The 288358-nt window shown below is 39.1% G+C and overlaps 6 protein-coding genes, 1 long non-coding RNA gene and 1 pseudogene across 8 annotated transcripts; 3 read left to right on the top strand and 5 right to left on the bottom strand.

Moving 5' to 3' along the window:
- The first annotated feature begins 27494 nt into the window (after positions 1-27494).
- Positions 27495-34479, top strand: LOC104096012 (GATA transcription factor 26-like). Its single transcript, XM_009602289.4, has 8 exons — positions 27495-27998; positions 29916-30284; positions 30793-31210; positions 31498-31570; positions 31963-32066; positions 32333-32516; positions 32624-32744; positions 33864-34479. The coding sequence occupies exons 1-8, from the start codon at positions 27959-27961 to the stop codon at positions 34151-34153; spliced, it is 1599 nt and encodes a 532-aa protein (XP_009600584.1). The 5' UTR covers positions 27495-27958; the 3' UTR covers positions 34154-34479.
- Positions 34480-41178: 6699 nt separating this feature from the next.
- Positions 41179-46034, top strand: LOC104096014 (histone-lysine N-methyltransferase, H3 lysine-9 specific SUVH1-like). Its single transcript, XM_070182705.1, has 3 exons — positions 41179-41437; positions 41663-41751; positions 42629-46034. The coding sequence occupies exon 3, from the start codon at positions 42798-42800 to the stop codon at positions 45867-45869; it is 3072 nt and encodes a 1023-aa protein (XP_070038806.1). The 5' UTR covers positions 41179-41437; positions 41663-41751; positions 42629-42797; the 3' UTR covers positions 45870-46034.
- An 806-nt stretch (positions 46035-46840) lies between these two features.
- On the bottom strand, positions 46841-207482 carry LOC104096015 (expansin-like B1; annotated as a pseudogene).
- LOC138896716 (uncharacterized) lies at positions 89834-90508 on the top strand. The gene is made up of 3 exons (XR_011410115.1): positions 89834-89912; positions 89994-90108; positions 90219-90508. It is a non-coding gene; the product is annotated as an uncharacterized lncRNA (long non-coding RNA).
- Positions 207483-214787: 7305 nt separating the features above from the next.
- On the bottom strand, positions 214788-215756 carry LOC138898041 (uncharacterized). Its single transcript, XM_070184072.1, has one exon. It carries the CDS (start codon positions 215754-215756, stop codon positions 214788-214790), a length of 969 nt encoding a protein of 322 aa, XP_070040173.1.
- A 23641-nt stretch (positions 215757-239397) lies between these two features.
- On the bottom strand, positions 239398-240116 carry LOC104102787 (uncharacterized). The gene is made up of 2 exons (XM_009610618.1): positions 239805-240116; positions 239398-239658 (listed from the first exon to the last, which is right to left on the bottom strand). Exons 1-2 carry the CDS (start codon positions 240114-240116, stop codon positions 239398-239400), a joined length of 573 nt encoding a protein of 190 aa, XP_009608913.1.
- A 19831-nt stretch (positions 240117-259947) lies between these two features.
- Positions 259948-262829, bottom strand: LOC104102768 (expansin-like B1). The gene is made up of 4 exons (XM_009610586.4): positions 262597-262829; positions 261767-261873; positions 260884-261195; positions 259948-260404 (listed from the first exon to the last, which is right to left on the bottom strand). Exons 1-4 carry the CDS (start codon positions 262736-262738, stop codon positions 260201-260203), a joined length of 765 nt encoding a protein of 254 aa, XP_009608881.1. The 5' UTR covers positions 262739-262829; the 3' UTR covers positions 259948-260200.
- A 4380-nt stretch (positions 262830-267209) lies between these two features.
- LOC104102751 (ATP-dependent Clp protease proteolytic subunit-related protein 4, chloroplastic) lies at positions 267210-274159 on the bottom strand. Of its 2 annotated transcripts, none has more exons than XM_009610569.4 (8): positions 273842-274159; positions 270825-271028; positions 270182-270237; positions 268620-268746; positions 268348-268425; positions 267873-267986; positions 267667-267780; positions 267210-267594 (listed from the first exon to the last, which is right to left on the bottom strand). In XM_009610569.4, exons 1-7 carry the CDS (start codon positions 274097-274099, stop codon positions 267709-267711), a joined length of 909 nt encoding a protein of 302 aa, XP_009608864.1. In that variant the 5' UTR covers positions 274100-274159; the 3' UTR covers positions 267210-267594; positions 267667-267708. The 2 variants fall into 2 exon arrangements, with proteins under 2 accessions (XP_009608864.1, XP_009608870.1); XM_009610575.4 differs by having other exon boundaries at positions 267210-267588; positions 273842-274157.
- Between the last annotated feature and the right edge of the window lie 14199 nt (positions 274160-288358).

Raw genomic sequence — 288358 nt, 5'->3', positions numbered from 1 at the left:
AACCCCTCATCTCTCTCTCAAACTCCCTCAGAACCCTAGCCGCCCAAAATTCCCTTGTCGGCGGCGCCACTCCAAATTCCCTCAAACTCACACCCTATAACCCTCATACCCTCCTAATCCCTAATCCCCCATCAATCTCTCCAGAAACCTCCCCAAAACCCTTGAATTCCGGATCCGAAAACCCTCTTGCAACCTAGTTTCACTCTTTTTCGACTCTTGAAGTTTCAAGACTCGATTCGTCTTGAAATTTGCACTAATCGTCTGTTCTCGTGGTGTTTTTCTATTTCTCGGTTTATTTCGAAGGGTCGATGTTCGATTAAAGTTGTCAGAAAACCTAGCTTGGTTCCTTTCTGATTTTGCTCATCGATTTAGTCGTTTTGAGTTGAAACTAACATTAATTAATTGTTCTTGTCAAGAACAATTGATTAATGTAAGTTTAAGTTTACTCCGGAATCATCGGAGTCTGGTCAAAGCTTATCACCATTATTAACTAGCCGGTTTTGTTCACTGCTTCTCATTAAATTTGGATTAATATTTTCTTTTGTTTTTTTTGCTTGCTTTTCTGTTTTGACCGGATTGATACCTAAATCTCCATTTCAATTGCATGATCATTTAAAAGTAGTTTATGGTTTGCTTTGCTCAATTGAAGACAGTTTTATTTAATTTCTGCTTGCACGCTCTAATTAATTACATAGTTAGGTCAATTACATGTTAATTAATTTAATCACACCAGTTTTTAGTTTAATCAATTTTGAGTTAATTAGATATTAAAATAAGTTATTAAATGGTTTGGTTTTTGCACTTTTACTTTTGTTCTGATCCGTATGATTCCTTGCTAAGGTTCCTTTGTCATTAACCAAAGTTTAAGGGGGCATTCGGGAACTAGAATTGAACAGAATCTTTTTCTTTTAATAGCAGAAAAGTTCTAGAATAGAAATAAGGGACCAAAATACAATAATATGAGGAAGTTAATTTAAATTTGGGTTAAAAAAGGGTCAATTTGAGAAGTTAAGGGGTTTGAAGAATAGGAAGGAATTTTTGGAATTGGACAGCTGTCCATTTCAGTTGCAAAAGATGTTATTTTCCTGATTTTCAGGAAGCTGGCAAAAGATTCTCACACCCCCTATTCCTCACACACAGCACATGCTTACATTATATAAAAGAGGGAGAACCCTCAGAAAGAAGAGGACGGATTTTTTTTCTTCTTCTTCATTTTTATTCGAACTTTTTCTCTTCTAAGCTTAAAGGGAGAATACAGAAAAAAAAAAAATCAGTTGGCTTCATTGGCTGTTCTTGGGTCTTCATTTTGTTCTGGGTTTTTGGAGTTTAGTTTATATCCACTGCTCCGATATTTCTGCTGCTGTTATTCTTACTGCTAATGCTTCATTGCAATTTCAGAGACTTATCTTATTTTATTGCTCTTGCTGTCCAGGTACCTCTTTTGAACCTTGGACTGTAAATTGGATATGAAATATGCCTACATGGAAGAGATATGCGTGCTTTGAAATTAATGGAATCAGTTATTTTTTTGCCGTTATTTCTTGTGTTCTATTGAAGTTATCTAGTTCTTCTTCTTGTGTATGTTTAGTATCACGTTTTCTTTGTTATTAGTGGATTCAGTCATGAAATTGATACCTAAATCTTCATGTAATGTTCATAGTATTGATTGAATATCACCTTTCAATTATAATATCATATATGTCTTCAGATTTGAGACATGTCTACTTTTAATTGCTATTGTTTGGATCATTCTTAGAACCAAAGACTAAATTCATCCTTCGTGGCAGTACATGCGAATGTTTGGCCGATGAAAGTTAGTAGCCATAATATGAATATGATTCTATTGTTGAGTTTTGTTAAGTTCTGAAACCATTATGTTCTAAATCTGTTCTGATTTTCGGACTCGTCATGTGTGTTTGTTATTGTAAGTTTTAGCATTTGAGTTGATCGATTGGCTGCAAATGAAGGCTAAAATTGGCTGTTACTCAAAAATGGCTATCACTGCAATGTCCAAAGTGGCTATTAATTCGTTTCCGGTTATGCATGCGAAATTCCTCAAAAGTTAGATTGTGATTCAATTTCATCCATTTACTCTGTTGGTATGTATGTTGGCAATTAATTCAAACTTTCATGGCCCAGAAATTCCCGTCATTAAGTTCTTCAACCTTATCTGTAATTTATCCCAATAACGACTCCTTAGCTATAGACCCCAATACACGATCTCAAATAGTCGAATAATTGATTCATGAACATCGTAGTTTGCTTTAAGCGCGATTAATAATGAATCATCGTGGTCATGGGTACGGTTCCCGTGGCATGGTCACGATACATAAATCCCAATTTGGGTGTGCATTTCATGTGACCCGACCATAACTTCGAATAAGTGATAAAAATTAACATGTTGTAAATCGCGGGTGCGTTTCATGTGACGCGATTCACAATGTGTACAAAAATAATAAGTGCGCGACATCGCGACTTATTTAAATAATCTCCATAAATATAAAAAAAATGGTTAAAAGGAATAAAATGCACAATAGGTTCAAACATGTAATAAATCAGATAATTAGGCCAATTATTAATAGTTGAGCGACCGTGCTAAAACCACGGAACTCGGGAGTGCCTCACACTTTCTCCCGGGTTAACAGAATTCCTTACCCGGTCTTTTGTATTCACGGACCATAAAAATAGAGTCAAATTTCCTCGATTTGGGATTTAAGATAAACAGGTGACTTGGGACACCATAAATTATTCCAAGTGGTGACTCTGATTGAATAAATAATCCCATTTCGATTAATGTCACTTTAATTGGAAAAATTCCCCTAATCCCTCTTTCGGAAAAAGGAGGTGTGACAATAAAAAGTGCAAGGAAATTCATTATTTAAAAGAATCTTTAAATTCTTTAATGGATACTCAATCGATCATGACAAAGTGCAAATATATTGGAATCAGGAACCTTTTGGTTTACGATAGAATGTGCCTCAATTGCACTAATCCTTGTCCAATACAGGACACAATATAAAGATGGGAACTTCTCAATAATCCTCTTCTGGCCAGAGACATTTTTGGTAATGGTGAGATATTCAAGATTATTCTCATCTATTATCTTAGTATGCTATCTATTTCGGCGGATACCTTTAAAACTCAACAAGTTCTTCTTAGACTTGGAGGAGAACATTGCATTATCTATGATAAGTATTGTTCCCCTATGCAGAGTTATAGTAGTTCTTCCAGAGCCTTCAATTAGATTACTACTACAAGAAATTATAGTAACATCTTCCTTACACATATTTAAACGAGAGAAATATTTTTTCTCTTTGAATATTGTATGCGTCGTACATGAATCAATTAAAAAAATATTTTTACAATTGAACTTTGATCCAAGTTTTCTCTGTGAGATATCCATATTTGCTTAGTCTTCTCAAAGAGCTTCTTGAGACGGTAGGGTCTCGTGCTGATAACGTGTTATAAAATAATAAAAGAAGAAGAAGAGTATTGGAGAGAAAAGTAGAGAGAGGGGATTCTTATTGATTGTGGGATAATTTACAATGGAATAACTCCTCTATTTATAGGGAAAGAGTGACTTAGCCACCAAGTAATAATCCCTAAAATCTCTCTAAAATATAGATATTCACCTTAAATACAATTCTATTTATAACAATTTATCAATTATTGTCACAAATGAAAAGTATTTTTTGTTGTTAAGAACATGATTGATTGGTTGGTAAATTGGCATGAAGATATATAGAACAAATGACATGATGGTAAATAGATAGCGGAATTTTTCACCAAAGCTTGCTGCGGGTTTATCTGAACTCATAAATTTCGATACGGAATGTAAATATACATTTAAAAACCTACTAAAATCTCAAGAAATCTTATAACTGAACCCATAATTTTAACAGTACAATGAGTTTAATGCTGAAATCTTAAAAGTTAAATCCATTAAATTTAAATCTTGGCTCCACCTCTATATCCACTTCAATAATGTTTTTACCATATTGGAGTTGCATTTCTTAAAGGTTAGAGGGTGTTGGAATTGGTTCATTGATTATACCAGAGATTAGGTCTTCCTCATGCCCTAATAAAGACGGCTTTGGTTTACTTTATATATATATATATATATATATATATATATATATATATATATATATATATATATATATATATATATATAAACAGAGAATGTGGACTCTCTACTTTCATCTTGTCACGACCCGAATTTTCCACCTTCGGGACCGTGATGGCGCCTAACATTTCACTTGCTAGGCATGCCAACATTAGAGAACCATTAAGTCAATTATTATTCAATTCAATAGATACAGTCAATTAAACCAAAATAAAATAAAATCAAGTGCGTAATAACATAAAGCCCATAATATCTGATACAATTCGGATCTGGAGTCACAATTCACGAGCTTCTAAGATTTTCTACAAACAAAGTCTGAACGAAATATAACTGTTTTGAACTGAAAGAAAACTCCAAGGTCTGCGGACGCCAACAGATCTACCTCGAGTCTCCAATGAGCAAATCTAAGCTGCTACGCCTTACGAACAGCTAGGGACGGTACCAAAGTCTGCACAAGAAGTGCAAAGTATAGAATGAGTACAACCGACCCCATGTACTCGTAAGTGTCGAGCCTAACCTCGACGAAGTAGTGACGAGGCTATGACAAGACACCCACATAATAAACATGTGCAGATAACGATATATGTACAAGGTAACAACAAATAAAAGCTAAACACGTACTATTGGGGAGGGGGACATGCTAAGGGGATACAAGATATGATAGATATATCGGAAATGATAACCAGAACAGTCAATATGCATTTAACCAGTAAAAACAATTAAGCACAATGAAGAAAATTGCACTGCATCACCCTTCGTGCTTTCACTCTCAACCTCACAATATAAATCAATAGACACGGCACGACATCACCCTTCGTGCATTCACTCTCATAACATGGCATGGCATCACCCTTAGTGCATTAACACTCACAACATAGCACGACATCACTCACCGTGCTTTAACACTCACAATATGGCACGACATTACCCTTCGTACATTAACACTCAAAATATGGCACGACATCACCCTTCGTGCATTAACACTCACAATATGGCACGGCATCACCCTTCGTGCATTAACACTCTCCCTTACCACGTAACAATGAACAAGTAATAACAGGGAGATAGAATCAACAAGAATAAGCCTTACTTCAACAATGGTTCCACAATACCAATCTCAACTTCTGAATCAATACTCAATTATCACAAAAGCCCGTAAACATAATAAGAATGATCAATTTAGTACGTAACTAGTCTAAGCATGGATAACAAGATCAAAGTAAGCAACAAACTACAAGGAACAAGTTCCACCCGTATGCTTTAACCCGTCAACAATGCATAAGTACTCGTCACCTCACATGTACATTATACCCAATATCTAAACATGTAGAAAATAGACAAATGAGTCATAATCCGTCAAGTCAAGGTTAACCACGATACTTACCTCGCTCGGTCCACTCAAAGCTCAATCACAGCTTTGCCTTTCAAACAAGCCTCCGAACCAATAGAATCTAGCAAATTATCAACCAAACGATTCGAATTAAGTCTTAGGAGCTACCCACGATTGCAAAGGATTCAATTTAGGTCATTATTGAAAAAGTCAACAAAAGTCAACTCCCGGGCCCGCTTGGTCCAAACCCAAAATTTGGGCCAAAATCCGTTTACCCATTCACCCCCGAGCCCGGTTATATAATTTGTTTTGGAATCGAACCTCAATTCGAGGTCTAAATTCCCATTTTATAAAAATTCCTAATTCTACCCAAACCCCCAATTTCCACCATGAAAACACTAGATTTTAGATTAAAATCTTAGGAAATGTAATGAAAGATTTAAAGAAAATAGGTTAGAATCACTTACCAATGATTTGGGGAAGAAGAGTTCTTTGAAAAATCGCCTCTAGGGTTTCTATGTTTGAAAATTTGAGAGAATGAACAAAAATTCCGTTTTTCTCAGCTATTTGGTCAGTCGTTGTCCGCAAATGCGAAGTCCCTTCCATTCCTGCTATCATCGCATTTGCGATGATTTGTTCGCAAATGCGAACTTTGACCTTCTGCAAATGCGACCTTTTGATCACAATTGCAATCATTGTACCCCATTGTCCCACTTCGCAAATGCAAAGTTTTTGATCGCAAATGCGAACTTGAGGTGCCCCAGCTACTTCGCAAATGCGATGAGTTGCTCGCAAATGCGAACCGATTAGAGGTCGCATATGCGAAACCTAACCTCGCAATTGCGAGGTCTGAAGCCTGCACTAAAAACTGAAGCACACCAGCAATATTAGGGCCCGTTTGGACATAAAGTTTGATGGAAGATTTTTTCGAAAAGAAATCTCTTTTTTTCGAAATTAGCGTTTGTTCATAAAATTTCCAATTTTCACTTGAAGATGCATTTTGGAAATTTTTGAAAAATTTAAAAATTGCAAAAAGTTATTTTTCAAATTTTTCACTCAAATCACTCACAAAACTTCAAAAATAACCCAAACTGAAATTTATGTCCAAACACAACTCTAAATTTCAAATACTATTTTGACTTGAAAATATTTTTCACCATTTTTTTGAATTTTACAATTCTTATGTCCAAATGCCTACTAAGTCAAATTCCACTCCGTAGCCTATCTGAAACTTACCCGAACCCTCGGGGCACCAAACCAAACATGCACACAAGTCTAAAATTATCATACGAACTTGCTCGCGCGATCAAATCGCCAAAATAATACCTAGTACTACGAATTGAACACCAAATCAAATAAAATTTTCAAGAAATGTTGAAACTTCTATTTTTGCAATCGGACGTCCGAATCACGCCAAACCAACTCTGTTTCTCGCCAAATTTGACAGATAAGTCATAAATATAGTATTGGACCTATACCGGATTTTGAAACCAAAATACGGATCCGATATCCAAAAAGTCAAACATTGGTCAAACATTTCAAAATCAATAAGCCTTTAATTTTCAAATCTCAACAAAGAGCGATAACTCGGACTAGGGACTTCCGAATTCGATTCCGGGCATACGTCCAAGTCCCAAATCACGATACGAACCCATCGGGACCGTCAAAACATGAATTCAGATCTGTTTTCTCAAAACATTGATCGAAGTCAACTCAAATCGATCTTAAGGCAAAAATTTCATATTTTATTAGTTTTTTTAACATAAAAACTTTTCGAACTGCGCACGCAAATCGATGATGGTTAAGATGAGGTATTTAAGGCTTCAAAACGCAGAATTAGGTTCTCAACATAAGATGACCTATCGGGTCATCACACATCCCTTGGTTATTAGTGTTGCACCCTACTTAGGAACATCACACGTGGCACATCTAAAGTGACACAATTGAGACCTTAGGTCCAATCGCGGATCCATACACTCAATAGTAGTATATTAGTATAACTTGTTACTTATGAGGTAGTTCTTAAAATGAGATGTGTATATAAATTGGTCGTGTCATTCATCGACCTATAAATATATCGACCTATAAATATGAAATCAAGATAGCTAAAATTATCGATGGGGATTTATGTTATTTCTTATTACTCCAAGATATTGCTATCTAACATCACATGTTTGGTATTCATCACAAATACACTAGATCAATTATTTGGATATTAATATTGACTTATATTAACCCCTTTCTCTATAAATCTAATTGTATACGAACCTAAATCTAAATTTTAGGTCACACAATCCCCATCGATAAGTTCGTCTCTATCTTAAGTTAGTTGAGGTCGACTATACGTTCCTCACTATCCATGTTGTTGACCAATCTAATCAATTTTGTCCCCCTCGACTATGATATGCCTTCATCATTGAAATTAGATTGGTCAACGATATGGATAGTGAGGAATGTATAGTCGACCGCAACTAACTTGAGAGAGACGAAGTTATAATAGTTGTAAATCTCTTGAAGTAGAGTATTATCATATTTTTCTGTTCTTTTTTTTTTTTGGTTGATTTTTTCTCTTCACTGAAGTCCAAAGTTTCCGAATACATGATTACTAAAAGAACAAAGTACCTTCATCATACATAAGCAAATATTAAATAGATAATTTTGAAAAGATTAAGCTTTATGTATAAAAAAATCCTTCTTGAATGGTATCACTTCGAGGACAAAGCCTAATCCTATGATTCGTTGGATACAAAATTAATATCTGCCCAATATCACGAAAAATGTAGTAATTTACGCTCCGCAAACCAATATTTTGGTCTCGTTGAAAAAAGACTTGTACATGCTATAATAGCCAATTAGTACCAAGATTCCTTGACACCATAGTCTTTCGTTCACCATAACTTAAAAGTGCCCCCATTCCTAAGAATATAAGAAGTAGAATAACACAAAGCATTTCTCTCAATATTGAAACGCTACTTTCCGTGTGATCCGCGTCGTAAACTAAGCGTATTTGCTCCGGCAATGGTATCTCTCTATACATCATTCAAAATTCTAAATGAAATCACATAATAATCTAATGACATACCAAGTCGATGAAAAGCACCATGCAGAAATGACAAAGATTCGATATCCCAAGACATAAGGTTAATGCCAGTAGGATATCTATCAAAATTTTCAAGAAACCACTATTCAATGCTAGAATTTATTAGACATGTAACGACCCGAATGGTCGTTTTAAGTATTACAACTATGTTTCTCCATTTACTGCTTATCATGTGTTCAATTATAGTGTTATGACTTGTCGGGGAGGTTTCAGAATGAATTGGAACACTTAGTTCCAATATTTAAAGCTTAAGTTGAAATAGTTGACCGGATGTTAACTTATGAGTAAACGACTCCAGAATAGAGTTTTGATGATTCCAATAGCTCTGTATGTTGATTTTAGACTTAGAAGTGTGTCCGAAAAATTATTTGGAAGTCCGTAGTTAAATTAGGCTTGAAATGGCGAAAATGGAAAATTTAAAGTTTGGAAGTTTAACTGGGAGTTGACTTTTTGATATCGGGGTTGGAATCCAGTTCTGAAAATTTTCATAGGTCTGATATATCATTTATAACTTGTGTGCAAAATTTGAGGTCAATCGGGCTTGATTTGATAGGATTCGACATCGAATATAGAAGTTAGAATTTGTTAGTTTTCATTAGGCTTGAATTGGGGTACGATTCATGGTTTTAGTATTGTTTGATGTGATTTGAGGCTTCGACTAAGTTCGTATAATATTTTAGGACTTGTTGGTATATTTGATTAAGGTCCTGTGGGCTTCGGGTGAGTTTCAGATGGTTAACGGATCAAAATTTTGATTTACAGAAAATCTGAAAAATTTGCCTTCTAGTGCAATCGCACATCCGAACATTTTCTCGCAGAAGCGAGCTTGGCATCGCAGATGCGTTCAGGCATGAAAGGGTTAGTGTGCGCAGGTGCGTAGCTTTTGCCGCATCTGCGAAGCTGCAGAAGTGGCTTGTTGATCGCAGAAGCGGACGGAACCTCGCAGAAGTGAGTCCGCAGAAGCGACACCAAGGTCGCAGAAGCGGAGGCAAGGGAAGCTAGGTAAAACTGTAGAAACGGACAGCTTCTCCGCATAAGCGGACTCTTACCCGCAGAAGCGAAGGAGGCACATAAGCGGCAAAATGACCAGAAAAGCGGTTGCACAGAAACGACTAAAAATTCCGTAGGTGCAGAACCTCTGGTCAGTGTACAAAAATAAAGGGTTTCGAGCTTTTGCCATTTTTGATCATTTCCAACACGGGTTGAGGCGATTTTTCAGAGAGAATTCACAGAAAATCTAAAGGTAAGTCACTTATGATCTGTAACGACCCGATCGATCGTTTTGAGAGTAATAGCCCCGATCCTCTATTAACTGCTTTTCCCATATCTATTTCTACTATTGTGACTTGCCGGGATGATTGGTTTTGTGTTTCGGAGTATTTTGGGACACTTAGTCCCTAAATGAGAGCTTAAGCCTTAGGATTTGGACTATAGTCGGAACTATGTGAAGACAACTTCGGAATGGAATTCCGTTAATTCCGTTAGCTCCATTAGGTGATTTTGGGTTTATGGGCGTGTCCGGATTGTGTTTTGGAGGTTTGTAGCTCATTTAGGCTTGAAATGGTGAAAGTCAAATTTTTGGAGTTTTGAGCCGGTAGTGAAAATTTTAATATCGAGGTCGGAATCTGATTTCGGAAGTTAGAATAGGTCCGTAATATCGAATATGACTTACGTGCAAAATTTGGAGTCAATCGGACGTGGTTTGATAGGCTTCGACATCAGTTGTAGAATTTTGAAGTTTCAAGTTCTTTAAGTTTGAATTGGAAGGTGATTCGTGATTTTTAGCATTTTTTGATGTGATTTGAGAGCTCGACTAAGTTCGTATAGTGTTTTAAGACTTGCTGGTATGTTTGGTTGAGGTCCCGGGGGCCTCGGGTAATTTTCGGATGCTTAACATATCACTTTTGGACTTTGAAAGATAGCAGATTTCGGGTGTTCTGTTGCAGGCATTTTCTTCATCGCGTTTGCGAGCGAGTCCTCGTGTTCGCGTAAGGTATCTAACAAGGGTAGCTGAATTACTCTTCGCATCCGCGATGTTGATCTCGTGTTCGCGAAGGTGTGGAACCTCGAAGCTACGCGTTCGCGACATGGTCCTCGCGTTCCAAAGAAGAAACTAGAGGCATGCGAGATTTTGTGCTTCGCGTTCGTGATGGAGATCCCGTGTTCGCGAAGGGTCAAGCTGAGTGGTCTTCATGTTCGCGACATGTGCATCGCATTTGCGATGGAGGATTTTTGGGCCGAAGTCAATTGTACTTCGCGAACGCGAGGGTGTGGCCGCATTTGCGAAGAAGAAAGCGTCTGGGCAGTATTAAAGTTCCAAAAACGGAGGTTATGCCATTTTTATCAAAAACTTAAGTTGGGAGCTCGGATTTTGGATGAGGGATTGAGGGATTTTCATAGATATCGATTGGGTAACGATTCTTAACTCCTTTATGGTTATATTCCACTAATCTATGCTTGAATTCATCGTTAAATTTCGGATTTGGGGTGAAAAATTGAGAAATATTTTTAGGCCGAATTTTAGGGTTTTGATCGAGATTTTAATATCGGATTTGAGCAATTTTGGTACAAATAAACTCGTAAGTGAATGGGTATTCGCATTTTGTGACTTTTACCCGATTCTGAAACGTGGACCCCACAGGCGATTTTTGAGTTAATTTCGAAATTTTTGTTAAAATGTTGATTTCATAAAAAGCAATTTGGGCCATTCATAGCCGGATATTCGTGGGAAAGGCATTGTGACCGATTGATTGAGCTTGGTTCGAGGTAAGTGGCTTGCCTAACCTTATGTTGGGGGCTTTCTCCTTAGGATATTTCGATATTATTTGGTGTGTGGGCACCGTGTACGTGGGGAGACGATTACATACACGGGCTATTATTGCAAAAGAAAAATCCTATTTTTTTTAAATAAACATAGTTTATGTGAATAATAATAATTTCCTTAACAAGCAGAAATAAATAATTCTCTCATAATTTAATAATTTCCAATAAATCATTTATCTCCACAAGCTGAAATAAAATGTCAAAGCATCGTGTAATTGTTATTATTAAGCACGATTTATGCCAAGGTCGTACGATCCGATCCAGAGAGAGGTGTACACTGCAGAGGGATATGCGGCACGATCCATAGATGCATCTATCTACTGCCGAGGCATTCGGCCCACTCCACAAGAAGAGAAGAATATTTTACAAGCATTTGACTTAAACATTATAATGATTTATATCCAATGTAATACAAATATCATTAACTACTTTTTAAAATTTCTCTAACAAGTTCTAATATAATTTAGGTATTTTAATTTAACAAATATAGTGCAAAATTCCAAATAGTTTATGAATTGGGTCCTAATACTACCCGGACAATAGCATATACCTAGTTGTAGAGACTAGGTGCCGTCACGACGTCATACGGAGGGGAAATTGGGTCGTGACAAGTTGGTATCAGAGCTCTAGGTTCGTAGGTGTCGTGAGTCACAAACCTGTTTATTAGAGTCTCGCAGATCAGTACAGAGATGTCTGTACTTATCTTCGATAGGCTATGGAATTGTTAGGAAAATTTCACTATTTTGATTCCTTGTCATGCTAAAATTGTTGACTTTAAAGATTCTAAACTTCTGTATTCTATTCTCTCACAGATGGTGAGGACACGTACAAGCGGATCTGATGACCAGGCACCCGCGCCCCCTACTAGAGCCGCGAGAGGCCGGGTCCGGGGCCGGGGTAGAGGCTGAGGACGTCCACGTGATGCAGACAGAGCACCCGCACGAGCCGCTACAGAAGAGCCCCCAGTAGCTCAAGCTGGAGGACAGACACCTGAGATACATGTTGCTGCACCATCCCTCCAGGAGACTCTAGCCCAGTTTCTGAGCATGTTCAGCACCTTAGCTCAGGTTGGATTAATTCCACTTGCTCCTGCCACATCTCAGGCCGGGGGAGGAGCACAGACTCCCGTCGCCGATACTCCAGAGCAGCAGGTTCAGGTCGATCAAGTTTCGGAGGTTGTACCAATGCAGTCGGTAGCTCCAGCTCAGCCCGAGGTTAGGGCAACAACTTCTGAGGCAGAGCAGCTCAAACTTGAGAGGTACAAGAAGTACCACCCACCTACTTTCAGCGGACTAGCTATAGATGATGCTCTGGGTTTTCATGAGGAGTGTCATCGTATTCTCCGCACTATGGGCATTGTGGAGACGAGTGGGGTTTTTTTCACCGCTTTTCAGCTGAGGGAAGCGGCATATCAGTAGTGGAGTGCCTATGAGTTGAGTAGTCCGGACGAGGCAGGCTTACTCACTCGGACTTCGTTTTCAGAGATGTTCTTGCGTGAGTATGTTCCCCAGAGCCTCAGAGATGCTTGGCGCGCAGAGTTTGAGCAGTTGCGCCAGGGTGCTATGACTGTGTCAGAGTATGCAGTCCGTTTTAGTGATTTGGCCCAACATGCACCGGCCTTGGTTGCCACAGTTCGAGAGAAGGTTCGACGATTTATTGAGGGACTCTACCCGAGTATCAGGATTAGTATGGTCAGGGAGATGGAGATGGATATTTCTTATCAACAGGTTATGAGTATCGCCAGGAGATTGGAGGGCATTCTTGCCCGGGACAGAGAGGAGAGAGAGACCAAAAGGTCTCGAGAGACTGGTCATTATTCAGGAGCTCGTGCACCAGCAGCACGCTATGGTAGGGGTTTTGTGAGTCGCCCTGTTCATTCAGCTCTTCCAGCAGCCAGCGGTGTTCCAGCTCCTCCTAGACCTCAGGAGCCCTATTATGCACCGCCAGTATCCAGTATGCCTCCTACTCGATGTGCTATTACCGGCCAGTTCAGCAGGCCATGTCTGAGTCAGTCTCAGCTGCCGCGTCCTCCGAGAGGTTGTTTTGAGTATGGTGACACTCGTCACATGGTTAGAGATTTCCCCAGAGCCATGAGGGTTACACCTTTACAAACTTATCAGCCTCCACGTGCTCCACCGGGTCCTTCGGCCATTATTCCAGCACCAGCTGCCACCCCACCTCCTTATCCAGCTTGAGGTGGAGGTCGGGGAGGTCGAGGTCACCCTAGAGGGGGAGGCCAGGCCAGGTACTATGCCCTTCCAGCCCGTTCAAAGGCCGTTGCTTCAGATTCAGTCATCACAGGTATCATCCCTGTCTGTCATAGGGATGCATCAGTATTATTTGACCCAGGATCTACGTATTCATATGTGTCTTCTTATTTTGTTCCACATTTGGGGATATCTCAAGGTTCTTTGAGTTCCCATATTTATGTGTCTACTCCCGTGGGAGATTCTCTCATTGTGGACCGCGTATATCGGTCGTGTTTTATTGCTCTTAGTGGTTTTTAGACCGGAGCCAATTTGTTATTACTCAGTATGGTAGATTTCGATGTTATCTTGGGCATGGACTGGTTGTAGCCCCATTATGCTATTCTTGATTGTCACGTTAAGACCGTGACACTGGCTATGACAGGCTTGCCGAGATTAGAGTAGAGAGGTACCTTAGAGTATACTCCCCGCAGGGTCATTTCATTTCTTAAGGCTCAGCGAATGGTTGAGAAGGGGTGTGATGTGTATTTGGCCTATGTGAGAGATGTCAGTATTGATACCTCTACAGTCGAGTCAGTTCCAGTAGTGAGGGACTTCCCTGATGTGTTTCCAGCTGATCTTCCGGGTATGCCGCCCGACAGAGATATTAATTTCGGCATTGATTTGTTGCCGGGCACTCAGCCCATTTCTATTCCTCCCTACCGTATGGCTCCTCCTGAGTTGAAGGAGTTAAAGGAGCAGTTGCAGGAGTTGCTTGATAAGGGTTTCATCAGGCCCAGTGTATTACCTTGGGGTGCTCCGGTCTTATTTGTGACGAAGAAGGATGGTTCTATGCGTATGTGTATTGATTATCGGTATTTGAACAAGGTTACAGTGAAGAACATGTATCCTTTGCCTCGCATTGATGATTTATTTGATCAGTTACAGGGTGTCAGGGTGTTTTCCAAGATTGACTTGCATTCTGGCTATCATCAGTTGAAGATTCGGGAGCCGGACATCCCGAAGACTGCTTTCAGGACCAGATATGGTCACTATGAGTTTCTTGTCATGTCATTTGGGCTGACCAATGCCCGAGCAGCCTTTATGCATTTGATGCACAGTGTGTTCCGGCCTTATATTTATTCCTTTGTCATTGTGTTTATTGACGACATCCTGGTATATTCCCGATCTCGGGAAGATCATGAGCAGCACCTGAGGACTGCACTTCAGACCTTGAGAGAAAAGAAGTTGTATGCAAAACTTTCAAAGTGTGAGTTTTGGTTAGACTCAGTGGCATTCTTGGGTCATATAGTATCGAGTGAGGGGATCCAGGTGGATCCGAAGAAGATTGAAGCAGTGCAGAGTTGGCCAAGGCCATCCTCAGCTATGGAGATTCGGAGTTTTCTTGGTTTGGTGGGGTATTACCGTCGCTTTGTAGAGGGATTTTCATCTATTGCGGCACCTATGACCAGATTGACCCAGAAGGGTGCTCCGTTCAGGTGGACCGAGGAGTGTGAGGAGAGCTTTCAGAAGATCAAGACAGCTTTGACTACAGCCCCAGTATTAGTATTGCATACAGGTTTGGGTTCCTACACTGTCTACTATGATGCCTCGAGGATTGGCCTTGGAGCGGTATTGATGTAGGACGGTAGGGTGATTGCCTACGCGTCTAGACAGTTGAAGGTGCATGAGAAAAATTATCCGATTCATGATCTCGATTTAGCAGCTATTGTTCACGCCCTAAAGATCTGGCGTCATTATTTGTACGGTGTTCCCTGTGAGATTTACACTGATCAAGGAAGTTTGCAGCACTTGTTCAAGCAGAAGGATCTTAATTTGCGTCAACGGAGGTGGTTGGAGCTACTTAAAGACTATGATATAACTATATTATACCATCCGGGGAAGGCCAATGTAGTGGCCGACGCCTTGAGTCACCGGGCAGAGAGTTTGGGGAGCTTGGCTTATCTTCCGGCAACTGAGAGGCCCTTAGCCTTGGATGTTCAGGCCTTAGCCAGTCAGTTCGTGAGATTGGATATTTCAGAGCCTAGCCGGGTATTAGCTTGTGTGGTTGCTCGGTCTTCTCTTTATGACCATATCAGGGAGCGCCAGTACGATGATCTTCATCTTCTAGTTCTTTAGGACAGGGATCGGCGAGGTGATGCCAGAGATGTGACTATTAGTGATGATGGTGTGATGAGGATGCATGGCCGGATCTGTGTGCCCAATGTAGATAGGCTTCGGGAGTTGATTCTCGAGAAGGCCTACAGCTCGCGGTACTCTATTCATCCCGGTGCCACGCAGATGTACCAGGATTTGAGACAACACTATTGGTAGGGGAGGATGAAGAAAGATATAGTTGGGTTTTGTGGCCAAGTGTCTCAACTGTCAGCAGGTCAAATATGAGCACCAGAGGCCGGGTGGATTACTTCAGAGGTTAGAGATCCCATAGTGGAAGTAGGAGCGGATCATCATGGACTTTGTAGTTGGACTTCCACGGACTTTGAGAAAGTCCGATGCTATTTGGGTGATCGTGGATCGACTGACCAAGTCAGCTCATTTTATTCCAGTATTGACCACTTATTCTTCTGAGAGGTTGGCTGAGATTTATATCAGAGAGATTGTCCGCCTTCATGGTATTCCAGTATCCATCATTTCAGATAGAGGTACACAGTTCACATCACGGTTTTGGAGAGCTGTACAGTGGAAGTTGGCTAATAGGGTGGAGCTGAGCACAGCCTTTCACCCTCAGACGGACGGGCAGTCCGAGCGCACGATTCAGATTCTTGAGGATATGCTCTGTGCCTGTGTGATGGAGTTCGGAGGGTCATGAGACCAATATTTGTCACTTGCAGAGTTTGCTTACAACAACAGTTACCAGTACAACATTCAGATTGTACCGTATAAGGCTTTGTATGGTAGGCGGTGTCGGTCCCAGTGGGATGGTTTGAGCCGGGCGAGGCCTGATTGTTGGGTACATACTTGGTCCAGGATGCCCTGGATAAGGTGAAGGTGATTCAGGAGAGACTTCGCACAGCCCAGTCCATGCAGAAGAGTTATGCTGACCGGAAGGTTCGTGATTTGGCATTTATGGTTGGTGAGCAGGTCTTGCTTCGGGTATCGCCTATGAAGGGTGTCATGAGGTTCGGGAAGAAGGGCAAGCTGGGCCCGAGGTTCATTGGTCCTTTTGAGATATTGCGGCGAGTTGGGGAGGCTGCTTATGAGCTTGCCTTGCCTCCTAGCCTAGCAGGAGTTCACTCGGTATTCCACGTGTCTATGCTCCGGAAGTATCACGGTGATCCGACTCATGTATTGGATTTCAGCTCAGTCCAGTTGGACAAGGATCTATCTTATGCTGAGGAGCCAGTAGTCATTTTGGACAGGCAGGTCAGAAAGCTCAGGTCAAAGAATATTGCTTCAGTAAAGGTCCAGTGGAGAGGTCAACCGGTCGGGGAGGCGACTTGGGAGACCGAGCAGGATATGCGCAGCCAGTACCCTCATCTTTTCATAGTTTCAGGTATGTCTTTATACTCATTCGAGGACGAACGATTATTTTAAGAGGAGGAGGATGTAACGACCCGACCGGTCATGTTGAGAGTAATAGCCCCGATCCCCTATTAACTGCTTTCCCCATATCTATTTCTGCTATTGTGACTTGTTGGGATGATTGGTTTTGAGTTTCGGAGTGTTTTGGGACACTTAGTCCCTAAATGGGAGCTTAAGCCTTAGGATTTGGACCGTAGTCGGAACTGTGTGAAGACGACTCCGAAATGGAATTCCGTCGGTTCTGTTAGATCCTTTAGGTGATTTTGGGTTTAGGGGCCTGTCCGGATTATGTTTTGGAGGTCCGTAGCTCATTTAGTCTTAAAATGGTAAAAGTCCAATTTTTGGAGTTTTCGGGGTCGAAATTCGATTCCGAAAGTTGGAATAGATCCATAATATCAAATATGACTTGCGTGCAAAATTTGGGATCAATCGGACGTGGTTTGATAGGTTTTCAGCATCAGTTGTAGAATTTTGAAGTTTCAAGTTCTTTAAGTTTGAATTGGAAGGTGATTCGTGATTTTTAGTATTTTTGATATGATTTGAGAGCTCGACTAAGTTTGTATGGTGTTTTAGGACTTGTTCGTATGTTTGGTTGAGGTCCCGGGGGTCTCGGGTGAGTTTCGGATGCTTAACGGATCACTTTTGGACTTTAGAAGATACCAGATTTCTGGTGTTTTGTTGTAGGCATTTTCTTCATCGCGTTCGCGAGGGAGTCATCACGTTCGCGTAAGGTATATGAGAAGGGCAGCTGAATTACTCTTCACGTCTGCGATGTTGCTCTCACATTCGTGAAGGTGTGGAACCTCGAAGCTACGCGTTCGTGACATGGTCCTCGCGTTCGCGAAGAAGAAACTGGAAGCAAGCGAGATTTCGTGCTTCACATTCGTGATGGAGATCCCGCGTTCGCGAAGGGTCAAGCTGAGTGGGTTTCGCATTCACGACATGTGCATCACGTTCACAATGGAGGATTTTTGGGCCGAAGTAAATTGTACTTCGCGAACGCGAGGGTGTGGCCGCGTTCGCGAAGAAGGACGCGTCTGGGCAGTATTAAAGTTCCAAAAACGGAGGTTATGCCATTTTTATCAAAAACTAAAGTTGGGAGCTCGGATTTTGGACGAGGGATTGAGGAATTTTCAGAGATATCGATTGGGTAACGATTCTTAACTCCTTTATGGTTATATTCCACTAATCTATGCTTGAATTCATCGTTAAATTTCGGATTTGGGGTGAAAAATTGAGAAAAACTTTAGGCCGAATTTTGGGGTTTTGATCGAGATTTTGGTATCGGATTTGAGCAATTTTGGTACAAGTAAACTCATGAGTGAATGGGTGTTCGTATTTTGTGATTTTTATCCGATTCCGAGACGTGGGACCCACGGGCAATTTTTGAGTTAATTTCGGATTTTTTTGTTAAAATATTGATTTCATTAATTAGATGAGTCTATTATGGTTGTATTATGATATGTAATTGCTTTTGGCTAGATTTGGGCCATTCAGAGTCGGATATTCGTGGGAAAGGCATTGTGACCGATTGATTGAGCTTGGTTCGAGGTAAGTGGCTTGCCTAACCTTGTATTGGGGACTTTCCCCTTAGGATATTTCGATATTATTTGGTGTGTGGGCACCGTGTACGTGAGGTGACGAGTACGTACACGGGCTATTATTGCAAAAGAAAAATTCCGTTTATCCTTTTTAAATCATAAATGGTTTCTCTTATTGAATTGCACTAATAATGTTTAATTGTTTAGTTTAGACTAGAAAAGTATGCTTACGTGTTTTAACTGCCTAATTGACATTCTGTGCGCCATGCTTAGTTAAATCCCTATTTTTTCTTATCTGTGATTAGTGTAAACTGTATAATTTGAGGCCATACCTGTCATTGTATCTTGCATTGCATATTTAAATTGGGACTACGGACGTATTCCGGGAGATCCCCCAGCACTGCATATTTACTTTGGGACTACGAATGTATTTCGGGAGATCCCCGAGCATTGCATATTTACTTTGGGACTACGGACTATTCCGGGAGATCCCCCAGCACTGCATATTTACTTTGGGACTACGGACGTATTCCGGGAGATTCCCCTATACTGCATATTCATTCGGAACTACAGGACGACATTTTGGGAGATCCCCCATTGTGTTTACTTTGTTATGAGTCGAGGGCTCCTTTAACTGTTAAATTTTCAAGAATTTCTTTAAATGTATTACCGTAATTCGTGAATTATTATCGATTATTTCGACTAGATTACGTGTTTTCGAGGTGTAATTCGTGAATTTGGGCCTAGGAATTTGAAAATAAGATTTGAGGATTTGAAGGTCGAGTTGATGTCGGAATTTGGTAAATTGGGTATGGTTGGACTCATGGTTGAATGAACGTTCATATTTTATAATATTTTTCGGGTTTTGATACGTGGGCCCTACTGATAATTTCTGAGTTAAAATTTGAATTTTTGTTGAAAATTTAGTATTTTCATAAGGAGTTGATTCCTATAACTTGTGTTTACTGTATCAAATTAATTGTGATACGATATGAGGCATTCAGAGGCCAATTCGCGAGGCAAAGGCATATTGGAATGAAGATCTTGCACGGTTTGAGGTAAGTAACACTTCTAAACTTGGTTCTGAGGGTATGAATCCCTGAATTACTGCTATATGAATTGTTTGAAGGTGACACACATGGTAGGTGATGGGCGTGTGGGTGTGCACCATAGAAATTGTGACTTAAATAAATTCCGTAGAGTTGCATAATCAAAGAATCATGTTATTATTCACACGTTCCCCACATGTTAGAGAAATTGAGCTGAGGCTCGTATTAAAGATCATGTTTAGGCTACGTGCCGATATTTTGGGACCCACAGGATCGTGTTATTGTTGAATTAATTATTTTAAATGTAAATTTCATACTCAGACGTGTTCATCTATTTGTGAGGATATTTATGGGATCGAGCTGCACACCGCAGCAGACCATATCGGCTTTATATTTATTATTATATTGATCGGGGTTGCACGCCGCAGTAGACCTTATAGGCTTTATTATTATAGGATCAGACTTCATGCCGCAGTAGGCCATATTGGCTTTATATAGCGCTTGGGCTCAAAGAGCCCTTCCGGAGTCTGCATCCCCCACGATGAGCGCAGTTGATGTTTATAGTTGGGATGGACTTCCCAAGGCATGTAGTTGCCTTATTTATCTACTTATATGATGGATAAATCTTCCCTGGACTGGATTTGCCCGTACAACACTGAGCGATTAAGTACTCTGAGAGTGTGAGTACGTGAGATTTTCATTATGTTGTATCACATATGGCATGTAGCATAGAGATGTCGTATTCCTCATATCATTGAGAATTGATCTACTTTACTTGTACTGAGTTAATTATTGAAACTTGAAAGCATGCCTACATTTATGTACTGTGTTTTCTATACTGAAATGTACCTGTTGAGATCGTCACTACTTTCAATCCAAAGGTTAGCCTTGTTACTTATTGAATACATTGGGTCGGTTATACTCATACTACACTCTGCACTTCGTGTGTATATCCAAGTACTTCCGGATACGGTGGTTGCTAGATTTATGGATTTATCTGTTGGAGACTATCGAGGTAGCTGCTCGGCGTCCGCTTACCTTGTCTCTCTTTCCTTTCAGTTGTTTGTATTGTTCTATATTTTCAGACAGTATTATCATTTATATGCTCATGTACTTAGTGACACCGGGTTTTGGGAGTGTATTTATATCAGTATTTGCGGGATTTTATATGGAATTCAAATAATGTGATTTAAAACTTAAAAGAAATTGTGATTTATTGAGGTTGTCGGCTTGCCTAGTATTAAGATAGGCGCCATCACGACATGTGAGATTTTGGGTCGTGGCAACATACTTCTTCATCAATCTTAAGGATCTTATAGTCACCACTAGTAGAGTCATATTCCGATCCATAGGGTCGGATCTAACACAATAATTACGAGTTCTCGTGAACCTAGTAGCTTTTGTCTAGATCCTGTATTTGCATTGAAAAATCCATTAAATGTATAAGAATATTTAGCTTGGAATCTAGTCCGTTAATCCAGTTATTATTATATATTAACTTGAGATTCTTTTAGGAACCCATACACTTAAAATTTTAGATCCGCCTTTGCCGATCACCAAGTACAATATCACTCCTCTAGCAATCAAGAGCGGATATAGTTTGTTGGTTATGGGTTCAACTGAACCAATAACTTTCGATGCCGAGTAAAAACTTATGTACAAAAATTTATTAAAATAACAAAAATAACATATATATATGAACCCATAACATAAAAAATATAATGGGTTCAATTCTAAAAACCTTAAAACTTGAACCCATAGAGTTTAAATCCTGAATCCGCCTTTGCAGTGGCAACAATTAAAATATTGGGTATAGATATATATATATATATATATATATATATATATATATATATATATATATATATATATATATATATATATATATATATATATATATATATAAAATAAAAAAATTCCTTAATGTTTTTGTTTGTTTGTTGTTGTTTTGTTAAAGTTTCTTAATAAAATTGCTAATAAATCATAAATTTTTAAAGAATCCAATGAACGCGAGCTTGAGTAAGGTTATTATTATGACTCATTTAAACCTTGTTCATGTTAATTGTGGAAAGAATAAATAAGAACACAGCACTCCACTAATTGTTGGTTTTAAAAAAGAGGAATTTTCAACTGTATTCGTCTGCTCAATGAATACAACCAAGGCGAAATATAGAAATATAGAAAAATAAAATGCCCTTGTTGAGATTCAAACTCAAGAACTTCGCCAACTAGATGGGCACTCTAACTAACTAAGCTATGAGAGCTTGTTGCTCTCTTGTTTCAGTTCAAAATAATTAATCACTTGTTTCATGGATTTACTATAAAATTTAAATATAACTACAAATGGTAAATTTGCTGAAAGTATAGCTACAAATGCTTTCTACTCCATCGGGGTATGGATAAGGTCTGCGTACACACTACCCTCTCTAGGCCTAATACATGTGGAATTTTATTGAGTTATTTTTGTCGTTGTACAGCCAGGGTTGGGCATATTTCGGTCCGAACCGAAGAAACCGGCCTAACTGAAAATATTTTTATTTCGGTTATTCGAATTTTTCGGTCGGTTTCAGTTTAAAATTTTAAAATTTTAATTTTTCGGTCCAGTTTTCGGTTATTAATTTATTTGGTTCGGTTAACCGAAAAACCGAATTATTAGCATATACATTCTTTAAGTTATATATAGGCTAAGCCCATAGGTAATAATATAGGGGAATTTACATCTATACCCGATTTTTGGGTTATTTTTTAACCTATACCCGCTTTACAAAAAAAAATTACAAGCGTACCCACTTTTCGGGTAACTTTAGACATACGGGCCTGAAGTAGCAAAACTTTATGTCTTAAGTTTGAACTTCAGAATGTTTTGCCTGAAGTGTAGTCTTATCAAAGCAAAACTTCAGATATTTTTGCCTGAAGTTTAGCCTGACTTGCAAAGGCAATCACGCAAACTTCAGTTCATAGTGTAATGGAAAACTTCAGTTCAATAATTGCTAAGCTTCAGCAATTTTGGCTGAAGTTTTTGTTTTGTAATTGCTAAACTTCAGCATTCTAGGAGCTGATGTTTGTTTAGTATCTGCTGAACTTCAGCATTTTAGGAGTTGAAGTTTGTTTAGTATTTGCTGAACTTCAGTTCCTAGAGGATGCACTTCAGTTCAATAATTGCTGAATTTCAGCAATTTTACCTGAAGTTTTTATTTTGTAATTGCTGAACTTCAGCATTCTAGGAGCTGAAGTTTGTTTAGTATATGCTGAACTTCAGCATTTTAGGAGCTGAAATTTGTTTAGTATTTGCTGAACTTCAGCTCCTAGAGTATGCACTTCAGTTCAATAATTGCTGAACTTCAGCAATTTTGGCTGAAGTTTTTGTTTTGTAATTGCTGAACTTCAGCATTCTAAGAGCTGAAGTTTGTTTAGTATCTGCTGAACTTTAGCATTTTAGGAGTTGAAGTTTGTTTAGTATTTGTTGAACTTCAGCTTCTAGAGGATGCACTTCAGTGCTTGGGTCCTTTTGGGTAATATTCCAAGCAGTCAACTTGAACTTCCCGTCATCCATCTTCATACCATGAGGAAGGTATCAGTGGGTTCATCAAAACTTTCCCATAATGGCTTCCCTGGCAAATCATCAATTAAACCAAGTTTTCTGAATCCAAGAGCTTCGCTTTATGTGAATAAGATGCACTTGTGCCTACTTGTGTTCAGAAATATGAGTTCCTTGAAGTTGTTTAATATCACCCGAAGAAGAAGAAGAAGAAGGAGGAGGAGAAGAAGAAGAAAACGAAGGAGGAGAAGGAGGAGGAGAAAGAGGCCTGAAGTTGTTTAAAAAGTGGGTACAAGTTAAAACTTTTTTAAAAAGTGGGTATAGGTTAAATGAGGGCGACCAAATAGAGTGCCCCATGCAATTTTTACAATAATATAGGCCTAATTTTGAAGTCCATCAAAGACCCAATCCAAACTTACCATTTTATTCTAACTTACCAAAATTTTGAAAGAAAACCAACAAATTCGTCAGTCTAATTATTACATAGAGAGAGCCCAATATGATAATGTTCAAACCGAAAACCGATTAGAAATATATCGAACCGAAATTAGAAAATCAAACTGAACCGAACTTATTTTAGTTCGATTTCGATTACTACTTTTACAAAACCGAAAATCAAATAACCGAATCGAATTTTTTCAAATCAAACCGAACCGACCGAACGCCCACCCTATGTATAGTTTCGAATGATAAAATGTCACGTAATTTTCTCTTTAAAAAAAGGTGGGAAAGAAGCATAAGACGACTAAGAAGTAGTTCGTGAAAAGGACACCACCTCTAAGATTTGCTTTTGGGCCCCTGCACTAATTTCCAATGTACATATTTACCTTCTTTATTTTTGGCCAAAAGAATTCTTGAATTTCTAGACAGTTGTTGGCATTATTGCTCAGTGGTTATCAACATTATTGAAATGAAGAAGCTTTCCTTCTGATTTATAAAATTATTCCAAAATAGTCTCTATAATACAACCAAGCCTATATTTGTTTTTTTTTAAAACTTGTCTAATTAATCCACTAATTTTATAATTTTTTACCAGTAATTTGAATTCATTTATAACTTCAATGTGTGAGTACGAATGCAACGTTACTTTCCAAAATAGACCGGATTGAATAGAAAGTAAAACTATATACGTTTTGATTCCCATACATAAATTTAATCTAGAAGCAAACTCTTATAGTGAAATTATATTTTCGCTTTGGGTAGGCCTAAAGGGAAAGATATAGATATATTGATAGCTCTATATTGATTTTATAGCTACAACATATATAAGTCATATTTTTTTGGTGAAAAAATGTGATTACTATCTTTGGAAGCTAATATATACCTAATATGAATGATGAAAATAACTTACATATGATAAGAAAGTAAAACAAAGATACGTTAATTAATCATGATTAAATGAGAAAAATGTACGTTTAAACATATATTATGAATTTATTGATTAGTGAAACACCTTAGGGCGATAAATTTTTACTGATATGTACTAAAATTTCTTCGATAAAAAAGTGGACCAGTTGGCTAGATTCATCAAATGTTATGTAATGGACGGTTGTGATGAAAGGAGTAAGTAGCCAAAGCATGTGATGGATAAAAAAGCACAAAATTAAATAGTGCAAGTCATATTACCTGCCAAGACTTTTAGTTCTATTGACTAAATTTTATTATATATTTTTTAATTTCTACCCTTCCCAAAATAAAAAGAAAAAAGGTATAAAATCATGAATACGTGAAACCCAACTCAAAGGTAATGTGTTAGCCGACCAAGTTGGACACCTTTTTTTTCCATATTGTTCTTCTCCCCAAATCTTTCATTTTCTTAGAGTCCTTTTTTCTTTTTCTTTAATTTTGAAGAGGAGAAAGGAGAAAAGGTTACAACTATTGGTGAGAGTTGCACATGCATTATTTAGATGTAAAGTGAAATTACAATTTTTCTATTTTTTCGCTTTTTTATATATATGATTTTTATTTTTCTAAGTTAAAAAGATAGCTCAATAAATAAAATGATAAAATATTCTGCATTCATGTAGGATTTCGAAAAAGGGCTGTACCCAAAAAGTATGATATAAATAACATATTATAATGTAAGTATTAGTGACTGTTTTCATAGTTCGAATGCATAATAAATAACATAATTCCTTTTGACCAACTAAACGTGGAGGATAGAGATTTTGGGATGCGAAGATAGTGAGATTTTCATTTAAAGATTAGCTTTTGGTAGGGGCAGAGCATGTGTTTTCAAATCAATTGGTAAGTCCAATTAAGTGTGGTAAAAGGACTACTACTCACTAGTACAACGAGAGGAAGGTGAATTTGGTTGCCCCCATTGAATATATTCTCTAGTACATACTCCATCTCGACAATTTGTTTGACATAATTATAATTTTTAACAATTTAATTCTTTACTATAATGAGATGTTTTCTCTTTCAAATAGTTATTTAATCACTATTTAATAAAGCCATCAACAACTTATGTACTTCAAAAAAAATGAAGGATGTGACAGCTTATAGTATTTCTTAATTCTTAAGCATCAGAATAGAGTGGATATTTAACTTAATGTATCCAAATAATAGACATAATCAATTTTCATTTTTAGGTGTAGTTAAGAAAACTTAATTTTGAAATACATACTCTATATCATATTTTGTTTTAGCCGTCAGTTTTATTTATTCGAATGTAATTGAAACATGAAAATGGTAAAATTTATAAATTGGGGATTAGTAAATTTAACTACTTGAAACGCAAGAATTAAATTGGTTTCTAAGAGTATAATAATCTAATCTATTTAATTTTTTGAAGATTCAAAAATGTTAAAAATTACAAGATGAGAATTATTAATGTTAAAATTGGGTTAATTCCTAAAGAAAAAAAATATTCTGTTTTGTGCTGCGAGTCGTGCAACAATACTAGTGTTTTATAACTGGAGAATAATTGTGTTGCCAAATAATTTACTTCTTTCGTCCATTATTTAATTGGATATTGAGTTTAAATTATTAACTCAATAAATAGTTGAACAAAATATAAAATGATAATTGAAAAGTCAGATCGATAAAGAAAGCTTCACATTAAAATTTAAATTAAATATTTGAATTCTTAAAAGTTTAACAAAAATTGTATTACGATATGTTTTATATACAGACTTTCATCATCTAATCATCATTGATAATTAGTAAACATTCTTACCTTACTTTATTACTTAATAGTAACTATTAACATAATTTGGTTAAACACCGTGGTGTAACTTTATTTGAGGAATCAGAAATAGTGACAGCCATTTTGGGGGAAGAAAGCTGAGTTAAAAATGAGAACCCTAGTCAGTGCATACCATGTCATAGTGGGACCCTCAATGTAAAATCTTGGAATAGATCTACGGTCAGAAATGGGTCTCTAATGTCCAATGAGTGTGACACACATCGCACCAAATCAAGCTCCTTCAAAGAAGAATACCTACTATATTGTATTAAAATATAAATATTTCACTTATCCTATACCTGAATTTTTTAAATAAATATATTAGGCAGGAAAGAGAGAGAAAAAAGAAGGTTATGAAAAGGTTGAAACAAACTCTCTTTGTTTCTTTCTTCTCTTTTGTTGTTTTCTTGCCCTTGCTTTTTCATTCCATTTTAATTTATGATTATTATGTTAGTAATTTTTTAAGCCACAAGAAAACTAAATGCTACCTAAACTTGTTTTTTTTTTCTAAAAGAATACGATGAAACGTAGAATTATTATTGATCCAATTTGAGTACCTTTGCAGGATATATCTTAATAGAAAACTAAAAAATAATGACTACAAGTGATCGAGTTCAGTTCATTTTTTTCTCAAGAAATGAGCAATTGGTTGATCTTGCCTTTTCTATTTCATTAATTCATAATATTATGTCATTTTTAATCCACAACAAAATTAAATTCAATCTAAATTTGATCCCTTTTCTATAATAATTTCTAAATTTCCCCCCTCAAGAAGTGAGCAATAGGTGGGGTAGGAAAATTTGCACATGTTAGGGAGTTATCATAAAAGTCTATAGTCAACAAGGACATTACTTAGCAATATGTAATATTCTTCAAACTCACAAAGTCCATTTTTAGAAAACAAAATAATTAATATAAAATTTTCAACAATAAAAGAATTACAACATCAAAAGTTACTTCTATTTAAAAAAAAAAATTAAATTTCAAAAACATTACAAGGAAAGATCAAACATTTACTTCAAATACAAATTTACAACAACAAGAAGTCATACATACATTATAAAAACAACCCACCCACTCTTCCTTTTTCCCTTCCCCATTTCACCTTCCTTTTCACAACCATTTATTAGATTCCTCTTTAATGGACTTTTCTTTTCTTCACTCTATTGTACATATTCTTAGCTGAAAAACAAGAAAACCCATCTCAAATCCTTTCATTACTTGTTCATAATCCTTTGCTGTTTTCAGTGGTTTTTTTCTGGGACTTAAAATTACAGACTTCTTTGAGTCTTGTTGGCTTTTGTTTTTTTTTTTTTTCTGCATAATTTTCTGTGTTTATTGCAGAAAAAAAAGCTTTTATTCCAGTAACCATATATGTATTTGTTATAATCAAAACTTATAGATATACAATTATAAAAAAAATTGTATATTTCTTTTTACCAATTTCTTAAGCAAGAAAAGAACTTTTCTTCTCTTTTACATTTTCAGCTTTTGTAAAAATTAACTAAGGGAGAAAAAAAAATATTGGACAGATGGGAAAGCAAGGACCTTGCTATCACTGTGGTGTTACAAGTGAGTTAATGATTCTTGAATGTATTTAAAAAACAATTTAACCATAAAGTTCTTTAATTTTTGATAAAAATGGAGTCTTTTTTGGCTGTTACAAGTATAGAATTGTTCTTTGTTAGTCTATATGATGTTATTTGCTTAGATTAGTTGTTCAATTATGAAACTGGATACCCATATGGTGGTTTCTTCAAAAAGGGAAAAAATTTATCAGGACAATGAACAATAATAAGTAATATGTGCTGTTATTCATCTTATAAAATTTGGTTTTGAGTTTTCTTTATTGCGTTGTTTCCAAGATAGGCTGCAAATAAATTCTGGATTTCAATATGGGTTTGAGTTGGAATTTATTTCTGAAACTGGGATTCCTTTTGGTTTCCAATCTTGTCAATAGAGTCTTTCAGTAAGTGGGCAATTTAGAGCTCAATTTAATTCCATTGTTTTCCAATGCAATTGGGAGATGTTTTGATTGTGTTGAGTTATGTATTCTTAGCCTCCATTTGCTTCATTTAAAAATAAACTTTATGGGAAGAAATGCATTTTTTGGTTTGACTGAGTTCTTGCTGAAAATGGCATTGATATGGTTCTCTATGGAATGAATGCAGCAGAAAAATGAATAGAAAATGTTGGCTTGGTCTGTTTCTAAATACATGTACCTGATGTTTGTGCTGTTTTAGTAGCATGTTCTTAATGAATGCCTTGTATAGCAAAGGGTTGAGGTTTTCTCTCCGGATATTTCGTTATCTTAATGAACCAAGTTCGTTGTTTTCAACTTAATAAGGCCTTAGACTCTCCTGCTTCACTTGTACTCATTATCCATTTGTTTAAAACCTCCTAGTGTTTGCACTACAGTCAAAAGCAGCAAGATCCTCCGGGCATTTGATAATATCTTGTTGACCTTATTGTCTTTTGCTGAATATGTTACTCGCATTCATGCTGTAATAGTTCAAGGTGTCTAGAAAAGACTTGATACATCGGTAACTCTCTCAGAGGTTGATGCTACAGAAAATAATAATAGCTGACATTTGCATTCATTCCTGTCATCCACTGGTGTAACACATTTTGCTGCAAAAATGGTGATAAACTGGGTTGGATAATAATTTGAAACTTGGCTAGTCTGTATAGGAAGCACATTGTTCGAGGGAATGTAATGTCTCGAAGTACATAGTTTTAGATGTCTGTCACTGTCATATGCTACTGCTTTATTGCTAATCTGTCTAGTTTAGCTTCTCATTGTGCTGTTCTGACTCCAGCTTAGTTGTTGAATAGAAAGGTTCATTTTAGGTTTCCCCGACAGCTCCATAAGTTCTCTCCTAACACTGATTAACGAGTTACTCTCCTAACACTGGTTCACGAGTTATCTAGTTTGTCTCTTTATTCAGGTCCTCATGTGTTTCTTGCTCGTGCAATTTAGGGAACAAAATTGGTTGTCGTCTTAGTTATTTCTTAGATTCTTAATTTGCTCTCTAATTCATGACAATGTCTTGTTTCTTGCTCGATGAGGTCTTCTTCACAGGAATCAGTCTCCTAGTTATATAGAAAAGGTTTAGTTTCTTAATCAAGTTAAGTGCATTTGGAGGAGATGTTTGCTCTTTCAATTAGAGTCCTAACTCGAATATCTACCTATTACATCCTTCTTCTTTCTTGCCATGCTTAGGAATGCGGGAGCATTCTGCAGTGGATATACCATTACTTACCTTTTTCATTTATGCACCACTCTGTCCAATGGTCTTCATCTTCCCCGACACAAAAATGCTTGTTGAAATTTTGATTACATGCTTACAGTAATATTTTGTCGTGGGATGAGCAAGATGTTTCTATAATAACGTTCAATTCCAGATTGTCAGATTTCTTAGATGCCTCTCATTCTTCCCACATTATGTACTTGGAATACAGTCTTAAAATGGTGAATTCATGGTGCAGGCACCCCTCTTTGGCGTAATGGACCACCAGAAAAGCCAATTCTTTGCAATGCATGTGGATCTCGATGGAGAACAAAGGGGACACTTGCAAACTATACTCCTCTGCATGCAAGGGCTGAACCAGATGACTTCGAAGATTACAGGGTCTCAAGGTTCAAAAACTCGCCTGTGAAGAACAAGGAGGTGAAGGTGCTGAAACGAAAGAAAAATCATGATAATCCTGAAATTGGAATTCTTCCTGATTATAATCAGGGCTTCCACCGTAAGGTTTTAGATGAAGATACAAGCAACAGGTCAAGTTCTGGCTCTGCCGTGTCAAACTCTGAAAGCTGTGCACAATTCGGTAGTGCTGAAGCAAGTGATTTGACAGGTAGATTCTTTACCTATGCAGGCCTTGCAAACAGAAACATTAAGCTGCATTCTCTCTCACATAAACTGCCAACTCTTTTTACCTATAAAAACAAAACTGCCAAATCTCTTCTCCTCCTCCCAAAAGGTCTGTTTTCTGTTACTTTGAAAGCCATTCTGTTTGATAGAAGTTGATGACTTCTATCTCAAAATATAGATCTATACATGAATAAAACTTTTGATAGCTAGCAGAGAAATTATACAGGTGGTCATCGTTTGATTTTGCCTGCTCCTTTTGTTCTATTTCTATGATCAGTTATACCAGTATATTCTACTGCACCTTCTCCAGTGGTAAAGCTGTATTTTTTTCTTTCAATCAAACTCCTGAGCTCTAGAGTTTCTTGTGTTCTAACTTTGTATCTGATATCTTTTGTGAATCATCCTTCCTGCGTTTTTGTTTTAATAAAACCTTTTGCTGAATTCTCACTCATCGGGTGACTAATAGTTGCATGACCCCTTTATGCTTTCAGGTCCTACCCAATCAAATATATGGGAAGGGATGGTGCCTTCAAAGAAGAGAACCTGTGTGGGTCGTCCAAAGCAATCTTCAGTTGAAAAGCTTACCAAAGACCTGTATACCATCTTACATGAACAACAGTGTTCATACTGGTCTGGATCTTCTGAAGAGGATTTGCTTCTTGAAAGTGACAAGCCTATGGTCTCTGTTGAGATAGGACATGGAAGTGTGCTAATTCGACATCCAAGTTCTCTAGGTCGAGAAGAAGAATCAGAAGCCAGCTCTCTATCGGTTGACAACAAACACCACTCTTCGAATGAGGCTTATTCACAATTGATTACTCCATCTGTACATATTAATAAGGGTGTCAATTCATCAAACCTGGTAACTGAGAGAGCTAAGAAGCCTACTGGTCAAGACCAGATTAAAAGGTGCTTTCCTCATTGTAGCTGGATAGCATATAGCCACAAGAAAGGATATAAAATGTTAAAATGCATAACTGTTCTGCTATTGGTTGACGGGGTATGGTTACACAAATAGACTGATGTGGATCAGAAACTTATATTAACATGATATGGTCCACGTTTTCCGTGCAGCTTCTCAATTATAGAATGCTCGCGGTGGTTTCAGTTCCATAATTGAATAGTCAGAGCTTCGATACTATTTTCTTTGTGATGGTGTCTAGTTTCCATCTTTCTGATTTCATCTTGAACTGCAGGAGCAAGGATCAGCTTGAAAATTTGCAGATTCTTGGACATCATAATTCGCCACTATGCTACATAGACCTTAAGGTATCCTGCTATCTCTTAGATTTCATACAAATAACAACCATAGCATGCTTCCTACAGCGTCCACTTGTCTTTACAGCTGGAACATTTTTCTATTCCACACTATTTTTCTACATCTCTGGCTCCGGAGTTGGGGATTCTTTTTGTAGATTTACATTTATCTTCTACTTTTGATTATCAATATGCATTACCTTTGACTTTAAAATGCTTATATCATGGTATTTTGCATGGAAATGCTTCCTCTATAATGGTAAATAACCATTTTCGAGCTTGTTTTTTACCATGTGTTTAGTTGTTAATTGTTACTTTAAGAATCTAAGCATGGCTCTGCAGTTTACTCTTTCCCAGATAAGCAATACACAAATAAATGTGATTTTGGACAATGCTTGATGCAGGATGTACTTAATTATGAAGAATTCATAACGCATCTGTCAAGTGATGAACAACAGCAACTACTAAAGTACTTACCTCCTGTTGATTCTTTTTCACCTCCCGAGAGGTTTGTACAATCTCTTTCTATTTAGGATCTTACGAGAACATTTGACTTAAAAACAATTCAGAAAAGTTGAGGAATGAACTTGTCTTTTGAGTGAGAGGCTTATTACCGGAGCTTACGTTTTTAATTCAATCTCTCAATTGTGCTAGTTGGGCTTTAGAAAAATAATTGATGGCTATGTTGAACTTGAACCATAACCTACTGATGGTTGATAGAATGAATGCATTGTCCAGCTCTGATCTTATTCCCATTTTTAATTCTCTCTGCAGTCTCAGGAGCATGTTTGAGAGTTCTCAATTTGAGGAGAATTTGTCTTCCTTCCAGAAACTTCTTGCAGAAGGTGTCTTTGATAACTCGTTATCTGGGGTGACAATAGAAGATTGTAGAACGTTGAAGAGGTTTACTTTGTGCTATTTAATGAAGTCAAAGTGGGTGGAACAATATCTTCTTAAGGTACAATCTTGCTTATGATTTGTGATATGAAAATTCAGTGAGTAATCCACTCCTTATATGTTACATTTGCTAAACAGAAGTTTAAAGCTAATCTGCTTTTATGTTAGGACATGAAATGTAAAAATAGTAGCAGTACTTCTGAAGTTGCAGGAGGGCCCAGTGTTATTGGCACAGGTCATTCAGGGAACATGAAGAGACCACACGATGGGCAACGTCCAAGATATTCAGGTTCTTTGCATCTCTCTTTTATTATTTCCTTTATGACAAATCCTCGTGTGGTAGACTTGCTTCTGTTTATAACAAAAATTTGCCTTAAAATACTTTGACTTCTTCTGTTCCTGAGAGAGTAGTAAACATTTACTTCTCGGGTTTTTATCTTCATGAAAAAGCTAGAGTAGGCGGTCACGTGGTAATATGTAGAAGTTGTAGAAACTGCGGAAGGAGGATCAGAGAATCTTGAGCATGGTAGGTATCTTGGCATTCATTAGTGTCTGGCTTTGATGCACTGAGTTGACTGATTTCTCCAACTATTTTATTGTACACGTCTTTTGTCATCTAGCTGGTAACAGGATATGTTCATGTACAATGAATGGCCCATTATCTTCCAAATATGATTTCTCAGGAAGCCTGGTTCGTGCATTGTGACGATTAGGAGGAAATGCACTAATCAAAAATGAAATTAGTCCATCTCAGCATCTCTTCCTATTTCTTCCCATTTCTTTTCTTCTTTTTGCTATTATATAGGGCTCTCCATCCTGGAAGATACCTTATATTAGTAGAAGGCAACTATTTGTGAAAGTCATAACTCGATATGATTAGGTAAGCGTTACACAAGTTCAGTAGGAAAATCAGTGTTTGCCGGGCCACCTTACTCCATCCCTCCGTGCCACCATAAAGGGAAAAATATAATAAATGGTATGATAATGGATAAGTACAGTTTTTTAATTGTACATCATTTATATCAAGCATTTGTTCTATGTGATATCTTCTTCGACATTTCTGAAGCTAAACTACGAGCAATTTTTCTTATGGAATGTACTTTTTATACCAATTCCCACCCAACCACTACTAATTTGGGATTGACGTATTGTTGATTGATTACAACAAAAACAACAACAAACCCAGTAAATTCCCACAAGTGGGGTCTGTGGAGGGTAGTGTGTACGCAGGCAGCAGAGAGGCTGCTTTCGGTTAGATCCTCAGCTAAAGAAAATACGAAACAAAGCGTATAGTTGATTGATTGTTTTCAAGAAACTAAAACTACTGTAGCTCCAATTTTGCATAGTGTGTGCTTTGAGTTGCTTTAATTCAGATGGAAATGAACTTATAAGTCGAATTTTGCTTCAGGGGCAAACACAACAATGAAGAGCCCCAAGAGGATGATGCTGAAAAGCAGTTATGAACAGAAGGAAATAGTAGAGAATGATAGCTCTTGCTTCAGTCCAAGAAGCCTATTTGCATTGCCTACAGAGAATTCCTTCCGTTTTGCAAATGAAAGTTCTGATCAGGACTTGCTGCTGGATGTGCCATCTAACAGCTCCTTCCCTCAGGCAGAACTCCTCCTACCAACAGCAAGTTTCGCAGCTCAAGCAAGCACTAGTAGTAGCTCCGTATACCCACAACTCCTCCGGCCATAGTAACACTATCACACTTAGCTTTCTGTCTGTAGGGTATTTACAAGGTTCTTGGGCCAAACCACATGACTATCTCTGCATGTTCCTTGTCAAATATATAAATGTCTCGCGAAGGGGTTTGGATGGTTGCCTTTTACCTTTTTCCCGGTAACCTAATATAAAATGAAATTTTGGATTTAGCGGATGGATATGTTTGTTTTTTTAAACCTTTTTTGTATAGGTTGTCAAGCATTGTACAATATAGCTGAAAATGCAGAGGTGGTGATGTCTAGATATTTTGTATGCACTAAAGTTTTAACCTCAAATTGAGACCCCCCTTCTGTTTGTTAGTTTTGCTGAATGAGTTTTTCTGTAGGATCGTCAAATGTAAAAAATAAAGGACTTTGTCCTTGTCTACCCTCCTACCAAACATTTCAAATCCTGATATGTCTGATTCATTGGCTTGAAAGCTGAATAATAGGGTTACCTTAAGAGAACGACACCACGAATTGTTTCTCTAGTATTGTAGTATTAGATGAAAATTTTGAATTTTGGCAGTCGGCACCAATAAGATTCCTCTAACTGAATTAGGCAATGCCAGATCTTATCTTTGAAGTTGCTTAAAATTTATGTTAATACCTAATCAGTCACCACCTAATTTCCATCCCATACAGGAAAAGTTACTCCCGCCTTTTGGTTATCCTGGCGTAATGCAACATAGAAGACAACAATAACATACTCAGTGTAGTCCAACAAGTGGAGTTTAGGGAGGGTAGAGTGTATGTAGACCCTACCCCTACCTTTAAGAAAGCAAAGAGGTTGTTTTCGGTAGACCCTCGACTCAGGAAAGATAAAGGGAAGGGGCAATAACAAGCAAATCAATTGACAAACCAAAACGAAAATACAAAACTAACACTAGGTAATGCAACATAGAAGCAAACAACAATAATAATAATAATGCAGGGATGGGGAGGGGGGTTCAGTAAAAAATATTATCAAATCATAATGATTCAAGGCCAAATTTGACCAGGCTCATTTAAGACGGAGGTGTCTGGATCAACTTGCACACACCTCAACTATTTCATCAAACACTCGTTACCCTCTTCCAGTAGGTATGGGAAACCCAGCCCACCAAGACTGACTATTTCACCGAACTCTTATCTTCTATCAACAAAGGTATGGGTTGGTAGCTCTGCCACTAAGGCTCGTCTACAATTTTTTTGACTCCGTTAGGATTTGAACCTTGATCTTCCCTAGTTTTAATCTTATTCATTGACTGCTACGCCTGCACAATTGTCCTTACAAGTATGCAGTGTAGTTGTTTGAATAGCGCAAGTTTATGTTTGGAAGGCCGTAAACTACGAGGTTTTAAGTCTTCTTGGTCTTTTACAATGTTGAATTTAAGAGAATGTTTTTTTAGATCTCTTATTTGTAAATGAAAGATCTCTTATGTGTAAAAGTAAATCTCCTATGTGTAAAAAAAAAAGATAGGGTCATAAAACTAAAAACAAGTTTGTAAAAGGCCAAAAAACAAATTGACCCGTAAACTACAATGATGTAATTCTACAATATGATAATGGTACACGATGTTTTCTTTCGTAAAGTAGGATTTTACTTAAAAGGAATATTGAATAAAATTGAATTCAAACAAACATGGAGGTGCAAAAGTTAACACTTCTGTTAAAATCCATTTTCCTTTAGCAGTTTAGAGTTAAGATCACTGGTCCACCTCAACTTTACAAAAAGAAGCAAAGTAACACAATTTGCTAAACCATTTTGATAAGCAACGCCAGTTCTTCATAAAAGAAAGGAACAAGTTCTATAAGTATCTACTTCAAGGTTACCAAATTAATGAATCTGTACAACTACAACATCATCTCAGAAAGAGAAAGCAGTACAAAACCTCCATCTGCTGGTGATCAAACACTTCAAAGATCTCTTCTTGCATATGGTTGACATACCACCAATCCAGCATTACCTACATCAAATCTATAAGCTTTTAGCCTAACATAAAATTCACCTGGGATCCAAAATCTCTAAGATTCAGCACTGCCGCAAAGAATCATATTATACATCCATTCAAGCTCTTCATTCCGTAATTAACATATTCTTGAAAGCAAAGCACTAGTTTAGAGTATCATCTAATGCTTTATAAATCTTTAGTAAATGGTGAAGTCAACCCGTTAAACGTGTAGCTCCAGCCAGGATGATTGAGAAAGATTTACCAATTTGAACTACTAATATCCCAATAGTAATAGTATCTTAAGGGTAGAAAGTCAGCAACCATAGCATAGGCTATTACCATGACACCTCTATCTGAACCATCAACAGACAATTAGCGATCAAATAAGCAGTTAGGGATAACCCTTCTATTTCCTGAACTCTTAAAAACTTTGTACATTAACAAACGCCAAATCTCCCCAAAAGTTGTACTTCCCTGAATATTGAATCAATCAGAAAATCCCTCCAGTGGCCACCATCTAGGCCGAGGAAAACTCAAACCGCGGGCCTTGGCAGTCTCAAAGAAATCAACATTCTTGTCACCACCACTAACATCCCCTACCACCATAGAGAAAGTTTCCACTAGATCCTTAAACCTTGTATTCTTGACTATTCTCCTCCCAACTTCTTCCACCAATCCAACATCCTTGTCTCCTCCCCTCATTGATAATGGCAATTCACGTCTTCCCTCAACACCTCCACAACCACTAACACCAGCACCAACACTTTCTGTTATCCCATTCGAATGCATTTCCTTGGCGCAAACACCATTCAACTTATCATTCTCATCTAAATTCATACTCTCCACACCTCTTCCACCACCATCACCACGGCTAATACCATCCTTCATCCCATTCAAATGCATTTCAACATAGCCAACACCATTCAACTTCTCATTGTCATCTACACCTCTTTCACCATTTTCACGCTTTTCTCCTCTATCTCCCTCCTCCTCACCTCTCTCAGACATTTTCACAGTAGAAGAATCCGCATTTCCCTCAATTCCACGCTCATTAACTTTCACATTTTCCTCACATTCTATCACTACCTCAGTATCAACATTCTGAGTCTGATCAATTTCAATCATAATCGGTCCTTTTTCATCTAATCTCCGAACTGAACTCTTCACATCCAAATCCTCATCAGAAACCCTAATCCTCTTCAGCATTCGCCCCTCAAACCCTAGGTCATCAGAATCATTTCCCAAATCTACAGCCGCCGAGTTATCATGATTAACAGCATCAGTATCATCATCGTTATGTTGAAAATCAACGGCTGCAGTACTCGTACTCGGTTTCAGTTCATCGGAGCCGGAAAAATAGGGCTGAGAGTTGGAGTTGTTGTGCTCCGGCGGGGTTTCGAATTCTTCGTTATCGTGAGGGGAACTTTGGCTAACGGAATCAGAAGATGGAAGAGATAACATGAGTATTCCGGTGGGCTCTGACGACGTTAATTTTAACGACGGTGAGGATTCTGGAGATTTCTCGTACTCATGAATAAGAGGGCAGTTTTGTAATTCTTCCTCAGCAGAGGGACGAGGTTCGCAATACTTGATAATTTGGGCTAATAGGTCTGGGTATTTCACTTCCTTCATTTTTGCAAAAACTCAGTTGGGGTTTGAGGAAGAAAGAGAGGAGGTGAGAGTGTAATTTGGGAGTGATTGGGGATTATTTTAGTAGAGAGGGTTTTATTTAACTATTAAAATATTCCCGCCTTTGTTCTCGACTCCCGCCTTTTACATCAACGGTCGTTAACCACTGTAAGACGATGTCGTTTAAGTCCCCGAGGGGGTAAAAACATTCTTTTTGGGCTTTAAGTATGTTTTCTGTGGACCAATGCCCCAATTAATTTAGATTCATACAGAAAGATCCACTAAAGAAAGAGATCTTTATACAAATAAGTGAATGTTTGCTTTTACTGGTCGGGATATATAAATTATATACTTATTATATATAATTATATATATATTATACGTGAATTATATATTTATATTACATCCGCTATGTATATTTTGTTTATACAGTTAAAACGGACAACTATTTAAGTTAAATCTTCTAAAGAGAACTCTGCATCGATTTTTTATTTTTATTTTTTATATTCAAACATGAAACATCTAATTAATGGCAGAGAAAAATTTACAATCTCATCACGCCTCCTTGGTGATAATATTATTTTTTCATTTTATCTCTAATTATTACTTTATTTTTATTTGATATAAGGAATTCGATTAGTGTATTATCTCAAATCGAATGCCTTGTCTTTAATTCATAGTACAATAAGTGAGAACTTGTTACAAAATGTGGATAAGTGAATTTCGATGTATGCAAACAACTTTAATTTCACACTTTATTTGTATGAATACTCTATGGTTATTTAGTGAATTTAGTATAATTTGATAGAAATGAGGAATATGTGGAGCTTAAAATATCATTTCTTTTGCTTGAATTAAATTTAAAAATTTGACAATCCTATTATACGCAATTGCATGCAAAATCTCATTAAAAACCCAAGTATGATAATATTTTCAGAAGTAGGAACAGTATCAAGAATTGAAACCATTAATAAATAAAAACTGTAGGCATGCAAAATTAATTAAATTTAAATTCAATAAATATTTTGGACTATACTTTATATGTTAGTCCAAATAAATGTTATGGACCAATATGATTAGATTAATTATATTAGTCTGATACATGTGGATTAAATAAATAAATTCAAATTTATTGGGCTAACCCATTTACTTGGGCCATAAACGATGAGCCCACTTCATTAGGCCCAAGATGTCATTTTTTTAGATGTCCAGTTTGGTGCCACGTGTCAAATGACGTGACGCGCCTAATCAAACAGAAGAGCCAATGTGATCATGTCACGTGTCAAAATGACAAGACATACCAAGTAAAATTAAAAGGCTAATGAAACCGCGTCACATGTGTAAGTGACATGTTCTGGCCAATCAAATACGGCCTTGTGATTCTTCAATCTTATTTGTCGGAAAGAGTTTGTTCTTATCATAACTCTTCCCTCCCACAACTATAAATAGGGACCTTCATAACTCAGAAAAGACACCATAAGTTATAACAAGAAGACACAAATGAGCTCGTGGATCAAATGCCACAATTCTCTGCAAACTGCAAGTGTTCAAGTATTCAAGTACTTCAACACAAATTTCAAGTATTCAAGATCAAAAACGAAGTCAAATTAAATACAAGGGTTTCAAGATCAAGGCTACTTGTTCGTGATATAATTCGTGGCAACAATCAAAGTGTTTGCGACGGATAAATCAAATTCAAATTCAAGATCAAGCTTAAAGGTCCTTGAATTTATATTGGTAAAGTAGAATCAGAGGAATCATAGAGATTGTAACACTCAAATTAATTTAAATCAAATACTACGATTGTTGTGATATTTTTCGATCTTGATTTTATTTTCTCGACAATTTATTGTCTACAAAAACATTGAAACCATTTATAAAGAAAAACGAAAGGAGAGAATTATTACTTTAATTTCACTTGTAAGGCTATAATTCCGAATTGCGTACTCTTGGTAGTTGACACTTGACACTTGACACTTTATCTTAAAAACCAAGACGAAGTAATACATAGTGGTTAGGCAAAGAAGTTCTTAAAATGTTTTGGAAAGTCAAATACGAGACCAAGGTACTTACTCTATGCATATAGTATATTACCTATTTGTCTTAAATTCGTGCCACACTAGTGGGAATAGCCATGTGTGTAAGAATTAAATTTTAATATTTGAACATTAGTTTACAAAAAGTTTGAGGAACTAATAAATGTCCAAAGAAAATTTAGTATTACTGGAGTTCAAAAGTAAGAGAGCAAAGTATGATAAAATGACAATTTATTTCAATGCTGTTAAAAATCTGGAAAGTTGATGAGAAAAGTGTGTAACTTCTGAAAAGTGTATGGTTTTCTTTTTTTCCTAGGAGAGAGCCAGGGGTGGTCGTCGGTCGGTACGGTACGGTATTTAGATATTTCAGTTCGATATTTTCGGTATTCGATTTCTTAAAATGCTATACCAGTACCGTACCTAATTAAATTCGGTATGATTCGATTTTTCTCCTTTAGGTTTTGGTTTATTCAGTTTGGTAACTTCAGTTTATTCGGTTTGAATACTAACTAATGCATAGAGTCATATACGACAATATTCTTAATTAAAGTACTCGAAAGTACAAAACTAAAAACGTTTGTTGACAAAAGTTTTGTCCAAAACCAGCAAATACCAACCCAGAGAGAGAAAATTGTACATAAAAGAATAATTTTGATCAGTAGAAATGTCTTGTTACTTGCTTTGAGTTAATTGATGAACTTAGAGAATAAGGAAAAGTAAAATTTTAGATTTCTTATATTTATGTTATTAACTAATAATATGTGTATTGTGTAATATAATATATGTTTCGGTACGATATCGATATTTAGGTATTTTATTTTAAAATACCAAATACCATACCTAATACCAATTTTTATAAAAACTTAAACCAAATACCATACCAAATACCAAAATTTTCGATTTCGATACAAAAATTCGGTATTTACCAAATTACGCACGACAACTATGAATCTCCGAAAGTTAAAATAGCTACGAGTCAATATTCCAACTCTATGATTTTCAACTAACCAAAAAGAGAAAAAGAAACGAAAAAAGTTAAAATTTTTTGAATTGAAGAAAAAATTTCACTAAAAAACTGGCCCAATCATTTTTTGGAACTTAAATTTATTTCTTCAATTCTTTTTTAAAAACTGATCAAATTCTATAAAAAAATTATATTTCGTTTAAAAAAAAAAAACTATATCCAAATGAGAGCTTAGTTTCCACGTTTTCCATTTAGGAAACTTTTGTAGTTGCCTCCATAAATTTAGTTTCCAATTATTTGGTACTTAATACATTCAATTTAATAAAAAGTAGTAGAGACATTATTTGGTCTTATCTTGATTTACCATAATTCTTTATGTACGAGAAGTGAACAAAATATTACAGCGGTAAGTCGGTCCTGGTAACTTTTTTTTATTTACAGCGGTAACTCCTGTTTTATCCAATTTCTTTTACTGTCTTTCACTCGGACAGTTTCCAGAAATGGTTACAGTTACAAAAATGTCAGTAAGCAGAAGACAGCACCAACGCCATTTTCCATTCATGAACCCCTAAATTGTTGCTCCCACTCAAAATATCATTAACAAACCCACGTTCACATTATTTGTTAATCAAATGCCTCTTCAATTTTCAACTCATTACTGGAATCAGTAGCTGACTCATTGCTTCCTTCTTCCTCTGTTTCTACACCTTTTTCTGGTATTTGTTTTGCTTGCAATCCCATTTTTTGTTTGCTTCTTTTGAAGATATTACTGTTTCAATGAGTTTATGTGAAATGCTTTGAAGTTTTCTGAATTTTTCCTATTTTTACTATTTTTTCCCACTTTTTTCCCTTTTTTGGGTTCTTCATTTCTTTGCTGAGGATTTTCATTTTTGCATTTTGTGAACTGTTTTTCATACTTTGTGCATATTTGTTTTTGGTAGGAAAGCAGCTGGTTGTGTGGTGTGTGGTGAAGGATTAACTATAATCTAGTTCTCTGAAGTGGAAACGTGGAAGTTCATTCTCAAAATCGGTATGGTTTAGTTCCTTATTTTCTGCTTTTTTCTAGCATGAAAAACCCTAATGTGCTCTAAATTCTTTGTCTGTTGTAGCTTAGCTTCATTTCGTTTTCTGAAATATGTTTAATTCTAGGAATAATCCCTTTATTCTAGTTCACCACCTTGGGGGGGGGGGGGGGCTTTTTTAAATGTGTTGTGAATATGTTAAAGGGCTAGCTAGAATTTGAATCTTGTTCAGCTGACATTTTACTTATTGTTATTGGTATATTTTTCAGTGTTACAATGTAGTCTGAACATCGGGACCGGATGTAGAGTGTAAGATATGTGTTAATCCGAACCAAGTAGCTTTGATTCGAACCTTGTATATGTGTTAAAAAGTTCACTATAAATGTGCACTAATAATGATTTTGAACCAAGTAAATCGAATGGGTTGTGGTAGAAACCGAACGCGAAATTGTATTGTTCAAATCCTGGATTAGACCGAGTTCTTACTTTTTACTCTTGGAGAACATGGAAGTTTCAGTCATTATCATTTAGAGTTTTAGGCTAAGATAGCAAGAAAGGACCCAAGTTTAATATCCATCAAGGTCATTAACAGAATTTCGTTAGAAGAATGTCGCATGACCAGTGTGGCTTCTTTTATTGAGTACTCATTTGTGAAGCTCAAAATTTTGTCTCACTTCTGGTTCGCCGCATAAAATAAAATTAGTTAAAAAATACCTAACCAAAAAGATTTTAACAATTTAAGTTCCTAAAACAACTCACACTAAAATATGGTAGAGGATCAGAATGTTATCCGACTTTAAATAATCATAGATTCATAGTATGTCACATCAAGCTTTTGCTTCTCCATTATCTATTTAATTTAATATATTGTGTTTGTTGTTTCAGCATTTTGCTTGCCAAAACAAGGATTCATTCATTTGGTGGAGGATGGTGTCATTCTCAAATGATGGTTTATCCGATGCATTGATCCAGTCGAAGAACCTGCTCCAGAGCGACTACTCCGCCTAGCCTATCTTCCTGCCCGCCCCCGGTTCTCTATGCTCGGTTCCACAACATGAAGAAGCGGCCATCAGAAAATGGTTATCACACCTTGGATTTTGGTGTTACTCCAAAACATAAAGTTCGGAAAGTCTGGGCTGTGCGGTATTTCCCCCCGGGTTGTGGTAGAAATGCTCCAAAAGTTGATTTGCGCCACAAGGAAAATGCTGTGGTCTCCATCAGTGAAAATGTTGCTGACGCGCTGGTGGATCATGGTAGGAATGGTCCTAACACTGGGATTGAGTTCTGTTCTGTTGAAGTTGTGAACTGTCTCCCTGACGTGGAAGAGAATGGAGAATTGGATAAGTTGGTCGGGAATGCGTTAGCCAGAACCACGAGTCTGATAGAAAACAGGGTGGAAGAACCAACAAGTCATGCCAGATCTCTTGGATTTGAGTTGTCTAAAGATATTGAAAGTAGCGAAATGTCATCGCTCAAGAAAGCAAAAGTCATTCAGCGTGATGAATTGGTGAAGGAAGTCGATGGGGAGAAAAGCTCACTTTTGGTTGAAAATGTGGTCAGTGTGACTGATGGGGCAATTCCTGTTTGTGGTGTGAAAGCATGCTCACCGCCTCAGTGGCCAGTCAAGAATGGAAATGTTGCGGATAATATTTCCCCCTTGCCAAAGAATAAGTACTGCCAAAGAAGAGTCTTTGCTGTTCGTGACTTCCCTCCATTTTGTGGAAGAAACGCTCTGAAGCCAACTGAACAGGATCGCTTGGGTGGTACTGAAGCAAGCAGGAGAGTGGTTTTGTTGGATAAGGAATTTACAGAAAATGAAGCGGTTGAGACTTCAAATAATGTTATGGATACAAGGACATCGCACATGAAGTTGACTGTAAGTCGGGAAGCTGATTCTTTGAGTAAGATAGAGGTTGCTGGTTCCAAATATAGCTTAATGGAACAAACAGTTTGTATTGAAGATCGAGAAGGTGTCCATGATAGTTATACTGGAAGGATCCAACTTGAAAAAACTGTAATTTTGCCAGAGACAATGACGAAAAAGGAGAATGATGATGCAGGAAAAATTGTGGGGAAGGTGAATATTGCATATTCACAGAATGAGTGTGAAAAGGTTACTACTGCAACACATGCTCTTGGTTTTGGAGATGAAATTATTAGGCCAATTGTGCATGGCTCGATTGCTGAACCCTATTGTCCATGGAAGCAAACTCATCTACATGGGCCGGGGAGCAGAAATGAGATTGTGCGTGGTCTGATGGCAGAGCCATACTGTTCCTGGAAGCAGATGAAGCAAACTAGTTTAGATGGTGTGACGAGTAGAAACCAAGTTCAAAAGCCTAACATGCATCGGCAGAAGAAATCCTTAGCTGTTGCCAGAAAAAGTATTCCAAAACCAAAATTTTCACGGAGACAGTTTGGCAGGACTAAATCAGGTTTCATTGGTGAAGTTGCGGAAGGATATTCAAATGCACTGGTTGCCAGCAACGATAGAGCTTGTGGTTTGAATAGGAAGGCAGAATCTCCAATTGGACAGGGGCACTGTGAATTTGATGTGAATCTGCCACCTTTTGGTTCCAGCAGCAATGATGCTCGTAGTAAAGTCAGAGAGACTCTTCGTCTGTTTCAGTCTATTTGTAGAAAAATCTTGCGAGGGGAAGAATCAAATGGAGAAGTAAAACCTAAGCAAAAAGATAAAAAGAACAGAAGGATTGATATTCAAGCATCGAATTTTATCAAAGAAAAAGGGAAGGAAGTTAATACAGGACCCCGGATACTGGGAGAAGTTCCAGGAGTTGAAGTAGGAGATGCGTTCCAATACAGGGTTGAACTTGCTCTTGTGGGAGTTCATCGCTTATATCAAGCCGGTATTGATTTCCTGAACAATGGAGGAATGCTGGTTGCAACTAGCATTGTTGCTTCAGGGGGCTATGACGATGATTTGGGAGATGCTGATGAGCTGATTTATTCTGGGCAAGGTGGAAATTTGACTGGCAAGGACAAAATCCGTGAAGACCAGAAACTTGTGAAAGGTAATTTAGCCTTGAAGAATAGTATAGCTACAAGGAATCCTGTTCGGGTGATTCGTGGATCTAAGGCTGAATCCACAGATGGAAGAGCTAATTTGGTGACAACTTATGTGTACGATGGCTTGTACACTGTTCAAAATTATTGGACAGAACGAGGGCCACATGGTAAGATGGTCTTTATGTTTAAGTTGGTGAGAATTCCCGGACAACCAGAGCTTACTTGGAGAGAAGTAAAGTCATCAAGAAAGTCCAAAGTGCGTCATGGTGTTTGTGTTCCTGATATTACAGAAGGAAAGGAGTCACTGCCAGTAACTGCTGTGAACACAATTGATGGTGAGAAACCCCCACCATTCAAGTACATCAAGAAGATGATGTATCCGGATGGTTTCCACCTTGCTCCACCTAAAGGCTGTGATTGTATTGGTAGATGTTCTGATGCCAAGAGGTGCTCATGTGCAGTTAAAAATGGAGGTGAGATCCCATACAACCGCAATGGGGCTATTGTTGAAGTTAAGCCTCTTGTGTACGAGTGTGGTCCTTTTTGTAAGTGCCCTCCTTCATGCTACAATAGAGTGAGCCAACGTGGTATTAAAATTCCGCTGGAGATCTTCAAGACAGATACAAGGGGCTGGGGTGTGAGAGCTGTAACTTCTATCTCTTCAGGAACCTTTATCTGTGAGTATGCAGGAGAAATTCTTGAGGACAGAGAAGCCGAACAAAGAATTGGTAGTGATGAATATCTTTTTGATATTGGAAAGAACTATAGTGATTGTACTGATAACTCTTCTGGACAAGCAGACCTAAATGAGTTAGCAGATGAGGGTGGTTATACAATTGATGCAGCACACTATGGAAATGTTGGACGATTTATCAATCACAGTTGTTCACCCAACTTGTACGCGCAGAATGTTGTTTATGATCATGAGGATAAGAAAATGCCCCATATCATGCTATTTGCGGCAGATAATATTCCTCCCTTGAAGGAGCTTTCTTATCATTACAACTATTCTGTGGATCAGGTTTATGACTCTGATGGCAAGATCAAGGTGAAGAGGTGCTTTTGTGGATCTTCAGACTGTACTGGTAGGATGTACTAGGATTTGTAAAGTTCCGCTACTGTAGTTGAATGGAAGAATTACTCATGTCATTGTCTTTTTTTACATCTACAATAGTATTTCTTCTTGTTTGGTCTGAGATGCTATGTTATTATTTGCATGTTGGTTGTTCATGGAAACATAATGGAGCTACAACTCTCTTCTGTACCTACTGCATCTTGTTGATTTCATCAATGAAACTTCTTATTTCATCAGAAGAAGCTTGTATAGGCTGACTAGTGTGATCCCAGTCAGAACCAGACATTTTTGCACCAGTACTCGGCCTTTTTGTTTGATCTTAGACGCTTTTTGAATCGGTTAATTTGCTTTCTCATCTCCTAATTACATGAATCAGGTTTCACTTTCCTCTTTTCAGTTGCCAAGAGTAGCATTTTACATCCCTAGTGGTGGATGCGGGACTTCTGCGGTTTACTAAAGTGCTCTCCCAACTGCTGTTGGCTCATACAAATATATATGGCTCTAAATCCTTGATTCGATATGCTTATAAATGGAAAATTTGCTAAAATTAGAGGCTCTTTTTGTAAAGGTATTTCTCAAAATTTTCAATCCCTCCCTGAAACCAGATTCCTTGCCTAATGCTTGATATTTCATGGAAACTGAAGCTTACATCGAGGCTCATATAATCCGTTAATCGGGATCACATATTGCATTTTCCATATTCTCTCTAAAAAACTTGCATTTTTATTTGGTTTAATTCTGCTGTGGACAAATACTTATAGCAAGACAGTTCTCGTTTCCTTTCGAGTGTATCAAATTCAACCTTGTATTGCTGAACATGTCATCATTTTGAGGTGGTCTCGGTACTTTTTGCTTCTAGCATAGTACAACTCGCAAGCACACGTCTTAAAATGACAACATTTTTATAACGTGTAACGCCCAAGCAGCCGTGGCCGTGGTGGCCTAATGATACCAAGTATTGCAATTTAACGAAATTTCAAGGCACACTACACCAATAACACAAGATACGACGATGTTTTATTTCATAATTTCTTTACAAAATTAATACACAAATTTCAGCCTTATTATTAACACACAAACATTTGGTTAAACCACAATGTCTGATGACCTAGACAAACTTCTTTGACTCCAAACCATAACAAAGAAATTAAATTACAAACTAGTGAATTATACTTGATCAGGGAATTTGAACGTCAGTTTCGTAGGTAAAGCCAGCCTTCCAGTGATCTGGGATCACAGTCTTATCAGACTGCACCCATTTGGTCTTTCCATCTACTTTTATTTGGATCTTCAGCTTCAGATTTCCCTTTGGTGGGTTGGACAAGTCGAATACTGCTCCATATGACCTCCTCATTGGTGTCCATTTGTAGCTTTTTTCCTGTATGTATCAACCCAAAATTGCAACATCAAAAACCAAGAATTTAATTGATTAGTCAATCAATTCATTTTAGTATATCCTTTTGTTCAATGGTCAGTGTCAAAATGTCATTTTCCAAATTAGAGCTTATACATATTAATATCTGGTCACTCAACTGAATTCCTTAAGCTAAGAATACCTAGCGAATATATAATAATAAGTATTATCCATCTATAATGTGTTAATAATAATGTATAATTTATATATATTGGCTAGAAAAAGTATATATAGTTAATCTAACTAGCTATTTGAGTAAATATCTCAAACTTAATCATCAAATTTAAGTTTAAAAAATTGGGCATATAGAGTATATACCTCGTAGATTTCGACGGCTTGGATATCAGCGTAACCACCGTTGTTCAATAGAAGTATGGCAAGGTAGCGATGGTAATTGCTATGTTCATTGACCTTGATAATGAGATTGCCATATTTGCAAGAAACTCTTTTATAGTCGACATCAACCACGCCCTTTGGGAACAACATGTGAGCTAACTTAGGATGTTTAGCCATTTTGGCGAAGGCATCTGAGCTAAGAATGAAATCAGTTCCTGGCCCTTCTCCACTGTCAGTCACCTTCACCTTAACTCCTACGTCACTGCATAGTGCCTTGTCCTTGCACCTCACCTGTTAATATTCCGTGTCGAAAATACAGGGTTAAGTTGAAGGTATAGAAGCTAAGTAGGAAATTTCGGTCCACCATAAGGGTGAAAATAGCACGGGCTAGCCAGTTTTTGGACAGGCAATTGAAAAATAGTCAGCGTTTGTAAATTTATTGAAAAATAACCATTATTTTGGTGAAATACGGAAAGTTCCAGCATAATATGATATGCTGGATTATGGAGCTCATGCATATAAACTTCCAGCATATTATGTTAGAACTCCAGCACATTATGAAATTCAACACATTATGTTAGAAATCTCATATGTAAAATATTCGAACTCCAGAATATTATGCTGAATTTTTTCCGGATTTTAAGGATATTTTTGTTCAAATTTTATCTTTACATGAAAAAGTAGTTAAGTTTCGATTACTTTTTAAACTACGGCTATTTTTTAATTACCAGTTGTAAATCTGACTATTTCTGACTTTTTTCCTATATAAGGGGGTATTTTAAGGTTCATTAGGGTTATTAGTTAACCTTACTCTTTGCAGTATTTTTTTACGCTGTTTCTTCCACAATTCACTTAGGGTCTGGACCGTGAAATTAGGTAGTCGCTCCGACATACCGTGACAACCACCACCGTCTAGTTCGTTTGCTTTTGCTACGAAGAAGAAGTAAGTTCTCCGTTTTATGTTTTAGACGCTATCTATTTAGTATAGAGTAAGGTAATCCTTTATAGAATTTAATTATGAGAAAGTAACATCCAAGCATTTAGTACTACCTGATAACATGCACCACAACCAACTCCGTTCTTATAGAGTTTCCAGGATGCGGCAGTAACCAACCCATCATTCACATATCTGCCATACTCTCCATAACCACAAGCTCCACCTGATCAAATATTGCAAATTCAAATGTTAATAAAGCATCAATTATACAAGAAACTAAAAATAGTTGAGGAAACAGTCAACTTACTCGGTGTTCCTTTCCCATCGGAGGTCTTATAAAAGGTTGCTTTGGAATCATAGTTCTGAGTACCGTAAGAAAGTGCAGGCAAAGGCAAAATCATGCAGATCATAAGAGTGGAAAAATAGTTGACAGAAATAGCCATGTTTTTTTAATTGTGCTTACTAGAAGATAGACTTGAAATGATGCTAAAAATGTAAAGAAACTAGTATTGGATGATGAGAAGTGCAGGAATAAAATTCCCTATTTATAGTTGATAAGTGCAGGTATTGACTTTACTTCATGGTCAACTTTGTATTAGTCTTAATAACTTTAAATTTTATACGGTCAGGGGCGTAGCCAGAAGGTTGAAAACAGGTTCGGCGGAACCCAGTTTATGCTCAAAGGTGTATTTGTATCAAGAAATTCTCTAAATATGTATAAAAAGTTAAATTTAAAATTCAGTTATTAGCGCTTGACCGTCGTTCTGAAATTCAAAACTCATAAAGTTGAAATCTTGGTTCCGTCTCTGTATACGGTAAAGAAATATTCAAAGTACCATATAGATTTGGTCTTCTGACCCAAATATAAAATTTGGATCACACCATATGGAAAAATAATAATATTGTTTCTGATTTTAGTATTAGCTTAAGATTTCACCACCTTCACCTAAGCAACAAATAGCTAAAACTGATGTTAAATCCCATAGTTTTAAAATAGATTATAGATACTTGGTGCTAGAGCAAACCATTATTTCAAATTAATCAATGTGTGACGCTTTCTTTTCTCGCGTACGTTTGCTTGACTATATATTATCTTAAAATTTCTGGTTGGGAAGTGGAAACAACTCATAGTTTGGGAATTTAATTTCTTTAGTCTTTATTAATTTATTGTTTAATCGTTAGACTTGTAATTTAAGTTATTTTAGACTAGGTATAGTCTTCTAATATATAATTTGCAGTAACCCTATCGAAAGTGCAAAACTCTGGTTCCTATTTTATTATCGGAAAAAAGGCCAAAAATGCCCCTAAGGTATTGAAAATGACTCAATTTTTCCCTCCTTCCACCTATTGGGACATAAATGCCCTTAACGTTAGTTTTTGGGCTTAAACTTACCCCTATATCTAAATGCCCCTAACATATTTAAAATGGCTCAGAAATACTCTTCGTTAACCCTTTGGTTCGCAAATTCCTCTAACGTTTGTTTTTGGGCTCAAACTTACCCCTATATATAAACAGAACTAACATGGTCAATTTTTTGACTTTAACTTCGCCATGTGGCATTTTTTTAATCCGCCACGCGTATTATTTGTATTAAATAAACCCATCTGTATCTTTTAAAATATCCAACGACCCTGACCCGCTCTTATATATTTGGACGGTCAACTAAAAATAATTAAATTCGCTAGTTAAATAAAAAAAAAATATACATTGATTATATATAAAAATATGTATATTATACATTAATATTTTAATATATATTTTACATGATATTATTTTTAGGAGAAGTTATACTGTGTAGTTTTTCCTTCAAATTTTGCAAATCTTAACAAGTTTAACAAATATAAATTTTAATTTGCAAACATAAAAATGATAATGTTCTATTTGTATGATTCTAAAGGAGAAGCAAAGAAACAGATGGACAGAAAAATATTTAAAACCTTTAATTATATACATATCCAACTGCTTAGCACATTAATGGACTTCACATAATCTTTTCAATGGGAATTAGTAGTGTTTTAATATATAATGATAGAGCTAAAATATTAGCAAAAAACTATCGTTCCATTGCCAGATTTGCTTAATAAATTCGAGTTATATATCATAATTAATAGGAAAAACTACACCGTATAATTTCTCCTAAAAATAATATCATGTAAAATATATACTAAAATATTAATGTATAATTTACATATTTTTATATATAATCAATGTATATTTTTTATATATTTAAATAACGAATGTAATTCTTTTTAGCCGACCGTCCAAATATATAGGAGCGAGTCAGGGTCGTTGGATATTTTAAAGATACAGATGAGTTTATTTAATACAAATAATATACGTGGTAGATTAAGAAAATGCCACATGACAAAGTTAAAATCAAAAAATTGATCAGGTTAGTTCTATTATATATAGGGGTAAGTTTGAGCCCAAAAACAAACGTTAGTGGCATTTGCGGATCAAAAGGTTAACGGAGGATATTTCTGAGCCAATTTCAATACGTTAGGGGTATTGCTGACTCTTCTGTTAGATATATGGGTAAGTTTGAGCCCAAAAACTAACGTTAAGGGAATTTATGACCCAATAGGTGGAAAAAGAGCAAAATTGAGCCATTTTCAATACCTTAGGGACATTTTTGGCCATTTTTCGTTTTATTATTGAGACTAGGTATGACTGAATAAAAGTATTTTATTATTGAGCTCCTGTATATCTTTCATTTTAAATGCATAAAGTTCAATTACCTTAGCTACTCTCCAAGATAATGTTAAAAAAAAATATTACCAAGGAAGTATTCAAAAATATTATATGCACTGATGTAATGTGAGCATATATATATATATATATATATATATATATATATATATATATATATATATATATATATATAGTTTTAAATACAATGGGCTCGTTTTCACCGGCAAACAAACTTTGAAAATGTAATATCAGATTAACTCAACAGGAAAAAAAAAAGGGGATGTGGCAATGGGTAGAATTTCTGACTAGAGAAATTGGAAGACGTCTCCTTTTTAATTTGACCATCTCGGTAAGAAATTGGAAGACGTCTCCTATTTGGCAAATGAGCATCTTTAGATTTTCTGATAATAATGATGATCATTAATTAAATGTGTTATACAAATTTGTGCGAGTTGATCTGTATTGACGGGTCTTGATACCTTTAAAATCTTTAGACTTGTATGAAGTGATTGGTATGTCCTATGTTGATAAGATCATGTTGTTGCCATCAATGGATCATTACATATACAATATATTATTTGTCAGGTCCCAAAATCCATTATAGGTCGTGATAACGTCCAACGTCGCCGTTAAGCAAGCCAACGATAAACTACCAACTTAATTATTCATTTAATTATTTTTGAAATCATGAATCTTATTAGATAGAGAAATTAATGCATTAAGAATCGTAGATACATACAATTTAAATAAAATATAAAGTAAAAGTGTATCAATGTTAAGCAAAACCATACGCAAATTCTGGACTACACCCAAAATGCGGTTTCACAAGTGCACGAGCATTTGCTAAGGAGTACAATAATAATACAATATCTGTCTGGAATGGAAAGTAGACAGGATAAAGTGAATAATACGATGGAAACTCTGTGGACTGCGATACGTAGCCTGGATTGCAACTCACCATAAAGTCTCCCCAGCAGCTGCGCCTACGCGCCAAGATGACCACCAAATGAACCTGTCAGATTCTGTATATTTAGTGCAGAAGTGTAGCATGAGTACGTAAACTAACACGTACCCAGTAAGTATTGTCACGACCCAAAATCCACCTAGTCTTGATGGCACCTAACCCAACCCGCCAGGTAAGCCAATTAACAACTATCCAATTCCATTATAACTGACTCTAATACACTCTCCAAGGACTGGTAGTATAAATCACGAGCTTCTAAGATTAGAATTTACAAAACTGGTATGAAATAAATATATCATCTGTTCGAAATGTACATAAACAAATTCTTATAAATCTAAGGCTACCATGAACAAGAGGCAACTACAACCGGAACACAGGTACATCTTCAATTCCAGCTCCTGTCGAGTACATCAACATCCAATATCTGCATGCAAGGTGCAGAAGTGTAGTATGAGTACAACCGATCCCATGTACTTAATAAGTAACAAGCGTAACCTTATGTTAAAACTAGTGACGAGCTTGTACTAAGGTCAGAGTCCAACTCCCATAAACAATAACAGTTCATAACAACATAAAGCAAGTAATAAAAGAAGTAACCCAGAGACAAAATGCTCAGCTGAATCATGATTTCTGAAAATAGTTCTACCATTCAAGTACATAAGTGAAAAAAAACCAAATCGTTTACCGAAATTTCCAAAGAGATGAGTAAGTTTGAAAACAGTAATTTTTCTAAAAAAATCCTTTCCACAATAAATAAGATGTTTAATTTTTCTTTCCAGATAGCCAGTGAAAAATGCATCATTATGCCCATAGGCCAGTATGTGTGAGAAGTCATCAATGACGTGATATCGTACATCATGAGAAAAATGCATCTCTATACCTGTATGTCAAATGTGCATGTCAATGCGATGTAACTCAGTGATAAAACCATATACATACTCTCAGAGTATCATTTCACTCAGTCCTCCAGTCACTCAATCCTCCCAATCGCTCAGCACTCGGTACTCACACTCGCACTCGCTAGGTAACTGCGCTTACTAGGGGTATGTACAGATTCCGGAGGGGCTCCTTCAGCCCAAGCGCTATAATCTGCACGAACAACTCACGTGCTGCACGAACAACTCACGTGCTATTGTATCAATATCTGGATCCGCACAGACAATTCACGTGCTGCATGGACAACTCACGTGCTATGGTATAATATCTGGATCCGCACGGACAACTCACGTGCTATAATAAGCTAATCTGGCCTGCTGCGACATGCAGCCCGATCCCATAATAATAAAGTATATAAAGCCAATATGGCCTGCTACGGCATGCAGTCCGATCCCATAATTACCCTCACAATCAGGCCCTCGGCCTCACTCAATCATCAATTTCTCCAGTCTCTCGGGCTCACAATGTCATGAAACTAGCCCAAAATGATAATATGATGAATCAATAAATAGCAACAGAGACTGAGAGATGATATGAAATGAATGAACATGACTGAGTATGAAATTTCATTTTAAACAAATAATTCAACAATATGACCTCTGTGGGTCTCAATAGTACTGTCACATAGCCTCAACATGATTTTTAATATGATTCTCGGCTCAATTTCTTTAACACATAATACTATATAGAAAATGCCAATATTATGTGACTACATAATTTCACGGAACCAATTACGTCACAATTTCTATAGTGCACGCCCACACGCCTGTCACCTTGCATATGTGTCACCTCCAAACAATTTACATAATATGTATATTCAGGGTTCATACCCTCAACTCTAAGATTAGAAGAGTTACTTACCTCAAACCGTGTAATTCTTTACTCCGCTATGTCTTTGCCTCACAAATTTGCCTCCGAAAGCCTTGTAAATAGTCATAATTAATTCGTTTCAGTGAATACAAATTACAGGAATTAAGTCCATAGGAAATTACTAATTTTCCAATAAAATCCAAAATTTCACTCAAAAATCGCCCATGGGGTCCACATCTCGGAATCCGACGAAACTCACAAAATCCGAAAACCCGTTCAATTACGAGTCCAACCATCTTAGTTTCACTCAAATCCGACATTTAAATCCCAAAAATTCATTTTATGAAATTTCTACAAATTTTCCCAAATTTTCATCTCAAACTACTAATTGAATGATGAAAACAATGATATATTCATGTATGTTAACCAAATCCGAGTTAGAATCACTTACCCCGATGAATTTCTTGAAAAATCCACAAACAATCGCCACAAATCGAGCTCCCAAAGTCCAAATGTGAAATAATAGCCTAACCCTCGGTTATATAGTACCACGTCTGATCTCTCAATGTGCGGTCCATACATTTTCAAGTTCTGCGGCCGCACAATTTTGAGTGCGGTAGCACTTCACTGTGACAGCTTACCAGGCTTCAGTAAAATATCTATAACTTCCTGTACAAATGTCCAAATAATAAGTGATATATCTTTCTGGAAACTAGATTCAAAGAGATACAACTTTCGTTTTTGAATCATCTCCAAATTCATTGTGGATTAAAAGATATAAGCCTCCGAAGTCGGACCATCGAACCTACAGAACCCCTGAAGTGCGGCCGCACACAAAATTGTGTGGTCCGCATGTGTCCTCTGCAGTCCACACTTTTCCTCTGAAGTGCGGCCGCACTCAAAATTGTGCGATCCGCACTTTTCCAAAAGTTCGAGAACAACATTTGAGTGCCGAAATACCCGGACATCGCTCAAAACTCACCCCGAAACTCACCGAGCCACTCAGGATCCCGTTCAAATATACCAACAAGTTCCATAACATAACACGGACCTACTCGAGGCCTCAAATCACATCAAACAACATCAAAACGTCGAATCGCATCTCAAATCAAAATCTATGAACTTTAAACTTTCAAATTCTATATCTTGTGCCGATACACATCAAATCAATCCGACTTAAAATTTTGCACACAAGTCATAAATGACATAACAAAGCTATAAAAATTTTCATAACTGGATTCCGACCCCATACCAAAAAGTCAACTACCCGGTCAAATGATTTTTCAAGCCAAATTCCACTATGCACTTTTAAATGATTTTTCAGACACGCTCCTATGTCCAAAATCACCATACGTAGCTATTGAAATCATCAAAACTCCATTCCGGGGTCGTTTACACATAAGTCGACATCCCATCACTATTTTAACTTAAGCTTTAAACCTTGGAACTAAGTATTCCAATTCATTCCAAAAACTCACCGGATCCGAACCAATTAACCCGGTAAGTCATAAAACAAATGTAAAGCGTAAATTGAGCAGTAAATGGGGAAACAGGGTTGTAATACTCAAAATTATTGGTCGGGTCGTTATAAGTATCTAGCCTAACCCTGGAAAAGTAGTGACGAGGGGTCGACATCGACAGTGGTCCAATAAAATAATATAATAAATTATGAGTAGATATGAAATACAACAACAACTATGAGGTAAAAACTGCAACTCACATAATTCTCCAACATTTCTTTTGGCAGTATAAATCTCTCGAATATCATATGTTATCTCAATAGATAAGAAATATCAAATGTAATCTCAAACGGGTAAGGAATGCCATATAAATGCCAGGTCTCAATAAAAGGGCATCTCACGAATATTCATACTCCTAGTGGTATTACGCACAATTATGCCGAGGTCGTACGACCCGATCCAGAGTGGTGTGTACACTAACGAGGGTTGACCGATGCGAACCAGAGATGCATATCAATATAATGCCGAGGCGTTCGACCCGATTCACAAGAAAGGTAAACAATTTATCGAATTATGAGTCACGTGCTTACAACACAGGTACAGGAGAATAAAGTGAATATAACTTTACCGTTTATCAAATATCTTGCCAAGCAACTCAAGTTGATAAAGCTCGGCCTAATATATTTCTAAATCAATTTCAATTATAAGTTCAATTAATTAAGCTAGCAAATTGAGTCCAAATAATTCAAATATTAAATGATAGAGTCCTAAGTCTACTCGGACATAAATATGCTTGAGCTACATACGGACTCTCGTCATCTCGTGCGTACGTAACACCCACAACTAGTAGCACATAACAATTTGATACCTACGAGGTAGTTTTCCCCTCACAAGGTTAGACAAGAAACTTACCTAGCTCTAAAGTTCCATAACCGGCTCAACGCCTCTCTAACACCTCAAACCGATGCCCATCAATCCGAAACTAGTCAAACACCATGCAAACTAATAAAAATATACTCCAACACCCATAATTAGTCAATTTATAATAAATTCCGAACTCCTCTCGAAAAGTCAACAAAGTCAATCCTCGAGCCCACGTTCCTGGATTCAGATTTTTTTTGAAGATAAACATTATTCATAACCACACGAACTCGAATATATAATTTATTCCAAATTTCATGTCCAATTTCGTAGTCAAAATCTAAAATTACCAATTCTAGGTGTCCTTCCAAAATTCTTACAAAATCTCATATTTAAATCCATATATAAATCGTGTATTTAACTTACAACATGTGGGAATCACTTACCTTATGATAGATGATGAAAATAGAACTCAAAAATCGCCCCCAAGGTTGGCTACAAAGAGAGAAATGATCCAAAACCCGAGTTTTAAGAAGTGTTCTACCTAGCGATCCTTGTTCGCGATCGCGGAAAACTCCTCCCGATCGCGATGGCCAACCAGCCTCGCCCATGAAATTACTCTACGCGAACGCGAGGTCCTTCTCGCGATTGCGAAGCACAACCTTCCCAGGCTTCCGCGAACGCGAGTCCATTATCGCGAACACGAAGACCAAACATTGCCTCAACAGATTCCTTTTTCGCGATCGCGTAGCACAACTCTCTGAAACATGCCTGCCTTCACAACCCACCGCGTTCGCGACTATGCTCACGTGAACGCTAAGATCAATCTGCTCCAGCTCCGTGATTGTGACTCCTTTTACGTGATCGCGATGAACAAAAAAGCCACTAGTCCAATTAGACCTCCGCGATCGCGATACACACCCTACACACCAGAAACCAGCAGTGATAAATCAAGGGGAATTTGTTTGAAACCATCCCGAAACACACTCGAGGCCCCTCGGGACCCCGTCCAATTATACAAACACGTCCTAATACCTTATCCAAACTTATAAAAAGGCTTGAAACGTCGTGAATAACATCAAAATCATGAATCGACGATCAAAATCCTTCTTTCAACTTCGACGAACGTGTCCGAATCATATCTAAACATTCTGGAATGACGCCAAACTTCATGTTCAAGTAAAAAATCACGATATAAACCTATTCCAAGGTTCAAAACCCTAAACAGACATTGATAACACCAAAGTCTACTTCAAATCAAACTTATAAAATTCTAAATCTTTCAAAATGCCAACTTTCCACAATAGGCGCCGAAACGCTCCCGAGCCATCTGATACTCAACCCGAACATACGCCCCAGTCCAAAATCATCATATGAACCTATTGGACTATTCAAATCCTGATTCGAAGGTCATTTACTCAAAAGTCAAACCTTGGTTAACTCTTCCAACTTCAAGCTTCCAAATTGGGAATTTTCCTTCTGAATCAACTCCGAACTTCCCAAAATTCAATTCTGACTATGCGTACAAGTCATAAAACATGAAATGAAGCTACTCAAGGCCTCAAACAGTTGAACGACACGCTAGAGCTCAAAACGACCAGTCGGGTCGTTACATTCTCCCCCACTTAAAAATAAGTTCGTCCTCGAACGTGCCAAGAACTATTCTGCGGTTACCCAAAATTGATGTTTAACAACTTGTGCACCTACCCGTGCCACCATAACCCAGGTGAGCATGCTGGCTCGAGCAAGACTGAATGTCCTTCCTGCTACCTTAGCCCACAAGCCTTAGCACAAAATTCTAACATCCAGAATTCTCTACGAGACACGATTCTAGCATACGAGCACCGTATCAATCTCAATATGTCGAACCTAAAACATGATCAGCCACCCATGCTGTAATCACACATCGCACCGCACAATTCACATGCCCAAATTAACATTCTCCAACCATGATAGCTACATATTCACGAATTTGATGCCCATAGTATATCTCATAACACACATAAGTACCGTACTGACCCTTGCAATGGTGCAATGGTGAAAGAGATGTGTAGAAACTCATAACCACCTGCAAAATCAAAAGTTCATGGAATTCCTCCTCTCAATAAGAACCATTGCCTCATTCTGTACTAAATAATGACAATTTCCCTCTATTATACCTTATATAAATACGATTGCACTGATTTCAGGTCCAAAAACCACATCTCACCCAGTACAACCTGCTCGGGCAATAAGCCACATCAATCACCGTCAAAAAACTCATATGATGCCACCCATGCGCCAACAAGCTGCAACTCGAATATGACCATAAGGAAGAGCGAACTCTGGGAAAGAACTATCCAGCATACGTATTGAATAAAATGGCCAAACATATGCTATGACCCTATCTTAGAGATAAGAAACAAGGCACACAAAATAAGTGTAAGGAACCGTACTCAACATCTCGCTGTTGCGGTGTGCAACCTGATCCACACATGATATTGTTGCGGCGTGCAACCTGATCCAAATATAATACCATTGCGGCATGCAATTGGATCCAAACACAATACCGTGGCAACGTTGCACCTGATCCACACACAACAATCAATAAAGAGATACCCATTTCGACAAAATGCTCATATAACACTACCATCTACACGAGGTCACAACACATGTGCAAATAATCAAGTCGTCTCACAACCCACATGGCATAATATAATACTACATCGAATAGCTGACGACAAGAATCACATCTAACGCCCGGAGACTCCTCCATAAGCAATGCTATGCTGAATGAACACATCTGACCTGATGTAGAGCATATATTCATATTAGATCTACCAACGGACCACAAGACGATTACGATAATCCCATACTGGGATAATAAACTTTAAAGGGTCCACAATGACCCTATTCATGACACATACGAGCAGTCGTCCAATCCGGAACAAACTCCCACAGTCCACAATTAAAGGAACAGAGCGCCCCTCAAGTATAAACTCTCCCATTAACAACAATACCTAAATCTCCATATCTGATTTCAATCTCTAACAATCAAATGATGAACACGTTACACTTATACGATCTTCTCGTGAGAGTTACTCCCACAACCTCCGCACCAGGTAGCAGAATCAGCACATCTATGGCTATCAACCATACTATTTCTGTAATGCATTTCATGAACCCGCAATTTAATGCACAACGCCTCTTCCAAGGAAGAGAGGGTGAAGAAAAATCACTAAGGATCCTTGGACATCTCAGCGTCCCCAGCAATATCATCTCCTGTTGGTTCAGCCAATTGTATCTTATCATCATCAAATCTAGGTGTGGCGGGAGTGTAAAACATTGCACGCACTGCCTCAGCAGCGTTGACAGCAAGGTCTGGCTCCTCAGACTGGCCAGCTGGTGCAATTGGAGCAGATGGTGTTGGTGGATCTGGGGCGGACTGGTCTGGGTCAAGTAACATATCAAAGGGTAGATCCCCAGCTGTCGCAAGTCTGGTCATCTCCTTCCTGAGCTTGTCAACCGACTTCTTGCTTGCATGGGACTTCCTCATCTTCTTCACTTCTATTCCCAACTCCTTAATAACCGACCCGTGTTGTACTAGAGTGTCCATAATCATCTTATGATTGCCCAGAATATTATTTAGCTTCTCATAAAGATCAGAGGAGGCCTGTGGTGCTTATATAGATGATTGCGCTGTAACAGTACTAGATAAGTCAGATAGATTTGAAGTCGCTCTTTGCATCCAGTTGTTGAGACTTGCCAATGTTTGGGAGATTCACAGAGTAGATTGTAGATTCATAGGCATATTCACTAACCTCAGAGCTGGAGAAGGAGCCGCCCTGGGGTCTACGGTAGGATCTGAAGATGGTGGCGGAGGCATAGCAGTAGCACTAGAAGAGGGTTCAACAGAGGTGGATCGAATATCAGCAGTCTCAACAACTACCACTGCCGGCTCACCAGACTGACCTGTGGTGGTAGAAGGCTGAGCTCTCTTCTTTGGGTTGGTCGCATCCATCAATGGATACCAGTCAAATGGATTCTTTGGCTTCACCTTAGTGTCATAAGTTCTCGGCTCTACCTTTGTATCAGTAAGGTACTCTGTGATAGTGTTGGAATAAGGATAGGATGAGCTAGACTGCTGTGTTACCAATGAAATGTTGGCCGACATCACGACACCCACATTAATTGGGTACCCGGCAATGATAAAAGCCACAAGAACATCCCAAGGAATAGGTAGATGAGTTTTATTCTGGCTCGGGTCAAGTCTGCTGCATATAAAAGTCTGCCATCCCTTTGCCTCGAAACTCAATGTGCTCCGGTGGATGGGAACCTCAGTAGTAATCCATGGTGGTGCTAATATCTCTTCTAGCCAAGGTTGGACTTCTGCTTTCATTGCATATTTCTCCAGATACTCCTTCGGCTCCAGGTCCTCAAACCCTAAGTACACATTTAGTGTGCGCTGATCAAACCTCACCTTGAGGTTGCGTACTTTAGTGACCTTCGTGCCTTTCTTGATGTGAGAAACATTTGCATAGAAATCTCATACGAGGTACTCCTTGGGATCCTCAACTCTCTAAGTGAACCACATCCAACCCTTTCTTTCTCTGAACTGACTCAACACCGCCGAGTTGTATGTCTCCAATTCCTTCAATAAAAACTGTCGCTCAAGTGTCAATGATCTCACTGACCACCACATACGGAAATCAGTGAAGGTAGCCAAGCTGACGAACCTATCCTCCCAAATATCCCTTTTCTTTGATCTCTCCACACCTGTGGAAGTACCATCTCCCCCTATACCATCATCGGGGACATCCTGTATAGATGGAACATCAGTGTATGAGGCAACTGCTAGCTTAGAGGCATGGCTAGCACTTTCCGACCCTTTAGAAGTGCTGTGAGATGAAGAGGTCTCATCCCTGAGCTAGAATCTCCAATGTGGCCTAGACTGTGTGGCTGCCTTCTCTTCCTGAACAGAGGCTGAGTTGCCTTCTGATGCTTCCCTAGACGGGACATAGGAACTAGACTCCCCTTCTGCCTGCTGTGGACTTCTTCCGGATTGTTTTGGGTTAGCCTAGGGGCAAGGTAGCTCTACCTCGACCCCTAGAGGATTCACCTTTTCCTTTTGAAGTGTCATTGTGATCTCTCAATCAAACCATTTTATGTATCAAAGCAAAGAAGGTTGGTAGTTGCAAGTCATCATTCAACACATTCAATACTTATGCATGCAAGGGGAAACATTGTGGACATAGTGATGTTACGACATGTAATGACCCGACCGGTCATTTCGAGAGTTATAACCCTGTTTTCCCCATTCCTACTTCTTTTTGTGTTATTCAGCTATATTATGTTGTTATATCGGGTTAGTTGGTTCGAGTCCGGAAGGGACTCGGAGTGAAATGGGACACTTAGTCTCATAATTAAAAATTTTAAGTTAGAAAAGTGGACTGGATATGGACCTATATGTAAACGACCTCGGATTTGAATTTTGATGATTCCAATAGCTCCGTATGGTGATTTTGGGCTTAGGAGCGTGTCCAGAATATTATTTGGGAGTCCGTAGAGGAATTAGGCTTGAAATGCCGAAAGTTTTATTTTTGAGAAGTTTGACCGGGGGTTGACTTTTTGATATCGGGGTCGGAATCCGATTCTGAAAATTGGAATACCTCTATTATGTCATTTAGGACTTGTGTGCAAAATTTGAGGTCAATCGGACGTGATTTGATAGGTTCCGCAGTTGTTTGTAGAAATTAGAAATTTCAACGTTCATTAGGCTTGAATTGGGGTGTAATTCATGGTTTTAGCGTTGTTTGAGGTGATTTGAGGATTCGACTAAGTTCGTATGATGTTTTAGGACTTGTTGGTATATTTGGTTGAGGTACCTAGGGCCTCAAGTGAGTTTCGGATGGTTAACAGATCAAAAATTGAACTAGAACAGCTGCTGCAATTTCCTTCTGTTGGAAATTGCTTCTGCCCAGAAATCGAAGCCCAGATCGAGCTCAGGGTCGAGGGCCATGATCGAAGCCCAGATCGAGCTCAGGGTCAAGGGCCACGATCGAAGCCATGATCGAGCCCAGAGTCGAGGGCCACGATCGAAGGCATGATCGAGCTCAGGGTCGAGGGCCACGATTGAAGCCATGATCGAGCCCAGGATCGAGGGGCAGGACCGAGGCCCAGGATCGAGGACCTCGATCGAAGGCCAAGATCGAGTGCCAAGGTCGAGGCAGAACCGAGGATGTCTGTGCAGAATTATAAAAACAGGGACTTCGTCCCATTTGCCATTTTTGACAAATTGGAGCTTGGGGAGAGGCGATTTTGATATATTTTCAAGGAAAACTTGAGGTAAGTCCCTTTTGATCATTTCTACTCCATAATATTGAATTATCATCGAATAATCCGACTAGATTACATGATTTTTCGGCGTAAATCGGAGATTGGAACTTCGAAATTTGGAAATTAGATTTGTAGATTTGAGGGTCGAGTTGAGGTCGGATTTTGGTAAAATTGGTATGGGTAGACTCATGGTTGAATGGGCTTTCGTATTTTGTAACTTTTGTCGGGTTCCGAGACGTGGGCCCCACGGGCGATTTTTGAGCCAATTTCGGGTTTTGGTCTAATTTTGAAGCTTTTCTTGTGGAGTTCATTCCATTAGCATATATTGATGGTATTATACTGATTGTGAATAGATTTGGAGCATTTGGAGGCAGAGTCTAGAGGCAAGAGCATTGCGGGGTAGAGATTTGACCGGTTTGAGGTAAGTAACGATTGTAAATCTAGTCCTAAGGGTATGAAACCCCGGATTTTGTATCATTCTACTATTTTTAGTGACGCACATGCTAGGTGACGGGCGTGTGGGCATACACTGTTTGGGATTTGTGACTTGGTCTACCCCGTAGCAACTGTAAAGTTGCATACTTTGTTTAAACCATTGATACTTATATGTTTTAGAAAGATTTTCTGTAAATTGGGCTGAATGCCATGTTTGGGCCTTGCGCCAATGCTGTTTGGACCCTTAGGGGCTATTTATTATCAACCTCTCACTATTTTTGATTGAAAATCTATACTCAGTCATGTTTATAGTTGTTTACCGCATAACTCAGTTTTATGACTCTATTTCGATGCATATATATGTTTTGGGCCGAATGCCCTGTTTTACTGAAATGTCCGAGGGCCTGATTTGTGAGGATGAGTGTGGATCGGGGCTTCCTGCCTGCAGCATACTTTATTATTATCGCACGTGAGTTGTCTGTGCAGATTATAGCGCTTGGGCTGAAGGAGCCCCTCCGGAGTCTGTACACACCCCTAGTGAGCACAGGTACCTACTGAGTGCGAGTGCCGAGTGCTGAGTGACTGGGAGGCATGAGTGATTGTGAGGTATGCCCGAGTGGTAAGAGTGATTGTGAGGTATGCCCGAGTGGTAAGAGTGATTGTGAGGTATGCCCGAGTGGCACGAGTGATTGTGAGGTATGCCCGAGGGGCTGTATATGAGTGATGTTTTGCCCGAGGGGCTATATATGATTTCATCATTTTGCTCACCTTTGCATTGAGCCTTTGTTTGAAAAACTATTGGAAAAATGTCTTTAAATGATTTTTACCGGAACTCGGTTTAAACGAGATGTTTGATTTAAATCCTGATTTTTAAAAGCATCTGGTATTTTACTGAGATTTTCTGATATGAACGTTATATGCTTTATTTCTCGTCACTACTGCTCAGTCTTTATTTATTGTTGTTACTTACTGAGTTGGCGTACTCACGTTACTCCCTGCACCTTGTGTGCAGATTCAGGTGTAGCTGGACACGGTAGCGGTTATTGAGTGTTCTGGTTGCAGATTTTCTTGGAGATAGTAAGGTAGCTGTTTGGCGATCGCAGCCCCTGCTCTTCTCCCTCTTATCTTTCTCTAGTAGTATTTAGCTATTTTCCAGGCTGAGTTAGCCTTGATATTGTTAGACAGATTATAGTAGATGCTCCTGACTAGTGACACCCCGATGTCGGGCTTTTCTTTTCCGCACTTCTGTTTTTCTTTGATTTGAACTCTTTAAATGGAGGTTTTATATTAAATAATCTTGAAATTATCTTTGGAATGAAAATATCATTTTGTTTTGGAAATAAGTCGGCTTGCCTAGTTCCACGATAGGCGCCATCATGACAGGGGTTAGCTTTTGGGTCGTGACACGACAAAACAACAATCTGCATGAATTGGGGTTTGCGGGCTACATATTTTTGAGTGTGGCCACAAAGTGGGATTGCGGTCCGTAAATATTGGATGTGCGGTTGCAGAATGGGAGTGCAGTCCACACAATTGCAAGTGTGGCCGCATTTTAGACATTCAATGTTCAGAGGCTCAGAATCCTCTTTGAAGGTAGTGCGAGCCGTTTTGTGGCCGCAAGAGAAATTTGTGATCCGCACATTTTATGTGCGGCTGCAGATGCACTTACTTCACTAGGTTGCCCAAAACATTAAATCTACAGACCGCACAAATATTAGTGCAGCCGTGAAATTCAAAAAACTATGCAGATGCAACATTTTTACTTAGATTATTCAATTACTCGCACAAATAGACATGGAAACATGGTATAAACATGAAATTGCACTAACCCAGTCCCATTAGAGCATGTATTATCAATTACCTAGTTCGATCTATCCCACATGGACACATGGATGAACTTTAATAACAGATGGCCTAAAAAGAACCTAAAAATTTTAAAATTTAAACTAACACAAAAATTTAACATGAATTAAAGTATACCAGATAGTGTGAGTGCACAAGTGTATAACCACATGTGGTTGTGTGTGGGGACAATGAAAATCTCTCAAGAAGGTTACAGAGTAACAATGATTTGCCACGAGAGGTAAAAGTTTAAAATGATTTCAAGTTTCCTATTTATACTAAACAAATCTTAAGAAGGAAAAGAGTCGAGTGCGGCCGCACATTTCCATGTGAGGTCCACACTTTGTCACCTGAGGATCCGTCTCTATTATTACATGTGCGATCCATACATTTTTGGGTGCGGTCGCAGATTTCCTCTTGCGGTCGCACATCATCCTCCGCACTGACATGCTCAAACTTCGGAGAGTTAGCATTTTTACACTTTTGTAAGGCTCCAGTTGTGTGGCCCGCATAAGAAAAGTGCGGCCGCGATTGCCTTCCTGTTGTGTCACACATAATTGTGCGGTCCTCACAAATAATGTACAGACCATAGATCTTTGAACACTTAGCCATTTTCTTAGTCCTCCTTTCTTGCAAGTCATACTCAACCCCTGTAGCACACTTCAAATCAAGTTAGAACACAAATAACACCTAACGACAAAAGAAAAAGGGATAAGAATATGGTTTGCCTCCCAAGAAGCGCTTGATTTAATATCGCGACACTATGCGAAATACCCTCAAGCGAAGTAAATGACTGCCACCATGTGGCTATCGCCAACCTTGCCCAAGTAGTGCTTGACCCAGTGACTATTGACTTGGAATACTTCATGGTTTTTGTTCTTCAAGTCTAATGCACTGAAAGGTATCATACTAACAATTTCAAATGGACCACTCCACTTGGATTTTAGCTTCTCGGGAAACATTCTCAACCTTGAGTTAAACAATAATACAAGATCGCCCACCTTGAAATCTTTGTTCCAAATGTATTTGTCATGAAGATATTTCGTCTTTTCTTTATACAAGGACGAACTCGCTTATGCATGGAACCGGAACTCATCCAACTCATTCAAATGTGTAACCTGCAAGTTAGCGGCTATATCCTCAATCAAGATTCAACTTCGTTAGAGCCCACATTGCCTTGTGCTCTAGTTCCACCGGAAGATGACAGGCTTTCCCGAACACCAACTAGTATGGAGACATTCTGATAGGTGCTTTGTAAGCCGTCCAATAAGCCCATAATGCATCATCAAGATTCTTAGACCAATCTGTCTAATTAGCATTCACCATTTTAGAAACAATTCTCTTTATCTCCCGGTTAGAGACTTCCACTTGGGTAAAGCAATGACCTCAACCCATTTGGACACATATTCCACTGCGACCAAGATGTAGGTGTTTCCACAAGAACTCACAAAATGTCTCATGAAGTCAATGCCCCAAACATCGAAAATATCAATCTCTAAGATGGTTGTGAGAGGCATTTTATTTTTCCTTGAGATTCCACCGGCCCATTGGCGTTCATCACATCTTTTCACCAAGGAACTAACATCTTTGTAAAGAGTAGGCCAGTAGAAACCACAACTAAGCACTTTGGTCGTCGTTCTTGCTCCACCATGATGACTACCATAAGGCAAAGAATGACAAGCTTCAAGAATATCATCTTGCTCTTCATCTGGTACACACCTCCTAATCACCCATCCATACAAATCCAGAAAAGTTATGTTTTATCCCAATAATAATCATGACAATCTCTTTTGATATTCTTCCTTTATCTTGAAGAGAACTCATCCGAAATGATTCCACACACAAGAAAATTTTCCAAGTCCGCAAACCATGGCACCTCTTTCATTGAATTTACAAAATTTGCTCATCGAGGAAAGAGTCATTGATTTCAAGGCCATCATGTGGCCTCCCCCCTCCTCCAAGCGAGACAAGTGGTCCGCCACTTGGTTTTCACTACCCTTCCTATGTTTTATGTCAATATCAAATTCTTATAACAAGAGTACACATCTCATCAACCGAGCTTTGGAGTCCTTTTTTCTCATAAGATATCGAAGTGCCGCATGGTCCATGTGGACAATAACCTTTGTTCCCATCAAGTGCGGGCAGAACATCTCAATTGCAAAAGCAATAACAATGAGCTCTTTCTCCGTAACAGTATAGTTGACGTGGGAACTATTCATGGTCTTACTAGCGTAGTAGACCGGATGGAGAACATTGTTGATATGTTTCCCCAAAACAACCCCAACCGCTATATCACTTGCATCACACATGAGTTCAAAAGGTGCACTACGATTTGGAGCGGTGATGATGGGAGTAGTTGTCAATTTGAGCTTCAACAATTCAAAAGCTCTTATGCAATCATCATTGAAATTGAACTTGGCATTCTTTTCAAGGATCTTGCACAACAGATTCACCACTTTAGAGAAATCTTTGATAAAGCGCCGGTAAAAACTTGCATGGCCTTGGAAACACCGCACACCCTTCATCGAAGCTGGGGGTGGAAGCATATAAATCACCTCAATATTTTCCTTACCAACCTTTATTCCATTTCTTGAGAGTTTATGGCCAAGGACGATAACTTCCTCAACCATGAAATGGCATTTCTCCCAATTGAGTACCAAGTTAGTCTCCTCATATCTAGACAACACTTTGTCCAAATTTGTAAGACAATCATCAAAAGAATCTCCAACCACTAAGAAGTCATCCATGAAAACTTCAAGATAGTCCTCCACCATGTCCGTAAAAATAGCCATCATACACCGTTAAAAAGTCGTCGGTGCATTACACAAACCAAATGGCATCTGCTTGAAAGAAAAAGTACCATAGGGATATGTAAAGGTTGTTTTCTCTTGATATTCTGGAGCAATGAGAATTTGGTTGTAACTTGAGTACCCATCAAGAAAGCAATAAAAAGCACAACCAGCCAATCTATCGAGCATTTGATCTAAGAAAGGAAGTCAGAAGTGATCCTTCCTCGTTGCTTTGTTGAGCTTGCGATAATCCATACATACTCTCCAACCGGTTAATGTTCTTGTATGAATCAATTCATTCTTGTAATTGGTGACCACCATCATTCCTCCCTTCTTTGGGACACATTGAACCGGTGAAGTCCATGAACTATCGGAGATGGGGTAGACAACCCCGACATCCAGCCATTTGATAATATCCTTCTTGACAACTTCTTGCATAGCCTCATTGAGTCTTATTTGTTGTTCAATAGATGGTTTATCATCATTCTCCAACTTGATCTTAAGGCGGGGCTTATACCCTGAATATCCGCCAAGGTCCACCCAATAGCCTTCTTCCTCTTTTGTAACACTGCCAATGTGAAATTTACCTGCACGTTTGTCAAACAAGAGGAAAGAATAACCGGTAAAGTAGAACAAGGGCCAAGAAATTCATGAGGAAGATGTGGAGGCAATGGATTCAACTCCAAGATAGGTGGCTCTTCAATAGAAGGCTTTGTAGGAGGAGTCTTCCTATTTTCAAGATCCAAAAATAATTTTTGGGGTGCATAGTTGTACGACTCCATTCCTTGTAAAGAGTTCACACATTCCATGAAACCATCCATCTCGTCATCGTCAAAGTTGAGCAAGACAACCTCTAACATATCACCAACATTAATAGTAGTACTTGTATCATCAACCCAAATCCACAAAAGAACACACCTCATTGCTATTTGGTTGCCGCATTAACTTACACACATGGAACCTTACCACCTTTTCATCACTAACCCGGAAAGTGAACTCTCCGGCTTCAACATCGCGAAGATCCTTACTCGTAGTGAGTTAAGGTCTCCCAAGAATAATTGGAACTTCTTAATCAACTTCACAATCTAGAATTACAAAGTTCATCGGAAGAATGAATTTATCAACCCGGACCAAAACATCTTCAATAACACCCAGCGACCTTTTCATGGTATGATTGGCCATTTGCAATATCATAGAAGCAGGTCTTGGTTGCCCAATCCCCAAAGTCTTGAAAACTGAATATGGCATCAAATTTATACTTGCTGCAAGATCACAAAGTGCTTTAGCAAACTCAACACTTACAATTGTACAAGGGATCGTGAAAGCACTTGGATCCTCCAACTTATGAGCCATCGAATGAAAACTTGCACTCACTTGATGAGTGACTTTGATAGTTTCTAAATTCATCGACCTCTTATTTTCACAAGATATTTCATAAACTTTGCATAATCAGGCATTTGTTCCAAAGCTTTGACCAATGACACATTGATTGAAAGACTCTTCATCATTTGAATGAACTTCTTGAATTTATTCTCACCATTTTTCTTGGAAAGTACTTGAGGGTATGGAGGTGGAGGCTTAGGCAATGGCTCCTTTGCCTTTTGCACTACCGACTTCGGTATGTCAATAATGTGTTCCCTAGACGGGTTTACCTCCTCTTAAGTATCTTCCACACTATCATCAATATCAATCCGAACTTCCTCATTTGGTTGAACAACATTGTTCGGGATCTCTTCATCTTGCATTACTTGATCATCATCAACAAGCCGCCTTCTACTTGAGGCGGGTGCATTCCCGCCTCTTCTACCTTTTGTGATAACTGCCATACAATGCCCTATATTGTTACCACCCTTTGGGTTTACTACCGTGTCACTTGGTAGTGCACCCTTAGGACAAGAATTTAGAGCTTGAGATATTTTTCCCATTTGAACTTCTAGGTTGCACATTGATGTGTTGTGTGAGGCAGGTTGGGCATCTGAATCGGCATTATTTTCCATCATTTGCTTGAACATATTCTTAATACGTCCCATATCATTGTTTGAAGTACTTGAACCATGGGAAGAATAAGGAAGTGGGTTTCTCGGTTGTTGATACATTAGGGGTCTTTGAAAACCCGACCCCCGGTTGCCTTGATTGTTACCCCAAGCACCTTTGTTGTTGCCTCCCCAATTTCCTTGGTTGTTTCCACTCCTATTTTCTTGATTTTTATTGTTATGCCAATTCCCTTTATTGTTAGAATTCCAAGCGCCATGATTGTTTTGTGGTCGCTATTGGTGTTGGTTTGGGCCTTGGAAGTTGTTTCTTTGCCCTTGAAAATTATTCACATATTTCACATCCTCCTCTTGCTTATTATAAGAATCATCTTGATCAAACCCACCATCATCTTGCACATAGTTCTCCACTCGAGTTTGCACTTGTGGACCCTTAGGCATCCTCTTGTTCACCAAAACATTTACTCCCTCCATAGCATGAACTTGCTTAGAGGCTTGCACTTGATTATGTTGGGCCTTTTCTAGTTGAGTCATGGTAGTAGTCAATTCGGCAATGGCTTGCCCATGGTCTTGCAATTCTTTGTGGAGGTATATCATATTCAGATCACCTTGTGGGACATTGGCCCGGGATTGCCAAGCCGACGATGTTTCCGCCATCTCATCTAAGAATTCACATGCCTACACATAAGGCATAGTCATAAAGTTCCCATCGGCTAGTTGATTCACTACATATTGGTTGGTTGTGTTAATGCTACGATAAAAGGTTTGTTGTATCATGTTTTCCGTCATATCGTTGTTAGGACATTCCTTAACCATTGTTCTATAGCACTCCCATAATTTGTGTAGCGGTTAAATGGGCTCTTGCTTGAATGCCAAGATCTCATCTCGAAGTGTAGCCATGTGCACAGGAGAGAAAAACTTAGCGATGAGATTTTCCGCCAACTCATCCTAAGTGTGAATTATATCGTTCGATAATTGTTCTAACCAATCTATAGCTTTCCCCCATAAAGAGAAGCAAAAAAGCCTTAGCCTCAATGCAACCTCGGAAATATTAGTTTGCTTTCTCCCTCAACATGTATCTACGAATCCCTTCAAATGTTTGTAAGCACTTTGAGTTGGTGCACCGGTAAAAAAAACCCCGTTGCTCAAGCAAAGTGAGCATCATGTTTGTGATTTAAAAGTTGCCCGCCCTAATACGGGTAGGGACTATTGCACTAGCATAACCTTCGTTGGGCAATATCCGGTGTTGAGCCGCTCGCGGTGGAGGTTGGCTTGTGGCTATTGAGGTACCTCCTCTACGTGTTCCTCCTCATCGCCCAATTCCCCCAAAGGCAAGTTTCCAAGCTCGTACGTGCATGCGTGGTTAGATGGGATCACCCCCGGGTACGTGCGTGGTTATATGGAATAGTGATTTGATGGCTTGAAAACAACTCTTGGCACGTTCGAGGACGAACACATGTTTAAGTGGGGGAGAATGTAACAACCTGGCCAGTCGTTTTGAGTATTACAGCCTGTTCCCCTATTTTCTGCTCCATTTGTGCTTTATAGCTGTATTATGACCTATCAGATTAGTTAGTTCTGGCCCGGAGAGATTTCGGAATGAATAGAGACACTTAGTCTCGTAACGGAAAGCTTAAATTGGAAAAGTCGACATGATGTCGGCTTATGTGTAAACGACCTCGGATTTGAATTTTTATTATTCCAATAGCTCCGTATGGTGATTTTGGACTTAAGAGCATGCCTGAAAAATTATTTGGAGGTCCGTAGTGGAATTAGGCTTGAAATGACGAAAGTTGAATTTTTGGGAAGTTTGACCGGGGGTTGACTTTTTGATATCGGGGTCGGAATATGATTCTAGAAATTGGAATAGGTCCGTTATGTCATTTATGATTGTGTGTAAAATTTGAGGTCAATCGGATGTGATTTGGTAGGTTTCGACATCGATGTGGAAGTTGAAGTTTCAAAGTTCATTGATTTTGAATTTAGGTGTGATTCATTGTTTCGATGTTGTGAGGTGTGATTTTAGCCCTCGAGTAGGTCTGTATTATGTTATGGGACTTGTTGGTATATTTGGTTGTGGTCCAGGGGGCCTCGGGTGAGTTTCGGATGGTTAATGGATCAAATTCGGACTTAAGAAAAATGCTGGAACTGCTTCCTTTGGTGTGATTGCGCCTGCGAGGGACTTGGCCGCAGGTGCGATGCCGCAGGTGCGGCGTGGTTGGCACAGATGGGGGACTGGGGCTAGCCTGTGGCGAACGCAGGTGCGAAGGGGGAATGCGCATCTGCGAGCCCGCATATACGAGAAGGGCGCCGCAGGTGCGAGGCTTTCGAGGGCTGGCTGTGTCCGCAGGCGCGTATTTTCGTCCGCAAAAGCGGATGCACAGGTGCGAGCCCAGGCACCGTAGGTGCAAAAATGCATGGGCAGTGTTAAAAATAAGGTTTTCCGAGATTTTTCTCATTTTGGACATTTTGGAGCTAGGTTTGGGCGATTTTGGAGAGGAATATTTCCACACAACTTGGGGTAAGTGTTCTTGACTACCTTGTGATTTTATTCCATGAATCTGTCTTCATTTTTAGCAATTGATTGATGAATTTAAAGAGGAAATTGGGAGTGTTGGCCTAAAGTTCATAATATGAATTTTTGAGTTTTGAACATCAATTTGGAGTCGAAATTGAGTGAAATTAGTATGGTTGAACTTTTAATTGGATGGGTTGTCGGATTTTGTGAGTTTCATCGGATTCCGAGATGTGAGCCTATAAATTGTGTGGACTGAATCAAATTTATTGTGGCTAGATTCAAGCCGCGGGAGTTGATACGCGTAGAATGGAATTTCTTGAGCATTGTTTAGCTTGCTCGACATTGGATTCGTCTTGTTCGAGGTAAGTAACTCTTCTAATATTGGAGCTGAGGGTATGAACCCTGATTATACATGTTATATATTTGGTGTTGAGGTGACGCACATGCTAGGTGACGGGAGTGTGGGCGTGTACCGTGTGAACTGTGACATTATTTCTGTGGTACTGTGTAGTTATCTGAACTTGTCTGAAATCATGAAATCTCTACGTACTAGAGTTATCAAAATGTGATTCATACTATAAACTATGTTTACACTACATGTTTATCTTGTTGGGACCCACCGAGGTCATTTCTTCTGTTAAGTTATCTGCTTTCATTGCATTACATACTCAGTCATATGCATTTATATGCATATCATATCTCAGTCTCTGTTGTTATTTATTGATACATCATATCATCATTTTCGAGCTATTTTCATGATATTGTCAGCCCATGAGAGAGAGATTGGAGAGATTGATGACTGAGTAAGGCCAAGGGCTTGATTGATTCTGATATTGATACTGATTTATGATAGCGTTTGGGCAGAAGGAGCCCCTCCGGAGTCCGCACACACCCCAATGAGCGTGATTGATATTATATGGAGATGGATCTTCTCCACATGGATGGATTGGCCCTCCTCGGTACTGGGTAACTTATAGTCAGTGATGTATATGTTTTGGTATGGATCTTCCCTGGGCCGTATGGGCCATATACAGTACCGAGTGGTTGAGTATTTGAGAGTGTGAACCTAGAGATGGAATTGGATAGTTGATAATTGGCTTACCTAGCAGGTTGGATTAGGTTCCATCACGACTAGTTGGATTTTGGGTCGTGACAAGGTGGTATCAGAGCTCTAGGTTCATAGGTTGTACAAGTTATGAGCAACTGTCTAGTAGAGTCTTGTAGATCGATATGATAACTTCCATACCTATCTTTGAGAGGCTACAGGGCATTTAGGATAATTTCCCATCTTTCTTTCCTTATCGTGTGAAATTGATTCATCTTGAAACATAACTCTTTGAATTCCTTCCATGCATTCGTATGCGTACATCAACTCTCGGTATCAGCTGTGCATTGCCAGCTGTTGATTATATGAATGCAGTTTGAGATGTGTATTCTGTGTTTTGGTGATGGGCCAGTCTGGAGGACTTGAGGCCATGGTTAGACCACAACTTAAGCTCGGTAGCTTCAGTTGTAACTTGTACATTTGGACTCATATATCCGGTAATGTCCCTACGAGTGGAATTTATGGCTTGATGAGTAGTGGAATGGCTTTGTGATGAGTATGATGTAACTACGGGATGTGTTATGACGATTTGAATGTGACAAGAAGTGTTTCCTTGGAAATGTAAAGAAAGGGCCACTGGATGCTTGATTTTCGTTTTGATGTGACGTACAGTCTCGAGTATGAATATTTTGAAGGATCTTTCACGTTGTTAATTTTTGGGATAAATTAAATTCTCATGTTTGGTTAGTGAGTTTTGAATCAGATAGACTAAGTGATTACGCAGTAATTGTGGCTGCGAAAGGGTATAACAAGATACAAATTTGAGGCTAAGCAGGTGGGTTATCCCCTGCGGAGTAATCTACGTAGGTGTGTTCCTTATAATGTGAATGGAGAGTTTTTTTTTCTACCAGCAGGGCGTATGTGATGAGATTTGAATTGAATTTGGTTGAGAAAGTTAATTTGAGTTTTAAGAGAATGAATGAGAGCTTAACGGACGATTGAGGTATTTTTATGGTTGACGTTGTATGAGCTTGAGAAGAATTTTCGTTTTATTGACTGTGGTAATAGGACAATAATAGAGTATGGATATTGTGAGTTATCGAGTGTTTTAATCTATGGCTTTGAGCCAAGTGGGGGAGCCTACCGCTGACGGTTTAATTTCATGGTTACATATTAAATTTTAGCTTTGGTTTGAGGCATACTTGTGGGTTAGTTATGATTTGCAGAGGTGGAGATCGAGAAAGACCAGAATAATGAAATTTCCTCAATACGAATTGTATTGCGCTTTATGAGTATATGAAAGTAATGGGATGCATGAGTTGTTATTAGTGAATAATGCAGTGCACACAGAGTATGAATTTATTGGTGGTGTCAAAGTAAGGTTACTTCTTTGAGTGTTGTTGTACTAATGAGGCATGTATCTTTCGGCCCGTTCGGGTGGTGTAATTTGGATTTGAGCAAAGTGGGTGACTCTTGATAAAGTTCTAATGGGTTCGAGATTTATATATAGCAATTGAGGATTTATCCGAACTTGTGTTTGGATATAGTCTGAGATTTGCATTTGATGGTGCCGAGACTTGCGGTAATTCTGTATGACTATAGATTCTACATTTCAGTAGAAGAAAGGGAAAAGGAACATTTTTAAATTTCACATAAGGTCTTTCAGAGTGGATGTCTCGGTTGCGGTGCTTTTGGGGTACTTAAGAGGGAAATTCAGCAGCTTATGGGCCTTAGGGCGTTGTGGTTCCATGCTAGGGTTCGTGGGGTAAGTTGTGGTTAAAGATAGTGGTGTTTTAGAAAGGAGAAGTATCAATCTGAAGACAAATTCGGAAGGGACTCGGAGAAATAGGACAACTTGGTAGTAGGTTGGATCAGTATGGTAATGGATATGATCGATTCTTTGGGTGATTATGATGTTGTGAGTCTCTACAGATGTTTTGGTGGCAATACTCTCGGATTTGGCAACCTGTGTGGCTTGGTTGAGTTAGAGGAATTCAGTTCTGTTAGGTTTGTTATGTGCAAATGAGCTTCGAAGAGTTCTTGATAGTTTCTATCACGATTTAAGATGGAAATGTCCTACCGTCCTGAAGAACATGTTGTGTATTATGATTTCCTCCTGTATGGGAGCAAATTGAAGGCTTCCGGCTGATCGGATACGTATTCTACTTGTGACTCAGAATGATTATGAGGTTCTCGTATTTTTCATATGATGGCATAATAGATGCGGTATTTTGTGTGGGATTAAGATTTGCGTGTGCAAGGTCACGATTTAGTTTTGAAAGGGAGGTCATAAATTCTTAGAGGACATGGACATTTTTTGATGTTTAGATGAATGTTATAACTATTTGGTAATGCGTGAGTAGAGTGTACAGTTCATAAGGTGCACTATGCTTTGAATTATGGATATTTCATAGGTATTGCGGCACCATCCTGGTCGATCGACTGTTGATTTTAAAATGTTTCTATGTGGCAAGAAATAATGTGAGAAGCATTCCTCGTGGGAGGATTGTGTATGAGAGATATGTTAGACATTTGGGCTGTGGAGATAGAATCAGAAATGGTGATTCGTGTGTTCTATGGATTTGGAGCAGATTGTTTCATCGTTGCGGACTGTGAAATCATGGCCGAAGCTAGCCAGATAATAGTATGTATTATGACTTAGTCGTTGTGGATTTTCGGAGGGTTATTTATCTATTGTGGGTGACCAGAGTTTATTTGGGGGTCCATTAGTAGGCCCAATTAGGATGCGTATTCTACATCGAGTCGGATTGGTTGGCTCCATACTGCTATTGTTGAGGGAGGTGTCATTCGGTTGATGTTGAGCTTATTTGTGTTCTGAAATGATCTGTGAGTTACTCTTCTATGCTACGAGGAGTTGCAATTCATTTGTTGTATGCACACATGGTGCGGTTCTATTGGAGGCCTTATGGCGGAATTTGAACGAGATGAGTATTTGGGTATTGCATGATCGATTGCGTATTGGTTAGGTTCTTTCAATTTTTGTATGGCATTGTGTCATTTGCTTCTCCGTGGTTTTTGATTTTGAGCAGGGTTGCTCGAGGTATATAATATGGGCCAGCGTTTCGATGGGGTCACGCATTGCAGCGGAGTTATGTTAAGGTATGAACCTTGTGTTAGAATCATGTGATTGTTCTACGGTGTGTGATGGATTTTTAGCATTTCGTTGTGGCGGTACTTGTTAATCTTGCGGGTCAATTCTCTCATTTGAGTCATTTTTCATGACTGAATACATTTGAATTGTTGCGTATTGGTGCATAGATGGCACGATTTGTGGCTTTGAGTTATATTAGTGTGGCATGTCTATGGGATAGTTGCGTTTAATAATATAAGGTCACTGGACCTATAATGGGTACTATCGGGTTCGATTACGGTATATTCTGGAGGATAATATTGAAATTCGGCTTAGAAAGTGATTATGGTTCTGGTTGGGGCGAGAGAGCTCCATGACTTGTGGATCTGATAGGGGGTTACGAGATTCTGCATGTTTCTTTTATTATCAACAATGTACGAAGGTTGTGGGAAGAGGTTTTGTTCGATATGGGGTTTAATACTAGTACTGGGTTGGTTTGAAGTAGTTACTGTGATCAGGAATGGTGCTACGAGCATGCGAGTTGTGTAATATGTTAGGTGATAATATCTATGGTTATAGTTATGGCTCGACGCAGCTTGTTCATACGTATACAGTGTGTAATTGTGAGATTCGGGTCTTATAAGAAATTCTGAATGTTGGGAATTAAATTCCAAGGTTTATGGGCTAATATTAAATTAATGATTTTCAGTTGTATTGTGTTGTCAAGCCTATATAGAATGACATGGGATCACCCCCGGGTACGTGTGTGGTTATATAGAATAGTGATTTGATGGCTTGGAAACAACTCTTGGCACGTTCGAGGACGAACACATGTTTAAGTGGGGGAGAATGTAACAATCTGGCCGGTCGTTTTGAGTATTACAACATGTTCCCCCATTTTCTACTCCATTTGTGCTTTATAGCTGTATTATGACCTATCGGATTAGTTAGTTCTGGCCCGGAGAGATTTCAGAATGAATTGAGACACTTAATCTCGTAACGGAAAGCTTAAATTGGAAAAGTCGACCGGATGTCGACTTAAGTGTAAACGACCTCGGATTTGAATTTTTATGATTCCAATAGCTCCACATGGTGATTTTGGACTTAAGAGAATGCCTAGAAAATTATTTGGAGGTCCGTAGTGGAATTAGGCTTGAAATGACGAAAGTTGAATTTTTGGGAAGTTTGACCGGGGGATTGACTTTTTGATATCAGGGTCGGAATCCGATTCTGGAAATTGCAATAGGTCCGTTATGTCATTTATGACTTGTGTGCAAAATTTGAGGTCAATCGGATGTGATTTGATAGGTTTCGACATCCATTGTGGAAGTTGAAGTTTCAAAGTTCATTGATTTTGAATTTAGGTGTGATTCGTTGTTTCGATGTTGTTAGGTGTTATTTGAGGCCTCAAGTAGGTATGTATTGGGTAACAGATCAAATTCGGACTTACGAAAAATGCTGGAACTGCTGCCTCTGGTGTGATCGCACCTGCGAGGGTCTTGGCCGCAGGTGTGGCGTGGTCTTGAACATGTAATTGGATGGGTTGTCGGATTTTGTAAGTTTCATCGGATTCCGAGACGTGGGCCCCACATGCGCTTATTGGGGTGTAATTTCGGATTTTGTGGGAAAATATTAGTATTTTGATATAGAATTAATTCCTATAAATTGTGTGGACTGAATCAAATTTATTGTGGCTAGATTCGAGCCATTCAGGAGTTGGTACGCGTAGAATGGAATTTCTGGAGCATTGTTTAGCTTGCTTGACATTGGATTCATCTTGTTCGAGGTAAGTAACTCTTCTAATCTTGGAGCTGAGGGTATGAACATTGATTATACGTGTTATGTATTTGGTGTTGAGGTGACGTACATGCTAGGTGACGGGAGTGTGGGCATGCACCGTGTGAACTGTGACATTATTTCTGTAGTACTGTGTAGTTATCTGAACTTGTATGAAATCATGAAATCTCTACGTACTAGAGTTATCAAAATGTGATTCATGCTATAAACTATGTTTAGACTACATGTTTATCCTGTTGGGACCAACCGAGGTCATTTATTCTGTTCAGTTATCTGCTTTCATTGCATTACATACTCAGTCATACGCATTCATATGCATATCATATCTCAGTCTTTGTTGTTATTTATTGTTACATCATATCATAATTTTCGGGCTATTTTCATGACATTGTGAGCCCATGAGAGAGAGACTGGAGAGATTAATGACTGAGTGAGGTCGAGGGCCTGATTGATTCTGATATTGATACTGATTTATGATAGTGCTTGGGCAGAAGGAGCCCTTCCGGAGTCTGCACATACCCCCAATGAGCGCAATTGATATTATATGGAGATGGATCTTCTCCACAGGACTGGATTGGCCTTCCTCGGTACTGGGTGACTTATATTTAGTGATGTATATATTTTGGGGTGGATCTTCCCTGGGCCGTATGGGCCATATATAAAGTACCGAGTGGTTGAGTATTTGTGAGTGTGAACCTGGAGATGGATCTTCTCAACAGGGTTGGATTGGCCTTCCTTGGTATTGGGTGACTTATAGTTAGTGATGTATATGTTCCGGGATGGATCTTTCCTGGGCCGTATGGGCCATATACAGTATTAAATGGTTGAGTATTCGAGAGTGTGAGCACTTGAGACTGTCAGCATGGTGCATCATATACAGCATTGCATTGACATGCACACATGGTGTACATGCATAGAGATGTATTTTCCTCATGATGTACGATATCATGTCATTTATGATTTCTCACCCGTGTTGACATATGGGCATAGTGATGCATTTGTTTTACACTGGTTATCTGGAAAGAAAATGAGACATCTTAATTACCATTAAAAGGAGTTTGGAAAAAATACTCTTTTCAAACTTAATCATATTTTTGGTAACTTCGGTAAACAATTGGGGTTTTCACTGATGTACTTGAAAGGAAGAACTATTTTTAGAAATCATGATTTAGCTGAGTATTTTATCTTTCCGTTGCTTCTTGTATTACTTGATTTACGTTGTTATAGACCGTTGTGGACTATTGGTTTTGGACCCGACCTTGGTACAAGCTCGTCACTACTTTCAACCTAAGGTTAGGTTTGTTACTTATTGAGTACATGAGGTCGGTTGTACTCATACTACATTTCTGCACCTTGCGTGCAGATGTTGGATGTTGATGTTGCTGCGTTCGTTGGGAGCTGGATCTGAAGATATACCTGCATTCCGGTTGTAGCTTCCTCTTGTTCATGGTAGCCTTAGATTCATAAAACTCTATTTATGTACTTTTCAAACAGATGATGTATTATTTCATACCAGCTTTGTATACTCTATTCTTATAAGCTCATGATTTGTACTACCGGTTCTTGGGGAATGTATAAGATTAAAATATTTCTTTACTTAAATTGCTTTAATAATTGTTATTGAAATTGGATAGTTGATTATTGGCTTACCTAGCGGGTTGGGTTAGGTGCCATCACGACTAGTTGGATTTTGGGTCATGACATTATCAAGCTAGCTAGTTGATATGAGCTCAAGTCGGGTTTTTCCTATCTCTAGTTAAAAGCCTTTAATTAGGCTAGTCAAATTCTTAACTAACCCAATTCCTTGTTAGCCAAGTCACTACTAAAAAATAGCTGATTTGCGACTGAAATATTCCGACTGGAAAAATTAGTAGCAAATTTCCTACTTATTCGGTCAGAATTTTCAAAAATAATATTTGTTATATATATTTATTTTTAATTCTTTCGACTATTTTTCTAACAACATTGGTTGCAACGTTTGGCGCAAAATTTCGGGATAAAAAATTGCGACGGATTCAGTCGAAAACTAAAAGCCAAACAATTTTATTTGACTATTTGCGATCGAAACGGACGTAAATTTATTTAAATTTTGGTCAAATTATTTTTTTAAAGTTGTGATTGAAACGACCGCTAATTTTGTGACTGAATCAGTAGCAGATATTTTTTAAAAGCCTAGCCCCGCCCCCATTTCTTTCTTATTCTCTTTTCTTTCTTTCTTCTCTCTTCTTCCTCTATTGAGACCCCTAGACCCCCTAGCCCGCTGCTCGCCGGAAAAGGTACGTCTTCCCTCTTCTTCCCCAACCCTCCTTTTTGTTAAACCCACCCCCAATATCCTCCCCTTCCCTCACCCCTTCGTTTTACCCAACCCTCCTCCCCACTGTCATCCCCATCTTGTTACCCCCCCCACTGTAACCATCTTGTTATAGAGGACTATAATATTTTGTAATGACCCAACCGGTTATTTTAACTTTTAGAACCCCGTTCCCTAAAATAAAACTCCCCTATGTACTTTTAATAATTTATGACTTACGGGGATGGTTGGTTCGGGATTTGGAAGTGTTTGAGTTAAAATCGGAACATTGGTTCCTTAAGTTAGCCTTAAAAGGCCAAGTTTGACTTCGGTCAACATTTTGAAAAAATGACCCCGAAATAGAATTTTGACAATTCCAACAACTCCGTATGGTGATTTTGGACTTAGGAGAGTGTTCGGAATTTTCTTTGGAAGTCCTTAGTTAAATTAAGTTTGAAATGACTAAAATAGGAATTTAAGTTTGGAAGTTTGACCCTGGAGTTGACTTTTTGACATCGGAGTCGGAATCTAGTTTCAAAAATGGTTATATCTCCGTTATGTCATTTATGACTTGTGTACGAAATTTGAGGTTAATCGGACTTGATTTGATAGGTTTCGACATCGAATGTAGAAGTTGGAAATTTTGAGTTTCATTAAGCTTGAATTAGAGCATAATTTATGGTTTTAGCGTCGTTCTATGTGATTTGAGGTTTCTAATAAGTTCCTATGATGTTTTAGGACTTGTTGGTATATTTGGTTGAGGTCCCGAGGACTTCGGGTGAGTTTCAGATAGTTAACGGATCAAAAGTTGGACTTAAAAAGCTGCTGCAATTTTTTCTCTTCTGCTGGATATTCTGGGCTGTGATCGAGCCCAGAAATCGAGCCTAGATATCAAGCCCAGGGTCGACGACTAGGGTCGAAGCCAGGGATGAGGCTCAGGATCGAAGCCATGATCGAAGGCAAGGCTCGAGGGCCGGGATCGAGACCCAAGATCGAGGGTCACAATTGAAGGCCTAAGCTCGATGCCATGATCGAGGACATGATCGAAGGCCAGGCTCAATGCCATGATCGAGGCCACGATTGAGGCCCAGGGTCTAGGGCCATGATCGAAGCCACGATCGAGGTCCAGTTCTGAAGGTTGCCTGGGCAGATTTATAAAAGAGGGCATTTGTCCCATTCGCCATTTTTAACAAATTGGAGCTTGAGCAGAGGCGACTTTTGATAGATTTTCAAGGAAAGAAATTGGGGTAAGTGATTCCAACTCGGATTTGGTCTATATAGAAAAATATATCATTGTTTTCACCATTTAATTAGTGTTTTGAGATTGAAATTTGGAAAAGTTTTAGAAATCTCATAGAAACGAATTTTTAAGATTTCGGTATCGATTCGGAGTCGGATTTGAGTGAAATTGGTATAGTTGGACTCGTAAATGAATGAGTTGTCGGATTTCGTAACTTTTACCGGATTCCGAGATGTGGGCCCCACAGATGATTTTTAAATTAATTTCGGACTTTTATTGAAAAATGTAGTATTTTCTTATAGAATTGATTCCTATAAATTTTATTGATTGTATTGAATTATTTTGGCTAGATTCGAGCCCGACAGAGTTGGATAATCGTGAAAAAGGCTTTCTAGTGGATTAAATTGGAGCAAGACGAGGTAAGTCTCTTGTAATCTTATGAGGAAAAAATTACCCCATAGGTAATTAAAGTAATAATTATTGCTAATTGTGGGGGCTACGTATGCACGAGGTGACGAGAGTCCGTACGTAGCTACTATTAATGCTAAAGTCCGGGTAAGGACTCAAAGCATGAATTACTTGTGTAAATTATATTCTTTGTTTAATTAATATTATTTGATATATATATATATATATATATATATATATATATATATATATATATATATATATATATATATATATATATATATATATATATATATATATTATATATATATGTATATTGTGAATTGTTAGATAAAAATATTAAAGGATAAAAATCTCATATGCTTAATTTACTGTTTAAATTAATTAATTGTTAAGAGAAATTTGTTCTTCCTCCCGAATTTATCTTATAATAAATATACTCTCTTTCCGGAGGTACATAAGAAAATGTCCTCCTTTCTTGTGGAGCGGGCCGAATGCCTTGGCAGGATAGATGCATCTATGGATCGTGCCGCACGTCCCTCGGCAGTGTACACGACACTTTGGATTGGGCCGTACGACCTCAACAGAAATCATGCTTAATAATAATAATTACATGATACTTTGATAGTTTATTGTAGCTTGTGAAGCTAATTGATAAATTGGGAATCTTTGAAATTTAAAGAATTATTATCCCTGCTTGTTACAACTTGTTTGGATGGTCGTTACCTATTGTATTGTATTGTATTGTTACTTTAAATACGATGTTCATTTTGGTTGTTACTTAAATTTTATTATATCGTATCGTTAAATCCGTCGTTACGTAACGACGAAATGTGCCACTTTATGTAACGAACGATTTGGTGTGGTTGCGCCGTTATCTTGTCTTTTTCTCTCATCTCATCCTTCACTATTATTAAATAATTTTATTTTATCATTTACCCTATCTTTATATATAATAAATTTACCCTGTATCATAATTTATCTTTATAATATTGCAAATTTATTCTTCATATTGCTGGTGCATGAAACAACGAAAAACGATACAATCTATCCAAATATTGTATTCATCAAACGATACAGTACAATACAATACAATACAATACAATACAATACGATACGATACATTATGAAACGATGTGTAACAACTATCCAAACAAGCTGTTAAGGAATTATTGGTAATCCTGTAAATGAGACTAATTGACAAATTGGAAATTTATTGGAATTGAAGGAATTTAATTATTTTTGCCGGTTAAATAAATTATTGTTATATTCTGTGAATTATGCTGATTTAGATATTCTAGTTTTATTTCAATTATTATTATTGACCCATAGTGAGTGTCAAAGTCGGCCATCTCGTCTCTACCACTTCGAGACTAGGCTTGATACTTACTGGGTACACGTTTTTTACGTACTCATACTACACTTGCTGCACTTTTTGTGCAAGACCTGAGGCAAGTACTAGTGGGAGACCTATCGTCTTGCACCCACGTTATCCAGAGGCATAGTGGTGAGCTGCCTTCTCTGAGCCGTTCTGCAGCTACCAGTATCTCTTCTTACATTTACATTCATTCTATTTTATTTCAGATAATATTTGAAGTTTTGTATAACCTAATAGATGCTCATACACTTGTGACACCAGGTCTTGGCACACACATTGGTAGAATTTGGAGTTGTATTATTTTCTTGGATTTAAGTTAATCAGTATCTTTTCAAATTCCTTTAATATTTCTAGAAAAATAATAAAATTACTTAGAAAATTATTCTGAAAATAATTGATATATGTTTAGTTTATTTGTTGGCTTGCCTATCTGTAGTGTTGGGCGCCATCACGACCTATAGGTGAAATTGGGTCGTGACAATTTTAGAATTTATTTAGGAATCTAATTGTTTTTTGAAAATACATCTTGAATATTTACATTAGGAATCTTGACTCTAGGTTTTAGATGCTTTTTAGTTCTTTAATTGAATTAAAATTGAAACTATTTTAGAATTTTCATAGATGTTTATTTAGAATTGCCATAGATTTATATTTAGAATTGACATAGGTATATTAATATTTAAGCTCGAAACTAAATTCACCTTCAAAATTGAGGTTAGTACCTATATGTGGTTTTAACAATTCCGAAGTTTATATATATTTGGAATTGTTAACTTTAGAGAAGAATGATTTGGAATTGTATTAAGTAGTTATAATTTAAAGCCTTAATTTTAAGTTTAACAATTTAAGCTTATTATCGTTTTCTAATTTATTAAATGGACTAATATTAAATATAAAACTTAATAATTGCTACATTAAAAGGAATTTGTAGATTTGATAAATTATTGGCCATGCATGGACTTTATAAGAAGCTATTTAAATTTAATTTATATTTTGAGAGATTAACATAACATAGAACAGGGGTAAATGTAAGATTTCGAGTGTTAATGAATTTTAATTTAAAAGAATATAATACTTTATAAAAATGAACCTTCGAATTGGCGTAACCTATTAATTACTTTAAATAAAATATTTTTTTTAAATATCTTATAAATATCAAGTTTTTTTGTTTGTGAAGATGGCATTTGCATATCGTAGGTGGATGTATAATAAGAATCATCATAATCATGTGGGGTTAAAGGATGAATTTAAAGAAGAGGTTACTGGATTTATTGCTAAGGCAAGGACACTTGATGATTAACATATTGAAGGAACTATTAGGTTCCCTTGTGTGAAATGCAAGTGTGTTAAGTTGTTGGGACAATATGTTGTTACATGTCATCTTTTTAAAAAGGGATTTATGGAAAATTATTATGTATGGACTGCTCATGGGGAGAATCTTGATAGCGTAAATGATGTTGATTTTCATAATTCTTTTGGCGGTGAGGAGGGTAGTCCCATAGTGGATAATAATGTTAAAAATTCTAAATTCAATGACATGATGAGGGATGCCTTTGAGATGTTGTCGAGAGCTCAATCTGAACCAAATGATGAGGCTAAAAAGGTTTTCAAAGAGTTAGAGGAAGCTAGTTGTCTGTTGTATGAAGGCTCAATGCCTTCCACGTTATCTGTTGTGGTTCGATTACTTCAGATTAAGTCGGATAGTGGTATTTCTCAATCGGGCATGAATTCTATCATTGGGCTTATGAATGAACGCAATCAGTGTAACATTGACCTACCCAAAATTTTCTCCACGGCAACAAAATTAGTTTCCAAGTTGAGTCTTTCATCAGAGAGGATTCATTGCTGTGAGAATGGTTGCATGTTATTCTATAAGGATGATGCATCTCTAGAGAACTGTAAATTTTGTAACAAGCCTCGTTACAAGGATGCCACAAATGTTAAAAAGAAGAAGACCCCGGTGAAGGCGATGCACTACTTACCCCTTATACTAAGGTTAAAGAGGTTGTATGCATCAATGAGCTCCGCTCCTCATATGATATGTCATTATGAGCATAGAAGACCAGATGGTGTTCTATGTCATCCTTCAATTGTAGAAGCATGGAAACATTTCGATAGGGTGTTCCCGAACTTTGCTAATGAACCAAGAAATATTAGGTTGGGATTATGCACTGATGGATTCACTCCATTTACAGTCTATGCTGCACCATATTCATGTTGGCCGGTGTTTGTTACGCTGTATAATCTTCCATCTGAGTTATGTATGAAAAGTCCATATTTGTTTCTAACTTGTATTCTTCCAGGTCCACGCAATCCAAAAAAGTTGATTGATGTTTACATGCAGCCTTTGATTGATGAGTTGAAGTTATTGTGGCATCAAGGCGTGGAAACATATGATATATCAACTAAGCAAAACTTCAGAATGCATGTTGCTTTGATGTGGACTATAAATAATTTTCCTGCTTATGGAATGATGTCCGGGTAGTCAACTACCGGAAAGTTAGCTTGCCTGACTTGTATGGAAGATACAAAGGTATGCATTCACTTTGAAACATGGAGGTATGAACACCTGGTTTTACTGCCATCGCTGCTTCTTGCCAATGGATCATGAGTTTAGGAGAAATACTAGTGCATTTATGAAGAACAAAGCTGATTATGATGAACCGCCTCTGTCTTGTCTCTAGAAGAGATTTGGAACAGAGTTAGGGATCTGCCTAAGGTAACAGAGTATCCCTTGGCTAATAAGATACCTGTTTATGGTGTTACACACAGCTGGACTAAACAGAGCATATTCTGAGAGTTACCTTATTGGAAGAACAATCTTCTTCGGCATAATCCTGATGTCATGCATATCGAGAAGAATGTTTTTGGCAACTTGTTTAATACTGTGAAGGATGTCAACAACAAGACAAAGGATAACTTGAAGGCCATGATGGACTTAAAGAATATTGTAGGCGAAGTGAGTTGTACCTGACAAATTTGAATAACAAGATTCAGAAACCCAACGCCAGTTTTACCTTCACCTTGGAGAATAGAAGAGAGATTTGTGATTGGATTAATAATTTGAGTATCCCTGATGGGTATGCATCAAACTTGTCTAGGTGTGTTGACATGAAAGAAGGAAAGTTGACGTCTATGAAAAGCCACGATTGTCACATTTTCATGGAATCTTTGATGCATGTTATGTTTAATACATTGCCTGATAGAATATGGAAGCCCATCATAGAGGTAAGCTTATTTTTCAAGGAGTTGTGTTCTAGCACCTTGAGGGTGGAGAACCTATATTACATGGAGAATAACATTCGCGTAACTTTAAACAAGTTGGCAAAAAATTTCCCTCTTGGTTTTTTTGACGTGATGGAACATCTTCCAATTCACCTTGCACAAGAGTCGTGGCTTGGATGGCCAGTTTAATGCAGATGGATGTATCCGTTTGAGAGGTAATGAATGATTATTAATCATTAATCCTTATGTGTTTCATTTTAACATTATTCCATCTAAAAATAGTGCTAATATGCAGGATTATTGGCAAATGTTAGCGGACTGTCAAAAATAGATCTAGGATTGAAGGATCGATTTGTGAGGCATATGTGGCTAGAGAAACTTCGTATTTTTGTTCATATTATTTTGAGCTTAAATATGCCATGTTTGAGAAATAGACCTGATCAGCATGACGATGGAGGCACCGATCCTTCGTATCCACCATTTCCATATCCAATCAACCAGGTAAAGGCGGTCCAAAATGTAGTTCAAAATGACTTTTGAGTGAGATGGAACTAAAGTCAGCTACAACACATGTGCTTTTGAATTGCCCAGAGGTCTAACCTTACTATATGTAAGTATACATTTATATTATTACCGACATATATTAAAGATTCATCATCGTTTTAAGTAATGACATTTTTTATTTTGCCGGACAGTTGGTTTGTGGGTACATATGGGCAAGAGCTTGTTTATACAAAGTTTTCAAAATGGTTTAAAGAATTTGTAAGTGTTAAGTAATATTTAATATGGTCTTATTAATGGTAAAATTTTTTTGGCAAATTATATTACTAGGCATGCTACCTAGTAGTTATTATATTAATAATAAAAGAAAAACCTTAAAGGAAGTGTACAAGTAAGGGGGACAAAAGCTACAGTATTATTGCCTCTATGCCTTGACTATAAGAAAACACATACTGCGCTAGACCTTACCTTACAATTCCTATTAATGGTAAATTATAATAAGTTATATGTATTTAAAAGATTCTAAATTATTTTACCCTTTATAGGTTCATAATCCAGTTAATGGCGTAAATGACCAATTTTTATAACATATAGCTTGGGGACCTAATCCTAGAGTCAGAAAGATATCTAAGTATTGTATCAATGGGTATAAGTTTCATACAGAAGAATGGTCTAAGGGTAAGAAATCAAATGATAGTGGTGTGTGTGTGAAAGCCGATGGGGATATTGATTATTATGGTGTGCTTCAAGAGATCATAGAACTTGAGTATAAAGTGGGTTGGCCGAAGAAAAAATTGGTACTCTTTTGGTGTAAGTGGTATGATCCAACACCAAATAGAGGTACGAAAGTGCATCCGCAATAGAAAATTATTGAAATAAAGCACACAGGGAGGTATAGACTCTATGACCCATTTATTATTGCACAAAATGTGAAACAAGTGTATTATGTACCTTATCCTTTGTGCAAGAATAAGTTCGCATGGCGGGTAGTGATAAAATCTAAGCCAGTGGGTAGAGTTGAAGTCGAGGATGCATTGGATGTAGCATACCAAAATGATATTTCAAGTGTTGAAACAGTAGTGGATGGTGAATTAGTAGATGAATTGCAGGATAGCAACGGCCTATACGAAGAATTCGATCCTTCCGTCCTAAGATCAATTTCAACTGAGCATGGTGAGGGAACATCAATGGAAAATAAGAACGAAGATTCAATTGATGAACATGAAGCAAGCGAGGATGAAGAATTATATGATGAAAATTAAACAAGCGATGAAGAATCATATGATGAAGAAAATGAAAATGAAACAAGTGATGAGGATTAAGCTATTTGTGTGTTTTATGACTTGTTCAGTATTTATATGTTACGATGTGCTTTATTGTCATATGTAATAAAATTACTTTATATTATTAATGACATTTTCATTTTTTTATGTTTATATTGTTATATTTATTATGTATACTTTATGTTTAAATTTGTTATGTTAAATATTTTTACATGTAAATATTTTATATTTATTACACAGATGGATTATTGCGGTAAATAAATAAAAAATCTAAGAATAAAAAATACACTTTACCTAGATCAAATCAGTTTCCTCTACCTACACCAAATATGATCCCTCCTCCTATGCCTCCTCGTCCTCCCATACCAGCTTCACAGTCATTTAATTTTTTCAAAGTCCCTCTGCCATCTAGCTCGCTTTAGTATTGCTCCATGCCTTCTCATGGTGACTCAGCTTTGACCACCATTAATATTATACCCACGACTCATTTCCCAGATTCTTCCCGCGTGATCCTGCTAGTCAGTTTGGTGGTTTACCACCGATTGCATCCCTGAGCCATCTTATTAGCCAGCATGGTGGTTCATCTTTTGTGCCTCGTACATCGCCCACTCAATTATCATCTCCATCATCATCCACTCCAAGTATATCTAACTTGCATATTGGAGGCTCTCATGGAACTGCATCCCCATCTAACAGTACTTCTATAATACGATCATCTTCATCGGCTGGTTATCATTCCCTATGGCGACGAGTGAGTTTTCCTTCAATTTCCTTTTAAAATCTTTCGATAAAATTTTGAATATAATGAATTTAATGACATTTTATATGTTAAATTAAATGCATGTTTTTTCCATCCTTTCAGGCTGCGCATATGGTGATGGAATCTATGAAGCCATTTTTTCATGAGCCGTGGAATTCCTGGAGACAGATACCGTACCATATCAGAATGAATATGTGAAAACAATTTAAGGTAAGAGTAAATTAACTTTTATTAATACTTATGCTCATTCGTCTAATATTATTTATTCAATTTTGCAGGTTAGGTACGTATGCCAGCCAGCACTTGAAAATCTGGTGAATGAGAACTTCGAGAAGAGAGCACAAAAGCGGATAACAGATTCACATCATGTTGCTAGGAAAGGTGGCAACATGCCTGATTGGATACGTGAAGATGTCTGGAATTAGCTCTTGGCGAAGGAGAACACCCCTGAGTTGAAGAAGAAGAGTGAACATGCGTAGTTAAATGAAGCTTCTACTAAGGGTGGAGCATTGCATACTGGAGGTTTTATTAGTTTTGCAGTCCATCGTTTGAGAATGGTTATTTTATTATAAAATATTCTTAGTTTTACAAGTATGCAAATTGAACATACACACACACACATATATATATATATATATATATATGGGGGAGATGTGACTTATGCTAAGGTCTTTGTGGAGACCCACAAGAAGAAGAAGAAGGACGACACAAGAGAATGATGGATCGAACCGCGTGCTTTAGAGACATTTGTTCGATTCCAGCACCAACACTGTATTATTTTTCCTTCTTGATTTATTTTATTTATATAACGTGTATTATTTTTATTTCAGGACAAGTATCATATTGATCTTGATTCATGGCGACAAACTCAGCCTAAAGGAACTCTGCCGGCCCCGGAAGATATGACTAAAATTTGGACACAAGCGGCTGGTGGCGTGAATAAAGGTATAAATATTATGTAACTATCTATTTGGTATTAATTTGAAAGTTGTTTGTTTGTTTTTTTACTTCTTTTACTTTCTTTTCTTTATTTCTCGTGATAATAATAAATAAAGGTCGAGTCTACGGGATTGGAGTACAACCATCCTCCAGTTGTCCACCACCAACATTATTCACTGGGGCATTAGATTCCCAAGAATACATGGAAGCTATGCGTCAAAAAGTGGATCAAATGTTGCAAGAATTTCAAGCAACTCAGGCTTTGATCCAAAAATTTTTAAAAATAAAAAGCAAAAAAGGAGTTGCAATGGAGTCTGAGTCTGAGGGGGAGACTGATTTTGAATAGGCTATTTGAATGTTTTAGAGTTGAAGTTAGAGACATGTTTAATTTATGTTGTTTGATAGTTGGTTGAATTGTTATAAATATTACTGTTCGTTTTATAGTAAATATTGAATTTTGGATTGTTATATTAGGTTTTTGGATTGTTATATTAGGTTTTTGGTTAATTGTTAGGTGTTTGATTGGCTGATTTATTTGGCAGGTGGTGTAATTAAAAATACAACAAGGTTCGGCTTAAAAATGCCCAGATTTGCGACTGAATCAGTCGCAAATTTCACCAGGAATTACACAGATTTGCGACTCATTCCGTCACAAATTGAAAATTTCTAACAAAATTTAATTAAGATTTGCGCTCAGTCGCAAATGGAGAATTTCTGATATTTTTAATTAATTAATAATCAATATTTACGGCTGTTTCAGTCTGAATAATTAATTAAAAATTAATTTTATTTTTAATTTTCCGACGGAATTAGTCGAAACTTTTAATTTATATTTATTTTTTTAACTTTGGCCAGCGACTGATTCAGTCACTAAATTTGCGACTGAATCAATCGCTAAATTTGCGACTGATTCGGTCGCAAATGACTTAATTTCAAATGTCCCCATATTTTTCAGTTTGCGATTGAACCAGTCGCAAATTTTCGACTGATTCTGTCACAAATATATTGCAACCAGGTATTTTCCGACTAACACTTTTCAGTCGAAAATCCATCGGAAAAATACAATATCCGATCGATTTCCGACTGATTTGATGGTTGCAAATTTGCTATTTTTAGTAGTGAGTTTTCCTAGACGAGGTCCCTCTTTCTCAAGTAAATACCAAGTCAAAAAGGCATGAATTAATATTTGCATCCATTAACTCTAAAATTAAAGCATGGACAAGGCAAAATAACAAACACACAATCATAAACAAGTATTAAGTTAAACACCCATAAGGTTTACACACTAGGGTTGGGTCACAACCCTAGTGAATGTCTAGCTACTCATAGTACAAAATAAAGAAAATAAAGATGAAATACAAATTAAACCTATAATATAAAATTAAAATTATAAACTATGATAAACTTCTACGGACCACACTTTTGGTCTGCTGCGCTCTTTCTTGCCTTGTGAGTTGGAACACTTCTTTTCGAGTCAGATTTCTTCATGAGAGCCCAAATTTCCAACAATCCTAGAATTTTCATATTTCTATTAGTTTTGGGAACATAAATCAACACTTGTGGACTAAAACAAAAGTAAAAAGGTACTAATAAGTGGTGAAAATCCACACTTATCATCAAGCCCGCACGTACAACCACGAATCACCTGTATAACTTAACACACCAAAGGAACATGTCATTTCCACAACCATGCTGATTCAAACTATTACTAAGTGACTCAACTTCTTCTAATTTACTCTTGACTTTCCTTTGAAACAATAGTTCTATTCAAACACATAACGGACTCTAAACTACACTTATCCCGAGTGACCCAAATCATAGAGACCACATCGTCTCAATACCCATCAGCCATCTCATATCATCCTCATGCACTCAATAGTATTTCCAGCTGATACACCCATTCTCGAAGATCTCCTGCTAATCCGAGACTTTTTCTACCATTTCTCTAACACTGCATCATAGACCTGATGATAACATAGAAACTCCCCAAGTATTCTTCACACTCTGTTGAAAAACCTAGTCTTCAGCGACATAACTGTCACGACCCAAAATCCAACTAGTCGTGATGGCACCTAACCTAACCCACTAGGTAAGCCAATTATTAACTATCCAATTCCAATAGCAATTATTAAAGCAATTTAAGTAAAGAAAAATCTTAATCTTATACATTCCCCAAGAACTGGTAGTACAAATCACGAGCTTCTAAGAATAGAGTATACAAAGCTGGTGTGAAGTAAATACATCATCTGTTTGAATTAGTACATAAACAGAGTTTTATGAATCTAAGGCTACCATGAACAAGAGGCAGCTATAACTGGAAGGCAGGTACATATTCAGATCCAGCTCCCAACAAACACGACAATATCAGTAGCCAATATTTGCACGCAAGGTGAAGAAGTGTTGTATGAGTACAACCGACCCCATGTACTCAATAAGTAACAAACCTAACCTTAGGTTGAAAGTAGTGACGATCTTGTACCAAGGTCGGCTCCAAAACCAATAGTCAACAACAGTCCATAACAACGTAAAGCAAATAATACAAGAAGTAACTTAGAGATAAAAATACTCAGCAAAATCATGATTTCTGAAAAATAGTTCTGTCTTTCAAGTACATCAGTGAAAACCCAAATCGTTTACCGAAGTTTCCAAGAATATGAATAAGTTTGGAAACAATAATTTTCCCAAAAATCCTTTCAATGATAATTAAGATGTCTCATTTTTCTTTTCAGATAGCCAGTGTAAAACAAATGCATCACGCGAGAAATCATGAATGGCGTGATACCGTAGAACATGAGAAAAATACATCTCTATGCCTGTATGTCATGTGTGCATGTCAATGCAATGTATCTCAGAGATGAAGTCATGTACTCACACTCTCAGAGTACTCAATCTCACTTTCTCACACATTCCACTCATCATGCTCAATCACTCGGTACTATATATGGCCAATCCTCCCCAAGGAAGATGCATCCTGGAATATACGCATCGACGGATCATCACTCACTCAGTACCGAGTAGGGCCAACCAACCCGTGGAGAAGATTCATCTCCAGGTATATAATACTTCGGACAAGATCCATGTCCAGGGAAGATCCATCCCTCAATAATATCAACCGCGCTCGCTGGGGGTGTGTTTGAGACTCCGGAGGGGCTCCTTCAGCCCAAGCGGTATATAAAGCCTATAAGGCCTGCTGCAGGCGGGCAGCCCCGATCCACATAATAATAATAATAATATATATAAAGCCATCATGGCCTGCTGCAGCGTGCAACCCGATCCCAAAAATATCCTCACAATCAGGCCCTCGGCCTCCCTCAGTCATCAATCTCTCTAGTCTCTCTCTCATGGGCTCACAATGTCATGAAAATAGCCCGAAAATGATGATATGATGTATCAGTAGATAACAACAGAGACTGAGTATAAATTTTCAATTTAAACAAATAATTCACAGCAATATGACCTCTGTGGGTCCCAATAATACTGGCACATAGCCTCAACATGATATTTAATATGATTCTGAGCTAAATTTCTTTAGCACATAAAACTGCATAGAAAATGCCAAGATTATTTGACTACAAAAATTCCACGGAACAAATTACGTAACAATTCTTATGGTGCACGCCCACATGCCCGTCACCTAGCATGTGCGTCACCTCCCAACAATTCACATAATACGTATATTCAGGGTTCATACCCTCAGTTCCAACATTAGAAGAGTTACTTACCTCGAACAAGATAAATCCAATGCCGAGCAAGCTAAACAATGCTCTAGAAATCCCATTCTGTGCGTATCAACTTCTGAATGGCTCGAATCTAGCCACAATAAATTCGATTCAGTCCACACAATTTATAGGAATTAATTCCATATCAAAATACTAATATTTTCCAACAAAATCCGAAATTACACTCCAAAAATTACCAGTGGGGCCCACATCTCGGAATCCGACGAAACTCACAAAATCCGACAAGCCATCCAATTACAAGTTCAATCATACTAATTTCACCCAGTTCCAACTCCAAATCGATGTTCAAAACTCGAAACTTCGTTTTATGAAACTATAGAAATTTCCTTCGATTTCTCTTTAAGATTCGATTATCTTACACCAAAAATGAAGATTAATTCATGAAATATAATCACAAGGGAGTCAAGAACACTTACTCCAAGTTGTGTGAAAGAATTCCTCTCCAAAATCGCCCAAGCCGAGCTCCAAAATTTGAAAAATGGTAAAAAATAGCGAAACCCCGAACTTAAAGGGTTCTGCCCAAGCTTTTCGCACACGCGGAGCCTGGGCTCGCACCTGCGCACCCGCTTCTGCGGAAAAATATCGCACTTGCGCTGCCCGGCCTCCTAACCATTTTTTGCTTCTGCGAGTCCCTGCCCGCATCTGTGCAATCGCAGGTGCGTAAATCCCATCGCACCTGCGACCTATGCTGACACTCTCCAATTCCTCACCTGCGCTCGAGCTGCCGCACCTGCGGCCAAGACCCTCGCAGGTGCGATCACACCAGAGCGGTTACAACTTCAGCAACCTCACAACTCAAATTTTTGATCCGTAAATCACCCGAAATCAACCCGAGGCCCCCGGGACTTCAACCAAACATACCAACAAGTCTTATAACATCATACAAACTTTATCGAATCTTCAAATCACCTCCAACAACATCAAAAATAAGAATTACACACAAATTCAAGCCTAAGAAACTTCAAAATTTCCAAATTCTACAAACAATGCTGAAACCTATCAATTCATGTTCGATTGACCTCAAATTTTGCACATAAGTCACATTTCACATTACGGACCTATTCCAATTTCCAGAATCGGATTCCGACCCCGATATCAAAAAGTCAAACCCCGGTTAAAGTTTTCCAAAAATTCAACTTTAGCCATTTCAAGCCTAATTCCATTACGGACCTCCAGATAAGTTTTCGGATACGTTCCTAAGTCAAAAATCACCATACGGAGCTATTGGAATTATCTAAATTAAATTCCGAGCTCGTTTACACATAAGTCAATATCCGGTCAACTTTTCCAACTTAAATTTTCAATTAAGAGATTAAGTGTCCCATTTCACTCCGAAATCCTTTCGAACTCGAACCAACTAACCTAGTATGTCATAAAACAACTATAAAGCTTAACTTGAGTAGTAAATGGGGAAACGAGGTTGTAATACTCAAAACGACCGGCCGGTTCGTTACATTCTCCCCCACTTAAACATACGTTCATCCTCGAACGTGCCAAGAGTTATTTTCCAAGCCATCACATCACTATTCTTTGTACCACGCACATACCTCGGGGGTGATCCCATGCCACCCTATTCTATGTAAATTGTATAGGCCTAGCAACACAACATAATTAAAAATCATTACTTCAACCTTAGCTGTTAAACCTTGGAATTCAATTTCCAATATTCAGAATTTCTTTTCAAGACCTGAATCTTACATCAACACGCTGTATGAGTCTGGACAAGCTGTATCAAGTCATAATCATAGCCCCAGATATAATCACTTAATATACTACATAACTCGCATGCTCGCAGCACCATTTCCGATCACATTAAATACTCCAAAGTAGCCCGGTAACAGTATTAAACCCCATATTAATAAAACCTCGTTCTAAAACTTTCACACACTATTGATAATGAAAGAAACACAAGAAATCTCATAACATCTTTTCAGATTGACAAGTCATGGAGTTCCCCCACCCCAACCAGAACCATAATCACTTTCTAAGCCGACTCTCAATATTATCCTCCCAATATACCGTAATCAAACCTGATAGTACCCATTCTAGGTCCAATGACCTTATTTGATTAAACACAACTATCCCATTGACATGCCGCACCAATACAACTCAATCCACAATTGGGCAACCTTGTACCCCAAAATGGAAGATGTCTCAAAGTAGAGAACCATATTGTAAGTTCAACAAGCACCACCACAACTGTAATGCTATAAGCTCATTATATATAGTAGAACCAAGACACACAAATTTAATAACAGTAACCATCTCTTCTAGAGCTCACATTAACATCACTCGCACGAACAACTCACGCGATATAGTATCGATATCTGGACCCACACGGACAAATCACGTGCCAATAATATAAATATCTGGACCCGCACGGACAACTCACGTGCCAATAATATAAATATCTAGACCCGCACAGACAACTCACGTGCCAATAATATCAGTACATGGATCCGCACTGACAACTCAAGTGCCAATAACATAATCCGCCTGGCATGGTCACATGCCTTTAAATCAAGCATATCATACAGGAGCACTCAAATAAGTACACATGAACCATCATAACTGATTACAAATCCAGCACTCACATGGCTATCACATCCTTCATGCACGATCATCCCACTAGGAATATTCCCATAATTCCTCCGTACCACATATCAATAACTTGTATATCAGTAGTCTATTAACTAGGTGAGTATCGCAATACCGATGATATTCGAAAGTCAGAACACAATGCACCTTTAGAAATGTGCACCCTCCTCAGGGATTACCGAGCAGTTATAAAACACTTGTAATGCCCCACCTCATCATAAGAACCAAAAGCACCGAGCATACCATTACCATATTGATCCAACATGTTACCCATTTGTCCTATTTTCTCCGAGTTTCTTCTGAATTAGCCTCAAGTTGACAATTCTCCTTGTTAGAACACAACAATCCTTACCCAAAGCTCACTACAATACATCATAACATAATACCACATCGCCCTAAGGCCCATAAGCCACTGTATTCTTCTTAAGCACCTCCATAAATACCACAACCGTAACACTCACTCTGAAAATACCTTATGTGAATTTAAAAATTTTCTTCTTACCTTTCTTATACTGAAATGTAGAATCCATAGTCGTGCAGAATTACCGCAATTCCCGACACCATCCAATGTAAATAATTGATTCTAGCGATATACGAATCCGAAAATTTTTTAATTGCCACTCATACGTTTTTGAATCCATTAGCACCTTCTCGAGAGTCACCCATTTTGTTCAAATCTAAATTGCATCACCCACATGGGCTGAAAGACACGTGCCCCATTAGCACACCCAAAGAAGTAACCCTGCCTTAATACCACCGATCAAATTCATACTCTATGCATGCTACATCCTTCAAAAATAACAGCTCACTCATCCCATGATTTTCCTATATTCCTAAAGTGCCATAACCCATATCTAGAAATTTCCTTACTCGAGTTATTCTCGAACTCCACCTCTGCCAGTCATCATTGATTCCCAAGTATTCCTCAGACCAAACAAAAATTTGACACATAACCATGAATTGAATTGTCATTAGCAGACTCCCCCACTTGGCTAAAAGCCATAACTTTAAACACTCGATAACTTACGATATCCATACTCTATTACTGCCTTAATACCGCAACGAGATTTAACTAAATCCTTCATGTGCTCCTGTAACGCAAACCATCTATTACTTTAAATTATCTGCAAATCTCGCATTCACCCTTGTGACAGTCATGTCAACTATTACAACCGATCCCAACTCAAATCGCACAATTATAACCCACTGATGGATAAGAAATCCTCCACATAATATTATAAAAATCACACATCCGTAGATCACCTTGCAGGTTATATCCACATGCTTAGCCTCAACTGACATCTCCTTATACCCTTTTCATAACCACAACTACTACGCAATCACTTAATCTTCCCGAGTCTGAACACACCAACAAGGCATGGGAATTTAATTTATCCCAAAATTTAATAATGTGAAATATCCTCTAAAACATTAATTCTCGAGGTTATACGTCACATCAAAACGAAAATCAAGTACCCAATGGCCTTCATTTACATGTCAAGGAAACACTTCTCGTCACAATAAAATCATCTTAACACATTCCGCAGTTTCATCATACTCATCACAAAGCCATTCCACTGCTCATCGAGCCACAAATTCCCTTCGTAGGGACATTACCGGACATATGAGTCCAAATGTATAGGTTACAACTGAAGCTATCGAGCTTAAGCTGCGGTCTACCCATGGCCTTAAGTCCTTCAGACTGGCCCATCACCAAAACACATAATACATCTCTCGAACCTCGCTCATAGAATCACAAGCCGGCGATGCACAAATGATACCGAGCGCTCACGTGTGCATACAAATACATGGAAGGAATTCAAAGAGTTATGTATCAAGCTGAATCAATTCCGCACGATAAGGAAAGAAAGATTGGAAGTATATATCCTAAATGCACTGTAGCCTCTCGAAGATAAGTATGGACGTTATCATACCGATCCGCAAGACTCTACTAGGCACTTGCTCATGACTTGTAGAACCTATGAACCTAGAGATTTGATACCATCTTGTCATGACCCAAAATCCAACTAGTCATGATGGCACCTAACCCAACCCGCTAGGTAAGTCAATTATCAACTATCCAATTTCAATAGCAATTATTAAAGCAATTTGAGTAAAGTAAAATCTTAATCTTATACATTCCCCAAGAACTGATAGTACAAATCACTAGCTTTTAAGAATAGAGTATACAAAGCTGGTATGAAGTAAATACACCATCTGTTTGAAGAGTAAATAAATAGAGTTTTATGAAACAAAGGCTACCATGAACAAGAGGTAGCTACAACCAGAATGCAGGTACATCTTCAGATCCAGCTTCTAACGAACACAAAAACATCAACATCCAATATCTGCACGCAAGGTGCATAAGAGTAGTATGAGTACAACCGACCCCATGTACTCAATAAGTAACAAACCTAACCTTAGGTTGAAAGTAGTGACGAGTTTGTACCAAGGTCGGGTCCAAAACCAATAGTCAACACCATTCCATAACAACGTAAAGCAAATAATACAAGAAGTAACTTAGAGATAAAAATGCTCAGCAAAATCATGATTTCTGAAAAATAGTTCTGTGTTTTAAGTACATCAATAAAAACCCAAATCGTTTACCGGAAGTTTCCAAGAATATGAATAAGTTTGGAAACAATAATTTTCCCAAAAATCCTTTCAATGATAATTAAGATGTCTCATTTTTCTTTCCAGATAGCCAGTGTAAAACAAATGCATCACTATGCCCATATGCCAATATGTGTGAGAAATCATGAATGACGTGATACCGTACAACATGAGAAAAATACATCTCTATCCATGTATGTCATATGTGCATGTCAATGCAATGTATCTGAGAGATGAACTCATGTACTTACACTCTCAGAGAACTCAATCTCACTTTCTCACACATTCCACTCATCATGCTCAATCACTCGGTACTGTATATGGCCAATATGCCCTAGGGAAGATCCATCCTAGAATATACGCATCGACTAATCATCAGTCACTCGGTACCGAGTAGGGCCAACCAGTCTGTGGAGAAGATCCATATCCAGGTATATAATACTTCAGACAAGATCCATGTCCACAGAAGATCCATTCTTTAATAATATCAATCGCGCTCACTGGGTGTGTGTGCAGACTCCGTAGGGGCTCCTTCAGCCCAATCGCTATATAAATCCTATAAGGCCTGTTGCAGACGGGTAGCCCCGATCCACATAATAATAATAATAATAATAATATAAATAAATCCATCATGACCTGCTGCAGCGTGCAGCCCGATCCCAAAAATATCCTTACAGTCAGGCCCTCGGCCTCCCTCAGTCATAAATCTCTCCAGTCTCTCTCTCATAGGCTCACTGTAACCACCCGACCGGTCGTTTTGAGAATAATAACCCTGATCCCCTATTTACTATTTTTCCCGTACCTTTTTCTGCTTATGTGACTTACCGGGAGGTTGTCGTTATGGTTTCGGAGTGATTTGGGTCACTTAGTCCCTAAACGGAAGTTAAGTCTTAGGATTTTGACCGTAGTACGAACAGTGTGAAGACGACTCCCGAATGTAGTTCTGTCGGTTCCTTAGCTCCGTTTGGCGATTTTGGACTTAGGAGCGTGTCCACACTATGAATTCGAGGTGTGTAGCTGATTTAGGCTTGAATTGGCGAAAGTCGAATTTTTTGAAAATTTTGACCGGTTGTGGACTTTTTGATTTCAGGGTCGGATTCCAATTACGGAAGTTGGAGTAGGTCCGTAATGTCGAATATGACTTGTTTGAAAAATTGGAGATCAATCAGACGTGATTTGACAGGTTTCGGCATCAGTTGTAGAAGTTTAAAGTTTCAAGTTCATTAATTTTGAATCAGAGGGTGATTCGTATTTTTAGCATTGTTTGATGTTATTTGAGTGCTCGACTAAGTTTGTATGGTGTTTTAGGACTTGTTGGTATATTGGTTTGAGGTCCCGGGGGCCTCGGATGTGTTTCAGATGCTTAACGGATTGAGTTTTGGACTTAGGCAAATGCCTGAAGCTTCTAGTTTCTGCTATTTTCGCACCTGCGGTGGGGAGATCGTAGGTGCGGGCACGCACATGCGGAGTGAAGGGCGCATTTGCGCTTTTGGTCAAGGAGGTATGTGAGCACAGGTGCGAGAAGGGAGCCGCATCTGCGCATCCGCACATGTGGAGTGATGGTCGCAGGAACGATATGGGCGGCCTGGGCAAGGGTCGCAAATGCGGAGGTTAAACCACAGGAGTGGGCTCGCAGGTGTGGCCGCTTGCAGATGTGATCCTAGCCATTTAAGTCATTTTTGCACCTGCGATGGATTTCCCGCAGGTGCGGTACCGCAGGTACTGTTGAAGGCTCGCCGAAGCAATTTTGCTGGGTAGAAAATAGGATTTCGAGGGTTGATTTCCCATTTCGATTTGGGACTTTGAGAGCTCGAATTGGGCGATTATTTGGGGGATTTTTCGAGAAAACTTTTGGGTAACGATTCTTAACTCATTTATGGTAGTATTCCACTAATCTATGATTGATTTCATCATTTAATTTTGGATTTGGGTTGAAATTTTGGGAAATATGGGAAGAAGTTCTTAACTAAGATTTTGGGTTTTGATTGAGCTTTTAACATCGGTTTTGGATAATTTTGGTACGAGTGAACTCATGAGTGAATGAGTGTTCATTTAATTCAGAGACGTGGGCTCGGGGAAACTTTTTGGGGCGATTTTCGAATTTCTTGCTTTAGCTTTGATTTCATTAATTAGATTAATTTCTTATAGTTGGATTTATGGTATGTAATTGATTTTGACTAGATTTGGGCCATTTGAAGTCGGATATTCATAGAAAAGGCATTGTTACCAATTGATTGAGCTTGGTCCGAGGTAAGTGGCTTGCCTAACCTTGTGTGGGGAAAATGCCCTTAGGATTTGGTACTATTGTGTTATGTGAGTGCCGTGTACGTGAGGTGACGAGTACATACACGCGCTATTTATTGAAAAACCTGATTTATTTTACTGAGTAGTAACCTGTTTTTCATTTAATTTGAGTTATACCGTTTAAATGAGTATTAGTCTGTTTTTATTCTTAATTGAGCAAATTCCAATATGTGTAGTTATCCTGCTTAGTCTAATATCGCATGTCTACATGCTTTAACTGCTTATTTGAAATCTGTGAAGCTTGCCTAGTTTGTTTTTATTTTTTTCTTGTTCTTTATTAGAATAATTGTAGAAATCTTGCTGTAAACTGTTGTATTTATCGGTTTGAGTTGTGTGTTTACTTTTGAGACTACGAGACGGTTCCTCGGGAGTTCTCCCTGCACATTTACTTTTGAGACTACGAGGCTGTTCCTCGGGAGTTCTCCCTGCACATTTACTTTTGAGACTACGAGGTGATTCCTCGGGAGTTCTCCCTGCACATTTACTTTTGAGACTACGAGGCAGTTCCTCGGGAGTTGTCCCTGCATATTTACTTTTGAGACTACGAGGCGGTTCCTCGGGAGTTCTCCCTGCACATTTACTTTTGAGACTATGAGGCGGTGCCTCAGGAGTTCTCCCTGCATATTTACTTTTGAGACGACAAGACGGTACCTCAGGATTTCTCCCTATATATTTACTTTTGGGACTACGAGATGGTATCTCGGGAGCGCCCCTGCTGTTATATCATTTTGCGGTGTCATTATTGGTTTGTGAATACTTGCTATTGTCTTCTCCGTTTTACTTCATTTTTATTATAGCATCTGTCTTATTATTATATCCCAGTAGGGCCTGGACCTGACCTCGTCACTACTCTACCAAGGTTAGGCTTGACACTTACTAGGTACCGTTATGACATACTCATGCTACTCTTCTGCACATGTTTTTTGTGCAAATCCAGGTACTTTGTATCATCCCCGCTACTAGCTGAGAGTGCTTGCTGCTGTACGGAGACTTCAAGGTATATCTGCTGCGTCCGCAGACCTTGGAGTCCCCCTTTATTCCCTCCTATGTCATTTACCTTCCTTAATTATTTTATTAGACTCTGATGTATAGTGATACTAGTTTCCTTCTGTAGCTTGTGACTTACGATATTTCGGATTTTGGGAAACTGTGTACGTCTAGTGTTTTGGTTATTGTATATGCCGTGCGGTATTATTATTGATTATTCAGTATCTAATGCATTTAGCTATTTTGTTTTTCTTCTATTATTGTTATTTCCACAATCTATTAGGCTTACCTAGTTATAGAGACTAGGTGCCGTCACGACATGTATCAGAGGGAGTTTGGGTCGTGACAAGTTGGTATCAGAGCTATAGGTTCATAGGTGTTGTGAGTCACAAGCAAGTTTAGTAGAGTCTAGTGGATCAGTACAGAGATGTATGTATTTATCTTCGGGAGGCTATGGAACTGTTAGGAAAGATTGCACTTCTTTGATTCCTTGTCGTGCGAAATTGTTGACTTCGAAATTTTTAAACTTTTGTATTCTATTCTCTCATAGATGGTGAGGACACGTACATGCGGATATGATGACCAGGCACCCGCGCCCCCTGTTAGAGTCGCGAGAGGCCGGGGCCGGGGCCGGGGCCGGGGTAGAGGCCGAGGATGTCCCGGCAGTGTAGCCAGAGCACCAACACGAGCTGCTACAGAGGAGCCCCCAGTAGCTCCTGGAGGGTAGACACCTGAGATACATATTGCTGCACCAGCCCTCCAGGAGACACTAGCCCAGTTTCTGAGCATGTTCAACACCTTAGCTCAAGCTGGATTGATTCCACTTGCTCCTGCCACATCTCAGGCTGGGGGAGGAGCACAGACTCCCATCGCCGGTACTCCAGAGCAACAAGTTCAGGTCGACCGGGTTCTAGAGATTATACCGATACAACCGGTAGCTTCAGTTCAGCCCGAGGTTAGGGTAGTAGTTTTTGAGGCAGAGCAGCTCAGATTTGAGAGGTACAAGAAGTGCCACCCACCTACCATCAGCAGATTGGCTACAGATGATGCTTAGGGTTTCTGGAGGAGTGTCATCGTATTCTCTGTACTATGGGCGTAGCGGATATGAGTGGGGTTTCTTTTACCACCTTCAAGCTTAGAGGAGCAGCCTATCAGTGGTGGCGTGCTTATGAGCTGAGTAATCCAGATGAGGCAACTTCACTTACATGGACTCAGTTCTCGAACATGTTTTTGGGAGAGTATGTCCCTTAGAGCCTTAGGGATTCATGGCACGTGGAGTTTGAGCAGTTGCACCAGAGTGCTATGACTGTGTCAGAATATGCAGTCTGCTTCACTGATTTGGCCCGACATGCACCAGCTTTGGTTGCCATAGTTCGAGAGATGGTTCAACGGTTTATTGAAGGACGCCACCCCAGTATCCGGATTAGTATGGCCAGGGAGTTGGAGATGGATATTTCTTATCAGCAGGTTGTGAGTATTGCTAGGAGATTGGAGGGCATGCTTGCTAGGGATAGATAGGAGAGGGAAGCCAAGAGGTCTCAAGAGTCTGGCACTTACAGCGGTACTCGTGCCCCAGCTGCAGTTCGACATGGTAGGGGTTATGTGAGTCGCCCCATCCATTCAGCTCTTCCAGCCACAAGTGGTGTTCCAGCCCCTGCTAGGCCCAGGAGCCCTATTATGCACCGCCAGTATTTAGTGTGCCTCCTTCTCGGGGTGCTTTTAGCGGCCAGTCCAGCAAACCTGGCCCGAGCCAGTCACAACAGTCACGCGCTCCGAGAGCTTGCTTTGAGTGTGGCGACACTCGCCATATGGTGAGGGATTGCCCCAGACTTAGGATGGGTGCACCTCCATAAACTTATCAGGCATACCGTGCTCCACCGGGTCCTTAGGCTATGATTCCAGCACCAGCTACCATCCTACCTGCTCATCCAGCTCGAGGTGGAGGTCGCGGTCGCCCTAGAGGGGGAGGCCAGACAAGATATTATGCTCTTCCTGCTCGTAAAGAGGCAATTGTTTTTGACTCTGTCATTACAGGTATTGTTGCGGTCTGTCATAGAGACGCGTCGGTCTTATTTGATCCAAGATCTACATATTCCTATATGTCGTCTAATATTTCCCCATATTTGGGAATATCTCAGGATTCCTTGAGTTCCCCTATTTATGTGTCTACTCCAACGGGATATTCTCTTGTTGTGTACCACGTGTATCGGTCGTGTTTGATTGCTCATAGAGGTTTTGAGACCAGAGCCGATTTGTTATTGCTCAACATGGTAGACTTTGATATTATTTGGGCATGGACTGATTGTCGCCCCATTATGCTCTTCTTGATTGTCACGCTATGTCACGACCCGAAATTCCCACCTTCGGACCGTGATGGTGCCTAACATTTCACTTGCTAGGCAAGCCAATATTAGAATAATATTAACCAATTTTTAAACAATCTTTAAATTATTAATTATCAAAGAAACAAATGCGGAAGCAAAGTTTGAAATATAGTGAAATAACCCATAAAAAGCAACGGTGTCTAAATACCATCACAGAATTAGTGTCATAAGTGCACGAGCTTCTAGAATAAATACAAATAAAGGTTTGAATAAAATAAAGCTGTCTGGAAACAAACACACAGCTAAAGTAAAATAGACGGGGACTTCATTACTGCGGACACCATGCAGTTATACCTCAAGTCTCCTTTGGTAGCTGAAATCCGAGCAAGTCTTTGGTACGCCGCTGGGACCAACTCCAAAATCTGCACAAGAAGTGCAGAGTGTAGTATCAGTACAACCGACCCCATGTACTGGTAAGTGCTGAGCCTAACCTCGATGAAGTAGTGACGAGGCTAAGGCGGTTCACTTACATTAACCTGTACGCAATATTAATAACAACCACAAATAATAGAAAAAAATTAGGTAACTCATTTAAAGTGATTGAATCTAACTCAGCAGTCATAATCCATTATTATTTTAACCAATTCTGTTGCAACGTGCAATCCGCTCTCACAATATATTCATATTCAATTCTGTTGCAGCGTGCAACCCGCTCAAGTCTGTCATATATTTATTTCAATCAAGTATATATAGACTTTTTAATAAGTCTGTTACGGCGTGCAATCCGATCCCCCAATATTGACTTTTAATAAGTCTGTCATATATTTATTTCAATCAAGTATATATAGACTTTTTAATAAGTCTGTTACGGCGTGCAATCCGATCCCCCAATATTGATTTTTAATAAGTCTGTTGCGGCGTTCAATCCGATCCTCCAATATGGACTGTTTAATAAGTCTGTTGCGGCATGCAATCCGATCCTCCAATATGAAATTTTTAATAAGTCTGTTGCGGCGCGCAACCCGATCCTCCAATATATTCATTTCAATCAATTCTATTGCGGCGTGCAACCCGCTCCTCCAATGTATTTATTTACCAATTCTTATAGAAAAAATTTCCCCAATAAATGCAACAATTAATATGAAATTATAAGATAACGAGCATACAATAATTATGATTTAATCATGAAACAAACAATGTCAAATAGCAAATTATTATAGAAATCAGGGAGAAAATAGACAGTTTAATATTTAATATGCGAAATGTAAAATAACAATTAAGACACGTAATTCAAGTAGCATGAGTAGCATGTAACAATTAATGCAAGAATTCAAGAATTAATATTTGGCAAAGAATAGGAGAGAAATAATTATTATAATAATTAATTCATGATTTAAAATAATTTATGATTTTCAAGTAATTATGCAAACAATTAATTTGACGACGAATAGACACTCGTCACCTCACCTATACGCCGTTCACATGCATTTCACATAACAATAGTTTAAGGGTTCTATTCCCTCAAGTCAATGTTAACCACGACACTTACCTCGCTTTGAAAATTCCAATCAATTACTCGACCACAACTTTTTCTTTTAAATTTATCTCCAAAAGCTTCAAATCTATTCACAAACAATTCGATATACTCAATACGAATCATAGGAATTAATTCCATATGAATTTACAAATTTTCCGGATAAAAATCTGAAATTCATTAAAATATTCGAAAGTGGGACCCACATCTCAAATCCCGGAAAAATTTATGAAATCCGAACACCCATTCCGAGACGAGTCCAACCATACAAAAATTATCCAATTCCGATGTCAAATGGACCTTCAAATCTTAAATTTTCATTTTTGGAAGATTTTATAAAAATCTGATTTTTCTTCCATAAATTCACGGATTCATGATATAAATGAGTATGAAATCATGAAATATAATCAATATAGAATAAGAAATACTTACCCCAATATTTTTCCGTGAAAATCGCCCAAAAATCGCCTTACCCGAGCTCAAAAATGGAAAAGGGTTGAAAATGGGACGAATCCCATTTTCCAGAACTTAAGTTCTGTTTCTGGGACTTTTACCCTTCGCGAACGCGGTCAGTGCCTCGCGTTCGCGAAGCACAAATTTGTGCTGTCCCATTTTATACTTCGCAAATACGAGGGCTACTTCGCGAACGCGAAGCTTGCCTAGCTTGGCCTTCGCGAACGCGAAGGCAATTATCCTAGCCAGCTTCTTTCCCTTCGCGAACGCGAGGCTTCGATCGCCAACGCGAAGCTTTGAACCTCAAGCCTTCGCGAACGCGGTCACTCTGTCACGAACGCGAAGCATAAAATGTGCCAGCCCCAATTTGCTCTTTGCGTTCGCGAGAGTACCTTCGCGAATGCGAAGAAGAACACACCAGAAGCCTGAAGTCTGCAGAAAACCAGATTTCCTAAGTCAGAAATCATCCCGTAGCCCATCCGAAACTTACCCGAGCCCTCGGGGCTCCAAACCAAACTTGCACACAAGTCCTAAAACATCATACGAACTTGCTTGCACGATCAAATCGCCAAACTAACACCTAGAACTATGAATCGGACACCAAATCAAAGGAAATTTCCAAGAAAACTTTAAAACTTATATTTTTACAACCGGACATCCGAATCACGTCAAATCGACTCCGATTATCACCAAATTTGGCATATAAGTCATAAATATTACAGCGGACCTACATTGGGATCCGGAACTAAAATACGGACCAGAGGTCAATAAATCCAACATCAGTAATTTCTTAAAAATCATTAAGCTTTCAAGCTTTTAATTTTTTTATCAAAATTCCATATCTCGAGCTAGGGACCTCGGAATTCGATTCCGGGCATACGCCCAATTCCCAAATCATGATACGGACCTACCAGAATTGTCAAAATATAGATCCGGATCCGTTTGCTCAAAATGTTGACCAAAGTCAACTCAGTTGAGTTTTAAAGCTCTATTTCACCTTTTAATCCATATTTCACATAAAAACTTTCCGGAAAATTGTACGGATAATGCACATAAGTCGAGGAATGATAAATGGTGTTTTTTGAGATCTTAGAACACAAAATTACTTATTAAATTTAAAGATGACATTTTGGGTCATTACAATCTCCACCTCTAAAACAAACGTTCGTCCTCGAACGGAGTTAGAAAAAAAAAATACCTGAGCTGGAGAAAAGGTGTTGATATTTACTCCGCATGTCCGACTCAGACTCCTAGGTAGATGCCTCTACCGGCTGAGCTCTCCATTGCACCCGAACTGAAGGATAACTCTGAGACCTCAACTGTCGGACCTGCCAGGCTAGAATAGCCACCGGCTCCTCCTCGTAAGTCAAATCTTTTTCCAATTGGACTGAGCTGAAATCTAACACATGGGATAGATCACCATGATATTTCCGGAGCATAGACACATGGAACACCGGATGAACCACTGATAAACTAGGTGGTAATGCAAGCCTGTAGGCTACTTCACCCACCCTTTCAAGAATTTCAAAGGGTCCGATATACCTAGGGCTCAACCTGCCCTTCTTTCCGAACCTCATTACACCTTTCATAGGTGAAACCCAGAGCAATATTCTTTCTCCAACCATGAATGCAATATCACGAACTTTACGGTCGGCATAACTCTTTTGCCTAGAATGAGCTGTGCGAAGTCGATCCTGAATAATCTTGACCTTATCCATGGCATCCTGTAGCAAATCGGTACCCAACAACCGAGCCTCTCCCAGTTCAAACCAACCAACTGGCGATCGGCATTGCCTTTCATATAATTCCTCATATGGAGCCATCTGAATGCTCGACTGGTAGTTATTATTATAAGCAAACTCCGCAAGTGGCAAGAAATGATCCCAAGAACCTCCATAGTCTATAACACAAGTGCGAAGCATATCTTCCAATACCTGAACAATGCGCTCTGACTGTCTGTCTGTCTGTGGATGAAATGCTATCCTCAACTCCACCCACATGCCTAAATCACGCTGTACATCCCTCCAGAAATGTGAGGTAAACTGCGTACCTCGATCTGAAATAATAGACACAGGCACACCGTAAAGACGGACAATCTCACGAATGTAAATTTCAGCTAACCTCTCTGAAGAATAGGTAACTGCCACTGGAATGAAATGTACTAACTTGGTCAACCTATCCACAATGACCCAAACTGCGTCAAATTTTCTCTGAGTCTGTGGGAGCCCAACAACAAAATCCATAGTGATACGCTCCCACTTCCACTCAGGAATTTCGAACTTCTGAAGCAAACCACCAGGTCTCTGATGCTCGTACTTAACTTGCTGACAATTCAGACACCGAGCTACATATGCAACTATATCCTTTTCCATTCTCCTCCACCAATAATGTTGCCGCAAATCTTGATACATTTTGGCGGTACCTGGATGAATAGAATACCTGGAATTGTGTGCTTCTTCAAGAATTAATTCACGAAGCCTATCCACATTAGGCACACAAATATGACTCTGCATTCGCAGAACCCCATCTTCCCCCACAACAACCTGTTTGGCATCACCGTGCCGCACCGTGTCTTTAAGGACAAGTAAATGAGGATCATCATACTGCCTCTCTCTGATGTGGTCATATAAAGAAGACTGAGCGACTGTGCAAGCTAGAACCCCATTGGGTTCTGAAACATCTAACCTCACAAATTGATTAGCCAAAGTCTGAACATCTTCAGCTAATGGCCTCTCACCAACCGGAATATACACAAGACTGCCCATACTCACAACCTTTCCACTCAAAGCATCAACCACCACATTAGCCTTTCCGGGGTGATACAAAATGGTGATATCATAGTCTTTCAACAACTCCAACCATCTTCTCTGCCTTAAATTAAGATCTTTTTGTTTGAACAGATACTGAAGGCTACAATGATCAGTAAATACCTCACATGAGACACCGTAGAGGTAATGCCTCCAAATCTCCAGCGCATGAACAATGGCTGCCAATTCTAAGTCATGAACATGATAATTCTTCTCGTGAACTTTCAACTGCCGCGACGCATATGCAATTACCTTGCCATCTTGCATTAATACTGCACCAAGCCCAATGTGAGATGCGTCACAATATACCAATACTGGTGCCGTAGTCAAAGCTGTCTTGAGCTTCTGAAAGCTCAACTCACACTCGTCTGACCATCTGAATGGGACACCTTTCTGGGTCAATCTGGTCAATATGCTTGCTATAGATGAAAACCCTTCCACGAACCGACGATAATAACCCGCTAAACCTAGTAAACTCCGGATCTCTGTAACTGATGTAGGGCTAGGCCAATTCTGAACAGCCTCTATCTTCTTAGGATCCACCTTTATGCCTTCTGCCGATACAACATGCCCCCAAAAGGCAACTGAGTCTAACCAAAACTCACATTTTGAAAACTTGGCATATAACTGATTATTCTTCAAGGTGTGAAGCACACTTCGAAGATGCTGCTCATGTTCCTCTCAACTGCTGGAGTAAATCAAGATATCATCAATGAATACAACCACAAAAGAATCCAAATAAGGCTTGAACACCCGATTCATCAAATCCATAAATGCTGCTGGGGCATTTGTCAACCCAAATGACATCACTAGGAATTCGTAATGCCCATACCGAGTTCGAAAAGCTGTTTTAGGGACATCAGATGCCCTAATCTTCAACTGATGGTAACCAGACCTCAAATCGATCTTTGAAAATAACTTGGCACCCTGAAGCTAATCAAACAAGTCATCAATTCTTGGCAGCGGATATTTGTTTTTGATATTGTCCTTGTTCAACTGCCGATAGTCTATACACATCCGCATAGAGCCATCTTTCTTCTTTACAAATAATACTAGTGCACCCCAGGGCGAGACACTAGGTCTAATGAATCCCTGATCAAGCAAGTCTTGTAACTGCTCTTTCAATTATTTCAACTCTGGTGGGGCCATACGGTATGGTGGAATAGAAATGGGCTGAGTGCCCGGAGCCAAATCAATACAGAAGTCAATATCTTTGTCGGGTGGCATCCCCGGCAAATCTGCAGGAAATGCTTCTGGGAATTCACGAACAACTGGTACTGAGTGCATAGAAGAGACATCTGCACCGGGATCGCGAATATAAGCCAAATAGGCTAGACACCCTTTCTCTACCATATACCGAGCTTTCATATAAGAAATAACCCTGCTGGCAGAATGGCCAAAAGTTCCTTTCCACTCTAACCGAGGTAACCCCGACATAGCTAGGGTCACTGTCTTGGCATGATGATCCAATATAGCATGATATGGGGACAACCAATCCATACCCAAGATGATATCAAAATCTACCATATCAAGAAGTAAAAGATCCACACTAGTCTCATGATTACCAATAGTAACCACACACGAACGATAGACATGATCTACTATAACAGAGTCTCCCATCGGTGTAGATACACATACAGAAGCACTCAGAGAATCACAAGGCACAACCAAATATGAAGCAAAATAGGAGGACACATAGGAATAAGTAGATCCTGGATCAAATAGAACTGAAGCATCTCTATGGCAAACTGGAATAATACCTGTGATCACAACATCATATAACTCGGCCTCAGGCCTAGCTGGAAAAGCATAAAATCGGGGCTGGGCCCTACCACTCTGAACTGCATCCCTGGGATGGCCTCTAACTGGCTGGCCTCCACCTATAACAGTCTGACCTCCACCTCTAATGGCATGACCTCCACCTCTAGCTGCATGACCCCTACCTCTAGCTGGCTGAGCAGGCGGTGAAGCAACCAGTGCCGGTATGATGGCACGAGAATCTTGTCGAGATCTGTTACTCGCCAATCTAGGGCAATACCTCCTGATGTGACCAATGTTCCCATACTCATAACACCCATCCTGATGCAGTAGCTGCTGAAGCTAAAGATGACCCAAATGGGTCGGATAACCGCTGTAGTAACTCTGGAGTGGTGGTGCACTGATAGGAGCTGAATGTGCACTGAATGCTAGCTGCCCAGAGTAAGGCATAATAGGACCGTGACTCCCTAAAGCACCGGGAGATGCATGAAGTGCTGAATGAAACGGTCTGGGAGGATGACCCTTACCAAAATTACCTCTGCCTCCAGACGAGGCACCACTGAAACCACCAAACTGACGAGGCCTCTTATCGGACCTCTTCCCTCTCTTATGTGCAAGAACCATCTCGATCCTCCTTGCGACATTAGCAGCCGCCTGAAAAGAAATCTCACTTCCGGTTTCCTTGGCCAACTGAAGTCTGATAGGGTGAGTGAGTCCCTTAATAAACCTCCTCACTCTCTCTCCCTCCGTAGGTAGTAAAAGGAGAGAATGACGGGCCAAATCCACAAAACGGGACTCATACTGAGTAACAGTCATACTGCTCTGCTGTAGATGCTCAAATTGCTTGCGGAATTCCTCTCTCAGTGTGATAGGGAGGAACTTTTCTAGAAATAGCTGAGAGAACTGCTCCTATGTAAGTGCAGGCGATCCGACTGGTCGGGTCAATGTATAATCTCTCCACCACCTCGTAGCGGAACCCGTCATCTGAAATACAGCAAAAGCAACCCCATTGGTCTCAACTATACCCATGTTCCGCAGCACCTCAAGGCAGCGTTCAAGATAATCATGTGGGTCCTCAAAAGGTGTACCACTAAAGTGAACTGGAAAGAGCTTGGTAAACTTATCCAGTCTCAGTAAGGCCTCAAAAGATATGGCAGGCCTATCATCGATCTGTGCCGCAACAACTGGCTGAACTACCCCAACTAGCGGGGCTGCTGGAGCCTGATTCTGGGGAGCCATCTGCTCCGGAGTGGGAGTAGTGGGAGTTTGTGCTCCTCCCCTAGCCTGTGAGACGGCTGGTGCCACTGGAAATGTACCATTCTGGGCCACGCCCTCCATAAGACTTACCAAATGGACTAGAGCGTCCTGATGTACTGGAGTGGCTATGAATCCTTCCGGGACCTGAACTGCTCCAACTGGTAGATTCTGAACTGGAACCTCCTCCCGAAGGTCCACCTGAGGTTCTATAACAGGTGCAACTGCTCGAGCTCCGGACTGAGCTCTACCTCGGCCTCTAGCACGACCTCGACCTCTACCCCTTGCCATAGTTGCCACCGGGGGTTCTGGTCCCTATCCATCGGTAGAGGTATTATGTGTTCTCACCATCTGTGAGAGAATAAGAGTAGTATGGTTCAATCATCGATAATAGAATAAAATCTCAACGACAGAATAAGAAAGAAGTGATATTGTTCCTAAACTTCATAGCCTCTGAGAGATAAGTACAAACGTTCCCGTACCGATCCTTCAGACTCTACTAAGCTTGATCGTGACTCGTGAGACCTATGTAACCTAGTGCTTTGATACCAACTGTCACGACCCGAAATTCCAACCTTCGGACCGTGATGGCGCCTAACATTTCACTTGCTAGGCAAGCCAACGTTAGAATAATATTAACCAATTTTTAAACAATCTTTAAATTATTAATAATCAAAGAAACAAATGCGGAAGCAAAGTTTGAAATATAGTGAAATAACCCATAAAAAGCAACGGTGTCTAAATACCATCCCAGAATTGGTGTCACAAGTGCACGAGCTTCTAGAATAAATACAAATAAAGGTTTGAATAAAATAAAGCTATCTGGAAATAAACACACAACTAAAGTAAAATAGACGGGGACTTCAGAACTGCAGACGCCATGAAGTTATACCTCAAGTCTCCTTTGGTAGCTGAAATCCGAGCAAGTCTATGGTACGCCGCTGGGACCAACTCCAAAATCTGCCCAAGAATTGCAGAGTGTAGTATCAGTACAACTGACCCCATGTATTGGTAAGTGCTGAGCCTAACCTCGACGAAGTAGTGACGAGGCTAAGGCGGTTCACTTACATTAACCTGCACACAATATTAATAACAACCACAAATAATAGAAATAAATCTGGTAACTCATATATAGTAATTGAAGCTAACTCAACAGTCATAATCCATTATTATTTCAACCAATTTTATTGCAGCGTGCAACCCGCTCTCACAATATATTCACATTCAATTCTGTTGCAGCGTGCAAATCGCTCAAGTCTGTCATATATTTATTTCAATCAAGTATGTATAGACTTTTTAATAAGTCTGTTGCGTCGTGCAATCCGATCCCCCAATATTGACTTTTAATAAGTCTGTCATATATTTATTTCAATCAAGTATATATAGACTGTCACGACCCAAAATCCAAAAGGGTCGTGATGGCGCCGGATACCACTGTCAGGCAAGCCAACCATAATCAATTAACTTAATTACCCTTTTTAGTATTTTTGAAATAAAAATTTCTTCAATGAAATTATAAAGATAAAACTCATAGAGTAAATAATAAATATTTTTAGCAACTAAATTTCTAAACAATTCACAACCATTCCCAAAACCCGGTGTCACAAGTGCATGAGCATTTACTAGAGAATTAAAAATAAAATACAGCATCTGTCCAGAATACAAATTAGACAGGAAAATATAATAACTCTGAAGGAGACTCTGTTAGCTGCGGATCGTAATATAGAATGCAGCTCACCTATGTCCCCACAATTATTAACCATACCTCTGCGCCCACTAGGCCGCTATACATATATGTACCTGCACAATAAAATGTGCAGCAAGTGCAGTATGAGTACGAAAACAATGTGTACCCGGTAAGTATCAAGCCTAATCTCGAAGAGGTAGAGACGAGATAGCCAACATTGACACTCACTATGGGTCAATAATAATAATTGGAATAAATTATAATTATTCAAATCAGCATGATTCACAGAGTTAACAATAATTTTATTCAATTAGCAGAAATAATAAAAATCCTTCAAATGCAACAATTTTCCAATCTATTAATTAAATCATGCAATTTCAATAAAACTTCCAATTTATCAAATAGCTTTACAAGCTGCAATTCAATTTCAATAAATTTTCAATTTATCAATTAGTCTCATTTACAAGAATAACAATAATTAATTCCTTAACAAGCAGGAATAATAATTCATTAAATTTCAAGGATACTCCAATTTATCAATTAGCTTCGCAAGCTGAAATAAACTATTAAGGTATCGTGTAATTATTATTATTAAGTACGATTTCTGCCGAGATCGTTCGGCCCGATCCAGAGTGTCGTGTACATTGCCGAGGGACATGCGTCATGATCCATAGATGCATCTATCCTGCTGAGGCGTTCGGCCCGCTTTACAAGAAAGGAGGACATTTTTCTTATGTACCTCCGGGAATGAGAGTATGTTTATTATAAGATAAATTCGAGAGGATGAAAAATTTCTTTTAACAATTTATTTAATCTAAACAAAAATTAAGCATATGAAAATTTCATCTTTTACTACCTTTCATAACAATTCGCAATATACACATCAAATAATTTAATTAATAAAGAATATAATTTACACAAGTAATTCATGTTTTGCGTCCTAAACTACCTGGACTTTAGCATTAATAGTAGCTACGCACAGACTCTCGTCACCTCGTGCGTACGTAGCCCCCGCAATTAACAATAATTATTTAATTTAATCCGTATGGGGTAATTTTCCCCTCACAAGATTAGACAAGAGACTTAGCTTGTCTCAAAGTTCACTTTCCGATTACCACGTCGCTTTGAATTCTCGATTCGATGCCAAAAAAAATCTGAAACTATCCAAATATTATACAAAATAATTAATATATGCTAAAATGATTCGAAATTTATCTATTAAATAAATTACCTTATCCAAAATGGTAAAATTTCTAAAATTCACCTCGGGCCCACGTGCCCGGATTTCAAAAATTTCTTGAGAGAATCGTTACCCATAATCTCAAGAAATCAAATATATAATTTTCATCCAATTCCATAACCATTTCCGTGGTGAAAAATCAAAAATACCAATTTCTAGGTTTTTCTTCAAAACTCCAAATTTCTACAAATTTTTATGTCTAAATTCATATATAAACCATGTATTTAACTTGCAATAGGTGTGAATTAACTTACCTCCAAGTTGCTAGGTGAATGCTCCTCTCAAGAAGCTCCCAAGATCGTCCAAGAATGAAGAAATGAGCAAAAATGTTCAAATCCCCGCTTTAAACACTCACTGGCCAGCGATCATCGCGCCCGTGGCAAAATTTTTCGCACCTACGGCTTCGCACCCGCGATGGAATTTTCGCACCTACGGCTTCGCACACGCGATGGATTTTTCGCACCCGCGATGAAATTTTTGCACCCGCGGCTTCGTGCCCGCGATAGATTTTTCGCACCCGCGATCACACCAGATATCAGCTGCCTCAACTCTTCTTCAAATTCCAAATCCGATCCGTTAACCACACGGAATCCACCGGAGGCCCTCGGGACTTTAACCAAATATACCAACAAGTACTACAACATCATACGAACTTATTTGAAATCTCAAATCACATAAAACGACGCTAAAACCACGAATTATGCTCCAATTCAAGCTTAATGAAACTTAAAATTTCCAACTTCTACATTCTTTGTCGAAACCTATCAAATCAACTCCGATTGACCTCAAATTTTGCACACAAGTCATAAATGTCATAACGGAGCTATGAAAACTTTCGGAACTGTATTCTGACTCCGGTATCAAAAAGTCAACTCCCCGGTCAAACTTCCAAACTTAAATTCTTGTTTTAGCCATTTCAAGCCTAATTTCACTACGGACTTCCAAATAAAATTCTGATCATGCTTCTAAGTCCAAAATCACCATATGGAGCTGTTGGAATCATCAAAATTCTATTCCGAAGTCATTTACACATAATTCGACATTTGGAAGTCCGTAGGACAATTTGACGCATTTTGGCGAAAGTTGGAAAATAGAAGATTTTTGGAAAGTCCAGCCGAAGGTAGAATTTTTGATAACAAGGTCGGATTTGGATTTTAGAAATTGGAATAGCTCCATTACGTCATTTATGACTTGTGTGAAAAATTTAAAGTCATTTCGGATTGATTTGATACGTTTCGGCGTAAAATATAGAAGTTGGAAGATTTGAAAACTCATAATTCAATTCAATGTGCAATTCGTAATTTCGGCGTTGTTTGACATGGTTTGGAGTCTTGACTAACTTTAGTACTGTATGTTGGGACATGTTGGTATATTTGGTTAAAGTCCCGAGGGTCTCGGGTGGATTTCGGTAGGTTAATAGATCAATTCAGACTTGAAGAAAAGCTGCTGGAATTTCTAGGCAGCAGCTGATGCTTTTGCTTCTGCAGAAGTTTCATCGCAGAAGCGACCTCGCATAAGCAAGGAAATAATCGCAGAAGCGACTGGAAAGGGAGCTGGACAGAGGCTGGCTTGAACTCGCAGAAGCGGACATTTCTACGCACCTGCGCGATCGCAGAAGCGCAGGTAAGAATGCAGAAGCGAAGCTCGCAGCTTTCTTATTTTCTCGCAGAAGCGTGAACAGTGCTAGCAAAAGCGAGCTCGCAGGTGCGACAAATCTGCCCGTAGGTGCGAAATTGGGCAGCAACATAAGGACAGAAAATCAGTCACTTTGCCATTTTCGATTGAGATTTTGGAGCTCGGTGTTTGGGCTATTTTGGAGGAGTTCTTCACGACTTTGACTTGGGTAAGTGTCCTATATCATAAAGTGCTTATATTTCATGAATCTATGATTATATTCATCGCTTAATTTGAATTTTAATGGAAGAAATCAAGATTTTGGTAAAATCTTCAAAAAATAAAAATTTAAGATTTGGAGGTCGAGTTGTTATCGGAATTGGATAAAATTCGTATAGTTGAACTCGTATCCGAATGGGTGTTCGTATTTCATGAAAATTATGTCGGGTTCCGAGAGGTGGGCCCTGTGTTGACTTTTGAAATAAATTTTTAAGTCGACGTATTATTATCCGAAATTATTTCCGATGAATTTTAATGAAGTTATACAATAATTTGGATAGAATTGAGCGGTCCAGAGGTCAATTCAAGCAAGAAGGTGATTTTGGAATATCAGCATAACTTCAAAAAGGTAAGTATCTTGCCTAACCTTGAGTGAGGGAATTACCCCTTAGGCATCGAGTCTTATGTGCCATTTGTGAAATGTGAAAAGCCGTGTATGAGAGGTGACGAGTACGTACGCGGGCTTATATGTGCAAAATTTATTGAGTTAAAGTCTTGGGCATATTGTGTAGTAAATTGGATAATTGTTGGCATTTATTTAATCATCTATTTTTCATGCCTCAAATCACATTTATTGAATTTGTTTTTATATTACAATTTGATGTAATTATTACTTGTATATTTATGTGAATTCCGTGAGTTTGATGGTTTGATATTTCTTGGAATTTAATTTCAGTATGTATTTTTCCTATGCAAATAATTAATTAAGCAAGCTTAAGAAGAAGTGTTAATATAATTATCAAAATTTGGATTAATGAAGGTGTTGCCCTATGCTTATTATTTTCTTTCTCTGTTGATTGTTTTTGAGGTTTTATACACATTGTGTGGAGCCTTGGGATGTTTGTTGTGAAATTAATTGATTTTGTTATATCCTGGAATTGGTTTTGGCCATTGGGCAAATTGTGTTATGAATTGATTTTGTTACGTTGCCATAATAATATTCCGTGTAAGTGGTTGTGCTAATTGAGTTATTATTTTGAGGATATAAGGGTGGCATTTCACTGTTGATATTATGTGGGCATAAAGGAGGCATTTCACTGTTCTTATGTGTGTTGGGATATTGTCTGGGCGGAGCGATAAGGGTGGCTGTATGAGAGATAAGGGTGGCTATAGGAGCGATAAGGGTGGCTATTGATATTGTTAGGGTGGTGAGATAAGTGAGGCTATTATATGAGAGATAAGGGTGGCTATATGAGAGATAAGGATGGCTATTGTCAGGGATGATATATAATGATGTGGAGTTATTGTGTTGGTAATTTGCATGTGATGTTGGGGTATTCTTTGTGTTTATTTTTATACCTTGTGCAATTTGTCTTGTTGTTGGTAAATTGATAACAATCTGATTTATGTTGAGATTGGGGGCCTGTGGATATTGCCAGGCAGATTATGAAGAGAAATGTGGGCACGAGGTGCTGTGAGTAAATAATGATGATATTGGCTGAATTGTTCGTGCAGATATGATATGGAATGTGGGCACGTGCTGCCATGATTAAATGATAATGATATTTGGCACGTGAGTTGTCCATGCGGTTGTGATAGAGAAATTGGGCTGAGGCACGTATTTTATGATTATGAAATGAGGTGTCACATGGTGACTTTTTAAATTGAAAGAATTATATTTAAAATATTTATTTGGAAAGATTTTATTCAAAAATATTTATTTGAAAGAATTATATTCGAAAGATATTTATTTGAGGGAATTATATTTGAAAGAGATTTATTATATGTGAAAGATATTTATTTGAAGGACTTGATTTAATTGGGTGTACTTGTATTTATTAATTGTTGAGCGATATTAATGGTGTTCTTGTTGCCTTGCTGTGCATATCACTGGTTGATTTGTGTTGCCCTTATTATTATTTGTTTCCTAATATTTTGTATATCATATTACACAAGTTATTAGACTAGTGAGTGTCTTGACTGTACCTCGTCTCTACTCCACTGAGGTTTGTCTTGATACTTACTGGGTACCGATACTACACTTCTACATATTTTTGTGCAGAGCCAGGTGCTGGAGATATCGGACTCAGACAAATTCAGAGTGGGATCACAAGGATTCAAGGCAGAGCTACTTGGTCGTCGCAGTTCCGTGGAGTCTTTCCATTTTATTATACTGTTAATTATTATTCAAACAATATTTAGTATTCAATCCTTGAGATCATTTTATGTATTCAGTTAGAGTTCGTGACTTAGTATTACCAGTCTTGGGAGGTTGTTTGTAACTATTTTCGTTGTTAGTTTCTATATAAAAAGAAAATAAAAAGAATGGCTTGAAATGTAATTGTAATCGGCTTACCTAGTCTTAGAGACTAAGTTCCATCATGACGCCTGTGGTGGGATTTTTGGGTCATGACTGTAACGACCTGACCAGTCGTTTTGAGCCCTGGCACGTCATTCGACGGTTTGAGGCCTTGAGTAGCTTCACTTCAGGTGTTATGACTTGAACATGTGGTCGAAATTTAATTTCGGGAAGTTCAGAGTTGGTTGTGATGACCCAAAAGGTCATCTTATATTTTAGAACTCTATTATGTGCTATTAAACCTTAAAAATCTCATTTTACCTTCCTCGATTTGTGTGTACAGTCCGAGTATTGACCCGAAAGACTTATATGTTAAAAATTGATAAAAATAATAATTTTTGCCTAAAAACTTCAGTTGAGTTGACTTCGGTCAACATTTTTGGTAAACGGGCACGGATCCCTGTTTTGACGATCCTGGTGGGTCCATATCGAAATACGGGACCTGTGCGTATGCCTGGAATCGAATTTAGAGGTCCCTAACTCGAGTTATAATTTTTTGATGAAAATTAAAACTCTGAAATTTAATTATTTTTATGAATTGACTGATGTTTGGAATTGTTAGTACCGGATCCGTATTTTGGTTCCGAAGCCCGGTACAGGTTCATTATAATATTTAAGACTTGTCTGTGAAATTTAGTGAGAAACAGAGTTAATTTGACGTGATTCGGACGTCCGGTTGTGAAGATAGAAATTTTAAATTGTTCTTGCGAATTTCATTTGATTTGGTGCTAAATTCGTAGTTCTAGGTGTTATTTTGACGATTTGATCACGCGAGCAAGTTTGTATGATGTTTTTAGACTTGTGTGCATGCTTGGTTTGGAGCCCCGAGGGCTCGGGTGAGTTTCAGATAGGCTACGGGATGTTTTGGACTTAGAAAATCTGGTATTTTTGTGCAGCAGGTGTTCTGGCATGTCCTTCTTCGCGTTCATGAAGGTACTCTCGCGAACGCGAAGGGTAAGTTGGAATGGCTGAACTTTTACTCTTCGCAAACGCGAAGGCCTGGTCGCGAACGCAAAGTGATGAGGGATTTACCATTCGCGAACGCGCCCGTCTCATTAATGCGAAGCTCTTGAGGACCTGCGTCACCACAGTTGAAAGTTCACGAGAAGAATTATCCTGTTCATGACTTAGAATTGGCAGCCATTGTTCATGCGCTGAAGATTTGGAGGCATTTCCTCTACGGTGTCTCGTGTGAGGTATTTACCGATCATCATAGCCTTCAGTATCTGTTAAAAACAAAGATCTTAATTTGAGTCAGAGAAGATGGTTGGAGTTGTTGAAAGACTATGATATCACCACTTTGTATCACCCCGGAAAGGCCAATGTGGTGGCGGATGCTTTAAGTAGAAAGGCTGTGAGTATGGGCAGTCTTGCATATATTCCGGTTGGTGAGAGACCGTTAGCTGCAGATGTTCAGACTTTGGCTAATCATTTCGTGTGGTTAGATGTTTCGGAACCCAGTCAGGTTCTAGCTTGCTCAGTCATTCAATCTTCTTTATGTATCGACCCGGCCGGTCTTTTTGAGTATTATAACCCCGTTCCCCCATTTACTGCTCAATTTATGCTTTATAGTTGTATTATGACTTACTGGGTTAGTTTGTTCGGGTTCAGAAGGAATTCTGAATGAAATGAGACACTTAGTCTCATAATTAAAAATTTATGTTAGAAAAGTTAACCGGATATTGACTTATGTGTAAACGACCTCGAAATTTAATTCTGATGATTCCAATAGCTCCGTATGATGATTTTGGACTTAGGAGCGTGTCTGGAAAATTATTTGGAGGTCCGTAGTGGAATTAGGCTTAAAATGGCAAAATTTAGGAAGTTTGATCGGGAGTGGACTTTTGAGATCGGGGTCGGATTTCTATTCCGAAAGTTGGAGTACGTATGTAATTTCATATGAGACTTGTGTGCAAAATTTGTAGTCAATTCGGATCTATATCATAGCAAGGTAACAAGTGAGGGTGAGTAGAGAGGCAAGAAATGGAAAAGAAAACCATTGGGAGCGTGCTAGAGTCCGTGCAACGTGCGAATTGTGGCACGCCAGCCCTCTCAGCAAGTTTGAAAAACCAGTGAAGTATAGAAGTTGGCGCTGGCACAGGCACGCTACCCTCACCTGAAGTCTTTTTAAGTCAATTCGGGGGTTCATTTGCCCCATTTATCTTGGACGAATTTAGGGGTTTTCCTCCACTCTCTCAAGATTTCTAACTCCTCCCATCTTCAAGGTGAGTAATCCCTACTAATTTGGTGTTTCATTCCATCAATTCGACCCTAAAACTAACTCAATCCACCATGAAATCCTTAGATCCTCAAGAAATTTCTTCAAGAACTCAAAGGAGGTTTTTTGCAAGATCTCTTCCAAAAAGGTAATCCTACACCCTTAGACTTACATGTATGGATTTATTATGGAAATATGAGTATGAATCAAGTATTAGAAATAATGGTATGATGATTGGAAGCCGTAAATTCCCAATTTAAATGCACAACCATTGTAGATATTAAAAAGTAATTTTTGATGGAATTTTGTTGGTTGGGTGTGAATGGTTGATCACACATGTGATGTTTGGAGTATATATTGTTAAAGAATGATGGTGGGATATATTGTTGGAAAATGGTGGTAATTGGATGAACTAATTCTATGGTTAAGAGATGTAGAAGTTTATGCATGCCATGTGTTTGATAAATTGTCTAAATAGCCTAAACTATGGAATTGTTACAAATGTTGGTCCCATGGGATGTTGATATCATAGATTGACGTTGTTTAGTGTAGTTGATTTTTGTAGTATCATTAAGGGGGCGCATTTCGGGTGTGTTGGCTAAATATTCTCTCTTAGAATCGAATTCCATAATGTCCCCGTAAGTTTCAAGTATGGTTGGCTTCAGGGGTTTTAATTAAAGATCCGCCCTTTATCATTTGGAATTGATTCCGATAGCTTGTGTTGATTGTATCGAACTAATTGTGATTAGATTCAAGCCATTCGGAGTTGGATAATCGAGGAAAAGTTCTACTATTGGATTGAGATAGCGTGATTGAGGTAAGTAACAGTTTTAAATATGGTCCTGAGGGTATGAAACCCCGGAAATTGGTATCATGTGATTTCTTTGGAGGTGACGCACATGCTAGGTGACGGGCGTGTGGGCGTGTACCAAGGGGATTGTGACTTGGTCCGTCCCGTGGAAACTGTAAAGCTGAATAACTTGTTGATAGTTATGTGCTCTCTATGTGTTGTGGAAACTTGACTATAAGTCATGCTAGAAACCATGTTTAGGCTATATGTTGGTATTGTTGGGACCCACAGAGGTCGTGTACATGTTGAATTATCTGCTTAAATTGTTGTTTTGTACTCAGTCACAACTTACTTGATTATTTTATCTCAGTCTCTATTGTTCATTATTGATGTATCATATCATTGTTGTTTGGGCTGATTTTATGATTGTTGGGAGCCCGAGAGACTGGAGAGCTTTATGACTGAGTGAGGCCGAAGGCCTAATTGTGAGATAGTATATCATAGCACGTGAGTTGTCCGTGCAGCACGTGAGTTGTCCGTGCGGATCCTTATATTATACTATAGCACGTGAGTTGTTCGTGCGGATCCTTATATTATACTATAGCACGTGAGTTGGCCGTGCAGCACATGAGTTGTCCGTGCGGATCCTTATATTATATTATAGCACGTGAGTTGGCCGTGCAGCACGTGGTTGTCCGTGCGGATCCAGATATTTATATTATGGCACATGAGTTGTCCGTGCAGCATATGAGTTGTCCGTGCAGATTATAGCGCTTGGGCTGTAGGAGCCGCTCCGAAGTCTGTACACCCCAGTGAGCGCGGGTACCCATTGAGTGTGAGTGCTGATGGCTGAGAGCCGAGTGGTTGAGCTGTTGTGATGAGTTGAGTGACTGTTGCCTGAGAGGTTGTACTTGCTTTGCATTTGTTGTTGCACTTGGTTGCTATTTGTCATTGTTGTGAAATATCTGAAAGATTTTATATCCGAATTACATGAACTTGAACTGTATAAAATTGATTTGACTTAAACTGCCAGATTTGAAAACATGTCTATTCTTTGTTGGAATTACTGAAAGTGAACTATAACTGTGTAGCTCGTCATTATCTTCAGTTCCTTAGTTATTATTGTTACTTGCTGTGTTGGTTGTACTCATACTACACCCTGCACTTCGTGTGCAGATCTAGGTATTTCCGGATATAGCGGGTGCTAATTCTCTCACACAGTTGATTTTTCGGAGATTCATAGGTAGTTGTTGTGTTTCGTAGACCTTGCCTCTCCTTCCCTAGCTCCTTATATACTGCATTTGGTCTCGCACTATTATGGACCGTATTTTCCAGACTTGTATTCATATTAGATGCTCATGTACTCAGTGACACCGGGTTTTGGGAGTGTTTATATATATATATTTGTGAGTTTTGCTTCCGCTAAATTTAGATATTATATTTTCAAACTTAAAAGATATGGTGGTTTATTAAGATTTTTGGCTTGCCTAGTATTGAGTTAGGCGCCATCACGACGGGTGAGATTTTGGGTCGTGATACTTTATATGAGCGCATCAGAGAGCGGCAGTATGATGATCCTCATTTACTTGTCCTTAAGGACACGGTGCAGCACGGTGATGCCAAAAAAGTTGCTATGGGGGAAGATGGAGTTCTGCGAATACAAGGTCGTATTTGTGTGCTTAATATTGACGGGCTTCGTGAATTAATCCTTGAAGAGCCACACAGTTTCAGGTAGCCTATTCATCCAGGTACCTCCAAAATGTTTCAAGATTTGCGGCAACATTAATGGTGGAGGAGAATGAAAAAAAAATGATATAGTTGCATATGTAGCTTGGTGTCTAAATTGTTAGCAAGTTAAGTGCGAGCATCAGAGACTTGGTGGTTTGCTTCAGACGTTAGAAATTCTTGAGTGGAAATGGGAGCATATTACTATAGATTATGTTGTTCGGCTCCAACGAACTCAGAGAAAATTTGACACAGTTTGGATCATTGTGGACAGGTTGACCAAGTCAACGCATTTCATTCCAATGGCAGTTTCCTATTCTTCAAAGACGTTAGCTGAAATTTACATTCATGAGATTGTCCGCCTTCACGGTGTGCCCATGTCTATTATTTCAAATCGAGGTATGCAATTTACCTCCCACTTTTGGAGGGCTGTACAACGTGAGTTACGCACGCAAGTTAAGTTAAGTAAAACATTTCATCCACAGACAGACGGACAGTCAAAGTACACCATTCAGATATTAGAAGATATGCTTTGCGCTTGTGGTATAGACTTTAGAGGTTCTTGGGATCAATTCCTGCCATTTGTAGAGTTTGCTTATAATAATAACTACCAGTCGAGTATTCAGATGGCTCCATATAAAGCATCATACGGAAGGCGATGTCATTCGCCAGTTGGATAGTTTGAACCAGGAGAGGCTTGGTTGCTGGGTACCGATTTGGTACAGGATGCCTTGGATAAGGTCAAGGTTATCCAAGATCGACTTCGCACAGCTCAGTCTAGGCAAAAGAGTTACGCCGACTGTAAAGTTCGTAATATTCCATTCATGGTTGGAGAAAGAATATTGCTCCGGGTTTCACCTATGAAAGGTGTAGTAAGGTCCGGAAAGAGAGGCATGTTAAGCCCTAGGTATATCATACTTTTTGAGATTCCGGAGAGAGTGGGAGAGGTGGCTTACAGGCTTGCATTGCCACCAGGGTTATCATCAATTCATCCAGTATTCCATGTGTTCATTTTTCGAAAATATCATGGCGATCCGTCCCATGTGTTAGATTTCAGCTCTGTCCAGTTGGATAAGGATTTGACTTACGAGGAGGAGCCGGTGGCTATTCTAGCTCGGCAAGTTTGCCAGTTGAGATCAAAGAGTTATCCTTCAGTTCGGGTGTAATAGAGAGGTCAATCAATTGAGACAGCTACCTAGGAGTTCGAGTCGGACATGCGGAGTAAATATCCACATTTTCACCAGCTCAGGTACTTTTCTATGTCTGTTCGAGGACGAACGGTTGTTTTAGAGATGAAGAATGTGATGACCCAAAAGGTCATCTTATATTTTAGAACTCTATTCTGCGCTCTTAAGCATTAAAACTCTCATTTCTACCTTCCTCGATTTGCGTGCACAATCCGGGTATTGGCCCGAAAGACTTATATGTTAAAAACTAATAAAAATAAGAAATTTTGCCTAAAAACTTTAGTTAAGTTGACTTCGGTCAATATTTTTGGTAAACGGGCCCAGATCCATGTTTTGACAATCCCAGTGGGTCCGTATCGAAATATGGGACCTGGGCGTATGCCCGAAATCGAATTCTAAGGTCCCTAGCTCGAGTTATGAAGTTTTGATAAAAATTAATAGTCTGAAAATTTAATTATTTTTAAGAATTGATTGATGTTTGGCATTGTTAGTACCGGGTCCGTATTTTGGTTCCAGAACTCGATACATGTTCATTATAATATTTAAGACTTGTCTGTGAAATTTGGTGATAAACGGAGTTGATTTGACGTGATTCGGTCGTCCGGTTGTGAAGATAGAAATTTTAAAGTGTTCTTGAGAATTTCATTTGATTTGGTGCTAAATTCGTAATTCTAGGTGTTATTTTGGCGATTTGATCTCGCGAGCAAGTTTGTATGTTATTTTTAGACTTGTGTGCATGTTTGGTTTGGAGCCCCGAGGGCTCGGGTGAGTTTCGAATAGGCTACGGGATGTTTTGGATTAGAAAATCTGGTATTTTGCTGCTGCAGGTGTTTTGGCATGTCCTTCTTCGCGTTCATGAAGGTACTCTCGCGAACGCGAAGGGTAAGATGGGATGGCTGAACTTTTACTCTTCGCGAACTCGAAGTGATCGGGGATTTACCCTTCGCGAACGCAAAGCACTTGGGGACCTGGGGGAGGGCCAGTCTTCCTTCATCGCGAACGCGAGCAAGGTCTCGCGAACACGAAGGCCAGGGGTAGTAGCCTTCGCGAACGTGAAGGGGGACTCGCAAACGCGAAGGCTTGGCAGCTCTTCTCTTTGCGAATGCGACAGTGGCCTCGCAAACGCGATGCACACTATCGCCCAGTGCATAAAACAGAATCAAAACGAGACTTAAGCCATTTATTCAACATTTTCATGAACCAAACATTTTCTTCCCTAAAGTGTTGTTAAGTGATTGTAAACCATTTTCTTTCAATTACCCATTTCATTTCATAAAATTTCAACCTAAAATCTAGAGTTTTTATGGTAGAATTAGGGGTTTGGGTAGAAACTAGGGATTTCAGGAATTTGGGGATTTAGTCCTCAAATTGAGGTCGGATTCCAAAGCCAATTATATATCTGGGCTCGAAGATGAATGGGTAAATGAATTTTGGTCAGAACCTCAGATTTTGACCAAGCAAGTCCGGGTCGATTTTTGACTTTTTGGAGGAAAATTTGGAAAATCTAAATTTATGCAATGTAATTGATTCCTTTCGCAATATTTGATATTATTGAGTCGGTTTTGAATAGATACGAGTGGTTTGGAGGTGAATTCTAGAGAAAACGCTATGATTGAGTATTAAGTGGCCTTCGGAGCGAGGTAAGTGTTGTGTCTAACTTTGACTTGAGGGAATTAGGAACCTTAGACTATTTTTTATGTGAAATTCATGTGAGCGGTGTATATGTGAGGTGACGAGTACTTATGCACCGCCAATTTACCTGTTTTTCCATGTTTCTCCCATTTTTCTTATATTGTCTCTTTCCTATGACTAATTGCTACGTGTTTATACTAGTGTTGTTAAATTGATCGTTCTTATCATGTTTACGAATTTTTCGGTGATAATTGAGTTTTTATTTCAAAGTTAAGATTGATATTATGGAACCAAATGTTGAAGTAAGGCTTGTACTTGTTATTCTATCTCCCTGTTGTTATCTATGCATTGCATCGTGCCATATTGTGAGTGTAAAAGCACGAAGGGTGATGCCGTGCCATATTGTGAGTGTAAAAGCACGAAGGATGATGCTGTGCCATATTGTGTGTGTTAATGCACGAAGGGTGATGTCGTGCCATGATATGAGAGTTAATGCACGAAGGGTGATGCTGTGCCATTTCTTTTGACTTTATTGTGAGATTGAGAGTAAAAGCACGAAGGGTGATGCCATGCATTTTTCCTTTACTGTATTCATTGTTTCCGTTGATTCATAGTATATTGGTTGTTCCAGTTATCATTCTGATGTAGTTCCTTATCTCGTATTTCCCCCAGCATGTTTTCCCCTCCCGATATTTCCTGTTTAGCACTTCATTAGTGTTATTTGTATATATGCATTGTTAAATTGTACAGGTTGACTTGTAAGTGCCTTGCCTTAGCCTCGTCACTACTTCATTGAGGTTAGGCTCGACACTTACCAGTACATGGGGTCAATTGTACTGATACTACACTATGCACTTCCTGTGCAGATTTTGGTACCGGCTCGGGTTGATTGAGATTTTTGCTATTGGACCGCTATCCGAAGACTCAAGGTAGATCTGTCGGCGTTCACAGACATTGAAGTCCCCGACTATCTTTTCTGTTTTACTATTTCTTGCATTCAAACAGTTGTATTTATTTTAGACTATTACTTATAGTGAATTGTAGAATGCTCGTGAATTGTGACTCCAGATCCGGGTGGTATTACTTAATGCAGTTTTTAGATTATTCCGCACTCATTATATTTCACCTTAGCTAATTGGCTGTTATTTACTGAATGGAAGAAGAATTGGTTTAATGATTCTCTAACGTTGGCTTGCCTAGCAAGTGAAATATTAGGCAACATCACGGTCCCGACGGTGGAAATTTCGGGTCGTGACAAGTTGGTATCAGAGCACTAGGTTACATAGGTCTCACGAGTCACGGGAAAACTTAGTAGAGTCTGAAGGATCGGTACGGAGACGTCTGTACTTATCTCTCAAAGGCTATGAAGTTTGGAAAAAATATCACTTCTTTCATTCCTTATCGTGTGACATTGAATTTTCTTGAAACATATATCTCGTATTCTTTGTATCCACTCGTGTATGACATTGCGCACTCGGTGTCAGTAGTGCGTCGACGGTTCGTGATGCCGCAGATGGACTACGAGGTAGTCAAAGATGCTCACACATTGCCTTAACGTGTGGTTTCGACTGAAGATGCGGACGTATTAAGAGATCACCCAGTGAATCATGTGGGGGTGCAACGTAGCTTGGCATCTGGTTGATTTATATGAGCTGTGAAGGTTAATATTGTGGATCATCAGACGTGGTGAACAATGAATTCGCGCCGAGTGGTGGAGTCCACTATCAATTAATGGATTGCGAGTCATGTGTTATATCAATTTTGGCCTGAAATATATATATATATATATGTGGTACTGAAAGGTTCCCCAAAATTTACACATGTTTAAGGCTTGAGATTTTGTAGAGGATAAGGTTGGGACTTGCAGTATGCCCGCCTCCTTAATAATCATATACTTCAGCACCAAAGGAGTTAGAGAAACAACATTAAATTCACAGAAGGTTTACTTAGCGTGGACGTCACGGTTGCAGATTTTTGGTTGCTTTGGAGGAAGTACAGTGGTTGACGAGATTCTAGACTATGTGGTTCGTGCCAAGATTTGTCTGTATGGAGCTCTACTTTTGTGATCGTTGTGTATAAATAGGAGTAAGGGTTACACCAAATAAGAATCGAAGAATATGTTAAGAAATAGGTTAGCTCAACAATGTTGAGTCAGCATAACAAAAGAAGAAATTGGCCTTGGGAGAGATAATTATCCACCGGTGTTCGTGGCAAGCCTATGAAGAGGGCAGACCAGCCAGAGAGTGAGTCCACAGACTCATTAAAGGATTCAATTATGATCAAAAAATTTTGTACGACTCGGGAGCTACAGGCTGATACTTCATTACTACTAGTGGTAGAAATTGCCAAGATATTAGTATGTGTTCGGGGTGAAACTAAGGAGACCAGGAGGTCTCGAGGTTCTGGAGGATTCAGTGGATTCTACTCTGCAAGTATAAATCATTATGGGGGGCTCAGGCAGTCAGCCAGCCCAGTCCGCACATCGGATTAGTCGGGGTGCTCCAGTAAGTTCTTTTAATGCGCCACCGACATGAGTTTCCTACATTGGTTATTCCAGTTATCTGACATAGACTCAATGTGAGCATCCAGACCCGCAAAGGGGTTGTTGTGAATACGGTGATACTAGGCACATCATGAGAAAAATTGTCCCAAACTTGGGAGAGGCATATTTTATCAAAGCACTCAGGCTACGTGCCCCATTGCGGTTACTACACCACCCACACGACCAGTTAGGGGTGGAGGACAGGCGGGTAGAAGGAGTCCTAGAGGTGGAGACCCAACCATTGTTATATTTATTTTATGGTATGGCGGAGGTCTTTACATCAGATGGTGTCGTTATATTTATGACCTCGATTTAAAATAAAGGAATAATTTCCCTAACTTGATTCGGTTCTGAGTATCAAGACGAGTCATCCTATTGTGCTCCGCTTATGAGTGAGCTTCGTAATTCTATAATCTACTTATGTGTTTACTCATGTTGGGAGATTCTATGGAGATAACTACGCCTATCATTCCATGTTGGTCACTAATAAGAGTTGTGAGGCTAAATGTGGCTTTCTGCTACTCATTTAGGTAAGTTTTGATGTAATTTACGGATAATTAATTACAAATTATGAATTATATGCCCTACCGGTGTGGGGTTCATTATGTGTTGTGATTTTTTGTAACCGGAATTATTTAAAAGGAGAAATGGAAATATTCGATTGGCACGATATACATATTACTTGTGATTCAGAAATGAGGACGAGATTTTCGCATTTTAATGTAAATTGATATGTTTAAACCGGGCTACGAGCTGCGGTGGAAGTTATATAAGGACCAGATCCTTGTGAGGAAAATTCTTGTGTTTAAGTTCTCCCTTGTGAAACTTAAGTTGTACTATAGCAATAATAGGGAGTCATGCCTGTTAGACTTAATTGAAAATCCTTGTATGAAATTTCTCTGTGCATACTAGCCAAATTTGTGTTGTAATTATTGAGTTTTAACCTACGAGGTAGGTGCCCGCCCAGGTGGCTTTAAATATTACTCGTTAATTTGGGTAAATAATAATGAGGTCTTCATGCCCCGCATCTCGTTATCAATATTGCGAAGGTTTGCAACGAGATTTTTGTTAACATGAGGTTAATTTGGAATTCTGTAATTGATCATGAACAACTAATAAGAACAAATATCCACTGCCAAGAATTGATGACTTATTTGATCAGCTTTAGGGTGCCAAGGTATTTTCGAAGATCGATTTGAGGCCTGGTTACCATTAGTTGATGATTTGGGTATCTGATGTCCCTAAAACAACTTTTCAGGCTCGGTATGGGCATTATGAATTCCTAGTGATGTCATTTGGGTTGACAAATGCCCTAGCAGCATTCGTGGATTTGATGAACCGGGTGTTCAAGCCCTACTTGGATTCCTTCGTGATTGTGTTTATTGATGATATCTTGATCTACTCCCGCAGTCGAGAGGAGCATGAGCACATCTCAGGATTGTTCTGCAGACTCTGAGAGACAACCAGTTATATGCTAAGTTCTCAAAATAAGAGTTTTGGTTAAGTTCAGTTGCTTTCTTGGGTCACATTGTATCAGCAGAGGGTATTCAGGTGGATACTAGGAAGATTGAGGCAGTTCAGAACTGACCTAGACCCACATCAGCTACAGAGATCCGTAGTTTCTTGGGGTTGACAGGTTATTACCGTCGGTTTATGAATGGTTTTTTCATCCATAACTGCTCCGTTGACCAGGTTGACCCAGAAGCGTGCCCCATTCAGGTGGTCAGACGAGTGTGAGGCGAACTTCCAGAAGCTCAAGATAGCTTTGACTACAACACCAGTGTTGGTATTACCCACAGGTTCAGGATCGTATACGGTATATTGTGACGCATCTCACATTGGGCTTGGTGTAGTATTAATGCAAGATTGCAGGGTGATTGCATATGTGTCGCGGTAGTTGAAAGTTTAAGAGAAGAATTATCCTGTTCATGATTTAGAATTGGCAGCCATTGTTCATGCGATGAAGATTTGGAGGCATTTCCTCAACGGTGTCTCGTGTGAGGTATTTATCGATCATCGTAGCCTTCAGTATCTGTTCAAACAAAAAGATCTTAATTTGAGGCAGAGAAGATGGTTGGAGTTGTTCAAAGATTATGATATCACCACTTTGTATCACCCAAGAAAGGCCAATGTGGAGGCCGATGCTTTGAGTAGAAAGGCTGTGAGTATGGGCAGTCTTGCGTAGCTACATATGTTCAGACTTTGGCTAATTAGTTCGTGAGGTTAGATGTTTCGGAACCCAGTCAGGTTCTAGCTTGCACAGTCGCTCGATCATCTTTATATAAGCGCATCAGAGAGCGGCAGTATGATGATCCTCATTTACTTGTCCTTAAGGATATGGTGCGGCATGGTGATGCCAAATAGGTTGATGTGGGGAAAGATGGAGTTCTACGAATGCAGGGTCATATTTTTGTGCCTAATGTTGGCGGGCTTCGTGAATTAATCCTTGAAAAGGCACACATTTCTAGGTATTCTATTCATCCAGGTACTGCCAAATGTATCTAGATTTGAGGCAACATTAATGATGGAGCAGAATGAAAAAAAAGATATAGTTGCATATGTAGCTCAGTGTCTGAATTATCAGCAAGTTAAGTGCGAGCATCAGAGACCTGGTGGTTTGCTTTAAAAGTTAGAAATTCTTGAGTGGAAATGGGAGCGTATCACTATGGATTTTGTTGTTGGGCTCCCACGGACTCAGAGAAAATTTGACACAAATTGGGTCATTGTGGACAAGTTGACCAAGTCAGCACATTTCATTCCAGTGGCTGTTACCTATTCTTCAGAGAGGTTGGCTGAAATTTACATTCATGAGATTGTCCGCTTTCACGGTGTGCCCGTGTCTATTATTTCAGATCAAGGTACGCAGTTTACCTTCCACTTCTGGAGGGCTGTACAGCGTGAGTTAGGCACGCAGGTTAAGTTAAGTACAACATTTCATCCACAGACAGACGGACAGTCAGAGCGCATCATTCAGATATTGGAAGATATGCTTTGCGTTTGTGGTATAGACTTTAGAGGTTCTTGGGATCAATTCTTTCCATTTAGAGTTTGCTTATAATAATAGCTACCAGTCGAGTATTCAGATTGCTCAATATGAAGCATTATACGGAAGGCGATGCCGTTCGCCAGTTGGATGGTTTGAACCGGGAGAGGCTCGGTTACTGGGTACCGATTTGGTACAGGATGCCTTGTATAAGGTCAAGTTTATCCAAGATCGACTTCGCATATCTCAGTCTAGGCAAAAGAGTTACGCTGACCGTAAAGTTCGTGATATTTCATTCATGGTTGGAGAAAGAATATTTCTCCGGGTTTCACCTATGAAAGTTGTAGTGAGGTCCGGAAAGAGGGGCAAGTTGAGACCTACGTATATCAGACCTTTTGAGATTCCGGAGAGAGTGGGAGAGGTGGCTTACATGCTTGCATTGCCACCAGGGTTATCATCAGTTCATCCGGTATTCCATGTGTCCATTCTTCGAAAGTATCACGGAGATCTGTCCCATGTGTTAGATTTCAGCTCTGTCCAGTTGGACAAGGATTTGACTTACGAGGAGGAGCCGGTGGCTATTCTAGCCCGACAAGTTCGCCAGTTGAGATCAAAGAGTTATCCTTCTGTTTGGGTATAATGGAGGGGTCAATCAATTGAGACAGCTACCTGGGAGTCCGAGTCGGACATGTGGAGTAAATATCCACCTTTTCACCAGCTCAGGTACTTTTCTATGTCCGTTCGAGGACGAACGGTTGTTTTAGAGGTGAAGAATGTGATGACCCAAAAGGTTATCTTATATTTTAGAACTCTATTCTGCACTCTTAAGCCTTAAAAATCTCATTTCTACCTTCTTCGATTTGCGTGCACAGTCCGGGTATTGGCCCGAAAGACTTATATGTTAAAAACTAATAAAAATAAGAATTTTTGCCTAAAAACTTTAGTTGAGTTGACTTTGGTCAATATTTTTAGTAAACAGATCGGGATCCATATTTTAACGATCCCGGTGGGTCCGTATCAAAATGTAGAACCTGGGCATATGCCCGGAATCGAATTCGGAGGTCCCTAGCTCGAGTTATGATTTTTTGGTGAAAATTAAAAGTCTGAAAAATTAATTATTTTTAAGAATTGATTGATGTTTGGAATTGTTAGTAACGGGTCCATATTTTGGTTACGGATCCCGGTACTGGTTCATTATAATATTTAAGACTTCTCTGTGAAATTTGGTAAGAAACGAAGTTGATTTGACGTGATTCAGACATCCGGTTGTGAATATAGAAATTTTAAAGTGTTCTTGAGAATTTCATTTTATTTGGTGATAAATTCGTAGTTCTAGGTGTTATTTTGGCGATTTGATAGCGCGAGCAAGTTCGTATGATGTTTTTATACTTGTGTGCATGTTTGGTTTGGAACCCCGAGGGCTCGGGTGAGTTTCGGATAGGCTACGGGATGTTTTGGACTTAGAAAATCTTGTATTTTGCTACAGCATGTGTTCTGGCATGTCCTTCTTTGCTTTCGCGAAGGTACTCTCACGAACGCGAAGGGTAAGTTGGGATGGCTGAACTTTTACTCTTCACAAACGCGAAGTGATGAGGGATTTACCCTTCGCGAACGCGACCGGCTCATCACGAACGCGAAGTACTTGGGGACCTGGGGGAGGGCCAGTCTTCCTTCATCACGAACGCGAAGGCCAGGGGGAGTAGCCTTCGCGAACGCGAAGGGGGACTCGTGAACGTGAAGGCTTGGCAGCTCTGATCTTCGCGAACATGACAGTGGCCTCGCGAACGCGACAGTGGCCTCGCGAACGCGATACACACTGTCGCCCAATGCATAAAACATAATCAAAATGGGACTTAAGCCATTTCTTCAACATTTTCAAGAACCAAACGGTTAGTAGCGATTTTCAAGAGTTATTTTCTTCCCTAAAGTGCCGTTAAGTGATTTTAAATCATTTTCTTTCAATTACCCATTTCATTTCATAAATATTCAACCTAAAATCTAGAGTTTTCATGGTAGAATTAGGGGTTTCGGTAAAAACTAGGGATTTCGGGAATTTGGGGATTTAGACCTAAAATTGAGGTCGGATTCCAAAGCCAATTATATATCCGGGGTCGGGGATGAATGGGTAAATGGATTTTGGTCTGAACCTCGGGTTTTGACCAAGCGGGCCCGGGGTCGATTTTCGACTTTTTGGAGGAAAATTTTGGAAATCTAAATTTATGCAATGTAATTAATTCCTTTAGCAATATTTGATATTATTGAGTCGTTTTTGAATAGATATGAGTGGTTTGGAGGTGAATTCTAGAGGAAAAGTTGTGATTGAGTATTAAGTGGCTTTCAGAGCGAGGTAAGTGTTGTGTCTAACTTTGATTTGAGGGAATTAGGAACCTCAGACTATTTGTTATGTGAAATTCATGTGAGCGGCGTATATGTGAGGTGACGAGTACTTATGCGCCGCCAATTTACCTATTTTCCATGTTTCTCCCATTTTTCTTATATTGTCTCTTTCTTATGCCTAGTTGCTACGTGTTTATACTATTGTTGTTAAATTGATCGTTCTTATCATGTGTACGGATTTTTCGGTGATAATTGAGTATTTATTTCAAAGTTGAGATTGATATTGTGGAACCAAATGTTGAAGTAAGGCTTGTACTTGTTATTCTGTCTCCCTATTGTTATTTATGCGATGCATTATGGTAAGGGAGAATGTTAATTCACGAAGGGTGATGTTGTGCCATATTGTGAGTGTAAAAGAACGAAGGGTGATGTCGTGCCATATTGTGAGTGTTAATGCACGAAGGGTGATGTCGTGCCATGATATGCGAGTTAATGCACGAAGGGTGATGCTGTGCCATATTGTCAGTGTTAATGCACGAAGGGTGATGCTGTGCCATGATATGAGAGTTAATGCACGAAGGGTGATGTCGTGCCGTTTATTTTGATTTTATGATGAGATTGAGAGTAAAAGCACGAAGGGTGATGCCGTGTATTTTTCCTTTACTGTATTTGTTATTTCCATTGATTCATAGTATATTGGTTGTTCTAGTTATCATTTTGCTGTAGTTCCTTATCTCATATTTCCCCCAGCATGTTTTCCCCTCCCGATATTTCCTATTTAGCTCTTCATTATTGTTATTTGTATATATACACTGTTAAATTCTACAGGTTGATTTATAGGTGCCTTGCCTTAGCCTCGTCACTACTTCATCGAGGTTAGGCTCGACACTTACCAGTACATGGGGTCAATTGTACTGATACTACACTATGCACTTCCTGTGCAGATTTTGGTACCGGCTCGGGTTGATCGAGATTTTTGCTATTGGACCGCTATCCGAAGACTCAAGGTAGATCTGTCGGCGTTCACAGACCTTGAAGTCCCCGCCTATCTTTTCTGTTTTACTATTTCTTGCATTCAAACAGTTGTATTTCTTTCAGACTATTACTTATAGTGAATTCTAGAATGCTCGTGAATTGTGACTCTAGATCCGGGTGGTAGTAATTAATGTAGTTTTTAGATTATTTCACACTCATTATATTTCACCTTAGCTAAAGGTTGTTATTCACTGAATGGAAGAAGAATTGGTTTAATGATTCTCTAACGTTGGCTTGATAAGAAAGTGAAATGTTAGGCGCCATCACGATCCTGACGGTGGAAATTCCGGGTCGTGACATTGGTTTAGAAAGAAAATTCTTAATTTGGAAGCTTTAAGTTGGAAGAGTTGACCAAACTTTGACATTTGAGTGAACGACCTCGGAATCAGGATTTGAAGGTTCTAACATGTTCGTGTGATGATTTCAGACTTGGGCATATGTCTATATCAGGTTTCGGACGACCTAGGAGCATTTCAACGCCAATTGTGTAAGTTGGCATTTTGGGAAGGATTTCATAAATTTGGGTTAAAGTGTATTTCAATGTTATTGATGTCCATTTGGGATTCTGAGTCTGGGAATAACTCCGTATGGTAATTCTGCTCTTATGGGCGTGTCCACATGTGGATTTGGAGATATGTAGGTCGTTTCAGAGTCATTTGGTGAAAGCTGGAAATTTGAAGGATTTTGGGAAGTTTGACTGAGAGTGGACATTTTGATATCTGGGTCGGAATCCAATTCTGAAAGTGGGAGTAGGTCCGTAATGTCAATTATGACTTGTGTGCAAAATTCGAGGTCAATCAGATTTGATTTGATAGGTTTCGGCATTGAATGTAGAAGTTTGAAGTTCTAAAGTTCATAAAGCTTGAATTGGGGTGTGATTCATGGTTTTGATGTTTTTTGGCGTGATTTGAGGCCTCGAACAGGTTCGTGTTATGTATTGGGACTGGTTGGTATGATTGGACGGGGTCCCGAGGGGCCTCGGGTGTGATTCGGGGTGGTTCTGAACCAAGTTTGTGTGTTTTGATGTTGCTGGTTGTTGGTTTTGGTGTTGTTCTTCGCGTTCGCGAGGAGCCTCTCGCATTCGCGAAAAAGGATTTTGCTGTTGGGACTTTGTTCTTCGCATTCTAGAAGAGGCTCTCGCGTTCGCGAAGAAGGAATTCCTGTTGTCTGTCGTCCGACTTCGGAAGCTTATATCTAAAGGTGTCAAACGATTGGGCCGGGCTGGTCCGGGTAGAAAAAAGTGACCGACCGGTCACCAATCCGGGCTGGGTTCCGGGTTCGACAAACCGTGCTTAATGGGCCTGGTCAAAAATGGAACCGGAACGGTTCCTGGCCTACCAGTCCGGGCCGAGCCAGGTTTGTGTAATTTGTTTTATTTTTATTTTTTAATATTTTGTTTAACTAAAGTAAAAATATAAAACAGAAAAACAATCTTATAAAAAGAGTGTTTGAATAAAGGAAATAAAGACTTTAAATTTCTTATATTTGAATATTTCATTAAGAATTTAAGATAATATAAATACAAGAATATGGAAATAAATTGCACCTATAATTTGTAAGTTCTTTTTTTATTTTAAAATTGCAAATTAAAGTTTACATTTAACAACGACTAAATTAACAAAAAAGAGTAAATTCAAAGTTTAATTATTAAATATAAATCTAGAACTTCAAAGGTTTTGTACTGCCTTATTAAGTTCTTCATAATCAATATGAACTTCTTGACCATCTTAGGGAGTGTTAAATTAAGATGGGTGACCATGTGTTAATATATCTCTAAGTTCCTCGTCTTCTGGTTTATCAATATCTTCACGTCCCTGATTTCTTCGTTCCGATCTAATCCAATCTCTGAAACATACTAAAACTTCCAAAGCATTGCATCCCAATGAGTGACCGGTGTCTCCTAGTTGTTGTCTTGCTTGACTAAATGCACTTTCTGATGCAACAGTTGAAATTGGCACATTCAGCACGTCCCGAGCCATAGCGGAAAGTAACAATTTCATCTCGCATGAATCTGGGTTTAAGGTTATGCTCCGTACACTTAGTCTTAAATTTCCTAATTCTGTATTGTCTATTATTTCATTGAATAACACCCACTGCTCTTCTAACATGAGTAATCTCAGTCGAAAATAAATCAAGGCCACTTTTAACGATTAAATTATAAACATGGCATGCACACCTAACATGAAAAATTTCCTCTAGTGGTGGTTTCAAATGCAGTCTTAATATTGAAATAGTGGCATTATGTTAGAAGCATTATCAAAAGGCATACACAATACGTTTTTATTAAGATTATAAAATTCAACAACTTCGCAAATAGTAGTACTTATAAAAATAGCAGTATGACTTTGATCTTCATCATATTTAAAAGCGATAATACGTTTTTGTATACAATAATTATTATCTATCCAATGACATATAATTGTAAAATAATCATTTCTATTTACAGCATGGCCAATATCAAAATTTAGAGAAACTCTACAAGGAAGGTGGTCAAACAAATAACGTATGTATGTCTGATATTGTCCATGAAGTCTAAAGATATCACATCTACAAGTACTTCTAGGGATACCTTTAAATAAGGGATTATAAATCCTTTGAATATACATAGTCAGATATGATCAAGAAGCAAAAGAAAAAGGTAGACAACCCAAAACAATCATTTTTGCTAACTCCTCACGATCCTTCATTTAATCATATGTCATAAGTCCTCTAGTACTAAGGTTTAGAGTTCCTTGATTTTCATCTAACTCAGGCCCCATTCTATAGGATGAGTAATTTTCAAATGTCTACTAAGTGTTCCAGTCCCCCCTAAACTTCATCTAGTCTTATGTTTAAAATCATCTTTACAAAGTTTGCATCTAACTCTATCAAAATTCTCTATTTCGTCAAAATATTTCCAAACTTTACTTCTTTTCCTCCGATTAGTAGTCGGGGCCACAGGTGGTCTACTACTAGTGCCACGACTACCACCCCTGCTACCAACTCTAATTTCTCATTCATTATCTTCTATACCGAAATCTTCCTGTAATTGTTCATAATTTATATTATTATCAGATAATGTTTCAGAAACATGTGTAGAGTCATTTAAATTACTACTAGATGTTGAAGTAGTACCTTTTTTTCTATTTCCCTGATTACCCCGATTAGCAACCTTATTACAAACTCTTTTTGCAGCATTAAACATATTATGAAAATTTAACTACTAACAAAAATTAAATATGCAAATAAAATAGTAAATAAGAGAAAGAGTTTGAGGGAGTGCACCGAATTCCGAAATAAGTTGAACACTTGATGATTTTCGCAACTCCAATGTTACCACGAAGAAACGTCAATTGCTCAAAGTTCAAAGTTCAAACTTCAAATAATACGATAAATTAAATTCCAAAAAAATGAGAGCAAAATACGTGATTGCAATTTAGGTAAAGAATGAGAGAATGATAATTGAGATTTGAGTTTGAGAAATGAGAGATGAGTGAAGAAATAAAGAAGAGAGGGGGTGTATTTATAGTTTTTCAAAGGGCTAAATTAGTAATTGAAAAAAGTGTTATTTTTATAAAATAATGCCCAAAAAAGGGCCATTGTTGCAATAATTCCGTTGGGCATTGGACAAATTTGAAGCTGACCGTGGCCAACGGTCAAATTCAATTTAAAAAACAAAACGTTGAACCTGGTCGGTCCGGTTAACTGGTTCAAAAGAAAATTTATTACACCGGTTTAGACCGGTCCGGTTAACCGAAAATATTTTTTGATATGGACAAACCCCCCTAACCCAGCCCACCCGGCCCCCTAACTACCGAACCGGGCCGGTCCTTGTTAATACCGGTCCAGGCAGTTCCGGAAACAGGTCTACCCGGCCCGTTTGTCACCTTTACTTATATCTCACAATCTATAACAAAGCTGGAGATTATCCAAAAATGAAAGTTGTAACCCTTGATGGATACACTACAGGCTGTTCAGGAAAAGTTTGGAAATCTCTGTTGCACAGGGCTGACTTTGAAAGCTTATATCTCGCAATATACAAAGAATTGGGAGATCATCAACATATGAAAGTTATATTCCTTGATGTCTAGTTTACATAAAGTCAAACCATTTGTTATTTGGAGTTTTGTACAAAGAGTTATGAACATTATACTAGAGGCTATCGGAGAAGAGTTTGAAAATGGCTTTTGAGAATTTTGTTCATCGCGAACGCAATGGGAGGCTCGCGACGCGAAGAAGGAAGTCGGGGCAGTGTTATAAGTCCTCTATTTCGAACCTTTGAGCCATTATTTTGTATTTTTCGTTGGGAACCTCTGGATTTAGCGATTTTGGAGAGGAATTTCAACACAAAACTTGGGGTAAGCATTCTTGACTCATTTGTGATTATATTTCATGTATTAATCTTCATTTTCGGTGTTAGATTATGGATTTTTCAAGAAGAAATCAGAAGAAATTTCTATAATTTCACAAAACGAATTTTCGAGTTTTGAATACCGATTCAGAGTCGGATTTGAATGAAATTAGTATGGTTGGACTCGTAATTGAATGGATTGTCGAATTTTGTGAGTTTCGTGAGGTTCGGAGATGTGGGCCCCACTACCAACTTTTCGAGCAGAGTTGAGAATATTTACCAATTGTTAAATTTCAAGAATTGGAGTATACATTTTGATTGGTTTGCACATTGTTTGCATAGTTTTGGATCGACAAGCATCGATTTGAGGTGTTAGAGTATTGTTGGAGCCGACTATGACACTTCGAAGAAAAGTAATGTCTCTTGTCTAACCTTGTAAGAGGGAATTTACCCCATAGGTGATTTTAGTTAATAATTGTTGTTAATTGTGGGGGCTACTTACGCACAAGGTGACGAGAGTCCGTGCGTAGCTACTAATTATGCTAAGTACAGGTAGTTTAGGACTCAAATCATGAATTACTGAGATTATATTGTGAATTATTAGAAGAATTAGTAAAAGACGGAAGTTACGTATACTTGAATTTTAGTACAAATTATTTGACTGTGAATAGAAATGCTACATCCTTATATGTTAGCCTTATAATAATGACTTCTCATTTCAGAGGTTCATAAGAAAATATCCTCCTTTCTTGTGGAGCGGGCCGAATGCCTCGGCAATATAGATGCATCTATGAATCGTACCGCATGTCCCTCGGCAGTGTACATGATAATTTGGATGGGGCCGAATTACCTCGGCAAGAATCGTGCCTAATAATAATAATTACACGATACTTTGACAAATTGGAAATTATTGAATTTTGAGAATAATTAATTCTACTCGTTAAGAAAATTATTGTTTTCCATATAAATCATGTTTAATTAAATGTTTCTATTTTAATATTATTGGCCCATAATGAGTGTCAAAGTCGACCTCTCGTCACTACTTCTTCCATATTAGGCTTGATAGTTACTGGGTACACGTTGTTTACGTACTGATACTACACTTGCTGCACATTTGTGTGCAGGACTTGAGACATGTGCTATCGGAGGACCTATCGGCGCGCACCCACGTTATCCAGAGGCTTAGTGGTGAGTTGCCTTTCTGAGCCGTTCTGCAGCAACTAGTGCCTCTTCTTATATTTGCATTATGTCTATTTTATTTCAGACAGTATTTAGAATTTTTGTATAATCTACTAGATGCTCATACACTTATGACACCAGGTCTTGGCACACACACTAGTAGAATTGTGGATTTTATTATTTTTCTTGGTTTTTATTTAATCAGATCTTTCATATTTTTCTTAACTATTGCAAGTAAGAAGAGTTTAATTACTCGGAAATTTTTTAAAAGAATAAATGCCTATTTAATTCACTAGTTGGCTGGCCTAGCTATGATGTTGGGCGCCATCACGACCTATAGGTGAAATTGGGCCGTGACAACATGGTATCAAAGCACTAGGTTCACTTAGGTCTCACGAGTCATGAGCAAGTCTAGTAGAGTCTTGTGGATCGGTACAGAGACGTCTGTACTTATCTTCGAGAGGCTACAGGGCTGTTAGAAGTATTTCCCTTCTTGATTCCTTTATCGTGCGGTTTGTTTCCATTAAGGCTTGTGCCTTTATTGCCTTCCTATGCATTCTTACACGATGTTGAGCGCTCATGTATATTGGGAATCGAGGAGCTTCAGTGGTACTACAGATGTGGAGCAGGATGTTTCTCCCTGCGCATTCAAACAAGTTATTATCATCTTCTTGCGAAATGAGGTTCTGTCATTTCAGTTCAGTATCGGTAATTCCTACGATTTTGAGGCTATGCACGGTGTTGGTGTAATGGTAAGATGCATGTCTACGTATCAAGCCAGTGAATGGCTCGGAAGGACGATTTCTCAGTGCATGATTTAGAGGTTCAGTATTTAATTCCAGCAAAGGAAAGGCAATTGGACTATGAATGTTCAGGTTTGGGTTGATGGAGTAACGATACTTGGTATTTCCGAGTGTGATGGAGTTTTCATTGTGATGCGGTGTCGTCGTCCTGGTTTGAATGCATTTTCGTTTTGCCGGTGCTATGGTCTTTTTGACTTTTGCCTTCGGGGCAGGGTGTTGTGAAATGGTGCCCGAGCTGCGTTGTGCAGCGGTTCAGGATCGAATTGGTATTTCTAATGTGACAACTCGAGAAAGATGATCTTTCAGGAGGCTTAAAGCTGGTAGTAATTAATTAGCTCAGGTTTACAGAGATGGATTTTGATTTGATACAACATTGGCAACGAAGAATGAGGAAGGATATGGGGAGGTGTCTTGCGGTGGTTAATTTACTAGTATGCCAAGTATGAGAAGTAGAAGTTGGGAAGTTGCTTGAAGGAGATGGTTTGACCGAAGTGGGAGAGGCAGAGTAGCATATGGATTCGGTGGTAGAATAGCCACGTACCTTCAGAAAGTATAGAACAATTTGGAAATCATGATGGAAGGTGATTTGGTATACGTATTTTCTTGGAATGATGGTTACCGTACGGAGAAAGAGTGAATAAGGCAGAAAGGAGTTTGCATGGGATGAAGAGGGGTGTGAAGATTTGACTATCGTTACAGATGCGGTATGACTTGAGTTCGGATGATATTGTTGAACTCCCAGTTGATGTTAATGAGGAAGGAACAGACTTATACAACGTCATAGAAGGAGGTCGGATATGAGATCGTGGCTGATGATTCAGAATGTTCATGACGATATTTAACAAAACCCGTAGAGAAATTTGGCGGGATAACGGTGTGAGATCATGGTAATCGAGAAGAAGGAATCATTGTGGGCTCAACATTTTGTGATAATAGCTTAAAGCTAAGTGGGGGAGCCCTACCGTCCATGATTGGATCGAGTGGTTGTTGGCATGTGCAACTTCTAGTTATCGATGCATTGGTGGATTATTTGTGACTAATAAAAGGAAACATCAGGGGTAATTCGAGTAGAGAAATTGTAACGACCCGGCCGGTCGTTTCGAGAGTTATAACCCTGTTTTCCCCATTCCTACTTCTTTTTGTGTTATTCAGCTATATTATGTTATATCGGGTTAGTTGGTTTGAGTCCGGAAGGAACTCGGAGTGAAATGAGACACTTAGTCTCATAATTGAAAATTTTAAGTTAGAAAAGTGGACCGGATATGGACCTGTATGTAAATGACCTCGGATTTTGTAACTACTGTCGGGTTCCGAGACGTGGGCCCCACGGGCAATTTTTGAGCCAATTTTGGGTTTTGGTCTAATTTTGAAGCTTTTCTTGTGGAATTCATTCCATTAGCGTATATTAATGGTATTATACTGATTGTGAATAGATTTGGATCATTTGGGGGCAGAGTCCAGAGGCAAGAGCATTGCGGGGTCGAGATTTGACCGGTTTGAGGTAAGTAACGATTGTAAATATAGTCCTGAGGGTATGAAACCCCAGATTTCGTATCATTCTATTATTTTGAAGTGACGCACATGATAGGTGACGGGCGTGTGGGCGTGCACTGTTGGGGATTTGTGACTTGGTCCGTCCCGTAGCAACTGTAAAGTTGCATACTTTGTTGAAACCATTTGATACTTATATGTTTTAGAAAGAAATTTTGTAAATTGGGCTGAATGCCATGTTTGGGCCTTGCGCCAATGCTGTTTGGACCCTTAGGGGCTGTTTCTTATCATCCTCTCACTATTTTCGATTGAAAATCTATACTCAGTCATGTATATATTTGTTTACCGCATAACTCAGTTTTATGACTCTATTTTGATGCATATAAATGTTTTGGGCCGAATGCCCTATTTTACTGAAATGCCCGAGGGCCTGATTTGTGAGGATGAGTGTGGATCGAGGCTGCCCGCCTACAGCATACTTTATTATTATCGCACGTGAGTTGTCCGTGCATATTATAGCGCTTGGGCTGAAGGAGCCCCTCTAGAGTTTGTACACACCCCCAGTAAGCGCAGGTACCTACTGAGTGCGAGTGCCGAGTGCTGAGTGACTGGGAGGCAAGAGTAATTGTGAGGTATGCCTGAGTGGCAAGAGTGATTGTGAGTTATGCCCGAGTGGCACGAGTGACTGTGAGGTTTGCCCGAGGGGCTGTATATGATTTCATCATTTTGCTCACCTTTGCATTGAGCCTTTGTTTGAAAAACTGTTGGAAAAATGTCTTTAAAGGAGTTTTACTGGAACTGGGTTTAAACGAGATGTTTGATTCAAATCCTGATTTTTAAAAGCATGTGGTATTTTACTGAGATTTCCTGATATGAACGTTATATGCTTTATTGCTCGTCACTACTGATCAGTCTTTATTTATTGTTGTTACTTACTGAGTTGGCGTGCTCACATTACTCCCTGCACCTTGTGTGCAGATTCAGGTGTAGCTGGACACGGTAGCGGTTATTGAGTGTTCTGGTTACAGATTTTCTTGGAGATAGCAAGGTAGCTATTTGGCGATCGCAGCCCCTGCTCTTCTCCCTCTTATCTTCCTCTAGTAGTATTTAGCTATTTTCCAGGCCGAGTTAGCCTTGATATTGTTAGACAGATTATAGTAGATGCTCATGACTAGTGACACCCCGATGTCGGGCTTTTCTTTTCTGCACTTCTGTTTTTCTTTGATTTGAACTCTTTAGATGGAGGTTTTATGTTAAATAACCTTGAAATTATCTTTGAAATGAAAATATCGTTTTGTTTTGGAAATGAGTCTGCTTGCCTAGTTCCACGATAGGCGCGATCACGACAGGGGTTAGTTTTGGGTCGTGACAGATTGGTATCAGAGCCTAGGTTACATAGGTCGCACGATTCATGAGCGGGTTTAGTAGAGTCTTTCAGATCGGTAAGGAGACGTCTGTACTTATCTTCATGAGGATGCATAACCTTTAGGAAACTCCACATTCTTGAATTCTTGTCGTGCGAATCTGTTGATTCTAGTAACTAAACATCTATTGTTTCATTCTCTCACAAATGGTGAGGACTCGTGCTACCGGTCAGGAGGGCCAGCTACCAGTACCACCAGCCAGGGCCGCGAGAGGCCGAGGCCGCAGTAGAGGCCGTGGTAGGGGCCATGGTGCAGCCCGTACAACAGTTGGGGCAGTACCTACAGATCCACCGGTTGTCCCAGACCAGGACCAAGTTCAAGTTGTTGATGCACCAGTTCAAGCACCACCTGTGCCTATTATGATTCCAGGCCTTCAGGAGGCCCTAGCTCAGATTCTGACAGCGTGTACTGGCCTTGCTCAGGCGGTCTCTATTTCGACGGCCGCAACCACTTCTCAGTCCAGGGGAGGCACTAAGACTCCCGTCGCTCGCACACTCGAGCAGGTTATTCAGGGACTTCAGACACTAGAGGCACCACCAGCCCATCCAGTTGCTGTTGTTCAGAATTATGTAGTTCCTGCTATGCCTGAGGATGATCAGCATAGGTTGGAGAGGTTTGGGAGACTTCATCCACCACCTTTCAGTGGCACAGAGAGAGAGGATGCTCAGGACTTTTTGGACAGGTGTCAGAGGATACTCCGTACTGCTGGTATTTTGGAGACTTGTGGGGTCTTATTCACTACCTTTCAGTTGTCTGGGGCTGCACTCAGATGGTGGGAGACTTACGAGAGGCGTAGGCCTGTTGGCGCAACACCCCTTACTTGGCAGAAGTTCTCCGTGGTCTTTTTGGAGAAGTTCATGCCTCGATCCTGCAGAGAGGAGCTACGTAGACAGTTTGAGTGGCTACACTAGGGTGATATGTTTGTGATGCAGTATGAGATGCGGTTCTCCGAGTTGGCCCATCATGCAATCTGGTTGGTTCCCACGGACAGAGAGAGGATCATGAGGTTTATTGATGGCCTCACTTATCAGCTACAGTTGCTCATGACCAGGGAGCGAGTTTCGGGTGCTACCTTTGATGAGGTGGTCGACATTGCTCGGCAGATTGAGATGGTTCGCGGTCAGGAGAGGGTTGAATGGGAGGCCAAGAGGCCTCGTGGTCAGGGTGTATTCAGCGGTGCTCCTTTTTGGGGTCAGCTCCAGCACGGTAGAGGTCGTCATTTCAGACAGGCTTAGTCGGCTCGGCCATTTCATCGGGGTGCATCATCTGGCCATGGTTCTCACAGTTCTCATCAGGGCCACTCATCACTTAGTTCCCTTCCAGTTCAGAGTTCATCCCGTGCTCCACCTGTTCAGGGCTCTTCCATGCCAGGTTCTTCTACCAGTCATCCCGGTACTAGGTGCTCCCTTTAGTTTTTGCCGCCAGCACCAGGGAGTTGTTTTGAGTGTGGGGAGCTTGGGCATATGTGGAGGTAGTGTCCTCGTCGTCATGGAGGTCTATCTCAGCAGAGGAGTCATCCTCTTACTACAGCACCAGCTACCTCACCATCCGCCCAGTCAGCTCGGGGTGGAGGTCAGTCAGCTAGGGGTCGTCCTAGAGGGAGAGGCAGATCAAGGGGTGGTCAGGCCCGTTTCTATGCTCTCCCTGCCAGACCAGATGCTATTGCTTCAGATGCTGTGATTACAGGTATTGTCTCAGTTTGCCACAGAGATGCCTCAGTATTATTTGACCCTGGTTCCACGTATTCATATGTTTCCTCGTATTACGCCCATTTTTTGGATATGCCCCGTGAGTCTTTAGTTTTATCTGTACATGTATCTACTCCTGTGGGCAATGCTATTATTGTGGACCGCATATATCGGTCATGTGTGGTGACTATTGGGGGTCTGGAGACCCGAGTATATCTATTGTTGCTCAGTATGGTTGACTTTGATGTGATATTGGGTATGGATTGGTTATCTCCATGTCATGCTGTTCTAGATTGTCACGCTAAGATGGTGATGTTGGCTATGCCGGGAATTTCGAGGGTTGAGTGGAGCGGTTCTATAGATTATGTACCAAGTAGGGTGATTTCATATTTGAAGGCTCAGCGCATGGTTGAGAAGGGTTGCCTCTCTTATTTGACTTTTGTGAGGGATGTTAGTGCATAGACTCCTGTCATTTATTCTATTCCGGTGGTACGTGATTTATCGGATGTGTTTCCTGCAGACCTACCGGGCATGCCGCCTGACAGGGATATTGACTATAGTATTGATTTGGTGCTGGGCACTCAGCCCATTTCTATTCCAACGTATCGTATGGCATCGGCGGAGTTGAAGGAATTGAAAGAACAACTTCAGGAACTCCTTGATAAGGGGTTTATTCGGCCTAGTGTGTCACCTTGGGGTGCACCGGTTCTATTTGTGAAAAAGAAGGATGGTTCTTTGAGAATGTGTATTGATTACAGGCAGTTGAACAAGGTCACAGTCAAGAACAAGTATCCTTTGCCTCGTATTGATGATTTATTCGACCAGCTTCAGGGAGCGAGGGTGTTCTCCAAGATTGATTTGAGGTCCGGTTATCACCAGCTGAAGATTCGGGATTTAGATATTCTCAAGACAGCCTTCAGAACCCGATATAGCCATTATGAGTTCTTAGTGATGTCTTTTGGGCTGACCAATGCCCCAACAGCGTTCATGCATCTGATGAACAGTGTATTCCAGCCCTATTTGGACTCATTCGTCATTGTATTCATTGACGACATCCTGGTGTACTCTCGTAGCCGGGAAGAGCACTCTCAGCATTTGAGGGTTGTATTGCAGAGATTGAGGGAGGAGAAGCTTTATTCAAAGTTCTCTAAATGTAAGTTTTGGCTCAGTTCAGTATCATTCTTGGGGCACGTGGTGTCCAGTGAGGGTATTCAGGTGGATCTGAAGAAGATAGAGGCGATGCAGAGTTGGCTCAGACCATCCTCAGGCACGGAGATTAGGAGCTTTCTTGGTTTGGTGGGTTACTACCGTCGCTTTGTGGAGGGATTTTCATCTATTGCATCGCCCTTGACCAAATTGACCCAAAAGGGTGCTCCATTCAGGTGGTCGGATGAATGTGAGGAGAGCTTTCAGAAGCTCAAGACTACTTTGACCACAGCTCCAGTGTTAGTTTTGCCATCAGCTTCTGGTTCTTACACCGTGTATTGTGATGCCTCGAGGATAGGCATTGGTTGTGTTTTGATGCAGGAGGGTAGGGTGATTGCCTATGCCTCGCGCCAGTTAAAGACCCATGAGAAGAACTATCCTATCCATGATCTTGAGTTAGCAGCCATTGTTCACGCCTTGAAGATTTGGCGTCATTATTTGTATGGGGTTCATTGTGAGATCTATACTGATCACCAGAGTCTTCAGTATCTGTTAAAGCAGAAGGATCTTAATTTGCATCAGCAGAGATGGTTGGAGCTTCTTAAGGACTATGATATCACTATCTTGTACCATCCGGGGAAGGCCAATGTGGTGGCCGATACTTTGAGTCGCCGGGCAGAGAGTTTGGGGAGTTTAGCATATCTTCCAGCAGCAGAGAGACCTTTGGCATTAGATGTTCAGACCTTGGCAGGCCAGCTTGTCAGATTGGATATTTTGGATCCTAGTCGGGTATTGGCTTGGGTGGTCTCCAGGTCTTCTCTTTATGACCGTATCAGGGAGCGTCAGTATGATGACCCTCACTTGCTCGTTCTTTAGGACAGGGTTCAGAGAGGTGATGCTAGGGATGTGACTATTGGTGATGACGGGGTGCTGAGAATGCAGGGCCGAATATGTGTGCCTAATGTAGATGGGCTTCGAGAGCTGATACTTGAAGAGGCCCACAACTCGCGGTATTCCATCAATCTGGATGTCGCGAAGATGTACCAGGATTTGAGGCAGCACTATTGGTGGAGACGGATGAAAAAAGATATAGTTGGGTTTGTGGCTCGGTGTCTAAACTGTCAGCAGGTTAAGTATGAACATCAGAGACCGGGTGTCTTGCTTCAGAGGTTAGAGATACCAGAGTGGAAGTGGGAACGGATCACTATGGACTTTGTAGTTGGGCTCCCACGGACTTCGAGGAAGTTCAACGCTATTTGGGTTATTGTGGATCGGCTGACCAAGTCTGCGCACTTCATTCCATTTGGTACTACTTACTCTTTAGAGCGGCTGGCTGAAATTTACATCCGAGAGATCGTTCGCATGCATGGTGTCCAAGTTTCCATCATTTCAGATAGGGGTACTTAGTTCACATCGCATTTTTGGAGGGTCGTGCAGCGAGAGTTGGGTACTCAGGTTGAGTTAAGCACAACTTTTCACCCTCAGACGGATGGGCAGTCCGAGCGCACTATTCAGATATTGGAGGACATGTTTCGCGCTTGTGTCATTGACTTTGGGGGTTCATGGGACCAGTTTCTGCCACTCGCGGAGTTTGCATATAACAACAGTTATCAGTAGTATTCAGATGGCTCCGTACGAGGCTTTGTATGGGAGGAGGTGTAGATCTCTGGTTGGATGGTTTGAGCCGGGTGAGGCTAGGATCTTAGGTACAGACTTGGTCCAGGATGCATTAGACAAGGTGAAATTGATTCAGGAGCGGCTTCGCATGGCGCAGTCTAGGCAGAAGAGCTACACGGATAGGAAGGTCTGTGATGTGTCTTTTATGGTTGGGGAGAAGGTTTTGCTGAATGTATCACCTATGAAGGGTGTTATGAGGTTTGGGATGAGGGGCAAGTTGAGCCCCCGGTTCATTGGGCCTTTTGAGGTGCTTCAGAGGATAGGAGAGGTGGCTTATAAGCTTGCCTTGCCACCCAGCTTGTCGAGTGTGCATCCAGTGTTTCATGTTTCCATGCTCCGGAAGTATATTGGAGATCCGTCCCATGTTTTGGATTTCAGCACGGTTCAGTTAGAGGATGATATGACTTATGATGTGAAGCCGGTGGCTATTTTGGATCTGCTGGTTCGAAGGTTAAGGTCAAAGGATATAGCTTCAGTGAAGGTGCAATGGAGAGGTCAGCCTGTGGAGGAGGCCACTTGGGAGACCGAGGGGGAGATGCGGAGCAGATATCCACGCCTATTCGAGACTCCAAGTATGTTTCTAGACCCGTTCGAGGAAGAACTGATGTTTAAGAGGGGGAGGATGTAACGACCCGGCCGGTCGTTTCGAGAGTTATAACCCTGTTTTCCCCATTCCTACTTCTTTTTGTGTTATTCAGCTATATTATGTTATATCGGGTTAGTTGGTTCGAGTCCGGAAGGAACTCGGAGTGAAATGAGACAACTTAGTCTCATAATTGAAAATTTTAAGTTAGAAATGTGGACCGGATATGGACCTATATGTAAATGACCTCGGATTTTGTAACTATTGTCGGGTTCCGAGACGTGGGCCCCACAGGCAATTTTTGAGCCAATTTCGTGTTTTGATCTAATTTTGAAGCTTTTCTTGTGGAATTCATTCCATTAGCGTATATTGATGGTATTATACTGATTGTGAATAGATTTGGAGCATTTGGAAGAAGAGACCATAGGCAAGAGCATTGCAGGGTAGAGATTTGACCGGTTTGAGGTAAGTAACGATTGTAAATATAGTCCTGAGGGTATTAAACCCCGAATTTCGTATCATTCTATTATTTTGAAGTGACGCACATACTAGGTGACGGGCGTGTGGGCGTGCACTGTTGGAGATTTGTGACTTGGTCCATCCCGTAGCAACTGTAAAGTTGCATACTTTGTTGAAACCATTTGATACTTATATGTTTTAGAAAGAATTTCTGTAAATTGGGCTGAATGCCATGTTTGGGCCTTGCGCCAATGCTGTTTGGACCCTTAGGGGCTGTTTCTTACCATCCTCTCACTATTTTCGATTGAAAATCTATACTCAGTCATGTTTATATTTGTTTACCGCATAACTAAGTTTTATGACTCTATTTTGATGCATATAAATGTTTTGGGCCGAATGCCCTATTTTACTGAAATGCCCGAGGGCCTGATTTGTGAGGATGAGTGTGGATCGAGGCTGCCCGCCTACGGCATACTTTATTATTATCGCACGTGAGTTGTCCATGCATATTATAGCGCTTGGGCTGAGGGAGCCCCTCTGGAGTCTGTACACACCCCCAGTAAGCGCAGATACCTACTGAGTGCGAGTGCCGAGTGCTGAGTGACTGGGAGGCAAGAGTGATTGTGAGGTATGCCCGAGTGGCAAGAGTGATTGTGAGGTATGCCCGAGTGGCACGAGTGACTGTGAGGTTTGCCCAAGGGGCTATATATGATTTCATCATTTTGCTCACCTTTGCATTGAGCCTTTGTTTGAAAAACTGTTGGAAAAATGTCTTTAAATGAGTTTTACTGGAACTGGGTTTAAACGAGATGTTTGATTCAAATCCTGATTTTTAAAAGCATGTGGTATTTTACTGAGATTTCCTGATATGAACGTTATATGCTTTATTGCTCGTCACTAATAATCAGTATTTATTTATTGTTTTTACTTACTGAGTTGGCGTACTTACGTTACTCCTTGCACCTTGTGTGCAGATTTAGGTGTAGCTGGACATGGTAGCAGTTATTGAGTATTCTGGTTGCAGATTTTCTTGGAGATAGCAAGGTAGCTGTTTGCCGATCGCAGCCCCTGCTCTTCTCCCTCTTATCTTCCTCTAGTAGTATATAGCTATTTTCCAGGCTGAGTTAGCCTTGATATTGTTAGACAGATTATAGTAGATGCTCATGACTAGTGACACCCCGATGTCGGGCTTTTCTTTTCCGCACTTCTATTTTTTTTTATTTGTACTCTTTAAATGGAAGTTTTATGTTAAATAACTTTGAAATTATCTTTGAAATGAAAATATCATTTTGTTTTGGAAATGAGTCGGCTTGCCTAGTTCCACGATAGGCGCCATCACGACAGGGGTTAGTTTTGGGTCGTGACAGAAATTGATAAATGTGTGCTATATTCCGCCTTATAGATTGAGATGCAGGATTTGGGAAGACTTCGAGTTTATGCTTCTTGCGGATATAATGTACAAGGAAATGAATTCAGTAGGTTACTTCTTAGAGAGTGTGTTCATCTGCTAGCAGAGCGTTGAAGTTGGTTACATTCGAGACCAAGTCAGAGTGGGTGACTCTTCACAACGGTTCAGTGAGTTCAATAATTTAAGTCCGGTACTTAAGGATTTTGGGTCCGTTGTATGGTTAAGGATCGAGTTCTCCAGCATATTGCGAATGGGACTTAAAGTGTTCTATGTTATTACCGGGTAAGTGGTGCAGTATTAGGGAAAAGGAAGAAATATTTCCGGAATTGTGGGAAGTATTATGGCATGGGTATACCATTCGGCGATGCCATTGTGAGCATGATGAAGGTATGAGGTGATTTATGGGTATTGAGACGATGCAGTCTTGCGATTCGGGTCACTCAGGATGAGTTGAGGGCGGATTTAGTTCATTGTGCTTTGATTGGAGAAGCTATTATTTCCAAGGCAAGTCAAGAGTAAATTTAAAGGAATTGGGTCGGTTAGTAATGGTTGAACCTGCATGACTGTGGCAGTGATTAGCTCTTTCAACGTAAAGCCATGCAGGTGGTTTATGGTTGTATGTATGGGTTTGAGTGTCACCACAACTTGTTTGATTTGGGAGAGTATTTGATTCAAATGGCTTTGAGGTGTAATGGATCTCCGAAAGAGTTACGATGGTTTAGACCACATTTTGAGTTTTGTATTTTCTGCGGCTTATGGGGTCCAGTTGCATGTTGCATTGGTCCCTCTGAAATGAGATGAACGAAGGGTTTTCTAGCCAACGAACTATTCATTCTACTAGTAGTTCAGGAGTTATGATGAATTCTGGTATTTTCGCATAGCGGCATTTTAAGTGCAAGGATCGACATGGGAAATTGAGTTAAGGATCAAGGTCGCGATCCAGTGTTGTCAAAATTTCACAGGCTCATATGAGTAGGAAAAAATTTAGATGTTTAGAGTAAGCATGCGTTATCTTAGTGTCGCTTGCGAATGGTGTTCGGTGGAAGAGGCATTGTGTATTGGTTTTCGAATTGGGAATTACCTTACAGATTAGCTCGATCGGTGGTATGGGAATTCAGCCGTTGCCACCTGGTGCAAAATGGTTGTGGGAGCATACCCCACTGGGAGATTTGTATCGGAGTGGTGTGGTAGTCACTTGATTGTTATAGATTGAAACCAATTATGGAGATTTTGGTAATGTTGCTAACGTGTGAGTTTATGCCAGAGAGGCATTCTATTCCTTGGGCTGTGGACTGTATGATGCTTGTTCCAGATTAAGCAATTATTATTGCGTGTCATGTAAAAAGGTTATTGTGGATCTTTGAAAGGTTATTGGCTCAGTATGATATGATCAGAATCGATATGAGGTTCTGTGGAGCTTGAGGTGTAATGTGAGTAGAATGGCTCTCGAGATGCATATCATTATCGCACCTTAGTTTTGCTTACGTTTCGTAGTGTGTGGCACTATCTGTCTCCCCCCGTATTTGTATCATACACTTGATGTGCTTGTGGTCGATATTCGGGTATATACTATTTGGATCGGGTTGCGCGCTGCAACAGTATCATGTCGGATTGGGTTGCACGCCGCAACAGTGAGATGTTGAGTACGATTCCATATGTTGATTTTTTGTGTATTTGTTTCTCATTCACTGAGGAGAGTTCATAGCGTTTGTTCGTCTGTGTTATTCGTTACTTGGGCTGGGTAATTCCCGGTCAGAGTTCGTTCTTACTTATGAGTCATATTCTAGTTCGTAGCTTATTATCGCATTGTGGATGTCATATGAGACTTTGGTAGTGTCTGACGTGGCTTGTTCCCAGAGTAGTTTGTACTGGGTGAGATGAGACTATTGGGCCTGGAATCAGTACAATCAGACTTATATAAGGTATATTAAAGAGCAAATATCATTATTTAGTTTGGAATGGTGTAATGGTTCTTGTCCGGGGGAGAGACTTAATGATTTGTTGATTTGATAGGTGGTTATGAGTTTCTACACGACTCTTTTGTAATGGAAGTAATGTTAGAATTGGAACATGACTTATATACGTCATGAGATGTATTGCGGGCAACTGACTTGTGAAATTTCAACTATTGTGGTCGGAGGATGTCATTATGGGCAACTGACTTATGTGGGTGCATGGTGCGATTTTAGCACAAGTTCACAATTATATTTTAGTACAGTGTGGGGTGATTGATACATTGTTGGTATGTTAGGATCAAGTATTGTAAAGAATTTGAAGGCTGGAATTTGGTTCTAAGGCTTATTGATTGAAAAAAAAGGAAGACTTACAGTTCGGCTCGAGCCAAGGTGCCAAACTGGGATTGTGATGGCGCGAGTAGGTGCACAAGATGTTAAACAATAATTTTGGACAACTCTGTAGCAATTCTTGACACGTTCGAGGACAAACGTATATTTAAGTGGGGCAGAATGTAACGACCCGACCGGTCGTTTTGAGCCCTGGCACGTCATTCGGCGGTTCGAGGCCTTGAGTAGCTTCACTTCAGGTGTTATGACTTGTACGAGTGGTCGGAATTTAATTTTGAGAAGTTCGGAGTTGGTTTGGAAAGAAAATTCTAAATTTGGAAGCTTTAAATTGGAAGAGTTAACCAAACTTTGACTTTTGAGTGAACGACCTCAGAATCAGGATTTGAAGGTTCTAACAGGTTTGTATGATGATTTAAGACTTGGGCGTATGTCTGGATCGGGTTTCGGTCGACCCGAGAGTGTTTCAGTGCATATTGTGGAAGTTGGCATTTTGGGAAGGATTTTATAAATTTGGGTTGAAGTGTATTTCAATGTTATCGATGTCCATTTGGTATTCTGAGTCTGGGAATAGCTCCGTATGGTACTTTTGGTCTTAGGGGCGTGTCCGGATGTGGATTTGGAGGTATGTAGGTCATTTCGCAGTCATTTGGCGAAAGTTGAAAATTTGAAGGTTTTTGAGAAGTTTGACCGGGAGTGGACTTTTTGATATCAGGGTCGGATTTCAATTCCGGAAGTGGGAGTAGGTCCGTACTGTCAATTATGACTTGCGTGCAAAATTCGAGGTCAATCGGATTTGATTTGATAGGTTTCGGCGTCGAATGTAGAAGTTTAAAGTTCTAAAGTTCATAAACCTTGAATTGGGGTGTGATTCGTGGTTTTGATGTTGTTTGACGTGATTTGAGGCCTCAGACAGGTTTGTGTTATGTATTGGGACTGGTTGGTACGATTGGACGGGGTCCCAAGGGTGGCTCCGGACCAAGTTTGGGTGTTTTGATGCTGCTGGTTGCTGGTTCTGGTGTTGTTCTTCGCATTTGCGAGGAGCCTCTCACGTTCGTGAAGAAGGATTTTGCTGTTGGGACTTTGTTCTTCGCGTTCTCGAAGAGGCTCTCGTGTTCGTGAAGAAGGAATTTCTATTGTCCGCCGTCTGCCTTCGGAAGCTTATATCTCACAATATATAACGAATCTGAGATGATCCAAAAATGAAAGTTGTATCCCTTTATGTCTAGTTTTCCAAAAAGTAAACCATTTATCATTTGGAGTTGTGTACAAAAGGTTATGGTGGATTCACTACAGGCTATCCGGGAAGAGTTTGGAAATCTCTGCTGCACAGGACTGACTTTGGAAGCTTATATCTCACAATATACAAAGCATAGGGAGATGCTAAACATATGAAAGTTATAGCCCTTGATGTCTAGTTTCCATAAAGTCAAACCATTTGTGATTTGGAGTTTTGTACAAAGAGTTATAACCATTATACTAGAGGCTGTCAGAGAAGAGTTTGAAAATGTCTTTTGAGAATTTTGTTCATCACGAACGCGATGGGAGGCCCGCGAACGCGAAGAAGGAAGTCGGGCAGTGTTATAAGTCCTATATTTCGGACCTTTGAGCCATTATTTTGTATTTTTCGTTGGGAACCTCAGGATTTAGCGATTTTGGAGAGGAATTTCAATACAAAACTTGGGGTAAGCATTCTTGACTCATTTGTGATTATATTTCATGTATTAATCTTCATTTTCGGTGTTAGATTATGGATTTTTCAAGAAGAAATCAGAAGAAATTTCTATAATTTCACAAAACGAATTTTCGAGTTTTGAATACCGATTCAGAGTCGGATTTGAATGAAATTAGTATGGTTGGACTCGTAATTGAATGGGTTATCGGATTTTGTGAGTTTCGTGAGGTTCGGAGATGTGGGCCCCACTACCAGCTTTTCGAGCAGAGTTGAGAATATTTATAAATTGTTAAATTTCAAGCATTGGAGTATACATTTTGATTGGTTTGCACATTGTTTGCATAGTTTTGGATCAACAAGCATCGGTTTGAGTTGTTAGAGTGTCGTTGGAGTCGGCTATGGAACTTCGGAGCGAAGTAAGTCTCTTGTCTAACCTTGTAAGAGGGAATTTACCCCATATGTGGTTTTAATTAATAATTGTTGTTAACTGTGGGGGCTACTTACGCACGAGGTGATGAGAGTCCGTGCGTAGCTACTAATTATGCTAAGTCCGGGTAGTTTAGGACTCAAATCATGAATTACTTATGATAATTGCATCTTTTATATAATTAAATTACTAGGATTATATTGTGAATTATTAGAAGAATTAGTAAAAGATGGAAGTTACATATACTTGAATTTTTGTACAAATTATTTGACTGTTAATAGAAATTATACATCCTTATATGTTAGCCTTATAATAATGACTTCTCATTCCGGAGGTTCATAAGAAAATATCCTCCTTTCTTGTAGAGCGGACCGAATGCCTCGGCAATATAGATGCATCTATGGATCGTGTCGCACGTCCTTCGGCAGTGTACACGATACTCTGGATCGGGTCGAACGACCTCAATAGGAATCGTGCCTAATAATAATAATTACACGATACTTTGATATTTTATTACAGCTTGTGAAGAAAATTGACAAATTGGAAATTATTGAAATTTGAGAATAATTAATTCTGCTCGTTAAGAAAATTATTGTTGTCCATATAAATCATGTTTAATTAAATGTTTCTATTTTAATATTATTGACAGTTTCAAAGTCGACCTCTCGTCTCTACTTCTTCGAGATTAGGCTTGATTGTTACTGGGTACACGTTATTTACGTACTCACACTACACTTGCTGCACATTTGTGTGCAGGACTTGAGACAGGTGCTATCGGAGGACCTATCAGCGCGCACCCACGTTATCCAGAGGCTTAGTGGTGAGCTGCCTTTCCGAGTCGTTCTACAGCAACTAGTGTCTCTTCTTATATTTGCATTCTGTCTATTTTATTTCAGACAGTATTTAGAATTTTTGTATAATCTAATAGATGCTCATAAACTTGTGACACTAGGTCTTGGCACACACTAGTAGAATTGTGGATTTTATTATTTTTCTTGGTTTTTATTTAATCAGATCTTTCATATTTTTCTTAATTATTACAAGTAAGAAGAGTTTAATTACTCAAAATATTTTTAAAAGAATAAATGTATGTTTAATTCACTAGTTGGCTGGCCTAGCTATGATGTTGGGCTCCATCACGACCTATAGGTGAAATTGGGTCGTGACAGTGACAAGTTGGTATCAGAGCTCAAGGTTCATAGGTTCTACGAGTCACGAACGAGTCTAGTAGAGTCTTGCAAATCGGTACGGAGACGTCTGTGCTTATCTTCGAGAGGCTACAGAACTGTTTGGAAATTTCCAATTCTTTCATTTATATCGTATGGATTTGTTGATTGTGGAATTTGAGCCTTTGAATTTCTGTTCTCTCACAGATGGTGAGGACACATACTATTGGATCAGCTGAGCGGGCACCCGCACATACTGCAAGGGCCATAAGAGGCCGAGGAAGGGCACGTGCCGCGACTAGAGAACCTGTCAGACAAGCAGTTGAGAAGCCGCCAGTAGCTCCAGTTGGGGGACAGGTACCAGAAACACCTGTTGTTACCCCCAGACTCCAGGAGACTTTAGCATAGTTCTTGAGTATGTTTGGTACATTAACTCATGCGGGATTGATCTCTGTTGCACCAAATATTTTGCATATTGGGGGAGTAGCTCAGACTCCTACCATGACTGAGCAGGTTCAGATTGGTCAGGTTCCGGATGTAGTACCGGTACAACCTGTTATTCCGGTTCAGCTTGAGGTCAGGCCAGGGGCATCAGAAGAAGAACGAAAGAGACTTGAGAGGTTTAAGAGGTATAGTCTACCTACTTTTAGTGGCACAGCTTCAGAGGATGCCCAAGGATTTCTAGAAAAGTGTCACTGTATTCTATGCACTATGGGTATTGTGGAAGTGAGCGGAGTTGCCTTTATTACATTTCATCTGACATGCGCATCGTATCAGTGGTGGCAAGTTTATGAAAAAGGTAGACCAACCGATGCAACACCACCTACTTGGGATCAATTTTCAGAAATGTTTCTGAAAGAGTTTGTTCCCTAGACTCTCCGAGATGCGTGGCGCACAGAGTTTGAATGGTTGCGTCAGGGCACTACGACAGTGTCAGAATATGCTATCAGGTTCAGTGAGTTAGGTTGTCATGCACCTTTCTTGGTTCCTACAGTTAGAGAGAGAGTCTGCAGATTCATTGAGGGGCTCAATTATGATCATAAAATATGCATGGCTCGAGAATTGTAAATTGATACTCCATTTTAGCAAGTAGTGGAGATTGCGAGGAGGATTGAGGGTGTTCTAGGTGAGGAAAGGGAGTTTAAGGAGGCCAAAAGGTCTCGAAGCTCTGGAGGGTTCAGTGGATTTTACTCTTCATCTATGACCCATTATGGCGGAGGCTCGAGCAGTAGGCTAGCTCAGTCTGCACATCAGATTACTCGGGGTGCTCCAGTAAGTTCTTATAGTGCACCACCAACACGAGATTCTTATAGTGGTTATTCCAGTTATCTGGCACAGACTCAGTACGAGCAGTCACGACCTCATAGGGGTTGTTATGAGTCTGGTGATACTAGGCTCATTTTGAGAGATTGTCCCAGACTTGGAAGGGGTGGATTTTATCAGAACGCTCAGTCTATGGGCCCCAATGCAGTTACTACCCAACATGCATAAACAGTTAAGGGTGGATGACATGCGGGTAGAGGGCGCCCTAGAGGGGGAGGCCCAGCCCGTTGATATATTTTCTATGGTGTGGCTGAGGCCACTACACTGGATGGTGTCGTTACAGGTATGATCCTGATTTGTTATAAAAGGATATTTTTTCTTAATTTGTTTCAGTTCTGAATATTGAGGCGAGTCCTCCTATTATGCTCCGCTTATGAGTGAGCTTCATAATTTTATGACCCACTTATATGTTTATCCCTGTTGGGAGATTCGATGATGTTAGCCTGTGTCAATCATTTTTATCTGGTATACTATTGAGGACTATAAGTCCAAAAAGTGACTTTTATTACTCTCTACAGTGGGTTTCGATATGATTTTAGAATAAGTGAATTCAATTTTATGAATTATATGCCCTATCGGTATGAGGGTTCATTATGTGTTGTGAAAACTGTTTACGAAATATATTGAAAAGAAGAAAGAAAGGAAATTGAAAATTTTAGTAGGCACAATGTGCAAAATACTTGTAATTCGGAGTTGAGGGCGAGATCCTCGTATTTTTATATGATGTGAAATATTTAAACTGGGCTACGAGCCGCGGTGGAAGTTATATAAGGACGAGATCCTTGTGGTGAAATTTTTTATGAGTTTAAATTCTCCCTTTGTGCAACTAAATTTGTACTATAGTATAAATAGGGAGTCACGCCTGTGAGCCTTATTTGATAATTCTTATATATTTTTCTGTGCAAATTTAGCCATATTCGTGCTGTAAATATTAAGTTTTAGCCTATAAAGTGAGTGCCCATGTGGCGTTAAATGTGACTCGTTAATTCAGGTAAATAATTATGAGGTATTCATGCCTCGCGCGTTACTGTCAGTGTTACAAAAAGTTGAAATGAGATTTTGGTGAATATGAGATTAATTGAGGATGTTGGAAATTAATTATAAACAGCTATTACGACCAGAGATGTGGTTATAGACATATGTATGATGTGTGCGTACGCACAAATTGCTATAGCCGGTTGAGACTAATACCGTGTGTTGATGTCAGGAATTCACCATTTATTTGGAGTGTAAGGAATTGGCTTAAAGGCTTATAAGTGTGAATAAAAGAAATAATCTCCACTGAGATGATGTTGTCGGACCCCTGTTAAATTTACAGTGTCGTAGAATCACCCGTAAGTATGTGTGAAATAATGCACTCAGTAATTTAATGTCATCAGAAAAGATTCTTCGCACGTTCGAGGACGAACGTATGTTTAAGATGGGGAGAATGTAACGACCCGACTTGTTATTTTAAGAATTTATGCCCCGTTCAGTGACTTAAGGGCTCAAGTAGCTTCATAATGTGTATTATGACCCGCAGGTATGGTCGAGTTTGATTTTCGGAGGATTCAGAATTAAATTAAAAGAACAATTCCTATTTAGAAGCTTAAATGGAAAGAGTTGACCAGAGAGTTGACTTTTGAGCAATCGACCCCGGAATGGAATCTCCATGATGGCAATAGCTTCGTATGATGATTTCGGACTTTGGCGTATGTTCGAATTTGGATTTGGAAGTCCGTAGGACAATTCAACGCATTTTGGCGAAAGTTGAAAAATAGAAGATTTTTGGAAAGTTTGACCGAAGGTTGAATTTTTCATAACGAGGTCGGATTTCGATTCCAGAAATTGGAATAGCTCCATTACGTCATTTATGACTTGTGTGCAAAATTTGAAGTCATTTCAGATTGATTTGATATATTTCGGCGCAAAATATAAAAGTTGGAAGATTTGAAAACTCATAATTCGATTCGATGCGCGATTCGTAATTTCGGCATTGTTTGACGTGGTTTGAAGCCTCGACTAAGTTTGTATTGTATTTTGGGACATATTGGTATATTTGGTTAAAGTCCCGAGGGCCTGGGTGGATTTCGGGAGGTTAAGAAATCAATTTGCACTTGAAGAAAAGCTGCTGGAATTTCTGGGCAGCAGCTGATGCTTTCTCTTCTGCGGAAGTTTCATCGCAGAAGCGAGGAAATCATCGCAGAAGCGACTGGAAAGGGAGCTGGACAGAGGCTGGCTTGAACTCGCAGAAGCGGACATTTCTGTGCACCTGCGCGATCGTAGAAGAGCAGGTAAGAATGCAGAAGCAAAGCTGGCAGCTTGCTGGTTTTCTCGCATAAGCGTGAACAGTGCTCGCAGGCGCGACAAATTTGCCCGCATGTGCGAAACTGGGCAGCAACATAAGGACCAAAAATCAGTCACTTTGCCATTTTCGATTGAGATTTTGGAGCTTATTTTTTGGGCAATTTTGGAGGAGTTCTTCACGATTTTGACTTGGGTAAGTGTCCTATATCCTAAAGTGTTTATATTTCATGAATCTATTATTATATTCGTCGTTTAATTTGGATTTTAATGGAAGAAATCAAGATTTTGGCAAAATCTTCCAAAAATAAAAATTTAAGATTTGGAGGTCGAGTTGTTATCGGAATTGGATAAAATTGGTATGGTTGAACTCGTATCGAAATGGGTGTTCAGATTTTGTGAAAATTATGTCGGGTTCCGAGAGGCGAGCCCCGCGTTGACTTTTGTTGACTTTTTGGAATAAACTTTTTAGTCGACGTAGTATTATCCGGAATTATTTTCGATGAATTATAATGAAGTTATACAATTAATTTGGATAGATTTGATCGGTACAAAGGTCAATTCAAGTAAGAATGTATTTTTGGAATATTGGTATAACTTCAAAAAGGTAAGTATCTTGCCTAACCTTGAGTGTGAGGGAATTACCCCTTAGGCATCGAGTCTTATGTGCCATTTGTGAAATGTGAAAAGCCGTGTACGCGAGGTGACGAGTACGTACTATGGCTTATATGTGCAAAATTTATTGAGTTAAAGTCTTGGGCATATTGTGTAGTAAATTGGATAATTTTTGGCATTTATTTAATCGTCTATTTTCCATGCCTCAAATCACATTTATTGAATTTGTTTTATATGACAATTTGATGTAATTATTACTTGTATATTTATGTGAATTCCGTGAGTTTGATGGTTTGATATTTCTTGGAATTTAATTTCATTATGGATTTTTCCTATGCAAATAATTAATTAAGCAAGCTTAAGAAGAAGTGTTAATATAATTATCAAAATTTGGATTAATGAAGGCGTTGCCCTATGCTGATTATTTTCTATCTCTGTTGATTGTTTTTGAGGTTTCATATACATTGTGTGGAGCCTTGGGCTATTTGTTGTGAAATTAATTGATTTTGTTATATCTTGGAATTGGTTGTGGACATTGGGAAAATTGTGATATGAATTGATTTTGTTACATTGGCGTAATAATATTTGGTATAAATTGTTGTGTTAATTGAGTTATTATTTTGAGGATATAAGGGTGGCATTTCACTATTGATATTATGTGGGCATAAGGGAGGCATTTCACTGTTGTTATGTGTGTTGGGATATTGTCTGGGCAGAGCGATAAGGGTGGTTATAGGAGAGATAAGGGTGGCTATAGGAGAGATAAGGGTGGCTATTGATATTGTCAGGGCGGAGGGATAAGGGAGGCTATTATAGGAGTGATAAGGGTGGCTATAGGAGATATAAGGGTGGCTATTGTCAGGGATGATATGTGATGATGTGGAGTTATTGTGTTGGTAATTTTCATGTGATGTTGAGATATTCCTTGTGTTTATTTTTATACCTTGAGCAATTTGTCTTGTTGTTGGTAAATTGATAACAATCTGATTTATGTTGAGATTGGGAGCCTGTGGCTATTGCCAGGCGGATTATGAAGAGAAATGTGGGCACGAGGTGCCGTGAGTAAATAATGATGATATTGGCACGTGAATTGTCCATGCAGTTGTGATATGAAATGTGGAAACATGGTGCCATGATTAAATGATAATGATATTTGGCACGTGAGTTGTCTGTGCGGTTGTGATAGAGAAATTGGCACGAGGTGCCGTGGAAGTATGAAATTAGGCTGAGACCCGTATTTTATGACTATGAAATGAGGTGTCACATGGTGACTTTTTAAATTGAAAGAATTATATTCAAAATATTTATTTGGAAAAATTTTATTAAAAAATATTTATTTGAAATAATTATATTCGAAAGATAGTTATTTGAAGAAATTATATTTGAGAGAGATTTATTTGAAGGAAGTATATTTGAAAGATATTTATTTGAAGGAATTATATTTGAAAGAGATTTATTTGGAAAACTTATATGTGAAAGATATTTATTTGAAGGACTTGATTTAATTGGGTGTACTTGTATTTAAATATTCCGGGGGTTTCGTTAGCTCCGTTTGGTAATTTTGGGTCTAGGGGCGTGTCCGGATTGTGTTTTGGAGGTCCGAAGCTCATTTAGGCTTGAAATGGCGAAAGTCGAATTTTTGGAGTTTTGGGCCGGTAGTGGAATTTTTGATATCGGGGTCAGATTCCAATTCCGGAAGTTGGAGTAGGTTCGTAATATTGAATATGACTTGTGTGCAAAATCTGGGGTCAATCAGATGTGGTTGGGTTGGTTTCGGCATCGGTAGTCGAATTTGAAAGTTTCAAGTTCTTTAAGTTTGAATCGGAGGATGATTTGTGATTTTAGCGTTGTTTGATGTGGTTTGAGGATACGACTAAGTTCGCATGGTATTTTAAGACTTGTTGGTATGTTCGGGTGAGTTTTGGATGATTATTAGATCATTTTTGGACTTGGAAGATTTTTCTGGTGCTGGGCTGGTTCTGCTGTAATCGCACCTGCACAAGGCTGGCCGCAGGTGCGAGCCCGAAGGTGCGAGAATTTGGCACAGAAGCGGATTTGGGTGGATTGGTCAGGGGTCGCAGGTGCGTGGAAAAGGCCGCATCTGCGATGCCCGCAAATACGCAAGGCTGTCCGCAGGCGCGAAGTTAGACCGCAGAAGCGGGCGAGATTTTCTCAGGCGCGCACGCGCATATGCAGCCCTTTCATTGCAAGTGTGGAGGTAGAGGGTGCAAGTAGTTTGCGCATAAGCGCTCATTTTTCGCACAAGCACACGCGTAGGTGCGAGCCCAGGCTCCGCAGGTGCGGAAATTCCTGGGCAGTGTTTAAAACCGAAGGGCTTTGCAAACTCGGTTTAGGGTGATATTTGAGAGCATTTTCGAGAGATTTCTTGAGGTAAGTCCCTTGTGCTTATTTTTGATCAATAATCTTGCTTCCCCATTTATTTTTCCACCTAGTTAGTGGGTATTTAAGGTGAAATTTGGGAGTTTGAGGCTAAGGATTTGGGAAGTTTGATTTGTGGTTTTAAGGAGCATTTGGTGTCGGATTTTAGAAAATTTGATATGGTTAGACTCATGAGTAAATGGGCTTTCGGATTTTAGTGACTTTACCCGATTCCGAGACGTGGGCCCGGGTCGACCTTTTAGGGCAAATTTCGAAATTTTTATTAAAATTCTTGATTTCAATAATTAGATTAGTCTATTATAGTTGTATTTATGATATGTAATTGTTTTGGCTAGATTTGGGCCATTCAGAGTCGGATATTCGTGGAAAAGGCATTGGTATCTATTGATTGAGCTTGGTTCGAGGTAAGTGGCTTGCCTAACCTTGTGTGGGGGAAACTCCCCTTAGGATTTGGTACTATTTTTGATATATGAGCGTCGTGTACGTGAGGTGACGAGTGCGTACACAGGCTATTGTTGCAGAACTCCGTTTTCATTAAGTATAATACATGTCTTCCTTTAACTGAGCTACACTAGCATATGAATTTATCTTATTTAGTTTAGAACAACATGTCTACGTGTCTTAATTGCTTATGTGAACTCTGTGCAGCATGCTTAGTGAATTTCCTGCTTCTTTCTTGACTGGTACTTAGTCTAAATCGTACGCTTTCATGATGAAGTTGTATTTCTATGGTTTGTGCTGCATATTTACTTTGGGACTTCGAAACGGTATTCCGGTAGATCCCCCTGCTCTGCATATTTACTTTGGGACTACGGAACGGTATTCCGGTAGATCCCCCTGCTATGCATATTTACATTGGGACTGTGGAATGGTATTCTGGTAGATCCCCCCTGCTTTGCATATTTTCTTTGGGAATACGGAATGGTATTCCGGTAGATCCCCCCTCCCACTCCCAATTTTGCACATTTACGTTTGGGACTACGGGACGGTATCCTGGGAGATCCCCTGTTATTATTTTATGTGTACTGAGCTGTTGACTTGCTATGGCTTCATTCTTGTTAAATTTCAGTACTTATTTTTACTACAATATTTCATTCTGTCTTAGTTATTATATATATACAAGTAGGGCCCTGACCTGATCTCGTCACTACTCGACCGAGGTTAGTCTTGGCACTTACTAGGTACCGTTGTGGTGTACTCATGCTACTCTTCTGCACATGTTTTGTGTGCAGATCTAGGTACTTCTTATCAACCTCGCTACTAGCTGAGAGTGCTGCTGCTGTACGGAGACTTCAAGGTATATCTTCCGCGTCCGTAGACCTCGGAATCCCCCTCTATTCCCTCATATGTCATTTACCTTCCTTACTTCTGTTATTAGACTCTGGTGTATAGAGATACTACTTTCCTTCTGTAGCTTGTGATTTATGTTATTCCGGGTATTGGGAATATTGTGTATTACTGGAGTGATGGCTATTGTACATGCCAAGCGGCATTGTTACCAATCATTTAGTTACTTGTTGCAGATAGTTGTTAAGTTTTACTTCTATTTTTGTTATTTCCGCATTTCGTTAGGCTTACCTAGTCGTAGAGACTAGGTGCCATCACGAAGTCTTACGGAGGGAGAATTGGGTCGTAACAAGTTGGTATCAGAGCTCTAGGTTCGTAGGTGTCATGAGTCACAAGCCGGTTTATTAGAGTCTCGTGGATCAGTACGGAGACTTCTGCACTTATCTTCGGGAGGATATGGAACTGTTAGGAAAATTTCACTACTTTGATTCCTTGTCATGCGAAAATTGTTGACTTCAAACATTCTAAACTTTTATATTCTATTCTCTCACAGATGGTGAGGACACGTACAAGCGGATCTGAAAGTGAAGATGGGAGTTCAGATGGTTTCACCAAGGATATTAATTGCTTAGTTCCTCCTTAAAAGTCAAGGAATTAAGTGGTTTGCTGTCCATTCATCTAAATAGCTTCAAAAAGATTTGGCCAGCTGCTCCAAAACTCATTGTGCAGCAAGTTAGGGGAAAAACAAATTACATTTGGTGGAAGGCACGACCACTAATATAGATGAACTACCAAGAAATTTGTCAGAATCTTCAAGAACACTATAAAGAGGGAAACTTGAGGTAAGTCACTTGTGATTATTTCAACTCCATAATATAGAATTATCATCGAATAATCCGACTAGATTACATGTTTTTGAGGTATAAATCCGAGGTTTGAACTTAGGGATTTGAAAATAAGATTTGAGGTTTTTGGGGTTGAGTTGAGGTCGGATTTTGGTAAAATTAGTATGGTTAGACTCGTGGTTGAATGGGCTTCCGAATTTTGTAACTTTTTTCACGTTCCAAGATGTGGGCCCTACGGGCGATATTTGAGCTACAATTCAGATTTTTATAGGAAAAATGTATTTTTATATAGAATTAATTCTAATAAATTTTATTGACTGAAACGCATTATTTGTGGATAGATTTGAGGCGTTTGGAGGCCAATTCACGAGGAAAGGGCTTAGCGGAATAAATTTTTCACAGTTTGAGGTAAGTAACAGCTTTAAATCTGGTCCTGAGGGTATGAAACCCCGAAATTTGGTATCATGTGATTACTTTGGAGGTGACGCACATGCTAAGTGACGGGCGTGTGGGCGTGCACAGAGGGGATTGTGACTTGATCCACCCTGTGAGACTGTAAAGTTGAATAACTTGTTGTTAGTTGTGTGCTCTCTATATGTTATGGAAATTTGACTAGAAACCATATTTAGGCTATATGTTGGTACTGTTGGGACCCACAGAGGTCGTGTACATGTTGAACTATTTGCTTAATTGTTATTTGTACTCAGTCATAGTTTACTTGATTATTTTATCTCAGTCTCTATTGTTCATTATTGATGCATCATCATATCATTGTTGTTTGGGCTGATTTTCATGATTTCTGAGAGCCCGAGAGACTGGAGAGATTTATGACTGAGCAAGGTCGGGGGCCTGATTGTGAGATATATTATTACAGCACATGAGTTATCCGTGCGGATCCTTATATTATACTATATCACGTGAGTTGGCCATTCATCATGTGAGTTGGTCGTGCAGATCCTTATATTATACTATAGCACATGAGTTGGCTGTGCAACACGTGAGTTGGCCGTGCGGATCTAGATATTTATATTATGGCACGTGAGTTGTCCGTGCAGCAAGTGAGTTGTCCATGCAAATTATAGCGCTTGGGCTGTAGAAGCCCCTCCGGAGTCTGTACACCCCCAGTGAGCGCGGGTACCCATTGAGTGTGAGTGTTGAGGGTTGAGAGCCGAGTGGTTGAGCCGTTGTGATGAGTTGAGTGACTGTTGCCTGAGAGGTTATACTTGCTTTGCATTTGTTGTTGCACTTGGTTGCTATCTGTCATTGTTGTGAAATTTCTGAAATATTTTATATCCGGATTACCTGAACTTGAACTGTATAAAATTGTATTTGACTTAAACTGACGGATTTGAAAGCATGTCTATTCTTTGCTGGAATTACTGAAAGTGAACTATAACTGTGTAGCTCGTCATTATCTTAAGTTCCTTAGTTATTATTGTTACTTGCTGAGTTAGTTGTACTCATACTACACCCTGGCAGGTATTCCCAGACATAGCGGGTGTTGATCCTTTCGCGCAGTTGATTTTCAGAAAATTTTGAGGTAGCTGCCGTGTTCCGCGGACCTTGTCTCTCTTTCCCTATCTACTTATTACTGTATTTTGGTCTTAGACTATTATAGACCGTGCTTTTTCAAACTTGTATTCATATTAGATGCTCATCTACTCAGTGACACCAGGTTTTGGGGAATGTTCGTATCAGTATTTGTGGGATTTTGTATTGTATTTAATTATTGTATTTTCAAACTTAAGAGAAATTATGGTTTATCGAGATTATCGGCTTGCCTAGTATCAAGATAGGCGCCATCACAATAGGTTGGGAGTTTGGGTCGTGACAAGTTGGTATCAGATCATAGGTTACATAGGGCTCACGAGTCATGAGCAGGTTTGGTAGAGTCTTGTGGATCGACACGGAGACGTCTGTATTTATCTTCGAGAGGTTGTAGAACCCTTAGGAAAATTTCACTTTCTTGTATTCTGTCGTGCGAATTTGTTGATTCCAGAAAATAAATTTCTGTTATTCTATTCTCTTACAGATGGTGAGGACACGTACTACCGGATTGAAAGGTCAGCCACCAATGCCACCAGTTAGGGCCGCGAGAGGCCGGGGTCGTGGTAGAGGCCGGGGTCGAGGTAGAGGTCGAGGTGTAGCTCGTACCACAGTTGGACGAGCACCTGTAGTACCACTAGTTGCTCCAGCTCAGGCACCAGCTGTGCCTATTGAGATTCCAGGCCTTCAGGAGACTTTGGCCCAGGTATTGGCAGCTTGCACTGGTCTTGCTCAGGTGGTTTCGGCTCAGTTCACCCCTACCACTTCTCAGGCTGGGGGAGGTACTCATACCCCCGTTTCCCGTACTCCAGACCAGGTAGTACAGGGACTTCAGATACCTGGGGCACTACCAGCCCAGTCGGTAGCAGCTGCTCAGGCCCCGATAGTTCTTGCTATGGTAGATGATGAGCAGAGGAGACTTGAGAGATTTGAGAGGCTTCGACCTCCACCATTTAGTGGTACTGAGTCAGAGGATGCTCATGGTTTTCTGGATAGGTGTCAACGGATGCTTCGAACAGTGGGTATTCTGGAGACCAATGGGGTCTCATTCACTACTTTTCAGTTTTCTGGGGCTGCACTCAGATGGTGGGAGACTTACGAGAGGTTTAGGCATGTTGGCGCAACACCCCTTACTTGGCAAAAGTTCTCTGTGATCATTTTGGAGAAGTTCGTGCCTCAGTCCCGCAGAGAGGAGCTGCGCAGACAGTTTGAGCAGCTTCGCCAGGGTGATATGTTCGTGACACAGTACGAGATGAGATTTTCTGAGTTGGCTCGTCACGCAGTCTGTTTGGTTCCCACTGATAGGGAGAGGATTAGGAGGTTCATTGATGGCCTCACATTTTAGCTGTGGTTACTTATGACTAGAGAGAGAGTGTCTAGTGCTACTTTCGACGAGGTTGTTGACATTGCTCGTCATATTAAGATGGTTCATAGCCAGGAGCGGGTTGAGAGAGAGGCTAAGAGGCCTCCAGGTTCCGGTGATTTCAGCGGTGTTCCTTCAGGGGGTCAGTTTTATCGTGGTAGGGGTCGTTCTTATAGGCACGCTCAGGCGGGTCGTCCAGCTCATAGTGGTGCATCAGCTAGCTACGGTTCTTACAGTGCTTACTCAGGCCAGTCTTCATTTAGTGCACTACTAGCACAGAGTTCTCATCATGCCTCATCTGCATAGGCTTCTGCAGGTTATTCCTCGGGTTATCAGGAGTAGCAGTTCCGTCAGAGGAGGGGTTGTTTCGAGTGCGGAGAATTTGGTTATTTCAAGAGAGAGTGTCCTAGGCTGTTGAGTGGGGATCCATAGCAGAGTTCTCGACCGACGGCACCAGCACCAGCAGTTACACCACCCGCCCAGCCATCTCGGGGTGGGGGTCAGGCAGCTAGGGGTCGCCCAAGAGGGGGAGGCAGATCAAGAGGCGGGCAGGCTCGTTTCTATGCTTTTCCTGCCAGAGCAGATGTTGTTGCCTCAGATGCAGTGATCACAGGTATTATTTCAATATGCCATAGGGAGTCTTCTATATTATTTGACCCTGGTTCCACTAATTCATATGTATCATCATATTTTGCTCATTATTTGGATATGCCCTGTGAGTCCTTAGTTTTACCTATTTGTGTATCTGCACCGGTGGGCGATATTATTACTGCGGATCGTGTGTATCGGTCGTGTGTGGTAACTATTGGGGAACTGGACACTAAAGTTGATCTCTTATTACTCGGTATGGTTGATTTCGATGTAATCCTGGGTATGGACTGGTTGTCTCCATGTCATGCTATCCTGGACTGTCACGCAAAAATCGTAATGTTGACGATGCCGGGGTTGCCAAAGGTTGCATGGAGGGGTTCTCTAGATCTTGTTCCTAGCAGGATAATTTCTTATTTGAAGGCCCAATGTATGGTTGGAAAGTGATGCTTGTCAAATTCGACCTTTGTGAGAGATGTTGATGCAGCTACTCCTATTATTGATTCAGTACCGGTCGTGCGAGACTTTGCGGATGTATTTCCTGCAAACCTGCCGGGTATGCCACCCGACAGGGATATTGATTTTGGTATTGACTTGGTGCAGGGAACTCAGCCCATTTCTATTCTTCCGTATCGTATGGAACCTGCTGAGATAAAGAATTGAAAGAGCAACTTCAGGAGCTCCTTGAGAAGGAGTTTATTAGGCCTAGTGTATCACCTTGGGATACACCGGTTCTGTTTGTGAAAAAGAATGATGGTACTATGTGGATGTGCATTGATTATAGGCAGTTGAACAAAGTTACAATAAAAATTAAATATCCTTTGTCGCATATTGATGACTTATTTGACCAGCTTCAAGGAGTGAGGGTGTTCTCCAAAATTGATTTGAGGTTTGAGTATCACCAGTTGAAGATTCGGGATTCGAATATTCTCAAGACGACATTCTGAACTCGTTATGGCCACTATGAATTTCTTGTAATGTCTTTTGGGCTAACCAATGCCCCAGCAACATTTATGAATTTGATGAATAGTGTATTCCAGCCATATCTTGATTTATTTGTCGTAGTATTTATTGATAATATTCTGGTGTACTCACATACCCAAGAGGAGCATGCGCAACACTTGGGTATTGTATTATAGAGGCTGAGAGAGGAGAGACTTTATGCCAAATTCTCTAAGTGTGAGTTCTGGCTTAGTTCGGTGGCATTCTTGGGACATATAGTGTCCAGTAAAGGAATTAAGGTAGATTCGAAGAAAATAGAGGCAGTTCAGAATTGGCCCAGGCCATCTTCAGTTACTGAGATTCGAAGTTTTCTCGGCTTGGCCGGTTATTATCGTTGCTTTATGGAGGGATTCTCGTCTATTGCATCGCCTATGACTAAATTGACCCAGAAAGGTGCTCCGTTCAGGTGGTCGGATGAATGTGAAGGGAGCTTTCAGAAGCTCAAGATAGCTTTGACTAGAGCACCAGTATTGGTGTTGCCTACAGGTTCAGAGTCGTATACTGTATATTGTGACGCGTCACGTATTGGTCTCGGCGCAGACAGTTAAAGTTACATGAGAAGAATTATCCAGTCCATGACCTTGAGTTAGCAGCTATTGTTCATGCCTTAAAAATCTGGCAGCATTACTTGTACGGTGTCCAGTGTGAGGTATATACAGATCATCGAAGTCTACAATATTTGTTTAAACAGAAGGATCTTAATTTGCGGCAGTGAAGGTGGTTAGAGTTGCTTAAGGATTATGACATTACAATTCTCTATTACCCCAGAAAGGCCAATGTGGTGGCCGATGCCTTGAGTCGTAAGGCGGAGAGTTTGGGCAGCTTAGCATACTTACCCGTAGCAGAGAGGCCTTTAGCATTGGATGTTCAGGCCTTGGCCAACCAGTTTGTTAGATTGGATATTTCCGAGCTGAATTGAGTTTTGGCTTGTGTGGTTTCTCGGTCTTCTTTATATGATCGCATCAGAGAGCGCCAGTATGATGATCCACATCTGCTTGTCCTTAAGGACACGGTTCAGCACGGTGATGCCAAGGAAGTCACTATTGGAGATGATGGTGTATTACGGATGCATGGTAGGCTATGTGTGCCTAATGTAGATGGTTTGCGTGAGTTGATTCTCCAGGAAGCTCACAGTTCGCGGTACTCTATTCATCCAGGTGCCGCGAAGATGTATCAGGATTTGAGGAAACACTATTGGTGGAGGCGAATAAAGAATGATATAGTTGGATTTGTAGCTCGGTGTTTATATTGTCAACAGGTAAAGTATAAACATCAGAGGCCGGGTGGATTGCTTCAGAGACTTGAGATTCCGAAATGGAAATGGGAGCGTATTATCATGGATTTCGTAGTTGGGCTCCCACGGACTTTGAGAAAGTTTGATGTTGCTTGGGTGATAGTAGATAGGTTGACCAAATCTGCGCATTTTATTCCAGTTGGTACTAATTATTCTTCGGAGCGGTTAGCTGGGATTTATATTCGTGAGGTTGTTCGCCTACACGGTGTACCAGTGTCCATCATATCAGATAGGGGCACGCAGTTTACATCGCATTTTTGGAGAGCAGTGCAGCGAGAATTTGCCACACAGGTTTAGTTGAGTACAACATTTCACCCTCAGACGGACGGACAATCCGAGCGCACTATTAAGATATTTGAGGATATGTTACATGCTTGCATCATTGATTTTGGGGGTTCGTAGGATCAATTTCTGCCACTCGTGGAGTTTGCTTACAATAACATCTATCAGTCGAGTATTCAGATAGCTCCGTATGAGGCTTTGTATGGTAGACGGTGCCGGTCTCCGGTGGGTTGGACTGAGCCGGGTGAGGCTAGGCTATTGGGTATGGACTTGGTTCAGGATGCTTTAGAGAAGGTCAAAGTGATTCAGGAACGGCTTCGCACGGCACAGTCTAGAAAGAAAAGTTATGCCGACAAGAAGGTTCATGATGTTGTTTACATGGTTGGGGAGAAGGTTCAGCTCAAGATCTCACCCATGAAGGGTGTGTTGAGGTTCGGGAAGAAGGGCAAATTGAGCCCTCGGTATATTGGGCCGTTTGATATACTTAATAAAATTGGAGAGGTAGCTTATGAACTTGCTTTGCCATCTAGTATATCAGGTGTTCATCCAGTGCTCCATGTATCCATGCTCCGAAAGTATGTCGGGGATCCGTCTCATATTTTGGATTTCAGCACAGTGCAGCTGGACAGTAATTTGACTTATGATGTTGAGCCGGTGGCTATTTTAGATCGGCAAGTTCAAAAGCTGAGGTCAAAGAACATAGCATCAGTGAAGGTACAGTGGAAAGGCTAGCCATGTGGAGAAGCTACTTGGGAGATTGAGCAGGAGATGCAGAGCAAATATCCACACCTATTTGAGACTCCAGATATGATTCTAAACCCGTTCGAGGACTAACGTTTGTTTAAGAGGGGGAGAATGTAACGACCCGGCCGGTCGTTTTGAGTATTATAACCTCGTTCCACCATTTACTGCTCAAGTTATTCTTTACAGTTATTTTATGACTTACCGGATTAGTTAGTTCGTGTTCAGACGGATTTCGAAGTAAAATGCTACACTTAGTCTCATAATTGAAGAGATAAGAAGCTCTCTCTAGGCTACAGTTTAGTGAGCTGTTAATTGAGGTCTTGTAAATTAATTCATGGCTAATTATGGGAAGTGCAATGAGCACTTTCATTATATTGTCTATAATAGCTGCAATAAAGACTTTAAAGATGTGTATTACGATATGTCTAATAAATGAGAGTTGGTTGGTTAAACTAGACCTTGCATAGGTGACTAAAAAGTGTCCAGAATATTGATTAATATAGTGGTAAGTGGACAACCATGTTTAAAACTCTTAAAGTGAGATTTTGAGCTGCAATTTGAGAGGTGCATAAGAGAAGTATATTTATAACAATTAGTGGGTAAAGCCCCACTTGTGTGAAGCCAGTCACAATGGCTATGTATAGCAGCAAAAGGAAGCAGAGATGCTCTATCCATTGTAGTAAAGTGAAGATGGGAGTTCAGATGGTTTCACCAAGGATATTGATTGCTTGGTTCCTCATTAAAAGTCAAGGAATTATGTGGTCTGCTGTCCATTCATCTAAATAGCTTCAAAATGATTTGGTCAGCTGCTCCAAAACTCATTGTGCAGCAAGTAAGGGGAAAAACAAATTGCATTTGGTGGAAGGCATGACCACTACTACAGATGAACTACCAAGAAATTGCTAGAATCTTCAAGAACACTATAAAGATGAAAACTTAAGGTAAGTCACTTGTGATCATTTCAACTCCATAATATTGATTTATCATCGAATAATCTGACTAGATTACATGTTTTTGAGGTGTAAATCTGGGGTTTAAACTTAGGGATTTGAAAATAAGATTTGAGGTTTTGGGGGTCGAGTTGAAGTCGAATTTTGGTAAAATTAGTATGGTTAGACTCGTGGTTGAATGGGCTTCCGGATTTTGTAAATTTTGTCGTGTTCCAAGACGTGGGCCCCACGGGCAATTTTTGAGCTAAAATTCAGATTTTTATAGGAAAATTATATTTTCAGATGGAATTAATTCCAATAAATTTTATTGTCTGAAACGCATTATTTGTGGCTAGATTCGAGGCGTTTGTAGGCCAATTCATGAGGCAAGGGCTTAGCGGAATAAAAATTTCACGGTTTGAGGTAAGTAACAGTTTTAAATCTGGTCCTCAGGGTATGAAACCCCGAAATTCGGTATCATGTGATTACTTTGGAGGTGACGCACATGCTAGGTGACGGGCGTGTGGGCATGCACCGAGGGGATTGTGACTTGATCCGCCCCGTGAGACTGTATAGTTGAATAACTTGTTGTTAGCTATGTGCTCTCTATGTGTTGTAGAAATTTGACTAGAAACCATGTTTAGGCTATATGTTGGTACTGTTGGGACCCACAGAGGTCGTGTACATGTTGAACTATTTGCTTAATTGTTGTTTGTACTCAGTCACAGTTTACTTGATTATTTTATCTCAATCTCTATTGTTCATTATTGATACATCATATCATTGTTGTTTGAGCTGATTTTCATGATTTCTAAGAGCCCGAGAGACTGGAGAGATTTATGACTGAGCAAGGTCGAGGGCCTGATTGTGAGATATATTATTACAGCACGTGAGTTGTTCGTGCGGATCCTTATATTATACTATAACATATGAGTTGGCCGTGCAGGACGTGAGTTGGCCATGCGGATCCTTATATTATACTATAACATGTGAGTTGGCCTTGCAGCATGTGAGTTGGCCACGCGGATTCAGATATTTATATTATGCCACGTGAGTTATCCGTGCAGCACATAAGTTGTCCGTGCAGATTATAGCGCTTGGAATGTAGGAGCCCCTCCGGAGTCTGTACACCCCTAGTGAGCGCGGGTACCCATTGAGTGTGAGTGCTGAGGGCTGAGAGCCGAGTGGTTGAGCCGTTGTGATGAGTTGAGTGACTGTTGCCTGAGAGGCTATACTTGCTTTGCATTTGTTGTTGCACTTGGTTGCTATCTGTCATTGTCGTGAAATCTTTAAAAGATTTTATATCCGGATTACATGAACTTGAACTGTATAAAATTGATTTGACTTAAACAGCCAGATTTGAAAGCATGTCTATTCTTTGCTGGAATTACTGAAAGTGAACTATAACTATGTAGCTCGTCATTATCTTCAGTTCCTTAGTTATTATTGTTACTTGCTGAGTTGGTTGTACTCATACTACACCCTGTACTTCGTGTGCAGATCCAGATATTCCCGGACAGAGCGGGTGTTGATCCTTTCGCGCAGTTGATTTTCAAGAAATTTTGAGGTAGTTGTCGTGTTCCGCAGACCTTGTCTCTCCTTCCCTATCTCTTTATTACTGTATTTTGGTCTTAGACTATTATAGACCGCGCTTTTCCAGACTTGTATTCATATTAGATGCTCATGTACTCAGTGACATCAGGTTTTGGGGAGTGTTCGTATCAGTATTTGTGGGATTTTGTATTGTATTTAATTATTATATTTTTTAACTTAAGAGAAATTATGGTTTATCGAGATTATCGGCTTGCCTAATATCAAGATATGCGCCATCACGACAGGTTGCATTTTGGGTCGTGACAAGAATACTTTTTATTTTGACATGATTTTACCATTGCAACTTCTTATCAGCGTTATAGTGTCTTTGTTGTGTTTCCTTGATGATGATTTTATTACTTAAATACTTTATTTGGATGGTTGCTGTAAAAATAAGGAACTCTTTAGGCAATTTAACATGAATACTTCATTTGGATGTTCATTATCGTAGAAAGCAGAAAGATCTTAACTTATAAGCTAAAAATCAAAAATCCAAAATATCCAAACCGATTAATCTGAATCCAAACTTAAAAAATCCTATTCAAACCGAGTTTATTTGGATTGGATTTGGATTGTCTTTTCTTCAATCCGAAAACTGAAAATTCAAACCGAAATTTTCATTTTCAATCTGAATTGCCTGAATGCCCACCCCTAATAAATTTTGTTAAAAGCTCTTAAATAACCTGTAAGTGGATGGTTAATCTTTCTTTCTCCATGTAAAGTCTATACATATTCCTAAGTATGCAACCCCGGTCACCATTCTATAAATACAGACCAAGAATCATAAATTCTTTCATCGAAATAAAAAATTATAGAATATAGAGAAGACAAAATTATTTCAAGCACCAACAGAATCGGAAGCACCCCTTCATTCAAAGAGAGGAGGACACATTTCATTTGATAGTTAGAGGTGAATTAAAATAAAAATATCTCCTACGTTATGATATGTGAAAGTATCGACATCATTTTATAGAGTCATTGTCTGAATGCTACATAAAAACATAAGCCAAATGAAGGAACGGTAAGACCCCGGATGTAGTCTTGATGGCATATTTCTATAGAAAAGATAATGCCATCGTTCCTGAATAAGCTCTACTCTACTGTTTGAATAGTATCCTTGATAAAATATTAAAATTATAAGTTATGATTTACTGCTGAACGTTTCAACAATGCAGCTGAGAAATCTAGAGGAAATGATCAAAATGGTCCTTAATGTGTTGGGCTGCTTTATTTTGGTCCTTGATATACCTCCTTTAACAGATATAGTCCTTAATGTATGTAAAAAGGTGACATATTTGGTCTAAAACCCTAAATCTAACAGAATTTTCAATAAAAGCTGTTTAGTTTAACATTTCACGTGTGTTCGGAAAAGAAGAATTAACCCAAACCCACGCATATCTTCCTCTCATCACCGTAGATGTCTTCTTTCAGGTACTCTCTTTTCCCACTCAATCCTCACACGCACACTTCCGTTCTTCTCTGTCTACTATGTTTTCTCACTTTTAACTTGATTTGTAATCAAATTACAAATTTTTAATACAATATCAATCTCAAGTTTCCTCCTTCTATACGAAGTCATATCCAATCCTCTTTGTGCTCTCTTACTGTTTCTTTCTATTGTTTCACCGTTTCTTTCTTTGAGTACAACATAGATTAATTCACAGATGTGTTTTTCACCATTGTACACTTGGAAACAAGAAAAAGAAATTGTCTTTTCTCACAGAACTAAGAATTATAACAAAAGCTAAACATGGGTCTTCTTGAATGGTTCTAACTCCTTTTATTTCTTCCTTTCTCTCTTCAGCTGAAAGAATTTCTGTTTTGCTCAGATCACGTTCAAATTAAATCTCCATTCTTATCGGAGCTTTTTGTCAGTTTTCGTGAATGAAATTGTGTTAGATGCAACAGTCTCCATTTTTAGTCCCTTTTATGAATGATTATCTCTTTTAATTTAGAAGATTGGTGAAATCTACATATGATAAATTTAAAACGTCTGAAACGGCCCAAAGAGACAGTGAAAAAAGTACGATAGTTGCTTGTTTTATCTTCCTTACTGATTGAAACTAAGAGAAGAGAAAAAAATTAAGAAAAGAGAGAAGTTGTTCCTCATTAGACGTTTTTAAGAGAGATGAGAAAATACTCCATGTGATTTTGAGAGAAAGAGAAAAGAGTTTTAAGAAGGCTTTTTAACTGGGAGAAAACCTTTTCAGGTTCTTGCCAAACTCACGTGAGTTGCACATGAGTCAACCGTTAAACTTAACAACCATTATTGGAAAATCTGTTAGATTTAGGGCTTCAGACCAAATGTATCATCCTGTTATATACATTAACGACTATATTTGTCAAGAGTAATATATGAAGGACCAAAATAAAGTAACCCCAATACATTAAGGACCATTTTGATCATTTCCTCGAGAAATCTCAGTCATATTTAGATATATCTGAGAAACGATTTATCCTTTACAATATTTTATTATTTAGACCAAAAATATTGTGTAGTGGTAGCTTGCTTTTTTAGAGTAGAAAGTGAAGATTAACAACAGGGAAATATGGGGGTCTAGCTAGCGGCTCCAGGGTTTTTCCTCTATCAATGATGATGAGAACTTTTTGTGTGAATGTATGTTGGCGTGTAGAGTGAGGAGTGAGTGAATTCTGTGCGTATCATGAGTATAAATTTTGTAGGGCCAGAGAGTGCAGTTGTGCCTCTGTGAGTGAATTTGGTATTAGGCCCAAAAGTGCGTGATGTTAATCTAGAAGAACTAAACGTTGGCACCATGTATTTGAGTATATAATTTATTTATTTTTGGTTTGAGAGTGTATAATATTACGTGCACATTATGAGAGTTGTGCGGTGTAAAGTGTAAAAATTGTAGTAAAATAACACAGAAAAAATAACAATAATACTGCCATAATATTTGTGAGAGGAAATACACAAATTCGCTGGAGTCGTGTTGGTTACTATCCGTCACGACCCAAACTAACCCCTGTCGTGATGGCGCCTATCGTGAAACTAGGCAAGCCGACTCATTTCCAATACAAACCGATATTTTCATTTCAAAGATAATTTCAATATTATTTAACATAAAAACCTTCGTGAAGGAGTTCCAATCCAAATAAAAGTGCGGAAGGAAAAGCCCGATATCATAGTGTCACTAGTCATGAGCATCTACGACAAACTGTCTAACAATATCAAGGCTAACTCAGCCTTGAAAATAACTAAATGCAACTAGAGGAAGATAAGAGAGAGAAGAGCAGGGGCTGCGATCGCCAAATAGCTACCTTACTATCTCCAAGAAAATCTGCAATCAGAACAATCAATAACCGCTACCGTGTCCAGCTACACCTGAATCTGCACACAAGGTACAGGGAGTAACGTGAGTACGCCAACTCAGTAAGTAACAACAATAAATAAAGACTGAGTAGTAGTGACGAGCAATAAAGCATATAACATTCATATCGGGAAATCTCAGTAAAATATCACATGTTTGTTTTTAAAAATCAGGGTTTGAATCAAAACATCTCGTTTAACCCAGTTCCAGTAAAAATTATTTAAAGATATTTTTCAACACTTTTCAGACAGAGGAAAAATGCAAAGGTGAGCAAAAATGATGAAATCATAAACAGCCCCTCGGGCAAAACATCACTCATATACAGCCCCTCGGGCAAACCTCACAGTCACTCGTGCCACTCAGGCATACCTCACAATCTCTCTTGGCACTCGGGCATATCTCAGAATCACTCATACCTCCCAGTCACTCAGCACTCGGCACTCACACTCAGTAGGTACCTGCGCTCATTGGGGGTGTGTACAGACTCCAGAGGGGCTCCTTCAGCCCAAGCGCTATAATCTGCATGGACAACTCAGGTGCTATAATAATAAAGTATGTTGCAGGCGGGCAGCCCCGATCCACACTTATCCTCACAATCATGCCCTCGACCGATATCAAACATGATGCGGCGTGCAGCCCAATCCCATAAATATCCTCACAAATCAGGCCCTCGGCCTCACTTAGTTATAAACCTCTCAAGCCACTCGGGCATTTCAGTAAAACAGGGCATTCGGCCCAAAATATTTATATGCATCAAAATAGAGTCATAAAACTAAGTTATGCGTTAAACAAGTATAAACGTGACTGAGTATAGATTTTCAATCGAAAACAATGATAGGATAGTAAGAAAAGGCCCCTAAGGGTCCAAACAGCACTGGCACAAGGCCCAAACATGGCATTCAGCCCAATTTACAGAAACTCTTTCTAAAACATATAAGTATCATATAGTTTCAACAAAATATGCAACTTTACAGTTGCTACAGGACGGACCAAGTCACCAATCCCCAACGGTGCGCGCCCACACGCCCATCACCTAGCATGTGCGTCACCTCAAAGTAGTAAAATGATACGAAATCCGGGGTTTCATACCCTCAGGACTAGATTTACAATCGTTACTTCAAGCCGTGAAATTCTTATTCTGCAATGTCCTTTCCTCATGAATTGGTCTCCAAACGCCTCAAATCTGGTCATAAATAATTCGTTTCAGTCAATAAAATTCATTGCAATTAATTCCATAAGAAAATAATGATTTTCCATAAAAATCCGAAAATTAGCTCAAAAATTGCCTGTGGGGCCCATGTCTCGAAACTCAACAAAAGTTACAAAATCCGGAAGCCCATTCAACCACGAGTCTAACCACACCAATTTTACCAAAATCCGACCCCAACTCGACCCTCAAATCTTCAATTTAAACCAAGAGGGTTTTCAAATTTTTCCAACTCAATTTACCAATTAAATGATAAAAACAACCATGGATTCGGGTAATTTAATCAATATTGAGTTAAAAACACTTACCCCGTTGTTTCCTCTGAAAATCACCCAAAAATCGCCTCAATCCGAGCTCCAAATTGTCAAAAACTGAAGTCCCATTTTCAGAACTTAAACTCACTGCCCAGGCTTTTCTTCTTCGCGGACGCGGTCAGTGCCTCGCGTTCGCGAAGCACAAAATAGCTCCCGTCCAAATTCCTCTTTCGCGAATGCGACATCACCCTCACGTTCACGAAGCACAAAATGCCTCTGCCTCAATGCCTTCTACACGAACGCTTTCAACCCATCGCGAACACGATGCTTCGTTCCCCCTCACTACGCAAACGCGATACTCCCTACGCGAACACGTAGACCAATTGCCTGGGGTCCTCGGCTGCTTCCTCTCTTCTTCCTGAACGCGTAGCACCTCTCGTGTTCATGATGCACACCCAGTCCCACCCTTCGCGAACACATTCTTCTCTTCGCGAATGCGAAGAGCAAATTTTGCCAGCCTCTCAGTTCCTCTTCGCGAACACGAGGCTCCACTCGTGAACGCGATGAAGGAAACTAGATGGTGCATCAGAGAAATTTCAGCAGAGTTCCAAGTCCATAATCCTACCCGTTAACCATCTGAAACTCACCCGAGCCCCTCGGGACCTCAACCAAATATACCAACAATTCCTAAAATATCATACAGACTTAGTCGAACCATCATACGGACTTAGTCGAACCCTCAAATCACCTCAAACAACGCTAAAACCATGAATTACACCCCAATTCAAACCTAATGAACTTTGAAATTTCTAATTTCTACAAACGACTCCGGAACCTATCAAATCACGTCCGATTGACCTCAGATTTTGCACACAAGTCATAAATGACATAACAGAGGTATTCCAATTTTCAGAATCGGATTCAGACCCCGATATCAAAATGTCAATTCCCCGGTCAAACTTCTCAAAAATTAAACTTTCGGCATTTCAAGCCTAATTCCTCTACGGACATCTAAATAATATTTCGGACACGCTCCTAAGTCCAAAATCACCATACGAAGCTATTGGAATTATCAAAATTCGAATCCGAGGTCGTTTACATATAGGTCCATATCCGGTCCACTTTTCTAACTTAATTTTTTAATTATGAGACTAAGTGTCTCATTTCACTCTGAGTTCCTTCCGGACCCGAACCAACTAACCTGATATAACATAATATAGCTGAATAACACAAAAGAAGTAGAAATGGGAAAAATGGGGCTATAACTCTTGAAACGACCGGCTGGGTCGTTACACTGTCCTAAGAAACTATTTCAGCAATGTAAAATCTTTCTCCAAGATTAAACAAGCCTACCTCTATTTAAGAGGATACATGAATTAGCAAAATATTAAGATTACAAAACCGACTAATTAAAAGAGGGTTCAAAATTTTTTTTGTCTTGCTTATGATTGTTTTCTTGACTAGTTGAGAGCCTATTTATAGGCACATGTGCATGGATCCATCGTGCTAAGGGGAAAGAATGTGGCAGATGCAATTGCCACTTTTCAAAAGGCTGTCACATGGTTTTGGTCACGACATTTGTCAACAAAAGGCTTTAAAATATTGCCACAGTCCCCAACTATTTTAAAGACCTTCAAAAAAACTTGTTGGATTTGTATGGTCCAAATATAATAGGTTTAGTGTATTTTGGACTATGAAACAAAGTTAGATCAATAAAAATTGACTTATAGAATTACTGGTGAAATATTTTATTTCTATGAACTAATAATTCCTAGTGTAAGATATAGATCTTATCAATCACATTTTGACTCCCGTAATTTTGATGTTCAACGCCATTCTGCTCTACTAGGCCATTCGAGTGACTGGTTATTCATGAGAGTTCTAGATACTAGTCTAAAATCTCATAGGAGAGGTCCCACTCCACTCTCATATAGGTGAATTCATCAAGTGTTATACCCTTTTAAATACACCATCTATAAGGAATATGAATTTCATTAAGAGTTATAACTCATCCTCCCAATTAGTAGCAGTCAAGCACTCTCTTTTAGTATTTTAATATCAACATTGACTAGTTATTACCCATATGAATGCACTTCATGGGATCTCCAATTACATATGTTAGGTTACCATCTCCATTGACAACATGCCGACCTTACCTCCATCTCTCTTGAGGTTTGAAGAATTAAGTTTCTTCTCACGAGTTTAGTTAGAGTATCAGCCAAATTAACTTCTAACTTCATATTCAATGGAAATTATTCCATCTCTCAGCAGTTATTTTATGACATTATGTCTTAATTTCATGTGTCTACTTTTACAATTATAAGATTTATTTTTTGCAACAGCTATTGCAGCTTAGCAATCACAATATAGACACATGAAGCAATACATCATTTATTAAAGGAATATTAACTAAGAAGTTTCATAGCCACTCAGCCTCAGAACCAGCTAACTCCAGAGCTACAAACTCTAATTCCATAGTCGATCTAGCAATGATCGTTTGTTTAGTTGATTTTCACAATATTTCACCATCAGTAAGGGTGAATACATAACCACTAGTAGATTTTATCTCATCCGAATCAGATATCTAGTTTGCATCATTGTACCCTTCTAAAGTAGAAGGAAATCCACTATATATGATACCCTAATTCATGGTTTCTCTCAAACATTTCATTTGTCTAGCTTATGTAGACCAATGCTCTTTGTGGGGATTATGAGTGTATCTACTCAGTCTACACACGACATAGGCTATACCAGGCCTTGTAAAATTTACTAAATACATTACACTCCCAATAATCTGCGCATAGAGCAACTGGGTCACCATTATTCCTTCTCAACTAAGAGTTAGCATCAAAAGGAGTTTTCGCAGGTGTTACATTAAAATATTCAAACTTTTAAGAAGTCTCTTAATATAATGTTCTTGTGACAACATTATGCCATCTTCACTCCTTATAAATTTAACTCTCAATATCATATTTACTTTACCCAGATCTTTCATATCAAAATTACCAGACAAAAATAAATTAGTACTTTGCACAATATTAAAACTTGTACCAAATATAAGCATGTCATCAACATACATACATATTATTACATAATCATTGTCTACCATTTTAGTTAAACACATTTATAATCATCTCTCAGTAAGACTTGTTCAAATTTCTCATACCACTTCTTAGGAGCTTGTTTAAGGCCATAAAGAGATTTAATTAATTTATAAACTTTATTTTCTTGTCCAAGAATGACACAACCTTCAGGTTGAACCATATAATTTTTTTATTTGAAATCAACCTTTAGAAAAGCACTTTTAACATCCATTTGATGAATAAAAAGCATATGAATTGATGCTAAGGCAATTAACACTCAAATAGAAGAAATTCTAGTTACTGGTGCAAAAGTATCAAAATAATCAACATTTCATTTTTGAGAAAATACTTTTGCTGCTAATCGAGCTTTATATTTGTGATGACCCGATAGGTCATTTTCAGTTTTAGCCCTCATTTCTGTATTTCGAAACCTAAAATAGCTCCATTTTAATCATCCTCGATTTGTGTGCATAGTTTGTGTCTTTATCCGAAAAATTTCTATGTAAAAAACTAAAGAAAATATGAAATTGTGCTTGTCAACATTTTGTATAAACAGACCCGGATCAGTGATTTGACAGTCTTGCTGGGTCCGTATCATGATTTGGGACTTTGGCGTATGGTCGGAATCAAATTTGAAAGTCCCTAACTCGATTTGACGTAATTTGTTGAAAACTTTCAATTTAAAGGTTTAAAAAATTTTTAAGTTTGACTGTAGGTTCACTTTATTGATACCGGGTTCTGATTTTGGTTCCGAAACTTTGTATAGATTCATTTCATTATTTATGACTTGTCTACAAAATTTGGTGCAAAACAGAACTTCTATTCTCTAGCTTTGTAACTCGTTCAAGACTTTTATTTTTGATCGTTGTGAGCTCAGTGCGTAATCAATATACACTTGGGTTTGATGCCCATGAGTCTCATTCTAGATTACTCAGTATGTCATAAACAGTCGAAGTATCGGTTTTCATAATCAGTTCATGAATACATGTCTCAATCTAGTCTTATTCAACATTCTAGTAGCATGTAACTCAATATGATTCAGTATTTCAGCATATTCAGTATTCAATATATTAGGCCTGAGTCTGGAGTTTATTTATTCAGATAAATAGGTGGTTCGTCATTCAGAAGAGGGAGTATTCATATCTTTACTTCTTTTGTTCTGTTTAGTTATCAGTTCTTAGTTCTAAGTGCTCAATTCTCAGTTATCAGTTAAGTTTCAGTTTCAACATTTACAGTTCTTTCTTTCAGTTGCTTTACATACCAGTGCATTTCAAATATACTGACGTCCCTTTTGCCCGGGGCTTGTATCTCACAATGCAGGTAATGATTTATAGGTTGACGATTTAGAGCACTAGGATCTAAGGCTGAATCCACAAATGGAAGAGCTAATTTGGTGACAACTTATGTGTATGATGGCTTGTACACTGTTCAAAATTATTGTATTAGGTAAATTATGTTATGGCACGTGGCCACCCAAAAAGGGAACACGTGGAACCTAAGCCGGGAGGACAAAATATCGGATGCAGATATCCCGTGTGTCACCGAAAAAGATAACGTTCACGAAGGCATTGAATACTCTGCGCCCGGTAGCATTCAATGAGGAATATTCCACAGCATTAAAGAGCAACGGCCCGTTATAGAAAATTTAGCATTTATGTTCACCGTTACGTCTTCATCAATGCTCCTCATAACAGACATTAAAGAAGGGCACGACCCTAGTACCTTCTTCATAGCTATAAATAATAAGCTTAATGATCACTGTAAGGGACACAAATTTTCTGGCTAACTTATACTATAATCTTTATAGAATTTTAATACAATTTTGCTTTCTCGCTTTTTGATCTCATCATTATTGTGCCCGGAAACCCTGTTCTCGGACTCGTCAGTTCTGTCATTTCATCTACATTCTAAGGCTAAGTATTTTATATTTCATCAGTTATTTCGTTACTTTCTGGATCAAATTAATTTACTTGTCTAGAAATCACGAACAAATTCAACTGTACCATTTTACGGGTAAACAGTTTGGCACCCACTGTGGGGCCTAGACAGCCGTGCAATTAAATTTATCCTTTCCTTTTTTACTAACAAGCTTTGAACGTTTTGTCTTAGCAAAAATGAAAAAAACAATGGAAGACAATATTGTTAACAATACTCACAATTTTGAAATTCAAGCGGAACAACCTCATTTTGAGGATTCAAGTAGTGAGACTCGCAATGAGAGGAACGACTCCACACTCGTGCATGACAGGTGGTACCCTCGATAGGTTCGGGAGATGACTCCTGATGATGTTGTTGAGGAGCATGTAGCGGATGCAGTGAGGGTCATGCAAGAGCAACAGGAAATTATTCTAGGCCATCTCACGCGATAGGATCAGGTTATGACGGAAATAAAGGAGGTGCTATCAGGTGCTTCAAATAATGCAAATGGGCAAGATCCAACTCCTCTCGATGCAGAGAGTCTACAACAACACTCCCAGGGGCGAAGTTGGCTCCGACGGGGCAGGGGGGTAGATCCGGCCTCAACAACGGAAACGATCCGTTCAAGGATGAACTTTTGCGGTTCATGAAGGAAGTAAATACCCACATGGATCAAATCCCGGGCGCGCCACATATATTGAAAGGCCCAAACTCGAAGAAATATATTCAATTACCGTACAAACTGAGTGGGGCCCCAGAATTAATCCGGAAGCGGTTCAAAATGCCCGAAGTGCCGAAATATGATGGAACTTTAGATCCACATGAGCGCATTACCACCTACACAACAGCGGTAAAAGGAAATGATTTGACTCCTCACGAAATTGAGTCTGTGTTGCTAAAGAAATGTGGTGAGACTCTCACGAGGGGATCTTTAATGTGGTATTCATTATTGCCTGAGCATTCCATAGATTCCTTTGAGATGCTCGTGGATTCTTTCATCAAGGCCCACGCCGGTGCCAGAAAGGTACGAGAGTTCGTTACCTAGTTCTAGAAGGAAAGGATGTTACTACCGGTAGTCCCGGATGAATGGGCAGCTGAAACGTTCACCAAAGGTTTAAATCCGAGAAGTTAGGACACTTCCCGGAAGTTGAAGGAAAGTTTACTCGAGTTTCAAGCAATGACTTGGGCGGATGTCCACAACCGATACGAGTCGAAATAAGGATCGAAGACGATCAGATTGGCTTTCCATCATCGACAAAGGACGAGAGAAGAATAGAGAAAAAATGAAAGATGATATTGACACGGATAGAAAAACTTCAAGGGGCGATTTTTGCCCTACGAGCGGACAGAAGGTCATGGCGGGAGCTTTCAGATAGCAGACAAGTTCACCATTGATAGAAGGACCGATCATGGCTGGAACAACAGATCACTGCAGGATAAAAAAATCTCGGGGTCGCGAGATTCTTCTTACCCCAAGTTATCAGAGTATAACTTCAACGCCATTGTGGTGGAGTTGGTATTAGCGATGAGAAATATCAAAGAGGCACAATTCCTGAGACCTATGAGATCTGATCCCAACTAGAGGGATCCTAATTTATGGTATGAATACCATGGCACTAACGACCACCGGACTGGGGACTGCCGACACCACCAGGAAGAAGTGAAAACATTGTTAAAGAATGTTCACCTCAGAGAATTCTTGAGTGACCGAGCTAAAAACAATTATGGTCGGAACATAGGAGACGCAAAAACCTTGAAAGCAGGAGAATAACCCTCACGCCAAACAATCAGCATGATCTTCGGAGGGAATGAGATTAATGGGGTCACCTTTTCGGCAGCGAAGAAGATTAAAGTATCGATAACTCATATGGATCCAGGAAGTTCAGCTAATTTCATACAATGGAGAGTACTAGAGCAAGATAAACTCACCGAAAGCATTATCCCGGCAACCAAACTCTTCGTTGGGTTCAACCTCACAAGCGTGACAACCCAGGGATATATTTGCTGCTCACGAATGCTGAGGGAGTAATGAAGACAACTCTCTTCGAAGTGGTAGATGGAGACATGTGGTATATTATCATCTTGGAAAGACCATGGATGCACGAGATAAAAGATGTGCCTTCAACATATCACCAATTGTTAAAATTTTCGAGACTCAAGGATATCAAACAGATAAGAGGTGATCAACCAACAGCAAGAGAGATGAATGCAATTTCGGTCTCCAATAGCAAAGGAAACGAACGTGCGACATAGCAATTACTAGTACCGGCATCTGCCCCCGAAGTAGAGTAAGTTAGCCCGGGTACAGAAGAGTTAGAACAATACCAGGTACCAAGGTATTTTCAAGTACCAGAAGAGATGGACGCGACGAAGTCCACGGCATAAGAACTAGAGCAAGTTGCATTGTTCGAAAAATTCCTAAAAAGGAAATTCCAGTTGGGAACAGGACTGCAGCTAGAGCTCAGGTGTGCTTTTATTGAATTCCTTAAAATTAACGCGGATTGTTTTGCATGGTCGCATGAGGATATGATAGGAATTCCGACGGAGATAGCCATGCACAAGTTAAGCTTGGATCCCAACATACCTCCAATAATGCAAAAGAAGCACCATATTGCTGAAGAAAGGAATAAATTCATCAAAGAAGAAGTAACCTGTTTACTTATGATTGGTTCAGTCCGAGAGGTAAGATATCCGGAATGGCTAGCCAATGTAGTAGTAGTTCCTAAGAAAAATAATAAATGTCGCATGTGCATAGATTATAAGAATCTTAATAAGGCGTGCCCGAAAGACTCATTCCCATTGCCGAATATCGATGAATTTATCCAGTTGAGGCCTTCTTGATTGATTGAGACAAAATGATTCCCTCAATACAGCTTAACTCTGTCAAGCCTGTACGAGTAATAAAGAAGTATAGAGCACTTTGGTTGGTTGTTGACCAACGGAAAGCATGGGAGAAAGATACACAAACGAAAAAGGGCTAAAATAAAAAAGGACGAAGTAATTTCGTATATAAAGATATGGGTTTCCGGGTTTAGATCGAAATTACGTTCCCTCAGTTACCTTGCTAAGAGCTCCTTTCATTTCTCTTCTTTGCTTCTGTTTTAATAGCACGGACAGGCATTTTGGTTTTCAAATTCAAATTCGTTGGAACCCACTAGGGCAAAAATACTATAGATGCAAGATAGAAAATATGAGTGAATGCTTTCTTTTTTGCCATTTTTTCATCTGTGAATTCTTAATCAACCCATTCATACACTCTATGCGATCGAATATTCCTTACACACTTGAGTTTTATACAAGGTATCGGACTAATGAATCTATTTTCTTTGTGATTTTGTGGTTAGTCTTTGAATCTAGAAAGAATACAGAAAAAAGCTAAGAATTCACTTCGTGCCAAGACCGGGCACGAGTTAATGAGTTTCCTCGATGCTTATTCTGGGTACAATCAAATCAAGATGAACCTAGAAGACTAGGAAAAGACTTCGTTTATAATGAATTTTGGTACATATTGTTACAATGTAATGCCCTTCGGGTTAAAAAAACGCCGGAGCCACTTATCATTGGCTCGTAAATAAGATGTTTGGAAAACAAATAGGAAAGACTATGTAAGTATTTATAGATGATATGCTCGTTAAGTCTTTGAATGAAGGTGACCACCTGAAGCATTTGCAAGAAACATTTGACATCCCGAAGGAGCATAATATGAAGCTTAACCCCGAGAAGTGTGCATTCGGGGTAAGTTCTTAGGATTCCTAGTCTCACAAAGGGGAATTAAGGTAAATCCCAACAAAATCAAGGCCATAGAGGACATCCCGGATCAAATGTCTAACGTAAAGGAAGTCTAGAGGCTCACAGGGAGATTAGCAGCTTTGAGCAAGTTCGCTTCCCGATAATCGGAAATATTTCATCGCTTCTTCGCACTACTCAAAAAGAAAAATAATTTCGAATAGATACCGGAGTGTCAGCAAGCCTTGAAGGAGTTGAAGAAATATTTGTCAAACCCTCTGTTGCTCTCAAAACCAAAAGAAGGTGAAACATTGCTAGTCTAACTTGCGGTTTCATAAGTAGTGGTAAGTGCAGTTTTAGACCGAGAGGATGAAGGTACGCAATTTCCCACTTATTACCTTAGCAAAATTTTAACGGGAGAAGAAACTCGCTACCCACATTTGGAAAAGCTGGCCTTAGCTCTCGTAGTCTGATCTCGTCCAAATAACACCTCAAAACAAGGATATGAAACGGTTGATTGCAATAATAGTAACCCAACAAAAAATCGGGATTGAATCCACAGGGAGTTTATATGGCAGTTAGGAGTATATATTCTAGTACGTGAGTTTGAACTATCTTAATTTACACTTCCACAAATTGGTTTTGTTACTATTTCTATTTTTAAAAATAAGATTGCAAAGTTAAGAAATAAAACTTAGATAATTGTTTTTGTTGTTTTTCAAGTTTGTAAAAATCCTAGGGCTATGACCATCACCTAGGTGTTTGTCCTATGGGATTTAAACTTTAATGCTTGTTTTGTTGATCGGGGTGTATTATAGCTATCAACTCTCAATTACCTACTCAATACCTCTCGGTCAGAGAGTAGTTTTGCCCAATTTGGGTTTCTCAAGACCAAATGGGTAGTGCACAAAACGGTTGATAAAAGCCCAAGTCGAGTTATTACTATCTCTAGGTTGAACCCTTTAATTAGGTTAATCAATCTCTCGATTTAGCCAATTTCTTGTTAGCTAAGTTTTCCCATACTAGGTCTCTCTTTCTCAAGTAGGGACCAAGTCAAATAGGCATGAACTAATGTTTGCAATCACTAATTCCATAAATTAAAGCATGAACAAGGCTAAATAAACACTCAATCATAAACAAGCACTAAATTAGATACTCATAAGGTGTACACACTAGGGTTGGGTCACATTATAAAGTCAAAATGATAAAATCTATGTTAAAATATCCCAGAATATAGAAAAATACTAAAAGAAGCAAAGAAAAATGGTTGTAGGACTTGCTGATGTCAAACGTTAACTAATTTTGTGAAACTCGTCTATTTATACAAGGATAGAAATTTCGGACAAAAATGCCCTTCAGGAGGTTTTGTGGCCACACAATTCCATGTGCGGTCCGGAGAAGTCTTCATCTTGCAGGAGTTGGGATTCTGCAGCCGCATAATTCTCCACTGCGGCTACAATCTGGTCTTCTGCAGTCCACATCTTTATTTATGCGGCTGTAAGGCACTTCTTTTGCGGTCGCACAATTCTTGTGATGTTCACAATCTTGAGGGACTTGGACTTTGAAAATTTGCACACCCTCTGAAGTTCATCTCCGGTGCTTTATTTGCAGCTGCACAATTCCTGTGCGGTCCACAGTTTACTAGGAATTCTAGTTGGATTTTCTTCATTATTGCGGCTGCAAATGGAATTCTGTGGTCCGCACTTCGCAAGCTCTTGTGCCTTTTGTTGCCTTGTGTTTTGATTACTCCTTGTTCAGTCGGATTTCATCTCGGGGGTCCAACTTCCAACATTCCTGCAATACTTTACACGTTTCATTAGTTTTGGAAATACAATTAAATGCTTTTAGACTACAACGAAAGCTAAAATGCGCTAATAAGCAGTAAAATCCCCACTTATCAACTCCCCCAAACTTAAGTTTTTTCTTTTCCTCAAGCAAATAAATTAGTTCTCACCTCCACAAGTTAAATGCCATTCCATCTAATCACAAGTGAGCCATTCACACATCAATTGGGACCAATAATTACCCACACTACTTATGTATTATCAACAAGGCGACAAAGTTAAACGTTTTATGCACATATAGTTCTAATGTGACACTTGAGCATCAAGAGTTGACTTTATTCATCAAGGAAGCTTGCTCTTTCATGTAGGTCATTATGGATCCCAAACTCCTCCTCCTCTACTCTCCATTTGCCTAGCTCACTTAATAATTTTAGCACTCAATCCAAATATTTGTCAAAGGTTCACTCATCTCTCTCAAAAGAATGTAGCAACTACGGGTTCAAGTACCATAGGCTTGTCCCTCATGTAGATCTCCAGTTTGCCACTAATGTAAGTTCACTCGGCTTAAAATCACGTAGGGCTTTTTCAGGATGTAATGGAGGCTTTTGGACCAAGGTTGGATACAATAAGGTTGAGCGGCTTTTATTCTCGGCTCATGCTTTGCTAATTCCTTGAAGCACTTTATTTTCCTTTGGGAACTAGAGAAACTTAACATCACTCTTTATTGATCATGACATTCATTTTCTCCCTATTTGATTTCTTCATGTTTTGTATCATTACTTTTCTTTGAAACCCCTCAACTTTTCCAATTATTCACTTTCTTTTTGTATTTTTCTTTTTGTTATTTCCTTTTCTTGACTTTCTTTCTCATCATTTCTTTTTTCTTTTTGTGTCTTGATATCTCTTTCAAGTTCCTTATATCTTCCCCAAACTTACATTCCCAACCAATTGTTTCACAAGAGTGTTAAGGAAAGCTCGGGTGCCAAGAGAAGGTTACGACAAAACGGGTAAAGGCTTGTAACATGATTATCAAATAAGAAAGGCTCGAGGCTCAAATGGTTTGACGAGGGGTAACAACATTTGTAGGAAGTGGAAAAATTCAAGAGGGTTATGGAAAGCCTACAATCACTTTTTAAGCCAAGAAAAACTTAAAATTTTGCCTTGAAACACATTCGGGGCAAGTTCTAGACCATTTGCATGGGTATTTGGGCTAGCAACAAAACATCCCACCCCCACGCAGCTGGATTGTTAAAGAGTATAGAGTCGAGTGCCCATAATGACCATATTCAAGATTGAAATTCACTATGGTTCGATTAAACCACATCGATGATTGCCTAATCCAACACAATAGTCACACAGTCACTAACTAGAGCTATTTCTTTCAAAAACCTTGTTTCTAACCATAAGCATGTAGTTAAGTATGTTGGTACTAAGTGAAGCATGTTTGACTCTTCGAGCATGACTTAATTAGGTCTTTTTAATCAATTCTACTACTATTATTACCTAAACACCAAAAAGAACTCCATCCCTTAAGAAGGTTATCACGTCATCCATCGTTGGGAAGAGTCACCCGGTTCACACAAAAACTACCTTTGGAAAGAACCGTGGCATTAAGAAAACCAAAAGCTTATTATTCACTAAAACATAAAAAAAACTACTAAATCGAACTGAGGCTACTAAATCGAAAAAAAACTACTAATTCAAAAAAAGAAGTTACTAAATAGAAAAGAAGCTACGAAATTAAACACTAACTAGTAAGAGAACCAAACATAAAGAGGCTACAAACAAAAACTATCGAAAGAAATACAAATATACATAATGAGAGAAGATATATACATAATGAGAGAAGACAAGAGAGAATATATACAGAATAAGGAAAAAGAAGAAATACTAGCCGTTATTACAAACCAATTGTCTCAGAATCATCAAATAAACTCCACCCCTCCCCCACCCCCCACCCGAATAAAAATAAGCATTGTCCCAAATGCTTAACAAAATAAAAGTAAAGCATGGGTAAGAGTGAAGAAAACTCCCTATGGCTCCTTGGCCATTTCTGTGTCCACAGTAGCATCACCACCCTCAGTCTCTTCCAACTGGATCTCATCGTCCTCAACTCTGGGAGTGACTGGGTTGGTGAACATCTGATGCACTGCCTCAGCAGTGTCAACAGGATAGTCTGCATCCTCAGACTGGCCAACTGGTGTTGTAGGTGCTGGAGGGTCTGGGCCTGGATGATGTGAGTCAATCAGCATATCAAATCGAATATCTCCGGCTACCGCAAGCTTGGTAACCTTTCTCTGAAGCTTGTTCACTAACTTTTTGGAGGCCTGTGTCTTTCTTATTTTCTTAACTACTTTTCCCAGCTCTTTGATCACTGAACCGTACTATACCAGTGTAGCCATGGTAGTGTTCTAGTTGTCCAGGAGCTTCTTCAATGTTTCTTCCATTGTGGGGGGCATATGAGGTGTCGGGATGGAGGATTGTGCTACAACAGTACTGGATATGTCAGACAGCTTTGTAGTGGCTGTCTACATCTAGTTTTTGAGTCTTGCCAATGTTTGGGAGACTCGTAGTGCAGATATTGGATTAGAAAGCATCAGCACTGGCTTCAAAGCCGAGGTGGAACCTATGACAGGGGCTGCTGTAGGCACTAAGGCTGGAGGTGGAAGCATTGCTGCTGCACTAGCTGAAGGCTTAGCTGAAGTAGATGCCATGTCAACTTCCTCTGCAGATACTACCGATGGCTCATTAGACTGGCCTGTAGTGGTAGACGACTGACCATTTCTCTTAGGGTTGTGTGTATCCATCAATGAGTACCATGAGAAGGGCATCTTCGCCCGCACCTTCGTATCAAAATCTCTCGGCTCCACCCTCGCATCCGTAAGATACTCAATAATGGTGTTGGGATACGGATAGGATGTGTCAGCTTGCCTGGCGACCATAGATATGTTGGCCGACATCACGCCACTCACATTGATCGGGTACCCAGCCATGATGGAGGCGAGAAGAACTGCCCGCGGGATCGGAAGGTTTGTCTCATTTTGACACTGGTGTAAGCAGCTGCATACAAAGGTCTGCAGCCCTTTTGCCTCAAAACTTAAAGTGTTTCTATGAAAATCCACCCTTTTTGTGATCCATGGTGGTAGTGGCCCAAAAGATGCTAGAATTTCAGCTAGCCACGGGCGAGCTGCATCCCCAAGTGCCAACTTCTCCAAATACTCTGTGGACTCGACATCATCAAACCCCAAGTAGGTGTTCAATGTGTGCTGGTCAAAACGCACCTTGAGATTCCTCACTTTAGTTACCTTTGAGCCTTTCTTAATATGCGCCACATTGGCATAGAACTCCCGAACAAGGTATTTCTTTGCATCCACCATGCTCCGGGTGAACCATATCCATCACTTGCACTCTCGGAATTGCCTCAAGACTGCAGGGTTGTACTTTTCTAGATCTTTCAATTGAAACCGTCGCTCAAGAGTGAGCGACGTCACCGGCCACTACCCACAAAAGCTAGAGAAGGAAGTCAAACTGACAAACCTGTCCTCCCACACTTATTTCTTCTTCGACCTTCAAGGTCGGCAACGGTAGTATCTCTCCCTTGTCCTCTGGGATATCCTGAACTGAAGTCTCTAGTGCCTTGGGGCAGGTGTAGTGGAAGGCTATGAAGCCTGAATAGCACTCTTCGAATTCTCGGAGGTTCTATGTGATGAAGACGGCTCATCCCTAAGCTGATATCTCCCTGGTGGCCTTGATTGGACAACTGGCTGCTCATGTACAGAGGATGAGTTGCCCTCTGATGCTTCCCAAGATGGGGCATAAGAACTGGCCTCGGAAAGGTCTGTACTTCTCCCTCTGTTAGTTGTTGTCTTCTTTCTAACTTCAAGCTGTTGGGAACTAGGCAAGGGTCTCTTCCCTTGTCCCCGGAAAGGGTCACCCCTTCCTTTTGAAGTGTCACCTCGTCCTTTATATCGAACCATGTTTTGTACCAAGCAAATGCGATTGTTAATTTCAATTCAATTTCAGACACAAAGAATTCAAGGACACACCAGAGATTGCAATGAAAAATATTGTAGACACATGCTTGCAGGGTAGGGAATTGCGGTCAGCAGAATTGTCATTACGGCCGCAGATGGTCATTTCGGACTACACAATTTTCTAGTGCGGCCGCAGAAATGGGTTGCGGTCCGCACATTTCTCTTTGCGGCTGCAGATGTCACCAAAATACAAACTCTCCGATGACAGAATTGGTTGTTTTACGAATGCAATTAGTTTTCTGTGGTCCCTACAATTTGCTTTGCGGCCGCACTTGGGAGTCACCAAATTCACAGGTCACTGATCACAAGGATTAAGCTGTTTTGCGGTCGCAGTGGGATTTCTGCGATCTGCACAATTTTTATTACGGCCGCAGAACCATGCCTTACTATAGTGCCATAATCTTTAACTTCTGCGGACCACATAATTTCTTATGCGGTTGCAGATTCCAACAATTATGAACAGAAGGTCATTTTTCACCTAGGGCTTCAACATTTTGCAAAGTTTTGACATGGAAACAACATCTAAACATGAAAATCAATTTACCCATTCCCCTTATATCATTTACCAGTCTACCCACTACATATTAACCCCACGTGGTTGTTCAAATAGATTCAATCAAACAAATGGTCTAAAATTTTACTAAAAATCTAAAAATTAAAAGCAATTAATCAAGATGATGATGCATACCAGATAAGAATTTTTGCAAGAGATGAGTGATCAACAATTGTTAGGCTTGTGAGCAGCTAATTTAATACGAAATTTCAAATTTTGCACTTTGTGAGCTCAGAGAGGGAAAAAGGAAACAGTGCCCTAACTTATGTTATTTATAGTGAATGGGTTCTGGCAAGGGACGAGGGCTTGAGTGCGACCGCATAATTCCTATTGCGGTCCGCACTCTGTTACCTGAAGGCCCAGTTGACCTAGCATTTTGCGATCCGCAGAATTAGTTGTGGGGCCGCAGATCGATCATTACTCTGACAGACCAACTTCAGAGAGTTGACTTTTTCCAACTTCAAGTTGAGTGGTCCGCAATGTATTTGTGCGGCCGCAGAGAACGTTTTTCTACAACAACCAAAATTGTACGGTCCGTACAATACAATTACGGTCTACAATTCTTTCCACACTTAGCCAATTTTGTGGGCACAATTCCTGTAAAGTACACTCATCCCTGCAACACACTTCAAATCTAGTTAGCACAAAAATAACACCTATCTATAAATAAAAAATAAAAAGAGAAGAAAAGGAAACATGGGTTCCCTCCCAAGAAGCGCCTGATTTAACGTCGCGGCACGATGTAGATTACCATCATTTGAAATGAATCACCGCCACAACGTGACTATCATTAACTTTTTCCAAATAGTGCTTCACCCGGTGATCATTAACTCGGAATACTTCATTATTTTTGTTCTTCAAGTCCAATGCACCAAAAGGTGTCACACCCACAATTTCAAAGGGACCACTCCATTTAGATTTCAACTTTTTAGGAAACATCCTCAACCGTGAGTTGAATAACAACACAAGATCGCCCACCTTGAACTCATTGTTTCGAATGTATTTGTCATAAAGGTCATTCATAATATCTTTGTACAAGGATGAACTTGCGTAGGAATGGTACCGGATCTCATCCAATTCATTAAAATGTGCAACCCTCAAGTTAGTGGTTGCATCCTAATCAAGATTCACTTCTTTAGAGGCCACATGGCTTGGTGCTCAAGTTCCACCAGAAGATGACAAGCTTTGCCGAATACCAACTAGTATGGAGACATTCGGATAGGAGTTTTGAAAGTTGTCCGATAAGCCGATAATGCATCATCAAGCTACTTTGACCAATCCGTCAGGTTAGCATTCACTGTTTTGGACAAGATATTCTTTATCTCCCGGTTGGAGACTTTCACTTGACTGCTAGCTTGTGGATGATAGGGAGTCGTAACTTTATGAGTGACACCATACTTGCTAAGCAAAGTTTCAAAAGCCTTATTGCAAAAACAAGGATATGAAACGGTTGATTGCAATAATAGTAACCCAACAAAGAGTCAGGATCGAATCCACAGGGAGTTTATATGGGAGTTAAGAGTATATATTCTAGTACGTGAGTTTGAACTATCTTAATTTACACTTCCACAAATTGGTTTTGTTTCTATTTCTATTTTTAAAACTAAGATTTCAAAGTTAAAAAATAAAACTAAGATAATTGTTTTTGTTATTTTTCAAGTTTGTAAAAAGCCTAGGGCTATGACCATCACCTAGGTGTTTTTCCTATGGGATTTAAACCTTAATGCTTGTTTTGTTGATCAGGGTATATTAAAGCTATCAACTCTCAATTACTCACTCAATACCTCTCAGTCATAGAGTGGTTTTGCCCAATTTGGCTTTCTCAAGACCAAATGGGTATTGCACAAAATGGTTGATAAAATCTCAAGTCGGGTTATTACTATCTCTAGGTTGAACCCTTTAATTAGGTTAATCAATCTCTCGATTGACCCAATTTCTTGTTAGCCAAGTTTTCCTAGACTAGGTCTCCCTTTCTCAAATAGGGACCAAGTCAATTAGGCATAAACTAATATTTGCAACCAGTAATTCCATAAATTAAAGCATGAACAAGGCTAAATAATAAACATGCAATCATAAACAAGCACTAAATTAGATACTCATAAGGTTTACACACTAGGGTTGGGTCACAACCCTAGTAACAATCTAGCTACTCACGCTTGAAATTGAAGAAATAAAAGAGGAAATACTAATTAAACTCATATTGTAAGGTCAAAATGATAAAATCTATGTTAAAATATCCCAAAATATAGAAAACTACTAAATGAAGCAAAGAAATGCTACAGGACTTGCTGATGTCAAAAGTTAACCTAATTTTGTGAAACTCGTCTATTTATACAAGGCTAGAAATTTTGGACAAAAATGCCCTCATAAGGTTATGCGGCCGCACAATTCCATGTGCGGTCTGTAGAAGTCTTCATCTCGCAGGAGCTAGGATTCTGCGGCCACATAATTCTCCAGTGCAGCTGAAAGGCAATGTTTATCATTGCGGCCTCAATCTGGTCTTCTGCGGCCGCACAATTCTTGTGCGGTCCGCAATCTTGAGGGACTTGTACATTGGTAATTTGCACACCCTATAAAGTTCATCTCCAGTGCTTCATTTGCGGCCGCACAATTTCTATGCGGTCTGTATCTTACTTGGAATTCTGTTAGGATTTTCTTCATTGTTTGCGGCCGCAGATGGAATTCTGCGGTCCGTACTTCGCAAGCTTTTGTGCCTTATGTTGCCTTATGTGTTGATTACTCCTTGTTGAGTCGGATTTCATCTCAGGAGTCCAACTTCCATCATTCCTGCAAATATTTGCACATTTCAACAGTTTCGGGAACATAATTAAATGCTTTTAGACTAAAATAAAAGCTAAAATGCGCTAATAAGCAGTCAAAATCCCCACTTAACATAGTCGTCGCTCGAAAGTTGAGTCCCTACTTCCAATGCCACTCGATAGCAGTGGTGACTAGTTTTCCTTTGAGGAATATCCTCCATAAACTCGAGTTCTTGAGTAGATTGGCCAAATGGGCCATCGAAATGAGTGAGTTCGATATATAGTATAAACTGAGGACTGCAATTAAGTCACAAGTCTTGGTTGACTTTGTGGTCGATTTCAGCCCGGGACTATTGCCTATGGCAGCCAAGGAGGCAATAATGGTGTAGGAATCAACATCGAGAGTTTTGACCTTATTTACTAATGGAGCTTCAAATGTGAAAGGGTCTGGTCTCATAATAGTCTTGATCATGCCTTCGAGGGAAACCTTAAAGAAATTCATAAGAACGATTCCTTTAACTAACAATGAAACAAGGTACGAAGTTTTGATTGCACGGCTCGAATTGACCCGGGGGCTTGAATTCGAAGTCATCGAAATCAAATGTGATTCGCAGTTGGTAGTAAATCATGTTTACGGTATTATTGACACCAAAGAGGAACGTATGAAATAATACGTGGTAAAGGTCCACGCTTTATTGGCACGATTCCAGGAGTGGTCAATTACTCATGTCCTACCGAACGACGGCCAAGTCAAGCATACGAGAAACCCCATTTCCCTTGTGTGCGGAGCAGAAGCTTTGATACCGTTGGAAGTAGGGGAGCCAACCTTAAGGTATTTCCAGACAGACGAAGAACCGAACAACGAAGCAATGTTAATCAACTTGGAGCTGCTCGAGGGACGCAGGGAATTGACGCATGTAAGAATGGCGGCGCAAAAGCAGAGAATGGAGCGATATTATAATCTAAGAGCTAATTTCCGTTATTCTAAGGTGGGAGATTTAGTTATGAGGAAAGTCACTTAAAATGCCCTGAAGCTTAACACGGGGAATGTGGGTCCAACGTGGGAAGGTCCCTATCGGACTTCAGCTGTCACTGGAAAAGGCTCGTACGAGTTAGAAAACCAGAACGAAGATAAGTTACCTAGCAACTGGAACGTGGCACACCTCAAAAGATATTATTACTGATAAACATTACCCAAGCGGAAAGTATGTACTGCACTTTTTTCCTTCATTCAGTTTTTGTCCTAGTTGGGTTTTTCTGGCAAGGTTATTAATGAGGCAGCGATAGAAAGCATACTATGAAGACAACATCAATAAGATCTTTGATACCAAGGCTTCACTCGGGGGCGATTAGGTAATCTTTGGTTCCATAGCAAATTCCCATCGGGAAGTTAAGTTTGATACCGAATAGAGGTTACCCGACCGTTCACGAGCACAAACCAATAGAGAATTGTTAGGTATTATTTCGCTCGATAGCATGGATTCCTAATGGGAAACGAGATATGTTGCCGAGTGAAGGATTACCTAGCAATTCATTGGTGGAACCTTCGAAGATACAAGACTTCCAGTGTTCTAATTTGCATTCTTCACATTCGAACACTGGGGGTGATATGAGGATACGACAACACTGAATGCCACGTCAACCGGGGAACAAAAATCCAGGAACAAAATACATCATCGGGACTGGGGACTGCGCAACCAGCCTCATAAAAACAAATTTTACAAGATAGACACAAGTCATGGCAATTTCTTTTCTGCATAGCAAAATGCTTATGTAATCTATGAAAATAAGGGAATATAATGAAATTCTTTTACTTTTATCTTGTTTCTTGTCTGAACGATGAGCTAACCTTGTCATTTGAAAGTTAAACAAGTACTTCAAATGTTAGTGTCGTAATGAACAGGAGACGTCCTCTTCAAGAGCATCGTAAAAGTAAGAGGGCCCTCTCTTATAAAAACTTTCACGTCAAAGGGTTGGTTCTGGAAGAATTTATGCCTATCAAAAATACTATCGGGAAAATATACACCCGAATACGCATATGAAAAGGACGCAAAAAGCAAACTTGCGCAAATACTTATTGAAACCCTCACGTAAAAGGGATAATTCTCGGAAACTAAGTGCATCGAAGAAAATGTATCCGAGACCACATACAGAAAAATGTGAACAAAAAAACATGCGCAGAATCCTTAAAAGAATATAAGGGTTAGAAAAACTGCACGGATATTCAAGAAAAAGTAAGATTCAAACAAAATATTTGAGCAAAAATATGTTTTCATTTACAAGAACGTGCCAAAAGAAATACAAAACGAGAAAATATAAGTAAAGTTAAATTGCAGTGCCTCCGGGCCCAGGAGAAAGAGTAGTGTCCACGCCCCCGGGAGTGGTAGACGGTTGCACCAATGGATCAAGATTTTCCCCAGTCCGATCTTCAACATCGTCGCCCTCCGATTCTTCTTCAGTTCCCGAAAATTCGGAACCATAACCAGATGGGCCCGATACATCTGACCTCGATGGAAGGCCAGTCTTAGCGGCTAACTCAAGCTCGCGTGCCTTAGTAATTTCAGCATCAATATCAATGACACCAGCCTTGGCTTCTTCCAAGTTTCTTCTCCTCATGCTGTACATGGCATAAGTTTTTTCAACAACGAGGGAAGCCTCTATGTGCTTGAGTTTTTCTTTAAGTTGGGTTATCTTGGCAGAAAGATTTTCCCGGGCGGACCTAACAGATTTAAGGTTGACGTCAAGCTCACGAATAGTTGAACTAAAGAGCTTGTTATGCTTGATAGTTTTCCTGTACTTCTCTTCTAGATGGGCATGTTTCGCCCCCGCGACAGCAATCTCTTCGACTTTGGAGTTCAATGTTCCTTCCAAGTTAGTTACCATTTCAGCAACAACAACATCACTCATAGTTGTAGCAAGAATGGCGCCCTGGACCTCAGCCTATTTAGCCTTGGCTTCATCAAATCTAACCTTCAACGGGCCAACTTCTTGGCTGAGGGTTATCACTTCTTGCTCGCTTTGCTGCAAATGAGCTTCCAAAATGTTGTCCTTGGTGGCACTGGTTTCCAATTATGAGAAACGGAGAATGGTTTGTTCCCGCTCCAACAAAAGGTGATCATTTTAAGAAATAAGTCCTTCCTTCTCACGAATCAACCTTTAAAGGCCCTCTGAAGCAAGTAAGTTGGCCTGCAAAACAAGAAGAGGTAAAAGTTAAAATACATTCATTCAAAAGTAGGAGAAATAACAGAAGAAGAAAGAAACATACTGCTGCGGCGTAATGCATAGCATTGTTCAACAAACACTCTCCCGAGAGTGACCGAATCTTTTCCCAATCCTTTTCTGAAGCCAAAGACTTTAGATAGTTAGCAAGCTCCACCGGCCCGGAAAGAAGATTGCACCCGGTAGAGACCGAAAGAGTAACATTCCTACTCCTCTGAGGATCTTCAGAAGGGGCAGCATAATTTTGCCCCCGATGGAAGAGGAACGCCTTTTTCATGGTCAGGTGCGGCTGTCGGAGATGATGTTACTGGTGGAAGAGCGGATGAAGATGGAAGTGATGTAGCAGTTCTTGGTATTGGAGAAGGTGGTGATGAAGCTGATGGGGTAGAAAATGAGAAACAGTTGTGTCAAAAATCAGCACTGGATGTTGGGTGCTCGCCAACGGAAGATGGCAAAGACCCAGTACTCTGCCTCGCAGTACCGAGCACAACAATAGGGGCCCGAGAACAGGAGTTGTCATTATCTACCAAATAAAATTATCCCCAAAGTGCCGAGACAGCATCCTCGGTTGGTACGATTGTCTCAACAAGTTGAGCATCCTGTTGAGATGATAAGGTTCGTCGCCTTCTATGAAGAGAAGCTCCCTCATCACTAGCTTCTTCACCATCATCAATCATCACAGTGTCTATGACCGGCCCAGAAGAAAGACCAGGAATCTTCGCCACCGGAGATATCTTGGGGACAGCATTCTTCGTCCGCTTATTCTTCTCCCCGACCATGGAGGAACGTTTTCTCTTCGGTTTCTTATCTTCTAGTCGAGGACTCTGTGAAGATGTGGTTGCACCCGAAGCAGGCCCGGAGATACCTGTTCGAGCGAAAGTGTTCTAAAGCAGCCTCGCTACATCAACGGGATCAGCCAAAACATCCTCCTCGGGGACAGCAACAAAGCCCACAGTTAGACCTAATTTCATAAATAAGTTAGAAGGGATCAATCGATATGCAAAGCAGAGAAAGATGGAAGTGAGGTAAGTACAAATTACCATGATATTTGGCCTTCCACTCGTATTTTGAGGCCACCTCTTTACACAAGTAAGTTTCGGGTATTGTGACGTCTAAAATTTTCTGAACCTACCAGTCTAAGCCTTTCACCACTGGCAGGACCCATCGAGTTGCTAAAATATACGAAGAATGAAAGCACGGCCATATAAGAATATTTAATAAAAGAAGAAATATTAGAGATCTTACGAGCGTGGTTCCAAGCGGCCGAAAAGGATGAAGCATGAAGTCATTGTTGGAATGATACTGCTAGTGGCAACCGTGACGAATCGTTCCATCCACCCCTGTCACTATCATCATCCATGCTAATCAATAAAGCATAGTGTCCTCATTTACAAAGATTTATCATACCTCCCCCCCCCCCCCCGGAAAATCTTGGGGTAGTAGAGATTCATCATGTGAGCTAATGTTAGCTCTTCTCCAATTTCTTGGCATAAGCATCGAAGGCATGCAACCGTCCTCCACACAGAAGGAATTACCTGTGCCAAACACACCTGATAGAGGAGGCAAAATTCCGCAATCATGGAATCAAGCTCTCCACTCAAAGAAAATGCACCCAAATTAAAGGGATACGTGTAAAAGTATGTAAATTCTTTCTTGGGAAGGGTCACTCGCTCCGATAGATCGGGAGCGATGATATCCAATTCATGGCAACAACAATATCCCTTCACAGCGGGAATACTGGAAGGACGAATGGAAAAAGGGTACCTGCTAACAGCCCATGTACGAGGGTTAGCAGAAGCAAATTTCTCCTCAAAATCCTTTGCGGTATTGAGTCCTTTTGGTATGATGGAGTCTAAGGTTGGAACAACAAAGTCGTCGGTTTTATTTTTGCCTTTTGAAGAACCAGTACATTTTGAGGAGGAAGCCATCGAAAAAGAGAAAGGGGTTTTGTTTGAAGAAGATGAAGACTCAGTATGCGAAATAAGATGAAGGAAGTTGGAATACAAGGGGGGAAGTTGATACGTATAAGTAAAGTTTTGGCGGCTAAATCCTTGGCTAAGCTTACCTCGATAACCGGCAAAAAGCGTGATAAATCATGGGAAGACGCGTGTTCGGGGCATTAAATGCGGAGAGACAGGCATCTAATCAACCGTCAGTGGCCTTCAAAAGAAATTATAATAATTTCCGCCAAAAGGATCTTTCTACCAACTTCCCGGTAACACAAATTTATATCACCGAAAAGCAGAGGGACTATCTATATTAGGTAAAATATGTTATGGCACGTGGCCACCCAAGAAGGGGACACGTGGAACCTAAGTCGGGAAGACAAAAAATCGGACGCAAATATCTCGTGTGTCACCGAAAAATATAACGTTCGTGAAGGCATTGAATATTCTGCGCCCGGTAGCATTCAATGATGAATATTCTACAGCATTAAAGAGCAACGGCCCATTACAGAGAATTTGGCATTTATGTTCACCGTTACATCTTCATCAATGCTCCTCATAATTGACATTAAAGAAGGGCACGACCCTAGTACCTTTTTCATAGCTATAAATAATAAGTTCAATGATCATTGTAAGGGACACGAATTTTCTGGCTAACTTATACTACATTCTATACAGAATTTTAATATTATTTTGCTTTCTCGCTTTTTGATCTCATCATTATTGAGCCCGGAAACCATATTCCCGGATTCGTCACTTCTGTCATTTCATTTACATTCTAAGGTTAAGTATTTTATATTTCATCAGTTATTTCGTTACTTTTTGGATCAAATTAATTCACTTGTCTAGAAACCACGAACAAATTCAATTGTACCGTTTTATGGGTAAACAATTATATGACTCTAAATCCTTGATTCGGTATGCTTATAAATGGAAAATTTGCTAAAATTAGAGGCTCTTTTTGTAAAGGTATTTCTCAAAATTTTCAATCCCTCCCTGAAACCCGATCTGTTGCCTAATGCTTGATATTTCATGGAAACTGAAGCTTACATCGAGGCTCATATAATCCGTTAATCGGCATCACATATTGCATTTTCCATATTCTCTCTAAAAAAAACTTGTATTTTTATTTGGTTTAATTTTGCTGTGGACATATACTTATAGCAAGACAGTTCTCGTTTCCTTTCGAGTGTATCAAATTCAACCTTGTATTGCTGAATATGTCATCATTTTGTGGTGGTCTTGGTACTTTTTGCTTCTAGCATAGTACAACTCGCAAGCACACATCTTAAAATGACAACATTTTTATGACGCGTAACGCCCAAGCAGCCGTGGCCGTGGTAGCCTAATGATACCAAGTATTGCAATTTAAGGAAATGTCCAGACACACTACACAAATAACACTAGATACGACGATGTTTTATTTCATAATTTCTTTACAAGAATACACGAATTTCAGCCTTATTAACAAACAAACATTTGGTTAAACCACAATGGCTGATGACCTAGACAAACTTTTTTGACTCCAAACCATAACAAAGAAATTAAATTACAAACTAGTGAATTATACTTGTTCAGGGAATCTGAACGTCAGTTTCGTAAGTAGAGCTAGCCTTCCAGTGATCAGGGATCACAGTCTTATCAGACTGCACCCATTTGGTCTTTCCATCTACTTTTATTTGGATCTTCAGCTTCAGATTTCCCTTTGGTGGGTTGGACAAGTCGAATACCGCTCCATATGACCTCCTCATTGGTGTCCATTTGTAGCTTTTTTCCTGTATATATCAACCCAAAATTTTTACATCAAAAACCAAGAATTTAATTGATTAGTCAATCAATTCATTTTAGTATATCCTTTTGTTCAATGGTCAGTGTCAAAATGTCATTTTCCAAATTAGAGCTTATACATATTAATATATGGCCACCTAACTGAACTGCTTAAGCTAAGAATACCTAACGAATATATAATAATAAGTATTATCCATGTATAATGTGTTAATAACCATGTATAATCAATGTATAATTTATGTATATCGGCTAGAAAAAGTATATAGTGAATCTAACTGGCTATTTGTGTAAATATCTCAAACTTAATCATCAAATTTAAGTTTAAAAAATTGGGCATATAGAGTATATACCTCGTAGATTTCTACAGCTAGGATATCAGCGTAACCACCGTTGTTCAATAGAAGTATGGCAAGGTAGCCATGGTAATTGCTATGTTCATTGACCTTGATAATGAGATTGTCATATTTGCAAGAAACTCTTTTATAGTCTACATCGACCACGCCCTTTGGGAACAACATGTGAGCTAACTTAGGATGTTTAGCCATTTTGGCGAAGGCATCTGAGCTAAGAATGAAATCAGTTCCTGGCCCTTCTCCACTGTCAGTTACCTTCACCTTAACTCCCACGTCACTGCATAGTGCCTTGTCCTTGCACCTCACCTGTTAATATTCCGTGTCGAAAATACAGGGGTAAGTTGAAGGCATAAAATATAATTATTAAACTCTATCCGGCTCTCCTTGCAATTATCGATCTTAATTAGAATCAGCTATATATACTTTGTGAAACACACATATATAGACTGTAAGAAATTTTGGTTCCACCGTAAGGGTGAAAATAGCACGCGTTAGCCAATTTTTGGACTGACAATTAAAAATTAATCAGTGTTTGCAAATTTATTGAAATAAAATAGCCACTATTTTGGTGAAACACGGGAAGTTCCAGCGTAATATGATACGCTAGATTATGGAGCTCATGCGTATAAATTTCCAGCATATTATGTTGGAACTCCAACACATTATGAAATTCAACACATTATGTTGGAATCTCATATGTAAAATATTCGAACTCCAGCATATTATGCTGGAATTTTTTCGGATTTTAAGGGTATTTTTGTTCAAATTTTATCTTTACATGAAAAAGTAGCTAAGTTTCGACTAGTTTTGAAACTGCGCCTATTTTTCAATTACCAGTTGTATATTCAATTACCAATTGTAAATCTGACTATTTTTTACTTTTTTTTATATAAGGGGGTGTTTTAAGGCCTATTAGGGTTATTAGTTAACCTTAGTATTCTCTATATAAGTACACTTATATAGTATAATAAAATATACTCTCTGCAGTATTTTTTACGCTCTTTCTTCCTCAACTCACTTAGGGTCTAGACTGTGAAATTAGGTAGTCGCTTCGACATACCGTGACAACAACCACCGTCTAATTCGTTTGGTTTTGCTACGAAGAACAAGTAAGTTCTCAGCTTTAAGTTTTACAAGCTATCTATTTAGTATAGAGTAATGCAATCCTTTATAGACTTTAATTATGAAAAAGTAACATCCAAGTATTTAGTGCTACCTGATAACATGCACCACAACCAACTCCATTCTTATAGAGTTTCCAGGATGCGGCGGTAACCAACCCATCATTAACATATCTGCCATATTCTCCATAACCACAAGCTCCAGCTGATCAAATATTTCAAAATACAAATGTTAAATAAAGCAATTGTAGAAGAAACTAAAAACAGTTGTGTAGAAAAAGTCAACTTACTTGGTGTTCCTTTGCCATCGGAAGTCTTATAAAAGGTAGCTTTGGAATCATAGCTTTGAGTTCCGTAGCAAAGTGCAGGCAAAAGTAAAATCATGCATATCATAAGAGTGGAAAAATGGTTGACAGAAATAGCCATGTTTTTTTAATTGTGCTTTCTAGAAGATAGACTTGAAATGGATGCTAAAAATGTAAAGAAATTAGTGTTGGATGATGAGAAGTGCGGGAATGGAATCCCTATTTATAGTTGAGTGTCCTTATTGACTTTGCTTCATGGCCAACTTTGTAATAGTCTTAGTTAGCTTTAATTTGATACGTAACCAAATATTCAAAGTACCATATGGTTTTGGTCTTCTGACCCAAATATAAAATTTGGATTATCGGATCATGGAAAAAACTTTATTTTTTTCCTTCTGATTTTAGTATAAGCTTAAGATTTCACCACCTTCTCCGAAGCAGCAAATAGCTAAGGATGATGTTAATTCCCATAGTTTTTAAAATTAGATTAGAGATACTTGGTGCTAGAATAAGCCATTATTTCAAATTAATCAATGGGTGGCGTTTTCTTTTCTAACGTACGTTTGCTTGACTATATATTATCTTAAAATCTGGTTTGGGAACAGCTCATTGTTTGGGAATTTAAAGTCATATGTCGTACTGGAATGTCTTTAATCTTTATTAATTTATTGTTTAATAGCTAGACTTGTAATTTAAGTTATTTTAGACTAGCTGGTATACACTTCTAATTATAATTTCTGGATAGTAGGTCATGCTCTCTTCGAGCTAATTTATTTAAGCTAATTTATAAAATCCCTATTTATAGTCGAGTGTCCTAAGGCGGGTATTGATTTTGTTTCATGGCCAACTTTGTATTAGTCTTGGCTTTATCCAAAAATAAATATTCAAAGTACCATATGTTTTTGTTCTTATAAAATAGAGAAAATGACCCTCTATAGCCCATTAAAATTTTAATAGCGCATGTTTTTCCTCATTGACACGAAATGGCTCTCCCGGCCCAAACATATTACATCTAATAGCCCGAAATGTCTATTTTGTATATTTTTTATATAGTGACAGTCTATTTAGTATATATTTTGTATAGTGACAGTCTATTTTATATATAAAATGTATAGTGTCAGTCTATTGTATATAAAATATATAGTGGCAGTCTATTTAGTATTATTTTGTATAGTGACAGTTTATTTTGTATATATTTTGTATAGTGACAGTCTATTTAGTATATTTATTGTATAATGACAGTCTATTTTTATATAAATTTTGTATAGTGATATTCTATTGTATATAAATTGTATAGTGACAGTCCTATACAATTCCTCTTGCTTTCTTTTGTTTCTAGTTGGTTGTAATAGATTTGCCTACAACCTTGAATTAATGTGAACCTCATTGGTTGAGGTATAGAAGCTACATACAGAATTGAGGAAGATGACAGGTACAACATTGGCATCATAAATCAAAACTCCAAAGGTGTCATACTGCTCATGAATGTGAACATTTCATCAACAATGTACAATATAAAGAAAGCAAAGACTATTTGTTCGACAAACAATGGACCTTGTCGCCTCAATCTGTCATACCCTTTTACCCAATATGTTGTTCTGGCAACATATGATACAGTAAGTACCCAACTAGTATATTTTTACAAAAACTAGAAAAAGACCTAATAGGAGAATACAACTTCTTCCTACAATAGGAGGAAGAGTTTTTGAAACTCAAACACCGGCGACCCTCCATTAAATCCGGCGACTCTTTTTTCTCATTTTATTTACTGTTTTTGGGGCTTTTGATATTATAAAAATCTAGATCTAAAAGATGGTTTGCTTGCTATTTGGATTTCGGCAGATTTGGCCGGTATATAACTTTTCCTACGACCGTGAATTTTTCGGCCACTGCTGCGACCGGTGAAGTTTTCCGGCTAAACCATTTTGGACCGAAAATCATTTCTCCAGTGAACCTGTATTTGTGCTTGTGGGTCAGATGTATAATTCGGTGGCTAGCCACTAGAATTATTTTTGGGCTATAAAATATATATTGTAGTTTTGGGCTACTTAGGTGTTATACGTTTGGCCTAAGTGGCTATAAATGAATTTGGTCAATTAAATTTGTAAGTGGTTTTAAGGATACGCAGATTTATTTGACACAAAGCAGTAAATAAAGACAAATCAAATAAATAAGGATGAAGTAAGCTCAAACCACACGAAGTAGACGATTTAAGCCTTAGTGAAATATTGCCCCTCGATCCGGGATCGTAATAACAAGCACTGACGAACGAAAGCAAAAGAACTAATAACAGAAAAAATAATAATATATTGCCTTGGAATACGTGTTACAATGCCTTTTATGAATTATCAGATCCCCTTTTGTATAGTAGGGGAGTCCTACTTTAGGTATAATTCTATAAAAGGTATAAGATCTATTGATTCACTGATTGTCGGTTCCTTATTGAAACGTGACGAGATCCTTGTCGTAATATCCGACCGGTCACGGATACTTCAGTCTATGCTGACAATGTTTCTTCGAAGTCATTCGAGGCTAGGATAGATTCCGGGACCATGGCTTCGATATTCTCGAAGACAGGCGTAAACTTCCCCAAAATACTTAGAAATTTTTAGATGATAATTTTTCCGAGGGTAGTTTTTTGAACAAGTTTAGAAATTTTGAAGGCCTTGTTTTTCATTACGGGTATCGGATATCTCCAAGCCATTTTAGTATGGCCGTAGCCTTTTTAGTTCGGGTGTTGCCTAGTGGGCTTGTTACCCCAAGTTATCCGGGCTTGCCCAAGATAACAGTCCCCTAATGGGGATGGCCGTGCTTTAAGGTTCGGACGCTGCCTAATAGGTATTGTGCCCCCGGGCTCTGATAGCCCGGGCCGTCGGAGTTTGTCTTTGGAAGGCAGTCCTCGAGTGAGAGCGATCCTTTGAACCCGGATAAAGGCGGCCCTTGGGCTCGATATCTTTTAGGAGATCGAATGTAGGAAATTCCTTAAGAGGAAAAAAATTTTAAGGGACAAGATATTTATCCGCAAGGTAGAAACTTCTTTTTATTTCTGTGTGTAATATATACGATTACACATGTGTGCAAGCTTTATGTCAGGGCTCGAGCAGTCTATGTGGGCATGGTTCATTTGACCGTTTGGCCATTACAGTAAATCCTATCGATTGAGCCGAGACTATTCGATCACAAAGTTTCTTTCCTTGCTAAAGTCATTATCCGAGGGTGATGCCCCCCAGTGTTCAAGACTAGTTCGTAGCCGGCCTTCAATTCTAAGTTAGCGCGATTTACTGTTGCCTCGTTAAAAACCTTGCCGAAAAATCCATTTGGGACAAAACTGGTTCAGGGAAACAAAAGTGCAACGCGTACTTTCAGGCATAAAAATTGTGTTGTTCTTTGACGGTTTCCTGCAAGTGTTAGTTCAAAATGCAAATAAGTAAAAGGAATGCATGGGGTCGTACCTTAGCAGTAATATCGCTTCAAGTGAGTTATGTTCCAGTTGTTCAGTAGTTGCTCACCGTTCATTGTTCCGAGTTTGTATGATCCCTTTCTGGTGATCTCGATAATTTGACAAGGACTTTCTCAGTTCGGCCCCGACTTCCCTTCGTTCGGATTTCGGGTGCTTAGCGTGACATTCCTTAACACTAAGTACCCGACATTAAAATATCGAAGGTTGGCTCTTCGATTGTAATACCTCTCGGTCTGCTATTTTTGGGCGGCTAACCGAACAATGGCAGCTTAGGGCCTTTCATCTATCAGATCCAGGCTCGTATTCAGGGCTTCATCGTTTGATTCTTTGGTTGCATATCGGAACCTGAGACTCGATTCTCCAAATTCGATCGGTATTAGAGCTTTGGTGCCGTAAACCAACGAGAATGGGGTGACCCTAGTACTGGACTTCAAGGTCGTACGGTATGTCTACAGGACTTCAGGCAAGATTTCTTTCCATTTTCCCTTGGCGTCGGTCAACCTCTTTTTGAGGTTTTGGAGTATGGTTTTGTTAGTGGACTCTGCTTGTCCGTTCTCACTTGGGTGGTAGGGTTTTGATAGGATCCTTTTGATCTTATGGTCCTCGAGAAACTTGCTTACTTTGCTACCGATGAACTATTTTCCATTGTCACACACGATCTCGGCCGGCATTCCGAACTGGCATATGATGTGGTCCCAAATGAAATCGATGACTTCCTTATCCTTGACCTTCTCATATGTCTGGGCTTCCACCCACTTAGAAAAATAGTCAGTCATAAACAATATAAATTGAGCCTTACCGGGTGCCCATGGAAGGGGGCCAACGACGTCCATCCCCCATTTCATGAACGGCCAGGGTGACAAGACTGAATGCAGCAACTCCCTGGGTTGATGAATCATCGGAGCATGTCTTTGACATTCATCACATTTTCGTACGAACTCCTTCGCGTCCTTTTTCATGTCGATCCAGTAGTAGCCGGCTATGATTATTTTTCGAACCAATAATTCAGCACCTGAATGATTTTCGCAGATACCTTCGTGAATTTCCCTCAGAACATACTCGGTATCTCCTAGTCCTAGACATATCGTGAGCGGGCCATCGAATATTCTTCTGAACAGGGTTCCGTCTTCGGACAAGCTAAACTGGGCTGCCTTCGCACGTAGGGCCCTCGATTCTTTTGGATCTAAGGGTAGTTTTCCGGTCTTCAGATATTCTATATATTTGTTTCTCCAGTCCCAAGTTAGGCTCGTTGAGTTTATCTCGGCCTGGCCTTCTTCCACTACTGATCTCATGAGTTGTACAACTACCCCCGAGTTGAACTCATCGTCCTCGACTGACGACCCCAAGTTAGCAAGGGCATCGGCCTCACTGTTTTGATCCCGAGGTACGTGTTGTAGAGTCCACTCCTTGAACCAATATAATGTTACCTGCAACTTATCCAGGTACCTTTGTATTCGTTCCTCTCTGACCTCGAACGTCCCATTAACCTAGTTCACCACAAGGAGGGAATCACACTTAGCTTCGATCACCTCTGCCCCCAAGCTTTTGGCTAGTTCGAGACCTGCAATCATGGCCTTATATTTGGTTTCATTGTTAGTCAATTTTACAGTCCTAATAGATTGTCTAACTATATTTCCTGTTGATGGCTTCAATACAATGCCAAGTCTGGACCCATTTGCGTTCGAGGCGCCGTCCGTAAAGAGGGTCCAGATCCCGAAGAAGTCTCCGAGTTCAACAATAACTCTCTTTCAACCTCGGGTATTAGGGCCGGCGTAAGTCGTCCACAAAGTTTGCAAAAATTGGAGATTTAATGGTGGTCCGGGGCCAATATTCAATATCGTACCCGCTGATCTCCACGGCTCATTTGGTCAACCGTCTCGAGAGCTCAGGTTATGTATTAGATTCCTCAATGGGTAAGTAGTCACAACACATATGGGGTGACATTGAAAATACGGTTTCAGCTTCCTAGAGGCACTTAACAAAGCGAGCGTCAATTTTTCTAGGTGAGGGTATCTAGTTTCGGCCTCACCTAAAGTCCTACTAACATAGTAAATGGGAAATTGCGTCCCTTTCTCTTCCCGGACTAGGACTCCACTTACTGCTATCTCTGATACTGCCAGGTACAGGTATAGCTGCTCGTCTATCTTCAGCGTGTAGGGCAGTGCTGGGCTTGATAGATATCGCTTGAGCTCCTCTAAGGCCCGCTCGCACTCCGGGGTCCACGAGAAGTTATTCTTCTTTTTCAACAGTGAGAAGAACTGGTGGCTCTTGTTGGAAGACCTCGAGATGAATCGCCCCAGGGCTGCTATGCATCCAGTTAAGCTTTCTACAGCCTTCACGTTATCCACAACAATGATATCTTCAATGGATTTGATCTTATCAGGGTTGATCTCGATTCCCCAGTTGCATACTATGAATCCGAGGAATTTACCGGATCCGACTCCAAATGCAAACTTCTCTGAATTCAGCTTCATATTGTATTTATTCAATATGCTGAAGGTTTCCTGCAGATATTTCAAATGGTCCTCTGCTCTTAGGGACTTAACCAACATATCATCAATGTAAACCTCCATTAATTTTCCTATTTATTCCACGAACATCCGGTTTGGTAGGCGTTGGTAAGTGGAACCAGCATTTTTTAGTCTGAATGGCATCACGTTATAGCAGTAGGTGTCGTACTTAGTGATGAAGGAGGTTTTTCCTGGTCGCCCGGGTTCATCCGTATTTGGTTGTACCCGGAATAGGCATCGAGAAAACCGAGGATCTCGTGGCCGGCCGTTGCATCGATCATGAGATCGATGTTGGGCAGAGGGAAGGAGTCCTTAGGGCATGCCTTATTCAAGTCTTTATAGTCTACACACATTCTTAATGTATTCCCTTTTTAGGGACTACCACTAAGTTTGCTAACTAATCCGGGTATTTAACCTCCAAAATGGACCCTATTTTAAGGAGTTTAGATACCTCATCCTTGATGAAATCATGTTTGACCTCGGACTAGAGTCTCCTCTTCTGCTTGACCGGATGGAACTTCGGGTCCAGGCTTAGCTTATGAGTGGTTATTTCTGGTGAGATCCCTGTCATTTCAAGGTGGGACCAAGCGAAACAACCTTCGTTAGCTATAAGAAGTTGAATGAGATTTTTTCTGAGCTCGGGGCTTAACCTCATGCCCAGGTATACCTTTCGATCGGGAAAGTGTTCATTAGTGTGACTTGCTCCAGTTCCTCGACCGTTGATTTGGTAGTGTCAGAATCATCGGTGGCTATGAAAGATCTGGGAACTCCATAGTTGTCGTCCTCGTCTACCTCTTGTTTCTCCGATTCTGTCGAGGCTGGTTTCGGTAATTGCTATTTGGCCTCGTCTTTGGCCATCAGATTCGGACCCTTCGATGTCGAGAGTGTGGATGCCGGGATCACCTCATCGACCGTGAATATTTCCTTGGCGGTCAGTTATTCCCCGTAAACTGTTTTGATTCCTCCGGGTGTTGGGAATTTCAGCACCTGGTGCAGTGTTGAGGGTATTGCTCTCATGTTGTGAATCCATGGCCTCCCGAACAAAGGGTTATATCTCATATCTCCTTCGATTACATAGAACTTGTCTTCCTGAATGGTTCCAGCGACGTTCATCGGTAATATTATCTCCCCTTTAGTGGTCTCACAAGCCATGTTGAACCCGTTCAGGACTCGGATCGCAGGTACGATCTGATCTTGTATGCCGAGTTGTTCCACGACCCTCGATCTAATGATGTTGCCTGAGCTACGTGGATCAATTAATACACGCTTAACTCGATATTTATTTATGAGTACCGATATTACCAGTGCATCGTTGTGGGACTGCATGATCCCCTCAGTGTCTTCGTCATTGAAAGACAAGATTCTTTCTGGTACGTAATCCCGAGTCCAATTTTCCCTTGTGATGGATATTTTGGTGCGCTTCAGCATCGGCCCCTGGGGAATGTCGACCCCATTGATGATCATATTAATGACGTGCTGAGGTTTCTTCTGCTCGGTCTGTTTATTAGAATACATATTCTTGAAGTGGTTCTTGGTATCACGGAACTCTCAGCGATGTCCGTTGTTGAACAGTCGGGCCACCTCCTCTCTTAATTGTCGGCAGTCTTCTTTTCTGTGGCCATGAGTGCCGTGATATTTGCACATTAGGTTAGGATCCCTTTGGGTTGTATCTGACTGTAGAGGTCGAGGCCATTTGGTATCTTTTATGCGTCTGATGGCAGATACGATAGTGGTGGCATCGACGTTGAAGTTGTACTCTGATAATCTTGGCGCTTCTTTAGGACCGACGTGCCTGTCGAAGCTGTTTTTGCTCATAAGTCCCCGGTTGTTTTGACCTCGATCATTTCTTCTTTCATTTCTCATAGGGTTCCGCCCAGAACCACTGCTTCTTCGATCTCCATTGTACGGCTGATACCGATCTCTGTTTGATCTCGGTTCATGATAGATGTCTCTCCTGACTCTGTCAAAGGTTCTGACGGGATACACGGACCCGGAAAGGGCCCTAAGCTGATCATCTTCGACCTTGAGTTTCGATTGATACCGTTTATGGTCATCGTCCCAAGTGACAATCGGATATTCTACCAAGTTTTGTTTTAACTGCTGTGCAGCCAACGAGCTTCGAATGTTGAGTCCTTGGGTGAAAGCCTGAACGGCCCAATCATCAGTGACCGGCAGCTGGTCCATCTGTTCCATTTGAAACCGAGACACGAACTCTCTGAGCATCTCATTATCCTTCTGTTTAAGTTTGAAAAGGTCTGACTTCCTGGTCTTGAGTTTGATAGCCCCGGCGTGCGCTTGTATGAAGGAATCTGCAAGCATAGCAAACGAGTTAATAGAATTAGGAGGTAAGTTGTGATACCATATCATAGCTCCTTTTGACATGGTCTCCCCAAACATTTTCAACAAGACAGACTCGATCTCATCATCCTCCAAGTCGTTCCCTTTGATGTCACATGTATAGGAGGTCACATGGTCATTTGGATCGGTCTTTCCGTTGTACTTAGAAATCTCGGGCATGCGAAACTTCTTAAGGATCGGCTTTTGAGCCGCGCTCGGAGGAAAAGGTTTTTGAACGAAGTTCTTGGAATCCAGGCCTTTTATATCGGCGGTGCTCCTGGAATTTGGTCGATCCTAGAATTGTAGGTTTCCACCTTTTTGTCATTAGCTTTGATTTTATTCTCTCCTGATTCTACCCGTTTTGTCAGTTCCTCGAGCATCTTTATAATCTCGGGGTTGGTCTCCGATTCATTTTCATTTGGCCTCTTTGCGACCGGTTCATTTTTGCGGGTGACTTCCCGGGGTGGATTGGGTTCAATTCTGCTCGGCGTGTGTCTTTGGTTCTGTAACTGGGCTATCGCCGCCTGTTGATCTTGCAATATTTCGAAGATTACCCGTAAATTGATCCCACCTCCTCCAATGTCTTGTGTATTTCGGGCTGTTGATCAGATTTTACCACGGACGCTATTCTCAGGGTCGGTAGGTAGATATGTGTTGATGGCCACATGCGAGTTGGCGTCAATCGGGTCAGCGACCGAAATTCCGATGGGATCAACATGTGGTACCTCGCCACTGGGCACTATGTTGTTATTTTTGCCGTGATGAACGGACTCATCGTCAACATGTAGAGGTGCTGACTGAGAATATGACATTTTGAGCTTTAACCTGAAATTAGAGAGACTCCAAAGAACAAGTGTAAAGTAGTGTGCGTTATAGAAATTTGTATCAAATAGCCACTATTATCCTCAGCCCCACTGTGGGCGCCAAACTATTTACTCTCAAAATTGGATAACAATTAAATTTGTAAATGGATTTAAGGATACGCGGATTTATTTGATACAAAGCAGTAAATAAAGACAAATTAAATAAATAAGGATGAAGTAAGCTCAAACCACACGAGGAAGACGATTTAAGCCTTAGTGAAATATTGGCCCTTGATCTGGGCTCGTAATAACAAGCACTGACGAACGAAAGCAAAAGAACTAATAACAGAAAAAATAAGGATATATTACCTCGGAATACGTGTTACAATGTCTTTTATGAATTATCAGACACCTTTTATATAGTAGGGGAGTCCTACTTTAGGTATAATTCTATAAAAGGTAAAAGATCCCTTGATTCACTGATTGCTGGTTCCTTATTGATACGTGCCGAGATCCCCGAGACGTAATATCCGACCGGTCACGGATACTTCGGTCTTCTGTTGACTATGCTGACAATATTTCTTCGAAGTCGTTCGAGATTGGACCGATTCCGGGACCATGGCTTCGATATTCTCGAAGACGGGCGTTCTGCCCCCGGGTTCTAGTCCGGTGAGACTTGGGGTCGATCTTCAGTCCTTTATTGCCATGTCTCGAGTCTAGCTCACCATGTCGGAGGCTAGAATATACCACGAGCTCGATTTCACCCGCATACAATACTATGTATAAGGTGAATAGAATATAGCAGTACAATAATAAAAATAAACCACAATAATCCAAGATAAAGTAATCTATTACGTTTGTTTTTGTGCGCGTGTATTGTATGTATACCTATTGATCGAAATTTAAAGAAGGAACTAAAATGTCGAAATGAAAAAGAGGAGATTTGTTTTCGAATTTCCGAAGAGCTTTGTACCGTAAAGATTTTTCTAAGTTTTGATTTACTTTTGGTAATTTTCCTAGAAATTTTATGTCTTAGTAATTGTGAGATAAAAACATGCAAGTAACTTATTTCATATCTCACTTTAATAGATTAGTGGAATAGAATATGAAGTATGAATGCTAGAAATCTAATCATGAAAGTAGAACATTGGCTTAACAAAATTTAAAACAAGATGATAACTTTAGAAATATCAGGAGAAGATTTGTTGGAGTTTTCGGATGGGAGTTTTACCTTCCTAGACTACATATGAAACTTTATTACCCTCCCTCATTAAGTTTTAACTTAATTACATGGCCATATACAATTTACCAATTATATACAAATTAATTTTAAATGAGTATCCCTTTAAATTAGGAATTGAATAAGGAATCAGTTATTTCTCACCCTTATTCTCTCTCTCCTGCGCTCTCTCTCTCTCTCCGTCTCCCTCTCCTGCTCTCTCTCTCTCTCTCTCTCTCTCTCTCTCTCTCTCTCTCTCTATTCTTTCCCCAATTTTTCTTCCTCTGATGTTCTCTACTTTTTATCATTTTATGTTGTATATATTTTTAATGGAATTTATCAATGGATTTCAATCATTTTACTATAGAGTTTTAACTTAGCAATTTCCTTTCATGTTGCTCAATTGGTGTTCAAATTGTAATTGTCAATCAATAAATTTTGAAGGTGTTTGACTCTCCACCATTGACAGCCATTTAAAAAGCTTTGAAGCTTTGAAATCAAATTTGGGTTTTCAAAATTCATTAGTTGTTCGGATTGGGTGTCGTTGCAAATAATTGAGAATATTGTTTGGAGTTTATATCTCAATTTTGAGGGTGTTTGGTAAAGATTAGACTTGATTTTAGCTGAATTTCAGATTGAAAGAAGAAGAAGAAGAAGAAGAAGAAGAACACATGACATACAATATACTTACGAAATTGTAGTAAATTTGTATTATAATTGTATGTAAATTGTATTCTGTATATATATATATATATATATATATATATATATATATATATATATATATATATATATATATATATATATATATATTATTTGAATGTTGTATGAAAGTTGAAAAATAGTTGTATAATATATGAATCATTGTATCAAATTTGTATTAAAGTTAAAAATATTATCTTTTTACATAAAGTTGTTGATATGTATCAAAATTATTTTAAGAGAGAAAGTTTTGATTGGAATTTCAGAGAGGAAGAAGAACATACCACTTACAAAATATATACAAATCATATACAAAAAACATACAAAAGACATATTGTATAAAAATTATATTTAAGTTGTATAATGTTGTAGTTGTATTTAACTGTGTAGAAATCATGTATGAAAGTTGTAGATAAGTTGTATACTATATAATTTGTTGTATGAAATTTTATTTTTAGTATGTATGCTGTTGTAGATGTTCAAATTTGCATTAAATTTGTATCAAATTTATTTTTAATATGTATGTTGATGTACCATACATTATTCTTTTCTCAATTGATTTATTAAGGAAATAAAGGTAGAGAATGAATTCCAAATCACCTCATGTGCACTAATTCATATTTGTTTGAACTGAAAAACTTAAATATTTATGGGAGCCGAACGATTTGGTGGAGAAATTTCGAGTTTCACATTAAAAGCGCCATCGTCGCACTTCGGAGAAACTGAGTTTTATGTGAGATTTAAATTTTGTGTGAGAAATTAACTGGGTAGCATAGATTCTTGTTGGAAATACTAATAAAAAGTTGAATCTTAAGTTTGGAGGCAATTGAATTTAATTTGACTCATGGAGCTACTTCAACATGCTCACAAGCCACTATTAATGAGAAAGTACAACTTTGATATCCTATATAGAAGCACTACCAATGTATATCACCTTGAGAAAGTACAACTTTGATATCCTATATAGAAGTACTACCAATGTATATCACCTATCTTGTTGAACAAATTAAATCTAATAACTTTAGATCATTTAGACTTCAAGTTTACCAGTTGAGTTGCAACGAAATTACCATCTTCACCGCAATTTCTCAAGACAAAACATGTCCGGCCTTAAATGTATAAGGTGGTAGGGATGTTAAGCAACTCGAAGGAATCTTATTAAAAGAGGAGTGGAGAAAAAATAGGAAAAAGAGTAACTAAATCCCCTAATTTAAGGCATTAATAATGGATTGTATATAATTTATAATTAATCCTTGTTTAGGGTGGGTAATATACAAAATTATGATAATTTTGGTAAATAAGTTTCAAATATTTTATAGGAAGGAAAAAATCCCTTTTCGGATTGGGAATTTTACCTTCATATACACTATTTGAAACTTTATTACCCTCCCTACTCAAGTTTCAATTTAATTACATGAGCATATATAATTTACTAATTATATTCATTTTAGGAATTTAATGAGAATCAATTAACTCCTATAATCTCGCTAGCGTATATAACCCACTCCCATACGTTTCTCTGTCTATACCCCCCATAATTATGTACTCTCTCCCTCCATTAACGCACTCTTCCATTTTTGTTCAAAAATCTTTTACAATCTCTCTCAATCTTTCTGAATTCTCTCTCAAAATCCTACGAAATCAGTAACCGTTTAAAATTTTCCTTCCCTTACAATGAAGAAGAAAAGAGCTCCAAAGAATAACCCTAAAAAAGTTAATGCTGGTGATATTCCTACTTTTGATTTGGGTGTTTTCTTATGGGATTCACCCAAAAAGTAGTGAAATCGACACATGCAAAATCAGACACAAAGTCTAAGCTTTCCCCTCGTGAAGCTAGGGCAGAAACTTAAACAAAACTCAAGCATGACAGGGATGATGGTGAAGCTTTGACATCTGCTAAATCAGTCAAGCGGAATGGTAAAGAAATTGCTTGTGATGATGATTTCGTCGAAGAAGAAGTTATCCCGAAACCTACCAAAAAAATCAAAGTTTCTCCTATTGTCAAACCTTCAAAAAATAAGAAGGTTAACAAAGATAACGACCCGACCGGTCATTTTGATCGCTATCGTATTGTTCGGCGGTTTGAGGCTATAGCTTCACTCCAGATATATTGACTTGTACGTGAGGTCGGAATTAAATTTCGGGAAGTTCAGGATGGATTTGGAAAGAAAATTCTAATTTCAGAAGCTTTAAGTTGGAAGAATTGGCTAAGATTTGACTTTTGAGTAAACGACCTCAGAATCGGGATTTAAAGGTTCCAATAGGTTCGTATGATGATTTCGGACTTGGGCGTATATTCGGGTTAAGTATCAGATCACCCGGGAGCATTTCAGCGCTTATTATGGAAGGTTGGCATTTTAAAGGTTTAAGAATTTTATAAGTTTGATTTGAAGTAGATTTTGATGTTATCGATGTCCGTTTGGGGTTTCGAGCCTTCTAATAGCTTCGTTATGTCAACTATGACTTGTGTGTAAAATTTGAGGTCAATCAAACTTGATTTGATAGGTTTCGGCGTCGAATGTAGAAGTTTGAAGTTCTAAAGTTCATTAAGCTTGAATTGGGGTGCGATTCATGATTTTTAGCGTTGTTTGATGTGATTTGAAGGCTCAAATAAGTTCGTATTGTATTTTGGGACATGTTGGTATATTTGGTTAAGGTTCCGATGGCCTCGGGTGAATTCTGGATAGTTTACGGATTTATTTTTGGACTTAAGAAATGCTGAAGTTGGGCAGCAGCTGGTGTGATCGCTTCTGCGATGTCTTGGTCGCAGAAGAGAGGTTGAGCTCGCAGAAGCGAAATGAGAAGGGGCAAGGCAGTGGACACAGGTGCAAAGATATTCCCACACCTGCGGAATCGCAGAAGCGAGAATGAAGACGCAGAAGCGGATGGTCCGCAGATGCGCAATTGGCCATCGTAGATGCGCAAAAATGTCTGCAGAAGCGGAAACTAGGCAGAACATAAGTGGATCGAACTTGGTCATTTCATCATTTTTATTTGGGATTTTTGGAGCTCGGTTCTTTGGAGATTTTGAGGATTTTTCATCATGTAACACAAGGTAAGTAATTTCTCACTTGTTGTTAGCTTAATGTAAGGTTTATATGTGGATTTAAGGAGGAAAACTTTAGAAAAATTGTGGGATTTTGGTAGAAGACCTAAAATTTATAATTTTGGATTTTGACCACGATTTTGGAAATGAAATTAAGAATAAATTACATATTTGAGTTAGTAATGTTATGGGTAAGGTTTATATTCAAACAATTTCAGAATCCGGGCACGTGGGCCCGAGGACTGACTTTATCGACTTTTCAAGCGGAATTGAAAATTGTGTAAATTGATTAATTATGGGTATTAGAATATATTTTGATTGGTTTTCACATTGTTTGAATTGTTTTGGATCGACGGGCATTGGTTTGAGGTGTTAGAGAGGCTTTGGATGCGGTTATGGAACTTTGGAGCGAGGTAAGTCCCATGTCTAACTCTGTGAGGGAGAAACTACCCCTAGGTGATGTGTTTGTTATATGCTACTTGTTGCGGGGGCTACGTACACACAAGGTGACGAGAGTCCATACGTAGCTAGATTCATATTATATCCAGGTAGACTTAGGTTCCAGCCATGCTATAACTATACTATATGAGTTGTCTCTGGCCTATTAAATTCCTTTATTTTACATTACGACTTGAGACTAGGCTCGCGTAGAGTGATAGACTTGCTATTATAGATATTTGACGGATTCATGATAAGCCGCTGATTATTTGTACTCTCCTTACGAAATACTCCCGCATTATGCGTTCTCATCGAAAAGTTTCCTTAAAATCTATAACTCACACGACTATTCATGAGTGGGGTCGAGGGCCCGTCAAAGCTTCTTATTCTAATGGGATTGGGCCGTTTGCCTCGGCAGGATAGATACACCTATGGTTCGTGTCGTTCGACCCTCGGTAGTGCGCACATTATGATGGATCGGGCCGTACAGGATTATGTACCACACTCTCATGGGAGCTGGCTGTTCGCCTCGACAATATAGTAGATGTATCTATGATTCGAAAATATCATGATGGATCGGTTCGTACGCCTCGACATTTTTATAAAATACTCTTATGAAATCATGCGTAATAATCGATAAGAAGGCAGTATATCTTCGAGTTTTCCTGATTTGAACTGTGGCGACCTATCCGGTGAGGTCCATTATATATACTCCGATTGAGGAGGTAATTACTAGCTGAGAGTTTGAGTTATTGCTGAGAGGAGAATTTTACCACGTATTTATACTTGTTATTTTGTTTATTTTCTCTGACTCACATCTTTCTACTTATACTGTAACTGTCTTATTGGACTACTAGTAAGTGTTGATGTCGACCCCTCATCACTACTTCTCTGGGGTTAGGCTAGATACTTACTAGGTACGCGTTGACTTACGTACTCATGCTACGCTTGCTACACTTTTTGTGCAGGTACACACATGTCTGGTGATCTTTTGGGCGCATAGGCGCGGCTATTACCGGGACTTTACTGTGAGATGCATTTCATGTCACGATCCGCAGCCTGCAGAGTCTCTATCAGAGTTATTTATATTCCCCTATCTAATTTATATTCCATACAAATGTTATATTTTATTATATTTTCTAGTTGATGCTCGTGCACTTGTGATACCGGATTTTGGAGGTTCCTACGGGTTATTCGTTATTGTAATTCGTGTTATTCTATCTCATACTATTTAACTAATAAAAACTATGATTTTAAGGTACTAGAATGAGTGATTAAATTGACCAATCACTGTTGGCTTGCCTGACAGCGGTGTTAGGCGCCATCACGACCTACAGTGGATTTTGGGTCGTGACAGCTTGGTATCAGAGCATTAGGTTTACTTGGGTCTCACGAGTCATGAGCAAGTCTAGTAGAGTCTTGCGGATCGGTATGGAAACGTCTGAACTTATCTTCGAGAGGTTACATGACTGTTAGGAGCACTTCCCTTCTTGATTTCCTCATCGTGTGGTTTGATTCCATTGAGGCTTGTGCTTTTATTTCCTTCCTACTCAATCTTATGCGACGTGAAATGCTTGTTGTCAGTTTGACGTCGAGTAGTGGTATTGATACTACAGACGTGGTGCAGAATGCTTTTCCCTGCGTGTTCGGGCAGGCTATTATCGGCGCCTTGCGGAAGGGTGTTCTGTCGTTTCAGTTCAATATCGGTACTTTCTAAGGTTTTGAGGCTATGCACAGATTGCTATGATGTTCATGCATTATTTTCACACAGTGTTGGTGTACTGGTAGGGTGCTCATTTATGTGTCGAGGCAGTGAATGACTTGAAAGGAGGAGTTCTCAGTGAGTGATTTAGAGGCTTAGCATTTAATTCCAGCAGAGGAAAGGAAATCGGACAATGAATGTTTAGGCTTTGGTTGATGGAGTAACGAGACTTGAGATTTTCGAGCGTGGTGGAATTTTCATTGTGATGCGATGTCGTCATCCTTGTTTGAACGCATTACGGTTTGCCGGAGTTATGGTCCTCTTTGATTTTGCTTTCGGGGCAGGGTGTTGTGAAATGGTACCTGAGAAGCTGTTGTCATAGATAGCGGGGTGTAGCGGTTTTAGAATCAAAGGAGTGTTTATAGTGTTGATGGCTTGATAAAGATGATCTTTTAGGAGGTTTAGAGTTGGTAGCAATTCATTAGATCCGGTGCTACAGGTATGGATTTGATTTGAGGCAATATTTGCGCAGCAAAGTATGAGGAAGGACATGGCGGGAGGTGTCTAGCGGCAGATGAGTTACTTGCAGGTGAAGTATGAGAAGTAGAGGTCGATAAGTTGCTTAAATGAGATGGTTTGACCGAAGTAGGAGTGGCAGAGTATCATATGGATTCTGTGGTAGGATAGCCACGTACCTTGAGGATGATTTGAGCAATTTGGAAGGCATGGTGGGAGTGACTAGGTCCACGGATTATAATTGGAATGATGGTTACTGTACGGAGAAATATTAAATATGGCAGAGAGGAGTTTGCTTGAAATAAAGAGGGGTGTAAAGATTTGATTATCGTTACGGATGCAACACAGCTTTGAGTTTGGAAGGTATTGTTGAACTTTCAGTTGATGTCAGCGGGGAAGGAACAGGCTTGTACAACTGGTGGACGAGCATGTGCTCAGGAGAATTTACTGATTACGTAGTAGTTGTAACCAGTGCCGCACCGTTGGAAGATGTCGGCATGGAATACCATAAGCGGGCTATCTCCTTTGGACAGGTCAGCGGTTGTGTGATTTGTTGAAGTTTCTACGAAGAGTTCTACGTACTACGAAGCAGAAGGTCGAGTATATGATTATACCTGATAATTCGGGATGTTCATGAAAAGTTTAATAATAAACTATAAGAAGTTTGGCGGGTTAACGGTACGGGATTATGGTAAATAAGAAGGAGGAATCGTTGTGGGCTCCACATTATGTGATGGTAGCTTAAAGCTAAGTGGGGGAGCTCCACTGTCTACGATTGAATCGCGTAGTTGTCTGCTTGTGCGGTTTATGGTTATCGATGCATTGGTGGATTATTTATGACTAAGAAAAGAAAACATTAGGGTAATTCGAGCAAGGAACTTGATGAATGTGTGTTATACTTTGCCTTATTGATTGAGGTGTAGGATATAGGAAGACTCAGAGTTTATGCTTCTTATGGATGTAGTGTACAAGGAAAAGAATTCAACCAGTTGCTTTTTTGATAGGGTGTTCATGTACTAGTAGAGCGTTGAAGTTCGGTTATGTTCGAGATCAGGTCAGAGTGGGTGACTCTCAAAAACGGTCCTAGTGGGTTCAAGAACTAAAGTGCAGTGCCTAAGGATTTTGGGTCCGTTGTGTAGTTAAGGACTAAGCTTTTGCAGTGGATTGCGAACGAAACTTGGAATGTTCTATGTCACTGTCGGTTATGCGATGCAGTATTGGAGTAAAGGAAGAAATAGCTTCGGATTCGCGGAAGGTCTTGCAAACTGGGGGTACCAATTGGAGATGTTATTGTGCGCTTGAGAAGGGTATGAGGTGGTTCATGGGTATTGAGACGATGTGGTCTCGCGATTTGGGTCACTCGGGATGAGTGTGGATTGAGTTCATTATGTTGTGAATGGGGCTATTATATTTCTAAGTCTGGTCAAGAGTAAATTGAAAGAAGTTGGGTCGGTTAGTAATTGGCTGAATCAGCATGATCGTGGCAATGATCAGTCCCTTCGGTGTGTTAAGTTATACATGTGGTTTGTAGTTGTACGTGCGGGCTTGACAACCACCATAACTTGAGTGATTTGGGAAGTATTGGATTCAGATGGTCTCATTGTGTAAATGGATTCCGGAAGAGTCCCGACGGTTTAGGTCATGACTTGAGGTTGGTATTTTCTGCGATTTGGGAATTCAGTTGCGTGTTGCATGGGTTCTTTGGAAATGAGTTAAGTGAAAGGCGTCTAGCCAATGAAGTGGTTATTCTACTAGTAGTTCAAGGGTTATGGTGAATGCGTGTGTTATCACGTAGCGGCATGATGGGTGTAGTGAGCGACAGGGGAATTTGAAAGTGGAAGATCAAAGTTGTGGTTCGGTGTTGATAAGAATGTCACGAGCTCGAATTAGTAGGGAAGAATTCAGATATTTAGAGTATGCTGGCGTTATCTAAATGTCTCCTGAGAATGGTGTTCTGTGGAAGAGGCATTGTGTATTGATTTGCGGGCTGTGATTTGCCTTACAGAGTTAGTACGGTTGGTGGTATGGATGTGCAGACTTTGCTACCTGGTGCGAAAGATTTTGGGAGAGTATTCCACGGGGAAAATTGTATAAGTATGTCGTATTAGTCACTTGATTGTTAAAGAATGAAACCAACTATGGAGATTCTGATACTGTCGCTAATGTGAGAGTTTATGATTGGAAGACGCCCTAGTCCCTTGGTTGTGGACTGTGGGAGTTTGTCCCGGATTGAGATAGCTTGATTATTCGCACACGTAGTCCCGTGTCGCTTGTGGTATTAGATAAGCAACATGGCTCTCGAGATGCATATCATTTATCACAACTTAGTCGTGCTTGGGTTTTGTGGCGTATTGCGCTATCCATCTCCCCAAAGTTGTACTTTTTTGCACTTAGCGTGCTTATGGCCGATATTAGGTATTCCATTGGTAGAAGCATTATGGCTTGATGAGTATGTCCTTATTATTGTTATGAGTGGATCGGGTGGCACGCCGCCACATGTGCGTTCTTTGGATCGGGTTGCACGCCGCAACTGTATCATATTTGGATCGGGTTGCGCGCCGCAACAGTATCATGTTTGGATCAAGTTGCACATCGCAATAATCATATATGAGTACGGTTCCCTATACCTATTCATGCGTATTTTGTTTCTCATTCTCTGATAAGGGTTCATAACATCTGTTCGGCCGTTTTATTCATTACAAGGGCTGGGTAATTCTTTTCCAGATCTCGTTCCTCCTTATGTGTCACATTCGAGTTTGTAGCTTGTTGGCGCATTGTGGGCGTCATATAAGATTTTTGGCAGTGTCTGAGATGGCTTATTTCCTGAGTAGCTTGTACTGGGTGAGATGAGATTATTGGACCGAAAATTAGTGCAATCAGATTTATGTAAGGTACATTACAGAGAAAAGATCATTATTCAATTCGGAATGAGGTAATGGTTCATGTCTAGAGGGGAGACTCCATGATTTATTGATTCGGCAGGTGGTTATTAGTTTCTACACATCTCTGCCGTCGCGAAAGTATTTCGAAAGTTAGAACATGACTTATATGCGTCATGAGGTGTATTGTAGGCACCAGATTCGTGAAATTTCTAGTTATTGTGGTCGGAGAATGTTATTATGGGCAACCGACTTATGCGGTGCATGGTGTGATTTCAGTATAGGTGCACAATCATGTTTTGGTATAGTGTATGGTGATTTGGTACGGTGTTCGTATGTTAGAATCAGGTCTTGTAGAGAAATTCGGAGGCTGGAATTTGGTTCTAAGGCTTATAGATTAAATAAAAGGGGGGATCTTCAGTCTGACTCGAGCTAATATGTTCAACTGGATTGTGGTGGCACGGGTAGGTGCACAAGGTGTTAAACAGTGATTTCGGACACTTCAGAGCAGTCCTTAGCACGTTCGAGGATGAACATATGTTTAAGTAGGGGAGAATGTAACGACCCGACCGGTCGTTTTGAGCTCTATCGTGTCATTCGGCGGTTTGAGGCTTTGAGTAGCTTCACTTCAAGTATATTGACTTGTACGTGTGGCCGGAATTGGATTTCGGAAAGTTCGGAATGGATTTGGAAAGAAAATTCTAATTTCTGAAGCTTTAAGTTGGAAGAATTAGCTAAGATTTGACTTTTGAGTAAACAACCTCGGAATTGGGATTTGAAGGTTCCAATAGGTTTGTATGATGATTTCGGACTTGGGCGTTTGTTCGGGTTGAGTATCGGATCACCTAGGAGCATTTCAGCGCTTATTATGGGAAGGTTGGCATTTTAAAGGTTTAAGAATTTCACAAGTTTGGTTTGAAGTGGATTTTAATGTTATCGATGTCCGTTTGGGGATCTGAGCCTTGGAATAGATTCGTTATGTCAATTATGACTTGTGTGCAAAATTTGAAGTCAATCAGACTTGATTTGATAGGCTTCGGCGTCGAATGTAGAAGTTTGAAGTTCTAAAGTTCATTAAGCTTGAATTGGGGTGTGATTCATGATTTTAGCATTGTTTGATGTGATTTGAAGGCCCGACAAAGTTCGTATTATATTTTGGGACGTGTTGGTGTATTTGGTTAAGGTCTCGAGGGCCTCGGGCGAATTCTAGATGGTTAACGGATTTATTTTTGGACTTAAGAAATGCTTAAGCTGGGCAGCAGCTGGTGTGATCGATTCTGCGATGTCTTGGTCGCAGAAGAAACATCTCAGAAGCGAGTTCGATCTCGTTGAAGCGAAATGGGAAGGGGCAAGGCAGTGGACGCAGGTGCGAAGATATTCCCGCACCTGCGGAATCGCAGAAGCGAGAATGAAGACGCAGAAGGGGCTGGTCCCCTAATGCGCAATTGGCCATCGCAGAAGCGCCTGCGCAGAAGCGAAAATGCTTCCGCAAATGCGAGGTCTCAGATAGGCAGTGTACTCCGCAGATGCACATTTGGACTCGCAAAAGCGAGGCCACAGATGCACAAAAATGTCCGCAGAAACGAAAATTGGCGGAACATAAGGGAATCGAACTTGGTCATTTCGTCACTTTCATTTTGGATTTTTAAAGCTCGATTCTTGGGCGATTTTGAGGAGTTTTCATCATGCAACACAAGGTAAGTAATTTTTCACTTGTTGTGAGTTTAATGTAAGGTTTATATGTGGATTTAAGGAGGGAAAAATTAGGAAAATTGTAGGATTTTGGTAGAAGACCTAGAATTTATAATTTTGGATTTTGACTATGATTTTGGAAATGGAATTAAGAATAAATTACATATTTGAGTTATTAATGTTATGGGTAAGGTTTATCTTCAAAAAAATTTAGAATCCAGGTACGTGGGCCCGAGGGTTGACTTTATTGACTTTTCGAGCGGAGTTGAAAATTATTTAAATTGATTAATTATGGGTATTAGAATATATTTTGATTTGTTTGCACATTGTTTGAATAGTTTTGGATCGACGGGCATTGGGTTGAGGTGTTAGAGAGGCTTTGGAGCTGGTTATGGAACTTCGGGGCGAGGTAAGTCTCTTGTCTAACTCTGTGAGGGGGAAACTACCCTCACAGAGGTAAGTCTCCTGTCTAACATAGGTGATGTGTTTGTTATGTGCTACTTGTTGCGGGGGCTACGTATGCACGGGGTGACGAGAGTCCGTACGTAGCTAGATTCATGTTATATCCAGTAGACTTAGGTTCCCGCCATGCTATAACTCTATTTGAGTTGTCTCTGGCCTATTAAATTCCTTTATTTTATACGACTTGAGACTAGGCTCGCCTAGAATGATAGACTTGCTATTATAGAGATTTGACAGCTTCATGATAAGCCGCGGATTATTTGTACTCTTCTTACGAAATTCTCCTGCATTATGCGTTCTTATCGAAAAGTTCCCTTAAAAATCTATAACTCACACGACTATTCGTGAGTGAGATCGAGGACCCATCAAAGCTTCTTATTCTAATGGGATCGGGCCGTTTGCCTCGGCAAGATAGATACATCTATGGTTCGTGCCATTTGACCCTCGGCAGTGCGCACATTATGATAGATCAGGCCATACGCCTCGGTAGGATTATGTACCACACTCTCATGGGAGCAGGCTATTCGCCTCGGCAATATAATAGATGTGTCTATGGTTCAGAAATATCATGAGGGATCGGGCCATACGCCTCGGCATTTCTTTAAAATACTCTTATGAAATCATGCGTAATAATTGATAAGAAGGCAGTATATCTGCGAGTTTTCCTAATCTGAACTGTGGCGACCTATATGGTGAGGTCTATTATATATACTCCGATTGAGGAGGTAATTACTAGCTGAGAGTTTGAGTTATTGCTGAGAGGAGAATTTTACCACGTATTTATACTTGTTATTTCGTTTATTTTCTCTAACTCACATCTTTCTACTTCTATTGTATCTGTCTTATTGGACCACTAGTAAGTGTTGATGTCGACCCCTCGTCACTACTTCTCTGGGTTGGCTAGATATTTACTAGGTACACGTTGACTTACGTACTCAAGCTACACTTGCTGTACTTTTTGTGCAGGTACACATATGTCTGGTGGTCTTTTGGGCGCAGAGGCGCGGCTATTGCGGGGACTTTACTGTGAGCTACATTTCATGTCACGATCCGCAGCCTGCAGAGTCTCCATCAGAGTTATTTATATTACCCTGTGTAATTTATTTTCTAGACAGATGTTGTATTTTATTATATTTTCTAGTTAATGCTCATGCACTTGTGACACCGGAGTTTGGGGGTTCCTACGAGTTGTTCGTTATTGTAATTCGTGTAATTCTATCTCATACTATTTAATTAATAAAAAATATGATTTTAAAGTACTAGAATGATTAATTAAATTGGTCAATCACTGTTCGCTTGCCTAACGGCGGTGTTAGGCGCCATCATGACCTACAGTGGATTTTGGGTCGTGACCAAAAAATCTCCTAAAACCATACCCCAACTGTCATTGAAGAAGGTAAAAATTTAGTAGTTACAATTTTGGTTCTTTTTGTTAGTTACAAAACCTGTTCTCATTCTCATGACTATACATATTTTTTGTTTTCTGTATTTGTAGAAATTTTATCTACATTGTGTATATTTATTGTTGGTTATCAACTTTTCTACATTTCCCTGGAAATTCTATATTTCTTGTATATTATTCAAAATAATTTTTTTAGAAAATGTACTACATGATTTAGTTGGTTATATTGGTTATTATTTGCTCTATTTGAAGATGTTAGTTTCATTTTCTCTAGTTGTTAGTTTTTAATTTCTTGCTCTAAACATAATTTTATCAGTGCATTTGTAGCTTCAATGTAGTCAGTTGTTATATATGTTTACTAATTTTATATCTTACTTATATGCAATGTATTAATGTCTTTCTGACTGTAACTAAAGTATAGTAGAATTGTGATTATTTTGTTTTTTGGTCTTTAAACAAGTTTTATTAACTTACTGTTTCTTTTGATGCATAATCGAACATTTTTTGCTCCACATGATGTTGATTATGGCATCACTAGGTTCCAGACATTATCCGACCCTACTGTTCCTCCCCAAATCAAGGTGTTATTGTATGAAAATGCGTTAAAGTTGCTTAAGAAGGCATGTTTTGGGCACTTTCTTTCCCTGCCCAAAATATGTATCCAAAATCAGGCCATTCACCTTCTCATAAAGTATGAATTGAACGCATCTGGTTCTCATTTTTTTACAGCATAGATAAAGGGTGAGAGGCTGAACTTTGGGTTGAGGGAGTTTGCCCTTATCACTGGCCTTAGGTGTTTTATAGAAGTAACGGACTTTGGTTACACAACTAAGTATGACAGTAAAATAATGAGGAGCTATTTTCCGAACAAGGAAAAGTTGAGAAGTCGTACTTGAAACAAATTGTAACTAGCCGTAGATGGGTGAATTATGAGGATGCAGTCAAGCTGTATATTCTCTATGTGATAGAATTCTTCCTTTGTCCTTCATAGAAAGATAATGGTTTGATAGACCATTTTAGGTTCTATTTGGTGGACTCGGGGAAGTATGTGAATTTCACATGGGGTATTGAATCTTATACACAATTGCTTCAGTCTGTTAGGCATAAGCTGAACCCTTCTGTGCATTTTTATCTCATTTGAGGTTTTCCACTCGCTATGCAAATCTGGTTGCATGAGTGTTGCTTTACATCAACACTGATATAGCTACAAGGGTTGGTAATTCGATCCCCCGCATACTTAACTGGACAGCTAATAAGGACAAGATATGGATTTCTGCATTGGAAGATGTCAAGATCCAATTTTTCCTCCGTTGGGTATCGTGATGGCACCTAGTCTTAGGGACTAGGTAAGCCTAGCATTAATTGAAACAACAATATTATTTAAATAACATCTAATAATTTTAAATAGAAATCTCTTAAAATTTATAATTCCCAAAACCGGTAGTACAAGTCATAAGCTCTACAGAGCGTTTGCTAGAAAACTTCTAAATACAACTGTCCAAAATAAGAATAAACAGTGCAAAATGAAAACTTGAAGGTGACTCCGAAGCATGCGAACATAGCAGCAGGTTTACCTTGAGTCTCCACAGCAATGACCCGCATAGCTGCTAATGAACAAAAACCTGGATCTGCACAAAAATGTGCAGAAGTGTAGAATGAGCACACCACAGCGGTGCTCAGTAAGTATCAAGACTAACTTCGGTGGAGTAGTGACGAGGAACAGTCAAGACACCCACTGGTCTAATAAATTGAACAAGTATAAGTATATGAACAGCAGAAATATGATATCTACATAAAGACTATGCAATATGGCTCACAATACAGTAATGGCAATAAGAAAGGAAACAACAAGTATAAGCGGAATACCATAAAAATGATACAGAAAAGTGAATGGAACACAACCTAAATCTGGAATCACAAATACAACAAGGACAAGTAATAACTCAGCAACTACAACCGCTTTTACATCAAGTTTTAGTCATCAAACTCCATGAGGTACCGAACCTCGGACAAATCACAACTCACGGCATAACTCACGGATCTCAATACCTGAACCCTAACACTTGGCATCCTGTGCCCTCATTACACTTCATAACCGCACTGACGACTCACGTGACAATAGAGCCATTCTCACATAGAAGGCAAGTAAACAAGGGTGAGCATCTATGCTCAACAATATCAAGAAAACCTCTTATCTGATAAGAGTGCTTAACTACGTATATGCTTGTGCAAGTGTCCTAACATAGTCCATACCAGCAAATAAGTATAAGGAAAAAGAACGGACAGCACGTAGAATATTTCCTCACAACTTTCACAAGATAAAGCTCACACAGGTAAGTGTACCACTACACAAATATCAACAACAGAATTCCCCCAGGACATCACAAATCATCACAAATCAATCCCTAACACAACCCACCTTGTCTCGCCACGTGTGAAATAGTAAAGTAAATGCCCGCCTTGTCTCGCCTCACGTTCATAATAATGTTCCCACCTTGTCTCGCCACATGCGCAACCCACCCCAAACACACACACACACACACACACACATATATATATATATATATATATATATATATATATATATATATATATATATATACACACACACATATCCCGCCTTGTTACGCCGCATGTACAAATATCAATAGTAACAATAGCACAGCGGAAACCTCGTGCAACCCCATAACAACAACCGCACGGCAGAAACCTCGTGCATCATAATAACCAAAACCGCACGGCAGAAACCTCGTACATCACCACAATAAGTACAACAGCAACAATGATAATAATACAAGGATACGATAAATACGTCAACTCAGAAATTCCAGAACTCAAGGAAATGAAGGAACTTATTCACAAGGGGTAGCCACAATAGAGAACGCTAGTCATAATAAGAACAACTCAACAAAAAAGGAAATATTATGTAACAACGGTCCACAATGTACAGTTTGACAATGAGGAAGCTAACACAAGACGAATAATTCAAAATATGGACAAGCCAACAAAAATATGGGATATCTAACTTCTTTTAAGGTTGGGCCATTAAGAGAGAGATACAACAACTTCAATTAAGGATAAGCAGTATAAGGATAATCATTTGCCTCAATTAAGGATGAAAAATTACAGAAGAGATAATTATAAATTTAGATAAAGATAAGCAGTTAGGGAAATGACAACACGACAATATAAGAGATAACAATTTCAGTTAAGGCACATATGAATCAAATGAACAACAAGAGTGGATTATGAGGCAATTAATTTAAATTAAAGCAGGTAGAGGTGAAACTGGAAATTTAGAAATGTAATTGTAACGAGAACAACTGCATATTCAATGAATATAAGGACCTAAGAATCCCTAAAAGGCCAATTTTCCACAATTAAGTCCGGGCACGTACTCGTCACCTCGCGTACACGGACTATAATTAGCATAGAAGACTCAAATCCTAAGGGGTAATTCCCCCACATAAAATAAGGCAAGATACTTACCTCAAAGAAGACAGACCGATACTCAAAAATGAACTTCTCGGGTAAAATGACCTTCGGACGGCTCAAATCTAATCAAAATAACTTCAAAGCACAAATAAAACTCATAAGAGACTATTCAGGATCATAAAGCCTCAATCTTTAACAAAATCTAAAAATCGGTCCATAAGTCGACCCCCGGGCCCGCACCTCGGAACCCGACAAATTTCACAAAATCCGAACACCCATTCCGATATGAGTTCAACCATACTAAAATTATCAAATTCCGATACCAATTCGTCCCTCAAATCATGATTTTTTATTTTAAAAATTTTCTTCAAAAACCTCCTTTTTTTCCTAACTCAAAGCACAAATTAAATGATAAAAACATAGAATATAATAAATTCTAGGTGAAGAACAGTTACCTAATTGATTTTCTTGAAAAACCCACAAGGAATCGCTAAAAACCGAGCTCTATAAGTCAAGATATAATAAAAATGACCTAACCCTCGATTTGGAAATCTTATATTCTTCCCAGGTCTTTAAGCATCGCGAACGTGGAAGAACAATCGCGTTCATGAAGAAGAAAAACAAAACCTGCCCAGTTGTGCTTCGCCAACGCGACAACATGTTCGCGAACGCGACAACACGTTCGCGAACGTGGAGAGGAAAAATCTGATGGCCCAACGACTGCTCTTTGCGAACACGTGGAATGGTACACGAACGCGAAGAAGAAATAGTCAACAGCCCCCAGCTCCCAATTTCTACTACGCGAATGCGAGGGAACAAATACGAACGCGAAGAAGGAGAAAGGAGACTTTCGCGATCACGAACGTGATCATGCGAACGCGAAGAAAAATGAATTCCTCCTCCAAAATTACTCTTTACGAACGCGAAAGAAGGGACGTGAACGCAATTAAGGAAACCAGATGACAGAAAACAACAGTTCAAAAATAGAAGGAAATGGCCCATCGCCCATCCGAAACATAACCGAGGCCCCCGGGACCCCGTCTAAACACACAAACGAGTTCCATAACCTAACACGGACTCGCTCGAGGTCTCAAATTACATCAAACAACGCCGAAAATACTAATCGCACCACAAATCGAACTTTTCAACTTTTAAAACTTCCAACTTTGAAAACTCGTTCCAAAACCAATCAAACCAACCCGAAATGATGTAAAATTTTGCAGGCAACTCCCAAATAACATATAGGAGCTGTTACAGCTCTAGGAATCACATTCCGACCCCGATATCAAAAAGTTCACTTCCGGTCCAAATCTCCAAAAATTTATCTTTTGCCATTTCAAGCCTAAATGAGCTACCGACCTCCGAAACACAATCCGGACATGCCCTTAAGTCCAAAATCACCCAACAGAGCTAACGGAACTAATGGAACTCCATTCCGGAGTCATCTTCACACACTTCTGACTACGGTCAAAATCCTGAGACTTAAGCTTCCGTTTTAGGTACTAAGTGTCCCAAATCACTCTGAATCATCCGGTAACTGAATTCAACCATGCACGCAAGTCAATACACATAATACGAAGCCGCTCAGAGCCTTATGCTGCCGAATGAGACTTAAATTCTCAAAACGACTGGCCGGGTCATTACAGAAGAGAGGATAACAAAACTATCATGGATCAAGGTACATGTTTTCACTTCTGGACAGACAATATAATACAAATTATCTACACATTTTATACATATGATGACTAGGTTCCTCACTTTTGTTTCACTCGGTTCACCGACATGCTTGAAGCCCCAGAAGAGCTTTCTAGAATGACTTTGCCAAACAAAGTTGAATACATCCTTGAAAAAGCTGAAACAAAGGCCGAGCATCCGACAGATGCTCCATCTCCATCTGGACATAAGCAAGCAATGAGAATAGATGACAAGAAATATATTGTGAAATAACTAAAAAAATAATAAGAAAAGATGTTAATAAGGTAACATCTTAAGATAATCCTAGCTGGTTTCTTTAATTTATATTATGCAAATTATTTATATAACTCTTTCTATTTTAATACGTAGGTCGGTTTAGACCTTGGATTGTTCAAGAAAGAGGTATACCTAATTCTTGATTTTTAGTCTTCTATATATATCTGTAAGCCTCTAATTGTCAGATACATTATAACAACTTTTTTTCTTTAGGTTTTTCAAGAACTAGTTAGTATTCGACTGCTACTCAATGATTCCATCAAGTCTGTGTTACAGGTAATAAAAAGTCAACAGGATACTAACATTGATGCTAAGGTTTCATACGAAATATATTTATTTTGGACAATAATTTTTACCATATTTATGTTTATATTAGCATTCATAAAGTATATAGCCTAACAAATTATACTTGCCGTTTACTAGCAGTTCTACGAAAAATGATGAGCATTACAAAGAAAAGAACAAACAATAGAATCCTGGCAGTAGTGCTAAATCAGTGTTGGGCAGCAGCAGTAAAACATATATTTTAACAATTTTAACATAATTTGATGACAAATAATCTACATTATATTTATATTATATCTACATTATATCTACACATAGCCTAAATTACCAACAAATAATCTACATTATATTTCCTATTGTTGTCTTAGATACAGGACACATGTCTGACATTCAAAATGAGGAGAACGTTCCTATATCATGCCTTGTAGGTGTTGACATATCTTTCCAATTTCAAGGGGCATTGGAGGAAGAAACTGCAGGTATGATTTAGTACATTTTATCTACATATTTCACAATACATATTACATCTTAGCTACACGCTAGAATTTTAACAAATTAACTACATTTAAATTATAATTTATCTACAGTGTTGTTTCTATTTACTACAAATGATCTATAATTTTATTAAGTTGTACACATTTATCGTAACAGAGAAGGAAACTATGTATGTGGACTCTCCAAAACAAGATGCAAAAGTTGGCATACAATGAGAGCATTTAACTGAAGAGAAGGAGACTATGCATTTACAATCTCACATTCAACAAGCAAATATTATACAACAAGGAGACGATTGCAATGAATATTTTAGTGGTATTATATGTTACAATATAATTGTAGGTAAAAAACAACAGATTTCATATAAGTTTCAGTTTTCCCAAAAGAACTATTTCAACTAACATACAATGTTGTTCTTTTGTTTTAAATTTTGTAGGTGAACCATCCGACTACATCAATGTATGTGATTCGGACAATGACTCCAGGTCTGGAAAAAGGGCAGTAACACTTGATAATTTTGAGCTGCCAGAGAACTTCTCATAGATTGTTAAGTTCGGCGAGGTTAATGAATATGAAACAACCCTTGTGCATCAAGGAAGAATAAGGATTCCTGGAAAGTATGCCAGATCCCCCTTTCTCCCTTATTTCAGTTTTGGGGGAAGCACTTCTGTTGGACCTCCTCCAATTTTCAACATCAAGCATTCATTTACTGGGGTTATTGGCAACGATGTTGATCCTGACTTGTTGGAAGAATTTAATAAGTGGTTATATTTAGGTACCAACACGGTTTCAAAGAGGTTAGATTATATAATTTTTTTCATATTATCGAGTGCATATAATTTATGGATTTTCAATTGAAATTACGTAATAATTAAACTTTTTATGTCTTTAAATAGGAGGAAGGCGCCTTATACTTTAAAAGATAACTATCTCAAGTTGTGGTTTGATATTGGAGTGGAGAAAGTTAATAAAAATGACTGATTTTATACTTTGACACATCCCCGGCAAGTCCTCAACAACACGGTACACACATAACAGAATTTAATGATTAGCTGTAGTATTCTATTATTTTAGAAATCTATAGATTTTTTGTTTGAAAATTGTAGTTAAATTGTATGAAGCATTGAGAAATAATGAAATCTATTTTTTTGCAGCACATTGATGTTATTTTATACTATTTGAGGAAGATAGAAAAGTATGGTCCTGAAAACATAATACGGTTTACAACTACTGATTGTATGTTCAAGACTAGAATTGAACAAATTTATGAGAGGTACATTAATGCTCCTGCTGATAAGAAGCTTGTTGTTGTCAAACCTCACAACGTCGTATCCGAATACATATTGGGGAACCGATTACTTGCAAATGTTGCATGGGACAAAGTTAATTTTGTGATTATGCCCATAAACATTGTGAAAAAATTTCATTAGTTGTTGGATTTGTTTGACATTACCGATAGTTCTATATGTTTATGATTCTGTGGTCTCTTTACGAAATCACAAACTTGTTGAATCTATTGTCGACAAGTTTGCTATTATGATCCCTCTCTACTTGTAATGCACCGACTTCTATGGCAAGCGTCTAGACATCAACTACAAGAACACAAAGGCATACATTGAAAAAGGTGCTACTGACCCTCTTGACATTCAGTGGTTGGTCGGTGAGATACCACAGCAAAAAGAGGGATCACTTTATGTGCTGCTTTTCCTTCTATATATTTAACCAATTGTATTTTATATTGAATGCTAAATCTTTTTTCCTATTACTTTTTGCAGTGACTGTGGTGTATACATGGCGGCATTTGTAGAATATGTCAGCATTGGAGAGTTATCGATTTCAAAGGAAGACCTTTCTGATATTGATCAACAACATAGACACTATGGAGCGATCATTTGGGATTATGCTAGGAAAAAGAAAGAGCTTGATACAATTAGTGAAAGTGAGGTGACCGGCAGATTAGCAAAAAGAAAAGGTGCACCAACTGTGAACGAGAGAACACAAGTCCGGAAAAAGAAGAATTAGTTACCTTTTTCAGTAGAAAAATTATAGTTCAAGTGTTTAGTTGTAGCTGGATTATAGTAAAGTTGTAGAAAAATTATTTATTAAGAACAAGTCAGCTGCAATTCATTTGTATCAGATTTGTGCTACAGTTGTTTTACCTTTTGTTTTGTTATTTTCTCCAGAATTCTACTACTTAGAATAGAAAATATCTGTGACTTTTTTTGGTTGAAAGTTGTTAGTACTTGATCTCGAAATTGGTACTATATAAGTTCTTTACAGTATAACTACAATTATGTCTACAACTACTATACAAAAATACATAATCTATTCAATTTAAGCAGTGTTGTTAGGAAAGGCTGAAAAGTAATAAATAAACACAATATTTGAACAAAACAACTACAAACCAATTGCATTAAGAGTTGAAATCTGTTATCAAACATTCATTATAGGAGACAATATTTATTCAAATTAGCAACACAATTACACCACAACTATAATTCTCCAGAACAGAACAAATACAACTTCATATGTCTTAAAGGACAGATTGTCATTAACAGTACTCAGTAAAAAAAATCTTTAAAGTGTATCAATTTTTATTTCTTTTTGGGAGCATTCCTACAAGATCTTTTGGTATGCCCTTCTAGTATGCAGTTGCCACATGAAACCTTGTACTTCTTTGCATTTACTTTATCATATGGTTTGTATCTTTGTTTTTGAGGTCTCCCTGGCTGTCTTTTCCCAGTAGGTGGCATTACAACTTCTTCAGTTATATGTTATGATACATTCCATTTGCTTTCATCTGGAAGCGGGTCTACTGGTATTTCATAACTCTGCAGAAGGCTCTCCCCCGTGTAATAAGGAGAACAATAGTTTTCATAAGACTTGTTCTTATGCCTCAAAGCTGCCAAAGCATGTGGACATGGAAGTTCATCAAGCTGGAATTGTCCACAACTACATCTCTTGTTTTGAAGGCAAACAATGAAGCGCTTCACACCATCTATCACAGTATGGATGTAATTTGTTAAAGCTCTCACCTACAATTTCATTACAAACACACAATAAGTTGTCAGCAACAGATACAAAACAAAATAACTACAATTATATAACAACATTTCTACAATTATCAGTATATATTTCGTTTGATGGAATCAATGATCTGATGTTATTGGCTATAACTTACTCTCATATTATGCGATAATGTCCTGTTGTCCTCCAACTCTTTATTGTATTTTTTTCCAAGGTATGTGAACGTACCCTTTCTATTCAATAACTTTTCATTAGTCCAATGTTCAAGAAGAGTCCTCATGTACTCTAATAGTTCTACTACGAGCAACTCTCTTGCATCTTTGGTTACCACATTCAAGGAATCTACAATGTTTGATGTCATCGTCCATGTTCTGCTCACCGTAGCATGCCCTCGAGACCATCTGTGATAGCCAATATCGTATAGGTATGCTTTAACATGTGTGTCGATCTCTTCAATCTTTGACATTCTTTCATTAAATTCATCAAACGTGTATGATCGTGCCGTGGTAAAGTACAATTCTCTTAACTTTAGATGACCCTTCTTGGACTTTGACTTTACATTTGTTCAAATATTCCACATGCAAGCATAATGTGGCATGCCGGTATAAACAGTAGATGTTTCTTTCAAAATATTCTCATTCCGGTCCGAAACAACATAAATATTTGATTTTTCACCATATGCATGTTTGAATTGCTCAAAAAACCACCTCTATAATGCGTCATTTTCTGAATCCACAATGGCGTATGCTAGTGGTATATGCTACCTATCACATAGATAGCAAAAAGAATGTCACGACCCAATTCTCTTATAGGCCGTGATGGCGCCCAGCGCCGCTAGGCAAGTCAACAGTGAACTAACCACGTGATTTCTCTTTTTTAATAAATTCCCAAGTAAGTAAATTTTTCCTTAATTAGAATATTAAGACATAGCAGATTCAAATAAATAAAATGAAAGCAGCTGAGTGCAATCTTAACCATAGTAATAATCCAAAAAACCACAAAATCTGCTAGTATGTGTGCCAAAACCTGGCATCATGAGTGTATGAGCCCTATTAGATTATACAAAACTCTAGCTTTTGTCTAAAATGAAAATAAAAAAAACTGAATGCAAAGGAGAGACTCTAGGTGTTGCGGAATGGCTCAGGAAGCAGCTCACCACTAGGCCTCCGGGTAACGAAAAAGCGCGCCGGTGTGATCGCCAGATGCACCTACCTCAGATCCTACATGGTCAGTGCAAAAGTATAGCGTTAGTACATAAACAACATGTACCCAGTAAGTATCAAGTCTGTAACAACCCGGCCAGTCGTTTCGAGAGTTATAGCCCCGTTTTTTCCATTTCTGCTTCTTTTGTGCTTTACAGCTGTATTATGTCTTATCGAGTTAATTGGTTCGGGCCCGGAGTGATTTTGAGTGAATTGAGACAATTAGTTTCTTAATTGGAAGCTTAAGTTAAAAAAGTTGACTGAATGTCAACTTGTAGGAAAATGACCTCGGATTTGAATTTTTATGGTTCCGTTAGCTCCGTCAGGTGATTTTGTACTTAGGAGCGCATCCGGGATGTGATTTGGAGGTCCGTAGTAGAATTAGGCTTGAATTAGCGAAAGTTGGAATTTTGGCGATTTTGGCCGGTAGTGGAAATTTTGATATCGGGGTCGGATTGGATTTTATGGAAGTTGGAATAGGTTCGTGGTGTCATTTTTGACTTGTGTGTAAAATTTGAGGTCAATCAGATGTGGTTTGGTAGGTTTCGGCGTCGTTTGTGGGTTTGAAAGTTTAGAAGTTCTTTAGGCTTGAATCAGGGTGTAATTGGTGTTTTGATATTGTCTTGAGTGATTCGAAAGTTCGACAAAGTTCGCATGGGGTTATATGACTTTTTGGTATGATTGGTTGAGGTTTCGGAGGCCTCTGGGTAATTTCGGGTGGTTAACGGCTTGATGGGAGTTGAGGAATTGCAGCTGAAGCTACTGCTGCTGGTGTAACCGCACCTGCGGAGTAGGAATCGCAGGTGCGAGCCCATAGAAGCAAAAGAAGAGCTGCAGATGCGGCTAAGGAGGACATGGGTAGAGGAAGCAGGTGCGATGACATTCCCGCACCTGCGATGGTCGCAGAAGCGGATATAGGCGCGCAGGTGCGAGTTTGGACCGCAGGTGCAATATAGTTCCCGCACCCGCGAAGACGCGGTCACTTGATCGCAGGAGCGGAGGCAGCGTATAGGGATTTTCTTCCGCAGAAGCGGGGCTTTGCCCGCAGATGCGGCTCTGCATATGCAAAAATGGAGCCGTAGGTGCGAGAAGTCTGGGCAGAACCTATAAATAGAACACTTCGAGATTTTTCACCATTTTCATCATTTTTGAGCTCGGACTTTGGGGATTTTGAGAGAGATTTCGGAGTAATCACTAAAGTAAGTTCCTTGTGCCTATTTATCTTCAATAATGATGTTTCTCCACTGATTTTGCACCTAGTTGATGAGTGTTTGAGGTGAGATTTGGGAGATTAGGGCTTGGGAATTGGAGAGTGAATTTTGAGATTTTGGAGGGGCAATTGAAGTCGGATTTTGATAAATTTGGTATGGATAGACTCGTAAGTGAATAGGCTTTCGGGTTTTGTGACTTTCATCGGGTTTCGAGACATAGGCCCGGGGGGCGGGTTGAGCCGATTTCGGATTTTGCACTATATTTTAGTAGTTTTCTTGTGGAATTGATCCTTTTAACCAATATTGATTATCTCGTACTGTTTGTGGCTAGATTCGAGGCATCTGGAGGCCGATTCGAGAGGCAAAGGCATTTCGGAGTAGGATTTCTGCGCGGTTGAGGTAAGTAACAGTTTTAAATATGGTTTTGAGGGTATGAAACCCCGAGGATTGGTATGATGTGAGTGTTTGGAGGTGACGCACATGCTAGGTGACGGGTGTGTGAGCGTGCACCATGAGGGATTGTAACTTGGTTCGTCCCGTGAGACTGTAAGGTCGAATAGCCATTGTTATTACTTGTTTTTCTTGTCTTTGAGTAATTGACTGCCTTTCATGTTAGAAACCATGCTTAGGCCATATTATATCACTGTTGGGACCCACAGCGGTCGTATACTTGTTGAATTGACTGCTAATTATTGTCTTGTACTCAGTTACAGTCTTACTTGTGTGTTATATCTCTGTTTCCTCTCAATCCTTGTTGATACTTGTTGTATTCTCTGCTTGGGCTGGTGATTATGATATTCTGTGAGCCCGAGGGGCTGGAGAGGTTAATGACTGATATAGGGCCTGAGTGTCAAGCTGTGAACTATGTGAGGGTATGTGGATCGAGTTGCACGCCGCAACGAGCCTTATGGCTACTTATGGACTGTGGATCGGGTTGCACACCACAACGAACCTTATGGCTACTTATATGATTGGGTTGGGCTGCACGCTGCAGCGATATAGCGCTTGGGCTGGAAGGAGCTCCTCCGGAGTCTGGACACCCCCAGTGAGCGCAGGTACCTATTGAGAGTGTGTATTGAGGGCTGAGAGCCGAGAGTATGAGCTAATGAGATGAGTTGAGTGACTGCTGCCTTGAGAGGCTGTACTTACTTTTATTTATTGTTGCACTTAGTTGCTATCTGATGTTGTTGTAAAATTTCTGGAAGATTCATATCTGTTTTACTTGGGCTCGAACTGATTTGACTTATACCACCGGATTTGAAAGCATGTTCACTCTTTACTGAAAACTTTTGAAATGATATGTATTATTTTAATTTGTCACTGCTTCTTAGTTCTTTATTTAATTATGTTACTTGCTAAGTTGATTGTACTCATGCTATACCCCGCACTTCATGTACAAATCCAGGTGTGTACGGTTCTGGGGTTCACTGAGTTCGTGCGCGGGCTGATTATCGGAGACTTACGAGGTAGCTGTCGGCGTCTGCAGTCCTTGTTTCTCCTTTCTTATTATATTTTCTCTCTTGTATTGGCATTTGGCACAGACTATAGTAGACTTTATTTCTAGATTGGTTATTATATGCTCATGACTTAGTGACACCCCGATGTCGGGCTATTTTTCCGCACTTATGGTTTATTTGGGTTTTACCCCCCTCCCCTCTTTTTATGAAAAACTTCAGTTATTTTAAATGTCTTAATTCATTTCTGTTAAATTTTTAAAGTGTTTTGGGAAGGTCGGCTTGCCTAGTATCACGATAGGGTCCATCACGACGGGTTAGGTTTTGGGTCGTGATAAAGTCTAACCTCGAAGAAGTAGTGACAAGGGGTCGATATTGACACTTACTCTGGGCCAACAATAAAAAACATAAAGAAGATCCAATTAAGCATGGATTATATATATAACTACAGCATTTCAATAACAAACAAGAAATAAATAATTCCTTTACACATGCTAAATCTCAAATAGCTTTCTATCTGATAATATCCTAACCTCTCAAGTCATGAAATGATATCAAATAAATAATTAAAATCCAAGTATTATCATGCACGATTATGTTGAGGGCGTACGACCCGATCCAGAATAACGTGTACACTGTCGAGAATCATGCAGCACGAACCATAGATGCATCTATCTACTGCCGAGGTGTTCGGCCTGCTCCACAAGAAGAGAGGATACTTTATGAACATCCGATTCAGGAGTTATTACAAGGCTAATACGCAAAGAAGCACAATTTTTATTAACGGTCAAGTAATTCGCTCAAAATTCAATCAAGTGAAATTCGGCATTTTGCAATTTCTCTAACAAGTTCTAATATAATTTAGGCACTTTAATTAATAAGTAGGGTGCAAACATTATAAGTAATTCATAATTTGGGTCCTAAACTACCCGGACATAAGCATAAATAGTAACTATGCACGGAGTCTCGCCACCTCGTGCGTACGCAGCCCCCCACAATTAGAAGCAAATAGCATTTTAATAACTTATGGGGTAAATTCCCTCTTACAAGGTTAGGCAAGAGACTTACCTTGTCTCAAAGCTCGCTTTCCGGTCTCACATTCGCTCTAAAGCCTCAACTCTGTGCCGAAAAATCCGAAACTAGTCAAATGTTGTATAAATTAATCAATATATGTTCCAAAGTTCATAATTTAACTATTAGAGTAATTACCTAACTGATAAAAGAAAAATATCATACATAAAATAAGTAATTATTTAATTCCTAATACTAATAGTGTTAATTTTCTTTGCAGGAATACTATATTTTAATAATAAATTCAATATGCATCAACTATGGAGATATATGGCAAAAGAAATTAAGTCTTGAAGCTTTCAAAGAAAGAAAGGAAAAATAAGAAAAAGAGGGATAAGAAAGCAAGTTGCAGACACTAACTTGCCAAGTTGAAGGCAAAAGTTTGGTTTTGCAACTTGAAGCAAATCTGAAGTAAATCTTATACTTTATTAAGAAAATCTGAAACTTTAGATTTCATGAGCCATATTTACATGCTATGCCACGGAGAATTCAACTATAAATAGAGAGGAACGAGCTTCACACGAAATATATGTTCCGGAGAGCTTCTTCTTTTTTCTTATTTCTTTCACTACTTTCTTTTCTTCTTTTAGCCATTACTCTGGCTTCATTTCTAGTTCCGAATAAATTATAATATTGGAAATTACTCTAGTTCATATTTTTATAGAGTGAATTATTCTCTTGAATATTTTTTTTTATTTTCTTATTTAATGGGCAAGAATATTTCCGTTGTCAGTACTAACTCCATTATAGAGTAACTTTTCTTGTGTTGGGAGAATGACAGATCTTAATATTTGTATTTAATAGTAGATATTATCCCTCAATTTCACATGCTTGAGTTGAAGATTTTTATTTAAATTTTATTTGCTTTATAGTTAGGTGTTATTTAATTTGTTAATATCTATCTATTTCATACTACATATTAACTTCTTACTAATTCTGTAATCGAAAGAGGCGGAATAAGTAATATAGTTAATTTTGGTATTGATAGATATTAACTTTTAGTAACATCTAGCTCTTATATGTTAAAATTGATTCTACACTTATTTGTAATCGAAAGAGGCGAATATTGTTGTAATCAGTTATAACAAGTGGGTTAACCCAAAGGGCCTTACTAAAAAAGAGCATGTTTTAGTTCAAGTATATATTTCTGGTTCTTTAACATTACCTTTTTAACGATTAATTTGTATAACCGAGAGGAGTGCAATTAATAGTTTAACTATAGTAATAATATATAAATGTAATCGTGAGAGGCATTTATACATTTATGAGAAATAGTAATTGAAGATAAATATATCTACTATTTAATAAAAATATAAAGTGAAGACAGAATCCCAACACCTTTTTATTATATTTGTGAAAAATAAAATATTTTTATTGCGCCATTCATGCATTTTAAGTTAGTTAATTCACAACTCAACTCTTTCTGATTTTCTCAAATAATAATTAAAATAAGAAACGTCTGTAGAATAGATGAACCAATCTCTGTGGGTTCGACATCTTTCTATGCTATTATTTGACAGAGTACGAGTTAGAATCTTACATACACCAGACACTTGTCACCAACCCAAATTAGAAGATTCTTAAAATTCACCCCGGAATCATGTGCCCAGATTCCGAAAATTTTGGAAGAAAGTTGTTACCCATAACCTCACGAACTCAAATATATAATTTTCACTCAATCCCATAATCATTTTCGTGGGTAAATCCCATTTTTATCAAAACCTTAGGTTCATATTTTCTACAAGTTTCACAATCTTTCCATGTTAAATCTAGTTAAAACACGCGTAATTAACTCAAAAGTGTGTGGGAGTTACTTACCTTAGGATATTGATGAAAATCCCCCTCCAATAATGTCAAGACCCAAAATCTATAAAGGTCGTGATGGCGCCGGACTCCACTGTCATGCAAGCCAACAATAAATACTTAATTGGGTTCTCATTTTGTTACTTTTGAAATCATATTTTTTCCTTTAATTTAAATCGTAAAAAATAAAGTTTACAAAAACAAATAATAATATCTTTAACATTTCCAATACAGCACAACCCATAATCCTCCCAAAACCCGGTGTCACAAGTGCATGAGCATTAACTAGGAATGTAGAATAAAATACAATAGCTATCCGGAATACAAATTGGACAGAAAAAATATAAGTACTCTGAGGGAGACTCTGTTGGCTGCGAATCGCCGAATAGAATGCAGCTCACCTAAGTCCCTGCCATAATCGCGCCTATGTGCCCACAAGGCCGCTAAACATATGTGTACCTGTACAAAAATATACAGCAAGTGTAGCATGAGTACGTAAATCAATACGTACCCAGTAAGTATCCCGCCGAACCTCGAAGAAGTAGTGACGAGGGATCGACTCGAACACTTACTATGGGCTATAATTAATATCAGGTATAGTAAAGAAGTGAATAGATATAAAACTGAGTAAATTTATGAAATACCATGTATAAAATATGTGGCATAATTCCCCTCTTTATAATTTTACTCGAGCTCTCAACTAGCAAGTTCCTTCCGTAACCGGAGCACATATAGAGATGGTGGATTTCATCAAAGAGATGGTCATAATTTAAATCAAGTAAAAACCTCAGATACACCGGCTTCTTGCCAATATTACGCACGATTCCATGAGGATAATATATACAGGAAATGTCGAGGAGTCCCGATCCAACATAAAAGTAAACTATGCACTGCCGAGGATCAAACGGCGCGAACCATAGATGCATCTATAAATTTCCTCGCTCGCGAATCTTACATGCGACGCTGTCCCCGCTCGCAAATCATACATGCGACGCGATCAAATATAAATTCAAGGAAAATACCCCACTCGCGAATCATACATGCGACGCGGTCAGATATAAATTTAAGAAAATATCCCGCTCGCGAATCATACCTGCGACGCGGCCAAATATAAGTTTAACACTTAAATCAAATCTCTTTCTTGATTCTTTTCAAAATAAGAAAAATTCAACTTGAAACTTTTTAAGGAAACTACCCCGCTCGCGAAACATACGTGTGACGCGGTTACACATAGATTTCTTAAGCTATTATAGCATTACTCAATCCTTTTCGGAATTCTGAAGTTCAAATGAAACTTTTTAAATCTTAAGTTCTTCAATTTCAACTCCTTTCAAAACATTTAATAAGCAAACTCAATCTTACTCCCTCTCAAGGCAGACAATAAACATAAATTAATAACAATATCAACAAGGCATGATGTGAGCCTAAAACTATCCGGACATAGGCACAGCTAGTAGCTACGTACGGACTCTCATCACCTCGTGCGTACGTAGCCCCCACAAATAGAAGCACACAATAATTTAGTTCACATATGGGGTTAATTCCCACTTACAAGGTTAGAAAGGAGACTTACCTTGCTCCGAAATTCCATAACTGGCTCCAAGGTCGCTTCGACAATTCAAACTGATGCCCATCGCTCCAAAACTAGCCAATGATTATACAAACCAATTAATATATACTTATATACTCAATATAATCCAATTTATAACAATTTCTAACCCCGATCGAAAAGTCGATAAAATCACCCTCGGGCACACGTGCCCGGATTCCAAATATTTTCGAAGATAATCATTACCCATAACCTTATGAACTCAAATATATGATTTATTCTCCATTCCATACCCAAATTCATGGTCAAAATCCAAAATACAAAATTCTAGGGTTTCTACCAACCCCCCCTCTACCAAAACCCCCCACAATTTCTACTAATTTTCATGTTTAAATTCTTATACAAACCATGTATTTAACTTATAATAAGGGGGATCACTTACCTTGAGTTGCTTGCTGAAAATCTCCCCTTGAAGCTCTTCAAAATCGCCCAAACAAAATGAAAATGGGAGAAAAATGGGCCAAGTCCCGTTTTAAAGAAACCCCACTGCCCAGCGACATTTTCGTACCTGCAGCTCTTAGGCCGCTCCTGTGCATCTGCTTCTGCGGAGCTCCATCCGCACTTGCGGCCCTTGCCGCTTCTGCGGACTGACATCGCACTTGCGCCATCGCAGGTGCGCAAATCCTTCCGCTACTGCGGTTCTCAGCAGCCTTGGCTCCTTCCGCTTCTGCTAGTCATCTCCCGCACCTTCGGGCTCGCACCTGTGGCCCTCTTCACGCAGGTGCGGTTACACCAGATGCTCAGCTGCTTCAGCTCTTCCTCAAATTCCAAATTCGATCCGTTAACCACCCGGAATCCACCCGGGGCCCCCGGGACCTCGTCCAATCATACCAACCAGTCCCATAACATAACATGAACTTACTCGAGACCTCAAATCACATCAAACAACATCGAAATCATGAATCGTACCCCAATTCAAACTTCAACTTCTACAATCGATGCCGAAACCTAACAAATCACGTCCGATTGTCCTCAAATTTTGCACACAAGTCACATTTGACATTACGGACCTACTCCAACTTCCGGAATCGGATTCCGGCCCCGATATCAAAAAGTCCACTAACGGTCAAACTTCTCAAAAACCTTCAAATTTCTAGCTTTAGCCAAATGACTCCAAAATGACCTACGGGCCTCCGAATCCACTTCCGAACGCGCTCCCAATACCAAAATCACCATACGGAGCTATTCCCAGACCGGACATCGATAACATTGAAATGCACTTCAACCCAAATTTATGGAATTCTTCCAAAATGCTAACTTCCACAATAGGTGCCGAAACGCTCCCGGGGCATCCAAAACCCGATCCATACATACGCCCAAGTCCGAATTCATCATACGAACCTGTTGGAACCTTCAAATCCCGATTCCGAGATCGTTTACTTAAAAAAATCCCACCTTAGTCAATTCTTCCAACTTAAAGCTTCCGAAATGAGAATTTATTTTTCAAATCAACTCTGAACTTCCCAAATTTCAATTCCGACCACGCGTACCAATCATAATACCTGAAGTGAAGTTGTTCATGGCCTCAAACTGCTGAATGACGAGATAGAGCTCAAAACTACCGGTCGGGTCGTTACATTCTCTCCCACTTAAACATACGTTCGTCCTCGAACATTCTAAGAACTGCGCTGGAGTTGTCCGAAATCACTGTTTAGCACCTCGTGCACCTACCCATGCTACCACAACTCAGTTGAGCACACTAGATCGAGTAAATCTGAAGATTCCCCTTTTGTTTAGTCAAATTAGCCTTAGAGTCAAATTCCAACATCTGGAATCTTCTACCAGTCCTGTTTCCAACATACGAACGTCGTATCAATCACTACACGATGCACCGATACATGATTGCATACCTTTGCTGAATTCACACTATGCACTGCATAACGCACATGACCATAATAACATCCTTTAATAAGAATAGCCGAAATTCCACGAATCTGATGCTCACAATGCACCTCATGACATATATAAGTCTTGTTCCAACTCTTGCAATACCGCCACAACGGAAGAGATGTGTAGAAATTCATAACCAACTGTAGAGTCAACAAATCATTGAATCTCTCCCTTTGACTAGAATCATCACCCCATTATGAACTAAATAATGGTATTTGCTCTTTAATATACCTCATATAATCCGATCGCACTGATCCTAGATCCAAAAATCTCGTCTCACCCAGTATAAGCTGCTCGGGCAATAAGCCACCTCAGACACGATCAAAAGTCTCATATGATGCCGCAATGCGCCAATAAGATACAAACTTGAACGTGATACATAAGGAAAACAAATCTCTGGAAGGGACTACTCAACCCACACAACTAAACCGAAAAGGTGTTATGAACCTTCCCCGAAAAATGGAAAACAAAACACACGAAAATAGATATAGGGGACTGTAATCAACATCCCATTGTTGCGGTGTGCAACCCGATCCAAACAACATACCCGTGGAGGCGTGCTACCCGATCCACACATAAAATCTACATAAAGAGATACTTACCGAGCTAGAATGCTCATTACTACAAAATACCCGAATATCGGCCACAAGCACGCTAAGTGCATAATACCATCCCTGGGGAGACAGATAGCGCCATACGCTACAAAACTCAAGCACAACTAAGGTGTGATATATGATTTGAATATCGAGAGCCATCCTGCTCACATAACACCATCGCTATGCGAAATCTCAACACATAAGAAATGTACCAAGCCGTTTCACAACTCACACGGCACAATATAGTATTACATGAAATATCCGACGGCGAAACGACATCCAACGTCCGAATACTCCTTCATAAGGAGCGCTATGCTGAAATGAACACATCCGGCCTGATGTAGAGCCCATATTCATATTCAAATCTATCCACAGACCTCATGCCGATTCTAATCGCACCGTACTAGGCTAATAACCTTTCAAGGATCCATAATAACCCTTTTTCCCATAACACACAAGAACAGCCATCATAACTAGAACAAACTTCCACAGTCCACAACCAAATTAACCGACCGCCCTCCAGGCATAAATTCTCACATGAACAATAGTACCGCAATCTCCATACTTTGTTCCAATCTTCGATCAATCAAGTGACTACATGTCACACGTGTACAATCTTCTCGTGGGATGTGCTCCCACGACTTTCTGCACCAGATAACAAGTCTGCACATCCATACCACCGGTCACACTAATGCTGTAAAGCATATCAAGAATCTGCAATCAGTACGCAAAGCTTCTTACACAGGACACTGATCTCAGGTGACGCTGGAGACAATACCAACTTATTCTAAACATCTAAATTCCTTTTCCTGCTCATCCGAGCTCGTGACATCCTTGTCAATACCGAACTGCAACCTCAATCCCTAATATTTCAAATTTCATGCCGCTCACCGCACCTATCTTACCAATACACGAGGACCCAAGAATTGCATCATAGCTCCTAAACCACTATTAGGATACACACTTTACTTTGTTGAAACCTTTCACTTTACTCGTTTCAGGAGAATCATTGCAACACATGACTAAATTCTGATAACCGTAGAACACACAAATCCTCAAGTAATGATCTAAACCACCATAACCCTTCCGGGATCTGGCTACACATAACAGGCCATAATACTCGAATGCATCCAAATACAATCAATTATGGTGGCTGTCAAGCCTCGCACATCCCGCCACAAACCACATGCATAATCTAATCATGCTGGAGGAACTGATCACTAACACCATCATGCCAATTCAACCATGGCTAACCGATCCGACTTCTTCTAACTTATCCTTAACTTGTCTTAGAAATAATACTAACTCCAGTCAACATATAACAAACTCAATCCGCATTCATCCTGAGTGTCCTTGAATCACAAGACCATGTTGTCTCAAATCCCATGAACCATTTCACGTTCTCTTTAAGCGCACAATAGCATCGCTAACTGGTACACCCGTTCTGCAAGGCCCTTTCGCGAATCCGAAGTTACCTCTTCACATTCCTCAAATGCCACACCGCAGACCGAAGATAATGTAGAACACTCCAAGCCACATTTCATAATCCGCTGCAACAGTTGGATACTTATCCATACTACAGACTCGAAATCCTTAGACACCCCACTTTAACCTTTGAATCCATTAGGACTGTTGTTGAGAGTCACCCATTCCGACCTGGTCCCGAATACAATCAACTCCAAGGCTTCGCTAGCATATAAACACTCTCTCAATAAGCACCCAGCTGAATCACTTTCCTTGTACATCACATATACACGAAATATAAACTCTGAGTCTTCCCAAGGCCTGAACATGAATCGATAAGGCCAAATATAGCACACATTGATCAATTTCTCTACTCGAATTACCCCTTATGTTCCCTTTCCTTAGTCGTAATAACCCATCAATATGTCGATAACCAAAAATCTTACAAATAGACGACCATGCAATCCAACTGTAGGCGGTGGGACTCTCCCACTTAGCTTGAAGCTACCATTGCATAACTCTAGAACCCGCCAAGATTCTTTCTTCATCATTGACATGATCTTGCACAATCAACCCACCAAATTTCTCGAAACCTTTCTGTTAAACTCTTCATAGCCACTCTGAATCACTAGCCACATGCACATATTTGACCTCTTCCTGAATAGTCAGTAGAAATTCTTCGCAGTAGCTTCATCAACACCACGCGGCCGCTAACCTGCTCACAAGAGATAACCCGCCTGTGGAAACTCCGTGCCAACATCATCCAATGCCGCTGCACTAGGTACAATTACTACGAAATCAGTAACCCATATGCTACTCTGTCACTCTCCCACTTTGGTCAAACCCCCTCCTTTAAGCAACTACCCGATTTCTGCTTCTCACACTTGGCCTTCTAGAAACTTAACCGCGACAAGACACTTCCCACACATTCTTCCTCATCCTTCGCTGCCCAGTTATTGCCTTAAATCAAAATCTACCTCTGTAGCACTTGAACCCATCGATCGCTACTGACTTTAACCTTTCCGAAGATCATCTTCCTTGAGCCATCAATACTAGAAGTACCAATTCAATTCCGAAACCGCTACACTCCGTTATTTCTTACAACCGCATCTCAAGCACCATTTCATAGTACCCTGCCCCAAAGGCAAATTGAAGAAGGCCATAACATCGGCGAACCTTAACGCATTCAACAAGGACGATGACACCACATCACAGTTTGGGAACTCTACTATGCTCGAAAATACCAAGCCTCGTTACTCCATCAACCCAAATCTACACATTCATAGGCCAATTGCTTTTCCTCTGCCAGAAATAAGATACTGAATCTCGGAACTATGCACTGAGTAAACCTCCTTCCAAGTCATTCACTGCCCCGACACATAGGCAAGCATCCTACCATCACATCAATACCGTGCGACAATAACTCTTGAGCATCATAGCAACCTGTGCATAGTCTCAAAGCTCCTAGAAGTACGGCTACTGAGCTAAAATGATAGAATATCCTTCCGCAAGGCGACGACGATAGCCCAATCAACTACGCATGGAGTAACATCCTGCACCGCATCTATAGTACCATTACAATTCCTCATTTTTTGATTTATAACAAGCGCTTCACATCGCATAAGATTGAATAGGAAGGAAACAAAGGCATAAGCCTCAAGGAATCAATTCATACAATGAGGAATTAAGAAGGAAAGTGTTCCTAACAGCCCTGTAGCCTCTCGAAGATAAGTACAGACATCTCTGTACTGATCCGCAAGACTCTACTAGACTTGCTCATGACTCGTAAGACCTAAGTGAACCTAATACTCTGATACCATGTTGTCACGACCCAAAATCCATAAAGGTCATGATGGAGCCGGACTCCACTATCAAGCAAGCCAACAATAAATACTTAATTGGGTTCTCATTTTGTTACTTTTGAAATCATGTTTTTTCCTTCAATTTAAATCGTAAAAGATAAAGTTTATAAAAACAAATAATAATATCTTTAAAATTTCCAATACAGCACAACCCATAATTCTCCCAAAACTCGGTGTCACAAGTGCATGAGCATTAACTAGGAATGTAGAATAAAATACAACAGTTGTCCGGAATACAAATTGGACAGGAAAAATGTAAGTACTCTGAGGGAGACTCTGTTGGCTGCGAATCGCCGTATAGAATGCAGCTCACCTAAGTCCTTGCCATAATCGCGCCTCTGTGCCCACAAGGCTGCTAAACATATGTGTACCTGCACAAAAATATGCAGCAAGTGTAGCATGAGTACGTAAATCAATGCTTACCCAGTAAGTATACCACCTAACCTCGAAGAAGTAGTGACGAGGGGTCGATTCGGACACTTACTATGGGCTATAATTAATATCAGGTACAGTAAAGAAGTGAATAGATATGAAATCGAGTAAATATATGAAATAACATGTATAAAATACGTGGCATAATTTCCCTCTTTACAATTTTACTCCAGCTCTCAACTAGCAAGTTCCTTCCGTAACCGGAGCATATATAGAGATGGTGGATTTCATCAAAGAGATGGTCATAATTTAAATCAGGGAAAAACCTCAGATACACCGGCTTCTTGCCAATATTACACACGATTCCATGAGGATAATATATATAGGAAATGTCGAGGCATACGACCCGATCCAACATAAAAGTAAATTGTGCACTGCCGAGGGTCGAATGGCGCGAACCATAGATGCATCTATAAATTTTCCCGCTCGCGAATCTTACATGCGACGCGGTCCCTGCTCGCGAATCTTACATGCGACGCGGTCCCCGCTCGCGAATCATACATGCGATGCGGTCCCCGCTAGCGAATCATATATGTGACGCGGTCAAATATAAATTTAAGGAAAATACCCCGCTCGCAAATCATACATGCGACGCGGTCAAATATAAATTTAAGGAAATACCCCGCTCGCGAATCTTACCTGCGACGCGGCCAAATATAAGTTTAACATTTAAATCATATCTCTTTCTTGATTCTTTTTAAAATAAGGGAAATTCAACTTGAAACTTTTAAGGAAATTACCCCGCTCGTGAAACATACGTGCGACGCGGTTACACATAGATTCCTTAATCTATTATAGCATTACTCAATCCTTTTCGAAATTCCGAAGTTCAAATGAAACCTTTTAAATCTTAAGTTCTTCAATTTCCACTCCTTTCAAAACATTTAATAAGCAAACTCAGTCTCGCTCCCTCTCAAGGCAGACAATAAACATAAATCAATAACAATATCAACAAGGCATGATGTGAGCCTAAAACTACCCGGACATAGGCATAGCTAGTAGCTACGTACGGACTTTCGTCACCTCGTGCATACGTAGCCCCAACAAATAAAAGCACACAATAATTTAGTTCACCTATGGGGTTAATTCCCTCTTACAAGGTTAGAAAGGAGACTTACCTTGCTCTGAAATTCCATAACCGGCTCCAAGGCCGCTCCGACAATTCAAACTGATGTCTGTTGCTCCAAAACTAGCTAATGCTTATGCAAACCCATTAATATATACTCAAATACTCAATATAATTCAATTTATAACAATTTCTAACCCCGATCGAAAAGTTGATAAAATCACCCTCAGGCCCACATGCCCGGATTCCAAAAAATTTTGAAGGTTATCATTACACATAACCTTATGAACTCAAATATATCATTTATTCACCATTCCATACCCAAATTCGTGGTCAAAATCCAAAATACCAAATTCTAGGTTTTGTACCAAAACCCCCACAATTTCTACTAATTTTCATGTTTAAATTCTTATACAAACCATGTATTTAACTTATAATAAGGGGGAATCACTTACCTTGAGTTGCTTGCTGAAAATCTCCCCTTGAAGATCTTCAAAATCGCCCAAACCAAATGAAAATGGGAGAAAAATGGGCCAAGTCCCGTTTTAAAGAAACCCCACTGCCCAGCGACATTTTCGCACCTGCGGCTCTTAGGCCGCTTCTGGGTGTCCGCTTCTGCGGAGCTCCATCCGGACTTGCGGCCCTTGCCACTTCTGCGGACTGACATCGCACTTGCGCCATCGCAGGTGCGCAAATCCTTCCGCTACTGTGGTTCTCAGCAGCCTTGGCTCCTTCTGCTTTTGCTAGTCATCTCCCGCACCTTCGGGCTCGCACCTGCGGCCCTCTTCACGCAGGTGCGGTTACACCAGATGCCCAGCTACTTTAGCTCTTCCTCAAATTCTAAATTCGATCCGTTAACCATCCGGAATCTACCCGGGTGCCTCGGTACCCCATCCAATCATACCAACCAATCCCATAACATAACACGAACTTGCTCGAGACCTCAAATCACATCAAACAACATCGAAATCATGAATCGTACCCTAATTCAAACTTAATGAACTTCGAAACTTCAACTTCTATAATTGATGCCGAAACATATCAAATCACGTCTGATTGTCCTCAAATTTTACGCACAAGTCACATTTGACATTACGGACCTACTCCAACTTCCGGAATTGGATTCCGACCCCGATATCAAAAAGTCCACTTCCGGCCAAACTTCTCAAAAACCTTCAAATTTCTAACTTTAGCCAAATAACTCCAAAATGACCTACGGACCTCTGAATCCACTTTCGGACGTGCTCCCAATACCAGAATTACCATACGGAGCTATTACCAGACTCAGAATTTCAAACGGACATCTATAACATTAAAATGCACTTCAACCCAAATTTATGGAATTCTTCCAAAATGCTAACTTCCACAATAGGTGTTGAAACGCTCCCGGGGCATCCAAAACTCGATCCGGACATACGCCCAAGTCCGAATTCATCATACAAACTTGTTGGAACTTTTAAATCCTGATTCTGAGATCGTTTACTCAAAAAATCCCACCTTAGTCAATTCTTCTAACTTAAAGCTTCCGAAATGAGAATTTTCTTTTCAAATGAACTCTGAACTTCCAAAATTTCAATTCCGACCACGCGTACCAGTCACAATACCTGAAGTGAAATTGCTCATGGCCTCAAACTGCTGAACGACGCACTAGAGCTCAAAATGACCGGTCGGGTCGTTACAAATGATCTCTCAAAATTCCCTAAGACTAAATGAAAAAGTGAGGAAAAAGGCCTAAGTCCCGTAATAAAAGCCCTTACTAACTCCAGCGATTCCGTTTTTGCGGACCTTGGGCCGCACCTGCGGCGCCGTTTCTGCGGACAGAGGTCCGCTTCTTCGGAAGGCACCAGGCCCAGCACTGGGCGCACCTGTGGCGTGGAGCCGCACCTGTGATCCCGCTTCTGCGGCTCACCCATCGCACCTGCGACCTCGCCCACGCTGGCCCCCTCCACACCTGCGATCCCCCACATCGCAGAAGCGAGTCCGCTTCTGCGGACTCTGATCCCCCTTCCTCTTTCCTCTTCTGTGAGCCAGGCATCGTACCTGCGCTCATGCGGCATTCCCACCGCAGGTGCGAACGCACCAGATGCCAGGCACCAGCAGCCCTTCTCAAAATAGGAAACCAAACTCCGCCGACCCTCCAAACCTAGTACGGGGGCCCCGAGGCCCCGACCAAACATACCAACAAGTTTAAAATCATAAAACGGACTCGCTCACACCCTCAGAACGAGGAAATCAACATTAAAACTAAGAATCGTGACCCAAAACCAATAGAATCAACTTATGAACTTCAAATTCTTCCAACTTACTCTGAATGCGCCGAAACATACCTAAACTATTCGGAATGACTCCAAATTTTGCGTGCAAATCTTAAATCACCATACGGAACTATTCTCAGGCTCAGAAGCCCAAACAAACCTTGATAACAAAAAAATCTACTCCAAATCAAATTTAAAAAACTTTTAAACCTTCAATAAGCCAACTTTCAACATTAAGCGCCGAAACGCTCCCGGATCATCCAAAACCCGATCAGAATATACGCCCAAGTCCAAAATTATCATACGAACCTATTAAAACCGTCAAATCCCGGTTCCGAGGTCGTTTACTCAAAATGTTGATCAAAGTCAAACTTAGCCTTTTAAAAGTCAAACTAAGGAACCAAGTGTTCCGATTTTAACCCGAACCTTTCCAAATCCAGAACTTACCATCCCCGCAAGTCATAAAATAGTAAGAGCACATACGGAGAGTCTTATTTAGGGAAATGGAAATCTAGAAAGCAAAACGACAGGACGGGTCGTTACAAAGAAATTTAATTTCTGTAATAAAACTTGAAAATATAAAAAATACAGTCTCAAAAATAACTTCATAACAATAGTTTTACAATTAATCTACATTACTTGTTGTATCCATTGTGCTAGATATTAGCATGATTCCCCTATATGTCGACTTCAAGAAAGTTCCATCAACTACTACAACTGGCCTACAATGCTCCCAGCCCTTGATGGACGTACTAAGTGCAACAAATGCATACAAGAAACAGTTATCTTCAGTCTTTTGCAATTTCACTACCGATCCCGGATAAGTCTTCTCCAGAATATACAAATAACTCAGCAAGCGACTGTAGGAATCAGTAGGATGACCTCTCAAAAATTTCAAAGCCTTTTCCTTTGCTCTTCAAGCTTGCATGTATGTTAAGTTCATACCATGATCCGACAACATGTCCGTTTGTATGTCTTTTGGTGTGTATATTATCTTAGGATCCGCATATTTTGGCATCACCATGCTGCCAACTACTATTGCAGTAGATTTGCATTGTATATATGTGTTGTCCATCAAAGAGCATGTGTACAAGCTGTTGAATTTTCGAACCTTGAACAATGCTGAATCATTTATGTTGGTGGACTTAAAGTGTCACGTACAATTGTCTCCAACACATACGAGGCAGTAGCTACAGAATAAAAATAATTCAAAAAATGTTATGCAAATTGTAGCTACAGAATACGAGGCTATTTATGCACAACAACTTGTCTTAAATAATTTATATACAAAAAAATTACAACTTATACAGAATATGAATTTGACAAATAAAATGTTCCTACCTTCTTGCACTAGATCTTTTCACCTTAAATTGAAACTTATTCATGACAGAACAGTGCTTCATTGTACTGACAATTGTTTGCTTGTCTTGGTAAACTTGGCCTACTTCAATTACATTTGGCGTATGTTCTGTTATGATGATACTTTTATATTCCACAATTGCCGGAGATGTTTGCATATCAATCAACTTCACTGTTCCTGATACTTCTCCAATTGTGTTACAGTTACTTGACAATTGTACCACGTTAGTATTATAATAATCAGATGAACCTGCACTCAATTAAAAGTATAGTAATTCAGACGTCTGTATATTCATGTGTTCAATATTTGATAATAATGTTTCAAATAGTATATAGGAACGAAAAAATCCAATTTGAATTAGAGCTCATATTTTAGCCCATGGAAAATGAGTCTAAAAATGGCCCATGTATAAATTGAACACGTAGCCCGAATAACAAAGTATCAAATGGGTGTGGATTTCAACAAAAAGGAATTAACTTAAATAGCCAGCCGAGAACTTAGTATACATTGTAAAATAAATTTATGAAGTTAGTATATAGGATAAAATAAATTTATAAAATAAGTATACAGGATAAAATAAATATTTTAATTTTAATTATATATCGTGTTAACTGGAGTTTTCAGTAAGCATACCGCGTAGATTATCCTTTAATTTTTGAACCTAAAGTTCTTTGCCCGGGTCAAAAATTAAAGTTCTTTGATGAATATATCTAATAGGAATAACTATTGAAATACAACAACAACCAAGTATAATCCTACTAGTGGGGTCTGGGAGGGTAGTGTGTACGCAGACCTTATCCCTACCCTGGAATAGAGAGGTTGTTTCCGATAGACCCTCGACTCCCTCCCTCCAAGAACTCCTCACCTTGCTCTTGGGGTAACTCGAACTCACAACCTCTTGGTTAGAAGTGGAGGGTGCTCACCACTAGAGCAACCCACTCTTGTCCTAGGAATAACTCTTGAAATGATTCTCATTATACAAGCTAAAACTTTAGATATGTATTATAAAAAAAGAAAAAAGATTATTAAAAATCTCACTATTTATTTATTTATATCACCACAATTCATCGCCTATACAGCCCATACAACATCACAATTTTCTTAATCTTCTGAGTATCGTTTATTCGATGAATATATATATATATATATATATATCTTTAGGTAAAACACTTAAAGGAGAATGCAATCACATTACATTGAAGAAAAGAAAATGAAAACAATTAAAGTAGGAAAAGCAAGCCAAGCCTAGTGCCTAAGTAGTTCTCTATGGGGAATTTAGTCGAGCAGAAGGTTGGTGTCATAAGCAATGCCAGCCTTCCATTCGTCGGGAAGAACATCGGCGAGCTGCACCCACTTGACCTCCCCATAGGCAGAGAAACTCAGTTGAACCCTGAATGTGAGTGATCCTGTTGGTGGATTTGGCATGTCCCATACTGCTCCATATGCCTTTCTCATCCCCCTCCACTCCTTGCAATCAGCCTGCACAAAATCAAGCAAAGCTCCACCTTCAAGATTTTTAGCAGTGAACCCCGGTTATCATTATCATCAAAAGATTCTTAGAAATGAACCTATTATAATATTTATATACTTTTTCATCTACCGAATGTAAATAATTTCTGGTGCGGACTAAAAGGTAAGTTCATATCTACTATTTGTTACAATTTCAGTTGATAAGAAGTTATTTAATGATTTTCGAACATGTACTTGTTTTGAGTTCCTATTTATTTTCTATCGGAATCTATGGATTGATAAGTCGAAATATTTGATTTTTTTAGAGTAATTCATGCAAAATTTGTTACTTTAACGTAACCAAAAAAAATTGTAACGTTATTATTATATATAGTGGATAAAGTTCAGTAAATTATTAGGGAATGCACCATAGCCTATCATTAATTATTACTGGTACTACTACTAAAGTGGTCTAAAAACAACCAGACACATATATATGTAGGACTTACCTGCCAAACTTCGACAGCTTGAACGTCAAATGCACCACTTAAATAGATTGGGACAATGGCCAAATAGTTAGGAAACCTGCTGTTTTCATGAACTTTGATCATAAAATTGTAACCATAGTAACGGCAAGGAATCCTGCGATATTCAACGTCAACAACTCCGTAGGCCAATAAATGACTAGCCATTCCTGGACTAGCCATTTCTGAATAGGCACGTACACTTAGTATAAAATCTGTATGGTCTCCTTCCCCATAATCTGTCACTACTATTTTTGTGCCCTCGTCTGTACAATGACCTGGTACCTTGCACCTAACCTACAGTTTGTAATTTACAGAAACAAAATCAAAATAAAATGAAGAATATCAACATATAGGAAACTAAAGTACAAAAATAATATAGGAAATGAAAATTTTTGTTTCTTTTTGGGTTGTTTTTTAAATTTTTTTATGGTTTCGTGGAATTAAAAAGACAGTGTTATAACAACCGGACTACAACTCCTATCTCGAAAAGATAGAAATTTGTGAGGGAAAGATAAAATTAATTTTTATTTTTTTTGTGCTTCTCTTCCCTAACTTTGATCATAATTAATTTACCAGAAATTACAAATAAGAATGTAATCATGCATGAACTAATCTTTTGATTTCCAAATTTTAAATAAAAAATTCCACCAAAAATAAAAAACTTCCCTTTTCCACAATTTTGATGGTTAAGTGGGTGTCATTTTCATCGCTTTCTAACAGTTCAAAACAGAAAGGATTATGTTTAGTATAGCTACTATAGTATATGATTAGCCAATGACTAATCAAAAACAAAGTGCAATTGGATGGTTTTAATTATTTGCATATGAAAAAAGACAAGTGGCATAAAAGGATATATAATTAATACCTGGTAGCAAGCACCGCAGCCAGTTCCATTTCTGTAGAGCCTAGAAACTCCACTCACTTTCCCATCATAAATTTTCCTCCCATATTCACCAAATCCACATGCTCCACCTGTATTATTTTGTAACAACATTTTTAATTACCTTATAACCTTAATTGTACCATAATATAAGTAAAATGCCGGTTTATAGACACACAAATACAATACGAGTTATGGAACTGTGAGCTCTTCTTCTAACTATGAGCAACTTGTATTTAACTTCCCATACTTCTTTTCATGTATCCCCCGGATTAGTTATTTATCATCTATCCTATTTTTTTAGCTTTATAAATATATGAATATGTTAGTAACATTTTGTTTTAACCCATTCTTAACCCGCCCAAATTCAACCTAAAACACCGGATTGTTGGCGGAGCCAAGAATTTTGCAAAAGATGTTCAATGTTTAATATATATCTATTAAAAGTAATTTTTGACCTATATAAAAAGGGCAGTTCGGTGGACAAATCGTTCCGCATTCACACGGTCGGGGAAAGGGTTGCACCCACAAGGGATATGATGTAGATAGCCTATCTTAACGTAAGCATTAGTGGCTGCTTTCATTGCTCGAACTCGTGACTTATAGGTCACACGGAGACAATTACTTGACCTACATACATAATATAATTTTTTATATACTTGTTGTAACTTTCTGACGAAGGATGTTCAATTGAACACATTTTACTATATGTGGCTAAGCCACCACGTTTGCCACGTCTATCAGTACTTTATAGGGGAAAAAATGCTAGTGCAGATAATAAGAAGAGAATGTTAAAAAAGAAATAAAATACATACTAGGGGTTCCATAGCAATCGGGGCTGCCATAATAGGTTGCTCTAGTGTAGAGGGAATTGGCTTCTTCACAATAGCAAATTGCAGGAAAAATCAGTGTCACTAGTAGAAAAATGCAGTGGTTTTTGAGTGCTACTAAACTCATATCTAATGCTAAAGTTCAAACCTACTTAGACAAATATCCAAAAGGAATATCAATCAAGATTCTAAGTAAGAAGTGGGATGTGAAGTGATGAAATGAAACGGCTATATATATAGTTGAAGTTTTGAACTATTGGAAGCAGCCAACGAGGCCATTTTTGTTAATTTATGCATTATTCTTTTTCTACATGATTTATTCCACTAAGGAGTAGGGAATTGCAAGTGGAAGATGGGGGTTAAGTACTTAGACTTGATACATTATTTTATGTAGAAGAAGACATCTGTATTGACTCCAAAAGACCATTTCATCATTCTTTACTCCAAATTAATGGCATGCCATATAGTATGAAAAGTACAAAAGGCATAATTTATATTTTATGCAAATAACAAGGTATATCTAATTAATTATTTCGTACTAAACATTTATTTTCCAATTATTTAACTCATTGTGTAACTTTTAGCTACCATAGCACCTCCAGTTCTATATACTATTAGCGACAAGAAGAAATATCTTTACTTGCACCTCTTATAATCTAAACTAATGTGTATATCCACCATCGACATTGGAAGAATTATACTTACGTCTTATTTCATTTTCTGTTTTTTAATTTTTTTTTATTTTTATTTTTATCCATCTCACATGACAGAAAAACATTTATAATTAGAAGTCACTATTATTAGACGAAATTAAATTCTATGCATTGATGATTTTAAAAACTATTTACAGGTCACTTAAGTTAATTATAGGTAAATTTCTAGAATATGTAAGCATTAATTGGTATTAACATATAATTAGAATAAAGTGATAATAAAAAAAAATTACACTATCAATGTATATAATGTAGATCCCTGTTGAATAATACTATATTGAATTGATTGGTTAAGCTAGTGCAGAGGAAAGTATAGGTGGCCAATATCCAGACTGCTTTCTTCCTCTTTATCCTCCTATGTGTCTTAGAATCAGTAGTGTGGCGGCTAAGGAATAAAATCATAAAAAGAAAAAATGGAAGAAAAGTATTACTGGACTTTGTAATAAGATAATTTAACCCTTGATTATGTCATAACATCTTGTACTAATTTACATTATGAAAAACGTAATCATGACGATTGCCCACGAAATCCTATCCCTCCCAACTATTTGTTTAAAATTTTTACAAGCCAAATTAACTTGAACCAATAGACATTTGGCTCAAAGCCAGATTACAAATTTTGTGCAACTCATTCAACTAAATCCAAAGGGTATATATACTTGCTTAGAACTTAAAGGTGAAAACAGATAATGAGATTGCAGGTGTGAATGATACAAATATTAAACCATTAAGGTAACGGGTGAAGCAGCCCATAGCAATTATAAACAATTTTAGGAGATTGTTGCATAATATTTGTAACAGCCCAACATGTTAGTGATATTGTCTGTTTTTGGCCTAACCCCGTACGGCTTTAAAACGCGTCACTAGAGTCTAAGGCATGTCGATATACCCATCATCACTCTCGTGTTTTGTCGCTGTGAGATTCAACTAGGATGTCACATAATATATGTAACAGCACAACCCTCTAGTAATATTGTCCGCTTTGGGCCTAGGCCTACACGACCTTAAAACGCGTCACAAGGGTATGAAGTGTGTTTACTTATATAACCAGCATATTTCTTGTATTTTGTCGACGTGGGATTCTCTTAGGACCTCAAGGTCCTTGCTGAGGTTTAATTTGCCCCACCACTATTCAAGGTTGCACGCGGAGTGACTCTGATACCATATGGAAGTCCAGCCCTCTAGTGATATTATCCGCTTTGGCCCTAGGCCCGCACGGCTTTAAAACACGTCACTAGGATACGAGACCTATTTACTTATATAACCAACATATTTCCTGTATTTTGTCGATGTGTTTGTCTAGGGTGTCACAATATTATATATCTCTAACAAGGTGATATGAAATAGCGAATGATAGGACATAATAAAAAAGAATATCTATATGCACATAATTTAAGAATATGTTCATGATAATATGTTTACTTAAAACCCTATGCTTTTTAGGAGTCTCTTAACCTTATCAAAGAAATTTATGCCCAAAAATACATATAATCGACTTCTACTTGTTTAGAATTTAATCATTGTTGTTGGTGTTGCAGTTGTTCTAACAAGGGGATATGAACTTGCTTACTAGGCAATATTGGATTAAGTTGCCAGGTCAGGTTTATGAGCAATTGGGATACTAAACTACTTGTAAGAACCCCAATGTTTGGTTCAAACGCACTAAGAAGCTGTCAAATAAAGTAAATGCTCTAGTCATATGTATCTAGTAAGAATACGTACAACTTGATTAAAAAGCACAAAACCAGACTCAAAATCTGGGGGAAAAGCACTCAGCTTCTTATTTATTTCGTTAACTTTTGCTTGGCTACTTGGAAGAAATGGTAGGGTGACTTCCAATATTTGTCATCCACTTGGAGTTATCAAAAGCATTATTATTTAATTGGTGTTCCTCTAATCAATAGCGCTTTGAGTTGTACACTGATTACTTTTATTAGAGATTACCATGCAATAAAGTGACGATATAAGGAGTATGTTTAACTGATTAAAAGTAATTGATGAGCAATTGAGCATCAAGTGATAATAATTATAAATAATTATTTACATGTTTGAAGATTTTTTATTTTTTTTGTTAAAGTGAGTGAAATGAACTTAGGATTTTTAAAGTATTTATACATGAAAAAGAACGAACAACGAAAGTTGAATGAAAGAATTAAGGACTTTGTTCTGTAAGGTATTTTGGAATTTGAAAAAATATTAGAAATAAAATAATAAAAATCTTGATCAAACCAAAAGTGTTTTTAACTAGTATAAGTGGCTAGTGGCAAACTTGTGATATTTGACTAACTTTAGCTTATAAATACTTAACTTGCAAATATTTTTATGTTGAACAAATGTATAGATAAGCCAAAAAGTGCTTTTACACACTCGATTGACCAACTTATAAACCTGTCCAAACATCATTTAAGATGCATGTTGTCTAAATGACACTTTACACATTGATGCAATGGGCACCAACATATTTTCTATTAGGTACTTTCAGAAGTTGAAGACTCCAACATGTCACTATACAAATCTCAATTTCAAGTTTAAAAGTTGTTATCAGTCGTGATTCAAAATCTCAGTGCAAATAACTTAAATAGAAAGATAGTTCCATACTACATTGTTTATCAATAGTTTAGAAATAATAAGAACAAAATTTATTTTAATTTACATCTGGGTCGATTTAGTTTTATTCAAGTCGGAACCAAATAAATATAAAAGTTTTAAGCTTCAAACAAACTCCACTCATCTTCAAGACTATCAGATTAAGGAATTAATTAACCAATCCCACCCAAAGAAATTCTAGGAAGTTACAGTGCACAAAGCATCTCGCATCCATGCAAGGTACGGAGAAGGGTCGCACACTAAGGGGTGTGATGTAGACAGTCTACCCTAATGCAAGCATTAGTGGCTGCTTGCACAGCTCGAACCGGTCACATGGAAACAATTTTACCGTTGCTCCAAGACAACTTTACGAAGTTGGTAAACATAGTCTGCAAAATTCTAACAAGAACCTGGCATTGCCCATCTTCCCAAGTGAGAGCTTTTATAATGCAAGTCAAGGCATGTTAACCACCAAGTTACCGACCCTCTCAAATTCACATAAAATCAAAGTAAGGAGCATAATAAATTTGCAACTCAAATCCCCTGTACTTTGGCACCATATATGAGAAGATGAAACAGAAAAAAAAAAAAAAAAGATCAAGAAGCTGACAGTAAGCACCAAAAGCAAACACAGTACCGAATTCTTGGACAGTGACCCTAATGGGCTTGAACTGGTAAGCAAAATTCGACTTTCCATGAATGGGTCCAATCCGCTATGAAAAATTATGTAAACACTTGTAAAGCTTAGAGAAATCAGTTATAAAAGTTCAAATTCAAGCTGTCACTCTTTAATATCTGCTTCATACACTTGTCTTATTAGGATAAATGGAGAAGGTCAGCTATTATGAGCTTAGAAACTTAAACAGGAAAAAGTCAGAGAGAAAAGTTATAATGAAGCTACTAATCAACCAGCAAAAGGGTAACAATCAAAAGTTGTTGCTGCGAGTTGTAAAGCAAAATCCCCACCAAGTTAAAACTAGAAATTTCCTCTCTCCAGATGTCTCTCTTTCCAAGTTTTGCACCAGGAAAAGAGACAATTATTGAAATGGTGGAGCGCCCACGAAAAGAACTAGCAATTTCAGTTCTAGAATACGTAGTTGGTCATGTAGTGTGTACCATTCAGTTAAATTAAATATGGGAATCATCAACATTAAGTAAATGGTGGAGATGAATGAAGACTTGTGCAGATGCAAACATCTGTCTGATTGAGGAATATGATGGATTGATGGAAAGTCCAGATGGAAGGTCTCAATTTATCTGCCAACAAAACCTTCGCTAGTCATTGTTACAAAAGAAAGATGGACTAAATGAAGTAATTGATACTTCAGCATTCAACAATGAAACATCAGTCTCATTGTTTTGCCTTTCTGAGGTCTCCACTTAAAAGTTAGTGTACAGAGACTTGCAGTTGAAATATCATACTGAAATGTTGGAACATCTAAGAACTAAACTGTCTAAATAGTTCCAATCTTTACACGCGTTCTATAAGCTATTCCGCTGAGCTAACACAGAATGCAGAATCTAAGTGACTAAGATCCGTATAAAACAATTACAATAGCTGTCACAATTGGGGACCTCACACAAAGTTCGAGGAAATCTGTGGACAAAAGGAAGTGCTCACAACTAGAAATAGCCTTGTTGATGAATTGCCGGTGAAAGGTAGGTGCCAAATGTAATCCTGAACCTAGAAATGAATTATCAGGTTTGAGATTGCTTACTTTGCGAAGCAAAATAATATTAGTTAGTGAATTCTTACCTCAATCCTGTGGTTTCATGGCTGATGGGACTCTGACTACTTTTAGATAAGTTGGGCCTTCTTTAGATCAGATATAACTCCTCTATCTTCTCTTCCCCTCTCATTGTATAGAACCTTTAGACATTTAAGTTAAAATGTAAACTGCAGGTCCTTTCATATCCGGAAGCAAGTAAAAACAAAAATTGATAGTTATTTCATGGAGATACCTTATCAATAATTCCATATTCTACTGCTTCACTAGGACTAAAGTACTTCGGACGTCTTATGTCTGCTTCAATCTCCTCAGGTGATTTTCCAATATGCTTTGAATACAATTTCACCTTAAAAATAAATGTGTACAGTTAGAAAAATAGGCTAATTAATACAGTGCTCATCTTCGATCCTGCAGAAATGTGTATCACAAAACAACAACAACAACAACAACAACAACCACCCAGTGAAATCTCACAAGTGGGGTCTGGGGAGGGTAGTGTGTACGCAGACCTTACCCCTACTCCGGAGGAGTAGAGAGACTGTTTCCGATAGACCCTCGGCACAATAAGATGAAAATGAGACAGTGTAGCAGTAACAGCAAAGGATATCACAAAACAGAAAACAGAAATCCTTAAAAAGTGCAAAGTTGTCCCTTGAACTTTTGTCACAGTACGCAAGCATTAGCTTAACAGAAATTTTAAAGATTACCAATTCCGCTTTGACGTTCTTTACTTCTTTCCTCATGAGCTCGACATCTGTTGCTTGACCCTGAAACCGAGCAATTGGCTGCAAAGGTATATATGCATTAGAAATTCCATCTTTAATATCAGTCATGATTATGTGTTTGTAAGATTGCATTTTTTTAGCGGAACTCAGGGACAGGTCATAGTCTTATAGAGAATATTTTAGACGACATAATCAAGGAATGGGAAGAAAACAGGGAGAAAGGAAGACAGAAACACAAAAGGTCTCCAAATGACCTGCTTAATCATAATTGTAGATGAGGGCAATGCAGCACGATTTCCTTTTGCACCAGCTGCTAAAAGCAAGGCAGCTTCTCCCCATGCATTTCCAACACAGAGAGTAAATATAGGTGGCTTGACATATCTGCAGCAAAAAGTAAAGGTGTCTGTTGCAGATTGCTACAAGAAACAAAGGAGTCCCAGAAGAATAATGCTTTCATTAAGTTCCTCAAGTGTAGCGGAAGCGAGGGCGGGCATGAGAGCAGAAATTTCAGAAGATGTTGATGTTGAGGGCACCTATAAATAATATGCATACAGAAATTTTTATGTCGGCCATTTTTGCAGTTAAAAAACGTGCTTTAATTTTCACACATTACTTGTTAAACTGCTAATAAAAAACTATACAAACTGTTGAATTGTGTGAACCACTGCATCTATAAGCTTAATGTGCTAGAGATTGGACATTTTAATTATTTTAGGCCCGACATGCCCCCTCACACGTAGCATGATTCTTTTCCTTAGGTTAAGCGTGTGAAAATATTTTTTAGATGGGTGGTGAGACTCATACCAAGGACCATTGCTTGCTTTAATACTACGTTGAACTGTGTGAACCACCTCATCTACATAATTTAACTGTTACAGAGCAGACAATTTTATTAATTTATTTCAGATCCTTAATACAAACTTTAGCTGAATAAAAAAGATTTCAAGAATGGCTATAAATTATAAGCTCGGATAACGAATAGTTTAGTATGAAAAAGAAGAGTCTAAAGTTACATTTTGGTACAAGCAAGGAGCACTGTCTTGCAAATTGTGAGAACTGCAAAATAGGAAACACAGACAGGCAATTGCTCATTTCGACTGGAGACCTACGTTTTCTATGGCAATACACTGTAAAATACTACACGACTTGGGTTTAAACCACCCACCCTCTTCTTTCTGAAAATCCAAATTTTGATAAGCTAAAATATGATGCACACCTCTTACCTTGTACAAATCATCCGGTATTTAATCCTACATATTCAGTTGCCAAAATAACTTGACAGTGCATTCTCTAGTTGCTTCTTGCCATGTGATTATAACGAAAACTAGAATATGGCAAGAGTGCAAGCACAATGGCTCCAGTCCTCTGTACAATATACTTTTTTTATAAGCTGTCCCAAATATGCTTCTGAGTGAAGATCCTTCGGAGCAAATATACAGAACCATACTTATCAGCAGATCAGCCTATCACAGCTTTCTCATTTTCTGGTGCACCTTTATCACATCAATTTATTACTTGAGAGAAGCTAACCAAGGTCGAACACTTTCACATCTTTTTTTCTTTTTTTCCCCTGGTAAAGATATATTAAGAATGGCAAGTCCAAAATAACCACCAGACAAATCTCAAGCATCCATTCTAAATCTATCTTGTTGAAGAACCAAAAGCCTATCTACACAAAAATCTTACCGTTCAGGTCTTTTATCACAGAATCACTACCAGAAAAACAAATTAGTAAAAAAAAACATAAAACAACGCTAAAGAGACATCTTCAAATATGACTCGAATGAGCAAAATGGATAGAGAAGCAATATGTAACCTCATAACATCATATATGGCAAAAGCCTCTGTCTCATAACCCAACTTCTCACCACCCTGTAAAATAGAAAATTATCTGAAAGTAAGTATGATAAAAACATGTTCGAATTATACGTAATCAAAAGTAAATAGGGTTCAAATTAAGTCTAGTAGAAACTCAAACTTAGCTTACAACAGCTATATATTTAGGATCTCATAGAACTGCCTGTATAGTGCATTTCTGAAACTAGAAATGCAGCAAGAGTGGCTTTCACAATCAATTGTCAATATCACACTCACTTTCCTTCAAGTTGGAAGAATATAAGGGTCAAATTGGTAAAACAAAAGGGTCTTAGTTGTTTCTAACATGATCCTAACATAGATCAAGCACAGTGCCTGAAGCAATAAATTATAACCAGTTTGAGTTTATCCTCTAGCAAGCAATACCTACAGAAGAACCGCAGATTAGCAACTATTAAATGGAAGAAAACCCCTCTCTATTTGATACATTGATACCAAACTCCAACTTCTTGTATAAAGCTATCTCGTTGGAAAATTAGTGAAGCGAAAATTTCAATACAACCAGCTGCGTTTGACCGGAAAATCAAGGATATAAGATAATGAAAAATACAAGGCAAAATGAAAAGAAAGCAACCAGTTTTTACCTTGGTTGTGCCAGTAGAATTCACATAAAGATAGATTGGCTTTTCCTCATCCTCATACTGAAGGTAAAGAAATTCAGCTAGTATCAATTCCGTCACTGATGGAACTAGAGACATGCCCAAGTAAACGATTCGATTCTTATACAAGTAAGATGCTAAATCTGGAGGAGGTTGCTCCCATGCACTTCCCCTTGAGAAAGGAATAACCTGTCACCAAAAATGTGCACATGTTTAGAGCACTAAAGTCCCAGTACAAAATACCAATACTACTTTCTGTTAAAAATTCCATCACATTAATGAGGAAAAATAGGTACATACAAAAGTGTTCTTTTTTTCTTTTTGAACTGTAGGTATCATTCAAAAGTTTGTGTACTTCCTCCGAGGCCGCTGCCTCCACTAATTTCTATTCTAGTGACCCAAAATCTTCAAGTCAATCGAGAAAATATCATCAGCAGTTAATATAAATATGCCTTTTTCTCCCATGTCACCAGACAATCCATCTAACAATATTTACAGTGGATAAGAAACATAGAACCCAATGAATTGCAGATCACTTTCCCAAGGCATATCAAACCAGTTTGAACAGAGTTCCTAATTTAACAATTGTAGCCACATAAACTGTTCCACGTTCTATTTTGCTTTATCGCAGTCCTATCTATTTTTTTCTTGTACCTCTGCTATCATCAAACTCTTCAATAAGGTCTTTTGTTCAGGCCACACAGTGACTTAAAACTCTAATGCAGCCAAAAATAAAATTCTTCAGATCAAATGATTAGCCCTGACCATGTTAATCTTTTTTTTCTTCTATTTTTTTGATGAAAAGGTAGGAAGTTTATTAAATAGTACCAAGTAAGTACTGAAAATAGAGCATCCTTCTATAGATTGAAGAACTGCATAAGATGTAAAAGTGAGTCCAAATAACAATACTCTTCTTACTCCACACATAAAATCAAATCTTTCTATAACAGTCTCGTTTGTACCGACATTTTTTGTTGCTATAGCGAAGTGCTGTTATAGAGAATATATATTATAACATAACATGAAAAATTAGTTCCAAGGAAAACTTGTCCGTTATAGTGAAGTTTTGTTATAGAGGATGACTGTTATACAGAGGTTTGATTGTCCCGGATTTTTAAACATCCGGCCTATCCAATTGAAATATCGTCCCTCCTATCACAAAAGCACCCATTATTTCTCTCCATCCTAGCATTCCAGATGTGTAATTAGGAACAGCATTCCACAACTGTCCACTGCCATTGGAAAAGATCTGTTTATACCAGCTGCTTAGAGAAAGCTTGATACTTCCTGGCATGACCCATTTGGTCCGTGTTTCCTGACAATTTCAATCTTCAAACTACCTAAAGGTAGATAAAGCTGCTGAACCTTAATTGCAAAGTTTGGAGTTTAGTTTGGCAATAACAGTTACCGGTTGGAAGTATTGTCAGACAACAATTGGATGTTTTCTAAATGTTTCCCATTGCCTATCATCTTCTACACCAGATTTGCAATAACTTCTGAGAATCCCTTTTTATCAAAAGAGAATCATGTGCTTGACTACATATGGACAATGGCACAATATAGCTTTGGAGCACAAACACTCATCCATGATATCCAGAGACCAAATCTCTCAAAAGAAAGCACTGATTATTAATTTCTTCCTTTTTTATATGGACTTCAATTTAATTTAAACAATTAAACTCCTTCACCATAAACCATAAAGCTCTTCGACATATTCTTGGGTGTTTACAGTTTTGTTTGAGGAGTTTAGTATCTAAATTCAATTATTCAACCCATCCTATGTATTTCAAAAAAAAAAAAATCTTACCAGAAAACAAAGAGGCGTAACTCGTTATCCGGTATGACGGTTTCATTTTCCTAGTTGAGTTGACTAACTCATGTTTTGGATGCTTTTACATATGCAAGAGAGATCTTAACTTTTATATGCTTGTGAAGTTAGCTTAGTAATCCATTTTCTTAGAATGTTTAGTTTAGTTTACTTTTTGGATGTCTTAAAATGGTTCGGATCTTTGAATATTTCTACACATATTCTCATTATCCACTTTACGAAACCTTTTTGTGCTACTACGATAAATATGACACACAAACCAAATCGCTGAATTACCATAGTTATGTGCTGGCAGTTTCTACAAAACCAAACCAAACAATAAACTGCCAAACTGCTAAGTCCCAACATTTTAAAGGCTATCATATCCAAACAACTAAGGCAGATGAACTTTGAGTTTCTAAATTGTTCTTCTTTTTTTTTCTATAAAGATAGTGCTTGTCAGCTAGTGGTCACCTTGACTAGACTATCCCACTGGGTATGTACTACCTCCCCCAGCACAACTGCATCGGAACCAGGTAACTATACCCACCAAGGCTTAGGTGGATGGAAAGAAATCATCTACATTTTTAGTTTATTTTTTGGGACCGCTGTTGAGATTTAAACCCTGTCTCCTGTGGTTTTCATCCTAAGGACTCGTCGAGCTATCGCTGTAGCACCCCCGAGGGAGGACAACACTTATTAATAAAACTAATTTAATACTTAACTAATTTACTAACAATCACAATATGTCAATACTAATTAACAAACTCCTCAATTCTGCCCATATATCATTACTCAACCCCTCCCTACAATGTTTTTTTATGACATCTGGTGTCCGGGCCGGCTTGGCGCACCTCAACTATTCTGCCGGCTACCTACTACCTTCCACTAGCACAACCCCTCCATACTATGTTGCACCAACCAATGTGTGATTACCACATTTTACTAGCATATAAGTTCCACCACGATAATTCATGGACCTACCCATCATTGCAGAGCTTCACCGGAGCAACACGCCATGTTAAAATTATCATCATTAAGTATTTTCCTTGTTTGTTCAGATTAAAAAATATGCCAATAGAAACAAAAGCTTGAAAAAAATTCCATTTCCTTTCAGATTGTACGTCTCAACCGCTCCTTTTAAATTTACCAATCAGTAAAAAACACCAAATTGGAAGCCAAAGCCGGTACTTACCATAGTGACAACGCCACGTTTGGGGCGAGAGCTAGAGGAAGAAGGTCGAAGAGAATCGGGTCGAATTCTATGACCCGAGAAGTCCGCGAGTACACTACCGCCGACGAATGGGGAGATAAAGCTCGTCGATAGAGAAGATTTCGGAGACGGCGAAAAACTCAGAGTCCGTTTGGGAGCTGACGAACGGCAGCTCGCCGGTGATGATAGCCGGACTCCCGTCGCCGGTGAAAATTGGGAAGCGATAGTCACAGCTTCCATTGTGTTTGGAACTCAAAGAGAGTGAAGAGTGAAGGATTGGATTAGAGTCTGGGGTTTGAATTGATGCAGACTCGGAGTAACCCGACTCGTATTAGACTCCGGGCCATACCACTTTGGGCTGATCCAATTCTCAAACAATTATGTATTGTATTTGCGTAGAAATGACGTGGTATAGTCACTTTTTAATATGGTATTTAGTTTTTATCCAGTATTTTTAATGTTAAGAAAAAATAACCATTATTCTATTAAAATTAATACGAAAAGATGTTTTTACCCTTTCTTTATGAGTGTTGTATAAATATTAAGGGGTCGTTTGGTTGCCGGTTAGAATTATGCACGTATTAGTTATACATGTATTAGTTATGCATGTATTAGTTATGTATGTATTAGTTATGCAGGAATAAGTAATGCAGGGATTAATTATGCATGTATTAGTTATGCAGGGATAAGTTATGCAAGGTTGAGCAATGTTGGGATTAGTTATGCATGGATTAGTTATGTGGGGATTATGTTAAGAGAAGTGGAAGTGTTAAACTACAGTTAGTTTAGGTGGTTAAGAGTAGAGTTAGCTAATGTTATTAGTTAAACTGTTAGAAAGGTTGTTAGGAGGTTAGTAACTAATTTGTAGTATAAATACACCGTAGATACTACAATGTAAAGCAAGAGCTCATTTCCTTTCTCCCTCAATAAAACAGTTACTCTGTTTCTCTGAGTTCTCTCTTAGATTCTTCTTCAAGTCGAGCTTCCAGCTTAGAGCTTCCTTAGCCATGGAAGCTAACATGGTATCAGAGCTCGTGATGACGATCTCAGTCTAATTCCTCGCTCAATTATGTGTATGTGTGTTACTGCGGTTCAGTCAAGCTATACTGAATTGTCTGAAAGTAACAACACCTCTGAGCTAGGGTTTGCGATTTAATCAATTAGAAAGCTTCATCAATGGCGATTGGAGACGAAACAAATGAAAGTACATCGAGACATGTGAATGCATTAGTAGCACATGTTGTTTTCCCCATAATTGATCATAATCATCCTCTTTTTCTTCAACCGACTGATACACCAGATAGCTCGCTCATTTCTCTTCAGCTAACTGGCTCAGATAACTATGATTTGTGGAGTCGATCTATGAGAATAGGTATATTAGGTAAAAGTAAACTAGGTTTGTAAATGGTCGATACCCAAAATCTAAGTTTGAATCTGAATTCCACGAGCAATGGGAAAAGGTAAATGTTGTAGTGCTCTCTTGGATTATGAATGATGCGCGCCTAGGGCTATTGAGTAGTGTCGTGTATGCTTCTAATGCTCATAAGGTGTGGGAAGATCTTAAGGAGAGGTTCGATAAGGTAAATGGATCTAGGGTTCTATACCTGCATAGAGATATTCATACACTAACACAAGGAACAATAAGGCCGATTACTTCTCTAAACTAAGGGGCCTATGGGATGAGTTTGATGCCCTCATGCCCTGTCCTGGTTGTCCATGCCCAGAATCAAAGAAATATGCTGAGCATTTTGAGTATCATAGATTACTCCAATTTCTGATGGGACTGAATGATACTTACTCTCAAGCTCGAAGTCAAATCATGATGATGTCACCAGTGCCTAGTATTAACAAGGCCTATTCTCTTCTTATGGATGTGGAAAGTCAAAGGAATCTGGCCAATTTCACTCAAATGATGCAAGTAGCAGAAGTTGCTGACAGCACTGCTCTGTATAGCAACAAAAATTCAACTACTGGTAATGGACAGTTTAGAGCTCAGAAGAAGACAGTGGTTTGTGAGTTTTGCAACTACAAAGGACACACCAAGGAAAACTGTTTCAAGCTAATAGGATACCCTCAAGTCTTCAAGTCTAACTTTAAGACAAAGAAGAAAGGGGGCAACTCTGAAGCATATGCTAATCATGTCAACACTACTCCTAACTACAATCCTACTGTGCAAAAAACTCAGATGCAGATGCAGTTTGGAGGTTTACAGGCAAAGGAGAAGGAATAACAGGTGGGCTACAGCAAATGCAAGTGCCTTCATCAACTGGATTTCAGCATGTGCCTCAGCAAATGCAGATGTCTTCACCAATTGGATTTCAGACTCAACAACAAGCACCAACTCCTTTCTTTACTTAGGAACAATATCAGCAGATAGTTCAGCTGCTTAACAAGGGGGCAGATGAAGGCCCTTCTGTCAGAGCTGCAACTGTAGGTAAACTGATAGCTCTATTATCCAATCATGTTAATAACAATTGGATAATAGATTCTGGATCTTCAAATCATATGACATCCACACTAGAGATGTTAAATTCTTGTTAGTCAGTTCCACCTCAAAAGGGAAGTAAGGTTCACTTGCCTATAGGAAATGTTGTCTCTATTTCACATATAGGAAAAGCAAGTGTGTTTAACTATCAGGATATCAGTAATGTGATGTACATACCAGAGTTTAAATACAACATGTTGTCTGTGTCTAAACTGACCAAGGAGTTGTAGTGTCTTGTGACTTTTTTTCCTGACTTCTGTATCTTTCAGGATTTTTACAGTGGTCAGGTGAAGGGGATTAGTAAGGAGGATCAGGGATTGTACCTACTGCAAGGCAAGTCATTAATAAGTGGTATACTGAAACATGATCCAGCTCCACTAAGGAATAAAACTCCTCAACAAGTATATGAGGTAAAGTCTGTACATAAAACTACTATGTATGGGAATAAGTTTGGTTGTGTGGCTAATGAATGTTCTAGTTCTAGTGTAATCTGGCATAGAAGTCTAGGTCACGTACCTCTAGATGTAATCAAGAAGTACACATCACAGAGTAACCTGAAAGACAGTCACACTCACTGCACAGTATGTCCTTTAGCCAAGAAAACAAAGTTACCTTACAAACTGAGCACAACTATTTCTAATACTGTTTTTGAACTGTTGCATTGTGATGTATTGGGGCCCTATGGGGTACCAACATATGATAGTAAAAGGTTCTTTGTTACTATTATGGATGGCTGCTCTAGGTTTACCTGGATTTCTTACTTGTCTCTAAGTCAGATACAGTGGTTGTTCTGAAAGATTTCCTAGCAAAAGTGAAGAATATGTTTTCTGCAAGAGTTAAGACTCTTAGAACTGATAATGGTAGTGAATTCTTCAATCATGAAGTCCATAATCTCTTGTCATCCGTGGGCATTATTCATCAAAGTACATGCACTTATACACCTCAGCAAAATGGAGTTGCTGAGATGAGACACGTGACAATTTTAGAGATGGCCAGAGCTCTGAGATTTCAGGCTGCTATTCCTTTAAAATTCCGGGGAGAGTGTGTGTCTACTGCTGTTTATTTGATCAACAGACTTCCCTCAAGAGTCATTGGTGAAAAATCACCTTTTGAGATGCTTTATTTGCATGCTCCATCCCTCTCACACCTCAGAGTATTTGTTTGTTTGTGCTATGCAACCTCACCCAAGGAATTGGACAAGTTTGCCCCAAGAGCAGTACCTGGAGCTTTTTTGGGCTATTCTTCAACTCAAAAGGGCTACAAGGTCTATGGTCTTTACTCAAAATCCTTTATTGTGAGTAGAAATGTGGTATTTCAAGAACACATTTTTTCCTTTAAACATCTACAAACCACTGTTACTCCCATGTTTCCTGTTCTAGACTTGCTTCATTCTACCACAGAAAAGCAGCCTTTGCATGAGCATTATGATACTTCTTTATCTCCCGATCCACCTCAGAGTCCAACTATGGACACATTCCCAACTGCCTCTCCACATGCTCAACATCATTCAGAGGAACCTGCTTCTTCAGGTTACTCTCCTTTTGCTATTGAACCTTGTGTTCCAGAGTCTTCACAGGCTTCTACTATGAACCTTAGAAGGTCATCAAGACCTATCAAACCACCCTTGTGGCTACAATATTACGTGACACAACCAGTCATCTCTCATACCTGTAAATAACCTATTTCCTCCTGTGTGTCTTATGACACTCTCAAACCATCTCATATACATACTCTTCTCTTACATAACCAAAATTCTTCAAAGAAGCAGACACAAACACCAAGCAGACTGAAGCTATGAAACTTGAAATAGCTGCTCTAAAAGACAACTACACATTGAGTATTGTGGACCTTCCTGCAGGCAAAACACCTATTAGGTACAAATGAATTTTCAAGATAAAGTTTAAGGCTTCGGGGGAAGTTGAGAGGTACAAGGCCAGGCTGGTAACCAAAGGCTATAGTCAGAAAGAGGGACTTGACTATACTGAAAATTTTCTCATGTTGCCAATATGGTAACAGTCAGGACAATCATTGCATTAGCAGAAGCTAAACAGTGGGACATCTACCAGATGGATGTGCAAAATGCCTTTCTCAATGGTGATATTCTAGAAGAAGTGTACATGCAGATTCCTGATAGGTTTGCTAGACAAAGGGAGTCTCACAAGGTCTGCAAACTACACAAGGCCCAGTATGGGCTCAAACAAGCCCCAAGGCAATGGAACAAGAAACTAACTGAGTGTCACGACCCGAAATACCCCAGGGCGAGACACTAGGTCTAATGAAGCCCTTATCAAGCAAATCTTTCAACTGCTCCTTCAATTCTTTCAACTCTGGCGGGGCCATGTGGTATGGCGGAATAGAAATAGGCTGAGTGCCCGGAGCCAAATCAATGCAGAAATCAATATCCCTGTCGGGTGGCATCCCCGACAGGTCTGCAAGAAACACCTCTGGAAACTCACGAACAACCGGCACCGAATCTATGGAAGGAACCTCCGCACTAGAATCGCAGACATAAGCCAAATAAGCTAGACACCCCTTCTTGACCATATATCGGGCCTTCACATAAGAGATAACCCTGTTGGTAGAATGGCCAAGATTCCCTCTCCAATCTAATCGAGGCAACCCCTGCAAGGCTAAGGTCACCGTCTTGGCGTGACAATCTAATATAGCATGATAAGGTGATAGCCAATCCATACCCAGTATGACATCACAATCAACCATGTCAAGAAGTAGAAGATCTACACGAGTCTCAAGACTCCCAATAGTGACCACAGACGAACGATAAACACGATCTACAATAATAGCATCTCCCACTGGTGTGGACACATACACAGGAGCACTCAAAGAATCACGGGGTACAACCAAATAAGAAGCAAAATAGAATGACACATAAGATTAAGTAGATCCCGGATCAAATAGAACTAAAGCATCTCTACTGCAAACTGAAATAGTACCTATGATAACAGCGCCAGATGACTCAGCCTCAGGCCTGGTTGGGAAAGCATAACATTGGGGCTGGGCCCCACCACCCTGAACTACATCCCTGGGACGGCCTCTAACTGGCTGGTCTCCACCTCTAATGGCCTGCCCTCCACCTCTAACAGTCTGGCCTCTACCTTTGGCTGCCTGACCCCTGCCTCTGGCTGGTTGAGCAGGTGGTGCAACAACTGGTGCCGGAACCATGGCACGAGAACTCTGATGTTGTGAGTTGCCCGTTGCCCGAGGGTAAAATCTAGCAATGTGCCTTGTATCACCACAAGTATAACATAACCTCGGCTGCTGTGACTGCTGACCCTGAAACTGACCTTGTCGACCTGAATAACCACCCCGATAACTTTGGAGTGGAGGTGCACTAATAGGAGCTGGTGGTGCACTGTACGCTAGCTGGTCGGAATAATGCATCTAGGGCCACGACCACCTGAGGCACCGTGGGATGCCTGGAGCGCTGAATGAAACGGCCTGGGATGATGGCCTCTACCAAAAGTACTCCTGCCTCTAGATGAGGCACCACTGAACTCACCGGAATGACGAGGTCTCTTGTCATACCCCTAACCTCCTTGAGTAAGATCCATTTCGACTCGTCTAGCGACATTAGCAGCCGCCTGAAAAGAAATCTCACTCCCAATCTCCTTAGCCATCTGCAATCTGATAGGCTGAGCAAGTCCATCAATAAACCTCCTCACCCTCTCTCTCTCGATGGAAAGCAGAAGAATGGCATGACGGGCCAAATCCACAAAATGGGTCTCATACTGAGTAACAGTCATATTGCCCTGCTAGAGATGCTCAAACTGACGACGACACTCCTCTCTCAATGTGATAGGCAGAAACTTCTCTATGGAGAGCTGAGAGAACTGGTACCAAGTAAGAGCAGGCGACCCAGCTGGTCTGGTCAACAAGTAATCTCTCCACCATTTCTTGGAGGAACCAGTCATATGAAATGCAGCAAAATTGACCCCATTGGTCTCCACTATACCCATGTTCCGTAGAACCTCATGACATCTGTCAAGATACTCCTGGGGATCATCTGAATGAGCACCACTGAAGTGAACAGAAAAGAGCTTGATAAATATGTCCAATCTCCATAAAGCCTCAAAAGCCATAGTTGGCCCATCTCCGACCTGTGCCGCAATAATCGGGTAAACTAATCTGACTGGCTGAGCTGCTGGAGCCTGATACTGGGGAGCTATCTGCTTCGAAGTGGGAGTGGTAGGAGTCTGGGCTCCTCCTCTAGCATGAGAGACTGCTGGTGCCATGGGAAATGCGCCAGTCTCGGCCACACTCTCCATAAGGCCCACCAAATGGACCAAAGCGTTCTGAAGTACTGGGGTAACAATGAACCCCTTCGGAAACTGAGTTGGTCCGGTAGGAACAGTCTAGCTTGGAACCTCCTCGTCAAGCTCTATCTGAGGCTCCACTGCTGGGGATGCTGCTCGGGCCCTAGGCTGAGCCCTGCCCCTTTCGCGGCTTCTGGCAAGGCCTCGGCCTCGACCTCTGCCGCGTAGGAGCTGTCACTAGAGGCTCTGGCTGCTGCTCAGCTGAGGAAGTGGTACGTGTTCTCTCCATCTGCGAGAGAATATGAGTAGAAGAGTTCAATCAGTATTGAGAAAGCAAAATTGCACGACGGAGAAGAATAGAATTGAAACTTGTTCCTAAATTTCATAGCCTCTAGAAGATAAGCACAAACGTCTCCGTACCGATCCTCCAGACTCTACTAAGCTTGCTCGTGAATCGTGAGACCTAGGCAACCTAACGCTCTGATACCAACTGTCACGACCCGAAATTTCTCACCGACGGGACCGTGATGGCGCCTAACATTACATTTGCTAGGTAAGCCAACATTAGAGAATCATTAAACTAATTCCTTATTTTCATTCAGTAAGTAACAATAATTAACTAAGATGAAATATAAGAGGTGCAGAATTTTATAAAACTGTATTAATTACTACCACCCAGATCCGGAGTCACAATTCACGAGCATTCTAGAATTTACTACAATTAATATTCTGAAAGAAATACAACTGTCTGAATGAAAGAAATAGTAGAACAGAAAAGATAGACGGGGACTTCAAGGTCTGTGAACGCCGACAGATCTACCTTGAGTCTCCGGACAGCGGACCAATAGCAAAAATCTCGATCAACCCGAGCCGGTATCAAAATCTACATATAAAGTGCAGAGTTTAGCATCAGTACAATCGACCCCATGTATTGGTAAGTGCCGGGCCTAACCTCGGCGAAGTAGTGACGAGGCTAGGACAAGACACCCACATATAACCTGAACAGTATAATCATGCTAGTGGCAACAACAGTAAATAAAAGAATAACGCAGAAATAATGGGAAGGGGACATACAGTGGGGGAATACAATATAAAGAGTGAGAATAATGAAAAGACAGAATTAAACCAAAAATCCTTAAATAAATTGAGCAAATAAAAACAGCAAAGAAAAACTGCACGACATCACCCTTCGTGCTTTTACTCTCAACCTCACCAAATAAATAAATAGAACGGGACATCACCCTTTGTGCATTAAAACTCTCATAATATACACGGCATCACCCTTCGTGCTTTACACTCTTCCTCACAATATAAATAATGCATGCACGGCATCACCCTTCGTGCTTTACACTCCTCCTCACAAATCACAGAATCAATAACAACGGATAGATAGGAGTATCACAAAGAAACCAGTATTTTACCCATAATTAATAGCACAATGTGACCTTAACCTTGAATCAATATTCGAAAGTTACCAAATCTCAGTGAAACCAGATATAAGTCACCCACCATTTCAAATAACTCACTAAGCATGGATAGTAGAACTTAAGGCTACAAAATAGACAAGAATAGAATTTCACTTGCATGCTATGACTCGACAACGATGCATAGATGCTCGTCACCTCACTTATACACCATATTTAACAACCAAACACGTAGCAAATAAACATATAATACCTATTCCCTCAAGCCAAAGTTAGACATGACACTTACCTTGCTCTGAAGACCACTTAATTCTCAATCACATCTTTTTCTTTGGAATTCACCTCTAAACCACTCGTATCTATTCTAAAATAACTCAATAACATCAAATATTGCTAAAGGAATCAATTATATTTCATAATTTAAATTTCCCAAATTTTCTTCCAAAACATCGAAAACTCGACCCCGGGCCTGCTTGGTCAAAACTCGAGGTTCGGACCAAAATCCTTTTACCTATTCTCCCCCGAGCCCGAATATACAATTGGTTTTTGAATCCGACCTCAATTCGAGGTCTAAATCCCCAAATTTCGAAATTCTAAGTTCTACCAAAAAAATCCTAATTTCACCATAAAAATTCTAGATTCTAGGTTAAAATCTTGTTATAAGATGTAAAAGATTGAAAGAAAAGAGTTAGGAATCACTTACCTATAATTTGGGGAAGATTTGGTCTTTGGAAAATCGCCTCTTAAGGTTTAGGTTTTGAAATTTTGAAGAATGAATGAAAAATCCCGTCTAACTCCCTTTTACTCAGCTGCAGGTGTCGCAATTGCGACATGAGATTCACAAATGCGAAGGAACAATCGCAATTGCGATGCCCTTCACAATCCTGCTACCTTAGCAAATGCGAGGAAAGTGTCGCATTTGCGACCACTGAACCTCGCAAATGCGAGTGGATGTTCGCATTTGCCCTTCCCAGACTCCCTTCGCAATTGCGGAGGTAACCTCGCAAATGCGAGAACTACTGGTCCAGGCTTATGATCGCAATTGCAATAAAAGCCTCACAATTGCGGACCCTGTTATGCTTGCATTTGTGATGTCTGATCTCGCAATTGCGAGATGAGAGGCCTGCAACAGGTTCAGTTATACCAGCAAAAGTTTCTAAGTTCAAAACATCCCGTGACCTATCCGAAACTCACCCGAACCCTTGGGTCTCCAAACCGAACATGCCCATAAGTCTAAAAACATCATACAAACTTGTTCGTGCGATCAAATTGCCAAAATAACACCTAGAACTATGAATGTAGTACCAAATCAAATGAAATTCTCAAAAACACTTTAAAATTCATATCTTCTCAACTGGACGTCCAAATCACGTCAAATCAACTCTGTTTCTCACCAAATTTTACAGACAAGTCTTAAATATCATAATGAACCTGTACCGGGCTCCGAAACTAGAATACGGACTCGACACTAACAATGTCAAACATCAATCAATTCTTAACAACAATTATTTTTAGACTTTTAATTTTCATCAAAAATTCATAACTTGAGCTAGGGACCTCCGAATTCGATTCCAAGTATACGCCCAGGTCCCATAATTCGATACGGATCCACTAGGACCGTCAAAACATGGATCCGGGCTCGTTTACCAAAAATGTTGATCGAAGTCAACTAAAATTAACTTTTAAGGCATAAATTCTTATTTTCATAAATTTTCAATATAAAAGCTTTTCGAAAACCTGCCCAGACTGCGCACGCAAATCAAGGAGGGTAAAAATGAGATTTTTAATGCTTAAGAGCGCAGATTCGAGTTCTAAAACATAAGATGACCTTTTGGGTCATCACACTGAGGCATTACTGCACATGGAATTTCAGCAAAGTCGCTTTGACTACTCCATATTCACCAAACACAAGGGTGGTGATTTAGTTGTGCTGTTGGTTTATGTTAATGATCTACTAATCACAAGCAACAATGTGGTGCTACTTAACCAAACAAAAGCAGATCTGCAGAGAAACTTTAAGATGAAAGATCTAGGTGATCTGAAGTTTTTCTTGGGCATTGAATTTGCTAGATCAAAGGAAGGGATAGTCATGTCTCAAAGAAAGTATGCCTTGAAACGCATCTCTGAGTCAGGGCTTGGGGGGGCTAAGCCTGCAGGCACACCTCTTGAGCTGAATCAGAAGCTAACTTCTGAGGAGTATGACAAGGCTGTAGCAAGTGTAGAAAGTTCAGAAGCAACAGATGCAACACTCAAGGATCCAGACATTTATCAAATGAGGCTACTTTACTTGACTATGACTAGAGCAGACCTAGCATTTATGGTTCAAGTCTTGAGTCAATACATGCAAAATCCTAAGGTGTCTCACATGGAAGTAGCGTTGAGAGTTGTAAGGTATATAAAAGGGGCCCCTGGGCTAGGACTCTTTATGCCAGCACAAAATACTAATTAGTTGTTTGCATATTGTGACTCTGATCGGGGTTCCTGCTTACAAACTAGGAGGTCAGTCACAGGTTATGTAGTTAAGTTTGGTGATGCATTGATCTCATGGAAATCAAAGAAACAAGAGACTATATCCAAAAGCTCTGCAGAAGCTGAGTTTAGAAGTATGGCATAATGTACTGCTGAGATAGTTTGGCTAATTGGTTTGTTCAAGGAACTTGGAATTCAGCTACATTTACTTGTGAAGCTTATGTGTGATAGCAAAGCTACAATTCAAATTGCAGCCAATCCCATATTTCATGAAAGAACCAAACACATTGATATAGACTGTCATTTTATTCGAGAAAGAATACTGCAAGGTGTAATGAAAACTCAGCATGTCTCCACCAAGGAACATCTAGCAGATTTACTCACAAAGATCTTGGGAAAGACTCAACATGACTACCTACTAGACAAGCTTGGAGTCAAGAACATCTTCAAGCCTTCAACTTGAGGGGGAGTGTTAAGAGAAGTGGAACTATTAAACTACAGTTAGTTTAGATGGTTAAGAGTAGAGTTAGCTAATGTTATTAGTTAAATTGTTAAAAAGGTTGTTAGGAGGTTAGTAACTAATTTGTAGTATAAATACACTGTATATACTACAATGTAAAGCAAGATCTCATTTCCTTTCTCCTTCAATAAAACAGTAACTCTATTTCTCTGAGTTCTCTCTTAGCTTCTTCTCCAAGTCGAGCTTCCAGCTTAGAGCTTCCATAGCCATGGAAGCTATCAGATTAGTTATGCGGTAGTTATATAAGGATTAGTAATATAAATGTAATGTGGGTATTATTTATTATTAGTTTAATTTGTTTTATTAAAATTGTTAGTATAGTTTAAATATATATTTTAAACAAAATAATACAAGTTTGAATAAAGGGTATTCTTATCATTTTGTATTTTAATACAAGTATTACTAATACATGTATAAGTTATTCCACCTTCTACCCTACATAAATAATACATAGATTCCCTCATAACTTATACATGTATTAATTATGCAGAAAAGAAAACACATGAACCAAACATTGTATTAGCATCGCTACATTTTATGTAGAAAAGAGAAAAAAATAACCAAACATTGTATAACTTATGCTAGTTTCTATGTGGAGATTAGTTTTTTCCCTTATTTTAACCAAACAATGTATAAAGTTATCCTAATTTTAATACACGGATAACTCCTCTCTAACCAGCTACCAAATGACCCCTAAGGACATGACGTCTTTAACATTTATACTGTGCGTATTAAGTTAAGGACGACATGTCCTTAACATTTACACTGCATATATGAACATAAGGATATGGTGTCCTAAAGTTTAACAACGGAAGGTGCAAATATAGGACACTTTGTCCTTAATATTTACACATCATTCATGAAGTTAATGACACCATGTCCTTAATATTTATACAGCACCCATGTCTAGCACATAGATATTTTCGTCCGGGCAGGTAAAAATTTATTAAGCACTAGCTAAAGAGTAAATATATTTTAAATAGTGGCTAAAGAGTAAAGACATCTCTAATTAGTGGCTAACTGTGCACTTCTCCACTCCATGAGATCCATAAGCCCGTTTACAATGTTCAAAAATTAACCTGACAAAAAATAAGAGTTTTAATTTTTATACTTTCAAACTAAAAGAATTTAACAATGACAAAACACTATTTTTAATAGGCAACTAAAGATGATTGCCTATAAAAAGTGTGCATTAAATTCAAATAACCATCACTCATTACTAAAATTATTTTTTTGAACCACGATTATCTGCAGAATTGGTTAATGTAGAACCTCTTGAGAAAAGAAAGTGTAAGTAAAAATGTTACACTATTATTAGTAACTCATTGTGTGGTATTAGGGGTGGCAAAATGGTTAAAAGAAAACAGTTAACCATCCATATTATTCACTACTAAAAATAGATTAAATAATTATTTTTTTAACAACAACTCAAATATGGATAAGAACCATATTATCCATTTAGAAAATAAATAACTATTGGATAACCAATGGGCTTAACTTTTACATTTGTAAACCCTCAAATTGGCGGTTCCTCAAGTTTGGGAGACTAAGAATTCTCTCGAAAGTGATCATATTCAAAAAGGGAAATTTATCTAGCTATACTATAATAGAAACTTATTTATCACTTGTCTTTAGGTTCCTTAAAAATTATATTCTCTATCTATATTTACTATTTATATACTAAACCTTAATAAAAAGAGTATCCTTATAACTAGGATGTAAGTGATACATCCCTTCCCTCTTCCCTCCCCCATGTCAGCCCCCCCCACTCTCATGTATATCAGTTATACAAAGTCCCTAAAATTACGTTTTCTTCTCATTTTCAAAAAGATTTTGAAATATTTCTCTATTTCATACAAATTAATCCAAATCTCACCCTCTTCACACAAATTCATTGACATTATCTTTAAAATTGCAGTAGCAAAGATTTATTCATTGACAACCATTAAAAAACTTCGAAACATTGAATTCAACATTTGGGTTTTACGAAATTATAATTTATTCTCATCCTCTTCACACAAATTCACCGACATTATCTATGAAATTGCAGTAGCAAAGAGTTATTTATTGACAACCATTAAAAAGTTTCGAAACTTTTAATTCAACATGTAGGTTTTACAAATTAGTGAGTTGTTTGGATTGGGTACTCTTGAAAACGATTGAGAATATAACTTGTAGTTTATATCTCAATATGAGGGAGATTGGTTAAGTTTAGAATTATTTTTAGGTAATATTTCATATTGAAACTCGAAGAAGAAAAGTTTCTGAATTGTATTACGATTGTATGATAATTGTATTACAATTGTATCAAAGTTGTATTTGACTTGTATCTGATATATCAATATGTAAAATAATACCTAATACAATAATAATATAATATTGTATCAAAATTTAAGTTTAGAGTTGTGATTGAAACTTGAAGAAGATGAAGATCAGAATTGTATCACGATTGTATCATAATTGTTGCAGAAATTGTATCAAAAATGTATGATAATTGTATATGGTGATGAGCAATTGTAAGTTTGTGACCAATTTCACATTTGGATTGTGTATGAATCATTATCGTATTAGTAATAATTTTGCTAGAGTTTAACAATTTTGAATTGTTAAAGAAACTTTTAGCAACTGATTTTTTTTGTCATCTCATGACATTTATGCCGTGTGTATAGATTTCTAACTACAAAGAAAAAGTATCTTTTTGGTATCTATTATGGAAATCAGTTTTGTATTATTGGATTTGTTAGATTAGGTATCACTTTCCTAACATTATAAGGATACTAGGAACATAGAATATGTAGTATGATATTATATCCAGTATTTGAAGGTTCCAACCAAAATTATTCAACAACTGAAGCAAAATTACTAGCTTCTTGTTGAAGACGTGCAACTATCGAAGAGAGAGAAGAAGAGATCTGCGTACTGAAAAAATTAGGACGGATGAAATAAGGAGAAGTGTGAAAAAAGGAAAGGATATAATTGAATCCCTTAATTGAAGGTATTAATCATGGGATGAGAGCTTTTTAAGGGGGGGATGTATACAATTTGTAAGAAAAACCTAGATACTTTTTGAAAACTACAAACCTCGAAAAAATAAATTAATAAGTTCCTATCATAGTATATATAGGAAAAAATCCCATTCAAAAAGCCAGGGATAATATGGTTACCCATATTATCTGCCGATTAACCCGTTTTTTATCTGTATTGAATATGGGTTGGGTCAGATAATTTATCCATTTTTTCATTACCCATTTTGACCCGTCCCATATATGACCCAACCCACTCGTTTGCCACCTTTAGGTGGTGTAGAACCGCTTGATCACTAGTAATTCT

Source organism: Nicotiana tomentosiformis, chromosome 8, assembly GCF_000390325.3.
Source record: "Nicotiana tomentosiformis chromosome 8, ASM39032v3, whole genome shotgun sequence".
NCBI classification, from domain to species: Eukaryota; Viridiplantae; Streptophyta; class Magnoliopsida; order Solanales; family Solanaceae; genus Nicotiana; species Nicotiana tomentosiformis.
This window is presented reverse-complemented; position numbering and strand designations above follow the sequence as displayed.

Excerpts from the sequence above, each read along its gene's own strand:
- LOC104102751 (XM_009610569.4), bottom strand. The coding sequence starts at position 274,099 with ATGGAAGCTGTGACTATCGCTTCCCAATTTTCACCGGCGACGGGAGTC. Across the intron at positions 271,029-273,841 it reads AACGTGGCGTTGTCACTATG|GTTATTCCTTTCTCAAGGGG; the intron begins GTAAGTACCGGC and ends TTTTGGTGACAG. Across the intron at positions 267,781-267,872 it reads AATATGGAATTATTGATAAG|GTTCTATACAATGAGAGGGG; the intron begins GTATCTCCATGA and ends AAATGTCTAAAG.
- LOC104096014 (XM_070182705.1), top strand. The coding sequence starts at position 42,798 with ATGAAGAAGCGGCCATCAGAAAATGGTTATCACACCTTGGATTTTGGT.
- LOC104102768 (XM_009610586.4), bottom strand. The coding sequence starts at position 262,738 with ATGAGTTTAGTAGCACTCAAAAACCACTGCATTTTTCTACTAGTGACA. Across the intron at positions 261,196-261,766 it reads GCTGCGGTGCTTGCTACCAG|GTTAGGTGCAAGGTACCAGG; the intron begins GTATTAATTATA and ends TACAAACTGTAG. Across the intron at positions 260,405-260,883 it reads AAGCTGTCGAAGTTTGGCAG|GCTGATTGCAAGGAGTGGAG; the intron begins GTAAGTCCTACA and ends GATTTTGTGCAG.
- LOC104102787 (XM_009610618.1), bottom strand. The coding sequence starts at position 240,116 with ATGTCAAAGATTGAAGAGATCGACACACATGTTAAAGCATACCTATAC. Across the intron at positions 239,659-239,804 it reads CATTATCGCATAATATGAGA|GTGAGAGCTTTAACAAATTA; the intron begins GTAAGTTATAGC and ends ATGAAATTGTAG.
- LOC104096012 (XM_009602289.4), top strand. The coding sequence starts at position 27,959 with ATGGGAAAGCAAGGACCTTGCTATCACTGTGGTGTTACAA. Across the intron at positions 27,999-29,915 it reads CTATCACTGTGGTGTTACAA|GCACCCCTCTTTGGCGTAAT; the intron begins GTGAGTTAATGA and ends TTCATGGTGCAG. Across the intron at positions 30,285-30,792 it reads TGAAGCAAGTGATTTGACAG|GTCCTACCCAATCAAATATA; the intron begins GTAGATTCTTTA and ends TTATGCTTTCAG.
- LOC138898041 (XM_070184072.1), bottom strand. The coding sequence starts at position 215,756 with ATGCCCGAGATTTCTAAGTACAACGGAAAGACCGATCCAAATGACCAT.